Source organism: Drosophila simulans, chromosome X (genome assembly GCF_016746395.2).
Source record: "Drosophila simulans strain w501 chromosome X, Prin_Dsim_3.1, whole genome shotgun sequence".
Taxonomy (NCBI): Eukaryota; Metazoa; Arthropoda; class Insecta; order Diptera; family Drosophilidae; genus Drosophila; species Drosophila simulans.
The window spans coordinates 13768457-14000211 of NC_052525.2; the positions used below are offsets into that span (position 1 = coordinate 13768457).

Consider the following 231755-nt stretch of genomic DNA (forward strand, 5'->3'; position numbering starts at 1 on the left):
CACGAAGTGGATTTCGGTTGAGTGGAACGGGATGCGGATGTGGAGCAGCGACGCCGAACGTACAGCGACGCACTACCTCACCCACACGCCTTCTTTCGCGAGCGCTTTGCCAAAGGTGGGCGTGTGTGTGTGTGTGTGGAACTCGTTGGCCGAGACACCTACGAAACGACACGATGGCGACACGAAGCTTTGGCCGAGTTTTGAGCCTCGAGTGTTCGGCGATTCAGTTTCGTTTAGGTTATCGAACACAACGGTTTGTGCCACGCGATTGAAGGCGGATATTCACTGCATTTCACTCGACTCGATTCGATTCGTTTCGTCTCGTTTCGGATCGTCTTGCCTGCCACACAACTCGAACTCGAATGCGAATGCGAATGCGAATGCTCGACAACTGAATTCCCTCCGACATCGAAACTGTAAATCTCGAGGAATTCAAACGCTGCAGGAAAGGCAGGCGGTGAAACGGTCGCGATCGCGATCATCAAATTGCAATTGTGGCTGGCTCGTCCTAAACCGCCCAACGTCCCACGTTCCGCGCCCCCGCCCGCCACACACGGAACGTTGCCCCCTCACCGCGCCGCCCAACACATTAACCCCCGTTAACCCCCGGGAAATTCAAAACGCGTCGCGTCGCGTCGGGAAACGCGTGCCGCCGCCAATTGCATCTGTTGTTTGTTGTTTTTTTCGGTTGAGTGTGTGAGAGTGTGCCATCTATATTGCATTGTTGTTGTTTCTCTTTTTGGGGTTTTCCTCAATTGACAAGAAAAACACGAAAACAAAGAAGGCGAGAGACGTACAAGTGAAACGTAAACAATGAAAAGTGAGACGACGGCGGGCGAAAAAGTGAAATCCAGTTGATTGCAGTTTGCAGTTGGCAGCAGCTGCAGAGCGAAAGCGAAAAGCTTAGCATACTTTTGGGCCTGCCCCAATAACTCAAGCCGTAAGTGTCCTGTGTCTGTGTCTGTGTGTGTGTGTGTGTGCGTGTGCGGGTGGTGTGCGTTGGTATTGTCGAGCTTGTGTGTTTCTGTGTGCGGATGAGCCTTTTAAAGTCCCGAGGCTGTTGCTGCACAGTCTAACCCAATTGAAACGGAAATTCGCTTCAAAAAGCGCAAAAAAAAAAAAAAAAACTAAAAATCCTAAATTAACTTTTGAAATAGAGAAATTTCTTTAATTTTAAAGCCCGCTGGCTGAACTGGATGATAATTATGATAAGAATATTACTGTTAACAATACCACTTTCATGTGTTCAAAAGCCGTTGGCAAAACAGAACATCGAAGTTTTATAAAAGGAAATTATTTAAGTGTTTTAAGCACAAACCTAACACATAAAATCTCTTAACTTCTTATTATCCTGTGAATTGTAATTACTGGAGAATGTGGCTTGTTTGTGCGTAATTCTTGCACCATAAATATGCCTAAATATTGGGCTACAAAGTTCCGAAAATTTCTCAAGTCCCTCCAAAAGTGCAACAAAAATTAAAAATTTAAAGAAAACGCCAGCAGTGGCGAAAAGTTCGATCTGCGATCTCCAACTTGTACTAATAAATATGCTGCCATACATTACATTTTTCCATTTTTTTTTTGAGCTGCCAGTGTGCCAAACTTGTATCACGAAATTTTCAGATCCTGAAAAGAAAAGGACGAAAAAAAGTGCACACCTGCGAGCAGAAAATTTCAAGTTGCTTCCATGTGCCGTCGCCAGCGAAGCAGGCAAAAATGTTTAAGGCGAATTGCGAACTTTCACTCAATTTATTCGAACTTTTCTCGCCTGCCTACGGATTTGCTTTCATTTTTTTATGCCTACACATATTTTTTTTTTTTTTGCTCCTTTTCTTCATTTTGGGTAGCAAAAATCGAATCAGCGAGGCAGGAGCAACAGCAGCGGGCCAAAATAAAAATATATATGTGTGTATATCTATGTATACAAAGAAAAATGCGATAATTTAATCTGGTTAAAGCTGCGAAGGCTATGGCCAAAGCTATATAGCTCGATTTTCCCAGGAGTAAAGCTGCTATGCAGCAGACTTTTGGTCGCGTCTAAGCAAATTAAAAACTTTTGCTCCCGGTTTCCCGCTTCTACATGCTCATTTCCCTTTGCTTTTCTTTTTTTTGTGTCACGTCTTTTCGAGCCTGGTTTTTTTTTTTTTTTTTGTATTCCAAGTCATGTATATTGTATATGCATAAATTGTGTTTATGCAAAAAAAAAAAATCCAGCCGGCAATAAAGTACGCGTTCAATTTTGCGCAATAAAACGGCAAATGCGAAACAAATGTGACGCAGCTGACGGATCCGAAAAAAGATCTTTTTGGCTATTCGAAGGTTGCAAGATGTCAATTGAAGTGTGGGCTTTTCGCATGAAGTGCAAATGGTTTGGGGCTCAATACAATCCATGTGAGTTCGGATGATACATGCATATATATGTATAGATATATATACAAATATATACATATGTATGCATGTACTGGCTGGGTCATAAAAAGGTGGCATAAAGCAGCGCCTAGATGGAAATCGAGAGAGACAGGCGAGGCTTATAAATATGCGCGACTTTATGGCCTTTGGGAAGTGTTATGTGCGAATTTCCTTTCGCATTCGCATTCACATTTTCCTTTTTCCTGGTTTCTGGCCAAGCAGCGGCAGCAACACCTGCCCACTTTTCACTCGCAGGAAAAGCTGGAAAATCGGCAAAGAAGCAGCTGGCATTGCTGATTAAAGTGCCAGTCGCACACCCACACACACGCACACTCGGAGTAAATATATATACATATATATATTTATACATAAAGCAGGCACCACGCACCCAGCAAAAGTCAAAACTCAAACTCAAACTCAAAAGTTTTCTGTGTCGCGCGTAGTGAGCGACCACGCCCACGTGCTCTCGAAAAGAAGGCGGCAGGCGCTAAGTAGCAGGTAAGTGCGGCAATAAAAATAAATGGCAATCGCGAGCCGCGCATCAACTTTTTCGCACATTTTATTGGATACGCCACGAAAATGTGCACAGGGCGAAAATTAGATTGATTTCAGCAAGATTTCTATCTAACATTAATAGCAGGATATAACTAATTTCCAAATTATTTTTCTGAAACAAAAGTTTATATTACTTAAGACTTAACTTGGGAAAAATCAGTTAAAAATAAGTGGCAATTCTATTCTCTTGCCACATTTTGTGTATATTATTGCTAAATTGTATTGAAATATATTTTTTACTGTGTGGGCATAAACAGGAAATCCTCAGTGCCGTAGAGAGCAATAGAATGCGGAGTGTGCCAACTTCTAGCAATGGAATAGTAAACAGAATTTTTAATGGATAAGGGTTTCGAAATTGCACATGTTAACTCTTAAAGTTCGATCTTCAAGCCGAGAAGTTACATGCACTGCACAGGAATTATGTTTATTGAGATTTAGGGAATTGATTTTGAATTATCGTTTAAACTACTAAATAAAGCAGAGCAATTCGCTGATCAAATATTCAATGAACGAGAAATGGCAATAGAGAGCGCTTTAAAATCCGAAAAATCTACAATGAACTTCGCACTGAAATATTCAGCGAAAGTGCGTTTTCCCTATCGGTTGAAATGTGCTCTTAAATATTTCAGAAAGCTGAACGCATTTTCCATAGTTCCCTGGCCCCTCGATGCTAGTTTAATTTATTTCGCTATTTTATTTTCAGCCGAGCCACTTGGTAATACAAGTAGGTACATACATATATATATATATATATAGCTTTACCTTTAAAACTTTCTGCCCGTCTGTCTGTCTGTCTGTCTGTCTCCCAGGGAAACGTTGTTTGGCGCGCTTATAAATGCCATAAAAAAAAGAGTCCATTACGGGCTAAATGTGTTTGCCGTATGTATTCCGTACCGTCGAGTGGGTTACGAGTTGCCAACTCCGGCGGCCATATGGGCAATAACCCGCACTTCCGACCTCCCGAACTCGCCGACTTATTTGCATTGTAATGCGAGCCGGGAGCGGTGATCACTCATGGCAGGTGTCGACAGTTTGTTTTTGGACAGCCATACAACAAGGAGCCAGCCGTTGGAGTCCTTCGAGTGATGAAGATGAGGACTTAATGTTTCTGGTTCTGTTTCTGTTTCTGTTCTGGTTTCTCCCGCCTCATTTCGACATGTCGTCATTCGCCGTAATGTGTTATGTTATGCGTTGCAATCCACGATTTGATTGCCCCAGATTATGATGGTCTCTTTGTTTCGGTTTTGGGTTGGGTGGTGGATTAGGGATACGTATAAGGATATACATGCCACAGCCGGATTTGAGGTCGCTTCGGCAGGGATAATTGGTCATTACAAATGCATTTGAGCCGCGTAATTTGTCGCAAGCAGCAGAGTAATGTTAAAGAGATAATTATGGAAATTATACAATATAAGTATGTTTTTAGCGAGTCTTAGATCTTTTTGTAAGCCCATTTGATCAATATATCTTGAAATACAATTTTATAAAAATAAGATGGTATAGTTTGAAACACCTCAAAAATAATATATATTTAACATTTGGAGAGCTTATTAAATAATTCAAACAGATTAAAGGCTAATTTATTTGCTTAAATGAATGCCTGCGTGATTGGGTTTATGCTCCATGCACTTTATCCATTCGCCTTCCAGCTGTATGGTATCATCTATTAATATGCTTGCCCATTTTTTGACACTACAGGGGGAACTTATCCATTGGCCATCTCTCTGGCTTTTAGTCAAGTGGAATCCATAAATTTGCCTTCTATCCAGCTAAGCTAGCTACCTAGCCGCATTAAATTTGAATTTGCCACGCTAAATCTTCGGAACTGAAGATGCTGCACATCGGATCCAATAACCGACATATATCATGCCAGTAAATAGTGCGGCACTCGGACACTTTGGACATACTGCTGCTCCCATTCAGGCATCTCATTTCGTTATGCAATCCCTCTGGCATGCCACGCCCCGCTTCTAAGCCCGCCCCCGCATCCATTTAGAAGGCATCCTGACCGGAAAGACCGCGAGGACAACGGGAAAAGCAATAAACTTGTTTGTATTTGTATTGCACTTATGCGCTGATTGCTTTTCAGCGCAATTTGCTTTTAAGCGATTCCTAGTGAGGACTGTCGGTTTTTCCGCTTTTCCCCTTTCTGCCCCGCCCCCAGCTCAACGCCCACCTGTTCATGCCCGCCTCGCCACCCAATTTTGGTTAGTTAAGACGCAGCTCATCAGCGTTCTCCATTTTCCATTCGCCGGCTCATTACAAGACGAGGAGCACAGTTTTCAAGACAAGAAAGGAAGAGCGGAAAAAACACAAACCATTGAGTCACCTTCCACCACACACCAGTACAGCAGGACACACACGCACACACACACACATTTCCAATCTGCACACAAACACACACCCACACACATTGACTCTTACATCCTGGCACTCAGCGCTGTTTGCCAACGCCTCCAACGCTTCGAAGTGCACACCAGAGAACTGCAAGGGTGGCATTTTTAGCCACTCGACTCACACCCAACAATTTTGTGTGCGGGTGCTACCCGCCACGCACATCGCGGGTACTTACAAACACACAGTATACGTCTGCACATGTAGACAAGACACCCCGTTGTGCCCGCACCCGAATCAATACGGTGACCTGCGTCGCGGGTGCCGATCATACTCGGCACCCATAACGGAGGGTAGAGAAGACAAACAGTCAGAAAAAGACAAATGCCTAAAAAGGGATGAGTGACAAAAACACTTGTGGGTTTACCGTTAAACACATGGGTGTTTCCAAAAATACTCGGGTGTTTCGAAAAATACTCGGGTAATAGTCTCTATCAGTCTATCTACTCTTGTAGATAGTCGAGTCACAGACAAGATGCGTAACTCCATACGTTTTACACTCCATACGTTTATACACTATTCTTTCGGCGTGGCTCTAGACTTTGTCGAATACTTTGTAAAATATGCCCTTCATCTTATTATTATATTTTATTATAATTATATATATTATATTATATTTTATTATATTATATATTATAAATATATATATATATGTAATTTAATTATATAATATATATATATATAATATATATATATATATATAATATATATATATATATAATATATATATATATAATATATATATATATATATATTATATTATATATTATTATATATTATATATATTATTAACGTTTTTATTATTTAAATGTAAATTATAGTAAAAATAATAGTAATAGTAATAATGCTAATAGCCGAATCTATGTACATAATGTCACAAAATTCATTTCAAAAATGAATTTATGCAAGAATATTTGTCATTAGAGTATTCAGCTAGCGACTTGTGAAAAATTAGTAAGGCAATGATTCGAAACGGGTGGCACCCGACATGAGCACGAAATTTTTCTTGGGTATTCCCTTTTACCCTTCATTTCTTATACCCGTCGCTCTTCCACCCATACAAATTTTAGGCGTACAAAAAATGACCTGCGGCCGATCGTTGACTGTGCGTCCACTCACCCATACGGCTCTTGCGCAGCAGGCCTCGGGTGGTTTTTTTACTCGTAACAAAAACACAACGTTGGTAAAACACCCGAATATTTTCTGTTGCCGCAAGTAGGGTGTCAAAAAAGACGGGGTGCCTAGAGACCGAGTGTTTATAGGGTGGACGTAGAGTGCCAGTGGCGGGCTGCAGTTCTCTGGTGCACACAATCCCATACATTCCATGTTGGGTTCGCAAACCATATCCACACTGAAAAAAAGTCTCTTTGGATTTGAAATTAATTAGTAAAGTATAGGAAAGTATGTTTAATTCTCTAAGACACAGTTGTAGTCCGTAATTTGTAGCATATTATAAATGTTGACTCGTATCTTAGTTATCCTAAACCGGATTTAATTCTCGGATATACTTGCATTTAATAACCCTTAAGTCATTTGTGACTTTAATGATTTCTTAATATATTCTAAAAGCAAGCGACGCTTAAAGTGCAGTCAATATATCTTTCACAAGATATAAGTGCATGGATGTGTACTTTCCGGCCGTATAGCCATCAAAAAGCGGATGCTTCTTGTTGGAAATCCGGCAATTAGAGGAAATTCGTTTGTGTATTAATTGGTGTGGTTCCTTTTGTTTACTTTTGATCGCTCTGCCACCCTGATCCATTTAAGACTGTTTACATTTCGCTCAGTGCAGGTGGAGGTCCGGGTTCGGGTCCGGGGTCTCCGTCCGGGTGCCGGTCATGTCCGTATCCGTGTCCGTGTCCGTGTCCGTGTCCTTGTCCGTGCTGGTACTGGTGCTGGTGTCTCTGTGTCGGTGTCCGCTTCCCATGTCCATGTCCGTGTTCGCTCCGCTTGTTCATTTTCAATTTCGTTTACAGCATAGAAAATTTTAGTTTTTTCTCTGTTTGTGCTTTCCATTTTATTTCATCTTCATTTTCATTTCAACGACTTTGATAGCGTTGGTACTGGCTCACCCACTTTTTTTTGGTTGTGCCCAGGAATTCCAGTTGCTGTTGTTGTTGTTTTGGGTGGGGTGTTTTGAGTGTTTGGGTGATTTTGATTGTGGGCTGATGGGCGGATAGCTGGATGGCCGACTGGCCAAGGAAGCTCGCCTAGTTACTTACTTTAAAACACATCTATCTCACAGATACGGGATACAACGAAATCGAGCTGCTCCGTTGTTATCTCGTTGCCGTGGTTGTATTTTTAGACCCCGGCCATTGTCATCGTCATCTGATTTGCCGTAATTGTTTTTGCTGCGACCAGAGCAACGAAAGCAAATCGGTTATCTTTCCATTCCGGGCCGTAATGGTCCAGTCATCTGGATTCAGCATTCGGGTTGCAGGTTACAGGATTCAGGAATCACGAACCAGGAATCAGGAACAACAAAACAAGCCGACTAAATGCTGCCAGGACATTGTTGTTTCAGATCCGCACTGGAACACGGATTGAATGGTGAAATGTCATTTAAAAGGATTAGGCATCCTGGTGGCTTGTAATCTCATCGCATGCAATGTTTTTTGGTTCTTTCGGTTCACTGATATCGCCACTTGGTGGAGAAAAGTATTTCGCTTTTATGCAACTGAAAATCTATATAAGGATTTTGAGATAATACTTCACGAGTAAGTGATTTATTATTAAAAGGTGTAATTTAATTGAAATACAAAACAGGAGTCAAGTTTCCATTGAGTCTCGCAAGCTATTAAGCCTATTTCTAGTGCAAAATTATTGCCCGTTTCGTATTCAGTTTGAAGTGCCCAATCAATGGATTTCCTTACATTGCAAAATAAATCCGAATAATTGAAAATCCTTGAACCTTGACCGATTTTCATCGGAATCCGAATGCATTGTAAATGGCATGCACATCGATGATATTTTAATAGTTTGCAGTAATCTATTTGCTGTCTTGCATAGTTTATAATGATTTGTTGCCGTGGCTAATCTGTTGCCCGCTGTTTACCACATTGTTGTTATAATTCGCTGGCCCCAGGATATCCTGAAGTGGGCGATTTCGGTGGGTGGTGGGTGGTAGCTCACAGAGTGGCTCTGAAAAGTATGCAACAGAAATTGTTGCCATTGTTGCCATGCTGCGAATTCAATAAACGAAAAGCGCAAGCAAAAAGGAAGAAATGAAAAGGCCAAGCAACGAGAACAGCATTTCAGCATTTCAGCCATACCAAATTGCCATTCTCGGCCATTCCAGCTCGGCGTCCATCTTTCCATTTCACCATCTTACACCAGCTTTCAGAGTTTTTCAGTTTTTCAGTCTTTCAGCTTTCAGTTTGTCCAACTCTCTTCGCTTCGTGTTTCTGTTTTTGCCCAGTTCAACAGTTGTGGCTGCTGCATTTTTGTTTATTGTCATTTCAGTTGTGCCGGGCTGTTTAGTGCAGCAAGGAATCCCGGCGCGGGGTTGCAATTCCTGCTGCATTATCCTTTATTATATTGCCGGCATTAACGTTTCCGTTTGTTTCTGGCACATGGAGAACACCACAAGAGCCCGGGTCCGGGTGCAGTGAGAAAAGGAGTTTTCTTTCGATATTAATGCAAAATTACAAATAATATAATATTTGGTAATTGTCACTCACAAATATAAAATGTTGCTATCGTAATATTAAAAATGACAAACTCATCGATGGTTTATCTCAGTGCATTTAGATAAAATACGCATGTCGTTGTCGAAGCTGCAGCTCCAGATTCTGGTTTTCATTCCCATTTTTGTTTCTGTTTCTGGTCCTGAGCCGGCCGATAAGCCCAACCAACGATCCTTGGCCCTGTTTATTTGTTGGCGCTTCTTTTGCACCGCTCAGCGCTGCTTATTGCCCCTCATTTGGTTACTCTTAACTGATTTCTGTGTGTTATTTTTAAAAAGGAATTTCAACAATTGCACACGCAATCCAGCCCTTAAATAATAAATAAGCCAAGCCACGCACACGGCTCAGTGGGAAAAGTAGATGGAGTGAAGATGGGGGAACATGGGGCACATGGCCGGGGCCACAGGACGATTGTCCTTTTGGCCAACTCAGCTGGAGTCTGGGTTAAGTGCGGCATTAACAATCAATTACAAGCATTACGAGCCGTAAAACTGACGCATTGACCAAATACCAACTCCTCATGTCCTGCGAATGCCAGCTCGCTGGACATGAGAAGTTGCCATTCGCATGGGCATGGACATGGGCATGGGAATGGGTATCCTTTCGCTGGGCGAAAGAGGATGGCATTACTCACACACACCCATACACCGAAAATAGCGCTCGCTGTGAAAAATGTTGCGTGCAAAGTAAACCCGGCGGGCAAAAGGGAATCAAGAAATGGGAATGGAACTGGAGATGGAGATGGAGATGGAGATGGAGATGGCGATGGAGCAGGAGCAGGAGCAGGAGCTGCAACCTCAGTCTCAGCGGTGTCTGAGTTACGGTTTGTTGGCTCCTTGTATAATAAGCCAAGGGATATGGCCATGAGGAGAAATGGGAGCTATTGTCTTACAGACGGCAGCTGCATTCGTGCCGAGATATATTTTCTGGATCACTCCCCAGAAAGTCTTGGGAAATGGTTTGAAGTGCTATAAAATGTAGCTCGAATTATTTCCATTTAATAAGTGTATAATTCAAGTATTTGACTAGCAAAATAACTGGGTAGTTAAAAAAAAAAACGTTGCAACCGGACGTATACGTAATATTTCTTTTATTTTGTTTAATCTGTGAAAGAAATTGTCAAGTCATTTAATATTGGGATTTATTTAATGTATCTCAAAATGGCCTTGAAAATAAGGTGCCAATGAAAATTGGAGATGATAAGTTTGACAATCCCAATGCACCCAACTCATGTGCTTTTCCAAGAAAAAAGTAGAACATACAACATACAATAGCCAATCCTATTACGTTCGTTTTCCCAGGATTGTGTCTGGAATTTAATTAACTCAAATGACACCGGGACACATGGCCAAAATGAACCTGCTCCAGCATTTGGCTTTTCTGCTCATTAGTTGATGACATTTTAAAGCGGGTCACAGACACTTTTTTCCTTTGAAGTGCATTTGAAAATCGTTTCGTTTTGTCTTGGTTCTGCCAAAAAAATACAAACGAAAGAAAAAAAAACTGCTAAAAATGTGTCTGTGTGCCCTTGCTGCTTTGTCTTGTCATTTCTTTTAATTTTTATTTCGGGTTTATTATTATTTTTATTTTTATTTGTTTTTTGTTCTAGTTTCATGTTGTTGCTTTCGCACTTGAGCGACAATACAAACGATGTCGACGCCGGCAAAATAATACAAATAAATTTTATTGTGGTCAAGTTATACACACACACACTCGCCCATTACTAACTCACACAGTTGCAGATGTATAGATACAAGCACGGATAAAGATGCACAGCGAGAAATTGGAGTTGTGTGGGGAAAATATGTACAGTATAGTGAAAATTATTCATCATTAACATGACTTTGATTATTATGTTTAACTTTACTTGGATCTGGTCACTCTTTGACCATGAGGAACCAAAATGTTTTCGCTTCACTTCATAGGGTCCTTTTCTTTCACTGTAAGGATATAGAGAGTGAAACAGAGGCGACCATCAAGCAAATGCCAGACGCATTGTGCACAGATTTATGCCGCCTGTCTCCCCGCCCAATTTTCCCACCGACTGTTGGCCATAAAAAATGAGTTGCCGTTGGTGGTCGTCAGCTGCTCGACTCGACCTGCCCCAGTGGTTTTATGCCACACCACCCTCCCCCTTCCCCCCTGATGGTAGCACCACCACCCCCCTCATGACTTTTCCCGCCCCCGCAGCACTTTAATGGCCATTGTTATGCCCGTTATGTTGATTATAAGCTTCTCATACAAACGGGGCTTCCCTTCTCCCCTATTCCACTCCCCCCTCCCCCCTGACAGACCACTCCGAACTTAAACAAGCTAACTGCATAGAAGCGTGTAAGCCTCTGACATTTTTGGGTCTAAACCGGAGCCCACTCACCTCCGCTCCTCCGACGCCCGCTTTGAAAATAGCAAAAAACAACAAGGAAAATGAAAATAAAAAATTTAGTAAATTTGAATTTTCCAACTGCGCCGAAAGGTGTAAAGCCTGATGAGGGTTAAGCGGTGTCCGACTCTGTGCGTGTGAGTGTGTGTGTGTGTGAGCGGCGGTGCACTGAGAGAAATCCTTTATGCAAATGTATATGCGATATATAAAGATATTAATTATTAATCTTTTGATTGTTTTTTTGTGTTTTTTATGTACAACATTGCAAGTGAGAATATTTAGTTTGCCATACCGATTTCTGGCAGTGCATTCGAGTGTGCTGCGCCAGCGGAAATGTTTTTTGCCTTGTCCGCTGACGGAGCACAAACCAAAAAGGGGCAAAGCTAATGGAATGGGCACTACTGGGTCGGCTGGGCTGGGGGGGAGAAGATTAAAAAAGTGTATATAAACAACATTTCATTGCCGGCAACGTGCAGCTTACCCCGCCACTAACCCCTTAACCCGCTGAACCACCCTTTTCGCCCCATACCATGTTAACCTGCCGACCCACCTGGCCGCTTTATATTGAAATATTTCTGTGGCCATGCAAATTTAATTCGCCATATGAGGAAAACAAGCGAAAACCGAAACCGAAACTGAAGCCAAAGCCAAAGCCTCTTGGCCCCATGTGTGCTAATTGGCGGTGCCGCCAAAACCAGTGGTTCCAGGGGCGGTGGTTAAAGGGGGGGCTGCTGGGTGGTGCACATGGTGCAGTGGTGCGGTGGCGAAAAAAAAGAGCGTCGCACAAACTAACGCAAACAAACACGGCCGAGTTAGTTAATTTTTTAACATGCCGCTAAGCTGCAAAACTGTTCAGATGGCATGCATGCACTGCAAACAAATGTGTGTTGCAAATAATGATAAGTTCATATCATTCTTTGGACTCTGACGGCGTATTTTGTTGGGTTTCACGAAACAATAATATATACAAATATATATCCATTTTAGGTTCTACTGATCTTAAATGTCCATGTCCAAGCTGTTTTTTTTTTTGGCAGTTTCGTTTTTATCCTTCTAATACCTTGATTTTTTGGCATTTAAGGCTGTCACACCTTTTTTTTTTTTGCAAAGGAAACATTTTTGGGCTGGTCTGCTTACTCAAGGCGACCACGCCCACGCTCCGGTTGCCGCCCATCTGCGGTCGACGAAAGGATGTCGGGGTTAGGGGATGCCTAAGGCTTTGCGGTTTGGACTGTTGTTCCTGCTGTTGTGTTGGCTCCTGTCATTCCCAGAATGAAGCCGAAAAAGCCACAGGATCAGGAGCAGAGGAGTCCTCGGCCAGAAGTCCACAAGGGGCAGTGGCCGACCGGAAGCGCTGCACTGCGTTCACTTCCGGCCGTCTGGGCATCTTTCTTGCCATGCCAGCCCAACCAAACCGAATCCATCCCGCCAACTTGACTTCATTTAGTTATTCCCTCTTGCCACGCCGAAGCCCCGTTTTCAGTTCATTTAACATGCCATTTGCTGGGCCATATCAAAATGGATTTATTGTTGTAGTTGCTGCATAAATTATGGCGCTTCTCACGCACTTTTCCACACGGTGGCCGGCTAAAAGAGGCTGGATAGCCGAGAAAGCTAGCCAATTTTCCTAGGCCTTTGTCTCTCAGTGGATGGAGGAGTGGATTCGATGAGCCACTTAGGCCGGGAATGCTATGTATATCAATATTTAGCCAAATTGTGATTATAGAAGAAATCTCAGATATATACAAATCATTTATTTTCTTGTGGCTATGAAACCATTTTAAGCCAAGTTATGTTTCAAATACATAACCTAGACAAAACATTTATTCGTTTAGCTGTAGAACCCTTTTTTTTTAGCCCAATTATAATACAAACATTTGTATGTGTCTTTTAATACTTATTTTACTGGCTAACTAAACTCATCCAGTTGCATGGCTGGTTTTACAAAGATGCCCCAGTTTGGTTGCTTCTTTATCTAAGCCAGTTTGGCCATCCGGCCCTCCGTCGATCAAACTCTTGGCCATATCTAAAGTACGGCCTTTTGTCAGCCATCTAGCCCTATTGCAAAATCATTGCCCGAAAATCCCCATTTCCCCATTTTCGGTGTAAACAAAGCCCATTTTTCGGTGCATGCTATTCGCTTCCGTTGAACGTTGAACTTTCCCCAGCTTTCGAAGGCAGAATGCAAATTGCTTTCGAAATAATTGCACTAACAGGGGGGAGTAAGAAAAAAAGAAAAACAAAAAAAAACAAAAAAAATGGAAGGCTTGCTGGTGGCTGGGATTTTACGGATTGAGTTCAGATTTGGGGCTAGTCACCTGCCAAGAGCTCAAATATTTTCTGGCCATTTCCTTCTGCTGTCAATATATGTTACATATGTATGTATGGGCGTATATAGAGTCAACTTGTCTACCCTCCAATATCAAAGAAATAAAATAAATGAAACCACTAAACGAAGGGTGGGCGTAGAAAATTCGAAACAGATTTCAAATCTATTTAAAAGTTATGGCCGCAACTATTTGCGTCCTGCAATGTTCAAGCTTTTGGGCCAGAGGGGTGTAAAGACAAAGGATGGCAGGTGTACTACATATATATATATATATATATGTACCTATACGTATATATATAAATGTATGTATATATATGACCAGGGGCCAGAATGCAAAGTGCGACATGCAAAATTGTGCAAACCCTTTTTGCCCCAAAATATCTCTCGATGGCCACTGAAAGTGGCGCTGTTGATGATGCCGGGTGACGTTGCCCAAACTTTTTGACACTTTAAAAACTTTGCCCACACACACACACAGACACACACAGGCACACTGAGATACACACACCATCTCACACGTACTAACAGTGACACGCTCGCACATATTTGGCAAGCCTGGTTTTGAAAGTTACGTTAAATGGTTTTAAAGGTTTCGGTTTTAGGGTTATGCCAGGGTTGCCAACTTGTGGCTGCCTGTAAAGTTGCCTGTGTCCTGATGATCCTGCCGCATCCCTTTACAGCTGTCGTTGGCGCTCTCTATTGAAATCCGACATGTTTCCTATCCCCTTCAAATGTGAATTAGTTTTCTGCCCTCACGTTTATTTCTTCCTGTTTCCCCCCATTTTATTTGCTGAATTTTTGCAAATTTTGCTGCTTGTCAAGTGTGGGGTTGCATTCGCATTTGTCAATAACTTTCGTTTAGCGACAACATTTTTCTATTAGCCCAACATTTGTTAGCTGGCATATTTGTTTACATATTTTGCCAACGTAATGAGAGTAATGCCGGTTGATGAATGACGTTTTGTTATACAAATGTTTAATGACAGGCGAGTCGTGTTTGGTTTAATAGTTATCCACACTTTCAGCGATGATTTCAGTATTTATTCATAGCTATCGACCAAATTGCCAGCGATGATGGTTCGTTTGGAATTGACAAAGCTTCTCAAATTCAGGACATATTTATGGTTTTGTGAAGATATTTATGCAATATACATTCTGCTATGGACTTTTCGACTTTATAATGCCAAAGCTAAGTCTTTTCTTACTTCTGAATTATTTAGAACCTTTTGAGGACTTTACTGCTGGGTCTTTTGTTTGAATTATCCTTTTGGCACAGAGAGAACCCCTTTATCCTTTATCTGCGGCTCACCTATAATAAAAACATGAGCTCCTTTTGCTCTTGCATATTCATAGATTTACTTTTGCGGCACAGATCTTCTATTACTCCTTTTAAATACGGCTTCTTTGACTGGCTTACATTCCGTTCTTTTTTTTTTTTTTTTTTTTGTATTTGGCCAGCTTATTCCAGTTTGCTCCTTTGGGTTTTTTTTTTGATTAATGAATCTATTTCGGCTTGGGGAATGGTGAAAAGGAGTCTGTGAGTCCTGGAAGTCCTGCGACTGCTCGGCTGCATTTTGCCTCAATTTGTCAGAGGCGACTGCGATTATGGGGTCTTTTTAAAAAAAATTGTAACGATGTGCACAAAGCGACAATTTGGTGTTTTTCTGGCCAGAACAGAACTCATTAAGGCTGGAGCTACCAATCTCGATGAACACTTGCCACTTTTTGGGTTCGACGCACTCTTTTCATGTTTTCTTGATTTTTTCATGCCCATATTTGTCGCCTGACGAAATTTTACACTTTTGACATTTTCAGCATAATGAAAAGCAATAACATTTTTATAATATTCCGCCTCGCGCCCAGCCAGCAGTCCGTGTTGTTTGAACGTCATTCAAATATTTGCCTCAATGATTCGTTTCATTATTCTTTGTGGTGTTTTATTTATGCTTGATGTTTTTATTCTTGTTTTTTTTTTGCTCGTTTTTTGAATGTACAATAAATAAAATGTGGTGGGTGGGGGAGAAATCTGCAAATGAATCGCTCTATTATGGCTGTGTCCTGTGATCCTGTGATGTCCTGTCCAATGTCCTGTCACACACACACACACACACGCGCATACGCACGCATTCGCATTCGCACGATGGGAGATGCGAGACTGGGGAACAACTACAAACGATGCCATTTTTTTATCGACTGTCATTTATTTATTATTTATTTGATATGTTCAACTCGATTTTTTCACTCGCCGAACGATTTCGCCTTACAGCTTTATCCGTTCCCGTCACTCTTATTTCGTCATTTTTTGTGTTTTTTTGTATTTTGTTTTGTTGTGGCTGGTTGTTTGAATTTATGCTCAATAATTTAATAGGACATCAGTTTTATGGCTTTGCTGTGGCATTAAAGTGGAAAGGGGTTCTTTTGGCCACAGAACCCATGCTCCATACATCATATGCCCTCACTCCTGACCAAAAACAAAACACCCCCCACTTTTGCCGCATGGCCTACGCACTAGCATAAAATTTTATGACTGAGGCGATGCCAATTTGCGAAACGCAATCAAACAAATAAACAAAAAAAAAAAAAAAAATGAATAAATAAATAAGGCCGGCAAAGGCGAATGCGAAGTGGTTGCGGAAGTGCCAGAGATGTGACCCCGGCAAGTTGTAAATTTCCGTAATTTACTTGATTGCCCCGACAACCCTGGCCACCTGTCGTCGCCCCCATCATCGTTCTGCCGTAGCCTTCAGCGGCACCATCATCAAGGTCCTTGTGCTCCTTTTGGTCCTCAAACTCCCCGGCATGCCGACAATGGCACATAATCAACGAAATCGCGCATATTAAAATTGTGAATGAACGCGCATTACGACTTCACACATCTCGAGGACAGCGAAAGGTTCACAGGGTGATAAATCCTCTGATAGCGAAGGTCGAAGGATCTAGAAGGTGTAGATGAAATAGGATATGCCAGCCAAAGAATTGCATTAATTGGTTGTAAATTGTTAAGGAGATGTATCTAATATAATTAAATATATTTTAGATATATCGAATGAGTCTGAAAATCGCCAAAAAATACGATAATAGCAATACAAATCAATAAAAAGCCGTGATGATAAGAGCGATTTTTTCAGCGCTGGAAATTTAAGAAATCAAAAATAGGCAATCCGCTTCAGCCCGATTTGAGTCAGGATAAAATCCCCCAAAAGGCGCTACCCACTCATATCGCTGGCAATAAACTCGGGTAATTGGAAATGCTATTTTTTGTACACCAAAACCACTCATATCGCGTATACGCCACCGTCGCCGGTCTTTTGTCAGTGGATTGCTGTTGATATTTCGCCGGCCTGTTTTTCCGCCCTCGTGAATGGAGGAGCAGCGGGGCTTTGATTACAAACACATCAACATTTAACACAATTTGCATTTTCATAGGTTCTAAAAAGCAGCAAAACAAACAGAAACACAAGCACACACACACACACACACACACATTCAGTGGATTGGCGATGGCTGTGAAATAAGAAATGAGCCGAAAGTGAAACAAAAACCCAACAAAATGTGTGGCAACTTCGGGGGCGGAAGGAACGGAACGAAACGAAACGGAACCGGAGCCAGAACCCGAGCGTTAAAGAGCTTTCAGTGGGCGGACGGGATGGGCGGTGAGGGTGTGAGGGGAAGGCGGAAACGGAAGCGGGCGCTTGCATTAGCGGAAGTTGTCTTACAAGCGACAGGCGGTATTTCTGGTCTTGCTCTTCTGGCTTCGGGGATATTACGAAAATAATTCACGAAATGAGAGAAGAACCCGGGCACAAAAAAAAGAATGGGCAAAAAACTGCTCATGAGCATTTCGCACTTCACCTCCTTGGAGACTCATGCGGTTGATTTGGCAGCGCCACGCCCACCGCCTCCCATTTTTGCCTCCTCCTCGGCTGTCATATTCATAACAACATTTAAACATGCGCGCAATTCGAAACCAACTTTTAGTCACAACTCGTGGTACGAATAAGGCATTTTGGGGTTTAAGCTAAGAAATTGTTTAAAACTAATAAAAAATTTAATTAAAACATCGTAATCGGTGAAAATAATTTAATTTTTAACATATACAAAATATATACATATTGTTGTATTGTTATATGTATTATAATTCAAATCATTTTGGTTTGACCCATATTTCTCAAACTTAAATGTTTTCTACACTTCATTTTATATTAATGGGTACCACATATTCGATCACCCGTCATGCCAGAGTGTTGTGTCATGTTTTTTGAGTTAAAGTTTACTTTCTTTGGTGTTGCTCGACATTGTCTTTTGGCTCCCTTTGACACGTGCGTCTCGGTGGTGCTGCCACCCAGCACCACCCATCCTGTTGGTTACCTACCCACCCTCGCCCTGGCCTACCCTACACCCATCATAGCCCTCCTTTTGCCAGGACCCTTATTTATGATGTTCATTTGCAGAGCTTAGCATAACTGCCAGCGAGTGAGTGGGAAATGGAAAAGTGGAAAAGCGTGAGGAGGGAGCGGTAGAGCGCGGCTCATAACTCAGGACATGAGCTGGGAAATGTGTGGTTTCTCTCTAGGGGGGTGGGATAGAGGGATGCCATCTATGTTTGGACCAGGTAGTGCTATAAAAAGAAGTTACAATGCCAAAGAACGGAGCGAAACGGAACGCTTGCTGGCCGTAAACAAAGGCGTATTGTCGTTGCCTGTCGCCGTTTTGTCATCGCCTTCTAAATTATGTCACGTAATTAAGCTGCATTAATGTGATAGTCCGCAGACAGGCATCTACATAAATACATATATATATATATACATATATAAGTATAGGAATGCAGGAGAAGATATCTATCCATCTCTGTCAGCGAGTGCGGGCCCGAGGTAAATGCGTAAAGTATTTTTATGCCGAGGCATTTAATTAAAATATGCTCGTGGATCTCTAATAGCCTGGCAGCCTTGGCCCAAAATCATCATCATCATCATCATCATCCGGCTCGACTGGCTCTCTGATCCATGAATCCTTGGCCGAATCCGTTGTTCATTCAATTCCAGTTGCCAGTTTTTAATTCGCTTTCACTTTTACCCGACTTTCGTGCACTGGGATAAAACTATGTTTAAATATTAGGGATTAAGTGGAAAATTATTCATATGAGCAATCTATATAAATGTGCAAAAATATTTAACTGATAAACAAGAAAATTATTGATTGCTTTGACGGATTGATTTATATTGATAAAAAAGAATAAATATTGAAAAATATTGAATGGAGTTAGTAGTTGATCAGTAGATTCTATACTGAGTTAATACGGATTTATGATATATTATATTAAAGTTCTGGTTTACAAAATGCTCCAATCCTAATCAACCAAAATATATTTAATATATAACAGTGAATCATTTATTTTTCTCTCTGCACGGTCTCATTCCGTAATGTTTCCAATTCATTGCCTTTCCAAATTTTGATTCATAACAACAACAGCAACGATATCGACAAAAACAACACGAAATGCAGGACCCAGAAAAGTTTCATTAAATTTTTAACCAAAGCTGGCCATAACAGGCGGCAAAGCAAAACAAACCACAAATTGCCAGCACCCGATGGCAAATAGCGACTACTGCTACAAATTGTTCTACAAAATGGCCAATTAAACTGCCAATCGCCGCCGAACGCCGCGGGTATGAAAAATTCGAGCGGAATGCAGATGTTAGCCCCCCAACCCCCAAAAAAAGAGCGACATTCGGCGACCAGACGAAAGCCAAATTCTAATTCCAATTGCATTTAATGCACAGCCAACGCAGGGCAAACACACTCCTGGCAAACAAACAAACAAACTAGCGGGGCTGCCAAACAGAAATAGAAACAAAGCGAAAAGCAAAAGGCAAAAATAGAGATGGGGAGCGGCAAATGGCAAATAAATAAACAAACAGTATGACAAGAGCCTAATGCAAAATTTAAAACAATCAAATGGCGAAAATTGTCTCTACGTTGTTATTGTTTAAGTTTCGGTTTCGGTTTCAGTTTCAGTTTCCCGCCTCTTGTTGTTGCAAATGCCAACTAAAGTGTCCACAAGTCACAAGCCTGTCAGCCACACACACACACACACACACTCACACATATGCACAACACATACAGTGTATACACTGGCTCATGCCATTTGACATTGCGTATACGCCGCGTTGGCTGGTTAAATATAAAAAAAAGAACTTCTAGCGAAAGTGAGTGAGAATTCTAAAATGTCTGGCCCATAATTAGACATTTGATGGTCAACCCCCAAAATCCTTTACCCCTTTAAATGGGAAATTGTTTTAATTTTCGTGCGTGGTTTATTTTTTCTCCTGTATTTTACGCAGCTATTTATAGAGCACGTTTCAACCCCTAAAAGTGCGGCAATCGAGGCATTCCGGCTGACTTTATTCCCATTAATTATGTGCTATTTTCGTTTAATATTTACGCTTTAAATAGTTACCATAACCTAGAGGGTTGTGCCGCAAACGAGGTCAATATCTATTGATTTTGCGTCTTGGATTCGTGTTGCCCAAAAAGAAAGCAGTTGCGTTGTGAATTATTTATGAGCTCGCAATCCGGCGCAACAATAGATACTTCATTACCCACTTAATACCTGCCAGGCAGCCAAACTCATACTCAGACTGAGCACAACTTTCAGACAAAAGGACGAACTAATTTTTGCACCCTACTTACGGGACGTGGAGCGTAAACCAAACATGGAAGTTAGTTTTCAAATTTGTAATGGTGGGAAAACTCAACCCTTGCCCATTTTCGCAGAGACTCTGCTTTTGAGATGTGTGTGAAAATTTCACTTGGCGCACAGCTGAGTCAACGATGCGTGTGTGTGTGTGTGTGTCCACTTGGCACCGCTGAAAATATCCCTTAACCACCCACTTTCGGCCCATTTGATGTTGGATATGGTGGCATTGTATTTTGATTGTAGCCAGCGTTTGTTATTTCAGCCCAGCTCGCTCTATTCTTATTTCACAGTTGCATATTTTATTAACTTTTCTTCGTGTGCAGCTGCGAAATAGAAAGTATCTCTCTTGCTGTGTGTTTTATTTAAATACAAAAAAGAAAAAATGTTTTAATTCCATTTTAATTTCCATATTTCTATTCGCCGCGCTAAAAAAATATTATCACTGTTGATTTGCTGGTGGTGGTCTTGCTGGCCCCTTTGCGCGAAATGGAAAATATCTCTAAATTGCGGTGCGACTGAAAATTAAATGCTGTTTGGAATCTATTCCCCCGCAAAAAAAAAATAAATAAAAAAATAAGAAAACATAGCAAGCAAACATGGGCCAAGGACCTTCAACCCACCTGAGCCAAGGGCAGTATTTTGTGTGTGTGTGTGTGGGTGTTTTTTTTTTTTGGGTGGAGGGGTGGTGGCTGGGCGCAGGGTGCTATCCAAACAGGACGCCCTGCAGCTGTTTATTTGTCAGACTCTAAATGATTTTTAATAGCGCAATTGAAAGAGTCGCCAAGTCGACTCAACTCAAGTCACTGCCCGCGGCTCAACTGCAGGTGAAGGGGGAGCATTGGGGATCGCAGGTTGGGGATTGGGTCGATTTTTGGCCACGGGGGCGACGTCTTCGCATACCCAGTACTCATGCGATTGGTGGGTGTGCTAGGTTAGGCTTTACACAAACCTGAATTTATCCTTAAAGTCAACACTACTTAAAATGAAAAATAGTTGTTTATTTTACAACGCTGAAATCAAGCGAAAAACAAATTGAAAATAGCTATAAAACTTTCCAAATATGCCAAATATAAATATATATTGTAATCAACGTTTCAGTTTGTTAGTGTTTGGTTTATGAGATTTCCATTAAGCCGAATCGTTTGCTGTTTCTGTTCATCAATAGAATATAACAAAAACACCTATATTAGTCAATTTTGAATGAAAGCACAGATTGCACAGCATAATGCAAATTTTGACACAATTCCCAATGGCTTATAAAGTTTAGAGTAGTCAATCAATTGAGCAACTAAGCACCTTGGCAATAGCAATTTCTGGTCACCATCTCGAGATGCAAAAAGTCAGGTATCTTGAGGTCGGAACTCTGAGTACCTTTGTGTTCACTTGTTCTGCCTGTCGTTGTTGTTGTGCAGCGCACTCCTGTCCTGTGTTGTTTGCCCTTGAATATGAAATGGAAAACTCAATGGCGCAGGCAAACAAGCTGGCAAACAAACAGACGAACAGCAGTCCGCTGGGGGGCAACACTGGCAGGAGGAATGTGGGTGGAGAACGAGGAGGACAATGAGGAGCAGGCAGGACGAGAAACAGGAGCAGGATGTGCCCAACAGGGATGCGAAGGAGCAGGGCAGAGCAGCAGCAGACAGGACACACCTCAGGGTTGTCAGGTAGCCGTCGTTGTCGTCGCCAATCCAGCCGCTCTTGTTGTCGTCGTCGTTGTCTCATTGTTTTTCAGCCCTGAATGACTGACTCCTTCAAGGCGCTGCTATGATGTCCTGGTGCTCTGGCCCAGTCAAGCGGACGAGCAAGTAGCTGTCATGAGCTCGGAATGCTCGCGGCGCCAGGATCCATTACATCCCACGATAGCATGACATGGATGGCAAATAATCAAAGGCGACATCTTCACGCTCTCAGTTATTAGTGCGGCCCACACGAGGGTTCTCCAAATGCAAATAATAGATTCATAGTAGATGCTTGGGAGTTCATAAAAACATTGAGAACTTCATACCTTTAGAGATCATATATACTTTGCACTTGAATTTGCGAATTTTGAAAATTCAATGGGATTTAGTGAAAATCATCCACACATCGACTAAGCCACATTTTAGCACTTGTCTTATCAATTTACATTTTCCCCCGATTTTCCCCCATTTACCCCCTCAAGCACTTAGTCATCGCTTTCCCCTCGATTGCACACCCTAATACACACACATACACACACACACACACCATTTCCCATCCGCACTTTTCCGCGGGCACTTTTCCGCACTCTAATGAGCTTTGATGAGCGATAGGGTGTGTTGTGATTACGAAACTCCCTCTTTTTTTTGCCCAGCCCCATGCCCCGGGCCCCAGGCCCCAAAAACCGGATGAATGATGAATTTCAATTGATTGTGCCTGCATTTGGGCAGAGCGTCAAAATTAAATCTACGTAAACAGCGGAGATACGAGGAATAATAGCAAAAATGCGAAATTTGGCATTCGGGATTAAGACGCATGGCGACAATCAGTGGAATGGAAATATATTTATTTCCAGCCATGGCTAGGCAAAGGAAAAGGGGCCTCCGCGGAAAGCAGCTGGTTTGATTGATTGATGGATGATTGGCAAGCTTGATTGATGCCCGCTGCTGCTCGCTGCTGCTGCCCAATTTGATTGACAAGTCGCGTGGGATTCATAGAATGGGCTCGGCTCCAAGACGTAGTCCAAGTTGAATGGAATGAAGAAGTCCTAGGAGTCTTGAGTCTAGACACATAAGCCAGCTGACTGAGCCCAAGGTGAATGAGTTGCAGCAAAAGGCAGGGTGGCAAATCGATTGTTTGAACACCGCTAAGTGCTGCGCTGCCAAAAGGCCCGCAAATAAGTCTTTGCCTCTTTGGTTGGCTTTCTTGGCCGACACGACGGCAAATAGACTTGGCCAAAATGCCAAGCAAACAGTTAACAACAATCGTGAGACGCGCGACTCCGAGTTAAGCGGACAAAGTTAACCCGACCATGTGTCATCCGATATCTATTTTCAGTAAAAGGTTAACATCCTGACTTAACCCATAGTCACATGATAATGAAGCCAAGTATGACAGCGTAGTGGATAGTCAGTAACTAACTGAGCACACAGCCTAGTTAATTGCTGTATACATGGTATAATTAGTAGATGTTCATAAAATCCACATTTTTCTACGGCTTTTATAAAATATTTTATTAGAGTTACGCCGTTTTTTAAATTTATTAAATAGTGTTGAAAGATAGTTGGTTATATTCTATTTTGTTGCATGCTAAAGATCAATTTGGCCATGTAGCGCTTGTATGAGGGAATTGTGAGCCACAAAAACCTATTAAAAATAGGTTTGCTTGTTAGGCGGGCTCTTCAGAAATGGAAAACTCTCGGAAAATCCGGCAAATAATCGCATTATGCGACAGACACACTCGTAGATAAACTGGCTGTGCCGTCGGTTTGTTTGTGGCAAAGACAAACACAATCTTGCATCAAAATAAAAATAAAAAGGGGACAAAAGAATAAAAATAAAATGAAAATAAAAATGAAATAAAAATAAAAATAAAAAACGACTGATTGCTATGGTCGAGTGCTTCGACTATCAAATACCCTTTACTCGGCTTAACGGAGTCCGCTGACTTTTGTTGTTTCGCTGAATGTTAAACGAAAAGATTGTTTTATAAATTAAAGTGATCTCTTCTATTTTCCCTCTACTTTTTCTCTACAAGTAACGGGCTTAGTAGAGGAGTAAAAATAAATAATAAAAGCGGGAAAAGGCAGCTGGGCAAACAAGAATGGAAAACGATGCCCCGAACGCGAAGGAAAATCGCTAAGGGCCTGTGGCAATTACCACATGCAGGCCCTTCTCTCAGTTGCCGTTCCCGTTTTTGCCCTTTCTCCTAGTACTTTTTCTCTGGGCCTTTCGCCGGCACTTTCTCCCCCGCGCTTAATGGCTAGCAAAGTGTTACAAAAAATGCTTTAAAACGAATGAGCGCAAAGAGGAATGCAAGGAAAAGGCCATACTAACAAAGCCAATCTCGTTTTGGGAATGTTTTGGGCCAAAAGCAAAACCGATGACAACTCGTAAAGGACATTCCGCTGCAGTATCAGTATGTGTGTGTGTGTGTGCGTGTTTTTTTTAATTCGTTTATTTGTCGGAATTGTAACTTCAAAGCTTGCGGACTGGTGTTCCGCCAGCTTTCATGATCAGTCACATCTCCTGCTAAGAGAAAATAATTTGGTGGCTAAACAAGGAGTTCTCCAGGAGACTGGAACATCCAGGCGATCGTCTGTGGGCTCCTGGACAGAAGCCTTGAAGCCTTCCCCTTTCCAGGAACGCCACCCACAAAGTTTCCTCAGTTGTGTGTGTGTGCGTGCGTACGAGTGTGTGGGTATTAGAGCGTCCTCGCAGATTGGAACACTTGTTAAGTCATACGCTCGATTCGCTCGTAACAAGCCGCAGAAAGAGGGGAAAGGACGAGAAGATGAAAAACCGGGGAAGCCCACTCAGCCACCCAATCTCCTTATGGGTTCTCAGGTTCTCAGGACCTCAGGACCTCGTCCTTTGCCTCGCCCCATTGCGTTTCAAGTGTTAATTTGAGATCCCATCCCTGTGGCATAACCAGCATACACACACACACAACACACACATTCGCATCCTTGGAGGTGCGATATGTGCCTCCATTGTAAGGATGGAAAAAGGAGGCAGAGAAGAAAGCCATACAAAGAAAGGAAACGAAGAAGTTGAGTCTACTAGAGCCCAGAGTTGATTCCTTTGGCTCAAATGCTGTCAACGCTTCGCTTGCCAGGACACCCACGCCCCACTACTTCCCGCATCCTTTTTGTTCCGACGGGATGTTCGAGTGCTCCATCACTTCCATCCACCATTCCATACCATGCCACCGTCCTCAACTCGAGTGTCTATCTTATTCTGTGAAGTTGAAGTAGTTTAAAAGCTTCAAATTTTCATCGACATGATTTGACCACGTCAGAGCCGGTGGAATGGGATGTTCTTGAGGGGGACCAGTGGTCCTTTAAGACAGCAAAATGGAGGGAATGTAGAGCTGTTGCCCGTAATTAGGTAATATAATGTATTGAAGTTATTGTGATGACCAATTGGTACAAGTGCGGTGCATGGCAAGTCGAGTGTGAGACCCGATTGTTGTTGCTCCTGATGGCTAAGGGCCTGTGTGCAGCAGTTTACTCTAGTGCTCCTGCCACTGATATGTAATCGATATGGGGTTGTGTTTCGATTAAATAGCGCTTGTTGAACAGATATCATATAAATGCGAACGTGTATTGCTGGCCAAGACATTAGACTCCATTTAATTATGTTCTCAAACAGCCATTTTATAGGGTATTTTGAGGTGGCTTGCAGTAGATGTTCAATGCAGGAGCCAAATGGATTCCTTTGAAGTTATGTTCATTTCATTTCAATGCATACTTTGTGGCACATATTGAAATGATTTTAGAAACATGGATTAGTGGCGCCATCTATGTTATAGTGCAACCTATTTGTAAATGTTACAGAATCAGTTCTGTCCATTGAATGCACACTTAACGCCTATTTAACTGGAATACCAAGCTCATTTTATAAAAATGTATTGGCTTAAATCCAGACCAAGTCGTAATGAGTCCCAGCTCAAATCCCGCCTGGCTTTTCTTGTCAGATTAAATGATTTTCAAGGTTGATCCGTGAGTTTTTCAATGACATTGCAGTACCTGGAAATCAGCACCTGGCCAAGACTCGCTTTAAGCTGTCGACAGGCGTATTGTCGCAGTTTCATGACAAACGTTTGTCAACATTCTTTAAATTGAATTTCAATGGATTTTCCTTTCGCTTGTCAACGCACGCAAACAATAGCACACCACACACACATTTTCTGGGTGGGTGGAGTGTAAGTGTGAGTGTGAGTCCGTGTGTGTGTGCGTGTGGGGGTGCTGAAAAGGTCACGGGTTACAAGGGTTAGGCAGCTGCCACCCACAAATACGTGTGCTCCTGCCCCTGATCCTGCTCTAACCCCTTATCATCAAGCCCATCCCTTTAGCTGACATCCGAGCCGGCAAACAAAAAGATCTCACGCAACGACCCCTTTTTTCCATCTGGAGCTCACCTGGTGTTTCAGTGCACTTGGGGAAATGGGAAACTTTTGGAAAATGTGAAGAAATAGCCTATGAAATAGGAATACCTAGGAAGTGCCAAAGGGGTGGTATAATATATTAACTTATAATATATTAATTTAAGGAAAAAAAAATATAAATGAATAACTTTAGATGAAGAATGTAAGATATAACTAAAGTATTAAGCCATTTAATTAATATTTATTCACATTTAAGAACCTTTATACGATCACAAACTAGTTTTTGATTATATTTATGGTAATTTTGGAAAAAGTATCTAATTCAGCCCAGAATTTTCGCTCAGTGTGTCCGCTTAATTCGACGTTTGACTTTGTTTCGGTCAGTGGTCGGGAGTGGTTCTTATTTTTGTTGCTGGCGTTGCTGGCCCGCGATATTGTTTTGTATAACGGAATACACTTTGAAGTGCATTAGCGCGTAATTGATTGAATTGAAGTTCCAGTTTCAGCGGCTAACACGCACACAGCGGCTAACACATACGCATGCACTCTCGCACACACACACACACACATAGTCACGGGACGGCCATTTTCGTTTATGGCACTCTTTGTATGTGCGTCGCATAGTAAAACAGCTTGGTTGGCGACCAAAAAGCGAAACAGGCATGGAATTTAAATTATGTGAACAAACTGGAGGGAAAAAAAAAACAAGTTGGGTGGCTAAAGGAGTTGGCTAACATCGGCAACAAAGCGTTAACATTAAACGCCATTTGATGTTTTTGTATTCGTTTTTTGCACAACTTGATGCCTTCGCAAATGGCGAAAATGTCAAAGGAAATTGTGTAGAAATTTTGGTGCCACGCCCACATGATTCATGTGATTTCTCGGCGGCCAGCATACCACAATTCAATCATCTTGTGTCATGCGAAAGTTTAATAGACCGTCAAAGAGAAATTTAAAATAATTTTCAAGAGCCAGCCGGAAATTGAAGTGAAAAGAATATATTGAAAACCCCAGTTTAAATTTTAATTCAATCAAAAATCCAGCTACAGAGCGCTATTTTGCTGCAAGTGCTTTCAAAGAAACTCCAAGTCTATAGAAATTTTAAGCTTTTCACAAGTGGAAAAAATATGAAAGTTTAAAAAAAAAACTATTTTCATACCACTTGAAGCCTTAAAACATTTGGGTTTTGTTCGGATAAATGGGTATTTTCCATGTTCAATAATCGAGTTCTTAACTGCAATCAGTTTTTCTTTCTAAATGTAACCTAAATAAAAACAATTTCAATTTACTTTTGCAATTACCAAAGAAAAAGAAAAAACTTCTTGAATAGAAAGAAGCCCTTGCATTTCAGGCCTTTGAAAACAAACCCTTGGGCAACTTTTCTTCTCAAGTCTTTGGAATTAGCAGTGCAATTTCTCGAATTTAACGCATTTCTTTTCCATTTCGAATTCCCTGAGATTTGCTGGCAAATCGCCACAAATTTTGCCACATATCTAAGCACATACTCACTTGGATAGCTTAAGTAATTAAATGGTGGGGCTATTTGATCCAGGATCTCTTATTCTGCATTTGTATTTGTTTATCCAACGAATTTGTAGACCCAAAAGCAAAAGTCAGCTGTCAAGCATAAATAGTTCAAAATACGAATATAAAAAATTGCTCGAAAAATGCCAAGAGAAAGAGGCGAAATGAACTGCAACAGTTTTCACAGAAAATAAATAAATAAACAAACTTCATAACAATTTCCACTCGGGCTGAGATTGAAAATCGATCGATGCGGTTGATTGAGTGGTCGAAAGAGTGCGGGAGTTGGGGATGTATCTCCTGGCTGTCATCAAATCTGAATATTTTACCAGTTCATCATTTCCACTTTTGTGGGGAAAAATTGTGGGAGGCACAGACAAACACACACCCACACACACACGACACACAAAGGCCGGGCAAAACCTAAATATAAATAATTAAGGTAATTCCTTTGCCTGGATGTGCGAGTTTGTCTATGGACGAAGGACTCTTAAAATGTCATCAGAAAGGTGAAATCAGCAGACACTTGCAAGCATATCCAGTGTCGCAATGGAAAAACCCAAGTAAACTCAATTAAAAACCCATTGATAGCGAGAAGGAGCAGCAAATGCCTGCATTTATATAGTACGTAATATATTATGTGAGTACATATAGTATAAGATGGCAACCCATTGAGGGCGGTACCAACCAACCAACCAGCCAAGCAACCAACCATCCAACCGAACATATGCTCGATGGTATTATTTATAACTGAGCAGATTGACGAAGCTCCCACCATATGGTGGCCCCGTAGTCCTTGAATCCCCGCATCCAAAAGGGTGAGCAGAAGGGGCCAGACGAGGGAGCTACTGTGGGCGGATTTGCGAATGCAAAGTTGATAATAATTAGATTGATTACAATGGGATGGGTTCGGATAGGGATAGGGATGGGGATTGGGATAGGAATAGAGATAGGGATGGTGTGGCATGGAATGGTGTCTATCCATACATTTGCTGGGCAGCAAAGAGGATTATTCGGTGTACACTCGACCAGCTGAAGAAGGAACCAACTAAGCTGCACTTGGGATTATGCCCAGATGCACAATACTTACTTCAGCTTAAATTTCAGACATGGCAAAAAGTTCAGTTCCCCTTCGAAAAGTTTGGTGTCGGAAATTGTGTTAATAATTTATATGCAGCTTTTGTTTTTGCAACTATTTTATTTAAGTGCAGGGTGGGAAAGAAATTTATCCTTAAGCCAGATTGGTTAGTGGATTGCTTAATTGAAGCAAAGCAAATTGCTTTTCCAGGAATGTGTAAGTTAACAATTAGATTATTAAAATTGGCTCACTTGTATAAATTAAATATGAGTGAAATGGACACCATTTAAAACACACCATATGATCAATTTAAGAAAAATAAAAAAATAATAATATAAGATATATCTCCCTTTGTAAATACTCGTATTGGTTATATGACAAAACTCGTTTTCCACTTTTTCCGCCTAAAAATAGTACATTTTTGTCCATAAAATTGGAAAAAATGGTCAGAAAATTAAATGTCATGCCTCGTTGAGCTCGGTATTCAATTTCTAATCCATCTGGATTCCAACTTTAAAATTTTAATTTTTTGGCATTTTTTGAAAAATTTGATGATGTTACCCCTTATAAAAAATGCGAAAAATTACAAAAAAATTATTTTACCCTGGGCTCCCAAAAAATCATAGGGATCATTAGAATTGGTTATTATCTGCACAAAAATGTTATTCTTTTAGCTGTGTGGTCACTTTTAGCCAAGTTGTGATTAAAGACGGCATCCAAGAAATTAACATTTTGGTAAAAGTCTTTTTCTCCTTTTCTGTATAAAAACATTCAGTTTTTTCTCCATAAAATTGGAAATAATAGTCCAAAAATGGAATGTCATCATACCTCGTTGAGCTCGGTATTTAATTTCTAATCTTTCTGGATTCCAACTTTAAAATTTTAATTTTTTGTCATTTTTTGAAAAATTTGATGATTTATAAAAAAATGCGAAAAATTACAAAAAATTTATTTTACCCTGGGCTCCCAAAAAATGATGGGGATCATTAGCAGTTGTAATTAGCTGCACTAAAATGTTGATCTTTTAGTTGAATGTCGATTTTTAGTCAATTTGTAATAAAAAATTCTTGGAAAAATATAAAATTTTGCCAAGTCGGTGTCTTTTTCTTATTATTCCCAGTATATTCCCAATTTTATAAAACTCAAAATTGAAACTGTTTATTTCTTGAAGATTAACTTTCTTTATCAATGGTTCATTGTTTCATGTTAAGGATGGCATGTTTGATGTATGCTTCAACTTTGCCTTGAAAGTTCGAAGTTTTTACATTTTTGTAAGAATTAAAAGTAGAGAATGGCTTTAACGAGAACACTTTAAAGTTCTTCGGGGCTTGTTTCGTCGCTCCACGTCCTTAAATGTGCATTTGAACCAGGATAACCAGCGCCACCTCCCAATCGACCGACCCGAATGACCTCCGGCTGAAATGCAATGGCATTCGAGGGGCGCGATGACATCGGAGGATGTCAGGGATTCAGATGCAGGCGCCGTGGCAAGTGATGCGTGTGGTAAATGCTGCAGGACACCCCTGCACATCCTGCATGCATCCTGGCCGTCCCGGCCGTCCTGGCCACTTTTCCAGAACTGTTCGTTTATTTTTTTTTTTTTTTGCAACGGCATCGGGCCTCAGACGGGCACGCCATCGCTCGTTACAAATCATTTTAATGCGGTTACACGCCGCCACTGAAAATGCCCCACCTCCGCAATACAGCGAGCATCCTTGGTCCTTGCTGGCAGGACCTCTGTAGCCACCGCCGCCCACAACCGCATCATGTAAATAAAAATTATGAAAAGTTGTCGCGGCAGCGCGTGGCAAAATTCCACATAAGTATGCATTTAAAAATAATTTATGGCAAACGAGAAGGAATGAATCAGCGGAGGATGGCGATGCTGGCCGGCTGGCGGTTGGATCGACGGAGTTTCCTTTAAATGGACACAGTCGGCAGGACAAAGTGCGCTTAATGAGGCTCAACGCAACAACATGCCGCAATATGCTGGGCGAAAAGGACGTGACGTTAAAACACTTACACACACACAATGCAGAAGGCAGGAGCAAAATAGCAGAAGCCTTAGCATTTTCCAGCTGGTGTCCGCTTATTTTTCCCCTTCATAATTCCAGTGAAGAATTTTCCTACCAGCAGCAGCAACAGCAGCACCACCAGCACTTAAAGCCCAAAGCAGCAGCCTGTCAACCGGTGTGTGCGAAACGCCATGGGCTTTCTGGGTTTCTGCGGTCCATCAGGATCAACGTTTTGGGATTAATTAATGATGCCGAACGTCCTGCAGTCCTGATGTCCGCCGTCCGCTGTCCGCCGTCCTTTGTCCTTTTGTCCGTTGTCCGCTCAAGCTGGTCCGCATGAAAAATGCGCATAAAATATGAGCGTTAAATATTTATAAAAATCCCACTACACATGCGTGTCCAGTAACGTTAACTGTCATTGCAGTTTTGCGGCTTTTTTTTTTTTTTTTAAATATGACCGACCACCAGTGCTCTTTAAGCGGCTCTCCTGTTTCAGTAAAGTAGGTGGGCGGTGGAAGGCAGTCTCCTTGCCACCGAACAACACTGAATATGGCATACGGAACAGTGAGCAGCGAGTCCTGTTTGTCCTGGCAACGTCCGTGGCCTAGAGCCGCCAGCGTAGAAATTACATTACATTTTACAAGCGACAAGGGGCGTTGTGCCCGGGACACCAAGCCATCCAGGCCAATAACAAACAACTGGGGGCGTTCAGTTTCGCTTCAGCCAGCTCGCCGCCTGCCAGCATAAAAATTTAAAATATTAACATAAATTTTTACAATGAGGCAACAATTTGCTGACGGGACGAGCGGTGAGCGCCCAAGTGCCGCAGCGGTGGACAGTGGGCGTGGCTGTTGGATGATGGCCTGGTGTTAAATATTTTGTAATAAGCACAATAAACCAAAGGCAAAAACAAGCTCGAAATTTATTCACCAAGGCAAGGATATACTGTGTGTGTGTGTGTTGGTGCGGTTCTGGATACGTCAGACCGCCTGATAATGGTTCAATTATTTTTCCGCCCTATTTAACTGCAAGTAAAACGGGCAGCCCCTTCTCCGCCTCCTGCGCCCCCCTTTTTCTCCACCTCCTCGGACGACCGATTTTCCACACTGGGCAGCCAACCTCAACGCTCCCGGATATGTTGGACAATTTTCCGGCCATAGACGAGAGGGAACCAACGTGCTGCACACACACACACGTTTTCCATTTGCCACCTCCAATTCTCGGACCCTCGGAACCGCAAAAATTTGTCACACGTCATATATGGCCGGCCACGCCCCCTGCTTTCACGGGACAACGCCCCACCGCCCACAATTGCCGGCGATGTGGAACAAAGCGCTTTATATGCGCCATTGTCAGCCCGTTAAATGCGACTGCTGAATTGGTTTGCCACTGCTCGTTCAAAGGACATTCCATCCGTCGCCTCCCACGGAGGAGGACTTAGGTGAAACTGGAGGAAGTCCATCATAACTGACCTTTCAAACAAAATTCACCTGGACATGTATGCGATTGGTGTGGCAAAATATCGATGCTGTGTTGGTTTTGGCTATTGGATTATATGAAAAGTCTTAAACTACTGATACAACGACTATCAAACATCGATACCATTAATATTAGTTCTATAAATTAAACATCGATATTATCGATAGTGCAATCAACTTGACAACCCCAACTAATTACTTAATTATTAATGATGTTGATGGGCAATCGAAGGCTTCCAGGACACACTCACTGCCGTGCAGATGATTTTGAAACGCCTAGGCATTTAACATTAATTAACATTAATATAGCCATCCTGTCACGCTGTGTGGGCAGTGCCACTTGAGTCCTGGCAACTTTCAACTGGCAACTGGAACTGGGGCGGAGGATCCGGCGCCCGAGGCTGGAGGTCTTCGAAGCCTCCTCCTCCTTGATAACTCAGTTAAACAGCTTATGGGCCAATTTAAGGGCCGCAAAGTGTCGAAACGAAAGGACTCCGCAGGCCTTGGTCCTGCCCCCGCTGGATTCGCTGTCGTTTCCTGTGTGCACTTTTGAAATTCTTTGCGGATACAGAAATTTAATTTCCTTTGTAGCATTTTTATTGCTATTTATTATTATGATTATTATGTAGCACTATAGACATTTTGTCGGCCCCGTGTTTGCCGGACTCGACTCGACTCGACTCCACTTCGACCAAGCCCGGCCGTTATGATGGTCATAAATTTGTTTGCTCGCCCAGCTCATTGTGCTGCGATGGTGGATGTCGATGTCGATGGTCGGATTCGATGGCAATGGCGATGGTGGATGTGGATGTGGATGTGGATGTGGATGTGGATGTGGATGTGGATGGTCGATGGCTATGGCTATGACGATGGCGAGAAGGGTTCGATATGCAAACAACAATATTTGCGCAAATTGTTTGGATCCCCGCTTGGGGGGCTGTAAAATTGATGCCCACTGTTGCTTCGCCTGATTATGTTGGGCATTGTGTGTCCAACTGCTTGTAAAACTATAAAGTTTCATGATTTATCTCAATTCGACACCAGTGCCATGGAAAATGTTTAGCCCTGTGGAAGCAGAAGTGGCTTCACTACCAAAAAAAAAATCTTTCAATTCGATACACTCATTTAAATGTAGGTGTTCGAAATTTATTGGCAAACATGTACCAATAATTACACTTTTAGTGCTCGAAACAAATTGAATCTATATTATGATTAAATTTCCTAATAATTTGCGTTTAATTAATAATTTGCGGAATCATTGCCCATTTTCCTGTTGGCTTTTGCCAGTTGCCGAAATATTATACAAATGTTTAATATTTTTCCCAATGCATGTTTATATGAAATTTTTATTTATATTATATTTTATTTTGAAATTATTATAAAAAGAACTATGCCACAAATCATCAATGGCTTTAAGCTAAGTAAACATTAAATTTTCGCAGTGCAGGCGAGTGTTCGTGCTTAGGAGAATTTCTTGAATTATTTAAGGGCTTTTTCGAGTGTGTTTTCTTGCCGCCGGCTGCCAAGTTGGGTGCGTGATTGCAAATCTTTTTGGTTAGCTGAGAGAAACCCCTTCGCTCATCTTCGACAGACGCCCGCCGGCACTCTAAATTAAACCACAAAATATATTTCGCATATGAATATTCGTGGACGGACATTTTTGGGATCTCGCAGCTTGAGCCGGTTCATAATAATTCCCATTCTAATTTTTCGTTTTGCCTCTTTTCAGGAGGACGCCCAAGGACGTTTTGGTCCGAGACCAAAAATCGAGCATACGGAAAAACCAAAAAAACCACAAGAGCTCTGCCTGCAGTCGGGTAAGTTTCAGACCATCGGGGAGCGGCCTTTTGGCTCGATAATGAAGTTGAATGTGTTGACAAGTTTATTTGCTTAATTTTGGCTCGGCACGCCATTTTTGAGATTCCTTTGGCGGCGCTGGCAGATTCGTCGGGCGTCGGTCGTGGGGCGTCGGGCTCTTGGGGCCCGTTTCTCGAAAGAGGCCGCCGGGAGCGGCCTCGGTCCACGTTCCCAGTTACCAGGTTCTCAGCTCCCCGGGGTGGCGGCATAATACACACTCGACGCGGGGCGTGGCCCGCTGACAGGCGCCCTCCATCACAATGATGAGTCGTTGATAAATACGAAACGAGGTTATGTACACTTTGGTCGTCTGAAAACAAGTTCAATGCGAATCAGAGGGGGGTGGTGGGAGGTGTCCAGAGTGAGTTATCCGAAGGCCTGCGGCGGCAGGTGTGGGGCCTTTAGTCGACCTGAGGGGCTTGGTCCTTGAACTCACTCATTTCACACACACGTGAAATCGCAAATAAGTGGTTCATCCTAAAAGTCATGGGGGTCGGTTAACGAGCAACTTTGTTGAAGATACCACAATTAAAGGATTATCTAGTTTGTAGTTTGCTTAAAGTGCAGACGTTTTTAAGTTTATGTACCGATGTATGTAACTGATTTAGTTTTGTGCTAAGACGAAACGTATGCAACATAGACGAGGTTATCTGCTAACTAGCACAAAAACCAAACACGTGGTGTAGAAATCAAAATGCAGGGAGTACCACTACCTGACTCATTCCACGAATAGCCACACCCACTCGGCGGCATCCCCTTCTCGGAATCTGAAAAACCAACTCATTGCGCCACCCACATCTCAGCCCCTCCAGCCACCCGCAGCTCCTGTCGTTGGCTTTGTGCGGCCAATTAGAGCGTTTTGACGCCGCCTCGGGTCACTTTGCGTGCCATTTGCTTATTTTGCTTTATGCATTTCATTTCCCAAATTGCGGTCATAATTTTGTAGCTCACGGCCTGCCCTTTGTGGTGAATGGGTCGGTCTGCTTGATTCGCTCTTCGCGTTTGTCAATCGAAATTGACAATAAAGTTTTGACATTTGGTGTGCTACTTATACATAGAATAAGTATAAATAACTATTTTGCTGTCAACGAACCTTTGAAAGTATTGCAAATATTTAATTATGTATGAAATTATGTAGAGCATACATTAGGCTGCTAGCTTTACGTATCTCTGAGCTCTGCCCTTTTTCTCCGTTTGTTTGTGAAAGTAATAAAATAATTATTAATTATGAACTGGCAATAAGCACACATTTACATACATGAAGGCTCTATTTGCGGCGTGTGTAAATATTTAATTTAACCATTGTGAGAACGAACTGACCTGGCAATGGTCACCGAACATGTTCGCTTATCGATTAAAAGCGAGCCGCATCGAGGAGAACAAAATCAAAAGGGCCGGCTACCAGGCATTGAGAACAGTGCGTATGGATATCACGTATACGACCCGATGTACCACACATTTTCTTCTGACAAAACGAGCGGTTAAGGGAAAGCCGAAAGGCCAATTACTTATGCCAGCGGTAAAGGAATGGAATCCAGGGGCGCATTAAGTACATAATGCACTTGGTGCTGCTGTTCTTCTGTTCCCGTCACACAAGCTGCCAGGATCATCGGAGGTCCTGGCGAGGGCGGACGTAACTGGCAACTGGCAACTGGCAACTGGCAGCTGCATATATTAGCCGAGTTTTGCCCACGCTCTAGGCCCCCATGCTCACGTTTTCTCCACGCCGTTCGTTACACTTTTTCCTGGCATGTACGAGCAGCTAGGAAACTAGGATTCCGAATCCGAATCCGAGTCAGAAACATGGCAGAGAGCTACGTTGGCGGTGTGGCCTAGTGGCTGGCACACCCACATCACCACGCCTCAAAGTTCGCTCAACGGAAACGGAAATAATTTGTCATTTTATTTCTATTTTATGATTATTTATTTTATTCTGGTTCTGGCCATGCCAGAACCACAACGATATTTGCTACCGAAGGCAGACAGCGACTTACACACTGGCTCACACATACATTAGCATTCGTTTTTGGCCACGCTAACGGACTTCCGTCAGCCGTCAAGCGTTGGGGGCGACTTGCCTTTCAAGTGCCACAAATTGTTGCATGCTTTGCGGGGCCTGTCCGCTCTCGATGTCCTTTGTGCTCTTGTGTGTCGGCACAGTGGGGCCAACTGACTGATTGCTGTGCACAAATCAATTACTCCGCACTGCCAAAGAAGCCACTTTAAATGTTCAAAATATTTTTAAATTTACTGCATAGGTTATATTGAGTAACCGAAAATTGCAATTTATATAAATTTGTGTGTAACAAAAGTCAATTTAAGAAATATTAGTTTCCATCTCTCAGCTATGATATCAATTCAGCAATTTGGTAAGGGAAAAGAAACTCAAGCCTTGGGGTTCAACGTTTAAAATGGTAAATTCACTATGTGTAAACTGTATGCACAGGCACCATCTTTTCAATTTAGCATTTACATTTCCTTTATTGGTTCGACATACAAATAATATTTGCAAGTGGCTTTTTAAACAATTATTATTCTTTTTTTTTTTTTGGTCTGTCAGTAAAAGTCTGGCACACAAAATAAATGCATACGATATGTTCATATATGTATGTATATTCTACGTATTTTAGCCATGGAATGTGCAAAAGGGAATGATTAAATCGCTCTTTATTCCAGCCATTACTATCTTTGCTGGCCACACGTGTAAATATACATATCTCATAAAATATTTTTTTTATGTTAAATTTTTCCTGATATTTTAAGTGATTTTATTTAACGACCAATTGAGTTTGCACAGCCAGGTGGAGTTTGGTGTCAGCGTGCAAAGGCGATTGATTAATCGTTCAATTACATTTGGATTAAACTTGAGCCAATGGGATTATGTGAATTTCGGTCACTGTGCGGAATGCCATACATATATATATAATGTATATATCTGGCCTATCTGGGGGACACTTTTCATAGGCTATCGCTTACTTGCGCATACTTAGTGGGCAGCCGCCAGTCGCCTTGTTGTTCATGTCACATTCCCGCATTTTTTCTGTTTTTTTTCCATTTTTTTTTTGCTATTTTTGTAGCTCTGTTTTGACCACATTTTGCTGTCGTCGTCGTCGTCCTTGTTGTTTGTTGGCTTGTTCAACAATCTCGTGCGTAATTTTCACAACAGTATGTGTGTGTTTGTTGTCACTTTATTTATGGGCTCGCTTAGGCCCCAAGTTTCAGTCGTGGTTCAGGTTTAGTTTCGCATCCAGTTACACACACTGAGCACTCTGGACACTCCACATTCTCATCCTCATCCGCAACCACATCCACATCCGCAACCAGCGATTCTGTTGCTGACCACTGATACAGTGATTTTTCATGCGATGATTAATTAACTAAAGTCCTGCTTCAGTCCAGTCCAGTCCAGTCCGCTCAGACCATCCTCTACCGTTCTGGCCATTATTTAGGCCGCCCATAAATATTTAGGCCAGGTCTGAAGTGGGTGGACTGGGGGGCCTAGGTGAAAAGTGGGCGTACTGGCGGCGTGTTTAATTTCCACTCGAGCACCTTCAACACGCCGCTGAAAAACGCAAAGCAAATTGAAAAAAAGCTGAACCAAATTGGAAAAACTCTGGCAGCGAAAAAAAAAAAACAGAAAATACATAACGAAGAGCAAAGCGAATTACTCTTAATGAGTTGGAAAATGCAAACAAAGAGCTGCATAAAAGTTGGCAGAAATCGCACAGCCGCAAAGCAAAGTCGACTGTTGGTGGCCAAAAGTGGCGCTGAATAAAAAATGAACGCCTGCTATATTTCTTTTTTTTTTCTATTTTGTCCACTTTTTTTTTTTTTTGAGGCAGGAAGCGCGGCCAAAGCGGCCGGATATTACAATACAAAACGAGCCGCAAGAGCGGCGACGGCAACAGACCAAAAAGGAATCAAATTAATGCAAACAGTTGAGTGAAAACTATGAGCGATGTCGGTCGGCAGGGGGCGTGGCTCCGCCTCCGCTTGCCCCGACAACTGAAGCGACAACTTTGCGTCGACTTTCTGGCACATTGTTTGCATTATATTTGAATATTATTAACAGAAGAAAGAGCGTAAGGAAGTGACTAAAGAAATCCGTAGAGTAAAAGTTGAAAGCGAAGACGAGCATACCCTGGAAGTCAAAGGAATTGCAGTTGCCGCATAGCATCAACGATTTGGTTCCATGGCATTTTCCCACTTTGTCGACTGCAAAATGTCTTGCAATCGGTGCATATTCAAAGGTGAAAAGACAACAATGCAGCCACTTCTGACCTCTGACCCTCAATTCCGGACAAGGCATCGGAATCGGAATCGGACTCTGCTCCTCTTTGTGACTCCAGTTGCGTCCAGTTGACAAATGCCCTATTGTGCCCTCTGTTAGGGTATACATAATGGATGCCTTCATTTCCGCTTCCGAATGTTGTTGCTCCATGGACCCACATTCATGGTCTTCCATGGAGTCCACCAGTACATGGAAGAAAATGGCATTATTAAGTCATGATTTTGCTGCTCAAGATGTAAGCAGCGATCATGTGGATTGCATCTCTACTGAAAGCCCAGATGAGTCTGTACTCTCTCACTGAGTTACTTATGATAATAAAAGATCTAGGGAAATGCAAAGTAAATGGTTTACACACAATTTAATAAACAAAAGCTCACGGTAATCTTTGCGTCGCTATAAGAACTCAATGGAAACTAAGTACATAAATATTATATATTATATAGTATTTTTAATGAAAGTATTCACACGAATTTTGCTTTTCAAATGGCGCATTAAAACTATTTGGTGATCTTTTTTCGATGTGTATTTCAGCGTGTTTGGCCGGGCAATCAAATCGTCAGTCATGCCGCCGCTGACCAATTCGGTTTTTGGCCAGTTCATTTTTGCTGGCCACTTGAGCAGCTTCAAAGCCATGAGTTGCCAGATGCCACATGCGGCCTGCTCGGCTGTTTAATAAAAAAAAAAATAGAATCGCATTGGACGCTTGATGTTGGCATAAGGATGGGGATACTCGCCTGCCCGGCAGCTCGGACTTTTGGACTGCAGGACACACTGAGAGGCTAGGATGGCAACAGCTGCGGCTGCCATAGTTGAAAGCACTTAATTATGTGCGAACATTTTGTGTAGCATACTTCAAGGCCATCGCCGAGACAGGGACAACGAGGATGGAGGATGGAGGATGAATGAGGGATGGGAATGTGGATGCGGCAGCCCTTCACAGCCAGAGTCATTTATAATCGCCAGAGCTCATGGCCTGCCACGCCTACCTCAAGCCCCCAGCCGCCACATGCCACACACACCACACACCGCACTCCGAATTTTGTGGCAAGGTTCCGGCGTACGGCAAAGGTTCCGCTCCTCCCATCCCATGTAAATCAAAGACACTTTTTGGTCACTTTATCAGTCAACGGAAATCTGATTGAGTTTTTCGGGCCAGGAGATGGAGGACCGCAATGTCAATAAAGCAATTTCTGGGCACACTGCGGCTATGAGGCAATTATTCCGGTATCCTCAATTGCGGGGAGGTCGAAAATGTAAATGGAGGGCAGGCAAATTAAAATGCGTGACCCTCAGTGCAGCGCAAGTGTATGAAAATGACATTCCGGTGGCTTCAATTTTCATTTTGCTTCAAATGATCTTGCTTAGAGATGATTTTTAAATGATAACTGGTATAATTACTTTACAATTGCGTTAATCGAAAGTTCAGTTTTTATTTAGAAAATCATTTAAATTTTATTCAGTGACAACCCATCGTTTATGGCGCGCAACTTTCAATTATAAAGTTTGAAGGTCTTTTCCTTCCTCTTTCACAAATCTTTGCGGTTTCTCCGATTTTGTTGACTTAATTTGTGACCTTCTGGCTTGAATTACCAGCTTATCCTGTTGCTCCCCCTTCCTTTGCAAAAGCTGACTTCTCCCGCGAGAGTCCTCCAACGCAATCCAACCAAAACTCTAACCCACCATCTTCGCCTCCAAATCCTCGAAGTGAATCGCTGTCGCGCACATCCCGAAAATTGTGAAGTGCTCTCTGCCGTCGACGCTGTTTATAAACATTTTTATTTGCACATTTGTTTTATGGGGCATTTGCTTTGCTTTCCGGATGATGCACTTGTGCTGGCCACCATCCACATCCATCCTCACTAGCAGCTTTGGGATTCGCTTTAGCTTGTTCGCTTGTTGACGTTGCAACAGCCAAAAAAAGAAAAAAAGATGAAGAGGCTAAGAGTTCATGGCGAATGACACGACTAGCAGATACTTCGCAAGAATTAATATCTTTCTGAAATGAAACAAATTGTATATTAATTAATTTAAGTGTAAATTAATGTAATTGAATATTGAGATTTGAAATAATTTGAAAACGTATTTTCATATAACTTCTTTAGCTTTGAATTTTTCCTATATTTTTCTGCTATTGCAAAGACGAAAATGTCCCGTCAAAGCTTAAAATAAACTTGTTCTTGGAACAAATTTTCCCCTGCTTTATATATATATATATATGTATCTGTATATATGTGAATTTTCCCAATCGCAATACGCCCCTCAATTCTGCAATCGTACTGGATGTACATATAATGTGGGAGTGTGAGCGATGGCCAAAAACAAGCTGTGCATAAAGCCAAAAAAAAAAAAAAGAAAATGGGGCGAAAAGGGCGTGGCAGTGCCATGCCGATGATTGTCGGAGTGCTTTATTCGATTTTGGAGCCCCGGCACTCCGGTTCCGTTGTTTTTTGCTTTAATTTGCAATGGCGTGGTAAATCGTTCATCATAAATGTCAAGAGATTTTCAGAGCGGATTATGATGCTATATGGGCATGGTATGGTGTGTTGCAATATGGATGCAGTGGTGTAGCAAGTGCATTTAGCCACCACTTCAGTTGTGCTCGTTGTCATTCTATTGGAAATACAAATACAAAAAGAAAAAAATGAAAGGAATGTGAAAATTCCATAATAACATCACAAGGAAGTGGCGAACTTTGGAGCAGTGGCTCCAAGATGGGGGAGACCTTTAACCTTTTTACTTGTTGCTCTCGTCCTTCGCAGGTCGCCGGGGACAGCAGGATTAGGACCTGTCATGTCCTGCAAACATCCTCACTGGCTCACTGCCTACTTCCTGTGTCCAGTGTGTCCTGTGCTGCGTGTCCTGGGCCATAGTTCAATTTTAAGCATCGGAGACAGCAGAAGCATTTTTGCTTCGCATTCTTTTTGGTTGTTGATGTTGACCATGGCATGTTTGACAATTTCCACTTTCCGCTGTGGCTCACAGCCAACCGGCACTGACAGTTCTCGGAATCTCTGGTTCTTTGGCTCTTTGGTACTCTCGTACTCTGGTGCTATGGCCGCCTGTGTCCCTCGATCTGTTGTCACCCTAAACATGCTTTAAACAATCAAAACAAACGGCTGGCAGGCGGCAGCAACAAGAACATCAAGAGAACATCGAGAACATCAACCCGGGCATCACGACATCGAACACACACTTTCTGCATTGTCAGTTTTAATAAATCGTCTTGTGTACGAGCATGTACCATTATGTATCGCAGTCGAAAACAAAAAAAAGTACAAAAAATGCAAAACAAACTCTTGACCATCAGCAAAACTGAGCAAAGCGAAACGCAACAAAAGATACACGAACGCATAGATATGGCGAAATGCATTGAAGTAGCGATGGGTTCAAGGATTCAAGGATTCAAGGATTTAATAGTCTCAAATAAGCAAGGGAAGTTCTTGGAAATGAAAGGATATAAAACGATTGCGCCTTGCTTTCCGGAAATGGTTAGGCAGCCGTGGTAAGGGGAAATTAGGAAATATTTATGTGGAAATTTCAAAAAAAAATACAATTCAGTTCGCTTTCCACGCGATTACCACTTTCTTTCGATACAACCCCATATACCCATTACAATTGGATGCCGTGCGTGATGTTTGCGGCCTTTGGCGGCTTTGGCGTCTATTTTCATTTCTTGGGCCTCGTGGCCTTTGCTGTAATTCAACTAATAAAATATTTACAATTCCCGGGATTCTCCGAGACCCGCTCATAGCGTATATAGTGATGAACAAAGGGCCAGGAAAAGAATTGAGCCAACGTTGAAGAACCGACGCATTTGTGTTTATTTTTACTTTCAATTTTGTGCCGGCCCCCATTTCTGTTTATTCATTTTGATGCGAGCAATTCTCTAGACTGATTGGTATTAAGATACTATGAATTATATCTATGAAAAATATCTTTCAGGCTTATCTACAAAGAATACAAAATATCATATATTAACATATTTGGTGTAAAATTAGATAATACTTGTTTTACATACATTAATTAAGAATGATAATTCTCGAATTTCCTTTGAGATGTGTGCATGGGTATGAAAATCTTCGTTAGCCTTCTTCTCTCCATATTTTTTTGTTCTTTTTTTCCGCTTTTGCCGTTTAATAATTATCAACGCATTAGTGGGCGTCTCTCTTGTCCTCTTTCGCTCTCCTTCGTCGCTTTCTCCGCTCTCTCCACACTCTCCAGTCTCTCTGGCGTTCTGGGCCAGGTTGGAAGCCTCAGGAAATGCTCTTGCCGCTTAATTATTCACGTTTTGGCTTGTAATTTCCCGAATGAAAAGGGGGGAGGGGAATGAGGGGGTGGTGCTGTGGCTGGGGTGGTGCTGGTGGGTGGTGGCCTGACACTTGTTGGCCGCCACTGTGGTTAGACGGCGATTAAAGAAGGAAGCTGCCGGAGGCCAGAGGCAGCCGCCAGCAGCATATTTAATTAAATTCTAAACTCAGCACAAAATGCAGTCCTCCAGATGGAAGGAGATGGGAATGGGCGAGCGAAAGAATAAGCAGGAAGTAGAATGATAGAGACGGCATACAATCAGTGGTAGCCTTAGCAAAGGGCAAATGCGGTGTATAATCTATTTGCATATGTATGTATGTGTGCTGGTGTTTAGCGGTGTGTGTGTGTGTGTGTGTGTGAGCTTTTGTTCTTTACCTTTTCGCCATTTCCGCTTCTCCGTGTCTCTGGCATTATGCAGCGAAATATTCAACAAACATTTTCACTTCATTTCGCGGGCATCGTTAGCAGCTGCCACGCCCCTAACAGTCCGCCCCCATTGTGCTGCAACTGATTTTAATTACATTTAATGCGAGCCACTTTTTTCTTGCCTTCCTTCCTTCCTGCCGTCCCTTCGTTTTAACCCTCACTACTGCCACCTGCTGACTACAAATTTTTATTAATGTTAAACGCTAGTTATGCCTGCGCCACGCCACGCCCCCTCCGCCCAGCAGATGGGCGAGTGGATGTCCTTCCGTTTTTTTCCCCGTTTATTTTTTACTTCTTGTTGTTTTTTTTTTTTCTTCTCTTGCATATTCATGGCAGGCGGATGGGTCCATGTTTGTTTGCTCATCAGCCGAAGACAACTGTCGGCGGGAAATGGCTGGCGGAGAAGGGAACGGAACGGAACGGAAAGGAACGAAACGGAAGGGGAATGAGGGAAAGGGGAAGGAAAGGAAACAAGTGTTGCCTGGCAAAATGGTGGGGTAATTGCTAAGTGAAGTTTAACTGAAAGTTGTGAACACAGCGGCAGTGGCGCAGTGGAAACTTTGCAGTTAGTTGATTCCCCCGAAAGTATGCAACATTGATTGAAACAATTAAAGTAATCCCTAATCGACAGGACTGGTTTATCCTTTGGCAGGTGGTTAAAGCTCAGTTAGCGGCGCTCTGTTGGCCTGTGTGCGCCAGTACACTGGGCGAAAAAATAGTACTTCTAGCAGTTCTATCTCATTGGTTCGATTCTGATATTTTGAATACTAAATATTTTCTCTGTGAGCCGAATGCATTCAATTTGCTTTCACTCTGCGGTGACCGTTCATTACATTGATACGCAGCACAGATTCTGAAAACCCCCTCTTGGTGCTTTATTTTTGCGCTTTTTGCCCATTTAATGGCATTTGTAGCCTGGCTGTTTTCGCAAATTATTGCCACCAATGCACACACACACACATGCACATGCACACGAACAAGTTGCTGGGGAATTTAATGCAAAATAATGATGCGACGACCGATGGTCATCCAATGCTGGGCCAATTTTCAATTTGATTTGCATGTGTTCAGCGGGGCAGTGGGGAAATTCCATGGGGGCCGTCAGCGTCATCGGATTCGGAATCAGAATCAGAATCGGAATCAGAATCAGAGCAGCATATAGCCGATCCATTGCATCCATTGCAGTCATTACGACCACGATGAAAACTGGCTTTCGTATACGTCATTTATTTATTGCAAGTTTTGTGTGTGGTCTTTTGCTGGCTCAACGAAGTTGCGGATTAATGTTGTTCACAGGACGCACTAATGTGCATTTCATTTCCATTTATGGACAGTATGGTACTCCAAAATACCTTTGATATGGGATGGTAGAATCACTACACTTTCCAAAGAGAATGGGCCAATCTTGGGTACTCTAGAGTTAACAGAAGTAAATGCAATTTCAGAGGTTATAAATTAAGTAAAGTATTTACGTGCTTTTCAACAAGTTTTCACAACAATTTTGCATTTAATTAATTAAGTTTCCTTGAAATTAAGCTGTCGAATCCAGAGTTCAAAGTAAAAACAAATATACTTTTTGCAAATATTTACAGAAAGTGTTACAAAAGCCTGTACCGATTACACTGTGCTGCAAAATCAGAAGTTTTGAAAGCGAATTGTAGTTGCAATTAGAAAATTCATTGAAATTTGCAGAGTTATGGTTTATAGATAACAAAAATAAATACAAAATTTCAAATAAATAATTGTCTTGGAAAGAAAGAATTCGCGTTAAAGTATAAAAGCCATGTAAATGTATTCAACTCGATCATATTTATCGTTGTAATACTCATGAGGGGTGCAAAGAGGCTTAAGAGCACATATGTGTGTGCGTTGCAGTTGCGTGTGGCGACGTGCCACGCCCACCGTCGGACAGCTGCCGCCCCTTGGCCTGTGCGTGATGGGAATGAGTTCGAATTAAATCACAGGCGGCAATTAAATGAAATGAAATTTCCTTCTCAAAAGTCGCTCGCCCACAAAAGTGTGCTGAACAGTTTAAACCGAACACACGCAATACTCACACTCTCACACACACACACTCGCACACACAGACACACGGAGATAAACTGAAATCAATGACAAAAAATACAGCGCTATCTGGCCATGTGTGCGAGAGAGTCCATGAGATGGTGTGGGTGTGCAGCCAAACGAAGACACGAAGAAAAAAAGAACGGTGAGCCAAGCGAAGAATTCGAATGAACAAGGAGCGAGGAAAAGCGCAGGGTTGCACTGTGAAAATCAGTGTATTTATATGCAAATGGGCTATTTTAATATATATGATAAATAAAATTTAGAAAAGAATACTATGACATTGAAATATTATATATAGGGATTCTTTTGATCATTTTACAAAGGTGAAACATATGTTTTTGACCATTTGACAATACTACTCAATGGCTATTTAAAGGCTATAGTTATCGTGATTCATTCTCTTGCTATTGGGGTCTAATTTTGTTTCAGTGCTTAAGGCGGATGTGTGTGCGTGTTGGCTGGTAGCCACCATCGATTGCTTTTGTTTTCGCAGCTCGTGCCGCTGCCACCAGACGCCTCCAACTCCGCGACCGTGGGTGTTGCTGTAGTTATTGGTATCTGGTTGCCGTGTTAATCTGCTTCCTTCCGCTATATTTGCGCGGCATATTTACGCGAAGCGAGGCGGGACGCTGCTGCCGCTGTCGGCGCAGCAGCTGCTGCTGATAAGTGCAGCAGCCGTGACAACGCAGTGCTCGACAAACGTGCTGACAACAACAAACTCAGCAAACAAGCCGGCGAAAGAGATACGGAGGACCAGCCCCACTCACCACCCAACACCCAGAGCCCCTTAACCACCCACTATCTCTTTAGGGCAAGTCGGCCTTTTTATTCGTATTGTGTGTGCGTGAGTATGTATTAGTGAGTGTGTGTATGTGTGTGGGTTGCGGCGAAAGAGGCAACAAGGCGAGGAGTCAGCGAGCCAAGGACTACAACTCGCTTATCCTGCGAATCAGACGGTGAGCTGTTTAATTAAACATTAGGCTGGCAACTTGCAGGTTGATTGCCACCGCGCACCACACGGCGTATGAGCGATGTGCGAATGCGAATGCGATTTCGAATACGAATGCCAGTAGTTGCGGTTGCCAGCAAGTATTTTATTCGTGAATTCGTGAATCTGCCGACGGATAGCAACTGATTAAGTTACCTCGCTGTTAGTACGTGTTTACAACGAAGCGAACACAGAATTTAATAGCAGTTAGGGTTTTTTACTAATACATGTATATATATGATGGGGCTGCCGGCTGTCTTAGTTCACACTAGATTGAACTTTTAAAACCAAAGCTACAGCTATATTAAGCTCGTACACATTTCTTTCTACAGCTTGTGGTTTAGCAGGTAATAGTTGAAGTACTATTTATTTGTTTAAGTATGGAACAATCTCAAGACTCAAAATATATCACTTTTACTTGACTCATCGATTGTCGCTTGTTACGTAGATGTCTATATTCCTTAAAAATCGGAATCAAATTGATATATATACCACTGCCAATAGCACAGTGTTCCTGTCACGCTCACTTTATATTAATGATTGGCTTATATTAAAAACTCTCCATTAAATGAAATTAAAAAAAAATAAGCAAATTACTTTGGTGCGGAATCCGGTAATTCCGATCCCTCAGTGCTTAGCCATCCGATTCCTTGCTAGTCCGCCCCAAATGTCTGAGTAATGGGATATTTCGCAAGTGAATTGGGAATCTCATTTGCTTGTTATTCATTGAGGCAACTAAAACCGCTGCCGGCTAACCAAATTAGTCGCAGCTCATCAATTTTCGTCATTAACTTGAAGTGGGATCATGGGGGTCATGGCCTCAAACTGGGCTTCCCGTGGGCGGTGGGCGATTCTCAAGGCCGTTGAAAGCGGCGCTGCCGCCTTTGGCATTATGACATGAGCACTTATGACAATACGCTCAGTCACCGATACATCGCATGGACACATATAGGTCTATATATAAACGTATATCTCTATATACATATGTATGTATGTATTGATGCATTATTCATGCGGCGCTTGGGGTTTTGCGCTTTCCATTGTTGTTGCTCATTTGGGCCGCTTGTCGCACACACACACATACATACACATACACGCACTTATGCGCACACATGGTGTCTGCGCTTAATTACATTTCAAAGGTTATTATGTAATTAACCTCGGTCCTGGCGCTAACATCTCAAAGCTCCAATGGTGATGGAGCTGTCACATTTCATGCCAAAAACTTCTACGACTCGTCTCCAGTTGCAGGTCCTTTTTTTCTGGGCGAATCCTTTACCCTTCTCCACTCGTCTTACAATCAACTTATATACCTTAATTAATGTTCATGTTCTCGGTTTTCTTTCGTATCATTTTTGTTTTTTTTTTATCTTTTTCTTCTTTTTTTTGCGCCCTTCATTCTGGTGCGTTATTCCCTTGGCACGCGTCAAAATGCAGGGTTTAAATATTTCTTAACATGAACATACATCTTCCATCTTTTCGTGGGCTTAACACTGTTTTCCCCGCATAATTTTCCATCTTCGCTTTCCATGTTCCTGCCGCTTTCATATTTCGCTCTCGCTCTCATTTTTGATGCCATAAAATTTTTCAAATGTTCTTCATATAAATGCGGCATATTTGCCCCTTTTTCGCCCCATCTAAAGGGCGTGGCACGGGCGGCGGCACAACAAAGAGAGTCAAGGCCGTTTAAGGTATACACATGTGTATATATGCATATATATTATACAAGCGCTGTGATGTGTGCTTAGTGTTGGCGCAAAATTAAAATTGCGTTTTAAGAGCAACAAGACCAACTCGTTTTTGGGCTTCTGTCAGCAAAAGGCATATGTAATAAGGTCCCAGCAAAGCGACTTCCTTTGGGTCCAAAGTCAGGATCTTCTTGCTCAGAAGAAGTGAACTTCGCATTTTGTGAGAAAACATTTTAATAGGCTTTTCAAAATGGTAAAATCATTAAATTAATAAAAATACTTTTTTTAATAAAAAAGTACTGATAGTTTCTCCTATTTATAATTTAAAAATTGGCATTTGGTTTCATGATATAGTATTATCACTGAAATGAATATGTTTCTAATAAGCGACAGACAGAAAGAGTATACCTATTTACAAATTCCCCACCGTTCTTTTAGTTTATTTGTTAGCAGTCTAGTGTGTTTTTGGGTCGACCGGCGTTTCTATTAAATTAACAAAAATGTCTGGGCCAACGGCAACAATAACAAGGATAATAGTGGCAAATGCGAGTGCAGCAAAGGCAAAGGCAAAGCCAAAAGGCGACAAGGCCAAAATGAGTCGCATACTAATGCAAAACTGCTGTTTGTCTGGTTGCTTGGTTCCCTGCTTGGATGCTTGGATGGTCCTTGCTCCTTGCTCCTTGCCACGCCCCCCAACCCTTTTCCCGCTGCCAATGAACGCATTAGGAGCCAACAACAATAACAGCGTTAACTACTTAACAGGCACATGTAATACGCTCGCACCAAGAGTACCACTTACATTTTACATTTGCATTTTGGTTGGCCCAAGGGGGGGGTGAAGGGGTGTTTAAAGGGGGTCTGCGAGGGCTTAAGGGGGGTCACTAACCCCCCTTGTTTATTTGTGACCTGTGGCCAGTTGACAATATGCAGTGCCAAACGAAGTGACGATGCCAGGAGCACACAAATCAGACTGCAGAGTGATTAAAGTTGTCCTCGCACCGCAAAAGTTGGCCCCAAAAGTAGGCAATAATTTTTGCACACAAAAAGGGGCGAACCTTCTGCAGATGGTTCGCTCTCATTACTACTCGTACATGTCGCATTTAGTTGGCTGGCGGCTGGTGCATTAAGCAGCAGCTTGTGCCATATGCCACATGCCACATGCAATTTGGCAAATGACGCGTTTAAAAACGCGACAGTGGCAATAAACACGCGCGGAACGTTTGAAAATGAGGAAACGCGAGGCGAATAAAGTGGGCCACAGTGGCAATTGACTAGCAAAGTGACTGATGAATGAGTCTAAGTGATGGAATAATGTATTGTTTCTCTTTGCATTTGGTGGCTGTAAATCTGGTCTAGTCAATGTGAAATCAAACTATTAAACCATCTCCTTTTGAGCAATACAATTGAATTGACAAAGAACTTTTCAATTGAGCATCAATTAAATTCCATGAATTTAGCTTTGCAGTCGAATAATTTTGAGCACCTGTACTTTCTAACAAGATGTTGAAATAAGACGAGGCAATGTTGTAAGGACTTTTGGCCCCATTATCTTTTGTTGTCTTTGGCGAGCATTATTGTTTGCAGTTTGCGACCGACGCAAAGCCCAAAAGCACACACACACCTATATACATATGTATATGTATGGATGGTAGATCCAGGATGCCTGGTCGCAGGACTATGATAATATTTTGCTGATGCCAGCGCACCTTCACTTTGAGTGTATTATTTGCAGCACATTTATAATGATATCAGCGCATAAAAATCGTGTTATTTGCCAACTTAAACATAAGCATATCAGGCTTCAGAGCAGTGTATTTTGCTCGTTCCTCTACGGGAATACAGCTTATAAATACGTAGCGGTGGCTTGCCTCTGTTGTTGTTTGTCAAACGTTGTTAGCAGTGGGCAAAGTCGGGCGAATCCTGCAGGATGTGAAGGAGAACGAGCTCGAAACGAGACCACATCATCAGCTTCAGAAGCTGCTCTTGGTTCTGCTTCTGCATCTGCATCAGCTTTTGAGCAACTGTGGCAACGTCAACAAGCGGCGGGAAATATTCACATGCATCCTCGGATTTGCCTAAGCGCCGTCTATATGTATGCAGGTCCATAAACTCACACACACACACACACATATCCTAGATCTCGAAAGACCTGCGTATATATGCATAAATATATATCCGTGTGGCAGGGTGTAGTATGCAATGCGCTCCAAAAACTATCAAGAACAGCGATGGCAAGACAATAACAAGAGCAGCAGCCCAAAAAAAAAGGCAGAAATAATATGTGCACATGCCAATGGGCTGATGCAAAAGTCCTGCTGCTGCAGGATGAGGCAATACTCTAGAAATGTTAATAAATATTATTAAATGCATGGGTACTTATTAAATGAATGCCAAATGGAAAGTGAGAGTAGAAAGTAGAATTTAAGGTTCAAAAACATTTAACCTTCACCTATTTATAGGAACTTTTTCCAAAACTATGGCTTTGTTTAGGCTTAATAAGAAATATTAATAAATATTAATAAATATTAATATTATAAAAGGTCTTTCCATGAAAGTTCGCTTTCTAGCAGAAGTCAATTTTGAGTAAATCCGCATTGAGTTGTCATTTTGAGCTGTTTTTATGCCAAATTCTTTTCGTAATACCTCAGTTGGTTAAGTTAAAGCCCTGTGTCGCCGGTCTGCCATCACTGCCGCTAAGCTGTCCGCTTTTTCTTTCTCTTTTCGCCCACACCCTTCACTCTTCACCACTTTCTCGCAACCCTTTATGCGATGCTGCTGCTGCTTCTTGCCCCTATGCGACGGAGCACACGGGGCGCATGAGTAATCTAGGCAGCTTGTGCTTTGCATTTCCGTTCCGTACTGTCCCTGCTCTCCCTGCGCTCTTTACTCATTCCCTTCTGCATCCTTTCTATTTACTTTTATTCCAGCAACCCGTGTTGATGTTCTTGTGTGTGTGCGTGTGTGTGTGTGTGTGCTGGTGTATTTTTGGTATTTATTTTTGGCATTATTATTGCATATTTTGTGTCGCTCGCTCCTCCCTTTTTTTTCCCCCATTTTTTTTCTCGCGCTTTACGTTAATGCGAAATTTATGCTTCATGCGCTTTTAGTTCTGCCCCGCCCCCTCTTCAGTTGCCATACCTTTTCTGGGATTTTTGGTATGCGAAAATATTTTCGCCGGCACCCAGGATAAAAATGGGGGCACAAGCACCACCCACCCTTCCACCGTTGGCAGGTGTTTTTCGTGTGTGGGGCGGCTGCCTTTGCCCACATATTGATATTGACCGAAAAATATCATCAGGCACACGAGCGCACCCACACACGCACACACGGCGAAAAAAAAGGGGAGGAGAGGAAGTGAAAAGAAACTTGTTTATCCTGGAAGCAGCAAAGCAAGAGAAATAGATAAACAAATACATAAATAAAAAGTGCAGGCAACAAGGGAATACCGAAATGATAAAGAAATGCTGCAGGAGGAAAGTGGCCAAGAAGGCTAATGACGATGTGGCGTATAAGTAATGCGGCAAGATGGGGCTCATGAGTAATGTCCTGCGACAGGATACGTGTGTGGTTTTTCGCTCCCAAGAAATAAGTTCTAAAATTGGTTAGTAATTGCAGGTACAAATAAAGTAAAAAATAAAGGAAGGAAGAGGTAGAGAAACTTAAACAGCCTTGAGTCGCTTTTCTTTGATCAAAGAGAATTTCGATTACGAATGGCAAAAGGAGCTGGGCTGTTGATGCTCCAATGGATTCCCACCGCCCCCATCATTCAACTCAGCGCGCCCTTCATTATATTCCTTCCGCTTTCAAAAACTTCGATTGCATTTCCGTTACCATATCCATTTTACGAATATATATATATATGTATGCATGTATATGGTTATACGCACAGCCAGCTTTTTCCGAGCACTTTGGCCCCGCTCTTTGGCATCGGATCACCCCATTTGGCTCCCGCCTTAATGGCCTCCACTTGTCGTGTTTTATGCCGATTTCATTTTCATTTTCATTTTCATTTGACTCGCCACGCGCCAGGGCCAAGTACCAAGTGCATGCTGTGTGCGCCTCCTCCTCGTCGGTGAACTTTTCCACATTCCGCATTTGCAGCACACGGAACCACAGACCCACAGGCCCACAGACCCACAAAAACACTCATGAGCAGCACCACCGCACCACTGGCAATCGAAAAGGCACCCTGCTCGCACCACTCGCCGCCCACTTTCAAATAATCATAAAAGAACGACGCTGGAAATTTATTAAGAAACTTGGGCACTAAAAATAGTTTCTAACAACACAGCGGTGGGGGCCAGTTGGGGTTTTTCCAAAAAAAAAAGCAGAGGGGGTTGGAAAATATTACGACTAGCCTTTCAATTTGCTGACGAATGCCCTTTGCTATGGGAAAGGTCAGGAAAATATGCCAAAAATAACAGCAATCAGAATTTCAAAATCAATTAACAGTTTTTGCATTGCCTTAATTGCAGATCGAATGGGCGGATGATTCAAAGTGCAACATTTTCACTGCCTGAGATTTTTAATTAAAATCTTGCAAAAAGAGGAAAGATAGCCACATTTTTGGTATAGCAAAATCTGGCAAAAAGTTTACAAAGTATTGCAAGAGAATTGTTACGATTGCAGCTACAGTAAAGTCTCAAAACACATTCTAAAAATATATACTAATTAATATGTAAAATTAATATACATATTATTTGAAAAAAAAACGAATGCAATATTCTTTAAAGTCTCCAGAACTTTAATTAGAATTTCTAAAACATTCGATGATATTGCTGCAGTGAAATATGCAAGCTGGGAAACTGATAATTGAATGAGCATCATGGGTCTCAAGTCACAATGCAGAATTCAATTTCGAAAGTAAAGTAAAATCGATAATTTGCGTTCAACATAAATGCCTACTGCTAGTGGCACGTTTCTTTCAACATTTTCGTGCGATTTTATGTGTCGCTCAGAGTTTAGCAAGGAAAAATACTAGATTTTTCCTCGGCCATCTCATTTTTTGTTTGGTTTTTCGGTGCCAGTGGCTAGGCACGTTCATTAACCCCCCCAAAAAGTGCTCGTTCTTTCTAACTAACTCGGGTCCCTTGCCTTTTACTTTTCTTGGCCATTGTCCTGCCGGTTTTGGGCCTCTTCCTTTTCCTATTTCCTATTTGGGTTCGGCTTCAGCGGCCTGTAAAATCCCTTTAATGGCATAAACGGGTTAAGCATTTTGGTGACGTAAATATGAACAAGAGCAATAACAACATCGCCTGCGTCCTGAGTCCTAGCCAGAGTGTCCTGCCTGTCGGACATTGTCTGGTTTATCCTGCTGCCTGTAAGCCTCCTTCTGCCAGCCGTCGTTGAGCTTTAAAGCTTGAATTTCAGTTATGAGCAGAACGTGAGTCTCTCGCACACATATGTATGCACATGCATATGCACACATACACGCTGGCACATCCTGCCACACCTACACACAACCCACACACTTCTTGGCCAACTCGCTTTGCATGTGTGTGCATTGGGCATTTTTCAAAATGGCAAACAAAGCGCGCGTGACAGGAAAAAACGGCCAGCAAATCGTTCACTCAGCCTCAGAAAAACCCAAAATCCATTTCCCTCACTCACTCATACATACACACACACACTGGCGACTCTCCTTTTGTTTCAGAGTGTCTGTGTGTGTGTACGCGAGTGTGTTTGTGAGTGTATGGGTGGCAGACAGTTTGCCAGGCATTTGCTTAATTTAATTTTGCCTGCCTCAACGGCTGCTGTTTCAGCTCTTCTCTCTGCCCACTTTTCACTTCATTTTGTTTCGCATTTCCACGGACTTTAAGCTCTCCCAAAAAGGCAGGGGAAAAGCCCTCGGAGATTTCTCTCGGTGTACGCTCCAGTGGCTGTCTTGACTTGCAGTTTGTTTTCTTAAAATTTTGCAATTAATCAACTTAACGTGCCCAACCCGGGAATCCATCTGAGCTCTTTAAGCTCGCCAAAAGCCTTCGACCTGCAGGCACTGAGCAAATATACTCGACTAAAATCAACAGCAAAACACAGTTGGGTTCAAGAGTTTAGGATATTATGTGGGCACTCATCGTTTCAGTCGTGCTTGTACTTTCATCAAAAGTATCATAAAATTAAGCACTCAAGTTGAGTAAATTAAAATTAGAAAAAGGAATCGAAACCAAAGTTTCAGTTCGATTGAAATGTTCTTAGGTGAAAAGCGAAACAAGTTGGATATTTTTGATTGAAAAAAGGGACCTTCTCCTTCACATGAGCACATGTGTGAGAGCCATTGCTCATCTGTAATAATCGAAGGGGGCGAGGGGCGGAAATGTCCCTTAAACACCCAACCCACTGACACCACCCACTCCTTGCGAAAGTTGAAGGCCACCGACAGAGAAGAAGGTGACAATTGTTCATTTGTTTGGTCCTTTGTTTATCGCCAAACAGTTGACAGCTCTGCTGCTTTGTGGACCAAAAGCAAATGGAAATGGGAAATTAAGAGTGGGGAATGGAAAAACTGGGGATATACATATGTACGTGCATATGACGGCTGCTTTCTTTTCGGAATTTCACTTGCTGACAGGCTACTTACAAACAGGTACTCTATGTTGTAACATACTCACTCATTTTGTATACTACTTTCAAGTTGATTTGAAATCAAGCCCATACTTATACGATTTAACCGCCATGAATAGTTATATAAAGTTGAATTATAGACAACGATCTGTAAAATAAATTAAGTTATTATATATGCATTATAAGTAAATCAAATATATGAAATATAAATACGTGTTTTCAAATCAACATTTGTTGGTTTGTACTTCGTTTGTTGGTTATCCATTGGAGAATGTTATCGTAACATAACTTTATATTCTTGTTGTTCTGCATTCAAATCTTCTGTCTCCCCAGTGGAATTCACAGGACCTAGAAAGATACCAATTAAATTGAAATAAAACCCATATCAACACTTCCGTGCATTTAGATTTCCAATTGCGTTTGGCTGGCTTTTTGGGCAGAGCAGAGATCTGGTGCTACAATTTTTGTCATTTGTGACTGGCGATTGAGTTCCGCTCCCCAGTATGCCAGGGCACTTTGGCACTGTGGTCAACACAATCAGGATGCAGTCATCGCCAGTTGGCACTCCATTCCTCACCCACTGGCCTTTCCTTCTCTCTCTCTCTCACTTCCTCCCTCTCTGTCTGGATTTCTCTGAAATTCCCACACACACACACACACATAGAGAGCTGCTCCAGCTGACATAACTCCAAATGCACTTGCTGACAGTCATTGAAAACACAAACTGTAGATTATGCCACTGCCTGGATTCTCCAGTTCGGACTGCCTCATCCTTGTTTCCCTCCAGGCATCCTGGCAACCTGGCAACACGGCAACACGGCAACCTGGCATCCCAGCACTTGTTATAAATCACAAAACAAGTAAAAAAAAAAAATCGAAAATTATCTAACAAAATGCTACTCAAGAGCGAGAGCGAGCGCATTGGAAAAACTCAAAGACCAAAATATATGCTACGTTGCTGGCCAGGTGAGCCTGGTGGTGTCTCTCCTCTTGGCTTAAATGTGCAGCATTGCAGAAAATATATCGGCCAAAATGCTGAGGCTGAGCTGCGGCGCATCCTCCATTTTGGCCCATTCACCTTTTTGCCGGTCAGTTTGGCAGTTGGTAATGCGGTCAGTATGTGTGTTGGTAGTATATGTGTGTGTGTGTGTGTGCCTCAGTTTGGCCCGCTCTCTTATTCTGTTTATAAACGTAACAATGACCGCATTCTTGTTTTTTCTACTGAGCCGCCCCCAAGCCGCAGCACCTCCACCACCGCCCACTTTTCTACTTTCTCATTGCACCGAAAAGTGCAGCAGCAAAGTTAAAGTTTTCCTCTCTCCGTATCACTCTTTTTCTATTGACAACTGTGCGGCTTTGGTGCCAAAAAGAAAAGGAGGAACTGGGCATCCTTGCACAGATACACGCCCCCATAGCCGCCTTGCAACACCCACACACACACACACACACACACAGTTACAAATGAGCAGCAGGAGGAAAGTGCCGCGAGCTCTTTACGCGGCCACAGTGACTGCGAAAAAAACATTCCACTGTGCCAAGCAAACAGCCACTGGCAATTGGCTGAAGCGCTGAGCGCCAAGCCGGGCTGAACCAAAACTGAGCCCAGTTAAGAGGCGTTCTGAAATGGTTTGGTTTGGTTTCGTCTGGGCTGAGGTTTGGGTTTGGTTTGGGTTTGTGCCTGGGCTTGAGGTCGCCTCGGCGCATTAAAACAAATAAAATCAAATAAACGTTTATTGCACTGAAATGTTTACGAGGCCACAACAACAGCAAAACAACAACATCATCGGGGGGAGGAACAACAAAATGACAGCCATAGTAGTGAAAATCTGGCAATTTAATCAGCCCGGCAGCGAAATGATGGACAAATGGCCACAGCGACTTTGTTTGGTTAACACTGGGCATGAATTTTTGGCCAGGAGTGGCGCCAAAAGTGGCCAACTGCCAGTAGGTTCAACCACGTGGAAGTTTTTTTTTTCATTGCCCCTCTTTTATTTTGACTGACCTGCTTTTTAATTGTATTTTTCTGGTCATACGTCCCTTGCTTCGCTGTGAATTGGCCAATCTTTTCTCACTCTCAGCAACAAATGGATCCTCACAATCACTAAAAGCCTATTGGTTAATTTGTTTTTCTTGGAATTGCGCGAATAGTGTGACCAAATCAGACAGGCTGCTGACATTCATAACGGATCAAGCAATCACAATTTTATCGATAGTTGATTGGAATTTTTTTCTGTTATTTGTGGTAACATTTAAGCACTAATTTCTTTTGCTGTAAATTGCATAACTTATTATGAAAGAAAAGAACTAATAATTATTATGCCAGCCGAACATATTAAGAGTCTAGGGTTCCCATCTGCAAGGGATTAACAAAGATCTGGCAACCCTTTTAGCACGCGTCACAAACTCAAAGAAGTCGATAACTTTGCAGTCTACCAATACCATTTCCTATTTGGCGTGAGGACATAAGTTGATTCACATCTTAGAGCGGATATTACTTAACTATTTGCAAAGCACAGCATTTCCAAGGTGAGCACTTCGAGAAAATTCTTTTCCACGCACTTTACACATACCAGTTGATAGGATTTCTCAACGGAACTATGGATTTCAACAAGATGAAGAAAATGGAGCAGGCGGTTCGCATTGGCGGCAAGGGATCGGTGCGCCGCAAGCACAAGAGACTCCCATCGGCTGCGGCCACTGAAAGGCGCGTGCAGGCCGAATTAGCCATGTTACCGTTGAATGAGCTCCACGATATCCATGAGGTGGCCATCGAGTTCACCGATTCCAGTGAGGTTGTGTTTACCATGCCCAAGGTTCGGGGTAGCAATCAAAATTCTTTTTTCGTGGTTAGTGGCGATATCGTGCGCAAGTCGTCAACAGCTGGCGCATCGAAAGTGGCCAAGGCACCCAAGCCAGCCAATCCACCCAAGCCAGAATCAGAGGAGTCCATTAAGGTGGTGGCCAAGAAGCCCAAGAAGCCGCGCAATCGTGTTCGTCCTCGCAACAAGAAGGTGCAAATGATGCTCTTCAAAAACGATGAAGAAGTGGCCATGGCTGGCGGGGATTCGGAGCCGAAGCTTAGCAATGGTAAATCAATTTTGATCTCCTCTGAAGATGCTAGCGATCCGGATAATGACAACGTGCCATCGGATGAGTCTGATGTGGATCAGACCATCGTCTGCGACAAAGATTCGCTGGAAAGCGGCGATGATTCCTCTGAAGATGGTGGCGATCCGGATAATGACAACGTGCCATCGGATGAGTCTGATGTGGATAAGACCATCGTCTGCGACAAAGATTCGCTGGAAAGCGGCGATGATTCCGATGGCAAGGAGGACGATGACAGTAAGGAGTGAAACTACCAATTTTCTACTCCGATTACTATGGTCCTGCGGAGCAGGTGAATCCGAAGACTCAACGCGCATAGGTCTCCGAGGACGAAGATTAGACATACTCATTTGTTGATACATTTGTACCAATTTTCTAAATAAATCGCATACTAAATACATGCATACTTCAAATGTATTTTCTGTACATTTTTTCTGAACTACTTCTAAAACATGTTTATTGTACCTAAAATTTTCATCAAATGCTTATCTTACAAGAACGCTGCGTTACGTTTTTGCCAGTCATTATTTTATGTTCTCTTTCGCATAGAGTTGTCAAAATATTTTGGGGAAAGAATGATTAATCGGCTAAAAATAATTGTAGGAGATATCATCACAATTTACAACCGAATATCTATTATAAATAAAAAGAAAATGAATAAACTTGACAATATTCTACTGAAGCTACTAATTTCAAGAGCTGTTAATTGCTGAATTTATTGTGAAATAAAAGAACTACTACTTATTATGCCAGCCGAACATAATAAGAATTTTCCTGCCCTGGTAGCCCTGGTAGGCCTTTTAATACGTGTCAAAAACTTAAAGAGGAAGACGATGACTTTGCAGTCTAGTTGATTCACATCTCCGAGTGGATACTACTTAACTATTTGCAAAGCACAGCATTTTCAAGGTGAGCATTTCAAGAAATGGACTTCAACAAGCTCAAGAAAATGGAGGACGTGGTGCGCATCGGTGGCAAGGGATCTATGCGCCGCAAGCACAAGAACATCCCATCCTCGTCTGCGGCCGATGAGAAGCGCGTGCAGGCCACATTGGGCAAGTTACCGTTGAAGAATATCAGCGGAATCCAGGAGATGACCATCAAGTTCACCGATTCCAGTGAGGTTGTGGTAATCATGCCCAGGGTTCAGTGCACCGCTGCCCATGGCATGTTAGTTGTTAGTGGCGATTTTGTGCGCAAGTCGCCAACAGCTTGCCCATCGAAAGTGGCCAAGGCGCCCAAAGAACCCATGCCATCCAATCCGGAACCTTTTTCCGACAAAAAGCCAGAATCTGAAGAGTCCATTAAGTTGGTGGCCAAGAAGCGCAAGAAGCCGCGCAATCGTGTTCGTCCTCGCAATAAGAAGGTGCAAGTGATGCTCTCCAAAAACAATGAGGAAGCAGCCATGGCTGGCGGGGATTCGGAGCCGAAGCTTAGCAATGGTAAATCAATTTTGATCTCCTCTGAAGATGGTAGCGATCCGGATAATAACAACGTGCCATCGGATGAGTCTGATGTGGTTCAGACCATCGCCTGCGACAAAGATTCGCTGGAAAGCGGCGATGATTCCGATGGCAAGGAGACCGATGACAGTATGGAGTCGAACTACTTATCTTTCTACTCCGATGACTATGATTCCCAGGGGGAGCAGCACAATCCGAAGAGTTATCGCACTCAGGTCTCCGAGGTCGAAGATTAGACTCATTAAATAAATCGCATACTATTAACGTGCATCCTGTACCTTACATATTTTTTCTCTAGAATTTCTTAGAGTTGTCAATATTATTTGGGGAAATGGCCAACGAATGATTAAAATTCTCTTGCATTGTTATAAGCTGCAAAACACGGCCCAAAAACCAAAAATGTTTCTAAAATTAAATGATATGTATTTACATATATAATTCCTGTCCGCATTTATATATAGTATATACCATTGAGTCGCCTAAATATCCATTTGATCTTCTGAATGATTTTTCGTGCCGCATTTCTTGAACGCATTAAACAAGAAATCCAAGCAAAATTAATTTAGCAAACGTTTAAGAGGAAATGACACGCCCCTACTTACGTTTCACGGTGGCGGAGGTGGAAAGGGCGGCAAAAACTAATCTGCGCCTCGAAAAATGTACGAAATTAATCTGCACATAAATTAAGCATTAAAATTTAATATATTTGTTTATGGAGCCTCAAAGTGCGATGGTGTTGGTGGGGTGGAGTCGGCGGAGCACACGAGTGGGCGTACCGGATGTGCTCTGTATGTGGAACATGGATTGTGTGTGTATGTATAAGTGTGTGGTGTGTGCTGTATGGTGTATGGTGAATGGTGTATGGTGTGTGTTCTTAGTGGTAATAAATAAATAGCAAAAAGGTAATAAAACAGATAGCGAAAAAGGAAAAAAAAAGGGGAGAACATCCCGGGGGGATGTGGAATCTGCCAACTGGTTGCCCATTATCGTATTAGCACATGCCACCAGTGATTATTATGAGGTGTCCTCCCTCTGCTCCAGGTCCTGCCACAGCTCCAGGTCCTGCCCCTTCCCTGCTTCTGCTCCCTCGCATCCTTTGTCTATGCATGCGTGTATAATTAATTTTGCACCCCTGTTTGTATCTACATCCCCCATGATCAGCACCCCAGCTCTTGTTCTCGCTCCAGCTTTTGCTTTTGCGTTTGCTATTCCCCTTTTGCTTTCGGGGCAACAATGGATGGCCTTCATCCCAACTGGGAGCCAGCACTCTGGCAAAATTGGTAGCGAGTTTCCCCAATGGAATCGGGGCCAAATCGGGCGGGCTTATGGGCTGTCGACAGACACCAACGAAAACCAACGATATCCTCTTGCCGGACGGGTAGGGGGTGCTGCACTTTAATTTCCCACAAGATTCCCTACAATGCGTACGCATTGCAATTCTTAAAAGCCAAATTGGCTGTGGCTAACACTGATTAATCCGCACGTTGTTCGACTGCCAACTATGGGCCTTAAAAAGGTGAGATTACACGTGGCAAAGCGGCAAATTTTCCTATTGTTTTCGTATTCTCCGTGGAAAATTTTACAAATTTTAAGCAGTGCAATATAGTATGATATTTGCCTATATATTTGCTTTTGTTTATACATATTTCCAATTAAAATTGAATAATTTGAACGAAAATGAAACATTTCACATAGGAGTTCCTCGTTTTTGATGGGTTTTTAAAAGCACACATACTCGTGGACATGCCAGCATAATAGAAGTATAAAAACGTAAAGAGAGACCCATTGAAAATGATAAAAGCTTAAAATTGTCAAGGCGATGCTTCTGAGGCATTTTTATTTGATATTTTTATGGTATATAAAATTTCTGTTGGTCTGAACTGAAGCTTCCAAGAGCTTAATGCTGGATTTCACTGGTGTCCAAAAGATACTTGATTCTCTGAGGGGTTCAAGTATCCAAAAGTCTAAGCTGATGCCATTCCACCAAGTGGCTTACTTTACCTTGGAATGTAATGTGAGTGCTTTTGAAAAAACAAAAAAAAGCAATGAAAAGACGTTCAAATGGTATTTGGATTATGTCGCTCGCCTTTTGCCGCTTTGTTCTTGATGAACTCTGGAAATTTCGGGAAATAGTGGCGTTTATGAAAGTTGTCATTTCGATTTGATGACTATTGTCGAACATTATCTACCATAATTCATAAAAGAACGCCGTATCCAGTTGGTGCGGCGAACGGAAGATGGATGAAGATGAATGGGCCATAAGAACATCTCATTAGGCTGAGTGAAAAATAGACCTATCCGCAACACCTACTTGAATCGATTCCAGAGTGCTGTGGGTGGTCTGCCCTGTGCTATATTGTCGCCGCTTTTGTTTGGACTCTAATGAAATACGCATTATTTGGCAACTGTCTGGCAGGCAGGGTGAATTTAATATCTGGCAACAAGGCTTCTGCTCCCGCTCCTCTGCTTCCTGATGGCTCCTTGGCCGTGCTCCTCGCCTGTCATCCGCAAACGATGCCATTCATTTTAAGTCACATGTGTCGCCCGGGCATTTGGCCACATCCCGGGCAAACCGATTCGAGGACATTGTATTGCGGTCGACTATCCCTGTCCCTAACCCACGGCTTAAGTGTTTATTAATATTGAATCGTGCGAACCCGGACATGTGTTGGCCCCCTAAATTGACTTTGCCGTAACTGATAAGGTCCCATTCGCAAAAGACGCAGCCTGTAGTTATTGTAACAAGCCATTTGTGATTGTTATCGAGCTTGGCGGAGACAACAGCTGGTCACACTACACGCACGTATCGCAGCCAGGACTCAAAAGAAGTCCTTGCACACAGCAAGGATTCCATTCCATTCGATTCGATTCGATTCGATTCGATTCTGGTCGAAGAACAATTACGAACTGAGAACTGCGAACTGCGAACTGCGATGCTCTTGAAACGGCAATTATGAACTGCGCCCTCCGCCGCGCTTCTCACAATCGCAAAAGAGGTCATGGGGTCAGCAGCTGGCGAGAAGTTCACAATGGAAGGGGGGGAAAAGTTCGCCCTCAGTGCTCTTCAATTATTGTAATCTATTTTAAGAGGCACTTATATCAATATTTTCGATTCGTTTTCGAAAAGAGTTCTTAGCAGAGTTATTCTGCATCGCTCGTTCCATTTCCAAGCCCCCCTATTCCATGCCAAATTCACATTCCTTGTCCTTGCCAAAATTCTTTGCTTAACTTTCGCCTCCAGTGCCAGCGAAACGAGCTAACCTGGCCCAAAAATACTATACTGCAGGATGCTTTCAGGCCTTGGCAACCCTCTGTTGGGCTCACACACACACACACACACACACACACACTCATACACATACACTCATACACACACACTCGAATGCTGCTAGCACACGTTCTCGTTCCGCTGGGTAATGTCTTTATATTTGAAATTGCTTTGCTATTAAAACAAAATAAACGACGCGACGCGCAACTTATAAATTTTGTTTGAAAATCAAGTGAAATAAATGCAGTGGCAGAAGTAAGGCGCTGAAGGGGTGAGTTTTCTCCTTTTTTTTTGGGGGAAAATCTGTACCGGAGTGGAAAAACAGAATCGAGAAACCAAGAAAAGGAACGAGGCGAAAACAAAAGCGCAAGACAAACACGAGATATATACCCTGAAAAAAGGGTGAGGGGTTGGGGCAATAAATTTAACTTTTAGCCGGGCATGTGTGAGTGAGCAGACACACCAACACACACACACACAGAAACATTCACACACACGAAAAACACATGACCATAAATAGCAGTGGAAGAAAAACCTTTGCCATTTCCCATCGCAAAGAGGTCCTTTTCGGCGGTTGCGACTTTTAATTTTATTGCCAAGGTCCGATGGGTTGGAAAACACACAACTGCCCTTCTCGCCCACTAAAATGTTGGCCAATTGTCTGTTGTTGGCCGTTGTGGGGTCAGCTAATAATTGGTAGACGACTCTTCATATATCACTGGCGCCCAAATGTAGTTGATTCTTGTAAATGATTGCCTGCCCGCATAAATATGTGAAGGAGGAGGAGTTCCTCAATTGATTTCGGGTGTCTTAATGAAAATATGTCAACTCAGTGGGGCTGCATGTACATATGCCGTACTGCGCGTACTCTCCTTTTCGATATCCACCATTTTTCATTTTAATTTTAACATTAATTTTCAATTCAATTTCGCTGCTCATTGTCATCAATTGAAGGCAGCAGCTTGATCCTGCCACCAGTTTGTCATTGATGAATGCCTTGCTCCTGGGCTAAGGAAAGTTTCTCATTTATTTCCTGTTCACGTTTGCATTTGATTTTTATTTATTGCGTATTTTTCTAAGGCTTTGACTTCTAAGGTTGCCTTTTAATAACAGAAAACTCGCATAATTTCGCCCAAAACTTTCTCCCCAAGCTGATTAGCCCGCTTGCGGTGGCAAAAGTTGAGTTCTCAATGTGGATGGGCTGCCCCACCCGTTTCCTTTTTGGCTTTTGATTTGTGTGTGCGTTATGTAAATTCATTAAGCTGCTGCCTAAGCTGCTGCGGCTTAGTAGCCCCACCTGTACCGCCTGTGCCACGACCCCCACCTGCCCACCCAGCCCGCCACTCGCCACCCGCCTCCCACCGACAAAAGGCCAAACAAACAAATTGATAGCCAGACTTTTGCTGAGTCGACTTTTGCCTTGCACTGACAATGCCGTGGAAAGTTTTCATTATGCATGTGCGCCAAAAACTTGGCAAACAAAGAAAGTGGCGGGGTATGGGGGTTAAAACTTTCCCGGACGAAGCTTTGGCATAATTAAAATGTTTATGCGTTTAATTGCAAATGAATTCGAGGCGAAAGTTGCCAGTTGCAACTCGCTCACACACTCACACGCACACACCCAATGACAATTGGTGTATCAAATTTCGGCGAGTAATCCGAGCAACTCGGCGATTTCTCGTCCTTCGAATGGAAAAGGATAATTGCTTTGGGCTCGCTCAATCGGAAAATTGTCTTTAAAATTTAATCAACAAGCAGGCGGGACGCCCTTCGTCCTAAGGACTCTGGCATGTGAGTGACACACAACCGCATTTGTGAAACGCAGAACCCAACCCAAGCAGATATGGTATGCCGCGTTAGTTTATGGCCTCCATCGCTACTTATGACATCAATGGGCAAAGGAGCAGCACAGCCAGGATCAGAGAAGCGATTCCCCCAAACCACAATGTCTGCGTTCCACACAGTTGCTCCGCCTGAAACGGAAAGGGCCAACTTAGTTGAGAGTGGCTAGCCGCAGGACTCTCGCCGCTGCAGCCTCCTCCGCTTCTGGCCAAGACATTAAACAGCTTCATTACCTGCAAATTTCTAAATCAAATACGAAGAAAAACCACAGGCTGAGCGCCAACACCAAAAACTGGTCACATCAGAGCAGTCAGACTCTGGAGTCTGAAACTGAAGCCCAAGAATTGATTAGCCAGCAGCAGTGACAATTTGCGGGCTGGATGGGTTTTCGGTTTCTCGTTTCTGGATTCTGGATTCTGGATTCTGGTGGCATATATGAACATGACCAATGCAGAAGTATAAACGATGTTTGTTCCCGAAATTTGCTGACAGGACGAAAATGTTGCGGTTAATGTCTGGGCGGGGGTCCTTCAGCTAGGATTTCGTTGAGTTGACTTGGGTTCATATGTGGGCAGTAAAGATGGCAGACGGATATTAAGGATGGTTTTCGGAGCACATTTACTTGGCCCAGCACTTGCTTAGTTGCCAGGGAAACATTGTGGTTGCCTGGTGGCCAAGTGCCGAATAAAACGACAGTCTCCACCAACCGGGATACTTTCCCAGGGAAAGCTCTTCAAATCGGTTTCATCTGCTTGACGATTTGATTTCGTTTTCTGTGGAGGGCGTAATGCATTAATTCTGAAGACCTCTATATTAGATATAAACTCGCAATGAAGTTAATATATTCAAACGAAATTAATATTTTAAATGTCCGAATGATTTTCCCTCAAACAAAATCATTTTTTACCAAAACATTTTAAATAAGGGTCCAAAACAGATTCCAATTTTTTAAACTAATTTTTTTGCCATTTTTCGAAAATGTTGGAGATGTTACCCCTTTTGCTCTAGGCTCCCAAATAATGATAGGGATCATTAGCAAGCTGCACAAAAATGTTATTCATTTAGCTGTGTGGTCATTTTTAGCCAAGTTGTGATTAAAGACGGCATCCAAGAAATCAACATTTTGGTAAAAGTCTTTTTCTCATTTTCCGCATAAAAATATTCAGTTTTTGCTCCATAAAATTGGAAATAATAATCCAAAAATGGAATGTCATACATCATTGTGCTCGGTAGGTAATTTCTAATCTGTCTGGATTTCAGCTTTAAAATCTTAATTTTTTGGCATTTTTTGAAAAATTTGATGATGAACCCTTATAAAAACTGTGAAAAATGACCAAAATATGAAATTACCCTAGGGTCAAACAAAATGACAGGAATCGTTAGTGGTGCTAATTAGCTGTGTAAATCAGATATATTAAGAGCTCTAAGCCAATTTTTAGCCGATTTATGATAGTAGAATCCTTCGTAGTAACGTATTTTTGGGCTAACGCGGGTTTTCTGAAAGTCCGTCCAAAAATAAACAGTTAACCATAAGATATATTTGTCCAAATATGAAATGCTTTTCTTTGTCGAACATATAATTTAATTCCCAATCGAACCTGAAAAATGTGGCAACAAGCGGAAAGCGGAAGGACCCTAATTATTCGCTGAGTAGGTAGTCCCAACTAGTTAGGATTCAACCCGAAAGGGATTGCGTTTTGCCTGGTAGATGTTTTCCCTCGCAAAACTCCTTTTATCCTTGTCCCAGGAGCATCGCAGTGAGCAGGAGGCTCTTCTGCTCACTTACTGTTTTACATTTGAATGGCTCGGCAGGTCTCCAATCAGTCTCGCCTGGAGGCATTCTTCTAGTTCATTTAATGCAATTTGCTGTCATCGTCACCCAATGAACTCTCCTCGCCGTTTCCCGCTCCCCAGTCGGCGATAGGATCTGTATTGTATTGTCCTCGGCTCCCAGGTGACTGGGTATCCTGGCAAGGACATCGCACCACCCCCACTCCACCCATGAGCTGCTGTTATCTTTCGGCTGCAACAAGCCAACAAGCAACAAAGCCACCAGGAACAACAACAGATCTGCAGAGATATTTTGAATGTACAAGCATACTTTATAAGGCCACATACATATACATCGTATATATATATACATATATAAGGTGCGTTTATGTGCCTGATGTAGCAGGGACAACAAAACAAAAAGCACCTGCCCAAAAGAAGTCAGAAAAATGAAGATAAAGAAAACGTCTTGAAATGAATTCATCCCCGGGGACTTTCGACAGCGCCAAAAATTTGTTTACGGCTTTTTCTTGGGGCCTAAAGAATAATTACATCCCTGGTCGGTTCATCTGATGACACACAAATAGCCGAATGTTAATGAAAGGCCCCCTGTTTCTATTTGGAATGCTGCGTAAATAAAGGCGCTGTGAAATAAAATATGTAAATATCATTTGCAATGTCTTTAATGTGCACAACGTTCCTAATGAGTTTTCAGACCCCCCCAGTCGACAGCAAGGCCACTCGAAGTGGCGCCCTCTTTGGGTGAAAATAAAAAAGCTAATATGGCAAATATTTGATTTCTGTTTTCCCATCTTCCATTTGCAGGTGAAAAAAATAAAATAAAATAAAGCGAGAGGAGGACGAGCGCAAGACGCCAAGGTAACTGCAGCCGGAATTAACACAAAAGGTAAATTTAGCCTCGAAACTTTCGTGGTGTGGCCACCTTGGCCATCCGACCACTTAAAGCCCCACAAAACTGTCGTGCACTTCAGCGATGCTCCAGCTAAGCCACTTATTTTAGTTGACCAAAAGAAGGTTGGCCAGATCGAAGATGCTATACCCTTACCCTATTCTCAATTTCGAACTTTTTTTTTTTTTTTTTTTTTTTTTTTTTTTTTTTAATTTTTATTATTTATTGAATCTTCCCTTTGTGTTAAGAGACTAACAATAAGTGTTCAAATCTTAATCTAACTTAATTAACTTTCACTTAGTGATAGTTTTTTTTTTTTTCATTAATGCCCTAATAAGTTTATTGCTGGGCTGGGAGGTCGTTGCGGTGCAGCCGGCTTTGACTGCATACTCGGATTAGTTTTCTTGCGAGGGGATTTGTATGGGTGGTCAGCTTTTCGTTATACTTCGTTTTTTTCTCAGCTATTACTTCGATTACTAATTTGATTTTTAGGTCTCTGTGTATGTTTTCGTTTCGAAGGTACCACGGCGCTCCAGTGATAATTCTCAGAATTCTTGACTGTGCTCGCTGAATAATGTCTATGTTACTTCTGGATGCGTTGCCCCACAGCTCGGAGCCATAAGTCCAGATAGGTTTTAAGACGGAGTTGTATAGAAGAGCTTTGAACTCCAGACTAAGTGGAGAGCGAGCATTTATGAGCCAGTGGAGGTTCCTTGCTTTAAGTTTAAGATGTTTCGATTTGGCTTCTATATGTTTGCGCCAAGTGAGCCGCCTGTCCAGATGAACTCCCAGATATGTTACCTCGTCGGCTTGTGGAATGCATATGTTATTCAAGACCAGTGGAGGGCATGTTTGTTTGTTTAAGGTAAAGGTAACCTGCTTGCATTTTTGAACATTTATTGAAATTCTCCAGTCGGCAAGCCATCGTTCTACAGATGTTAAGTGTCGGGATAGGAGTGCCGTGGCTTTTATTGGGCATTTCGAGCGACTGAGTATCGCGGTATCATCGGCGAACGTGGAGGTTATTAGATTGTAGTCTATGGGGAAATCCGCCGTATACAGGGTGTATAAGATTGGACCCAGTACACTGCCTTGCGGCACTCCAGCTTCGATTGCGCAATCGCGTGAAGTGCTTGTATCGCATCTTATTGCAAACACTCTGTTATATAGGTATGACTTCAGTAGCTTATGTGTGTTTTGGGGCAACAGCTTGATTATTTTAAACAAAAGTCCATCGAGCCACACTCTGTCAAATGCCTGCGCGACGTCTAGAAAAATGGCTGTGCAGTATTCTCGATGTTCAAAAGCAGTACGAATTTCTGACGTGATTCGGTTGACCTGTTCGATGGTTCCATGTTTTTCTCTAAAGCCAAATTGATGTGTTGGAAGTGTGTTGTTTATTCTAAGATGAGGGCTAATCCGAAGGAGTAGCATTTTTTCAAACAGCTTTGAAAGACATGTTAGTAAGCTTATCGGTCTATATGATGATGGCTGCGTTTTATCTTTTCCTGGCTTTGGAATCATTACTATGGTCGACTTTTTCCATTTTTGAGGGAAGTATCCAAGCTTGGCGATTGCGTTGAACAACAGGCAGATGTGAAGAATAGCACACTTTGGGAGTTCAATGAGCATTCTTGGAGTTATTAGGTCGTAGCCAGGCGATTTTCTTGGGTTCAGTTGCTCTTTGATAACCTTTGCTAGTTCACATGGTCGGAATTCAAAGGGTTCTTGAGGATCTAGATTGGCTGCTATTAAAGGAGGGAGAATAAATGTGTTGGTAGAGGGATTTGGTCGGAATACATTTTGTAAATGGTCAGCGAAAGCACTGGCTCTTTCTTCATCACTTCGAAACCAGGTGCCAGAGGGACTTCGGAGTGGCATAATTGGCGCTATTGGAGTCTTTAGGTTTCTGTGAGCTCTCCAAAGAGGGTACTTAGTGCTGGTGGGAGAGAGTTGCTCGATATATGAACGTTGGCTGTTTTTTTCCTCTTGTTTGAGAGCATTGGTAAGCCTGCGTGTGGCTATCTTAAGCATGTGCTTAGTAATTGGTGATCTATTAGACTGCCAATCCCTTCGTAGGCGTCGTTTATCTAATACCAGCCGCTCGATTTCGCGATTAGTTTTGATGTAGTTTGGTTTTGCATACGTCACTGGCGGGGTTGAAGCCTTTGCAGCCGAAACTAAAATGTTTTCAAGAGTTTCCGTTGACTTGTCTATATCCTCCTTTGTAGATAATGCCGTCGTTAGTTCTATGTGTGAACAGACATACTTTTGATACCTTGGCCAGTTTGTTCTAAAATTTGTGAGTCTATACGGTGGGTCGACGATGTGGGGGCGAGTTAGCATATTTAGAAAAACGGGTGAGTGATCTGATGATAAATCTGCTAGTGCTTCGGCGGTGACCATGTTGCGGGGGACATGTTTAGTAATTGCAAAATCGATCAGGTCTGGGATTTTTCTTGGGTCTGCTGGCCAGTATGTAGGCTTACCCGGGGATACATAGTCTAGCTTGTTTTCTGGCTTCGTAAGCGCATTGTACAATTGCTTACCCTTTGGCGACACAAGTCGAGATCCCCAATGGGTGTGCTTGGCGTTATAGTCACCCGCTGCGATGAACCTGTCACCTAGTGTGTTAAAGAATTCCATGAATTGATCCTCAGAGATTGGAAAGCGCGGTGGGCAGTAGACTGCGGCTAGAGTCGTTGAACCATTGTTGAGTTGTAAGGCTATGGACGTAGATTGTAAGTAGTTTTTGTCAAAATTGTTTAAGTGGTGGTGTTTTATGCGATTTCTGATGAGTATTCCAGTGCCTCCATGAGCTTTACCATCTGGATGATTTGTACCATAGAACAAGTATCCTGGTATATGAAAATTGTTTTTATTTGTGAGGTGCGTTTCTGATAGTAGCATTACGTCGATGTTTTTTTCGTAAATGAACTGTGTGAGCTCTTGTGTATGCCGTGAAACGCCATTTGCGTTCCACAGAGATATCCGTAGGGAAGCCATTATGGGGATTTTGAAGATACAAGAAGTTGAATCAGGATATTTTGGTTTTTCATGAGCTCTTGCAAAGTATTTTGCATGAACGTCATGAAGTCTTTCATGCTTTGCTGTAGGGATAGCATCATAGCTTCGATGCCACTTTGTTGTGTTTGTTGGATGTTTGTCGGTGTATGTTCGGAATGAGCAGTTCTTGTCGGTGGGGCGGGCACTTCTAGTCCGGATTTTAGGGCGCTAGCGAAAGAAATTGTTGGAGTAGTGCTTGGGACAGTTAGGGGTGGTTGAAAAATCGGTTGCGGAGAGTAGAAATTGACTTTGTTGTATGTATGTGCTGTGGCAATACGTTTGTTTAGGCGGCTCTTCAATTCTTTGTACACCACACAGCCTCTGTAGTTTGCAGTATGTTTTTCCCCGCAGTTACTGCATTTCTTCACAGACTTATCGTCCTTGTTTTTGGGGCAGTTTGCGGTAGTATGAGGTTCGCTACAGACAACACATACGGACTTAAGGGTGCAGTATGCCTTGGTGTGGCCGTATTCTTGGCAATTAGTACATTGAACTGGATTGATACGTTTGTGCGGCTCCTCCACGGTGATCCTCCGATGTAGCAAGTACTGTAAATTGTATATTGGGTGCACTTCGTTTTTCTTTAGTGCCTGGAGCTCTGGTTCGAGTTCTATTTTGAATAGTGGCTGCGGAACTTTGTCTTTGTTTAAAATATTAATAGCTGTCTTTGCAGAAAAGTTTTTGGCCTTCAGAGCCTCAATTATCTCAGCTGGTGTCACTGTTGCTTCAATGCCCTTAAGTACTACCTGTAGCCCTTTGCAACTTTTTAATTGGTATGTGTAGTAGTTTTTACCAGCATCATTTAGGTATTTAGTCACTATACGGTGGTCTGCTTCTGTTTGGATCTGTAGTTTTATTTCATGAATATTTCCTTTTTTAAGTGGGATAATGTGGAACTTGCTGTCACCAATCAAAGCAACGAGTTTATTTACAAGTGCATTTGTACTTTGTTCTCGTATGAAAATTGGTGGAGGCCTGGTCTTTTTTGGTTCCCCTACCGTTTTTTCGTTGGGTTGTTCGGTCGCAGAATCAGCCAAGATAGCATATCGGTTTGAATTATTTACTGCAGAGTTTTCATTGCCGTTGTTGGTTCGATTGATTTTGGGTTGATTACCTGCCTTATTGTTTTGAGGGCTGAGCTTTCTCTTGATTTGGATGTAGCGATCCATGCCAGTCTGCACAGTCGAAATCGACTTCTGCTTTTGTTTTGATTCTTCTTTACGTGCATTATTGTTGTTGCAAACGGTCAGTGCTGCTGAATTATTTACAGCTGGCACAGCGATAATTAGTTGGGCCGCTGACGAAGTTGATGTTGTGGCAGTTGCCAGTGAGGTCACTGCACTCGTTATTGCAGTGTTACAGTTACCCGGGACGGTCGTTTGGCGCTGCGAACTTGAATAGTACGAATTCCAAGAGATAGATGGCGCTATACTTGTACTAAAATTTCAATTAAGTGTTGAATATACGAATGTTCTCAATGGAACATTCACAAAAGCAATTTTCATCTCAGCTCCAAAATGCACATAATATTAAAAATCAAGAATTTTATGTGCTGCTTTAATTATAATAATAAAGCCAAGTGCATATATATGATGAGTATTTAAACCCCACCAATTTCAAAGGGTGTGTGCCCCGAGGCTCGTATTGCTTCATGAACTACTTGCCCAATTTTCCCCCGCCGCGTACCGCCACCTTCATCCGTTTTCCTTCATCCTGGCCCACTATCTGTAGCGTCTGTCAGGGGCTGGTCGAGATTCAGACGCTTAACGAGCTGCACTTCGCGATGGGGAAAACTATTTTTCCACTCGCCGTTTGCTCTCGTCTCCATTTCGGGGTTTTTCTTCTTTTTTTTTTTACTGTGCCTTTACCTTCTGTATGCTAAGTGAAATTTAATGCTGTGGAAAATTGTAAGATCTCAGTACTAATATTTATTTTCATATTTTTGTGCTGAGCCAACTGAGCTGTGGATGCCGCTCTGTGCGCAATAATTTAATTTGCAATTTTCCCAATCCTGACCGAATTTTCGCACCGAATATTGCAGCAAACTCATCGAACACATATGTACATACACATATGTATACAATACGTACGTATAGATGAAATTAGTTTTTCGGTTAGCTACCATTGTTGTGCGAGAATTCGTGTCTGTGGGCAAAACTAAATTGCGAAATGATATTACCACAATATTATTACCAGTTTTTCAATTTTTGGGAAAAGCGGTCCGGGCACGTGGAGAAGGCATAAAGTACACAAAACCGAAATGGTCAAATGATCGCGCCGCTCTCAGCTTCTGCCAAATTTAAACAAACAGGCGAACGTGTTGGATGGGGTTTTCCTCGGTTTTTCCGTGGGTTTTACCATGGGTTTTCCGTGGGTTTTCCACGAAAAACGATGGGGTTGCCCTTCGCCCGGCGAGCGGAGGAGGCGTGGCTGGTTGGACAAACGGAGATGGCTAATGGCTAATGGCCCGTGGAAACGTGCCTGACTGCGCTGATTTGATTTCTCGGGGCCGGGTTCCAGAATTTCCCAGCCTTTCCCAGGCATTTGCTGATGAAATGAGCAAACACTTTTATGAACAGAAGCCGTTGGTCGATAGCCGAATCCGTTTTCATTTCTATTTCAATCTGGGACTAAAGGGCTACGTCGTTGGGAGCGGTTATAAATCAGATTGCATTTTCAACAAGTCGCGCCCAAATCCAAAAAAAAAAAATCCAATTTGGCCACCACAAAATATTTCCATTGAGCTAAAGTTTCCAGCTCCTTTGCATGTTCATTAAGGCTGCCCGTTGCAAAATTGCAAGGTGCATGATGCATTTTATATTTTGCAAATGCATTACGTATACGCCGTGTATTCGCGATGCAATCACGCCGAAAATTCGTTTCCATATATTACACAAGCACACCTACACGCGATGTGTGCGTGTGTGTGTGTGAGAGTGTTTGTATTTTGTGTGCTCATATTATTTGTGTGTGTGTGTGTGTGTGTGCTCGAGGGGGCGGTGGGCGTGGCTCTGCTGCGAGGAGGGTTAAAATGCTTTTGATTGTTTGCCCCTGCCAGTTATTTATATTTGTATTGACTGCATTTTTTGGTTTATGTTGCAGAAGCTTGGCAGTGGGTGGTTTTTCGAGTGGGTGGTGGTGCATAGCCGCTGGGCCAAAATCGCCATAGAGGGGGGGGGGGGGGGGGGGGGGGTGGGGGGTTGTTTGGGTGGTGCTTTCACTGGGCCATGCCACTCTATATTTCTGTGGGCATTGCGGCAGCTCAATTTCGTTAGCCGAGCTCGCTATAAAAATGTTTCATATTCACAGCTTTCACTGCTGATTCTTCTTTGGCTGGAATACATATACGTGTGTATGTGTATGTACGTATATATATATATGTATACATATACATACATGTATTTGGTAGGCAAAAAATTTTGCAAATGCCAATTTTTGTTGCCGTTTGTGTTGGCGTGCATTGTGCATTTGTGTTGCTGTTGCATTTCTCATGCTCCTTTTTTTTTGGCCAGTTTATAACATTTTGCATTGCTGCTGTTGTTCGGGCTTTTGGCAAATTGGTTTACAGGCCGAAAAAGAGGGACTAAAACAACAAAAATAGCAACTACTACTAGTATCCTTAGGCTAGAAAACTGCGTCGAACACGCAGTTGTTATTGTTGTGATTGCTGGCAAAATATTTATTCACCCCTTTTTTTTTTGCATCTGTTATAGCATATTGTGATTCACCATCACTCTAGGAACTCCCCGCCATCTATACATTTTCCCCCTTTTGCCAGCACATTTTCCCGCTTTCCAACCGATTTTCCTAGCTTCGAATCATTGTTAACCATACGATTTTCGCACTTCCTACTTACAAAACGAAACACATGTCCTGAACGGATATGAGACAACAAAACAGAAAAAAATATATATAAATTACAAATTTGTAAATTCCCTGGGAAATTAATTGTGCGATTAAATTGCGCTTTTCCGCAGAGTAATATCGTAGTCCCAAACTGAGCTGAACTGAAAGACAAATGAAAAAAAACTAATAGTAATTTTAAATATATTTTAAATATATTTTTAATATAAGAGCTATATTCGATAAGTATGTGCTTTTTATTTCAAATGGCTAGTTGCAAGACATTGACAAGCAAAACCCCGAAGGAATATCCTTTCGTTTTTACGCCACACTGCAAAAGTGGGAAAAGTTTTATGTTGGGGAAAGGGAGCTGTGTATTTTACCGAGATATTTTCAAGTGAAAATTCTTAAAATTCCAGAATTACTTGCTCTGTGCGAGCGCTGTGGGAAAAGTAAGCCGCAGAATAAATAAACAGACCGCCGAGAACAATTGGAGACGGGGAAAATTGGGAACCGCAACGAATTGGAAAAAGTCAAAAGCGAGAGATGTAAATGTCTATAGATACATATACATCTATATATATCTGTATGTGCAAAATATATATGTTAGTGCATGTGGGACTGTGGGTGTGTGGGTGTGTGGGAAAGCTTCCAAATGACAAACATTTCAATTAAATTCCAATTTGAATAAATTCCTAGCAACCAAAACAAACTCCATCTTCCTTCTGCCTTCGTAGCTGAAAATGGCAAAATAAAATAAAATGAAATGAAATGAGAAAAAAGAGCGAATGAAACGTAACAAGCAGAAAATTACATCAGCGACTGTCCGAAAGTCGAACGAAAATGCCAAAAACAGCAGAAGGACAGCCAGGGGACCGAGATTCAGGGATCCTGGCATTCCGGGTTGCTCAAGGACCCCAGCCAAGTACGGAAAACAGAGAAACGCACCAGCATCAGAAACTAATTAAGAGAATTGCAATTGACAATGGTAAGGGTTGGACAGGGGGCGAAGTCGGGTGGCAGTCGCATAATGAGCTGTGGATTCGACTTGAGTCACTGCATCTGCACCCGCGGAGCAAAATCAGCGCTTAAGGAAATGAAAATCTGTTAATTTCACCATTACATCAAGATCGACTGTGAAATGCTCCATTATGGCAATATAATTGAATTTTTAAGAAAAAAATTAGGAATTATCAATATAATACGAGGTCTATTCAATAATACTTAACCATTGTAGTAGATGCCCAAGGAATCAGAGATTAAGAGCTTACAGATCCCACATAGCTTATGTGCTCCACTCACCAGGCATAAATACTAGAGAAGCAAAAGCCACTGGGAAGGAACAGAGATGGCGATAGCAAGAGAGAAGGATATATAGATGTATATATGTATACATATATATAGACGAACAGTCAGAGATAGAGGCCTTCTATCGACCTCAATTCACGGGCTCTGGCTTCAAATGAAATTGTAATTTTATACAAATCGCAGTGGCAATCGCCAGGCGAAAAAGGGCAAGACGAGAAGCCGACGGGCGGAAAACTTGCGGAAAAGTGGATGGGGCGGGTAAATGGGGGAGTGGCACCGCTGCCATACGTGCCTTGGCTTCATAGAACATGGCACTGATGGTCTTGCCTCCACCTTTCTCCAGTTCTCCAGTTCTCTAGTTCTCCATCTCGGCTTTCGACTTTCTCCTCTTCTCCCCATTGGAACGTGACAAACGAAATCTCCTATTTCCTATTTCTACCTTTAGTTCTGGCGGCTCTGCTCCTCCTGCAACACCTTTCTCCGCTTTCTCTGATGACCGCAATTTGTAGTCATTGAGTGTGCCAAGGAGCAGGCGACCCGGAGAGCCAGATTTCTCACACAGCCAGAAATGAGAAAAATCCTTGGGCGAGCTAGTGGGGGGCGAAGGATACGAAAACGAGCCACTTGTGTTGTTCACTTAAATAGTTGCAAGTTAATTAAGTTAAAATATGGCCAGGCAGTGCCAAAAGGACGAGATCGAGCCGAATGGAGGATGGCACCAAGTGAAGAGTGTCTATTAAACGAAAGTGCACAACTCGAAAGACAAACTCGGCAACGGGGCGTATGTGTGTCGTCCTTGCCGGTCGACTAATAGCCATGCGGTCCTTAAGCTGTGTGCGTGTGTGTGTGTGTGTGTACTCTGCATTAGACAAATCAGAAGGCGTCAACTAAAGATGATTGAAATGGAAACTAAGAAACAGAACAAAAGGACTCAAGATGAAGAGCGAGTTCATGGAGCAAAGGCCAAACTTTTTGCACTAAACTATATGCTCAAGTTGAATCAAAAGTAATCAACTTATTAAGGACCTTAGAAGATTTCAATGGTGCTGTAAAACTTTTACGTTTTCACATCAATTGCAAAAATATAGCTTGTTTATTTTCATAAAAGTATAAGAGAAATAGTTGACAGCTAGCATGACCACGTAAAGTGAACTATTAAATCTGCATAAAAATATATATTATTTGTAAAATGCCCAATATTTGTACTTTGATGTTTGATAAGTTTGCCTAAGAAGCTTAAAGGCGCTTGTCACTTTTATGAAAATACAAAATTCTTCTAAATTCCGTGGCATAAGCAATTTCCAAAGTACTTTTAGCAAAAAGTTAGTTAAAGCTCATTAAATGGTTACAAAACGTATTGAAAATGTGGGGAAACTTTGTAGAAACAAGAGAATTTTTGGCATTTTTGAACTGTTTAATGATTAAAAAACACAAAACTTGTTCATGAATTCAATTAAAATAAATAAATGCAGTCAGGCATTCTCAAATGGCTTTTTGCTAATTTTATTTATTAAATAGTATGCTCAAAACAAATAGTTTTTAAAGAATTATAACAATTAAAATTGGAAAAAAGGTGGATAGTTTTAAAAAGCTTTAATTGTAAATAGCTTCAGTTGAAACTCCAATGGATAAATTCAACAAAAGGGGGAGCAAAGGACGAACTTGCTCGCACCTTCAGTTTCCATGCCATAATTATTGAACTGAACTAAAACTTTCACCTGGCTGATGGCCGTAATGAGACACCCAGTGCCACGCCCCGTGGCTGTTTTCTAATTAGTTTTTAATACATTTTCTATACATTACATACATTTTCCCATAGATTTTCCCCACATACAAAGCACTGAGTGATACACGAGCTCACATGCGATACAAGCCGCTTACAGGGGATCAAAGCCACTCAATGACTAATTAGCATATGGAGGAAGCTCCACCTGCTGCGGCACATCAATATCTATATAGTATCTATCTATATATATCAATAGAAATAATGAATGTGTATTTTAATATTTTATGGAGACCTTGCCAATAAACACTAATTGCCAAAGCTGATCTGGTCATTCCACTACCCAGATTCCATTTTTCCATGTCAGAAAAGTTGTTGCCTGCTGCGCCAGAATAAGAAAACCAAAAGCGGTAGCTATATATCTATTTGTGTTTTATTTTCGCCGCTGCTGCCTTTTCGAAACTGATAAAAACAACGTTTGCCATTTCGACAGCCGTTTGATGGTTTTCTTGCCCCGCAGTTCTGCTGTGGTTAGCACTTTTCCAGCAGCTCCCTTCAATTCCAGTTTAGTTGTTGTTTTGAGCCGCCATTGCGTGACAGCCGTTTGTCTCATCCCACCTCCTGCCACGCCCCCATCCACACAGCCACACGACCCCGAATTCTTCAGACACTGAGTGCCTGAATGACAGACGGCAAGGACAGAGCGACAGACTGGCTGACTGACTGACTGACTGACAGCGAAATCATTGAAATGTCACTTGTGCTGTCACTTTCGCTGGGTTTCCTTGCGGTGGTGCGATGCGGGTGGTGCTGTGGTGCGGGTGGTGCTACACGCTGGAAAATGTGTATTTATTTGCAATGAGGGCTGTCCTGACCTTCTGAGAAAAAGAAACTATATTTTTTTACTGCGCAATACTGAGCTGTAAACAAAATTCCATGCAAAAAAAAAAAAGAAAGAACTATTGATTTAGATGATGTCCTGTCGCTCCTTAAATTGTTCTGACAAATATTACTCTATATTTATATATAGCAAATTTTATATTAATAATAAATAATGTCCTATGGCGTCACATTACTAAACAAGTAACATAAATAGGCTGTAATGTTTTTCTAATCAACAACCTCTTTTTTCGACTGTATTTCGTCATGTGCCACGTATTGGATTTCAATGCCTACAAAGATTTCCCCCGCCCAGTCACTTAATGTCAGTTAATTGAGCTGCCTGCCACGGCATAAAATCGCAACGCCCCCTTTTTGCTTTTTGCATAGGATTAAAATATCCTTTGGCAGTATGCCACCAAACGCGGCGGCAACCAAAAGAAAATTAAAATCGAATTCGGTGGGTGGATGTGCAAAATGTGAATGCATGCGAAAATAGAATACATTCGCGGCGGGGCGGTCTGGTTGGCTGGCTGAAAGTGCAGTTTTTTAATTGAAATTGCACTCATCATCATCTATCATATTTTCAGTACTCGCCGGCGTTATTTTTGGAGACTTAATTAAATTGCCAGCCCGCAGGCAGGCGTTCTACATTTAAATTCGCATGTGTGCATGCATTCAGCTCGGGAATTGTCACCTGAATGTGGAAAATACATGCACGTACATATATGTTCGTATAGATTAGTTGCTTACCTTTTGGGGAAAAGTGGGAAAAATGGATGGGCGGTGAGTAGGGTTGAGTGGGTGGGGCTTGAGTTTAAGTGAGTGATAAGTCCAGCACTCGGACAACTGAATCCCCCGCATCTGTATTGTGAATGCATATGCATGCTCCATCTATTGCTGCTCGTGCATATTCACAACCTCGAATCTCGAGTGCGGATACTTTATTTGCTGTGTTATTACGCACCTGTTTCGGTTCCCTTTTGGCCAGCATCGACACTAAAAGCATATTCCGTTGCCCCTAAAAGCATGCTGCATAATTTTAAGCTCCTGTGCTGGCGCCATGCAAATGCATTACGTGCCCTCGGTAAAAGTGTGTGTGTGTGTGTGTGTGGGAGGACGTGTCTAGGTATAGAAAATATTGCCTGTCAAACATATCTTTGGCTTAATTCATGCGTGGCCACCCCGAAAATACCAAGCCCAGAATCCCGATTCCCGATTCCTGAGTCCTGAGTCCTGAATCCAGGATCCAACTCAATCTCGCGGCATATGCGGGCGTGCGTGCCAGGATGGTAAGGCAAAAATCGACAAGCCCGCACACACATCCATAAGCCATTTGACGTGGCACGTGAGTCAGCTTATGAAAATCAAATTTCTATACAGAAACAAACTGGAATCTGAGATATATACATAAATGTTTGCAGCCACGACTCCGCAATGCCCTCCAATGATGGATATTCCTTTCGCAGAAGCGAAAGAAGAAAAAAAAACGGGAATGGAAAGTAATGTCACAGGTATTCGCATTAAACGGATGTGAAAATTTCCATCATTTTTAGGACACACATATCAGGAAGTAAACGGGGTGCAGAGCAAACATTTTATCCTGGTAATTTATCTAAAAATTTCAAAGAAATATACCGAAGTTGAAGTTTTATAAAAGTAATATATACACTTTCATTGGCATCTGAATTACTGAAAAACGACTTTTAAGCATCTATTTACAATTCATTTATTGCATTATTTTTTGATACTAACTAAGCACTAGTTTCTTTCTGTGTACGATAAGCCCGCGTTGTTTTCTGTGCGGCTGGCTTTCCTAAAGAGTTTTCCCAATAGATCGTGTTTGAGATTTGTATTTATTATTCCACTTTGTGCGGGTTAAATCAAATTTGCATATAAGACGCCGGCTTCATGATTCGCCGAACACTTTCCACCTCCCATTTCCACTGCCACTGCCACACATTCACATTCACTTCCCGACCGCAAGAGCTGGCAAAACTTGATGAAAGACTAAGAGCCGGCGCGTATTATAATCAATGGCTAAAGGATGGGCTGGGATGTAAGGATGTTGGCAAGTGCAAGTGTGTGTGTGTGTGTGTGAGTTCTGAATTGAGGTTTTCACTTCAAATTGGTTTGGTTTAGTTTGCTGAATGGATTTCGGTTAGAGAGCCAAGTGCTGTGCTTGCGGTGCCCAAGAAGATGTTTCTGTTTCGAGCGGCGCAATCCTTTGTGCGTGTGTTTTAATCATTTCACGTGGCAGGCTCAAGGACACTCTGCATGTGTATTTACCCGTTTGTGTGTGTGTGTGTGTGTGTGTACCAGTTGGCCAGGAAACGGAGCCTCTTTTTTACGCCTTCCAATCAGTTGTTAGTCAATCAGAGACGGAGGCGCCTAAGAGCCGGCAACAGTTTTCACCGTGTTTGACTGAACTTAAATCAAGTCTTCGTCCGGAGTTGCCGGGCAAAGTTTTCCACTCCCGTTTAGTTGTTGTGGCCCGTAACTAATATAAACATGCATGCCAGGGGGCAGGAACTCCTAGTCCTAGTCCTGCCAGTCTCCTTCATCCCCCTCCGCACGGCAGGACCCACTCCCTGCTTCCATTCTTCCTTCCTGCGTGTGTGTCTAAGTTATTGAAGTTGATTGTGGCTGCTGTCCTTGTTTGACTGCCTGCAGCGAACCAATGGGGGATGTGGATGTGGATGTGGATACATGGATGTGGATGTGGCTCCAGATGCGGAGGGGTACTGCTGGTAGTGCTACTGGGAGCTCGGAGTAGACCACAGAATGCGTGCACGTTATGTTTACTGATTGAAGTTCAAGCGTTGGCCAAATTAAATACAGCAAAATAACCCAAGATAGAGAGAAATGAGTGGCATCAGGAAAATTCAAAGACAAAAACCCAAAAACAAAACCAAAACCAAAAAAGTTCGGGCAATGGAGGAAAAAAACGACTCCTGAGCGAAAAACCCAAAACCGGAAAGTTGCTGGGGGCAACTGAAAAATTCTGTGAAATTATAGAATAAATTTACATGGTATTTTCATATGGAATTTAATTATTTCATTGCCAAAACTTATGTTTTCATTATTCAAGAAAGCCTGCTGGCTTTTGGAAACAATTATTTTATAATATTTTAACAAGGTGGTTGTGGTTTGCAGTTGAAAAACTATTCCGGAAGTTGAGTACTTAAATTTAGAATGTTGTATTAAACTATCTTTACAGGTTTCTCATGATTAATGAGTCTTTACTCTTGTTAGGGTGTTTAAATTTCTTTTATTGAAGTTTTAATTAAACTTAAGATATCGCAGTTAAGTAGCGTGATGAAGGGAAAGGGTTTTTGGGAGCCAACCAAAATTTTAACCAACACATGAACAGCAGGGGAAAAAATAATGCAGAAATGTGTAACAAAGCGTTGCTACTTCATTAAAAGCGTTTGATGTGCGCCCGTGTGCGTGAGTATCTGTGTGCGTGAGTATCTGTGTGTGTGTGAGCTGGGGCTACGAATATGTCACGTATTTGTTTTGCAGTTGCTCAAAATTGTCCCATCTCGTTTGTTCTTCTTCGACTTCATCATCAACTGGTAACTCTTCGCATTGTTCCCCGCTTTTCTTCGTATTTAATGAAAATTGCTCAGCTGCAGCAAAAAAACTGCTCGTTTTTTGTGTTTTCCTCACTCGTTTTGCTATGGTCCTTGCTCTTCATCACCTCCTTTGTCGCCATTCGCTTTACGCATATTAAAAAGGAAGGATGCAAATGTCCTTCCTATTTCCCAAATTTTTTCTACATCAATTCTCAATGAAAAGAAAAGGGTTCAGATTGGGAGGAAAGGTGTTAGAATATAACCTTTTATATAATGACTTACTTAAACTTAGACCAACCAAATATTTAGTTAGTTGAGACTGCAGTTTATAAATCAAATTGTTTAGATATTTTTTTTTTTATTAGTACGGTCCATTCTGATTGTTTATTCTTGCTATAAGCGAGCAACCCGATTGTTTATGATTCTGTTAATACATTCACAGCGCCTTGGGATATTTTTATGGGAATTGAATCTGCAATCCGAGCGAGCTGCTTGCCTGGAATTCGGAGTGGGGGAAAATGTGGAAATGGAAATGGAATTGGAAAGTGGGGGTGTGGGTGGCTGGGCAGTGGGTGGATTTCTGAACGTGCGTTCCATTTACGCAGCGACGGTAACGGTAACGACGGCGATGCTGGCGACGCTTTTAGCAGTCGCATTATGCATGCAGCAATGCCGCGCGCGTGTATGTTCGTCCGTCTGTGGCAGAGTCCTGTTCGCCGAGTGTGTGTGTGTACGTGTGAGGGGTGAGTGTGTGTGTGTGGGTTGGCTTCAGCAAAAAGTCCAAAGTAGGGCATGGCACTTAATTGAAAAACTTTTATGCGGTCGACAACGCAGCGAGAGAAACGAACTCTGGGGTGAGGAAACGAACAAGGGGGAGTGGCAGAAAAGGCGGACAAACGGACAGCACCTTTCCTGTAGATCCCCTCAAGCCCCCACCCCCCGAGCAAACCCCAACCCCAACCCCAACCCCTCAAAATCCCAACCTACACAGCTGTCCCATCTCTTCCAACGGCAATAAAAAATAGTTTATTGTGGCACACAAAAGGCTTTGTGTCCTTGTCTTATATTCTTCTCGCTTGCCTGACTATTTTGATTTTTCCCCACATTAAGCCCGGTTCCATCATTTGCAAAAATGCCACTTTATATGCCAGGGTACACGTGTGTATGTGTGTGTGTGTGAATAAATATGTGCGAGTTATTTGCATATGCACACAAAGAGATAGATGGGCGATATGCGAATGGGATATAGGATATACTATAGATGTACGAGTCTTTCAGACTTTGGGGAGGCGGTAGGAGGTATTGTCTAAGACAATATGAGCTCGGCCTTATCTCTCCTACCGGCCACGTCGCATTGATTCTGAGTAATTCAGCAAAATGTATTTAGCCGGAAAATTGGCAGCTCATAATCACTAGCCAAATAATCCCTACGGGAAATAAGACACCATTGTCATCGATACTGCTTTAATGGAGAATATTCCAGGAAATGGTTAAGGATTTTCAAATACCAATGAATAATTATAATTAATTGAAAGTGCTTCCAGTGGAAGTTAAATTAATGTCTTTACCTTTGATATTCACATTTTCGCTTAACTGTTTATTAGCAAGAGGTACGTTTACTCAATTATGAAAATTGCGCATACGCAGCGTGGCCGTGAATTGCATTTCCAATTTCCCCCGTTTAGAGTTGAAACGTGTTATTTTTCCGTTTATTTAAATTTGCACATAAGCATCTGGATGAATAACTGCAAGAGAGTTTGTGGAAGAGATGTAAATGATTTTCAAATTATGGTTTATTTTAACTTATATTACATACATATATATTGAATCGCTTCAATAGAATTGTAAAGCTTGTTGCATCATGCAATTGAATATGAAATCAGGTGACCCAGGACATTAAATCTACAATTTGGTGCATTCGCCACTTAATTCATATGATTATACATTAGTACGTTGCCAACCTATGGCAAACAACCATTTTTGGTAGTCTTCTAGGTCCATCATTAGGAGCCAGTCTTTTCGTTTCTCGATTTCTGCTGGCTTCGCATTTCTTTGAAGTCGAATTGGAAGCCATCGGGCTTAACATTTTAATTGGATATGCATTACACGACGCAAGGGTCTCTCTGCGGAATCGGCTGAGCAAGGAGTGCTGGTCAGGAGTCGGCTAAACAGTCTATTTATCAATGGGCCATGAAAGCCAGCCAGCCAGCTAGCTTTGACCCCCTGGATGTCTGGCCCGATGTTATGCTCCTTAACCAGCTCCCTTTTCCCTGTTAGCCAGTTGTCCATCCATCCAGCATTTGTGTGCTGCGAATACAATGATGAGGCAGCTGCTGACGTCCTCGTCATCCGCATCCTAGTCATCGCCATGCTCCCATCCGCATTGTAGCTGCCTTTGAGATTTTCCAGGCGCGCACCAAATGAAAATCCAATGACACGCAGTCACACACACACACTGACACACACACACAAGTGCAGAGAGTGCAATTTTCTGCCAACTTGGCCGCACATTTGTGGAGAATTGTTGGGGAAAGAACATGGAGAAAAGCGCAAAATCATTACGATTTGAATGCCATAAAATGCGTTTTCTCGTTTCGAAAGTGGGGGTGAGGGGGTGATTGTGGGTGGTTTTTGGATCAACCTAACAAAAAAATAGAGAGGGGACAGGGGTTTGGGTATTGTGTGCTTAACCGCAAAGTGAGCAGGAAAATGTCTTTTTTAGTCGACAGCTAAACACTATTCAGTCTGCCACTCCCACTCGCAATTGCACTCCCTTCTATTTTGTCGCTCCCCTGACATAATAAACTTAACTGTCGTAGACATGCCACGCCCCCAGCTCCGCCACCGCCCCCTGAACGCCGTGAACGCTTTTCCATTTTCCTCGCACATGCAATTGGCAGAAGAAAACTCAACACACAAAAGGCGTCGCGTGTACTTGGTTTCTCTATTATTTTTTTCCCCACTTTTTTTTTTTTGTTTTTTGTATATTTGTCCCGGTCAACAGTAAGTAAAAACAAAAGGCGAAGAATAAGAAAGTTGCTTGCATTACATTTACCGCACCATCCCCGAAAACACCTGGGTTTTCAACGTGATTTCGCCTTCAGTTGGCCAAGCGAGCTCCCCGAGCAACAGAAACAATCAAATTCAGCTTAACGACAAGCACTTGACTTACATACCCCCCGATGCAGACAACTGTAAAAGGATACTAGATAGTAACAAGGACTACAATTAAATGGGACATAAGGATTTACTTGAAGTTACTTGTGGCTGCAGACATAAGTAACTTGCAAGCTAAGCCCATCTTATGCTCAATATTGTTGAAAAAATGCAATTTTTGTTTAAGTATGTCAGCCAATATCGTATTTAAAATATTTAATTGACTCTATGCCTTATGTAGCATGGATCAAGACACTTTCTGCCGGAATAGCGATCTGTATTCCCTTGCCAAGGCATCGCAAAGTGCCAGCAAGGAGATAATAAAGCTCTTATCCTTCTTGAGGCAATGAGCATACTGCCATCCTTAAACTCAACGCTTTCGCTGCATTGCTGCCATATCCAGAGTTTTTATTTTGCTCAGCTTTTTCTGGCTGTAACCCACTTTACAACTTCCTCGAGCACCGGGGCCATCCTTTCACATCCTTGGCCCCGCCATTTAACCCACTACCCCCCCCTCGAATAATCATAAACTAACGGCGCCTCAAAGTATGCAATGCATGTGCAAAACTATGCTAGCGGGCAAAAGTGTCTGTGTGTGCGTGGCATGGGTTTTTGTGACCTGCAGAAGGGCGAATTAAATTGCATTTTGTATTGATTTCAATTAAGTTTTGTTCACTTATCCGGCCGTGGAAATGGGGAAAACTTTTCCTCTATCTGGCCATGAGTGTGTGAGTGCTAGCTAGCAGTTTTCCCGGGAACTCGAGTGGCGTGTTACGTATACGCCTCGTTGCGCTCCAATTGGCTGGGGCTCTCCTGATTGATTGTCTAATTGTATCGCCGGCAAAAGTGCAACCATCGACGCGTGGAGTTGGCGATCTTTCATCTCCAACTGATTTGGAGAGTCCCCCACCCCATCTGATGGCCTCGTAATCTAATAAAAATGTGATTTTAATGTTTTCTTAATATCATACACACAGACGCCGAGATATCAGCGGAATATGAGTGGGGAAAAGAATTTAAGGAGGGCCACAAAAATGTAACTCGATATTTATAGCCCGCAATTTTCTCGAAAGACGCGTGGGTGTGCCGCTTGTGTAATCCTTTTGGCAAAAGGGGGGAATTAATACTTTGCCAGAAGCTATTTATGCGCGCGCACATGTCGCAAAGCATTAAAATGTCAAATTTGGCTTGTAAAATTCACCCTGCCATTTCGAATTTTATTTGCCATTTGCCAGCGAGAGGAATTTAATTAATGCCTCTAATCGTAATGAAAAGTAATGCGCCCACACACAAAATTAAAAGCCAATTAGGCGGTGACGAGAGCCCCAAGTATGATGCCCCTTTTTCCCATAACTCACGCGGTTGCCCCACCCGCGTGGAATGCAACCGCTCCTGGCGTACTGAAATGGGCGCCCATAAATGCCAATCATTGCAGTCCGGCCAAAGGGCTCCGGCTCCAGTTCTGGCTCCAGGCGCTTTCTTCTCGTCCTTCGCTGCTTTGGACTTGAGAAAAAAAAAAGAAAATACGGCAAAAAGGCAAAAGCGGGCAAAAATAACAATTCAGCTTTTAATTTCATTGCTTTGAGCACTCTCCTGGGATTCGCATGATAAATGGCGCCGGCCAAAGCCAAGCCCCGTGGAAAAGTGGTGGTGCGGGACGAGGGGGACTCCGGTACAGTCAGCCAGGCAGCCAAGTTCATTCACACGAACTGTGTAAATACAAAGAGTGGCGAGTATGTGCACTGAGCGAAAATGCGAGTAGCGAGTAGTTTTAACTAATATGGATCTCATTTTAGGAGCTATATTTATGAATGAATTATGAATTAAAACGAATAAATAACCAAAGGGCTTTGAACATATATTAGTAAATATTCCCTTCACTTCTGATAACAATTGAATTTATTAATTAAAAAAGGTGTCTAAAACTATGTAGCAATCTAAAGTTAATGATAAATGTCAGTTAAATGTATTGCAAATAAATTCCTTTCCCATTAATGCTTTTAAATGTTTTAATGAGCTGAAACATATAAGAAAAAAGTGTTTTATGGACATTAATATAACTAAAATGCTAATTGAAATTTACATAATAATTGAAGCGACTTTATTTCAATTTTTTCCGAGTGAGGCGAGAACAAAGTACAATTATTTGGCGTGCGGCGAGGAATGCCATCGGCCCACGGTAATCCCTCAAAATGTATATATTTCGACCAATTCCACGAGTGGCTAACCCTTACCCCTAATCGAACTTTCAAATTCGTGGCCAACTTTTCTCACTCGCAAATAAAGAAAAAAAAATATTACGGAGAAGGTATGGAAAAAACGAGGAGCAAAGCACAGCATTTCGCCTGATATTGTTTTAATGAAATTCGAATTGACTCCCACACCTTAAAGTGGCAGCCATTTTGTATTTGCCTCAACATTTTAATCTAATTTCAATGTTCTCGCCCCAAAAAAGTGAGGGGTCACAAAGGGAAAACGTTGAAAAGTTTTACTCCACCAAAAAAACAAAAATATATATAAGAAAAAAGGAATTCACTCAGTGCAGGGTCGATTCGCGTGAAAAATCCTGTGGTCAGTCGTTTGGGGATGACCATCCCTATATATGTACGTACATATTCCCCTGTTCTTCAGCTCCTTTTAGCCACTTTCACCCCGTCCCCCCGCCCGATTTCTATTCGCCTGTCAAAGCGGTAAAGTTAACGCCAATTGCCAAACGCTCTCAATTAACTTTGATTAAATGGAAGCAATCCGCGTTCCCCAACCTTTTTCTTTCGCCTTTATCTTTTGCATGCGAAATGGTATTAACATAACTCTGACAAGGGGTTCTGCGCCCTTGGATCGCCCATAAATACAGCTTAGTCAGAAATGTCCGAAGGGAAAACGATGAAAAGCTCCGCTACTTAATGCCAATCTCCTGATGACTTATGACCACTTCTTTGTAATTTCTTACGAACTCAAACACTGTGTTCGCCGTGCCAATTAAATTAAAGAATAATATGGTGGCTCAAGTCTTAGGTGTTCTTCAAATGGTTATCAAAGTGCCAAGAAGTCAGGTAAAAAGAGAGTGTAACAATCATTAATATTGTCGGTCAAATCAGCTGGGAAACTCCAAAACGATCGAGGTACAAAGGGCGTACAAATTCTTGAGTGGCCAAGCAGGAAAATTCTCTGGATTTGGATTTACATTTGAATTGGGACAGATGGTTCCCTGTGGAAATTGGACCTACATGGCTACTGACTAATTGTCGTGAGCTGCAAAGAAATTCAGATCCAGCTAGTTTTATTAGGATTTGTAGGGTTTAAAAAATATTTCGAAAAATTCAAGGTAAACGCTAGTTAATTATTGCCTCACTAATGTTAAAAAAATATGTTTCGATGGATGATTACCCTAATTCGAGAGAAAGAGCTTCGATTTGTAGCACTTTCTGCCAATATTTTTGTTTACCAAACTTTGTTCATCTGCGTCGACGTGTTTGGCGATGGCTTCTAAGCCGTCCAGGACCTCCTGAAGTGCAGGATTAACACAATCTTGCAATTCAAAAACTTTTCTAGTTTGCGTTCAATGAATTGCGTATGAATGAACAAGCGAAATGTTAATATTGGGCAATTAGCATCACAGTTGTATCCAAAACGATGCAAATTAGTTAATGTCTTATTTATGTATCCAGATATGTATCTGAATGTACGATCTGCTGCTTATAGAGATCATACCCTTCTAGCGATGCTCTGCGCTTTGATTTGACCCGAAATGTTTGCCTTTGACAGGACTCGCTCGGCTCCACCGTTTTGGTCCTTGACTGTGCTGGTTGGTGGCCCTTTTGGTTCGTGAACCCTTTTGCATTTGCATTTCGCAGCTTGCCTTTTTGCGCCTAATTAAGATGACCAACGATGCAGGCAGCCAGGACACGCCGGGACCTGCAGCTCCACAGCTGCATCCTTTGAGCCAACACAACTGCACAGTGGCTTCCCAGCTGCAGCGACTGACCCGGCTTATTATCTCATCTAATTTACGGGGCTTCCCCCTTTCGACCGCTCGACAGTCGACCGACCGGCTAAATGAAATCAAGCCGTGTAATGAGCAAAAAACTTTCTAAAATGTGCCAATGCTCCCCGAGCAAGATGGAGTTCATAATTTTTTGTTAACGAAAGCACCAAAATTCCCCTGCTGCTCTAGCTTCGCTGCACTTAGAAAAAACGGAGTGATATAATATACCAAACTATATATTCATTACATTATTACAATTTTTTACATTTGAATTATAACTATAGAATAGCAATAATTATTGCTTAAAGTATTTCCGAACTGATTTTCATGTACTAATCGTTCATAATATATTTTAATGAAGACTCAAGTTCTTAGTTTTGAATCATTACTTTTTTTTAGAAGCTTGACTATTTTTCGTCAACTGCATGTACTATATTTTAATAAAAACAATTGCGCGCATTGCGCTTCCATTTGTGAAGTGGGCAAAATTATTCAGGGAGCTGCGACAGAATCGCAAAAATTTTAATTGTCGCATGCCCTTGTTGTTGCTGCTGCTGCTGTTGTTGTTGTCGACACATCCTTTGCATCTACACACACACACATACAGAGCCCGGAGCTGCAGGATATCTGCGCTGCCGTGTGTCCTGGGCGATGTTAATGTGTCCATTGTGCTGGTTAACAAAACCAATTTGCCTTAGTGGATTTTTATGTTGCGCTTCGGTTTTGCAGTTCCGGGGCAACAACACTTTTGTCTGCGGTTTTCCGGTTTTGTTTGTTTGCTTGTTCGTCCATTTGTCAGTTTGTTTGTTTGCCAACTGCAGGATATTGCCGTTTTTGCTGTCTCAACTGGTTATGAACTTTCGGCCGTTGGTGTAGTTCATGATTTGCTTTTAATTGCACTCCGCCGCTGGGCTCATTTGTCCAAAATGCCAAGAAATGGGTTCGTTGGTCGTCTAATTTGGTTGTAAGAATAGGAAATGCCATGGTGAAATCTAATTTGCATTGTTTATTTTAAATTTAAAGCTAAGCTTAAATAGGAAGAATATTATCTCTTGATCCTATCAATATGAATAGTTGCTTGTACATGTATTTAATATATATTTCTTTAATTTTCAGCTACCATAAACCGAATCACGTTCCTCACAAACAGACTTGGCCATACATAAGGTGACCAAACATCACGATGTCAACACATTGGATCATTTTTCTGGGCATTTTGTGTCTGCTGGCAGGTGAGTTCAAGTATTTCTATATTCCACCGCCCATTTGTAGGCTCTTGAATATATATTGAGATGGTAATTCTTGGCGCAGGGCAATGAGCAAAAGGACACCTGTTTCATTGGCGGGGGGTAAGGGGTTTTTGGTAGGGCGCTTTCGAGCCGCAGACGGCAGATGCCACGCCCCCTCCTTCGAACGGAAAATCTCGTTTGCATGCGCGGCACGTAAAAACAATTTCGTTTGGCTCGGGCATCCGCGACTGCAGCTTCATCAGCAGCATCCCGTGCAGAAATTGTTTTAAATCATGAACTCCGCCATCTATTTTATAAACTGAAATTTAAAATAACAAGCTGTAAGCGTGCTTTGATTATTGTGGGCGTGGCACGAAGCAGGAATCGCAGCAGGACTCCAAATAGAAATGGAGATAAAATAAAGGCAGCAGCATTTGAGCGCATCGCAAATTGCAAATTGAGCAGAAAAGCATTCAGCTGACGACATTTGCAGGAGAAGAAGGGGATTCGGATTGCCAACAGGCCATATTCCCGGTTTTTTGCACAAGTATTCAGAATGCTCGTTAAAATATGAGTAGTTCGATTGCGATTGATTGCACTTATATTAGAATTACATCCCAGTTATCCTGCCTCCTTAAATCTAAATAAAATTTGTGTAACAGTTGAAACTACGATACATTTGACTCTCTAGTATTTTTAATTTTCGAGGTAGCCAGCACCTTCGCCTTGATGAAATTAATGTTCGAGTTGGAGAATGGCAATCAATAAAATGTCAACGCAGAAGAAATTGTTGGTCTGATTAAAGTCAGACTTAGCTGGATGTTCGTGCCTTTCCACTTCCGTGTCGAGTTAATTTGGTTCTTTTTGGGGAATTCTATTCTGTTTTTCCCCCTTTTGAAAAAAGATCAAAGGTCGTACTTTTTTGTGAGGCAAATACGAGGAGCCTAATGACAAGCGCTAAATGGAAAGTAATCAATAATTTTGTGAGGCATTTCGGAAGGACACAAAAGCCGTAACCTAATGTAATCGTAGTGGTTGCATGGCAAACGTAAATTGAATACCAATTAAAGTTCGTTCGTGAGGTCTCCACGCTTTCAGATTAAACGAATTGGGTCATCGCTTTGGTGACCCCGTTAATAAAAAGCAGGAATATCGTGCATTTCATAAAATAAGACCAAGTCAACAGGTAGATCATGCCGACAATTATAGCTAAATGAAATTATAGTGAAACAAACGGAAACTATCTGAAAGTTGCTGCATTTTATTGTTTTTGTGTAACTTTTGTCAAAGAAATAAAACTTCTGCGCTACTTTCATTCGAAAAGTATTTACTTATTATTAGCAGCACAAAATAATAAGCTCTTAGTTATGAGTACATCGGTACTAGAAAGCAAAGTAAACATTTCGTAAATGAAATAAAACTGGTGCCATTAAAGTGGCAATAAAATGTTTATACCAACCTGGTGACGCTAATGCAGTTTAAAGCGCCAACAAATAGCTCTCAACTGAGGCCATCATAAATTGCCAGTGATTTCCAAGTGTCGTAAGTCCTCGAATGCCAGCAAGAAGTCCCAGAAGTTCGAGTATTTTCCCCCCTCCACCAACCACCAACTAGGCCGCTCATCATAACCCTTGTCGGAATCTGGAGGAGACTCCTCGAGTGACATAAATCAGGGCAGGACCTCCGCCATTCCCACCTCCGCAGCGCCGCAATCCTATCAACATTACAATCTCATCTCGCCGCACTGGCCAACCGCAAGTTAAATAGTTTCGAGAACGGCCATTATATGGGATATATGGGTGAAATATGAAAAATGCCATCAAAACGCCGCGAAATGAACTCTCAACTCGACTGACTGACTAACCGAATGACTAACTAACTGACTGGCTGGCTGGCTGGCTGACTGACTGACTGACTGAATGAATGACTTACTGACTCTTCGAATGAGTGACTTGGTGGAACTGAAAAGACGTCGGGCCATTTATAACCGGGCTGGGTTTGGTCTTGGTTTAGATGGTGGGGTTCCGTGGGCCATGGGCCATGTTCCTCTGATGCGATAAGAATAATTGGAATGTCAGTTTAGATGCGCGCACGTAAAATGCGAACGCAAAGCGACACATACACATCCATTGCCGCCCCTTTCACGCAGCGTGGGGCGTGGCAAGCTGCACATGTTGCAGAAAACACTCGAAGAAAAATGTCTCATATACTCATTTTGTTACAAGTGCCATAAATATAGTTTTTTCATTACATGGTGTAGTATTAAATCAGAAAATGTTTATAAAATTACTAAATATAAGGTAATAAATATAAAATTAAGTTCTATAAATTTGTTTGGATTTTTTGTATGCTTATACGTATATTTGAGTGTAAGTGCAGCAAATATAGCACAATAGTTGCAGCAACATCGCTGATTTTGCTGTTGCTGCTGTTGCTGTTGCTGCTGTTGCTGCTGCTGCTGCTGATGTTGCTTCTGTGTCTGTCGTCGTCGTCGCCGGCGCACTTGGCTGAACAATGACATAAGTCTAATGACAAGCAGAACGACGATGACGACGATGGCCGAATGGCGAATGGCAAACGGCGACCACAGAGCCACCGCCAGGAAAAAGGACGAGGGCGAGGAGCAGGAGCAGGAGCAGGAACAGGAGGTCCTGTGGGGTGTTGCCTGCCAGCCAGAGCTCCAGCTGCTGTGATGACACTGACAACAATGACAACGCTGACATGACATGCCGGGACAAGAACTCGCAAAAAAAAAGCGATAAAATGTCGAAAAGAGCGGAATTTTCAAGTTGGCCATAAAGAAGCTGTAATACCCTAAAGTATCCGAAAAAGAAAACCGTGTACTGCACTAGGTACTAAATTTTCAGCCATCAATTACACGAAGAATTTGAAGTTCATCATATTTTCTAAGCTCGAGGAGTTGCTTGCTGGCATGAATCTGGTATTTAATTTTGGCCTTGAATTTTCTCTGTTTTTTCCCAACTTATTTTGGATAAATGCAACGCAATGAATTGATTCCAACCCTTTAGAACTTCCTCTGGTCTACTTTGCCTATAATTTCGCGTGGTTGATCATCGATTTGAGATACCCATGCCTATGAAGAGTTCAGAAAGAAATCAAATTTTAACACAGTGTAGTGCCTCGGTGGGTGGTGGTGCATGAGTGGGTGGTGGTGCACGAGTGGGTGGACAGCGGGTGGGCAGTCTAAGCATAAATTTAGCTGCATGCTGCGGTCAGCAATATGCGTCCATGATAAACGAGCTGGGATAGGGTTTTTCGTCCGTCGAGGAGTGCGGGTGGAATTTCAGGGGCTGTCAGGACAGGACACCGAAAGTGAGAGAGAGAGAGTGGGAGGATGCAGTGGAGAGCTCAGGCAGCCAGCCGTGCCCATTTATCGTCCAAATTGAAATTGAAAATCAGGCAGGCGCAACGCGCATCGGGTGGCAGCAAATCGTCCCACAACTTTGGCGTACTGCAATCGGGCATCAGGAAGCGTAAATCCCGAGTCTCGAGAATCCTGCCAGAGAATCCTCTGCTGCATCCGATGTCCACCATGGCTACCAGCCACTTGAGTTCTGAATAACGGCGTCATGATTAGCTTGTTGCGCATGCGTTGTGGGCGTGTCCATTAGTCAGGGATCAGGAGATCCCGGAGCTTGTCCTGCTGCTGACAGGATGTCCTCGAGGCGGCCATAAAATGGGCAGCAGAAGGGTCGATTCATTTGCCACATAGACTCCATGCCACTCGTGTGCCATGTTGCATGTTGCATGTTGCGTGCTGCTGCTGCTGCAGCTGTTTTCAATGTTGTTGCCACTTCTGTTCCTCTTGTTCCACAAACTTTGAACACTTCTATGTAGCTAAATATCCAGAGTTGCCGCTGACTTTGCTCCAATTTCCATCATCATCATTGTTGCCACACTGCAATTATAGTTCTTCCCATTCCTGGTTGTTGTTCAACCGATATTGTTGCTGCCGTGGCCATACATCATTTTTCTGCTTTTGCTGCTGCTGCTGCTGCGGCTGATGGGACTTTTCGAAAACATTGAAAACAAGTCAAAGAATCGTTTGTTTCTGTCGGCAAAAGTCATGAAAACTGTGAGTTATGTGTGTGTCGGGAAGGAAATGAAAAATTGAGGCAGACAAACTGCTGGAATGGTTAAAGGAATGCAAACGGGGGGTGTCAGTCATTACTCTTCAAATAACATATTCAAAATGAACCAATGTGATTCATACTGAAAATGGTCATGCTTTAGTGTAAAATACTTTAATGAATGCTTTTGAAGATTAAAAATAAATTATTTATATACTTGAGGTTGTGTTTAATTGGAAAAACGCATGTTTACAACATTAAAATCCATCATAAATTCGTATTATATTTAATTTAATATTCGTTTTCCCAAACGTAACTTCGTTTTTTTTTTACTTTGATGGCCAATTTTGGTAATATCTTGCTGTTCGCCCCCAACAAAAATAAAATGACCCGGAAATTATGAAAAGGAGCCAATTGAAAATGTAAAATTGCTGAACTTGGCACAAAACTCATTTGACATTCAAATGGCAGTTGGCGCGGGGAAAAAACGGGCAGGGGAAGCACATTGAAAGGATATTGAGGGGGTGGCATTCTCACTCGATTTTCGCAAAAAGTTAACGGCGAACTGCGACTTTTGGCTAGTTTCTTGTTCGGACCGTTGGCCACTTTTTCTACACACACATATACACACTTTTTGCTTGCTTTCTTTTTTTTTTTGATAAATGTCATGGGTTGATGGGCTGCCAGGGCCATTAGGCGACAGCCTCTCAGACCGGGTCAACAATATATTACACGCTTATATGCAAATGAGTTCAATTTCTGACCAACCGAAAAAGCATTATGGACTGCTGGACTTGACTGCGAATATTTGATGGTGGTGGAGGTTTGGAGGTGGAGGTTTTACGATGGTATTGGTGTTGGTGGCTGAAGAAAATTGCCAAGTTAGTGAATTATAAAACGGCTGAGAGGCAGCTACAGAAGCGGAAATGCCCGGCAAAAATTGAAAATCTATGCAAAGGGCAAAAAGGGGCAGCAAATTGCTTGCCAGCAGTATGGATTTGAGCATTTTTTCGGGTGTGAGTGTGGTTTTCATATAGAGGGGGGCTTAAATTTGCATAAGAAACCCTAAAATAATCTTCCCCGTCGGCACGCTAGACTGACCAACTTTCTTTTAGCCAATATTAAATGGGAATTTGCTGGCAAAACACACACATACTCGTTCTTCGTGTGTTCACAAGTTGAGAGCTTTGAAAAAATGTTGCATAATTTCACAATTTAATTGAATTAAAATTTTGAGTGACCATTTCTAGCTGCATTCGAGCACTAAATTGGTCAACTTATGACCCCCTTGTTGTGCACCTTCGAGCTGATTTGCTCAAATCTGATTTATCTGTACCAATTTACTATTATTTTTTTTTTTTTTTTTTGCCAAAACTATTTCAATCAAAGACAAACTTTCAATTGCCAAGGCAAAGCGGCTGCTTCCTCTAACATTTGAATGCTAATCTTTGGGACCACGCCCCCAACACCCCAAACGCCCACACTTTTCTCGCATACAAAGGAAAAGCTAAAGCTCAGCATTAAAAAGTTTCCGTACAAGTTTTTTGCAGTCACATTTTGGCATAGATATATATTTCATCTCCTTGCTACTTTGGGCGCTCGTTTTTGTGCATTTTATCAGCATATCATGCTATTAACTTTTACATAAATGCCTATCAGCTGGCCCGACTCCTTGAGCTTTCCACTTTTCGAATTGCTCCTGCTGCTGCTCCTTTTTCCGAATTATGTGGCAAGGCCTTGACTCATGTGTGCCTCAGGTGCACTGAGGAAAATGAAGATATAATAGGAAATTTGTGTATATTTATATTATTTAAAGTATCCATGTTATTCTCAAAATAATTCTAATATCCTAAAAATATTTGTATTGCTCATTTAATACATTTAATAAATATTACGGTTCCCTGGCAAAACTTTATTGTCAGTCTTGCAATTTCTATGAGCGAACCTCGATTTAAAAAATATATTTTCCTGTCTGCCAGCAACTCACATATCGGAAATGAAAGAGCGGGAAAAGCCGCGGATCTACTGTATCTCGATGGGCAGACATTTAAGGCGGCGCGACATAGACGTCAAGGGTTTTGGCTGCGATAAGGAAGAGACATCCTCGACGAGGAGGCACAGGCGATGCGGCAGAGGAAGCAGCTGAAAAGGACGAAAAGGAGCCGCCGGCAGATGCTTAGCCCCGTTGACAATTTTATTTGCATACTTCTTGGCGCACAGGGCGACGGGACTTATGACGCATGACGGAAAGATTGCGCTCGCATCGAGTGCCCCACACGGTTTTCCCTTCCCGCCAGATCTTCGGCATTTTCCCAGCCTTTGTTTGTTTGCTGCTGGTGGAAAAATTTCACTACGGCCCCAGTGTTAGTTTTTTTCATCTGCCTGTTTCGGCTTATTCTTATTTTTTTTTCTTTTTTGGCGAGCAAACGCTTTCGTTTCGCTGCCAACTCAATTAAAGTGTCCCCACGGACACGGAGTAGTAGCAGTTTTTGGCAGTTTGGCATATATACGCACACACAGGCACATACATATATGCCATACGCCATACGCCACATGCCACATGCCACATGCCTCTCGAAGTGGCCGGAAATGCCCGCCAGAGTTGCCACAGTCACGAACGCACTGCACTTGATGCGTCGTCGACTTGGCTTAGTCGCTGACTTTTCGTGGAAACTCAAACTCCACGCCAAAGTTCTGCTCCGTGTTCTGTGTTCTGTGTCCTGTGCTTTTGGTAATCCCGACGACCGGTGCAGCCGCACGTAGCACTCCCCGTATGCTAATAAATTATTTTATTTGCTTTATAAACCATAAAATTGGCATGCCACATGACCTCCCCTCCAGCCACGCCCCCTTTAGTCGAGCATCCGCCTACGCTGGCAGCGCTTAAGTGCACACTTAGGCCGGCCCACACTGCGTATGATAAATGTTAAAAGCAATGGCCGAGCCGGCAAAACTCGGCGTTCACTGGACCACAGAGCCAGCCTTTTTCGGTTCTCGCATTTCGGCAGCATGCTTTTTTCTGCTTTTTTTTTGTTTTTTGAGCTGAGACTGGGAGTGGATTTGCCATGTCCCAGTTTCGCAGTTTTCCAACGGCGGACAGCAACAGGTATGGGAATAAAAATGAATGAGATAGGGGGAATGGGGGAAGAGCGCTCAAATCGCACGGCGGTAACATAAAAATGCCCGTTAAATTGAGCTTGGCAGAAAAAAAGCGGAGGTAAAAGCGAAAAAAAAACAGAGCAAAGGTGTATACATATGCAATCGGCCTAGAATTGCAAAAGGGTTGAGAGTTGGGAGTTGCGAGCTGGGAGCTGAGGGCTGCGGGCTGAGTGCCGGCAGACAATCATCGATTGAGGGCCTACAATGTGTTTGGGCATTAAGTCCATAGTTGATGCTTCAATCGCACATTTTTATGGCTCCGCCAGAGCGTTCAATAAAAAATTGCACAAATTTATTATACCATCTATAGTATGTGCCATATATTTGCCACCGTTTTTTGCGCCGCATCGCAAGATTTTTTTGCAAACCGAAATATACCGCGGGCTGCGTAAATAAAGAAATTACAATTATTAATTTGATATATAAATCTGATATAGGTACTATAAGTAATCGACGAATTTTGCACTTTTTCATATGCAGATGAGGCAAAGTTTTTTGCTGGAAACCATATTTTTTCGGCTCATCCATCGGGAGTTTGACGGGCGAATAAGTGCTGATCTTTGCTGCAGTTGACTTTTTTGCGCATTTGGGCTTAAATATTTCCATGACATTGGATTAAGTTGGGGCAGTATGGCGATTTTTTCTTAAATCATATTGCATATTATTATTATTAATTCGTTTTGCATTTATTCGTGTTTCTCAAAATTATGGACTTTTGAAATAAATTTTTTGCAGCAATTCATAATGTTTTATATGACAGATATTTTTAAGTATTCTGTGCAAATTACAATTCCATTCGGCAGGTTTTTAACCGAATTGAAATCAAACCGGTAAAAACATGATTGTAGTTTTAATAAAACATAAACAAGAGTCAAAAATATGAATTGAATATATAAAGCATATTTTTATACCCATTACTCGTGGCGTCCCATTTGAAGAGCCCTCGGCTATCGGAAATTCTACAATGGAATGTTAGAAAAATTCATATGCCCAGGCAAGTGGGGGCTTAATCAAGTTGCTCAAATGTCAGCGGGCATTAAGGCAGTTGCTCCGACTGCGGCTCCGACTCCAGCTCCTTGGCCTCATCCTCGTCCCTGTCCGTGTCCCTGTCCACCGCCTTCACTTTTGTTATCCTGGCAATTGACAACTTAACGATGCCTCGGCTGTTCTGCTCCTTGAATGGCATGCTCAAAACATTATCACGCACAGCGGGACAAGTCGTTGGATACCAGAATGTTGGCACAGGGGATGGGTATGTCGGGTATATGTCGGTATGGTGTGTAAAAAAATCATAAAAATGCAAAAGACAAAGGACATGTGATTGCTGGGCGCCCCGTGTCCTTTCGCCCCCGTCTGAATATGTGTGTTTAATAAAAAAATTATGAGCTTCAATTACGCAGGAGCGGAGCAGCGGAGGAGCGTGAGTTTGAGTTTGAGGCGGCGCAGCGAGTGCATAAAACGCTGAACAAATAACAGCAGCCAGGATAAGAGGGCCATGTGTGCAAGTGTTTGTGTTTGCATAACATAATTCTTTCTGGCAAAGCTGTAAACCCAAAACGAGGACGTGTCACGAGGGCGGGAATGAGAATGAGCTGTGTCCTCTCACTTTTTACCTAAGTAAGCAACGCTGTGCCAAAAGAATACCAAGCTGGGTGTGAAAAAATGTGTGCGGCACTTTGGGATACCCACACACTGGCAGCAAGCAAGCAATATTATTTGTGAAAGTGATTCAATTATATTCAAATACGTTAAATACTTTATTTTATAATTAGATCCTATTTCTAAAATTTCATATATAAAATATTTTTAAAATAAACTAATAAGCCTATGTAAAGAAATATGCTAAATACTGGAAGATACTTCACATCACTGCTGTTGGGTTATATCTCTGAGGGTGTGAGTGTTCCACGCAGAGTGTGAGTGTTAAGTGTGAGTGTGAGTGCGCGGTGGAGACGTGCATGTGAATGGTGGCCATAAATCAGCTGGCGACAGCCAAGGGCAGCCAGGATCAGGGGGCTGGGTGTGCGAGTGTGTCACCCCGGAGGACTGACGCTTCGCCTTTAATTGGCTGGCAGCCACCAAGGGCCTTGGGCAGCCTACCCCATCCACAAGTCAGCCACGAGCCACCCAAAGCAAGCACCACACACCCCTGCTCATCAGCATAATCGTCGGTGTAATCGTGGCGCAAAAATGTTCTCGCACCTGCAACACCTACGCTTCAAAATAGAAAAGTGCCACCGGCTCACGAATCATGGATGCCAAAAATGGCACTTAACACTTAGCAAATGTCCCTGCCATTTTGGGGGCGGCCATTTTCCTCCGCTTCGTTTCGTTCCGTTCCGTTTCGCTTCCGTTTCCGTTTTTGTTTCCCTCGTTTTCACTAAGCTTGGGGTTTTTAGTTTTAAATGCAATTGTTTGATTTGAGTGCTTAGAAAAGTGTATGTGCCAGTTTTTATTACGATTTCAAATAACTTACTTTCAAATAACTACTAAATACCGCTAATGAAATATTTTAATAAAATGCTTTTATAATGCAGATTTTTTCACTTTCCTACGAGTTATAACTTAGAAGTCCCGGGTTTTATTCATACAGATTAATCCGTCTGGCAATTGGCTTGAAACTTTTTTAGTGCTCGCGATATCATTTCACCTCCTTTGCGCATTTCTTGGGAGCATTTCACTGCTCCCGATTCAAGCTAATCTGCCGACAGCCAGTGCGCAGTCATGTCTGTTGCAAGTCGCAGGTTGCACAGTGCACATAGCTGGTTGCAGGTGTCTGATTTCGGAGTTCGGGTCTTGGGTTTCAGGTTGCTGATTCCTGGCTGTTGGCAGCACATTGAAAGTGGCACGGTGGCGTTTCGGAGACGTCCAGTTGGCAGGATGTGCGCCAGCTATTTGTCCATGGATGGGGGAGTCGGTTTGAATGTGTGGTTGTGTGGCTTCCAGCTGAAACTGTGAAACTTATCTGTATCTGGCCAGCCCCAATTTGCTACTTGGGGGCATTTATCGGTGGAGACACCAGTTACCAATTCCCCGCACCCAAGTCCACCAAGCCAGCGAATATTCGCACCAAGGAGTACAGCATGTTACATAAACTGCTTACAGAACAACAAACAAGCTACTGGGCATATAATATGGGCGTTTATCATTTAATTAATTGCCTTTCGGAGCCATTTTCATTAAGTAATTTTCGCCTTTCGCTGTTGTTTGCTCTTCCCCACCATTCTCTCATCCCTTTCACTCTTTTTTTTCGTCCTTTCCTTCTTTGTTGCACTTGCCTTGAAGGGAAAAGCTGTGGGAAAATTCACGAGAGCGGAGAGGCAACAGCTGTGGAATGTAGCCAGCTTGTATGTGTACTTATTGGAGTTGCACAGAAAGAAATAATTTAGTTTAGTTTATAATTTGATATATTTATAGAATAAAACCAATGATACGTGTGTTGTGTTTTAAAAGGCTGACAATGCAAAAGATTTTCAGATTGGGAAAGTCAATAACATCCATTTTCGGACTAGTGCGTCTAACATGAATTCTATATTCGTTATTTCAATTTATATACACAATAGATTTTGAGAAATTAATATGAAAATAAAGGCATCGATTGCTTTTTTCGGCGTGTCCATATATGTTATTTCTTTTGTGTATATTTATACATATATCATATATACATGTGTGTAGGTCCTGCAGAGTCCTGCTTGAGTGTGTGTGAGTGTGTTTGGAAGTTGGGAGTGTGTAGAGCAGGGTAGCCGGCTTTCGATCGGCTCCAAATTGCCACTCGTTGTAAAGTGGCAATTAACGCCACATGACGCTGTCAACAAATGGCCCTGGCTAGGCATTACACACCCACACCCACATTCATATCGCCACCTACAGCGAAGCACGCAGACCATCAAACACTCCCACACACATATATACACACACGTATTGATATGTGGAGCACTTACAACACTTGTTAAGTGCATTTTTCAATGCCCCCCTGGCTGTTTTTTTTGGAGTACAAGAAATGGGGTGAAGGAAGGAGAGCTCACGGGGTTCGGCCAGGGGGCCTCGAATGTACTAATTTTTAAATTATTACCTGAGACACGACAGCAACACGAATGCATTTCTCAGAAAAATATACAGGTGCGCCCTGGTGCAAAAAACTTGGGAAACGAATAAAATCCGATAACAAAGCCATTTTCCACCCCTTCCACAGCCACGCCCACCTGTCATTTGGAGTCATTAGAAGGCTGGGATTTTTGGGGGGGAGAAATCGTATATGGGGGGAGTGACTCGCCTTGTAATTTTGGACATAAGCCTGTCAGGGCTGTCAGGTGATTTAGCAGGTCGTAACTACTATTATTATGTAACTCAAGACCATGGCTGGTTTAGTAGTTAATTGTGGAGCAGTTAGTCGGAAAGTAAGTAAGTGGATCCCTGCAAAACAAAACAGCAGTAAAGAGTGTTACTCTACTGTTATACTACCATTTTCATTATCAATCTTTTGAAAGTCTGTAAAGCCTCGCCATTATGGAAAGTAAAACCCCTGGTTTTTATGTGAAAAATGACTAAAAGGTGCACCGAACTTTGGTCACACCACTCAACATTTTTAATTCAAAAATAGCTTATTGTGACAAATAAATGGCATTGAATTAAGTCAGGAAACAATTCACAGCAATCTCCAAAGAATCGTTGCAATATATATTACAGCAGTATATAAGATCTGCCAATATTAGAGCATTCTCTTCAAGGCTTTTCCTTCTTACCATTTTCCTACCGTAAGACCCTACTAAATGCTGTTTTCCCAACATTTTTCAGGCTGCACGGACTGCGCCTCGAAGCGCTTCTTCACAGACTTCCTGCAGGACCTGCCGACGCCCGGAACCGGCGGACCCACTTTCGACACGACCATTGGCACGAACATCACAGGACTCGTTGGCAAGACGGTGAAGCTGACCTGCCGCGTCAAGAATTTGGGCAATCGCACGGTGAGTACGCACCAAAATGCTGGGAGTGTGGGGATGCGGCAAGTGGAAGCTGTGCATAATAATTTCAAAGTACTTGACCAAAAAAGGAATGAGAGAATAAAAAAGTAAAAGTTTCGCAGCGCAAACTTGTCAAAAGGCGTTACGCTTGACAGGGCGGCGAGTGCTGCTGCTGCTGCTGTTGCAGTGGCTGTTGCAGCGGCAGCTGCAGCTGTAGCATGCCACGCCCCGCCCAACGCCTCTTTCCACCATCACCCGCAACGCCCCCTTTCGGGGGGAGGCGTGGCTGAAGAAGGCAGCTGTCGCCTGTCGTTTTTGGCTGCGGATTTTAGCCTGGCCCTCCGGGCTCTGAGTGAAAAGTTGTAAGCTGCTACGCAACGCCCGCCGCCGCCCGCTTTTCATTATGAAAATGCAGCTGGAAAATGCAGTTGCATTTGCTGCGCTGTTGTTGCTGTTGCAGCTGTTAAACAATTAGCAAATTAAACTTTGAACTTTCAACTCTGGCAGCCGGCGAGCGAAATCGGAAAAACAATGCGAGTAACAAAGCCGTGGCGAATGTTCTTCTGTTTCGCTCCGTTCAGTTCATTTTAGTTGAATTTAGTTTGTCGGTGCTGGTACAACGCTGCGTATGAGTGACGTGGATGCGGTGGTTGCCGCGAACGAGTCCCCCGCCTTTTAGCAAGTTTCCTCCTCAAGTGTCGCGCGGCCATAAAACTTTCAAAATTTTTACGCTCCGCTGGCTTATTAGGTGAGTGGTGAGTCCAGCAAGTTCGAGTCCTGCCCTGCCCTGCCCTGCCCCTCTGCTCACCACCTAAAAGCCCCAAAAACAAAAAAATACAAAAAAAAAAAAAAAAAAACAAAAACCAAAAAACAAAAAGTTTTCGCCGCTCGCTTCCCGTTTTAATTTCAGTTTGACAAAGTGAATGAATGACTTGAAGCTCGAGTTTCGCTCACAGCTCTCTTATTTTATTTCTATTTTGGGTAGAAAAAGCGGTCCTGGTTGCAAAACTCGGACTGAGTGGCGTATTCTGTCAAATGGCGGTTATGAACGCGTCCAGCTAATTACGAGTTCTCTGCTAACAACCGCCAATTAAGTACACTTTCCTCGTGATATCAATTATTCGTCTGAGAAACTATCGGATTGCACCGGTGGGAAATAGTATTGTATAGATATGTATATATAGCCTAGGAAGATATCACATCAAAAGCCATTCGGCTGCTGTCAAAGTGTGTTTCTCATTTCTCCTCTAGTTGTTGCCAAAACTTTCTGGGTATTATTTTCACCATAAAGCTGACTGAGAGGCATTATGATTAGTTGCTGCGAGCGGATTAAATTATTTTATTCAAATTTCAGTCAGCCAATAAACTTATACCAATTTGAAGATTTCAAATTGGACCAGGGTCAAATTAATTTGACCCTGGTCTCCTAAAAAATCATAGGGATCATTAGAATTGGTTATCGTCTCCACAAAAATGTTATTCTTTTAGCTGTGTGGTCATTTTAAGCCAAGTTGTGATTAAAGACGGCATCCAAGAAATCAACATTTTGGTAAAAGTCTTTTTCTCATTTTCCGCATAAAAATATTCAGTTTTTGCTCCATAAAATTGGAAATAATAGTCCAAAAATGGAATGTCATACCTCGTTGAGCTTGGTATTTAATTTCTAATCTTTCTGGACTCCAACTTTAAAATTTTAATTTTTTGGCATTTTTTGAAAAATTTGATGATGTTACCCCTTATAAAAAATGCGAAAAATTACAAAAAATTTATTTTACCCTGGGCTCCCAAAAAATCAAAGGGATCATTAAAATAGGTTATTATCTGCACAAAAATGTTATTTTTTTTTAGCTGTGTGGTTATTTTTAGCCAAGTTGTGATTAAAGGCGGCATCCAAGAAATCAACATTTTGGTAAAAGTCTTTTTCTCATTTTCCGCATAAAAATATTCAGTTTTTGCTCCATAAAATTGGAAATAATAGTCCAAAAAGGGAATGTCATACATCGTTGAGCTCGGTACTTAATTTATAATCTTTCTGGATTTCAACTTTAAAATTTTAATTTTTTGGCACTTTTTGAAAAATTTGATGATGTTACCCCTTATAAAAAATGCGAAAAATGCCCAACAAATTATTTTACTCTAGGCTCCCAAAAAATTAAAAGGATCATTAGCATTTATAATAAGCTGCACCAAAATATTGTTCTCTTGGCTATGTTTCAATTTTTAGTCAAGTTATGATCAAACTGGTCTTATAAATACAAAATATACAAAAGTACAGTATACAAATGTATATCAAATTTTTGGAAATTTTTTTCTCTGAATCTAAAAATGAATAGCTTTTTGGAATGAATTTCCTCATCTACCTGGTTGTCAATGTTAAAATTTATATTTTCGTGCAAAAATTATGATGTTACGAGTACAACTTTAAAGAAATGCGAAAAATTAGCAAATGTTTGAATTACAGTCAACAAAGATTTGAATCGATTACTCCTTCATTAAGCTGATATATCCTTTCCATTACTTAGCAATATTTACTCTTACAAGTAGTTTATGCTACCTGACTGGCATAAATCCCGATTTCATGGGAGACTTGATATTTCCTCTTCCCAAATTTTCACATGTATATACATATACTCGTATAACCTGCCTAACTCCCAACGTGATGTATGCATTTGTGCGTTGGTCATCGAAGCTGATGAGCTGGCTAAATACTGTGTAATTAATCACCAGGCGAGCAGCCTGCCATTTATTACTCGCCAGTCGCCCATTCCTTGGATATCAGTTGATTTCCTCCCAGACGCCTAATTACTCAGAAGATGTTAGTTCATGAATTATACCCGCCACAGAGTGTACAAGTTCCATTTTCAGAGAGGTCCTGTGGCGTGCAGCTTGCACATGTCCCTTAATGGCAACAATTTTCCATGCGATTTAACAATTTTCGAACGCGTTTTTATGCCAAACAATAAATGGCGCCATCAAGTATGCGGCGCATACTTCCGCTTCCTCCCGATGAGAAAGGTTCGCTTCAAATAATTTATTCAGCTTCTTGGAGAAATAATTTATGGAATAAGTTCGATTATTGTCGTTAAATACTTTTATCATATTCGCTACAAAATATGTAAAATGCAGAACTCACAAAGTTAAATTTCTTTAAGAAACAACTGAAGTTGTCGCTAATTAACATATGTACACCATCATTTAAGAAACCTCGCTTGTTGCCAAGGGAAATCGGAACATTTTCAACGCATCCTTTGTAGTTGGCCAATTTCTGCGAGGCTCAGAATTCCAAAATGCCAGGGAAAACGGGCGACATTAAAATTTCCCTTTGCAATTCATTAGCAAACGCGATTTGGCGGCTGCCGAGTGTTTATTAACAAAGCCTCCACTTAACTTTGCGTGGGTGGTTTTTGATGGGTGGTGTCGGTTGGCTGGGTGGTTGGGTGGTTTGATTTGTGGCGCCAACTGAAGGAGCATGTCATTTGTGGTCTTCGAGAGGCGGCGACCACAAGTCAGGGCTTCTTCGACACCGCAGAATGCCAATGGCTGCAGATGGGGAATTACACGGGGGAGCAGCAGGGAGGGGCAAGATGGGGTCTTTAATGGGTGCTCCAAATTCTCAATGCATGTAGTTCATTAGTGTGTAATTGTGAGGGTGTGTGCGTGTACGTACGAGTGTGCCGTGCATGTGTGTGTGTGGAATGCGCATCGATTTGCATCAATTGAATTGTCAATGCCCTGAGCAATGACCGCAGCCACAGAAGGAACAACGACAACGACATCGTGACCATGATGACTGAGGAGCCCAGTGGCCAGGTACAGTGGCCAAAACCACAGAAAATATTGATTTTGTGCGCAGCTGGTTTTTCAGAACGGAAATATGGCAATTCAAACAGGCAGAGAGCCAGTAAAAAAATGACCTTTCTCAAACTCAAGGTACAGCATGTCAGGGATATAATATTTAGATAAACCGTAGAACTAGCCATGTTTTTATAATTACATTTTATATTAATTACTTCTTCCCTATTTTTCATTTGTCGTACTAATTTTAGGATGAGGTGATTCCAATTTATTGGCTTTAAATTCCACTGTGCAGCGGGGTTTCCTTTTTGGTGGGTGGTGGGTGCGAAGTGAGCCCCGTTCATTTCTGGGCAACTGCAATTGAAATTGTTGCGGTTGATTTTACAAGTAAATTGTCACTGCCAGTTGTAACACAACCGAGTTCCACTTTCCACTTTCCAACAACCCAAAAACCCCCTGGACTCAGCCTTTGGCCACCGAAACAATTGAAAATGCAATTTAGCGTGTGAGGTTTCGCTGCGCCTCGTCCTTTTCCGTTTGGTTTCCGTTGTTCCGCTGGGTCCTTCGATCCTTTTTTCTCATTTTTCTCGTTTGGTACCCCCATATCCAATCTTTGGCCTTTTGTTTTCCGACTGGACACCGCAGCGGGTCCATCACCTGCTCCCTCCAATTTTACCCTGCCTTCCTCTGAGGTGGCAGGCACAGCGATTTTGATGCGTTTTCGTTTCGCTTTCACATGTGGGAAAAAAGGACCAACTGGAGGTCAGGTCTGGGGGCACAGGAAAACAGAATGGCCCTTTTTCGTGACTTTCGGGCATTCTATTTATTTAAAAAAAATCAATGAATTCGTAGCTATAATAAATGTACAGTTGTGTACTTTTAGTTATTTAATATAAATAATAATATAAGATCATACTATTTTTCAGCCCGAAATTAATCTTTTGAACCTTTCTAAATCGCACGTTGAGCAGAAAAGATGGCGTATTTTTTTCGCCAAAGTCAGAGCCTTTCTCCACGCGAAGAAAAAAATTTAAAAATTGCGTTTATACTTTTCGTTCTTTCTTTTAGTCAGCTGTATGTTTGTGTGCGTGTTGTTTGTGTGTGCGATTGCCACGCCCACTCGCTTTTTGCTCGCCTTGACTGTCTTTCTGTTTGTTCAACGGTACAGGACTAAAAGCAGCTCGACGAGCCACAGAATCCTAAAGAGTAATAAAGGAGAACTTTTTGCTTTGCTCGAAGAAAAAATATTAAAAAGTGTCAACCGAATGACCCCGCTTTCCACTCTGCCCGCCAAAAAATCACTATCACCCCACCTCTTTGTGCCGAAAAGAGAATTCGTAGTGCATTCATTAAATTATTTTTAATATTCGCTGAGAAAAAAGCTGGGGCACTCATTAAAAAATCACTTCTCTGGGGTTGCGAAAATTTTGGGGCGGCTCTTCTTCGCTTTAAACACATCAATTGCCACGCCCATGTGACCACGCCCGGTAGTTCGCCGCCCCTAAATCGGATATCAAAATGTCTGTTTACATAGCGGAAAGAAATCACATTCTCCTTCTGTTGTATGCGTGTGTTGTCATCGCATTATATAAGGGGCGGCAGAGGGCGAAAGTAGGCGTGGCACCCTGCTGGCTAAAAGCAAATCAATCAAAGAAATGTTTAATATTTTTCGCTATCCGCTTCACGGGGCGCGTTGACATAAAATCCATCTGAGGGGAAAGGCTGAACTGAACTGAACTGAACTGGGAAAGTCAAAAGTAGAAAGTCGAAAAGCTGAGCGACTGTCATGGCAGCCGGAAAATCGGAAAAGAAGTCGGGAAAAACGCAGGCGGCAACAACAATTGTCTGCCTTTGTGTCAGCTGTCAATTTTCCAGCATTTACTTAGCTGGCAGGGGCAACGCGGTGAAAATGTCGTGGAAAATGTCTCAGCACATGCGGGTACAAAGGAAAATCAGCTAATGATCTCAAGTGTGCTTACCCTATCCCATCAAACAATTTCTGTGCCTTCAATGCAAGCTTTACACGAGCAGAAAGTTGGGTGTCTTGTTCCAATTAGTTGAAATTATAAAATTAAAATCACTAGGTTACTTATTCTGAAAGTCAGTCATGGAAAATCTCAATTTATTCTTGACAATATAACTTCAACTAAGCCAACAATAAACAACAGCATTTGTGCAGCTAATATATGTTTAATTATGATTTAACTTGTGCTTTTCTCTAGCTCGATGATACTGAGCCTATTGCACAGCAAGACAAATAAAACAACTAATGAATATGCAAATGTTCAATGTATTCCTAATGTATTTTTCTCGAGAAAGAGCGGCAAACAATAAACCCAATAAAATATAACAAATTGCTCCGGCTGCGGCAATTAGATTCGGGTGTGAGCTGGGCTCTCTTTTTTTTGCCAGGGTTGCCAGGTGACATATGTATGCAGATACACATATAGTAGTATATCCAAAGCAGCCATCCGAATCGTTTATCTTCGTCAATGGTTTCTGATTTATGTGCCCGGTGATTGCTTCACCTTGCGAGTATATGTATCCTGTATATCCCATTTCTGCCGTAGGCACTTTCACCCCGCTAATGTGCCGGGTCAAAGGTTGAGGCGCGGCCATTCCGGCATTTAAATACAATTTCCCTGCCCCGCAGCTTAAACAAAAAAATAAAATAAGCGAAATTGCGTTACGTGCCAGGTTCCAAGACACGTGGATGGTGTCGGAAAGGGATGATGGGGCAAGGGCAGTGGTCCCCAGCTTATTATTATTATTTCATCTTGCTGTTGTTGTTGCCCGGGCAATTTCATTCAATTTCGCTTACGAATTTTCGACGCCCCCGGCAATTGAAGCCGGAAAACAAGTCAACGAAAGGGGGAAGGGCAAACAACAAGGGGATAACAACCACCTGCCGGAAAGAACCGCCCGCCCCCTTCCAATCACCTGAAACAGTGTGGAACAGTCGGAGAACCCGCCCACCGTTTAGCTCGTTAGGATCGGACACTTGCGGTTTATGAAAAGCTGTTGCCAGCGCATCCTGGAACGTGTCCTGCGAGTGTCATTAGCAGAACCCGCGGCAAATCAAACAATCCCGGCATCCTGCTATTCTGGTTAACCATAAATTTTCAGCCAGCCCGTTGAGCGATGTGCCATTGATGGCCTTCTTATGCTAATTTCCGTGAAATTTTCATATTTATATTTCGCTGGAAACTTTGTATGGGCCTGCGCCGCAAAAGACAAAGACAATTTGGGTGACCGATGAGTCGTATGAGTAATATTCTGCGTGTCTCTATGAAAAATTCATGCGACTTGCAATCGCTCACCTCGTTTCTCCTTTCTTTTGCTATATATATATCTATATATATATATACTATATAAATTTCCATCTTCGCAGCCAGCTGGCAGGCAATGGAAAAACGTTTTTGCAACAGAATAATAAATTATTCAAAATGCAAAACGTTGCGTATGAGTGATTTAAGGCAAATACAAATACTATATGTATATGTATCCACATACATAGACACATTCGCAAATATATTCGCATCGAAAAATGCGTAACCATATGGGATATGTATGAGCTATATCCTGCACAGGTAAGAGGGCCACGCCCAACCATCTGTATCCGCCCCCTTTGAGGGCTATTTCGATATCTTTGCATATTTATTGGCTTTCAGCATACCATGTGCACCTCCTTTTATGTTAGCTTTGTCTTGCTTACTTTTTATTAGCATACTTGGCTTCGAATCGAAATGGGTGAGCTGGATCGAGGGTCAGCGGAATAACCGATTGGGGAAAGTGGGGAAAGTTAGGAAAGTGCCCCAAATGACCACTTTCTAAATGGTCTGTGCAAAGAGATAATGGTCCTAAATATTGAGTGTTGTTCTGTGCGTTCTTACATTAAATTTGAGCCCTGTCGTCCAAGTCAATGAATCCAATTGCAATGTTTTTGATTTGAAATTGAAACGAATTGAGGTATCGAATGAAATCAATCCATTTCCATATCATTATCTCGTGCTTTTGAACACTTGGAACTTAATATAAGGTTTAATCTTGCAAGCCTTTCCAATTACTTATTATAACTGATATCCAATTAGTATTTAATGCTGCATGTGCCGGGATCTAATATCCAATGATGTTGAAATGTTGAAGTTATTCAATTTCGTCTTAAGTTCTTGTTGTTCCCCTAAGCAATAAATCCTTTAAACTATTTTGATAGTTTGAAATCAACAGCTTACAAAGTTCTGATTTCCACTACAAAGTGCTTAAAAAGCCAACAGGGGAAAACGCCACCTATCGGAAATTTATCGATGTCAAGCCGCCCATTGAGTTAAGGCTCGCAATCAATCATCCTTAAACACATCTCCCGATTCAGGTCCAATCGACTGCCAACCATCTTGCCAATCAGGCTCAAGCAAAATCTCTGGGCCCCGGGACTTTTCCGGCATTTTCCTTACGTGCTTTCCCCTTCACTTTTCCCCCTTTCATACGACAGCAGTCGTGCATCTTATTTATTGCTTTATTAAACAGCAAAGGGCAGACGGAAAAAAAAACAGGGACAACAATGGCAACCGGAAACCAAAGCATAAGCCCCCAAATAAACAATGGTCCCCAACTGAACTTGGTGTTTCGGAAAACTATCTTTGCTTGGGCGAACTTTAACGCCTTCAATCAAAAGAGAGTCTCCCCTTCTCTAGTTTTTACCCTTTTCTAATTTACTCACACTTGAGAAGTTTTCAAATATGAAAATACAACCTAAACTTCTGCTTCATTAGGGCGGAAGTATGCTGGAGGAAGTTCCAAATGAAAAAAATGATTTGAACAATCAAAGTAAGGGATAATTCATAACTATGTACAGGATTATCTTAAGTCATAGAGAAAACATACAAACAGCTTAAATAAATCCAGAAAGTGTTGTTATCATAATCAAATATGCAGTTTAAAGGCTTAAACTCTGGGACAGCTGATGCCTATTCGCCCAAATGACCCATACAATTTTGATTCGCAAGAATCTGGCTACTTAATTGTATAATTCCAATTCAAAGAGCGAAAGTCAAACGAAACGAAGTGGAATTTTAACAGCAACTGCACACGACAACTGGCGAAAAAGGACGAAAAAGGGGCGAGGGTCGCAATTATAATGCCAGCAACTGTCAGTCCGAATGGCATAAATCATAAATTACACGACGAGCTTGTCAGCGGCACTCGTCCTTAAACACGCACGCACACACACACACACACACACGCTAGTCCTTTTTTTTGTTTTTCACTTTTTAACTTGGCCAAGTCAAAGGCAATGTTGTCGTAAAACATTTACACGGCAAAAAATGAAATGAGAGGTAGGTCGGTATAAGAACCTGCAGACGCAGTGCTCTGGAAACTAAAAACCGAAACAACCGCAAGGATGTGCCACAGGATATCTAGAAAAGGAAATTCAGGAGAGAAAAAAAAGGAGAGCTCTGTCGACTGTCGGCGGCGGCAAATGAAAACTGTCATAAAAGTTGAGCACGGCGTTGGGGGTATTTGTTGCGTTTGTCGGCGAGAGGGGGGCTAGAAAGTAGCGAAGGAAAGCAGGAAAAGAAAGGACGAAGGCGAGTCCTTGCAGGTGATTTCCGTTTGTCGCCAGCGGCAACTTAGCTGTCAGTTCAGACATCGTTTTTGTGCAAACTTTGTCAATGTCGCTCCGCAGTGCGCGTCGCCTTTTGGCTCAGGTCTTAGGATCAACCTAATCTTGGCCAGCAGGCGATGGGGGATTCGGACGCTGGTCCCGGCGAAAGGGGCTTGGAAAAGGACACCCAGGACATTCGACGCGCGCTAAGCGAAACACGTACGCCGACCCACTCATCGCAGGGCAAGGTCGCCTCTCGGTGGTCTCGGCTCGTTGTCATTCCATTGGAGTTCCGCCATCCAGCCTCATCTCACCTTTCACACAAATCCAAGTATTCAGCCAAACACACTCGCAGAAAAAATACTCAAGCCAGTCGAGATAACTCTATGGTAATAGCTTAGTAACCAAGAGTTCGTTATAAGGATTTTCAAAATCATGGTCTTTATTTATATAAGATACCATTTACCAGTTACATTCAATATTTTTGAAAAGTATATAATTAGAAATTTGTTATTACTCTTCTTTGTTTCACTTGGAAAACCATTCTATCTAATGGTCATAGAATTGACTTTCGATTGCGATGATGACACTCTTGCTTTTAATTTAATTGTATATCTCTTACGGTGACTACTGTATCCTGAAAATCTACACATTAAGTGATTAAAATTGTTTCTTTTCGAGTGCCCATAGCTGATATGCAAATAAATCCCATTGATTTCCCTTCCGCAAGATTAATTTAGAATTAGATAAGTTTTTGCGCTCGTGTACGGTCTCGTTGTACTTACACTTGATAGGCTTCACGTGGAACGTGTTCGTGTCCTTGTCCGCGATGTCCTGGCACCGATGTCCCTGTTGCCATGTCCCCGTGTCCTGCTGTCCTCGACAATTGCCGCGAAGAAGTTTTCCCCCAGCGAAATTCCAGGGTGCCCACCCATTTCGAGCAAAGAAAAGCGCTGAAAAACATTAGAGCGAAAGTTTGCTCTTAACGAAGCGTTCAAGTGGAATAAGTGGAACAAATGCGACTTTGCGCCCACGCTGGTGGCGAGAGGGGCGTGGGCAGCGCGAGGCAGCTCCAACTCGATATAATCAGCATCGTCGTTGGAGGCGAACAAAAGGTGCGCCACGAGAAGAAGAAGTCCTCTGGAAGATACCAAGCCAGATGACTGAGTACACTGCGAGAAAGGGTACAAGACACTCATAGATGCTCAAGTTCAATTCTTTAAATAGTAAACCTAATTTAAAATTTTCATTGATCCAACACTATATTACCCTTCACTATATGTAGTATTCAATTTCCAATTAAGAAGTAGTATTTTGTTTTTGAGTTCCTGCTTTTAAAACATTAGTTGTAGCCCACCCATTCTCACAGTGTGCCAGTGCAGCACTGTCAGCAACAATAAGACTGTCAACTAATGGGTGGAATGGGGCACGTTCATGCTGTGCCGATACCCCCGGGCGATACCTATTGATGTTTTCAGAGAAGTTGATTGTAAAATAATTGAACAGCAGGCTGAGCAAAGTGCCAGCGGCACATGAGCCCCAACGACAATTGCTGCGGATGGGGGGCATTACACGTTGGACGGTGAATCCACTGGCGAACAATGGGGGATCTGCCCTGGGTTCAGGTACTCGTATTTACAGATGCCACACGCCGAGAACATGGTCAGAAGTTGAGTTCATTTCAGTTGTTATTCGAAATGATTATGACATGGTTGTGCGAAAATTAGAAAAATTGTTTTAAAGTGCGCCAGCAATGGCAACGGTGTGCGGTGAAAGTTTGACAATTTGTTATATGCTTGAGGAATCTGGCAAAGGCAAAATGTTGTGTACTTTTAATGGTCAGAAGGGTGGAATTAATATTAAATAGTTTTTGCACATTTTGTGAAAAGTTAAATTTGTTGGTGTGCCATATTTATGAGTTAACCACATTTCGGTTTTACTTCGCAGTTTTCCAATTTAATTAGGGCGTTCATTTTTTTTTCGCCATATATCATATATCATTTGGTTACTTGTTTGATTTTGGGAATAAGTTGTACCGCAAAGGGCCAGCCCCCAGAGAGATTGAGACAAAGGCAGGACTTCCTAGAACCCAGGACCCAGATCGCCAGATAATCAGATAACCAGATAGCCAGTTGGCCACCCACCAAGTGACGAGCCGAACTGACTGGCGAAACCAGGTCCCTCAAGGCCATTGTTTGACAAGGCCAATCCCTCTTTAAAGCGGCGAAGGAGGGATGTGGGGCAAACTAATGAGTGAACGTGTTCGAGCAAATTGGCCCTAACGGCATTCATCCCGACCCATAAACCCATGGCCTAATCAAACCCATCCTGCCATCCCCGTCCCCAAGGTCCTTCCTGGGACGACATTTATTGACCAAATTAAAAGATGCATAACAAAAGCTTTGTCATGCTGCTCTGCTGGTGGAGCTGGAGCTGGAGCTGTCTTAAAACTTGGTCGAGCATAAATCATAAAAAGCAATCCCCCATCTCCATCGCCTCGGAAAGACATTTACTAACTAAAAGCGACGTCGTCAACTAACAAACAGTAATGAAAACTTTTAACAGAGCCCCCAGACAACAGGAAAATGGAGAGAAAAGAACACTGGATGGATGTTTTGGGGGATACCAAAGGGATGGCTAGCTGGATGGATGGATGGATGGATATTGAGGATGGTTATGGGTATTTCTGGATGGACTGGATGCCCGTATGACTGCGAACTGGGAGCGGGGAAATACGAAATAAATTAAAAGCAATAATGTCATTGAGGCACTGGGTTTGATTGGCATCCAATGGAATGGGGATGGTTGACCAAACCCCCGCCCCCTCCCTCACCCAGCACACTGTCGTCCTTGCAAAAGTTTTAATCTTAAATCAACCAAACGACGACAAATGTTCACAAGCAATTTCTTGTGCTTAGCAAATATTTACCCAATAAATTCCATTAAAACTAACAATTGGTTTACTTTTTAGCTTAAATGGTCGTTGGCAGCGGGGGCGAGGAGTGTGGGGATGGGTGGGGTGCCAACTTTCGACTTGACTCCGTAGTTTTGTTGCTGCAGTGACAGGAGACAGCTACCGCAGCAGCTGAAAATTCCAGCTAGTACACTGCGAGAAAAAAGTAGATGCCAACAAGATGTTATAGAGAATATAGATTTCAGATCGTAGTGCCAAGTTTATAAGTTATAAAGATGATTTTACGAGCTTGCTGCTGGGTTAATAACCCATAATGAAAGTTAGCTAATCTAAAATACTTTTCGATTTCTCTGAGTGCTTGAAGTAAATGAAGAATGTGAGGTGAAAGTGGGTTTCGGCGGAAAAAAGTGCGCGGCGAAAACCCTTCGGATGGGGTAGCCATGCGTAGGTGTCGTTGTAAGTGCCGGAAGTGGCTTTTTGCACAGTTTTTCTTCTTTCGTCCCGCCATCGTTATTTCTCCCGTTATCGTTTCTTTTTTTTCTTTTCTTTTTCTTTTTCGACGGGGGCACAGGATGCGCGACATGCATAAAACAAAGCGATGCGAGCCAGAGTGAAAATAAATAAACATGCAGCGGGGAAAAGCCAGACGGAAACCGATTGCGGATTGCGGGGGGATCTTGAGGGGGCTGGTTGGCCTGGGGACACGGAGCACTGCCTTGTGGCGGCTGCAAATTGGTTTGCCTCTTTTTATCCCCGCGCTCTCCAGTTGTAGCAAATTTTCCAACATCAGTTGCGGCGCCCGTACAACAAGCAAAAAAATAAAAAAAGGGAAAGAAAAACAAGAAAACAGCAGCCACAAAAAAAAAACGAGTAGGTTTCAATTGCCAAAGTCAAATAAACTTGAGCTGAGCAAGCAGTTACTGATAAGGGTTTATCACCAAGTTCGTGACGGTTTTTTACTCCATTAGATTGGTAAATAGAATACGAAATTATGGTAGTTTTGTGCACACTCAAAGCTATTTAATTATTAAAAAAAAGGAATACAATTTGTCGCAGATTTGCTTATACTATTGTATTGTAGAATTATATCATAAATTACGAAACATTTTACTCACAAGTTTTTAATATTTCACGATCGCATTTAGGATCTTTGCAGTTTGTTTTTCGATTGATTGCCGTTTGAATTTCAGTTTAGAAAATATATCGCTTTGTTTGCCAACTTAAAACTATTGGAAAGTTTTCAACTTTGAGACTGAGTTGGAACCGAAACTCTGCGCTGATTTCCACTGCATTTTCCAAGAATGAAAAGCGAGCGCGGAAAGGGCAAGGAAAACAGCACAAGGAAAATGCCAATAACAGCGGCGAATAAAGAAATGAAAATCGCATTACAAGGGAAACTAAGGCGGGGTGCGGGGCATGGCCTTTCCCCTTCTTCTTCTTCTTTCCACACAGGATCTGTCCGCCGCGTTTTCCGTCCGGAGCGACGATAAAGTCGCCGTAACCGGGCTTTTTGCTATGGCAAAAAGATTTCGGGTTCGCCTGTCTCTTTCTCGCAAAAATACTCTTTCATAACTCCTGACTTTTGCAAAAGTTCTTGCTAATAAGTTAATAAGTTATTAAGAATTCTTTAGTTTTTAGACGGACAGCAACCAAACTCTGAAAATTATATACAAGGAAAGATAATGAAAGGTTTTATGTTTGATTTGAAAATAAATTCATTTAATTCAAATAAATACATACAAAATTATTACAATTTATTAATTTTAGTTGCCAGTCTGCCGCATCCCCAATTCTATTCTTTATATTAGCATTTGGCTTGGTTAGTGTATTTTTGGATTCGTCTTCTTTAAAATGTACCCTCATCCTCTTGTTTTTCGGTGGCACACATATCACGGACAACAGGGACATTAGGAGGTTTCAGGATTCCGCCCTTCTGATGATTGGCTGGCTGGGCAAGGGGGATTTTCGAGGGAGGTTTTTAAGGGTTTTTTTTTGTGGGGGAATGGGGGAATTCTTTAGTCGAATCGGGACTGCGGCATGTGCTTCATATGTCCCCAAAGCCGCGCTGACAAGTTTTTTCCACGACGCTTTGCAGCGCGGTTGTTTTTCTTTGCTCCGGCGACACTTTGTTACCCCAGTGCTGCTGCTCGATTTTTCCTCTAGTTCCTTTTTTTTATTTTTTATTTACTAGGGAATCCAGTGGGTTTTCATTTTTTTATTTTTATTTTTAGGTGGCTGGGAAGCTGAAAGTTTGCGCTGCGTGAAACTTTTTAGTTGGTTTATATTGCACCGAGCTTGGGCGATGGAAACGAGCGCAAATTATGAGATGTCCTTGCTTTTGAATATGTAAGGAGCTGTTTCTTTTCACTCTCACTCTGTGGGCCCCATTTCCCCGATTTCCTCTATTTCCAGCGTATTTTCTCAGAGATCCCTCCCCCCGCACCATCGGCGCACATTTTTTACTTTCCCCCCACCTGTACGGCTGTTTTGCCAAGTTGTTTGCTTAGTTTATTGTTGCCATTGTTGCTGCACGTGAGAGGTTGCTGATTGGGACTACCTGGCAATACCCGGCGATACCTGGATACCTGGCAACTGAGCTGGGAGTCCGACTGCAGTCGAAATGAAGTGCCAATCAGTGCCAAAACCCCCCAACTGCGGCACAGGGGGTGGCACAGGTCGACCTTCCGCCCGCTGGCTGGCAGGGGGTGGGTGGTGACTTTCCCACCCACCCGCACATACAAAACAGACAAAACTCACAAGTCATTTCGGCAATCTCCTTCACGGAAACGGGAGAAAAAAGTGTCTTAAGATTTCCCGGGACTAACAATCCTCTGGATTGTTGTTGCCTCACAGAGGGATACATTTGATGATTGCCATTTACAAAGCATATTTTTGTTATTATTATTTCTTGTTACACATTTCCTAGCTGCTTGGACTAACAATTTATTATTGTCTGCCCTTTCCGAGGAGTACAATTAATGGGTCTCGGTTTGAATTTACTGCATTTGAAGTGAGCATTTGGTTTTTGTTTAAAACAATGCTAAAACTCAGCCAAGTTATTAAAAGTTTTAATTTTAATGTGCTCATTTGGTAAAATTGAATAACGTTTGAATTTGGTATACTTTTTAAATGCATTATGTTGAGTTGGCTTAAAGCATATGCTAAAACCATTTTTAAATTTAATTATATATATAATTCATTTTCCCGTGTTTACCTTCCCTTAATTGAATTGGAAGTTTAAAGCCAAATATTTTGCTGGTGATAGCTTCATTCCCCCCAATTCTCGCCAGGATTCTCCATCTCATCCGTTTCCGATGGCACAGAAACCTGACTAATGACACTTCCGTGATGTTGGCCAGAAAATTTTGCTAAATAAATTGAGCCCTGCTCTCGCCCGGCAAGATAGTGCAAATAATAATCACATTAAATTAGAAAATTCTGCACTCATAATTTTGCTCATTTCTGCTGCTGCTGCTGCTGTTGCTGCTGCTGGATTTTCGCTTCCTGTCGTTCGCCTGCCAGGGGCCACGCCCCTTTTGGCACACAAAAGCGGGCGGAAGGTGGCGGGAAAGTGGGCGGAAAAGGAGGAGGATGCTCGGTGATGCCAAAAAAGCCAGAGGCATATTTGAAATGGCTGTAACCGGCAACTGTTTTTATGCCATGGGTCGAGAATCTGGGCTGGGATTGCAGATTTTAAGCATTTTTGGCGTGTGGGTCACTTCATTTTGAGCGCCTGCAAAAACAGATGCTACTGCTGTTGCAGTCGGGATGAATCGGAATCTGAATCAGAATCAAAATCAAAATCGGAAACTGAATGGAAATATTGTAGCACACAATAATGGCTTCAGATCATCATCCAGACACAAGTGGGGCACAAAAATAGACCCTCTTACGATTTTTGAAGTACTGAGCAGCGGAAATCATTTTTGGAGCACCATAAATTGCATTGCTAGTTGGGATGAGGGGAATTCGATGGCGGGGAGGCGAGAACGAGAACTTGGGCGAATCCGGCTGAAATCAAAATGCAATCAAATTTATGCATAACAATATTTGGCGAGCTCAAGGATTGGCAAAAGTATGTGAGTGAGTTTTCGCCAATTACAGTGGAGAACAACTGAAAGGATAGAGATTTTGAGAAAGTGTAAGCCTTGAATGGCTTGTATTTGATGTATTTCACTTTGAGGTTGCCATCATAGATTTTCCACTCTTATGCATAAATATTTGTATCTTTTTGCCTCTTACGATTAATGCAATTTCCGTTCTGAGCACTGCTTTTGGATTGAATAAAAATTGGTATTTTTTGATTAGCAGCCTAAGCGATTTGCTTTGATATTTTAATAGCATTTTGGGAGCAATGTTTCACTTTGTTTAAGCTCTGGTTTTTAATCTATCTATTGATTTTCAATTTTCCCTTTGCCATATGACTTCGGGCCTTGGGTAAACTTTAGCAAATGAGCTAAAAGAACGCTTTTAAACTGAATACCGGGTAGCGTGTTCATTAGGTGAGCTGGCTGGATATTATTTCATTATATATAGCTTGAAATTTATGTTGGCGCTGCTAAATGGGCCAAGGCAATCGCAAAATCCCCCGATTTCCAATTCCATTCTCACACATTTCCTTGCCAAATCATTTGGCCTGCCGCCAACACAATCGGCAACAACGAAAACGATGGTAAATGCAACAAAAATGCGCATTTTGCAATTGCACAGAGAAAACACAGGGGGAATATCTCTATATTGTTGGCAGTAGAGGGGGCCTAAGGATATGGGTGCGGGGAAAGGGGACATTCTGGGCAAAATGTGCAATCCTCTTTTTGGCGTGTGGCATCCGCCGCATAAAATCAAAATTAATTTGCTAATAATGTTGTCGTAATTATCTAATTGCCTTCACATAGAATGCCCAGAATGCAACTTGGTGATTGGTGGTGCAAATTGTACAACAAATTCATTAACAGGCCTAAAAGCCGCACAAAATAATTACCAACTGTGCGTAATGACTAAACCAAACATACTTAAACAGCTAAAAAATACATGACGCTCTAAACATGCCAAATTTAGGGTCATTAGTTGTTTTTTTCGGCGATTGCGAGTGCAGTATTTGAAAATAGGCTACTCTGAAACTAATTACTATCACAGTTCATACTTTTTTTGTATTTCACAATGTAAGAACAATTTAAAATTCGTTCGTCTTTAAGCATCACAAGCCCAGTTGGGCTTGAAATCAATCCTATTCAAATTTCCCCTTTTTAATGCTGCTCGATCCCTTTTGCTCATTCGTTGAATTTTCAATTCCCAGAGCAAAACAAATTCAAACTTCAAACTGCCATCGTGAGTGGTAATGCATAAAACCAGCAGCTCGGAACAAATAATCATAGGGACTAATATATGTCCACCCACACACACACATGCATAGTTTGCATTTTGGAGTGGGACTCGAGTAAACTGAATTTTGAAACAAAAGTACAATTAAATGCCGCACGAGGGAGAGTCCCTTAAAATAATTACAACTGCCAGGGCATAGAAAACGAATATGCTTCGATGTGCAGAGAGAAAAAAGAAAAAAATTAAAAGTAATTTTTGTACCTTCGGAATAAATCTGCAGACCTTTGCAGAATACCTAGGATATTGAGTTTGTGGGAGTCATATTGGCAATAAAATGTAATTTAAGAATTTAACAATTGAAATGGATTATAATTGGTGATATCACATGTATGTGGCAGTAATTTCGCCCAGCGTTTGATTTGGAGTGTGGCCGAACAGGAAATATGAAAATTGCAGAGGAAGAGGAAAAGGACGATTGTCATAGGGACATCTGGTCCAGCTGCCGCTCCATTTGCCAATCATTCGAAATGTTCGATTCCAATTCGCATTTAAACATGCAGAAGCTGGGCGTTTGTGCATGTGGCGGTGCAAGTTGGTCAGCCGCACACACATAAATACGTATATATATAGTACGAGTATGGATGTATGTAAATGCGGGCAGTGGGACAAAGTCAACACAATCCGAAATGCCGAAATCCCGAAATCCCAAATCCTCAATGGCGGCCCGTATCCACAGGCACACACTTCGGCATGCGATTGTTTCGCGCCATTGCCACAGACCACAGGCGATGTCAACGTTCCGCAGCCCAAAATCCTTTTTCCCGCACCCAAAATGCTATGCGTTTGTTGATTTGTCAGGCCCGATTCCAGCACAACCCAACCCAGACCCCCTTCCCCGTTCCATCCGATTTACCCACGCCCCTGGCAGCGAGTTAAGCGGCGCGTAATTATGGCCAACAGTTAAGAGCCGTCGAGGGGGCAGCTGATTCGCCATAAAACTCAAAGAGCATAGAGGAGCGGCGAGTCCTGCGCTTTTCGTCCTGGACTTTTCGAGAGTCCCACAAAAGGCAGCGTGCTGCTAAGCTCAGCAAATCCGACACTGTAACCAAATTGGGAAACTAATGGAGATGCTTATTTTGTTTATTTTTGTAGAATATTTGTCAGTTAGTAAAACATCATGTTTGTTTTTATAATTCATTTGGAATCTGAAGAATCAACGTTCTTTCAACTGCAACGATGCAACTTAGAGTTTCTTACGGTGTAAGCAGTGGCCCAGCCACATTCGATTTCAATTTGGCATTTAAATTGTTTATCGTACGACGGTCTCCAGTGGCTTCTGTGCGTGTTTGCGTATGTGAGTGTGGCGGAAAGGATGTCCTGTAATCGTGCAATAAACACATACTCGTGCAGTCAGCCACACACACACCACACGCACACACACACAGAAGTCAAATCGATGACTAAGCGCGCAATTAAAAGCCCCAAAAGTCAGTTTGGCACTGCACTTTGGAGGCAGCTCGACGCCATTTCACCCATCGCCAGACGCCGGACTAAGTGCCTCCCTTTGCCCCCTCTTTCGTCCTTTCAGGTGTCCTGGGTGCGACACAGGGATATACACCTGCTGACCGTCGGCCGCTACACATACACCTCCGACCAGAGATTCGAGGCAATGCACTCGCCGCACGCCGAGGATTGGACATTGCGTATACGCTACGCGCAGCGCAAGGACTCCGGCATCTACGAGTGCCAGATATCGACCACGCCCCCAATTGGACACTCCGTCTACCTCAACATTGTTGGTGAGTAGTCGAAAATATATATTCATTTGAACTGAGATAAGATTATAATTTGTAAGCTACCATTTGTTTGTGATACTATTCAATAACATAACTATGAAAGACTGTGACCAATTCAATACTTATACTCATACTCTGTAACCGCATGCCAGCGTGTGACAAATTAATTTCACAGAAGTACATACAAATACATAGTTTCAATTGGAGTTTTGTGAGCTCTATGAATGGTACTCAAAGTACGAGTCCTTTACTCCCGCCGTGCAAATATATAGATACAAAATATGTATATCTATCTGGTCGCACATTGTAGGGTCGATACAAAACGAGAAAACCAACTACATTTAGTTGCCCCCCTTGTTATTCTATTAATTCCCATTTCCACTTCCCCCTTCCTTGGGCAAGTTAATCAAGCGGCGTCGTTATTTCGCTCAGTGTGGCCCCAAAACTGCCGCCAATTTGTATGCCATGCACGGCATGGCTCCTCCATCTACATTTCCCTCCCCAACTCCCACTTCTAACATCCCACTCCCGACCATCTTAGCCAAGACCCTTCTGCTCCTCCTGCTCCGCCAGCTCCACGGCGTTTTTAGTTGGCTACGTGTGAGTGATTTGCCAACTACTTTGATGTTTACACTGATATCCAATCTGGCATGGTGGGCACATGCAGACACAGACCGACACCGACCGACACACAGCCACACCAACGAATGTTGACCACTTGATGGGGTATCTATTTCCGGGTCTCCATTTCAGCTACCTTATCCCGACATCCCTGTAGCCCTGTAGCCCTGTAGCCCTGCATCCCGCATCGCAGTCATCCTGCCACCCAGAGTCCACCATCCACTTCCAGCATTTCCACTCTGGCGCGCGGTGTTGGTGTTGCGCACATGTTTGTGTCGTTTTATGGCAGCTTTTTGCTGTTTGATGATTCCCCTGGGCACCATTTGCACTTTATGGCTTTTCACAGGCCGCCGCCACCCAGTTTCTCCCATCCGCAATCATCCTGGCCCGTCCTGGCCCATCCGATGAACACCCAAGCAGCCAAGCGACCAGGGGACGCGCATGATGATGATGGTGGATACCATATACTACGGATACCAGAGGAGCTGCTGGCCGCTGGAAGTTGTTGCTAGTGGGATGGGCTGCGGTGTGGCTGCCTCGGCTCATAAATCACAACTTATGCGGCACAAAAGGGCGATGCCAAGAAAACGTTGCCTTCTTTTTGAGGCGCCGCAAACTAATGACAAGACACACAATATTTTGGGTATTTTAGATTTACTTTGTCATGGCCGCAGCTGTGGTTACTTTTGGATGAGTGAAAGGGATCTGTCATGTATTCTTCAAAAGCCCAGTGCTTTTTTTCAAAATCCTCTGATAACTAAACATATAGAATTTCCATTGATAAGTTTCACAATCCGCACAAAAGCAAAGTCAGTAGTACAAAATTTCACTGCATGTAGACACTGTAAAAACCCCAAGAGAAATACATCTGCTCTCTAGTTTCTAAAATTTAAAATTTATTATCAATTAGTATGTTTCTCCGAAGCGAACATCCCTAGATATTTATATTTCTCGCTTTCGCCTTATTAGCCCCTCATTTGGCAAACATTTTTCGGCTGCACCCTCATACATTAGGCTCTTTGTAGATACATATCTTATTTAAATCAAAACGTCCCTCGCCGGCTCTTTTCAATGCATAATTTGTTTTATTAATTGTTGGAAAAATTACGAGCTAACTTTTCTGGCGGGCAAAGCGTGCGAAAAGTTTCCGCTTTCGTTCGCCGGACGAGGCGGGGGGTTTTTCCAGCGGAGTGAAGCAGATGAAGCTTATTTCTGGGCAGGACTCAGTCAGGACTCACACTCGGAGTCACTGTCAGGCCCGAAAGCAAACAAATATGAAAATAAATAATGCAAATTTGTTTATTTTTCACACTGTCACAATATTTGAATAGTAATCAAAGCACACAAACAGCCATACCGCATGGACATGGCAGCAAAAGTTGCAAGGGGTGTTAGGGATTGAAATGGGAATAGGAATGGGAATCGGAATCAGAATCGGAATCAGAACCTGAATCGGAATCGGAGTGGGAGCAGAGGAAAGGACGAAAGGACGAACATGTGTACGGTTGCATGAAGCAGACTATAAACATAAACCAAACCATTATTATAATGTCAACACAAACACACATAATTCCACTTTCAACACTTTGCCTTCGGGGTTCGAGTGGGGTGTGGACACATACATACATATGTGTACGTATGTGTGCACATATATGCGGAGCGGATATGGATAGGGGCTGCAGGTTGGGCCGGATACCGGAACGGGGGGCGTTGCGAACTGGGGCGTGGCCCTGCCCGCAGTCACGCACAAACACATTTGCGGTTGTTTGCCATAGAACCGGCGCATTTCTGCCCAAGCTTAAGCTATTATTCTGGTTTTGACTGTAGATCACACCCTGAAATGGAGTCTAATGCACTGAGAAAAGTTCGTATATACTTGCGGTCATTTAATTATGCTCATATTTGCTTATATATCAATAACTAAAGTTTGTTTAGTAACGAAACAAAATTAAATATTAATTATCCATTTAACTTTGAGCCAGTTCTTTCAAGTGTAGCTGTGAGTATCCTTGTCGAGGGGTAAACGTTGGCATTCGTCCTTCTTGTTATGCCAAATGCCAGCAAATAAAGTGCGTCCGTCTGTCATTGGCTTCGTGACGAAAGCTTCGTGACGAAACCCGACCGAATCGACATCAGAGAGTGGGCAAGTGAGTTTTTAGCATTTGTCAGTGACGACAGCCGCCATGAAATTGGGCGATTCGAGGGGCGGCGGAGCAATCGCCGGTTAAGTTATTGGCTTGTGGGGTGCGACATGCGATATGCCGAATGCCAAATAATTCAAGTCAATTTCCTGGACAAACCCAATGCCAGAAGGTTTATGGGACAGAAGTGTACGACCATTACATTCGGGGGAGACAGCAGACGTCGCCAAATAGAGGCGATATATAATGAATATGCATACATACATACAGTTAAAGGGGGGGAAATGGAAATAGAGCAGTGAAGTATATTCACTTGAAACAAATTGTGGACAGTCATTGGTGCAATAATAGATGGAACACCAAGACTTAAAAAGTAGGTTTTCATATTTATAGACATCTTTAAAAACATATTTTCATAGGTTTTCCAAGGTGGAGTGTAGAAATATTAACGTGCTACTCCAAAAAAAGGGCTTATATGGGCCAACACTTGTCCTACTCCATAATCACACAACAATTCCGTGTGCAGAGAAGAGCTCTCGATGATTATCAAATGTGCAATGATTTCTCGTTCGGCCAAATCGATTCGATTCGATTCGATTCGATTCGATGCGATTCCATTCGATTCGGATCGAATCCATCGCTTATACATCCAGTGCCACATACATGTATATATAATATGTATGCATGGAGTTGGGGTGCGTGTGTGCGGTGCATATTGAATTTATAATGCACGGTTGATAGATTCTGGCTTTGCATCCTGTCAACTGCAAGCTGTTTGCCAGGACTGCCTTTTGTCCCGATTGTTCGGACAGGCGGAGTCAATCAACGGACAAAAGTCGATTTCGCAATTCGCCATGGCCATAGCCATTCGCCATTTGCAATTCGCAGCTCGCATTTATATATGCATGTGTCGGGGCAAGTTCATAAGCCGTTGCCCAATCAACTATTGAACCGTTGAATCGTGTACGTGCCACAGACCGTGGCAGCCAACTCATTGTCCTCCTTGTCGCCATTGTTACCCGCCAAAGAGCTTGTTGCGCTTTGCCCAGGGACCACTTTGCCATTGGCCATTTAGCATTTCAATTGGCTAAAAGTTCAAGGCGAACGCGGATTTTAAAATGAATGTTCAAAAGAGATTGTAAGATGATATTGATATGGGGTGCAAGGTGCACTAAATCACTACTTTTGGTGTCAACAAGTGAGCAATAATATCTTTTAAATAGGATATACCACGGATTGCTTAAAAACATTATCTGCTTTAAACTAAATAAATCTTTTGCCGAACGGAATCTCGTAAGTGAGTGTGTCGCTCAATCGACTCATTCAGCGTTCATTCTCGTTGCCAAGTTGAAATATGTTGACGGTATCATAAAATCGCGCCTCGTAGAACAATGGCGACAACGGCAACAAATTTTATTACCCACAGTCAACGGAAAAATGAAGGTCGGGATCCGCCCAAAACTTCGGGACAATTCAATTGAAAACGCATAAAGGTTTATGAGCGTGTAAGCCTTTGCTGCCTTCTCGGAGTTTCAGTTTCGCCAAAGTGGGCGTGCCCCTGCCCCCGATTTTGTCTAAGTGGGTGCTTGTGTGTTGTTATAGGCAGCATTACGTTAACCTTTATGACAGCAAAGAAAACATATAAAATTCCGCACCGAAACGCTGACACTTTTATGGTTCGCATTAAAGATTGCGAGGGGTTTTTGAGGCTGGTTCATGGGGTTAGTAAATGGGGGACTTTAATAAACAATAGGTTCAGTGTTATGTTACTAATTTTAAGTTGAAAATAAACTTTAAATTTCATTATTTAACATAAGCATAAAGTCGTTGATGCTAATATATTTTATGTTCTATCCTCAATTAAGTGATTTAAAGAGACGGCGACTACTGAAATAAAATCATTTCTAAGCTCTGTCTTTTTGTTCTTAGGATGTCCTTATGAGGTCCTAGACATTCCGTAGACCTCTTAAATCCAGGCACATATCAAATATCGAATGTTTTTCGCCAGGCATTTAAAATCAGCTTGTAAACAACCAGAAAACGCAAATGGGCGGGTCGTGATGGCGACCTTTTCAGAATCATTTTTGGACACATACACGTTTGATAGGTTTTATTTGTCTTTTTATTGAAATTTATTATTTGATTTACATGCCTTTAAGTGACAGGGAGCAACGGAGGCGCAGAAGCACATTGTGGCATTTAAATTCCGGGGGTTGTTTCGCCAATCTGCCAATAAATGTGTGTGAGTGTGTGTGCGAATTTGGTGTTTGCCTTTCGGCCATAAATCACATTCGAAAGCCCCGGCATAAAAGTTGCAAATTAGGCTCAAATGTTGACATGTCGATTAATCAAAGTGCAAGGCGCAAATGCAGCAACTAATTCGATAAGAGCGCCCAAATAGGAGTTACCCAACTCGAAAGGGGGAAGAATTGGTCGAGAGATACCAAAGTGGGCCATGAATCATTCATAAGCGCCGTTTACACTCCCAAGGACTCCAAATTACGTTGATTAATGAGTTGAAGTTGGTGCCCAGCCCCGTTGGACTGTCCTAATATCTCGCCCATTGCCGTTTGCAGTCTGGTCACGCACTTGGCGCAGGCCAAGGTAGCTACAGTCGCGGTCAAGATGGTGGCAACGCCCATATGGCAGCGCATTATGTAATGGCAGTAGCTGGATACTTTTTGCCTTTTAAGTTCAGAACTTATCTCCTACCCGAAGTGATATCTTTGCACATATTTGGTTGGTTTAATTACTGATCTACTAAATGGTTCTGCCACGTTGTCACCCGTTGTATAGTTCGCAAAGTCGGATTCAGTTGGTAATTGAGTCGGCGAGTGGCGATGGCGACGGGATGGGGTCACTTGGAGCACCGAAGGAAACTAAAAATCAGCAAAGATAATCCGTTCGGAATGCTCCGAGCGAGGAGCGCATGACCGAGCGCCGGATCGAATGGAATTCCCCACCAGATATCGCCCCCGCATCTTGTCCAAATTAAAAGTAAAAAGGTCATAAATTCCTGCCGGGACTGGATGGATGGAATGTGGGTGTGATGGCATGGGGTGTTCGGACCGATATGGCGGGTTATTTGAATGTTCTACCGCATGAATGGCATAAATAATAAACCTGCTGCATACTTCTTGGCGCTACACACACACACACACACACACACATTCACAATGTCAAAGCACACACAACCACGAACACAAACACAATGCGAAAGCGTTTGATGATTTCCAGCTGCTCCCTTGTGTCGTATGCGTAATATTTGTTTAATATTAACTCGCCGCACACACACGCACATATACATGTGCCACGCCCCCAGGCCCACACACATAACGCCCACATGTGCCGAATGACCCGCAATTTCCTACGCAACTCCCTCTCCCTCTCCCACCCGACTGCCGTGTCCTTTTTGGCATTGTTTTTAAAGGCTCCGGCCAAATTCCGTAGGGTTCTGTTGCCGAACCAGTTTTGGATCAATAAGTTTAATGTGTTGCGAACGGCAAAGTTTAAATTGCCATAAAAGCTGGCGGCCAACGTAGGTGAAACCAAAAAGGGAATAAATAAGGACATGCAAGGGGGATACGTGCATAGTACTGAAGGCAAGTGTTCGTCCGACTGAATATTTCAGGCATGCGAAAGTTTCCAGACTAAGGTGACACTTCAAAGTGCAGGCGAGAATTATCTTCAACAAGTTGCCTTGGGCGCTAGGATCTTCATTTTGCTCGCTTTTAAAGCCAAGTGCAGTTTTAAATTGATTTTTTTTTTATTGAGTAACTATTTAATTGAAATATTTAAATGAAATTAGAATCAGCCACTTACACAGTTTGTATAGTATGACCACTTCAAAGTCTGTAGCTAATAACCATATCCATATAAGACGATTTCTTGTTTGCATCTTTCGATTACTGAATTTTGCCCCAAAATGCTTCCATTTTACAAACTTTTCGCTTATGGCACTCGCGAGGCATTTCCCATCTGAAATCCCATTGAGTTACTTTTTGTGGCGCACGGATATGCAGGAAAACTTTTCTGAGAAGAGCTCGGATTATTCGCAGAGTTAACTGCACATCAGGTTGACCGAGTATCCGAGCATCCAAGTATCTGAGTATCCAGGCAGCCGAGTACCCGGAGATCAAATCTCTGGCAAATGTGGTACTAACGCGGGTCGAGGGGGAAATGTACCGCCGAGAGATAACTGCGGAGCATAAAGAACTTCAAATGGAGATTGAGAGATACGAGCACGAGATGCATAGCAAAATGGGGCATAACCCAAAAGGGGAAAAAAAAAATCCAGCGAAGAGAAGGAAAACCGCCGACACACGCCGCACCACGCCACGCCCACCTATCCAGCCGCCCACTTTCTTTTGGGCGAGTGGCAGCCGCCATTCGGCAGTACATAACTTTCACTAACCTTTAGCGGCGTTTTCAGCCAAGAGAGCACATTACCGTTAGCGACTACAGTAACTGCACTTTCACACACACACACACTCTGACACGCACACAAACACTAACGAAACTTCTTTGAGAACCGGAAGCGCTAAAGCAGCCATTTTGCTGCTTCCCAAAATGGTGACGGGTGGGGGAAGCGAGGAAGATGGCGGAGAGGGAGATGCGAAAGGAGATGGAGAAGGAGAGAAGGCAGCAAAGAAATCCCAATTTATTAGCATTGAACAAGGGAAGAGAGCAGGAAAGGCTCAATGGAGGATACACTACAAAAATTGACATACAAGTTTTCAATTACAAGATAGATTAATTGGAAATGTATATACAAAAACAAATGGTACAAGAAATAATCAATAATTTTGCAGAGTATACAGAAACTAGTTTATTAAACAAATTCCTTGAGCTTTCATTCTAAATATGCAGAATTCACTTAAATTGTATGTTTAAGACTTTAAATAGGTAACTATCCTTTCCATATGAAACCTATGAATTTGCGCTCACTGCACGGAAGAATTTCCGAAAGTGTCTGGGGGACAAGTTGGGAATTTCCAATTTTAGTTACGACCAACCGAGATTTCAATCAATGTCCTTGAACTAATGACACAATTTGTTGTTTACTTTGGCCAGCATTTGAATTTGAGATTTCTGTTCTTCCCCATTTCTCATTTTTTTCCGTATATTCTCCTCCTTTCCCGATGTCACTTTGCATCTATTCAAGCTAACTGTTTTTGTAGCCATCCTTGAGTTTTTTGACCGCTGTTCGCTTGCTCGAAAGTCAGAAATTGTTTTACGATGAATAAGAAAGTAAACAAACGTGTAGATGTCAAATACACATGGCTTTTTTTTTGTCTTGTATTTTTTTTTTATTTTGGTTAGTGGGTGGTGCGAGTTCTTAGTGGGTTAGGAGTACATATGCTCTGGTTACGCAGCAGGAAAGAAAACAATTTAACGCAACGGTAGATAAACTTTTCTTAAACAGGCTCAGGACGACTCCTAATGGCCTTGGGCATATCTCTGTGTGCGTGAGCGTGTGTGTACTTTTTGTTTTTTACTTTTATTGTTCGGGGTCGGGCTTAACCGAAATGAGCTTTCAAAATGGTTTATGCGCCATTTTGTGTGTGCGCCGCAGCTTATGGAATGATTTTACCCCATCCTTGGCCAAATGTATATCTCATTTTTTGCTCCTTTGTCTTTCAGAACCCGTCACCGACATAATCGGCGGCCCCGAGCTGCACATCAACCGCGGATCCACCATCAATCTGACTTGCATTGTGAAATTCGCACCGGAACCGCCGCCAACCGTCATTTGGTCCCACAACCGCGAGGTGAGTCCACAAAAAGCCGTCACAAAAACGTATAAATACCGCGAAACCGCAACGAAACCACTTGACATGTGCACGTCTTTGCAAGGCTAACATATTCATGGATAACCCCAAGTACCATATAATATTATATAATAATGCGGGCCACAATACGGACCGCATCAATAATAACGTTTGATAAGGGTCCTTCAGGCGACTGTCTCTTGGATTTTAACGATTATTAGTTTCAGTTATGGCCATGTTTTCTTCAAAAGTACAGACTTTTGAACGATACAGTGTCAGTACCTTTTGGGAATTTCTGTTTGCCTTCGTCACATTGACTTAAACAATCTATCTACTTGCAAACTATACCTTTTGCATAACAGTCCCGTCCGAACAATGACAAATTGTTATGTATATAGTACTTGAAGCTAGTAACTATTTAATTCCAAATTCGTACTGATATCATAGGTTCCCAGTTGCCTAAAATATATTTACATAAGTCCCCATCCCTCCCAAGTACAGCATCACTAACAAGGTACAAAATCTTTGGTCAGCCACAATCTCGTTGGCCACTTTTTCTCCATTTTTTGGCTGTGCAAATGTCAAGGAAATTCTGTTGCCGGTTTCTATTTTTTATGTTTCTGTTATTTTTCGGGAGTCGCTGGCGTAATAGGAAATCTCCCCCCATCATAACGAAGCTTTGAAGCTAAAGCGCACCCGGCTTGACTAACACGATGTCATTAATAAAAATTTAACTAACATGCTCTGCGCCCAGCATCCCGAAAAGGAACACAAGCACAAACCCAAATATTATACCCACAACAACGGGAAATGCTACAATCTAGCCCAGCTACCTGGGAAAACTGAATAAAAAAATAGAAAAAAAAAAAACGTTGTGTGTCCTGGCACTTAAGCTGTTTGCCTTCCCCCCCGTCGGCGTTATTTATTTCAGATCATAAATTTCGATTCACCTCGCGGCGGCATATCATTAGTCACCGAGAAAGGTGTGCTGACCACCAGCCGGCTCCTGGTGCAGAAGGCCATCACCCAGGACTCGGGACTCTACACATGCACCCCCTCCAATGCCAATCCGACCTCGGTGCGCGTGCATATCGTCGATGGTGAGTAGCCCGGTATGCAAAACGCTTTGGCTTGCCTAAATATGAGTGTTGTCCTTGCTCTCCGGATGTCCTTGCACTTAGAAAGGAAACCGAATGAAATGTCTAAATCATAGATAATCTCTAGGCTACTAAACAGAATCAAGGCTAGCGGGGAATCAGGAATTAGCTAGACTTTTTGGTAGCTCTGCAGCTTATCCTAGTAGTTTTTGAGCACATTTCTCTCAGTGCAGGGCTTAGCTGGCTTGTGGGTCAGGGGTCACTTTGCGAATGGGCCAGCACAGCAAGACAAATGTGCGGCCCCCAAAAGTCAACTAAGCTTGTTTGGCTTTATTTGACAGACGAGCGCGTCCAGTGATTGACGACAACTTTTTCTAAAAGCTCGCACAGTCTGGATGGCCGCATGGATTTTTGGAAGGAAATTTGCCGGGGGTGCTTGCCAACAATTAGCCGGCAACTTTGCGTATGAGCAATATGCTTTTTAGTTTGGTGCCCCGTTGAATGAAAGGATGAAAATCGATGTGGCACAAAGTTAAAGCGATAGGAATAGTCACTTATACATATCTTTGTTGCCTATATATTATGCTAAAGGTACATATGCACATATATAGCGCTTTATTTTATAATACAACGTATATTGGCTAATGGCTAATTTGTGTGATTTATGATTTCATAAATGTTTGAATCTATTGGCTCCGCAAGTTAGATCTCCTCAATTTGTTGCCATATCTCAAATTTCCACACACACATACACACACCCACACACACACCTACACTGAAACGCACATGGTAAAGTCAAAGAAAATTAGTTAGGAAAAACTTTGAGCATCAACATTTGCTCAAGTTTTGACTCGTTTATGCCGCAGACGCCTTTCTCTTTTTCGCCGGAGGATTTCCCCGGCTTTTGGCTGCCACTCCCCCTTTTCAGAATTGCCCGCCCCGCCGAACTTCCGCCCAACGTTCGCCGCTTCCGCTGAGGCCGGAAAAAAGCGCTTACAAAGCAAAAAGTTTAACAACTTGAGCGCAAATGACTTTGGCGTGTAAGCGGCACGCTACAACAAATACGCCATGGAATTAGACTAAAATAACAAAAATAACAACAACAACAACACTGTATATAGTAGTAGCTAAGGCATCTGAGAGTGTGGAAGAAGAAGAAGCAACTTGTTAAGTGGAACAACTGCTGAAACTTAAGTAATTAACACAAGTTGTTTGCGCTCAGCGTTGCGGGCAAAAGCGCCGCAGGGCATGGGTATTGATGCCAGTGGGGGTGAAACCGTGGGGGGCGGAGGAGGTCAGAAACACCCTCCCATACACCTACACATCCAACGCTCAAGTAGTTTATTTAATAAAAAAATATCTGACAGACTGCATAGCGTAGAAAGAATCAAACAGATCGATCACGAAATGGTCAATTTTCCGCAACAAAGTGGATTGCATCAATCATGGAACTTGCAAAAACAGTGTTAATAAAAAAATATATAAATAAATAAGTGAAAACATGCACAAACATAGAAATAAATATATCGGGAAGTAACTCTAATCCCCACACAAAATCGAACTGAAACAAACCCATGGAAAAACTTTTTGATTTAAAACGTTTTCAGGCTATAATTGAAAATGGTTTTGTATTACTTTGTTAAAAAGTTACTAGAGATGTACACTATTTATTTTGATTAATTTAATTATTCTGCACAGCACTGTTACATTTTTCCAGTGCTAAAACCGCTGGGAGTGCGCAGCCAAATTGAAATCGACACAGAGGCGTTCAAGTGCCAGCGAATAGAGAGATCACGCCCCTTCCGGTTACGCCCTCTTTTTTTGGGAGGGGTGCGCGGCCGGGGCTTATTTCCCCTTCCGGTGGAGTCGAACTCTTTGAGCGGCGAGGCATACCTAAGTCGGTAAATGAGCTTTCGGCAGCATCTTTGCAAATGAGTAAAGAAATCAAGAGCACGAAGTCGAGCAAGTTTTTGGCATCTTATTTCGTTCTGAAAGTCGCACTGAATTCCATTTCATGCTCCAATGTTGTCAGAGATTCGATTTCAGCTTATTTTCGTCGTCAGAAGTTCGTTTTGGGCCAAAGTGAAATATTAAATATTTAGTTGCAGCTGTGCAATGATGAAATGTTGCAACAATTTCCCCAGCACTGCCATATGAGTTATTTTTGAAAGTATCTAGGTAACACGCTTACTCCCTTCATACTACATTCATTGACATCCCAGAATTAATTGCTGTTCTCGTGAGTTGTGCTCATTAAACTACCTAGAACCTTTCGTTGTTAGCTTTTGGATTTCGTGCTATTTCCGTGAACAATGGCGAGTCCAGAGTGAATGGTCGAATCAGAAAGTGAGTGCCAGCTAACGGACAAATGCATTCAGCATTTAATTTAATATTCTACAGTTTCCACAGAAGCGTGCTTTCATTTCATTGTCTCGACTGTCATCTCGAATTCATTCGTTCGTTTTCGTTTTCGGCTTCACTTGCCACTTCCACTCTCGAAACCAGAGTTCACCTTCAGTTCAGAGTTGCAGGACCTCATTTGGACTAAACTCGTCCTTGCTGCCCGCTTTCAACTGGAATTACACTGGGAAAATGTGTCATTAAACAAAGAGATTAGTGGGATATCTTGTGATGAAACTACTACTTTTTGCTTCTCACAAAATTAAAAGTAAAGCTCTTTTCGTATGGCACTTTCTATGCCATTTTCTATGCCATTTTCTATCTACAATTGATTGTTTTAGTTAATATACGACTATTTTTTGCCCTGTACATACCTCCTTCGGTTGTTGCATTATTGATAATTTCGTCTAGCTTCAAAGCTGGAACAAAGCCGCTTACGCCTATTTGTTTTCCCATACTTGGTTTTCCGTTGGCCGGACTTCTTGGCCATTTAAGGCGATCATTACACCTAGCCACACACAAAAGTCGACTCTGTGGGCCGCAGGACATCAAAGTCGTTTTCATTAATTGAACTGCTGTCTCAGCTCCATGGTCAAGTTGAAGTCCAAGTTACAGAGCTGCGGAGGCAAACATGGACCACTGGGCCACACAAAATCCGACCCCCAATCCAATTAAGTGTACTTTCTATGGCGCTTTTATCTGCAAGTGCTTGCTTTTTAACGCACTCAAAGGACAAGTCTGATGCCAAAAACTGCGAATGAGACTGAGGCTGTCATAAGTGGCGAATGGCGAATGGTGACTGGCTGCTGGCGAATCGACGACAATTCATTGTCTTCTGCAAGTTGGTCCTGGTCGGGATGGATGGTGGGGACTAAGGACGCAGGACGCTTAATTATGTCAAACCGTATTAACTGGGGAACCAGGACCTCCTCTCCTTTACGTTCCGCCACTGTCAGTAATTAGAGACGTTGGACGATCCGCTCTGTGCCGAGTTATTGGCGTTGTCGTTTAGCATTCGGCATGGAAAACTTTTGAAATGCGTATGGCACGTGGTGCTGCACAGATGAAATGAGTGGAGTAATGAACAGTGGTACAGTCTTTATTGTCATAACAAAAAAATTACATATAAGAACGAAATGCTGTATTGCCAATTATCAGCATAGAAAATATTGGTTTTATACTTCCAAATGATTTCATGATTTATTTTGTAATATTTAACTTATATTTGATCGGTTAACAGATCTAATTCTATTTGGATTCATTAGGAATGCCATTTAATATCTGTTAAATGCTGCTGCATTTTTTATTTTTTGAACTGATCTTCATAGTTTTATTGCCTGCGCCATAATCAGTATTCTGCTGGGGGAGAAAGTTCTTTCACTAGGTCTATTAGCTCCACAGTGCGACCCAGTCACACACATTTGTGCGCTCGCACGCACACTGAGACAGTGGTAGACATAGACACAAACACCGAGACAGCCACAGACACAGACACAGACGGACTCTTAAGTAACAGCTCATGATGGGCATCAACGAACTCGTAAAGGACGAACGATGCATGATAATTGAAGCTGCAGAAGCTACAGAAGCTATGGTGCTATAGTATCCGCCACGACGAAAGACTCTCGCGCATTTCATGCCAAAATTTATGGCTCCCTATCTGCCATCTGGGCCTCCAGCCACCCACTGCCACCCAATCCACCCAAACCACCCGAACCACCTTTCAGCTGCCAGGAAAAAAAAAAACACCCATCTAGTCGAGTGCCGCCAAGTAGTTGGGCAGTTTTTGAATGCGGCTCTTGTTTTTTGTTGCCGCCACTCGCCTTTTTTTAGCCAGTCTTGGCGTTTTTATTGCCGGCAATTAAGTTAATAGGCAATAAAGCTTCTGGATTTTCCAGAGGGGGGGTCAATTCCAAAAGCAGAAGCAGCAGTAGCATCACCAGCAGCAGATGCAGATACAGCTGCAGGCCCAAAATCCCCATCTACATTCCATTTCTCTCCACTCCACTTCACTCGGCTCGTCTCCTTGGGAATCAATGTATTTTAGTGGATCTGAGTCTGCGAAATGGGTTTTCGCCTTTACTGCACTGCAAGTCCACTTCCAAATTAACTTCTTGTGCTGACTTTATTGGTCTGCGGCGATTTCCATCGCATCCGGGCTGTTGATTGTTTTTCAACTATTTGAATAACATTTTCGTGGAGATTTATGTGCTCACTTGGCGAGCAGATTGGGTTGCATGCGAGTTAATCATTTGGCAGTGAGATTTTTACAGAAAGTAAATATTTATTTATAGTAAAACCATATAAAATAAAAAGAATTCTTGGGGAGAAATAATACATTTTGAGGATGTGTAAACTTAATGTTTCAGTGTCAGTTAGTTTAATAATTTTATAAGCAGAGTGTAATATTTTTTTAGTCAAGGGCATGAGCGCTTATAGTTGTATGTGTCACTGTTCCGCTAACCGTCATATACCGTCCATTGATCATTTCCGTTTCCGTTTCCGTTTCGTTCCAGGCGAGCATCCGGCGGCAATGCATACGGGCAACAACGGTAACTCCACGGCGTCCCAGCCGCCGGTCCTGCTGCCGCTGGTCCTGCTCACATGCAGCACACTGATGCTCCTCCAGCTGGTGGCCAGCTGCTCCAGCCTCGTCCCGGCCACGCCCCCCGGCTGCAGGACCGTCCACCAAACAAGCACCTTCGCCGAGAAAAAGGCACTAGGACAACGAAGCAACCGGAACTGCCAGGATCTGCAGGTGGAGGTGAAGGAGTCGCAGGATCTTCGCCGCAGAGTAGTCGAGTGGAGCCCGGTGCCCGGCACATAGCTCTTTAGCGGATCGAGAACCGGAAACGCTGACGAATTGCCAACAGGAATCGCATTTTAGGATGCCCTCTCTTGCGCTCACCACCCGCCCCTGTTCCTTGATTCCCTGGTTTTCCAGCTGCCGGCCCTTGGTTTCCGGTTTCCAGTGTCCGGTTCGGTCCTGCTCTCTCGTCCCACCTGTGGGCCTCTTTCTCCACCGCCACCGGACTTTGTGAGCGGGCTGGAGCTTATCCTGTTATCACTAAATTAAGTAGCCAGACTTGGTCCGCGGAAAAACACAACATATTTATCAGACTTTTCTAAAACTAACCAAAGATAGCTAATGCAGCGGGGTAAGAACGGAACAAGATTGGACCCCAAGAGAAATATTGAGATAGAACGTATGAGATCTAACGAAATAGCAGAGGTAAGCAGATGATTTTCGTAATGGTGATGGGCGTGTTTATGGGGGCAGGTAAAAATAACTAACACACCTTGTAAATAGAGCCACTGACACGAGATTTCTCTTCCATTGATAAGTAACTGGTAATCGGAAACGGCGAGTGTATGAATTCTCATCTACTTAACTTTTTTCGGTTGGTAACAACTTTTACACACACAAACCACATTCTCTAGTACAAGAATAAGCTATAGGTGTCTAAACATATAAATAAATAAACGGCAAGTGGAAGTTTCGATGGAGAACCCCGTGCGATTTGCGGCAAGTCTAAGTACGATAAAGATAATGAATTTTTTTTTATAACTAGCATAAGTTCAAGACTATAGTAAAATGTAAGCAAAATGAGTGGAGCAACCGAAAAATAGCTAAAACGGATGGCAGATTAGCTAAGATTAGCAATGGATTGTTGAATTAAATGTGTACATATTAAACAAGTCAGCATAATTAGTCTATGGATATTTTTTTTGTTTTTTTTTTGGCTACTCCCCATATATCAGATCAGAATAATCTCTACCTATATATAGGGCATTTTGATGTGTTTAGGGCTTAAGCGATATTAATTATTGTTGTATGTTGACAAAACGAAACGAATGGATAAAACCAAATGCCATTGAGAGCAGATATTGACATAGAGAACTAACCAACTATCCAGTAAAGCGTATTGCTAATTCAACTCGAGTATTTAAGTGTCTCTCTCTATCTATCTCTATCTCTCTCTATTTCTCTAAAACTCTCTAACTGACTCTCTCCACAAAATTGATGAAAATGAAGAAAATGCAGAAAAAGCAGAAAAACCCAGTCACAGACACACAGTAACTGTAATTTTAAGCCAAGCTAGTGGAAAGATAGAGATACACTGAAGAAAAACCATACTGCATCAGAGACAGAAGCAGAAGCAGAAGCAGATCCGCGATCCCACCCCAGAGTAAGGGTCTAACCCTATCCCAATCCCAGCCCCTAGAGATCTGGTGAGCCAGGCACTGGATACTTCTCATACGTTTTCGCTCCAAATGAAACAAAACAAAAACGAAAGATAATATGCAGAATACTCTCCATACTAAGCGTAAATATATGGATATGAATATGAATATGATGGTACCACTTAGTATGCATAACTATAATAAAGATACGGATGGGAAATAGAACGAAAACCAAAATGATATATTTTATGAATGTGATGACGTTTAGCAAATTAAAAGTAAATGGAAGACACCCCAAATAAAGACCAAAAAATTGAAGAAATCCCATTAAAGTCGAGAAGAAGTCCCGGAAATCTTCGGAATAAAAGTGTTGAATGTGAATGCGAGATTTGGGCAGCCGAAAGGCAAAGAGCTCCTTCCAAAGGGCAACAAGCCCAAGGATCAATATCAGCATCATCCCAACCAGAATTCAAGATGCAATTCCCTTTGCTGGGGGAGCTGCAAGCGCATTTAATGTTGATGTATTTGTAAATGTATCTGTCAGTATTTTGATTTTCCTCTCCATCTATCCGCATGCACTAGTCTAAGCAAAACTCAACAAAACAAAAAACAAGTGTTTAAATGTTTATAAGCAAATTGAATGTAATTCAATATCAAACCGAAATAGATAAAAAGCGCATAGCAAAGGTGCAATAAAAATGAAACAAATCGAAACGACAACAATTTCTATGTATAAAATAAGGTGAAATAAAGTCCATGTTGCAGATGCTAAACCTATGAATATATGGTATATTGTAATTGAATGAAACCGATATAAATATGTAAATGATAAGCGATAATTAAAAATGTGTTGACCCCGTTACGCGTATTATGTTTGTTCGATATGTGTATATTAATTTTATGAAGCTCTTTTTATCGTTGTTCCCCCTTTCTTTGTGTTGTTTTTTATTTGTTCGTTTTTCTTTTTTTATTGTTTTTCCGCGTGTTTTGTTTTTGCGGTAGAGTTAATTAAAGGAAAACGTAAACAGAAAGTGCGTGAAGTGCAAAAACAATTTTAAAGTAAATATGTTAAATACAATTTTAAGCATAAACAATGGCGTCAAAAGCAAACAATTTTAATGTGGTTAAATAAGAAAAATGCCGAATTCAATGGAAAATATGTGTGTTGTTCCATTTGAAACGGGACACTTTGAAATATTACAATTCATAATAACTATAATTACGAAAAAGGGTAAGAGAATGGCATCCTACCATCACGTGGAACAAGAGTTACGGATTAAATTGCATAGGTCTAAGATCAAATTAAGGAAGCTAATTACCAGGCCACACTCACACACATGCCTACTCACCACACACACACACACACACACCATCACATTCACACAGACACAGACATACAGTGAAAACCATGCAATTTGAGCCGAAAGACGAGAGATTCGATCAGAAAAACCAAATATGAATTCAATAAAAGTGTAAAAAACAAAAAAAAAAAACTCAAACGTTGTTTTTTCATTTGGAAATTCAGAACAATGGTCCTGCCACCCAGATGTGAACACTTTGTGACCGTTTTGTGGCCATTTCCGGTCCAATTGGGAAGCGGAATTCCATTCGTCATTCGCCAGCCTTTAATTTGATAGCTCACAAATTTGTTGACACATCCAAACGAATTCGCCCAGAATTAGAGTGCGGAAAAAATATAATATGAAAAATGCATATAATTTATGCATACGCCATTTTTTCCATCCAGCTGTTGATGATGTGCAATTAAAAGTACACGGCTATCGTGTATGCCACGTGTGCAAATGTGCATGTGTGTGTGTGTGTGTGCATGCATAAAATGATGTCAACTAGGCAATTAAGTTATGGCCGTCTGGGCCAGGTGTTAAAATTGCGACCAAATCGATTAGCGCCCGGCACGAAAATGGAAAAAAAACTTTGAAAATATGGCCAAAGTGGACTTTGAGGAAAACGTAAAGAGGAAAATGGTTAAGGAAGAAAGGAAGTAAGTATTTAAGTAAAAGGTTGTTGCAAATTCAACAGATGTCCGCAACAAAAAATACCCAAATTGTGTGTACCTTTGCTTAAAAACTCTTCTGCATCGAACAATATAACAGGATTCGATATTTAAAATATTCTCACTTAAAACAACATATTTGTAAGCTTAGTTGTTGAATGTAAAACTTTTCTACCCATTTAAAGTCGCGCCGCTTTGTTTGAAAACTCGTTCGTTGAAATCCGATTGTGTCCACTCCATTTTAATTTATTGTAATTAATATTTAATTTACTAGACGGCTTCGATTGCCAACAGTTCTGCGTCGCTCTCTCTCTTTTTCTCTTTCACCCGTTTGTATCTGTCTCTGTCTGTGGTCGCATTGAATGTTTTATTTGATTTAATTTCGCAGTGTCAGATATGATTGCACTGCAGTTTTTTCCGTTTTATTTGACTTCGGCCGCTGGTGAGGTTTTCCCTTTATTTTCATTCATTTCGCTTTACATTTTTGCGGGACTTTTGCATATTGCCTTGTTTTTTATAGTTAAATTAATTTGCATAATGCACGACACTTTTGAATCATGGACGTGGACGTGGACATGAAAGAAGCCTTAACTCCATGACCGCGTCCACGTCCAATCCAATGCAGCCCGACCAATCCTCCAGAAATCGATGTAAATGCAAATGGCCATAAATTACGACTCCCCTCTGTCTCGGCATATTAACTTAATTAGTTGAACGTTATTCGCCCGCCCACTTCGCCACTTTTATTTGCGAATTTAATCGCAATTTTATTAAATGTTTTTATAATGAGACAGAACCGGAGACTGTTTCCTATATGAAATATTAATAATTATATCCCAGATCAATGGATGCCGGCACGGCACTGGCAGCGGCGAGCTGGCGCGATTGAAATCGTTGTCATTGTCTGACAGTTTTCATTAAGGACCTTAACGTCCGTCCTTTAAAAGTGCAGGGGCACTGGACATCCGGCCAAACAATGCCAGCGACATCGGATAATGCAGCTCCGGCTTTGTGCAGCTCATTTTGATTGGATTCTGTTCAGTGCCGTGCCGGCTGAAAGCCATCAGATTGCGCCAGTAACCGGCAAAATGTCCCATTACTCGGGATAAGTCAAGTTCTGCCGAGGAGTGCAAAGGACCTCACTCTCCAAAGAGGCCTGCAAAAACTTAATTGGCCATTAATCGGACTAAAGGCAAAATCCTGTGGTTTTACAGAGAGGATCTTGGCCAAATACTAAAATGGGATACTATGTCATATAGCGGTTACAGGGATTGAAACTCCTTCAAAGCTTTCAAACTCGATCACGCTGTAGATTGGACAAATCAGAAAAGGGTACCAAAGTATTCCAAGAACAGCCTCCTCAATTATTTGCATTAAGTACATTGACGTCTTTAATCCCAAACTTACCGCCTACTCATCCTTACCTCCTTGGCGTTTTGTTTCTTAGCCAACCTTTCTGGATCAAGTGGAACAAAGATGTCCCTTCCTTCAAATATTCCCACTGAACTTGTCCCGTGCAGCTGGTATCTGTTTAGTCCTTCCAGCCTAGGAATATGCTGCCATTCCCAAACATTGTCCATTTGTCGCTGCTTTTTATATTATTTACGCTCGTTTAATTTTTCGCATGCTTTCTTTATTCGACGCGCTCAAGTATTTTAACAAATTTTACAACTTTTTAAGCGGGTCTAAGCGGCGGCGGCCACCTGCCACTGAACTGAACCCAGCCGCCCAGCCACCGCCCACTTTTGACCCCACACAAAGGACATGCGGCCTTGGCTTTTGGTGGCGAGTCCTTTTTTGCAGCGCTACAAGGAGGAGGCTTGCTTAAACGTTTTGTCGAGCATATTTGTTGGCCATAAATTAACACGCCGCTCGCCTGCTTAATCTTTTTATGGCCTAGGCCTCGCCCACCCCCCTTCACTGACCCCGCCGCCCACTTGAACGGTCTCCGCCCCTTCCAAAAAAATTTAATAATTTGCTCAACATTAACCACTTGGCGGCCTGTTGTTGTCCTTGGGCTTTCGGCTTGTTGTCAACGTTTTTTTGCTGCTAATTATAAGGGGATTATTTGCTTATCCTTCGAGGTGTAAGGCGGCCAACATAAATTCACAGTCGGCAGGTGGGCGTGGCAGGCGGTGGGTGGTGGGTGGTAAACAAAGGCATACAAGGGATACCCACTTATTGTCCGCCCCAGCTGTAAATTAACCGCTTGCCCACCCATTCGCCCATCCGTTCATCCACTCAAGTCTGCCATAAATTCCCAATTAAAAGGTGTAATAAGCGTTTGTTCCGCTTCGGCTATGAATAACATTTTGGGCGCCGAATCCCCTTGCCCCGCACTTCACCTAACTTGTCAGCAGCTGCGACTTTGTAATGCAATTGCAATAAAACAAACTACAAAATGGCCAACGGGGCGAATACGAAAGCCCCCGGGGATCAAAGTAATGGTTGGGTATGATGGCAGCAAGGAAAGGTGGCTTTTTGCACCGTGGGACGGAAGTCTGTTTGTCCAGAGAGATTTTCTTCGAAGGACAACTTTAATTAATTACAGCAGTGCTCAGTCGTCAAAGTAACTCAGGTAAAATTGATTTGGAATTAAGCTAGGCTGCCAAGATAAATCTGCTCAAAGAAGCTGTGAATGCAGGCAGATATCCTTACAAAAATCTAAATCAAATAAGAGGCAAAAGCAGAAAACAGGTGCACTTCATAGAAAGCCAATATGATTTAAAAACAAAGAGAGGTGGAAAAGGAATGCGTTTTTCAAATACTTATTTTAAAAACAATTCCCATTTTTAGCCAGTACTTTGGGGTTTCAGTTTCCCTTTTTTATAGCTTAAACATTGTTAAACATCATTTGGGCGTAGTGATTCCAATCTACTAGCCATTTGCAATCTGATCGCACTTCTTTTTCCACTGTGCCCTTCTGACCTGTGGGCAATTAAAAGCGGGTTCGAAGTTCAGTGCGAGTTGCAAATTATATGCGCATTTAATGAAGTGTGCCAGGCTCACAAACACACATTTCACACATGCGACTACGTGCAGTCATTAAACATCACACCCACCCTACCGCCCACCCATTCTCACCTGGGGCCCCCCCGGTCAAAGGTCACGCGCTAGCCGGGCCAAAAGGTCACTTAAGCAAAATGAAATGAATAAATGCATGAGCTCCACTCATCTTGGGAATCGGGGAGGTGGTGCTGGGCACAGAGGAGCGAGGCTGGGGAGGATGGCCCGACCTGCTCCATCGAATGGCCAACTAAACGGTTTGTAATGGACGCCTTGGCTGCCGGGATTGAAACTTAATTGCAAAAATTTTAACAAACACTCGCAGCAATAACAATAATTTTAACCAACTGCAGTGGGTGGACAATGGGGAGATATCCTGGCTGGCTGTTTGCTTGGCTGCCTGACTGGCTTCCTTTTGCCAGGAGTCAAGATTTATGCGCCACAGACTGAAATTAGAAACGCTTTCCCTCCCTGTGTCCTTGTTTTTTGGCCAGCAGTAAACAAGGCAGTGCCACGCCCCCTCTCCCTTACAAGACAGAAAAGAATGGGCGGCCAGGAGGATGGTGGCGTTGCTGGCCAATGGCCATTAGTTGTTGCTGTTCGCCTTTTTCGCGGCGACAAGTGCACTTTATTAGCGCTTTTCATTTCGCTCCTTCGAAGCCTCCCAGTGTCCTGCTGGGGAGAATATTTCCTTCTTTTTTTTGCCCTCCTCGGCGAGAGCCATTTGGCATAAATGCGTTCATTAAAGGCACATTGACACGGCGCCGCAGTGGGTCAGCATAAGGACTCGGCGAGGTCCTTGCCTCGGGCAGCACTTACGCCATGTAACCCTAGTTATTGATGCTATGCGGTCGAGGTACTTAAAGTAGTTATGTGACGTTTGTGTGGTATATTTTAAAGGGTATAACAAAGCTATAGATTTATGTAGCTGATAGAGGAGAATTTTCATATAAAACTATATATTTTAATGAGCATGCAATCAAACTGGTGAAAAATATGCATCGGAAAAGGCAAGCCTTGCAAATTATGAATTATCAGTACCACAAACTGGCATTAGAGCTTAATTAGCTATTAGTTTTGCATCGTAAAAGATAAGTGGCTATTATAAAAGCAGACAACTCGATTTTATTTTCACAATGACTTATTTTCACTTATATATGTCTTTTCTATCAACCTTAAATTTAAGATAATGGAACTCAGATGGGAAATTTGATTTTCGAACTGCCTTGGTGCATTTTAAACTATTTTAATATTTCTTTCTCAATAAATGTCGGAGACTGGCAGAAAATATGGCACATCCACTTCCCTGGAGAAGTGGTGTAATCGGTCAAAGGGTCCACATGAGCTGGAGTCTCCTTGTTTAGCTGCAAGCTCCTTGTTCTTTAGCGCAGCTAACGCCTTGACCTGTTATTTATGCTGACCGCAGTCACGTCCTGGCTAAGTGCTCATGTGTGCCCCTCGTGCTGCGTTCTTTGACCCCCCTCAACCACAATTTTTCCTCTGGCCATCAGCCTGGTGTATTTGTGTCGACATTTGCCGTGGCATTTATAAAATTGTGCATAATTTAAGCTCAGCAGTTGCGGACTCCCATTCGCCAAGCGGAGCAGAACAAACCAAGCCAAACCAGAGTGACCGACCACATGAATGATGGTTCCCGTGGAGCCGGCTAAAGGATAATATGGAGAGGGTGCACAAGGAGAAATGTACGAAGACATCTATAAAATCAGCATGAAAGCCTCTTTGATAGCCCTTAACAATATGGTGATTGAAAAGTGGCACATACTTGTGTCAAATATCAGTAAGAATTTCCATTTCATTTGCAAAGGTACTTAGCAAATTGAATAACCGATCGGATTGTGGTGACTAATTTTTTTCCTCTGTGTGTGGCGCAAGGTTCACGTCTCCGGCGTCGACGCATTGCAATTGCAGCTGCGCCGGCGACATTAGGATGGGGGAGAACTGGGTGAGGATGGCGGAAGGACGACGCCGACACGGCAACTTGAAAAGCATAATGAAGGATAATGAGTTCTTGATTAGTACAAAGTGGAAAATTGTGTATTTTTGCCCTGTCGCGCAGTGCGTATAAGCTTTGGCCCATCAGCTTGGGAAACTCCCTCCGCCCACCGAGCGTTGGAGACCCCCACCCCTCAGCAGGCACCAATTAACTGTAATTAGGGTCGCCCCATTTCTGCGTGACCAGAGCAAACAAACACCCAGCACTCGAAAAAAGTAGGCGGGCCATTTGCCCGATTGCCATAGGCATCCCCTCTCACACCACTCTTACCAAAAAAAATAAAAAGTGGCCAAGAAACCGATCCGCGGCTTGCAGATACTCGTAAAAGGGGCCAATGCATGGGCACTGGGTAAATACCTAAGTGCAGGACCAACAACAAAAACATTCCGCTCACCGATACCCGCATTTTGCAGCTACCGCTCATATGCGTTCTGCGTATACGTAATGCGTATTGCGTATACGCCGTGTAAACAGGACGGCCGCCCCATCGAAAACACCGCATGGTAAATAAGAATCACGAGTAAAGGAGAGTGTACAAAAAACACAACAATAAAATGCTGAAAAATCAACACCATTTTCAGGACTCTTCCATTTTATGCCCGCTGTAGTTCTTTTTATATTTATATTTATTTTTATTTTACCACTCGTTCAGTCTGGTTTCCCCGCACTCTTTATAGTTTCGTTTTGCAGGAAGTTGTTGGTATACCCTAGAACTAGGGGTTCAGTGACAGCATAATGAAACTTTTAACCAGGTACAAAATATAAGATTCCTTTTTAAGCTTTTCAATATCTCTAAAGATTTGGGTTGCCTCTTAAAACATGAAAAAAATTCGTTACTTTTCTTTACTTTTTTTCAATAATTTTGAGCTAAGTGTGCATATATGTATTTAAACAATTAGTAAGAGTATTATAAAAGTTTATTTTAATTTGCTCCTTTTTATATGAATTGATTTTCTTGGCTGGACTTTTGCTGGATTTCCGCATTCGCATGCAAATCGACGATTAATCAAAATACCACTTTCCCCCAATTGTTGCTGGAAATTACATTTTTCGCGTTTTCGCTGACTGAAATGACAAATTTACACAATTGGCAGCCGATCAGGCATTGGCTCCGCCGAATGGCAATGGCCATGACGAAAGTCAAATTGCGAAAGTTAATGGAAATAAGTGAGAATCGAGCGAAGCCACAGCAAATGCAACAACTTGTCCACTTGGGTCCTCCTGAATTTCGATTTATAGTGTTTCAGAAAAGCGTCCCTGCTGGCTTAAAAGAATTATTCGGACGTTGGCCATTCGGATGGGTGAGTCTACAAGCCTTAATTTGTGGTTCTGGGCAGTCGGAATGCACGTAACTCGTATTGCAGTCCGTGAAAATGCATATACAAAATGCACTTAAAGGTTTTGGCTATGACAATAGATATTTTGCTGCCAATATGGAATTCTATTAAAAAATGCGAAAATTGGTCAGAACATTTATAAAAAAATCATAGGGATTTTTTGAAAAATTTGAAAAATTACATCAAATTTATTTTACCCTAGGCTCCCAAAAAATCATAGGGATCATTATAATTGGTTATTATCTGCACAAAAATGTTATTCTTTTAGCTGCGTGGTCATTTTTAGCCAAGTTGTGATTAAAGACGGCATCCAAGAAATCAACATTTTGGTAAAAGTCTTTTTCTCATTTTCCGCATAAAAATATTCAGTTTTTTCTCCACAAAATTGGAAATAATAGTCCAAAAATGGAATGTCATACCTCGTTGAACTCGGTATTTAATTTCCAATCTGTCTGGATTTCAACTTTAAAATATTTATTTTTTGGCATTTTTTGAAAAATTTGATGATGTTACCCCTTATAAAAAATGCGAAAAATTACAAAAAATTTATTTTACCCTGGGCTCCCAAAAAATCATAGGGATTATTAGAATTGGTTATTATCTGCACAAAAATGTTATTCTTTTAGCTGTGTGGTCATTTTTAGCCAAGTTGTGATTAAAGACGGCATCCAAGAAATCCACATTTTGGTAAAAGTCTTTTTTCTCATTTTCCGCATAAAAATATTCAGTTTTTTCTCTATAAAATTGGAAATAATAGTCCAAAAATGGAATGTCATACCTCGTTGAGCTCGGTATTTAATTTCTAATCTTTCTGGATTCCAACTTTAAAATTTTAATTTTTTTGCATTTTTTGAAAAATTTGATGATGTTACCCCTTATAAAAAATGCGAAAAATTACAAAAAATTTATTTTACCCTGGGCTCCCAAAAAATCATAGGGATCATTAGAATTGGTTATTATCTGCACAAAAATGTTATTTATGTATCTGTATTTCCTTCTTTAGTTATATTGTGATTGAAGAAGCCACCTAGAAATCATAAATTCGATAATGCCATACCTCGTTGAGCTCGTTATTAAACGAAACTAAGGATGAACATTATGTATTTTGTACGTAAGAACGATATATGGCGTTTGTTTGGGCGCATGGGTACCTGGTAATCATGCTGTTGACTAGAGTATTTCTTTTTATTAATAATATTAATTGCCACACAAAATTGTAGTAAGCCGGAGAATAGAGTAATTAAAATGGTTGTAAATCCGGGTCTTACCTTTCGCCAAAAATACTTTATTCGTTTGAATTGCATGCAATTGCTCCTGCGATTCCACGAAAAATAGGGCCTCCGCACTTCAACAAAGCCCATCTAGGTGCTGCTCATTTTGACTTTTTAATAACATTAATTAAAAGTGCGCAAACTGAATGAAAGCCCTGCCAGCGGACCATCACCAACTCCTTCCTCCGATATTCCCCGCCCTTTCCGTCCATGAACTACCCATTGGCCTCCATCTGTCCGTCAGTCCGTTCGTCATTCTGTCCGTCTGACGAGCCTTCCGTCCGCAAGTTCCCTTCGACGCCTCGGCAAACAAAGGTAGCGGCTACGTGGAACGCAAATGGGGCAAAAATGAAGTAGAAGTCGGAATATGCAGAGCAAAAATAAAACATTTCAATTTTTATTATTCATATTATATTCATTTTGTTTTGAATGCCTAACTTTTTATGTTCTTTTTTATCCAAATGTTGTTTTCGGCAACGTTTCCGTATGATTTGCTAGTTTTTTCGCTCAGTGTAGGTGAACGAAACGAAATCAGTAGCAAGGCGAGTCCATGTCGAGGCCCAAACTGAAGCAACCAAATATTAATGAATGGGTAAATAAAGCGGCGAGAGCTTCAGCACCTAACCCACCCAGCTCCACCCAACCACCCACTGGGCGGAGCTCGGCCCCAGAAGCCGGGCACGTCTTTCATGCCTTTTTCCCTCGGTTATATAACGGTATAAATTTCTAGTTAATTAATCACCTTTCGCTTTGTTTATGGCTAATTTAATTAATTTAATGTCTTTTATTGTTTCTTGTTGCTCTTTGGCGGGCAGTCCATTGCTCTGCGAATGCGAATGCGAATGGGGATCCGGATACGGATACGGATGCGGATGTCATTGCATTGAAATAGAATTGGAAGAGGAATTGGAATTGAGCCTGAGAAAACTTGTGCTCGCAACCCTTTAAAATTCTGGCCAAAAAGTCGAAAAATTATTAATTAAACTTTCGGTGATAGGGAAAGAAAATAAAAAAAAAGCAGCGATAAATTTGGTGTCAGACAATAAATATTCATAAAATACACTAACCGATTATTGTGCCTGGTAAATAAGTTAACATTTATTGGCTTGCGAATGGACGCTTTAAATAATACAGAAGCTTTAATAGAAAGACACGAAACCATTTTCCTTAATTTTCAAGAATTAGTCGAAGCAAATGAGCTGCAAGGTATTATAATTTCCGAATCACTGCGACTTAATTATTTTGGTAACACTTGTACTTGTAAGTGTTGTTTGCTTAGCTCTTTGTCGGCTTTTCGAAGACAGCCCCGCCCCCTTATCCGGCCACCCAGTTCATTTGCCTTGGGTCGTCATGCAGTTTTTCGCCTTTTTGCATGCCATTGACTGACGCATCCAACTTGCGATTTTGGATGACTTGCAGTCGCCGGCGGCTTTCCTCTGCGAGTAACACAGCGCTTTTTCTCTGTATACATACATATTTATTTATTGTTTAAAGCATAAAATACAATACAATGCTATAATAAATTAATTATTTATTTTAAATAACTTTTATACACGAGCTGCGAGCATGAAAAGGCACTTTTCACGCGGCGGGGCATCCCCTCGTCGATCCGCATGTTAGCTTCTTGGTTCTCTTTGTGTGTGTGCGTTTGTTGTTTTTTTTTCTTCTTTCTTTGTTTGTTTTAATGGATGCCCCCCTGTCCCCTGGACTTTCACTTTATGGCAACTGGGGGACAGATGGAGCTCTAAGCTCTCAGCTCATAGCTCTTAGCTCTTAGTTGATGATGATGAGGCAGCAATAAATAGGTTCAAGCGGCGCTGATGAGTTCGATGCTAACTAGTGACTGACTAATGCTTGGCCTCCTCCTCGTTGACCACGATCGGTTCGATCTCCTTGACTTCGGCGGGGGTCTCCTCCTCGTTGTCCGGATTCTCCGGCAGGACGCGCACCTCCACGCGATTCGAGGAGCTGAGCGACTGCTCCTGCTCCTCGTCCTTCTCCTCGCCATTGGCCTGCTCCTGGTCCAGATCGTGTTCGTGATCATTGTGCTCATCGGAGCGGCTTTGGGCCTTGTGGTTCTGGGGAAGGTTCTGCTGCTGCTGCTGCTGCTGGTTGGGCTGCTCGATGGCCGTGAGGATGGACTGCAGCAAACCCTGCGACAGGATCTCCTCGTGATTGGCATCGCTGTGGGCGACACCAGGAGCATTGTTCAGGGATCCGCCGAACTGCACCTGGAAGTTCTGCGTCGGCTGCTGTCCGTTCAGCTGGATGCTCTGCGACTTCTGGGCGGACAGAACATCGAGTCCATCCAAACCGGGCAGCTGGTGGGGATCGGTACCATCGGGCAGTGCTGCAACGGAGTTCTTTTGCGATGCATATCCGGTGTGATCGTAGTCCAGGTCATTTCCAGATGGCGGTGGACCATAGCTGTCCGCCGGCCCGGTGACCAATTGCTGGGTGTGCTGCTCCGCCACTGGGATGCTCTGCGAGATGGCGTTGTAGGCACCGGCGGATGCGGCGGAAACGCTGCCAAAGTGCTGCTGCACCAACTGCTGTTGCTGCTGCAGTTGCTGTTGCTGCTGCACCTGGTAGCCATTGCTGCTCACCAGATTCGGACCGTGACCGCAATCGTGCACGATGATAGGCTGCTGCTGCTGCACCTGCTGCAGATTGAAGCGGGGAGCCTGCAGCGGCAATGGAAGTCCTTGGGAGTGGAACTGCGAGGCGCTGTAGCTGTTCTCCGAGTGGTGGTGCTGCTGCTGCTGTTGCTGCTGGTAGAAGAGTGGTCCGGATGGAGCGGCGGGCAGGTACTGCTGAGTTGGTGGTGGTGGTGGTCCCAGGGGTCGCACATTGGCCACTGGTGGTGGTGGTGGCAGGTACTGGGGCTCCGGTGGTGGTGGTGGTCCCGGTGGTCCGAACTGCTTCTGGTGGACGAAGGCGGGACCAGGCTGTGGGGCAGGCAGCTGCTGCTGCAGGCTTAATTGGGGCGCAGATGGTGGGGGTGGTGGCTGGTACAGGGCCTGTGGAGAAGGCAGTGGCTGTGGCGCTGATCCGGAAACGGGAATCTCATTGGCAGCTGGGGGAATATAAGTCTGCGGTTGCTGCTGTGGCTTTACTCCAAACTGGTCCAGATGCTGAACGGTGGCTCCAATGGACTCCAGGAGACCGGCGGGCACGGGTGGACGATAGGCCACCGGCTTGTTGGGCTGACCGGCGCCGTGCTGCGGGAAGGGCTGGGGATTGCCGGATGGTGCTCCATACTGAATGTTCACATTGGATTGCGATTGCGAGTGTGCGTGGCTGCTGCTACTGGTGAGGGCTGCAAACTGGGGTGGTGGAGGTCCGTAATTGCCACTTGGTGGTGGCGGCGGTCCATAGTTTCCACTGGGTGGTGGTGGAGGTCCGTAGTTTCCACTGGGTGGTGGTGGAGGTCCGTAGTTTCCACTGGGTGGTGGTGGAGGAGGTCCATAGTTACCACTTGGAGGTGGTGGTGGAGGTCCGTAGTTACCACTTGGTGGTGGTGGTGGAGGTCCGGAGTGTCCGATAGTCTGGTACTTCTGGGCGTGCACAGAACCTGGAGCGAAGGAATCTGAAGGAGGCTTGGAATACGAATCATCCAGAGAACCAATGGCGGCCTGTGAATAGAGTGGTGTTAAAATAAGATAAGATAGAGGTAAGGAGCTAGCCCTGGGCTGGGCTCCAACTCACCTGCAAGGCTTCCGCTTCAATGGAGTTGCCTCCTGGTCCGGTGATCACATTGGCTCCATCGCCGCCACCCTGAAGGGCCACTGCCACAAGCTGTTCGTCTGTGAGTCCGTCGATAATGCTGCCACCACTGCCGCTTCCAGTGGTGCCACCGCCCAAGCTGTACTGCGTTCCAAAGGAGGATCCACCATGTCCTTGGGCTACTTGGCTATAGCCACCCTGCGTTTCGATGTGGTTCTGCTCCACGTAGGCTCCCACTGGCGCCGGGATCGGTTTCCAGCCATCGCAGGCCGTGTGGAAGGGAGCCTGGGATCCGCTAACACTGTGTGTGTGTCCCGAGGAGTCGATCTGGATCTGCACCTGCTTCACTGGTCCGGGCCCACTGGGTCCACTTGGCCTGGAGTGTCCGCCGGTCAGGATAATCGTGGTGGCTGGTCCATTTCCGTTGCCGGGCAGGGACACGGGCAGTGGTGGTGGTCCGTAGTTCGGTGGCGGGGCATCGAAGATCTGCTTGGGCGGCAGATTCAGCGGTCCGGAGGCAGGTGGTCCGTACGAGGTGGCTGGCTGGTGGGCGGGCTTGAAGAGTGGTGCGGCATGGGGCGAGGGCAGCAGCTGTGGTGGTGGTGGAGGACCGTACTGAAGCTTCGGTGGTCCGTATTGTGGAGCCGGGCGGTGCTGGATCTTCTGTGGCGGCGGTGGACCGTACTGTGGTGGTGGGGGACCGTACTGAGGCGCCGGCTTCGGTGGTGGTGGACCATACTGTGGGGCAGGCTGCGGGGGTGGACCGTACTGTGGTGCGGGCTTCGGTGGTGGTGGACCGTACTGTGGTGCCGGCTTGTGCTGAATGTGAGGGGGTCCGTAGAAGGGCTTGGGCACTCCGAAGTGGGTCTTGATCTGCTCGTGCAGCGAGCTACCGCCACCACCGCCTCCTCCGCCACCTCCCAGGAAGTTCAGCTTGGGTGGGCCGTATTTGATGGCCGGCGGACCGTACTCCCTGAAGGGAATCTGCTGCGGCACGCCGTATTCCCGGTGGGGCACGTGCTGCTGCTGGGGCGGTGGGCCGTACTGGGGGGCAGGGCGTGGCGGCGGACCGTATGTGTCGAATCCTGCCTCGCGGCGCTTAACATCCTTGCCGTGCAACACCGCCTGGGCGGCACAGAGGCAGCAGGCGGTCAGCAAAGTCAGGCGGAGCAGCATCTGCGGGCAGAAGGAGTGGTAAATGTGGGTCAGTCATTTGTCAAGATAGCATCTGGCGGGAATATAGCTGGCCCCGAGCGATTGGACCGGAACTTAATCTCCTCAAGGGAGTCAGCCACAAAAAAAACATAACTCAGATCAAATCAAATTTACAAAACTCGCAAAAAATGTTGTCCATCGTTAGCTTACAAATTGCAAATGAATAAATTCTATTAATTATTGTGTTAAGAGTATAAAACCATTGTAAATATTTATAACTATAAAGAACATAAGATTCGCAAGCCTTAAATGTTTCTTACTGAGTTTATAAACGCCACAAAAGTATCTTATAACTGAAAGGGTATCTAAACTTCAGCGTGTTGAAGTAACTTTATCTCGTGCCAATTTTTTTTTTCATAAATGTAACAAATGATTGCAACAGAAAGAGTTGTAATATGACGGGTTAGTCGGCTAACCGTCATCGTAATATTCATTGTGCATCCGCACAAAGTGTCTCCAGTTGCCATCCATCTCGGCCATCTCAGCCATCTCAGCCATCCGGCCTCAACCCCTTTTAACCACTACCCATTTGTTAGCTGTCTCAGTGACCTTTTTGGCCGCCGGCAACTTGTCAAGGCTTGTCAGAGGTCACGGGTCACAGGCCGCAGCTCACAGGTCCTCAATTCGCTCGCCATTTCAGCCAGGTGTCGTTTTCCGTGAGCTGGTGACAGTGTGTGTGTGTGTGGGTCACCCTAATGCCAACCCCATGCCCAAGTATGTAACCATTATATGCGCTAATTTGCAAACCTACGACCCGCCTCGATTTACTTGACTCTCGGAAAACACTGTGCAGCAAGGTTGGGTTGGATAATAAAACTTAAAGTAGGAAAATAACATTTACATTTGAATTTAATAGTTGAACTTTGACAATCGCTTAACAATTTTATTGCCAAATTTTACATGACACATAGAAATGCTATAGAGTGTCGTCATATAACTAAAAGTATTATTGCACACAACATTTAATAGCTAACTATTTTATAACCTAAATAATAATTATCCCAACTAAGCCTCAAATACATTGCTAAATACTCGAGAGCCATAAAACATTTCTCATCAATTATTTTTTGGCCAACGGCGGAGGCGCTAATTAATCCATTAAGGCCAAGTTTGTTGCGCGGTGTAATTGGCATTGCGGTTGCCCAGAAAACGTTGGCGTATTACGCTCTAATTAAAACATAACCCGGCCAGACTTGCCACCATCGTCATTATGATCATCATCATTACATTCCTTATGGATGTCGCCGCTCAGCGTGATCATCAATAATTCAGCAGGCGAGTGGCAGTGGCGACTTTGTGTCAGTTAAATAAGTAACCAAATAACAAACAACTGAAAAGCCAGAAACAGAAACACCGAAATAACCGAAAATAACCATTGGCCAAGTGGGAATGAAGGGGGGGTATTTAATTGGTTTTATGTTTAACAACAATAGCAAATAAGCCAATCAAAACGGGCCAAAGAAAGGCGATATCAAAACGGCGCTTCTTTCAAAATTCCACGCACAACACGCGATTTAGCCGCTTGTAATGCCAATAAATGTAGCAAAAGGCACGCGGATCGACCGCAAAAAGGTGACGAAGCTGGAATGCCCTTATATAAGAAAGTGATGGTTTCGTTACGTAAGAGGTGAAGGTATCATGAAGATGAGTGAATTGTTTACTCAATGAATCATGCATTTTGTAAATGCGACTTTTTTTTATAAACGATTTAGTTAGATAAGTGCTGTTTGTGGTGAAGATTACTGGTATTTATATAACTATCATTTTGGTTACTCACATTATATGTTTCGCTAATAGCTTAAATGTATCTATTTAGTTTTTCAACCTAAGTGTCTTAGTTATTAAATTCTAATACATTTGCTATGAATTTAAATTCGATAATTCCCCTTGACCTCACATATATACGCAAAGCTCTTAAGCAAATACCTTGCTCAACTGCCTAAGATGACAAATCCGACTTCAAAAGAACCAAACCAGCGTCATCTAACCACTAGCCAACTGTAATAGCCAAGTTATTATGCCATTTGCCATGATCGCATCGTCTCTTTCTGGATTGCATAATGCGGGCAATCAGCAATCTTTGGAAATGGAAAAGTGCACCTCAATGGTCAGCGATGCGCATTGAATACGACTACCACAATGAGCCACAAAATGTGTTGTTACTTCTTTTCGCTTTTTGGGTTTTTTTTTTATTTTTTACTTTTTGGCCAGCGGCGGCGTTAAAATGTCATAAGCGGTCGAAACGGAGAAGAAGATACAAAAAAATACAAATAAAAAAAGAGCCGCGCCGAAAAGGTAACTTTCACTTGGCTCCGGGTGTATCTCTATATTTCCATGTATCTGCGTATCTGTGAGGTTCGCTTCGTGGGGATGAGTAGGTGTCACAAATGTTGGCAGTGAAATTATGCGCCGCATAATGAAAATACATTATAAAAGAAATGGCAAACAATTAAAGGGGGTGCTGGTAATGGTGTGCTGGGCATGGGCGTCTGTTTGTCGAAGGTGTAGAGGGTGTGGGGGAGTTGCCCCGGTGCCCATTGTCTGTGAACCGTGTGAAGTGACCCGCATGTGGCCACCACTTGCAACTCAATTCCATTGTGGATCGCTTTTTCAGCCCCGTATTCGAGTCACTAAGCCACTTGGTCGCATATGTACAGTTGGGCTTAGAAATGCAGTTCGAATGTAAAGTATTGATTCATTTAGCAATATTTAAAAATTATCCATTTGGACAATTGAGTATTAAGAGATTGAACTATGTCTTAAATCGGTATTTAATCTATTTCACATTCATATTAAATGCCTAGCAGGATTCGATCTCATCTATATGTGACCCACAATCGACCACCTGTCACTGGTCACCGTTTTTGCGGGCGGTCACTTCTTCAGTCACCGCTTTCTTTGGCCGGCGTTCGATTTCTGTTCATTAGCATAGCCCACAAATATTTGTTATTGATGCTAAACAATTGACAACAACGGCAGACGGCAAACAAATAAAACCCGGGCTATAGCAACAGCAACGGCAACAAAAAAACAACATATAAACAAACAGACGGGCCGGCAAAACTTTCACTCTCGCTGAAAAGACGTAAATTTAGTTCGAAGATGAAGGGGCCAGAAAACGAGGCAAAAGTTCAGCCGGGAAGCGATTCCGGAATGCCAAAAGGGTTGCCGGGTGGGAGGACGGGGCCCTAAGTTTTTGGCCACAGCTGCCTGTTCTGTTCCCAAAAAGTCGAGAATCGTAATCTCCGTTAATTAAATTTCCCACACCACTGCGCCCCACAACAGCGGGCAAATGTGAATGCGAAATTATTTATGAATCAATTTCGATAATGAATAAATTATGTCCGGAGACAGGAGGGCCAGCTTCCGACCGTCTTCTGCCAGCAAATGAATAATCTGGGCCAGGATTTGCCAGGCAATCCGGGTCCTGCATCAATTTTCGTTTGGACCAACCCGGGACAACCCTCATCAATTAGCAGAGGTCGTGTCACAAGGTCAAAGGGCCAAGGCGCAGGCGTGCCCACCCAAAAAAAAAAAAGGTTCATTTGCACAGAAACTATGGGATTTCGATTCTAATTTTCGGATAATACTGAAATATATGCACCATATACTATTCATCCTCATTATTCCTTTAATTTGTGTTACAATTTCCTTTGGCAACGTTTGTATCACAATAATCCACCCATTTAAATATCCTAATTTGTTTTCCGTGCACTTGGATTTTTTCAAAGTTTTGGGATATCTATTTGGCACCCAAGGGGTCGGATAACTTTTACTTTCGCTGGCATCTCCCTCAAGTTCCATAGTCTCTTCTCCTAATTGGGCTTGTGTTTGAGTTTCTTCCGTAATCCTTTGCACTCGAGTCCAATTAGAAAAGCGATTCTTTACCATGCCAGCTGCTTATCCTCGTGGGTTATTCTCGTCACAAAGGCACTCGAACAAAAAATGTGGTTGTTTCAATTCGATTCTTGAAGGCACTGCACACAAAAAGGATCCGGAGCTCGTAAAAAAATTGAAAAAAAATGCACTCACGAAACGGATCACGGGATCGGTTCGGAACGGTTCGAATCGGTACGGATCGTTTGGGGATCTTTAAGTTCAGATCTCGGATCTGATCTCTCGACAACGGATCGGCGACGGCGACCGCTGCTTGTCAGTCGCGAGTTGAAAATGCTGCCGCTCAGATGATAACGCCAGCTCATATAGGTAATAGCCCGGCCAAACGTCGACGTCGCTGCCGCCGCGCAGCCGCTGTAGAAACCGAAACCGAAACCGATTCCCATTCCGAATCCGAATCGGAATCGGAATCGGAATCCGAGTCCCCCAGTTCGAATCGAAACCGAAAGTGAAGAAATTTCGTAAACCCGGAGCAAGGTGCCGAGTCTTAAGGGACAGAAGAAGCTGGAGCTGAAGCTGAGAGCTTTTACCTCTCTCGCGACCAGTTTTGCAACATTTTCACATCGATACCTTGGCATCGAAGCGCTGGGAGCAACCTTGCCACATGGGGCAAGTACGCCGCCCCATCATCACCAGCATCACCGTCATCTTCATCGCAGTACCGCGATGCCAAGTGTCATTTTTTGCAAGTCGAAGTTGAGGATCCTTGTCAAAGTTCAGAGCCTTGCCTTGAACACCGACTTGAGTGGTGATTTTCGAGTGGCTTCGTCTGGGGCTCTTGACCAATGTAAACATGACTAAGTTAATGGGTTTTCCAAAACGAACGCTTCCTCATGATCGCCAAGTGTTAGTCAGGAAAACAAGGGAGTTTCATCATGAGTTGCAAATGGGTTGGACCAATACTACTTGTATACATTTGCTCTTCGAGTCGTTTTTGTTTGGAAAAATGTTGCATTTCCCTATAGATTTTTTTTAAATTCCAATCTCTATGCATTTATAATAAATTTATAAGATTTTTAAATCCCTAATTAAAATCTCCTTAAAAAACATCTCTATTTTGGCTTGTGTTTTCTATCCAATTCCAAATTGGATGTGAAATTCATACGATTCCATTTCTATTTCGATTAATATGTATATGGTATTTACATAATTTCCATTTCATATTACTTAATAGTCGCGTCGTCTGCGAAAGTCATGCCAGATTCTCTAGGTTGCAAAATCAAGAGCTCTGCGGTATTCATGAGTCGCTTTAATGGGCCAACCGGCAGTAGAACAATGTCAACACACTTGCCACAATGTCCGATAGTGGAACTGATTTTTTTTGGTTTTTTATTGGGTTTTGCCCCCTCTGCTTTCCACAAAGTTGAGTCATAAAAGTGCTTCGGCTCTCAACTTGTTGAAGAAGTTGCAGCCGCCAGAGAGATCAAGTTTTCATCTTGGCGAACAAAGGGGTATTTCAGCGTCTTCTGGGGGAAATGGAAATGGAGATGGAGCTGGAGCTGGAGCTGGTGCTGAAGATGTGCGGCCTTCGCGTGACTCGATTTCGCTTTCATTTGCATTTCTTGGGCCACTCTTTTCTCTGACTTTGTATTTCGACCCAGCGGCAGCCACACCATCGTCAGCATCTCCATCTTCATCATCATCATCATCTGCATCCCAGCAGCAGCATCAACATCATCGCCATGATCGTCATGGCTATCTCAAGACTCTCCAGTCAAAACAAAAACCCAGAAAACGGGAAAGAAACGCGCTGGCTTTCTCGAATCGGGGAATGAAAATGGGAATCCACTCCTTCTCCCTTATTGACGGACTGCAGTTGAAAACCAGAAAGGAACTCTAAACTAAAGGCTTCAAATTTTAAAATACCCTGCCACAAAATTTGATATTTTAAAGATCGAAATCTTGGGTTTGAAATAAAATGTATTATCTTATGAAGATTCCAGACTTTCAGTTCTTCCGCTGAGAAGAACGCCCTAAAAATACCAAGGTGACAAGGGATGTACACTAATTGTGCACTAATTAAGTTATATAGAAGCTGCAACAGCAAGGCTGTCTTCAGTTGCATATACCCCCTGTAAGGGTATGAATGAAATCCGAATATTCGCACAACCCAGTCGCAAGTCGCCAGACGCCATCCATTTGGCGACTGGTGACCCTCTTCCCTCCTAGCCAGGTTACTTCACAGTTGCTGCCGCTGCCAAGTTTGGACTTCCTGCTGTTGCATCTTGCGGGTGCCGCATGGCCAGCATGTGACCAGTTGCAGCAGCAACAACATGCAGCAACAACAACTGCAACCAGCAACATACAACTAAGTGGCAATATTTTTCGGCCGCATCTGTTGCCCGCTGTTGCTTTTGTCATTACACATTTAAAATATCCCCTTACATATGTACTCGAATATATAAATATATTTGTATATACATATGTATCTATTGGTGCCCGCAAGATTGTGTGGGTATATATATATATGTATGTACAAAGGCATAGTTTTTGTTTTTGGTCGGTCGCAATTATTTGCGCTTTTACTTCCTCGAGTCTTGCGTTGATGGCTACTTTCGTTTCGGGCTCTAAATGGGTTCATTGGAAAGAGCCCTCCAGCTCGATGGTGATAAGGGTCCAAAAAGCGAAGACAAACTGCTATTGCCGCAGGAGCCTCCAAAGCCGAACTGCCAATTCTCTATGAAATAGTTGCATCTTTAAATTTTTAATTAAATATATATTTATACATATCTATTTGAGTGCTCACCAATGAAAATTAGGAAAGGAAATATAACTTTCTATTGAAATTTGTTTACTAAGTGGCCTAAATTACTTTCTTTGTCAAGAGTTTTGCAGCAACGTAGGTGCTTCATTCGTTTACCAAATATAGTCATCTTACATGGTACTTTCCATACATTTCCGTACATTTCCATATCAAACTGATGAATCAATCTTACGAAAAGATTCAAACTTCTTGCATTTCTTTTGAAGCTAATAAATATACCCTTTGCAATAAATCGTGTTCATCGCAATTTGCCATAAACCATGGTAAAACTATTTTATAGTAAAGGGGCATTACAGTTGATTGCATTGTAAAAACGAGCTGTCAAGTTTGGCATTAACCAAACTTATCGACCGTCAATAATTTGCTTGACAATTTAATCATTTTAAATAATGGATGCAAAATTGAAACTGTATCGTTTTTACAACATTAATTACTTTTGCAGAAACACAAAGCCCTTTCTTTTCCCGGCTTAAATGGTGAAGAATAGCGTGTTTATAATTTAATTGAAACCATTAACCAACGCACCGCGCACTGCACTTGTATCTGTATCTGTATCTGTACCTGTATCTGTACCTGAAACTGATCCCTCCGATCCATATCCAATCCAAGCCGAAGACTCGGATCCGAGACGCGGATCCACAGGCACGCACAGAAACAATTGGTAAAATATTTAAAGAAGTGAAATTGCATTCCAACGGCATGAGGTGTATTCGTCGCTGCTGCTGATGCTGTTGTTGATTTTATGTTGTTTTTATTTTTTATTTTTTTGGAGCTGCTGCGCCTAGGCCTCGCCCACATTTTCGGTTTCGGTTTCAGTTTCTCAGACAGCCAGACAGAAAGAAAGAGAGAGAGAGGATGAGAGAGATAGCCCTTTACTTGGCTTCAAGTGTAGCCACACAATTATGCGGGTCCAGTCCCAGTCTTCCCGCTCCACCATTCTTCCCCCTCGCCAACCGTTTCGGCCACCCCTTTCCCTTTCTCCGCATCTCATTCATCGCCGGGGCCACCGGCTTTATGTCATGACGCAGGTATTACGCAATCCGCTTTCTTCTCGCTGTCTTTCATTCTCCCACAGACGCACAGTGGTCCGAAATCGATGGGGAAGCGATGTTCGAACGATCTTGCAGGTGCCTGCCAAAATATAATTGTCTTTTAGGTTTTCAAATGAAATATAATAATAATATAATAATTTCATGAAATATATTACGTATATACAGGCGTATAACGGATATAAATGTTAGTATATCATCTTTTATTATTTTTGCGATTTTGTAATATATCCGCTTCCTTGAAGTTGTTTTAAAGATATTTAAAATATGTTTTAATCTTTTTTCTAATTTAAATGTGTTCTTCAATATGAAGATAGGCTTTGGCATTAGCACTCAGTTTCAACCACTTTAGACCCACTGTGCCCTGTTGCTATGACACTTGACGTTACCGTGTATCGACGACTTGAGCTCCGGCTTCCCAGTGTCCCAGCATCTCGGCTTCGCGGCATCCGCTTCTCGAGGGCGACACCCAGTGGGATGGAGATTGGAGACGGACATGGCGATGGAGACAGATGGAGGCCAAGCTAAAGCGATTCGCAATTTGTCATGCCGCGTGCCGTGCTCCAAAAACCATTGATTGCCAAGTACAATTGCCATTTCCATTTCCATTGGCTCACTTTCACAACTCTCTGCTGCTTCCTCCTCTTCAAAGCCCCGCGGCTTTTGGGCCCTATTTATTCCAGTTTATTTCTGTTTATTTCTCTAGCTGCTGTTAGTTAGTTTTGTGCCCCAGCCGAGTCTCGCAATTCGCTTTAATTAATGCTAATTAAATGCGCTTATCGCCGCGCCTCGGCTTATCAGCCTGTGCCCAGCACTACGACAACGACTCCAACTCCAATTCGGATCCGGATCCTCACCCCCAATTCCGGAACTTACATTCCCACTGCCCCCAGCTCCCCACATTCCGGATACCGAAACCCCATTTGCCGCATGCCTTTCGAACGCTTAATTTTATGTTAATCAGCCCCAGCCATCCATTCTGCAGGCTCCATCTTTGTTCCCAGTGCCAATGCAAATGAGCCTCGTCTTCGGGGATTCCATAGCCCCCTCCTCCGCAGGATTCCCATTCATATTCGTACTTATGACAATCAAAAACGCAATGCAGAATAGAAAATTCATAAATATGTTTATGCCGAGCCCGGAAGTTGGCACTTTTTTGGCAAAGAATCGCACGAGGTGGGCTTGAAAAGTACATAAGCATTGTGTTTGGAAGGAAGTTACTAGGGTTTATCAAATGTTAATTTACTAATTACAGAGTAATTAACTCTTAAGCAATTTTTAAATATTTTAAGATATATATGTTGTTAGTAAATAGTCTTAATATTACCTTATATCTGACAATCTTCAGAATGTTGCTATTATTTCTTCATCTTAGTTGGCTTAAAAGACTTAACCGAAAGCCAAGTGGTAAACTTATTGATCAGCCCCATGACTGAAAAGGACCCACATGTGAGCCGTGAGCTAGTGACTAACTGACTTGACTCCTGCAGCCTATTGATCCAACCTGGCTTGTAGTCGAGTATTCATGGATGGTGATTCCTTGGCATTCGCATAGTTAACGCATCCTCGCCAAACATTTCCAACATAAATATCTCGTTGATTAACTTTGAATTTTCGGGCGCTGTGTTGGCGCTGTCAACATTTGCCATTTCAATTTGGGCGCACGCATCTCATTTGCATTCGCAATAAAGCTTTTCCAGGCCGGAAAAAGTGGGCGGAGTGGGCGGGCGGCGTGGATTCCTCATTATGACACTTGAGTACGCCTTTTAGAACGATTGGGTAAGTCGAAGTGGTTGTGGCAGTGGGCGTGGATTTCGATGTGGAAATGGAGGTAGAAACCACTCCCAATTCCGTGCTCATGTGGCGTAAGCACATTTCCCAGCCAAAACTCGAGGTGGCTGCAGATTTATGTTGCGTTGCCGCGACGGCCATAAATTACCATATTAATCGCCGAGAGGTGTTAAAGTTAAAGTCGGAAGCGGACGGCACCAGCCCCAAGAAAATCCCATCTCAGCCCCAAAAGTCGAAGATATGAACTCGGCATTATGCAGCTGGCCATGTCCGAAAATCCAAAGCGTACGGCTTTTGACTGTCTGACTGACTGACTTCGAGTTGGCCAAAAGAAACGCGCATCTGCCGTACAGCAAGTGTCTTGGCCCTCTTCGACTTTCACCCATTGCGCAAAATGTGCCCAACCATTGAGATCTTCAGATGGAGGAGTGCCAGCCGATCGATCGCCAAAGTGTTCAGAGAAAGCATTTAGGATTTATTGGGATGCAGCGTATTTCATTAAAATAATATTCCAAATTATGTAAACATAATTTGCTAAAGTATTTTGAAAGCAGCCCATTAAGTCATAGCCTAACTATTGGCTTAAAAGTGAAACAACATATTTCTTAATTCAATTCACAATAACTTTGTGATCAAGTCTACAGGTTCAAGAAATATATATTATGTTACATTAAGCACTTATTTAAATTGTAATTATTGCACACTATTTGAAGTTGCTCCTCTTTTCTGCACAAGATTTTTTGACACAGATGTACCTTACAATTTAGAGGCATTTAAAAATTGCGCAATAGCCAAAACTTAATTCCCCGAAACTGTGTAACTACCTGTGAGCACACTTATGTTTTAACAGCGCTTAGTTTAATTTTAAATTATGGTGTTTACCTGCGATAGTAGCGGTGATTTTTGTTTACCACTTTTTCGGATATTTTCAACCATTATTTACCTTGCACTGTAGGTCGGCACTGGACAGGTAACAATTTTTCATTTTTCATTTTATAATTCATTTAATAAAGGTATAATATGTGTGCCAAAATCATCAGTCATGCAGTTACCATTTTATTTCTTAATTATTGCTCAAAAGTATTTAAAAACTTATATTTGAATTGGATTAGGACCACTGTTCACCTTCAAAGCAAACCAAATAAAGGCTTGTTGCATGCGAAAAGGGTCCCAAAACGAAAAAGTGTCGCCACTTCAGCGATGGCTAAGATGTATATAATACATTTTCCGGGTTCGCAATTCGGGGAAGTCGCGCACTTGTCCCGCTTATGTCATCCGGCGATTTTCCCTACGGCGGAGTCTGTCACCTGCCATCGTTGATCACTCAAGTGCTTTGCCTTCAACTTCAATTTCGATTTCGATTTCAACGTGAAATCCAACGGTAGCCAGTTGTTTTGGCCGTGTTTTTCATTTCATTTCGGCCGTGTGTTCAATTAACTTTCACTGCTAGCTGGCCAACGCCTCGAGGCGCCCTTTTCAGCTTCTCAAATGGCTCAAATGGGTTTCATTGCACGCATTGCTTTCGATTAGCGGCTATCCAAAATCAACAGCATGGGCGGAGTCGTCTGGGCATCGAGGGGGTACTTTCGGGGTCAACACCTCCGATAGTGTCCGCATTCGGTGGGTCGTTGGTTATTATCTAATCAGGTGGTCAGGTAGTCGTCCGGCCACATTGATGGACACTCGGCAGTTCAAGAGGCAAACAAGCCGTCAATGCGAGATGATCCCCCGTGGCGATCTGCTGATCAGGGGCGTGGCTGAATTCGGTATCCCACGGAGGGGCCAGCGGGGATTATACAATGCCGGAGAGGATCGAAAGTTTTAAATAATTATTGCCAATTATGCACTCATTATCGGAAGGGTTTCCCATATTGTTCACATCATTAGGTCGCTTGATTGGACTGTTAAAAATCTATTTAATTGGCCAAAAGATAAGTTAAACATTTACAATAGTACATTTAATGACTTTCTAATAATTTAATCTATTTACCGTACGAAAACAATAAATCGAACTCTACCCAAGATATTTATAATTAAGCTTAATCAACGAAATCATTGATATTCGGTTAGCATTTCCCTTGAAAGGCTAATCCCTTCTCCATTGCTTACTACCAATGCTGTAAATTAATTGAACATTTTCCAAGGCAACACAACATTTGGCCTACATATTGGCATAATCGGATTGCCTTTTGCTGCGACGTCTGGTTAATTAGCCACGCATTTTCCCGCTCCGCCGTGAACTTTGCAGAAATTCGAAAACAAATGCATCCCACAAATAGCCCCAAACAAGGACTTCCTTTCGCTGGCGGTGGTGGGGGCTTGGGGTGTTGCAGTTGCAGTTGCCACACACCGGACGTGCGGCATTCTGTTTGCTACCAGCACCACCAGCCATTCTTATCCACGAAACAGCCAGCCTCGGCACACTGGAATGTAAGGTCGAAGGTGTATTGTATATGGAATTATAATATTACATATAAATTATGAAAGTATCTCAAATTACTTTTGCGAATTTGAATAATATACCTGGAATAATATATTCAGCTTCAGTGTGTGTATATTCCGCACAATCCTTTGCAAAGTCGAATTTTTTGCTTGCTTAAATGGCCTTCTGGTCCCACTGTGCCCCGCCTCCTTTTCAGCGGAACATGGCTGTCATGGAAACTTTTGAGAGCCGCACCAGCTTGGCATCGAGCCCAGCATCGAGCAGCTGATTATGCGCTGTATGCTTTGTGTTTGATATGTCATAAGCTTGTTTGTTTGCTCTGCATGCATGCAGTACGAAAGCTGTCGCATTCAGACCAGAATCACTAAAAAAAACACGCATTTATGTTTTTAGCAAAGAAGGTCAGAAGAAATCATACACTATACCCATTTGGGCCTATTTAATAGGCAACAATAAGATAAATAACATAAGAAATAGTTGTTGGTCTAAAACTTAAATATTACCCATTATGAAATATATATATATAAAGACAAGGATACAGTATAAAATATCATTATATACATAAGTACGTGCTAAATTATTTAAGATCAAAAGGCTTATAATGAAATAGTTTTAAGATATGAGTATTTAGCTTTCTGAAATCGATAGATAGGTATAGAAGACATTTAAGATCATATAGATACAACCTCTTCAAAAGATACTTTTTTCGCCTGATCCCAATGATCGTCAGTATCGTTTTTTTTATTTTCTCTGTGCTGGGTGGATAATGGGGCAGTAGATTGTGGGTTGCCCAAGAAGCGGCAGACATATGCGAATTTTATTTTGCTTTTATTATTATTTTGCTCGGTTTTCGCATCTTTTTCTGTCGCTGTTGCTGTTCGGTTGTGTTGGCATTTGGGCGAAAGTGCAAACAGCAGCAGCAGCAGCAACAGCGCTCTCGAAATGTGCAAATATCAGCCAGTGGGCTCCCAGGTCGCCTCCGCCCCACCATGTGCCATATACCATCACAAAAATCACCCGTCCTCCAGCCGACATCCACATCCAGCATTTCCCACTATCATTTGGAGCACGCAACTGCGGTCTTTTCGGTCTTCAATGGTTGGTTTTCCGGCGGCGCGGAGAGGGGTAAAGAGGGGCGTGTGTTGGCACGGGGTGCCAAAATCAAATAACATTTGCCGTAATTACACAAGTACTCAACTATATTTATGCTTATTTATTTGCACACACTCGCACACACAAGCTGCAGGCGATGTCTTCGGATCAGCAATGGACTTGGGACTTACGACTTGCGACTATGAAAACCCCAAACCCAACACTAATACGCCCCGTGTCCCCGCTTTCCTTGCCACATTTTTGCGTACGCAAATATTTTATCATCTCAAGGCACTTCCGCACCTTTCGCCCAACAAATGCCCTTGCTAAGGTCCAAGTAAGTTATCGGATCATCTCGACATATATATTGTTATCTCTAAGATGCTTATAACTTTCATATAAGCAATCGCTTAGTCCAAAATACTCTCAGACCTTTTATAGGGTACCTTTGGTACTTGCGAAAGTCCGAGTTATAGTAATCCTGACTTTTGGCCAACTCCACTACTTACCGGTATGGAAATGCGACTCGGAAGAGAGGCCATCTCGAAATCACCAAGGTCAGTGTATGCAAATTTCGCAGTGCCTACATCTATTGACTCTGGGATGCTGCATCGTAGCCCCAATCTCGGTCCCCAGTTCTCCATTCCAAGCCCTAAGTTCGAGATACGAAGTCCCCAGTCCCCATCGCCATCACCATTACCCCACGGATATCTCGACACGCTTTCCCAGCAACTGTTTTGTTTGTCTACCTGTTGTGTGTTTAGACTTGGTCTTGGTCTTGCTCTGGGTCTTCGTAGCCGCCCCAATCCCCTCGTGTGCTTGGCCGTGGCCACAGTGCATAATTGAAATGCAAATACCGAGAGATGTTCCGGCTGCACTTGCAACACCAGAAATACTAAAAACTACGGCAAAATTCAAGAGGCGACAACAGCAATTCAAGTGCAAGTGCTGATATTTTCGTACCCCTGGTTGCCCAACCCGAATTAACTCAAAACTGAACCCCATGATGCAATTACCCACAATGGGCCACTTAACACTTGGGCGTGATCGGATCAACAAGAAAACCAGGGGTTGCATAAAACGGGGCCCTGCTGATCTGATGATGTCCGGGATTAGACCTGAAAGTATGTACAAACGCTGGACTGGGAAAAGAGGCTAAGCCGAAAGAAAAACGAAAGAGATTCGCTTGTTAGATGTTTATCCATCGGCCCCCTCCTCATTTTGCTTGTTTGTTGTTTAATTGGTCAAGAGAAAAGCGCTGGTAATCAGCGGACCAGCTCCCTAACGATACTGGGGAAAAGAGTTTGGGGTGCGGCGTTTCATAATTCGTAAGTAAGTAAACTGCAAGATGTTACAACTGGCTACGCATGAAAAAAATAACTGACGCTTCCTCATAATAATGCCTACATTAATTCAAAAGTATAAAAAACGCCAAGCAATGTTATGTTTTTCAAAAGCTGCACACGTAAACAGATAGATCTTAAGATTGATTTCTTTTGTTGGAAGTCGGACATATTTGTATGTATATTTAATGCTCCACTTTCATATAAATTTAGTAAAGATTGTTCTCTGACCAGCACTAAGTGGTTTTCTTGACCCGCAGCTTAACCCGCAGGGATGCTTATGCAACTGCTTCCAAAACGGCTGATTTTTTGCCCGCCTATCGATTGTGTGGCAGAGTTTTGCATCATTTTATTGGCCACACAACGGGGGCAAACAATTAAAAGCCTAACAAAATATTGCCCCCGGCGGTGGCAGCAGAAACATGGCAAAAACATTGATGACAATGACAACACCGCTCGTTGGTCAATTTCATTGTGTTGACTTTGTAATGCCAGCAGCAGCGAACAGCAGCGCAATAAACAACAAACAAATCAGGCAACAATAGTGGGCAAATAAAATTATTTAGTCGCCGGTCGTAATCATTTTTGTTGGCCCTGCAATCGCGCAGATACTCGAGAGCTCCTCTAAATTTTGCCAAATCAATTTGACCCAAGTTGAAAATAAATTCCCGCACCCAAAGGCAACGAAATTTGGCACAACTTTCTTTGTTATCGGTGGCCGTAAAAGGCCCCCATGTGATGTCATATCCATGTGTATCTAGTATCTAGTATCTTGTATCTGGAGCAAATTTCTGTTTGTTGCTACATTTTTGTACGGCAATCAACGAGGAAACTTAGGGAGCTCGAAGAAAAAAGAAGAAGTTCCAGGGATGTGAGTGAAAATTAGAAGTTGCAGCACATGCTATTCTAACGAAAACAATACTAAATTAAATACATTTTAAAGAATCAAACCTTGGTTCTACAAGGCATTCTTTGACATAATTACTATATGTTAGTGTCTATGGCTATCTGGGAAGAAAGCCCAGGACATCAACGAATCATATTTGCGAGCAAGAACTCAGCTAAAAACTGACATTTGATTAGTCTCAATACCGGTGCACGGCAAACTTGTCGAAACAAACAGTGACCTAGTACGAGTATCTAGTATCTATTCCCTTTATGGTTGGGCAGTTCCCTTGGCAGATACTTAGATACTTGGATACTTGAAGAGGGGTCCCCAGAGCCGGGCAACTAACTGGCTTCCTTCCTCAAAGTAATTAAGCCGAAAAAGTATATCGTATCCATGAGATACCATGGCAAACCCATGCCGCAGTAACCGAGCTTTTGTATCTTTTGCATCTGGAGAGTTGCTCTCTTGACGCATTTGCATGCTTATTACTTATTCTTTATGCCGTTTGTTTGTTTGCTCTCATTTGGCCATTTTCCCCTCAACCCCAGGTTTCCCTGGCTGTCGTCCACTCCCCGCCCAAATTTGGCCCTGGTTCTGGTCCTGCTCCTGACTTTGACTGTGACTGCTCATCCTGGATTCGACTCCTCGTCTCTTGTCATAATTCCCAGCATTTAACATGTTTCTCTTGTCCAAATTGTCAGAGTTGTCAACTTGTTTATTGCATTTCAGTTTGTCATATAAGCCAGAGCGATGTGGGTGCCATTTTCCGGGAAAATGCGAATGGGAATGGGCAGGGAAATGGGGCGTGGCGGGGCGGGGCGGAGCGGAGCGGGTCTGGTCGGCAAAACACTTGGATGGACGACGAGCTAACGACTCCCCCAACGTTCCTAAAAGTTTTCATTGACGTTGATGAAGTTGTAGCTGCTGCTGCTCTGCCTTTTGTGGCTTTTGCATTTTATAGAAACTGTCAAATAATAAAGCTAATTTGCATATTTTCCGCAGAGAAGCGTTGGCGTTTTCTTTTCTCCGCTCTCGGAAAAACTATGTGAGTGTGAGTCGCATTTCCCAGTTCTCAGTTTACAGCTTATCTACAGCTGCAGGCATTCTGTATATATTAAATGAATGCCCTGCATTGCTCAGGATTCGCCTTATTTTTCATGGCCTTAATAATGAACCCCTCTGAGCGGAGATGGAATTCAATTTATTGGGGATACAATTTAATTACAGCTCTTTTCGCTTGTTAGGTTATCGTAAACTTTTAAATGAATTTATGAGCAGCCATCTGCTTTATTTAAAATATAATATCGTTTGAAAGCCCAACTCATGTTAACATATTATTTCCTTTAAATATTGGCACTTTTACATTTTGTCTGCAAATAACTTGGGCAAATATAGCACAAACATAAACAAACACATCAGTGGCACCATCAACACATTCGAGAAGAACTCCACAGAGCGCAAATATTGGTTTTGTGCCACAAAACATAGCTAGCAACAACAAAAGGCAGCTAGAGCAACGAAAATAACAATAATAATTTTAATAAGAATAACAACAGCCACAGCTTTCGTCTACATATTTCTAATAACAACATATTTCTAATAAACAAAATATTCACGTTGTAATAATAAATTGTCCACGACATGTAACATAATTAATGGGAACTGAGTTTTTTGCCAGAAGTTAGTTTATGTTATTATAAAAACTATGTTCATTCTAAATTAGTTGTTTTTATGGAAAGGTACGCCAATAGTGTATTTCTGCAATCCGTAACTTTGTTAATTGTGTTTCGATTTGAAAGTGAAACATTTATACTATTTTTAGTTTAATTCTCTGCAATAAAATGTATTATCTACACATTTGTCTTTAAATTTAAACTTAAGACGTCCTTAATATTATTAATTTACAATTTTGAAGTGATATATCTCTAAGTGTATGGATTTTAGCCTGTTTACATTCCGAAGTTTGTAACTAAAAGGCTTTAAGTTGAAGTAGAACTCCAAAAAGGTTATCAACAGTTTCGTTTTGCTATTTGGCTATTAAAGTGCGAAATTTAATGCTTTAATTCCCTAAAATGTTGTAATTTTCGTACAAATGAATTCGAAAATTCAGCACTAGTTTACTAATCGCCATTCACACGTTCAATTATGGAAGCGTGCGGCGGAAACTACGATTGTTACCATTGCATTTTGGCGGTGGCCAATTGGTTTTTAGCCGGCATATAAATCAAAGCGCCCACAAATAAATATTTTATACAAAACAAAATGGTTTTTCGATGGCCATTACATGGCCGTGCATTGTTTACGAGTTTAATTTGGCTTATGCCTTGTGGACCCTGCCCATTTCCATGCCCCCAAGTGGCCCCTTTCACCGTTTCTGAATTGGCCAGAAAGGAATTTCAGTTGCGGCATCCATTTTTGTGGTCAGTGGACAATGGGCGAGCAATCGCAGGTGGTAACAGGTAGGCAAACGAGGCGGGACGGCGTGTTGAAAGGGGGCTGGCGGGGCACAGGTGCGGTAACTGGGCGTGGCGGGCGTTTAATTGAGGTCACTCATCGCGGACTGGAAAGTGGTCGTCGTGTAAGAAGCAGAAGTGACCTGTTTACCTGCAAGACGAACACGAACTTCAAGATACTCATTCAAAACACAGAAAAAAAGGGGAGAGAGTGAGATAAATTCCAGCGAAACGAAAAACAATAAATATGCCGTGAGCCGAGAGGAAGGGAGATGGGGAGATGGCCGATGGGAGATGAGAGAGGGAGATGCCGATGACGCGCGTGGTAAAAGTAAGGCCTCGTCTGCGGTTACGTCACATGTATCTATCAGATACGCGCTCGATCGCCAGCGCACACTGGACCTAAAAAAAACTGGTGCTAATATAAAATTGGTTGTCAACCTTTTTTTATGGAGCTCACGCACACACATCTTACAACTAAAAAATAATCTACATTTAAATTAATTAATTTATAAACCTTCAAATATTTTTATTTAGATTCTTTTTCCATCTGAAAACCAATGTGGCTCGCAGCGGTTGTCGCACTGTTCTATTGTTTTTATGGTTTTCTGCCCGCAGATGCACTGAATTTATATATAAAATATAGTATCTAAGATATATATTTAAAACATAGAGTAACATATTAATGATCTGGCCCATTTGAATTGATATGTTTACAGCCAAGCCCGTCTCACATCTTTTTGCCCAACGAATTGAAAATTTGCCCATGTACATCTCCAGATACAGATACAAATTGTTCAGCTGACTGGCCTACATATTGGGCATTTTACCTTTCCCTCGCCGAAAATTGTGACACTGCGTGCGTGAGATCTAAATAGAGGGAGGCCCATCCATCTTGTTATCTACAAGTACGCATTTGTATCTCTATAGGGATGTATCTGCATCAGCATATCAACATCTGCAGCAGGTGATGACATCACTTGTGTAATTTTTTGTGTGTGTTTGGAGAGACATGACAAGCGGATTTGCATCAAAAAACGTGCAACAAATTTACAAGATAATCAACGCAGAGCGACGGACGACAAGCACATAACGAGATACACGTACTGACAGATACTCAGATACTCGAGTCAGTTGCAAGTGCAAATGGAAATCAACATTGAAATGAAAACGAAAATGAAAATGAATGCAAAGGGCAGTGGAAATGTACAAATCATATTTGTTTTGTTTTCAAAAGGGCTCCCATTTTATGCTCACTTTCATCAGCTGCATTCAAATTGCTCTTGGGCAGACTTAAACCGGGCTCAATTCACTGGTCAAAAGCAGCTGTAGTTGCCAGTTAATTAAATGAAATTACATTTGGGAGCCACTTCGGCAGTTCCGACCGACTTGCAAAGGGACTTTCGCTGCTGCACCGAGATTACCGCTGGTGAAAGTAGTCGGGGATGGTATCAGATACAGATCGGGATTTTGAAATAGTTTAATCTTCCAGAATGTGATTTCTGCACTCGCCATCCATTAGCATAATGGCCAAATATCCAAAGGTCTATTAGCAACTCGCACCCAATCAAAATGAAACACTTTTACTTTGCTTTCCGCGTTTCGCTTTAAACGATTAACAATTCGAAACGAAAAAAAAAACGAACTCAAACCCTTTCTGATCTTTGTTTTATGCGCATAATTCGAAATTTATTTTATGTCTTATTAATTTTACATAAGCGACCGCTTCCGCGAGTCTGGGAAAATAACTTTGGGATGGGATGGCTTCATGGCAGATGAAGCAATTAACAGGCCGAGATGAAGTGGAAAAGTAAAAGTTGAACAAGGCTGCAGCTGCAGGTGGCAAAAGTCCGCGGCTGAATTCGAATTGATTTCGCTGCCAAACGAAAGAAATGTGTCAACAGCCAGAAATTTTAAAATTCGAAATTTGAATTTTGAACCTGAATCTGACTGCGTGGGAGTTTTCAGCTGAGTTTTGCCAATCAAGCTGTCAGACCAATCGAACCGAACAATAAAATAATATAAAACCCCGTGCTTCGATTTGGTTCAGCATTGGCGGCCCCCGTAACTTTCGATGACTTTTTTTGGTTTTGGTTTTGGTTTTGGTTTTTTGGGGTCTCAGCTGGGGAAGCTGGAAAGCTGAAATCCGAGATCTGAGCATCAACTGTCGTGTCATTTGCTTTGTTGTCGTGCTGTCTGAAGAGCCATCAAATCAAATTATATATGAATTTGTCACAAGTTGAAAGCGAAAGCCGCACCGATCGGCCCGGCAGACAACTCTATAAAGGTTTCCTTTGTTGCAGTCGACAAACGGCAGTTCCAGCATCAGCATCATCACTCGGCATCCCAAACTCGAGACGCGATACTCGACTTTTTTCCCAGAGGATCTCTTTCTACAGGCATTCCAAATGTTGCGCATACGCAGTGTGAGCCACGTGCTGCTGCTCGTTCTAATGGCAATCGTTGTGGTGACGGCAAAACAGGAGAGTTCAAGTAAGTAAAGATACTCGATACTTTTCACTCCTATTTAGATTGTTGGCCATTTGAAATGATCGTTCATAAATGTTTTTGTATGAGTGTGTTTAAGTTAAAATTGAATATTCATTTGAAGAGCAAATTGCTCACATTCAAATGAATCAATTATAGTAGTGACCCAACTCCAGAGTTGACTTAGGCCAGTAAACAACCGATTTCTTGCTCCTTCAGCGCGTCAATTTGGTGGCCAGAACTTCGGCAACGGCTTGGGTCCCTCCTTCGGTGGCGTGGGCGCGGGTGGTCTGGGGCCTGGGGCCGGGTTTGGACCCGGATCCGCTGCCGGATATCCGGGACAAGGCGGCTACGTACCACCGCAGCAGCCGGGCTGCCCGCTGTGCGACTCGTCGGTTTACTCGTACTGCTCGCACAAGATGGTCCACGATGCCTGTTGCTGCGATTTTCCAGGTAATTAATCAAGGGCTTGGGGGCGAATGCCTTTGGCGACATTATTTATGCACGCCCTTTAATCGCCTGCATTTATTAATATTATTCAATTTGACGCCGACCGTAATGCGCTTTAACCCGCAGGCGGTGCCCCGCAGTTGAGACCGCCCCAGTGTTTGTACTACGACTGCTCGCTGCTGTATGCCAAATCCTGTTACGAGCACGCCCTCATCAAGAACTGCTGCTGCAATAATCCCTACTGACGCGCCCATTTATCGGAAAAATCGAGAAGTATAGGGAAATTGGAAATGGAAAATGGGTAATGCGGAGCGCCAAGTGATTTGTTTGCACTTCGGCTTCATTTATTTATTCAATCCATTTAAAATGCATGTGCGCAGCGCGGACAGCTATGTTTTTAAATCAAGTTTGTGCGATTGCTTGAAGCGCACTAAATTAAATTAAGTAATTTATTTGACAACCAAATTCTTTTGTGCCTGCTTACTTTGAATGTTTTGAAAATTAAGGGGTTAATCCGAAACTTAAATTGGCAAAGCAGCGAACTTAGCCATAATATTTAATATATATATATTAACTTGATTTGAATAATCAATACAGCCATGTTTAATTGCAATTGCCAATGAAAAATTGCATTGGTTTCAAAATGGGAGCCATGTTTTTGGGGTAAATATGATTTAAACTTTTTCGAAGCCCTTAATTAAATACTTTCTGCACTGCATTTGCCCATTTGGACGCAAACTTGTTCGCCGGATTATTCGGCATTAATAATGTGTTCAATTAATTCATGGCTTTTGTTTTCATTTCACCTATTCGCCGACTCATTTATCAATTGTCGTGTTTCGCTTCACTCGGCGTTATTAGCATAATGAATGTTTTCTCCCCAGATTAATTGATTTTTAATACGCAGCCATAATCGGCACACAAATACGCATCTACTACGGTTTTTTTGTGTTTTTCATTATCTAATCCCAAATTATGTGGCTTAATAAATTATTTACGAGAAGATCACATGTATGTTTTTAAATGCGATGGCGGCCATAAAGTATACAACTTTCCATTTACACGCTCATTTAAATCTAAATTAATTAGTTTGAGCACAAACGCGTCCAATTGTGAATAAATGAGGCCCAAGAAATGAATGCCGAAACCAAATAAACAAAATACGATAATTTCTTCTCTTTTTCCCTACCCCCCCCGCTGCTAAAATAAAAACAAATCTGAAAATTTCGTTGGCGATTATTAGATGACAGAAAAAATAAAAAAAAAACAGCGTTGAGAAGATAAAACTTCTCTGGATTCCGCGCTTTCTTCAGTCCCTTTCCATAAATCTAAAATTATAAAAATCTCTCGTAATCTGGCAACAACAACAACAACAACTGCAAAAATTCAAATCCAAGGCGCGCCAAGAAATATTAGCATATTACATAAGAATTTTCACTTTCATTTAGTATGAGTAGGATCCACTCCCCTCGATTCCATTCCATTTGAGCCCAGCCGAGTTCAGATGAGATGACGAAGTCACCGAGTTGAGACCCCTCTCGGCGAATACTTTTTGCTTGATTAGCATAAATCTCTATATTAAGTGGCTCGCCTTGCCCCCCTCCATATAAATATTTTTTGCTTTTTGTGATTTTTGGGTGGGGGCTATCCGACTGACAGGCGGCAAGGCCGTTTGCGGATGGAGAAAGCCACATACCCTATAGTCCACATTACGAAATGGGTCCACTGGCCCAGCTGTTTATTCAATATTTATAAAACTGATTTATACCACGTCGCTGCTAATCCGTTTATTTCCGTGATGCATCGCCCAATTTGTTTCAATTTGGTTACGATGACGAAAAGAGTCTGATCCGGGTTTCACTTCGATTGAAATCTGTTTAAGGTAACCCCTTAATTGAAAACTTTTAAACGAAGTATCTAATTCCTAGAGCTCAATTCCCTATTATAAGAAGTGTTTTCCGATTTCGGCTTCATTTTGACCAGATTCGAGCCTCTTAGTTAGATTGGCGCAACAATTGGCTGGGCAATCGAGCGAGTGGCCACGCCCAAACACTTGCCGCATTGACAGTTATTGGGCGAAACAAAGTTGACTTTTTCTGGCCAGCTTCGCAGGACGATGGCTGATTGGAGCGGTCCGAGACGAGACGAAGGACATGGCCCAACGGCAAAGGCAACCGAGATAATCACAAAAGTTTTGTAATAATTTCAATTTTTTTCCGGCCACTTCTTCTCCTTCATCTGCGGTTCGGTTCGGTTTGCTTATTTTTTTGTCAACTGGATTTTGCTTGCCGTTTGCACTTTTCTAACAATTTCGCTTCAAATGAAACCTTTAATGGATTTCAAAAGAAAAATTTATTTTGACAATGACAATGAATTTTCCCTGCTTTTCGCCGCTCTTACACATTTCATTTTATTTATTCATCTTCAGGACCTTTTGTTGTTGCTTTTGGTATATATTTTTTTTATATTTTTTATTGCCTTTCCAAAAGTTTTTAATGAGCGCGCGTTGAAATTTTATCTGCCAGCTCAACCCTCTACGATTTTCCTTTTTTCCGGCTTTTCCGCTTTCCCGACACCCCTTCTCGCCGCTCTTTAGTTTCACTTTGGTTTCATTTCGGATCTGCGTTGCCTTTGTCTTTATAAAGTAAAAACTCGGGACACGTTTACTTCATCAAATGCGCTTAATTAGAATTAGCATCGGAATGTGCCTCTGCTGGGGAATTCGCCTCCGTTCGGCGGAAAACAGCAAGAAGTCCCAAAAAAAAAAGCAACGGATTCGACATTGAACTATGTCCAACTGACAGTGGATACGGGTGAAAACCTGATGAAAAGCCCGGGTGTGGCGTTTCCAAGCAGGTGAAAGCTCTTTTGCTTTTCTGGCCAAGCGGAAAAAATTGCACAAATTTTTGGAAAGTGTCAAATGAACTGGAGAAGCAAAATCCTAGGGCGGCTAAATTTTAGATTTCTGGGCCTAAAAGTAAAGCCAATATTTGGGCAGGCTTCTGATGCAGAAAATTTGTTCAACCAGGTTCTGTGCGTAAAAGCTGTGACAAAGAGTTTTCCCAAAAAGGACGAACGAGGAGATTGGCAAAACTAAGCCAAATTGTTGGTTACAAATGCAAATTTATTTGTTTTTGGTCAGATTTAAAATTAACTGTTGGATAAAGTGATAGAATACACTTATTAAATACGAAACATAGAAATCACAAGCGATTAAACATCTAGCATTGCAATCTACAATTACATTTCTAGAATTTCTTTATTTTAAAACAGTTTATTACAGTAGATTCATTAAACTTAGGAATGCAATTTAAATATAACATATTTAACTGTGTTATAAATAATTGGTTACCCGCAATCAGTGGCTTACTTTCTGACACTCTATGTGATACTACCTTAATATGAAAATGAAAATGATTGAATCGTTATAATAACCCAAAGGCCTGCTGTTAACAAAAAATGCAATTAAAGTCTCTATTAATTGATTGTGGTTTTAAAACAGACAAATTATAATTGGTAGGCTTCATAGGGTTTCACAATTTATTAGCTATTGTAACTGATATTTAGCAGACATCAGTATGAGATAAATTTAAATTAACAAATGTAAAACTTACCAATTGGCATGCAATGATTTGTAGTTAAGTATTTGATGCAACAAAACCACTAATATAATTTTTCAATTTATATTCAGCATTTATATCTATATGTTGAATAGTAACTACCATGGTAAATAACCATATTTTAGAGCCACACCACGGTCCATTATGCATTTTTTGTTAGACTGTAAAGACTTGGCGTCCCATTTTCCCGATTTCCGAGGAAGGCTTAACTTTTCGCCATGCTTTCTCCGCCGATTTGAAGGGAAATACATCAGACATCGTAATCACCGCAAATGGTGTTATGCAATCCCATGGCGCACGCACTCAGGGCAAAAGTAAATAAATATTTGAAAACAAATTATGCTGTCGGCACTCGAAATTGACAAAGAAGACGCCAACGGGGCGGATGGGAAATGCTGGACAATAAGTTGCCATTAACTGGTGGATTATTTAGACGTATATAAACATAATTAGCGACGCAGCTCATTATAATGATCGCGTGAAGGATGCGGCAACGAAATGGCGATGATGCTGGTCGGTTCCGTGACCATTTCTCACTTTCGGTAAATTAAATTCGCATAAGCAAAATCAGCAAGAAAAACGATACCAAACTGAAACTGAAACCGAAACAAAACGGGCAAAACAAGCCAAAATGCTTCCAATGGGCCATGACAACAAAAAAAAAATCGGGAGACGGGGGAAAAATTACCAGCACTGAAAAAAATTGGCTACCAATATGTTTTGTTTTATTTCAATACTTGTATTAGATTTTCAAGTATTTTGTTTAATTTTTAATAACATATATTGCAATTGCTGAATGACTTTTAAACAGTTTTGTATTGACTATATCATATGACTTTATTTGCTGTGTACAGAGAAATGAGACCACATTAAAATGGCAAGAAAAACTGCAAAAACTTTTAGGTGCTGTTGAGTTTGGTGGATCATTTAAAGCTGGCCATAACCACTTTCAATCGCGCCGAGTCATCAAAATTTGCCAGCGACTACGATGATAATGATGACGAAACAGTTGACGACGCGAGTGGCTTGAATTGGAAAAGATACAAGCACCGCAACGACAATGTAACGATGCTAAAAACTTTTGAATGAATCATAAAACTAACAATTGAATACAAATCACGCGGAAAAGTAATCGGAAGAGATGTAACTGACGCAACTAAAGTCAAAATAATGCATAATTTCACGGACCTTAGTGCAATACACTTGACTTTGAGCTTTACAATTTATAGATACTTTTAAAGCTTTAATAAATCCCCATTAAGTGCTCTTCATTCACCTATCAACATAACTGCTAGCTTTTAGGAATCAACCTTGGTCAATTATGATTCACAATGGCCGAAAGGCCAAAAAACACAAAGGACACCATGCAGGACATAGCCAGTGCCCAAATGAAAGGTTGGGTAAGCAGGGCATCCTTCGTCCGGAGGTGCATTAAACTCCCAATAACAATGAGCTGAAAGACAGATCAACTGTCTGGGGCTCAGATAGATGGGCAGATGTATAGATGGATGGATGGATAGAAGGGGTCCTGGAGAGGAAGTCCTGCCTAAGTGGGTGCACATGTCTCGCTGTCTCTTTCTGTGTCGCAGCATGTGCGGAAGTGGAAATCTCGCAACGAAGAGGTCCTGTCAGTATCTGCTGGACTTTGAGATACTCAGAAGAGAGTGATAGTGAGCTCACTTGTTTTCTTACCCTACAAATTATAAGCATAGTTCCCCAAATCCCTGCATTTCGCATTAATCGGTTCAATTAAATGTTGCAGTATATGGCTTAAATACTTTTGCAGCAGTCTAAAATACTTTGTTTTCCTGCTGAAAAGAGTATCTCCAGAATTCCGTTGGCTTTGTTAGCTGCAATTGTTTTGACCCAAACAAAACAACAACAAAAGCCCGAGTTGTAGATACTTTTTCGCTATGTTCATTGTCTGTTTTTTGCAATTCTTCTTCCATTTTTTTTTCGGGACAGGGCTAATGGGTGAGAGGGTGGTGGCGTTGTTGGAAGTTTTTCCTGGCTGCGCACTCATTTTCTAGCCGTTTGTCTGTTCTTTGGCCCTTCTTCTAGGACTGCTTCTTTGTGCATACGCGAGTCGAGGTTGGGTTGAGGGTCCTAACAAGGACAATTTGACACACAGAGTTAAAAAAGTGATGCAAGTGCAAGTAACTGAAAGGGAAAATCATTCTAAAATATATATCATTGACATATAGTGGCTATAAGGGGACAACCCAGAAATAAGCAATACAAACTAAATATAACAGCTAACATTTTAAATTGTTAAATGCAGACAGTAATTGAATATTTATTGTTTTTCCTTATGTTTTTATTTTTTTTATATTTTTTAATATAATTTATATACATTTTCTCGCCGTGCTGCCTGCAATTTTGTTCCCCTGCGTTTTTCGAAAGAGCTTAGCAATGCAAACAAAGACAACAACAGGCAGACGGACTGAATGTAATTTCTCCTAAGGACATCAACTAAGCAAATACCAGCCAGTGGGTTTAGCTGTCTCCTCTCGCTGGCTGCACATCCTTTCGCCCTTCCCACATTTTTTTTTTTGTTCCATGTTTGCCGGGGCTGTGTGCCAAGGCATTATTATTATTTCATTTTTCTATTATGTTTTGTTTCGTTCGGACGGTGTATTTTTCCATGTCCTTTGTCATGTCCTGCGAGTTGCCAGCTGCAAACATTTTTCACCGCTAGTTTGAAGTCCTGCAACGACTATCTTGCCCCTTTTCCCCTCAATTTCGCTGTCCAGGACAAATCAGTTTATGTTACATTTTTTTTTTTTTTTTGGCTTTTTGTCTCCGCGTTTTTACTTTTTTTGTTCTTTGGTCATATGGCCCAGAGAGTTTCGCAGAAAGTTTGTTTATTTTCCCTATTTCTTTTTCACGCGTCTAAAGTTACACAAATAAAATAAAATTTGTTTCGACTCATAAACAATAAGAATGACAGGCGACTGTCCCCGAAAGGACGAGAGGACGACGAGAAAAGGACACCCGGCGAAGAAGGCAGAATCAAAAGTGGACCTAAGCTCGGCTTTGGGTCCCTGTCAACTGTTGTCAAATAGTTCTTGTGGAAGATATCCTGCGGAAATTCTCAAGAAACTGTCAGAGGCTGCATATTTCCATTAAAATGTAAAAGCATAGTGTTCACCTTGAAAAATCAAAATATTCGCGCAAAGCGTCTGTGTTTCAAAACATTTTTGGTAAGAAGAAACTATTTATTTTATAGAAATGAAAATAAGAGTGTACGTGCATCATGACTGCAACAATTTGGTCCAAAGCCCGGAAGTGCGAGTTACTGCATACTATTAGACACATTTATAAATGATTGAAAATTCACCGCTTGCCACGAAATGGCAATTTTCGGCTGCCAGCAGGTGCAGAATCGAAAAATTCCGCAAAAGTGGTGTCATTCCTGGTAATTTGAATTCCTCGCTGTTTTCCAGTGCGATCGTTTCGGGATTTATGCCGGAAATATCAGAGGACTCTCGACTACAGCCAGATGCTGGCTGGCATCGTTAGTCAGTTGCCATAGTTTATTAAGCCCATGACCAACTCACAGTTTCCATCGCTCTCCCTCTCTCTCTCTCTCTCTCTGTCGCCATCTGTCCGTCTCTTTCTCCGTCCGGTTGACTGATGCATGCCCAAAATTTTCGCATTTTCGGCTGCCTTCAGCACGCGTTTCGCATTGGCAGTTATGATGCGGTTGCCTTGGCTTCCTTCGTTCTCGCATCATTTGCAACGGCCACCAGATCCTGCCGCGCCCCTTTCTGCAGCCTTTCGAAAATTGCATTTCCAGCTTCTGTTTAACCCGTTTCTTCAGCCATTTTCTACCACCCTCTCTCTCTCTCGCTCTCTCTCCTTCTCGCTGTGACTGTTGCTGTCTCTATTTTTATTGTTTCTGCCTCGGCCGCCATTTTTGTGGGCAACGGCTGCCATTTTGTGTTTGCTGGTCACGTTGTTGCACTTAATTGTCGAAAGTTGTCAGCACCGTTTGCCAAAGCACCAAGCCGCCTAGCCACGCCCCTCCGTCCACCGGCCACCGCCCACCGCCAACAGCCCACTGCATCAGATACTTTTGGCCATACCGCGCTAATTGCCCGCAGTGCGTGAATTGCGTGAGTTTCTTCCTTGGCGACTAGCGCCCAAAATCAAACGGCGAAAATCGACGACGACGGCAAAGGCACTGAACAATTTTCGTCTTTAAATTTGAAAAATAAAACATATGATTAATGGGGAATTTTTTAATGCTGTTGATACTGTTTTATTATGATTACCTACAGATGTAAGGCTGTCATATATTTAAATAGACATTGCAACTGTCAAAAAGCTTGCAATGAAACGGCTAGAAATCAAAAATCTGCTATAATATAATCAGATATATTATAAGTTGTTTAGTTGCCTTTAACACATTATGAATAAAATTTTTAAAATAAATATTTTATATAATATAAATATTATTATTATTTTTTAGACAAAATTCAAGTGTTATATTTCCGTATATATGTAAGTTACGATCACATTTGAACATATTTTTGCCTGTGTTTTGGCCGATTGGAATGGGAGTGCCTCAAACTCGGCCATAAATTTCATTGCTTTTGGCTCCCCTTCGTTTTTATTATTTTTTTATACATTTTGTGCGTTCATGTTATTTTCAAGTTTTGTGGAAATAAATTATGTTCTTGTTGTGTTTTATCAGGCGGAACACGAGACAATTGCCTGCTGCTGCTGCTCCGCCTCCCTCAGGAAAATGACGAAAAAAGTTTCCGCTTCGCATTTTCCTCCCTTTTTCGTTCTTATTTCTTTCGTTTTTCAAATGGAATACAATTTTTTCGCTGCCGCTGCATTCGATGGAAGGCATCGTCGTCGTTGACGGTTGCTACACATGTCAAACTTTCTTTCATATCATTGAATCAGGCAAAGTTACATAAAACTTTTCCTCGCCTACAAGTATGCAACAACATTCAAAACGGCAAACTTGAGCCCCCCGTGCGTGTGTGTGCGTTTCGCTTGCTCTGAGTGTGAGTGAGTGTGCACACACACGCACACACACACGAGGCGCAGATACAAATCTCAAACATTCGAAACAAATTTGCAAAAAATAAAAAAATGGAATTGAAGAATTTTCATGGCGAAACAAAAACCTGAAACTGATAAAGGTAATCGTATTGTTTTCATTGCTTTCCAGTAAACTCTTTGGCCAACTCCATTTTTGCCAAACAAAATTGATATTTAAATTTATCGTTATGAGAAAATAATTTAGCTGTGAAAGGACTCTTAAAGAATATTAAATGCACGTGAGCGAGGGATTTCCACATTTATTTGATTTTAATTTGCATATATCGACTGGAAAACGTGCAACTTTGCGGCTCAGTAAGTTGAAAAGTGGAGAAAAGCCAGGATTTTAGTTAGATAAATATGATTATGTAGCCATAAATACTAGGTCTGCTTATGCCATTTTTGGTCAAATCTACTTTTAAGATTTCATTTATAGAATTCTTAATAAAATATCTCAAATTTTAAATATAATCTGTATGCCAAGTTGGCGCCTGAAAGAGGTGAATGTGTGCAATTGGCGCGTGTATTTCGTCCTTTATCCGAATCCCTGGAGGAGAAAGATGGCGGATTCGAGGGTTGGAAAATGGCGAATGGCTGTTAAATTCACATGGCCATGAATCTTCCGGGCGGATTCCTTTGTGCGGCTAGGTCCTTGCAAGGCAATCGGCCGTCGGCAGCCAGGCCACAATAAATCGTTGCATTTTCCTTACCAACTTTTGTATGCCCCGCGTGGTAAGATGGCGTAGGCAACGGGTCTGGCATTTTGGGCGCTTTTTCGGGGAAACCCGCTCGCTTTGACACTATTGACAGTTTTATTGCAGCCGAACGTCATTGCCCGCTACCTGGCCAAAACAGGAGCCAGAGATACAGATACAGATACAGCTACAGCTACGGCTACAGAATTCTGCAGGATTCAGAATTCAGCGGAAGGGGGCGAGCATAAATTGCAATTCCCCACAGCGATCGACATGGAAATATATTCGCTGCAGCGTGTGCATCCATTGCATGCGTTGCACTTTTGTGCTTCGCCGATTAATTGCAGCAGTTCTGGGTTAAGGGATAAAGGATAAAGGACACTGCCTTGAATTCTCGGCAGGATTAATGCCGAAAGGCTTCATTTGTGAGGCCGCCAAATGGCAAGTTTTGGCACAGAAAAGTGGGGAAAGATATGGCTTAGTTTTATTTATTATTATGGGCACAAATATTAAATAAGTGTGTTAGTTGAGCTCGTTTTATGGAACTACAAAATTTGGGAATCGGAAAAAAGTTTCCCGAAATTCGATGGCCACCGTGTGATTTTCAGACTTCGGGGTTCATGAATTTTGGACCTTTGGAGCCGGGGTAAGCGGCTTAACGGCGGGGGGGAATAACGATACACTCGACCGCCGACAAGCGCACTCCGCACTTATCATCACGGAATTTCCCCTCCGCTGACCGTAAAATAACCGCACACAAGGCATTCCGAAGTGCCACCAATCCGGGAATCCTGGAGCGGACTACCGAGCTTCCAGCGCCGCGGGCGGACGTTAAATGCTACAATTTAAGCGGATTTTACAATGCACAACATACAAAGGCATGTGTCGGGCAGGTGGGAAAATGTGTCGAGAGGCGGGAAATGGAAAAGTGGGAGGGAGCGAGAGTGGAAATGGGGCATTTTCGGGGGGCGTAGCAAGTGTCCATTAAGTGCGGCATGTGAGAGCTGCTACAAGATTGCTTATTTGTTGAACTTGTGCCTAAACATTTGGCAACGTTCAAGAATCCCACGTGTGCCGCACTTTTAAGGCGAATATCTCTTCGGGGGTGATCACTTAGCAATTACAAATTTAGTCTAATTTTATGTATGGAATGGTGTGTTATTGGAGTAATAACGAAAACATTTTACTTGGTTTGCTTCATGATACATTCCAGAATTTTATATAAAACACCTTAATTAAATTGGGACTGTACCTATACAGCTCAGTACTTCCTATGACCATCCTCTTGACTGCTCCTCAGTCATTGTCCTCTCAGTCCGGAGATTGGTGAATTGCATTTGGGTTAGTGTTACTTTTGGGCCACGATAAACGTTGTACAAGGCTCATTTCTTCCCCTGTCCGATGGCCTGCTAGCCAGTTGTTTTCTTGGCCCGCAAACGTGATGGCAAAGGCAAAACACAGACAACGAGACCACAGCAGCAACGGAGTACATTGCCTGGTAGTTCTCATTTCATTTTGCCTTTTTAGCCTCGTGTATTCTGGCCAAATAAATTTGCCCAGCAGATAAATCACATTTGGCCAGCCCAGCCGACACAGGCAAAGATCTCCGGGGTGGGATCCTGCAGAGCCACAAGGAAAACAATTGGCTGGCGAGGTGAACATTGAAAAGTGCAGAGACCATCTCGCATTGCCGCCCATTGGAATTGGCATTGCTGTGGCAACCCTCGCATGGAACAGGAGCTTTGAGTTTCTAGCCTGCACTGACAGAAAAACATCACTTGAAAGTCACAAAGACAGATGGCTGCACATTAGTCAAGCAGACTTACGCATGACAGAATAATTTAAAACATAAGATATAATAAAGTTGCATTCAAAGAGGTAGTGATTTAGATGGACCTTTCTTAAAGTGGTGCAAGTAAATCTATTGCTTAATATGGAAATATTTTTCATATTGCTTTGGATTCCAGTTATACTAACAATCTCTTGCTCACAGTGTGTTCGCCATACCATTCCGAGAATTACGGACGCACTGGGGATGGTTCCCTCTAGTCTCCTGATACACCGAGGAGTTATTAGTTAAGTTTTTGGCTTCAAACATGGACCGGCCATCAAAGCGGACGCACTGCACCCGTGCCGCCGCAACCCGCTTATATATTTTGTCGAGCGGCCCTCATGATGCCGAGATTGAAAATTGTGTACAAATTTTTGGGTTTTTGTTTGACTGCTGGCTGCCTGGGCTTTCGGGGCTTAGACTTGCTTTTCGTTTTGGGATTTCGGTTTTTCGGGGCATGGGTTGACTATTTGCACAAAAAATATTGATTGTTGCATGTAAATTGACTTAAATATGGCTTGGGAACCCCACTTTGACCACAGAAGTAGTACACACGCACAGCCGTTCGGATGGGAGATTCTATCTGCTGGTAGTTGGCATTGATGATGTTGCCATTTCGGGTTTGTCTGCTTAAATTGGCCAAAGGGCAGCGGTAGATGGGCAATTTTTGAGTTTGGGGGCAGGCAACCTTCTGACTGGTGCTTTTTGTCCTCCATAAGAATTTGGCCATCGAATTTTTGGGTTCCTCGACCCTCGGCAAGTGAAAGGAGTTTGCCAGCTACTTTGGTGTTTTGGAAATGCATCGATTTAGGCCTGTGATCGCATTAAAGTGGGTTATGTAAATTACACTTCAAAAACAGGAACTATTTCCATTTTTTTTCTTTTAAAAACACACATTAAAAAGCACGACATTTATTAAATGCCCACAGCCATTTGCTATACTTTGCTTCAACCCTTTAACATCATTACTGAAACACTGAAAAACACTCACAGGCATTTATCACAATAGTAGTACTATAAAAACATTTTTAAATTGATTTAAATTATGTTGTAACCGCTTCTTAACCGATTTATTAATGCCGAACAACACTTATCATATTTAATGGCCAGCTCATAACCAATCGGTGATTTGGATACCAGCAATTATTGATGCGTTTTAATATTAAGCAATTAATTCATTTAAGTCGTATTAATGTTTCGCACAATATTGATGATAGCATACGGTTTCTAATTTGAATCTGTGCTTAACAACTAGTACTGATTTAAGTAAAAACACCTAGGTCCTAGAAGTTAATAAGCTCTGGATTAGGGTTTCACATATTCCAACTCCATGTGTTGCCAATTTATCAAGGGCATCCGCCTGTCGCACATGTGTATGGGTTTGTTTTTGCCCGGCTCTAGTTGATTGCCATTGCTTTTTGCATTGGTTTAACTTTTGCTGATTTCTGCGTGGCGTTGCTCCCTCGTCGACTGCTCCTTTCCCCATCCAGACATGCCCGAATCCACCAAGCCGCCCATCCACCCAGCCTGCCATCCATTTGGCATTTGGAAGACCTCCTCCTGAATCCGAACTCTCGGCCCGGGAGTGGCGTTCTTGTTGCTATAATTCGATTAGATTTTGTTTCAGATTACAGATTCAATTTAAATTTCAATCATGAATTGTAGCATTTTGCAATGGCAAGACCAGAGGGGATTCTGCAGACCCAACGGTATGGGCTGCGTGTTTGCGGTTTGATTTAGATTTCATGCTTGTTAACACATCGTTTGCAAGACCAGAAATAGTTTCTCGTCCCTTCTACCAACGGAGCGCTTTAAGTTCTACACAGATTCGTCCAGAATTCATAAGCGAAATGAAAGGGAAATCGGAGGGGCGTACAGATTGGGCGATTCAGGGATTGGGAGACTCGGAGGGAGCCCTGTCTGGCTTCTGGCAAATCCAATCAACCAGCAATTGCAATATAAACGCGTTGACAAGGAATTCGGGGTCTGGGAAATGTCGGCCACCTGACAGCCGCCGCAGAGTCCTTGGCAACAAGCGGAACCGAAATGGGGAACACAAAGGGCGGTGCAGAGTGAAAAGGTTGCCAGCCAGGATGCCTAGGACTACCGCGACGACTAGGACAAAAGCCCCCTCCATGCACAACGAACATCCTGGCTAGTCCCCACCATAAAAGTTAAATTTTGTGGAAAAATGCATTCATGTGCATCGAGCAGTGAATCCGATGGAGCCTGCACTGCAACACACTCGGCACATTGTGTGCTTACATGTGTCGAAGTCGCATCCGGCGAAGCTCATCCACACATCCGTCTCTGGCCAGGATCCCAGGATCCGACGGCCCGACTACCGAAGGACCCTTTCCCCCAACTAGTCTCTCATGTCCGTGTCCGTGTCCTGACTGCCGCGGTCCTCTGTCTTGTTGCCATTGGCAGCATTCCATGAAGGATGCGTTGCAATACGAGGCGCTTAGAAATATATTAGGAAGTCCAAATGCACCCCGTCCCATACAGAGATAGAAATCGGGGAATGGTATTAATAATTAAAATTAGTATTATTCACTTTTTATTTTAAGGTTTAAATGTTTTGAATATATCTATATATTGGTCTCCTTTTTTAAATATAAGTCCATATATTTATTTATATGCATTATATTAATTTTTCTGCAATTGCAATTATTTTCTAGTTACTAGCTTAGTTCTTTCAGTGTACCTTGTCTCTTGCTCTGTGTGTCTCATCTCAAGTGGTTATTTAGCTCTCGCTGCTGCCGTTGACGTTTTCGCGGAAGTATTGAAAACATATTGAATGCTATAAATCTGCCTCGACTTCCATTTTGCCTTTCACATCCACATCCCATCTCTTCCGGACCGAGCAACAAATGACCGTCCATATGGCAAAAGTGGTTGAATATTGGACAGTAGTATATCTTTTCCATCGCCATTTGCTCATATCCTTCGAGTGATTAGCCTGTACCTGTACGTGAAAGCTAACTGGCATTTGGTGCATCTCAATGCCATAACAACGCAATAGTTGCATTCCAAGTCAGCGTTACCAAAATTTGTAAGTCATTCGTAGCTGGGTAGTGGCATCAAATCACCTCGATTCAGCTACAACCCATCTCTGTCAATAGAAGTGCCTCCTCCCCCGACCCCTCTCCCGATCGGGTCGCCAAGGACTCGCTTGTGGGCTGCCAATCAATGAATTAGATAAATATTTTCACAGCAAATGGAACGTAATGAAAAGCATGCTTAAGTTGCTCAAAAGCTAAGTCAAACAAGGCGGCTAGCGATTCATCGGAGCAGCCAACTCAAGTGCATGGGCAACAACAACAGCAGCAACAATGGGAGCCAGGACCAAGCCAGGACAACCAAGACAACCAGGACAACTTGGACAACCCGGACAACAACAATGGGCAGCTGGTCGAAGCTGGACTATGGCCGATAAGTTATCGAGCCGAGGTCAGGCCAAAAGCGACCAATTAATCATCGACAGAACGGCCGAGTGGCCACGGAAAATTCAGCAAGAAAATGTCAAAATGCCAATTAATTAAATGCTGCCCGAATAGAAGTGGCCAAGTCCTGCCAAGTCCACTTGAGCGAGTGCTCACTGTGGCCAAAAGGATTCCCAAACATGACCCATACCCACACTTGGCCTCGGATTGGATCAGAGCAGCAGGACGCCGGGTGTGGAAATAACGAAGACAAAGGCCGACAACATCGGCGACATACACACATACATGACATATTATTCATTTCGCTCGAAATTGACACAAACACTTAGAGCAACAATAACATGCGCCATTTATTCATGCAGCGCAGTGACGAAGACAAAGACTGGGGGGCAGGATCAGGGGCGTAGTGTAGAAAATAGATCGAGGGGGCTTCCAAGGAAGCATCGTGGTATAAACACTATTAGCACTTCTAACACTTTACAATCTTATTACTATAGTAATTGGAACTAGATTTGTTTCTTTACTGATCGGAGCTATCTAGTTATATTTTTAATCGCCTTCGGTACGCCACTGGTTAGTAGAGCTCAGATATAGTTGAGCTGGACGAGGCGAGCGTAAGATTGCTGCTCCAGTCTGAAGTTGTTTGCCGGCCATATTGGAGGCAAAGGACGACAGACATATGTCACGGAAGAGTCGGCGAAAGGAGGGGGCGTGGCGAGGCATGCACCAACAATATGTTTTTCTTCCGCCTGCAGTACCAATTGCGCTTTCCCATTTTTAGATGACGGAAAAAAGCACATGACAAAACATAGAGATATGACTAGGCAATATAGGTTGTATAGCATAACACTTTTAATAATGGGTAATTAAACCTCAACTGATTATATTTTGTATTATTATACGATTTTGTATAAAAGCATTAATACAATTTGCCTCTAAGCTTAATAAGGAAATGTGTTGAGCAGCTAATGCTGAATTTAAGCACAACTTGACTAAAAATGGTCATAAAGCTTAAATAATAATAATTTTGTGCAGCTTATTATCACTGCTAATGAACCCTATAATTTTTGGGAGCCTAGAGTAAAATTATTTTTTGGTCATTTTTCGCATTTTTTATAAGGGGTAACATCATCAAATTTTTCAAAAAATGCCAAAAAATGAAAATTTTAAAGTTGGAATCCAGAAAGATTAGAAATTAAATACCGAGCTCAACGAGGTATGACATTCCATTTTTGGACTATTATTTCCAATTTTATGGAGCAAAAATTGAATATTTTTATGCGGAAAATGAGAAAAAGACTTTTACCAAAATGTTGATTTCATGGATGCCGTCTTTAATCACAACTTGGCTAAGAATTACCACACAGCTAAAAGAATAACATTTTTGTGCAGATAATAACCAATTCTAATGATCCCTATGATTTTTTGGGAGCCCAGGGTAAAATAAATTTTTTTGTAATTTTTCGCATTTTTTTATAAGGGGTAACATCATCAAATTTTTCAAAAAATGCCAAAAAATGAAAATTTTAAAGTTGGAATCCAGAAAGATTAGAAATTAAATACCGAGCTCAACGAGGTATGACATTCCATTTTTGGACTATTATTTCCAATTTTATGGAGCAAAAACTGAATATTTTTATGCGGAAAATGAGAAAAAGACTTTTACCAAAATGTTGATTTCATGGATGCCGTCTTTAATCACAACTTGGCTAAAAATGACCACACAGCTAAAAGAATAACATTTTTGTGCAGATAATAACCAATTCTAATGATCCCTCTGATTTTTTGGGAGCCCAGGGTAAAATAAATTTTTTTGTAATTTTTCGCATTTTTTTATAAGGGGTAACATCATCAAATTTTTCAAAAAATGCCAAAAAATTAAAATTTTAAAGTTGGAATCCAGAAAGATTAGAAATTAAATACCGAGCTCAACGAGGTATGACATTCCATTTTTGGACTATTATTTCCAATTTTATGGAGCAAAAACTGAATATTTTTATGCGGAAAATGAGAAAAAGACTTTTACCAAAATGTTGATTTCATGGATGCCGTCTTTAATCACAACTTGGCTAAGAATTACCACACAGCTAAAAGAATAACATTTTTGTGCAGATAATAACCAATTCTAATGATCCCTATGATTTTTTGGGAGCCCAGGGTAAAATACATTTTTTGTAATTTTTCGCATTTTTTTATAAGGGGTAACATCATCCAATTTTTCAAAAAATGCCAAAAAATTAAAATTTTAATGTTGGAATCCAGAAAGATTAGAAATTAAATACCGAGCTCAACAAGGTATGACATTCCATTTTTGGACTATTATTTAACATTTAATGGAGAAAAAACTTAATATTTTTAGACGGAAAATGAGAAAAATACTTTTACCAAAATGTTGATTTCTTGGATACTGTCTTTAATCACAACTTGGCTAAAAATGACCACACAGCTAAAATAATAACATTTTTTTGCATCTTATTAACAATAATCATTTTTCCTGTAAGTTTGGAAATGTAAAAACGAGCTCAGCCAGGTTTTACAGTTTCACCTTTACACCGTTATTCACTACTTTTCTAGCCAAAATTTTCTAAAGTTATTATTGAAAAGTTTCGTCTTTAATTACTATCCAGAATCCCTTATTAATGATTGGACTCATAACCTGATAAGGAAGTTATCTTACCCTTCTCAAAGGACTAAGGCATACCGACTGAAAAAGCTCCAAAGGATGCTTCCTGTGGCTTCCGCATCTCACACGTTTGTCATATTCGCAGCTGTTGTTGTTCGTGGAGGCGTTGTCTACTTAACTAGCAGGCTCTTCACACACTCAGTTACAAAAGCAGGATCCTTGGAAAACAAAGCGACTCCTCCGTCTCGTTATCATCAGTGATGGTTAGTCCTGTATTGCTATGCAAGCACATTTCCGCCATTTTCCAATTGGATTTTTACTACAAAATAGCTATTTTTGTAATGAGTTTGTCAATTTTTAAGTACATTTTTCTTTGGTAAATTAGCACACTAAGTTACCTCATTTCGACTTTACTCGCTTTTTGAAGGTGAAAATCCGCAACAATATTAGATGTTTATATGTCAGTATTATATGCGATGTAAATATCCTTTGCATCCTTCGCATCACTAGCTATCATCGGGCTGTTTTGAGGCTCTAACTGGGAACTTGGTCTATTGACAAATACGCAATTGACAGTTTGCAGCACGTAGCTGCGTACAATAACATAACAGGCACGAACGGCGGCAACAACAACAAACAGGACACACAGTCGAAGGAAGCACACACACAAACACACTCACGCACAAGCACACCCACACAAGAAGGAAGGCACACATATGTGGCATATCCTGGTAATAGTTGGCATTACAACGCGTCATGCGAAGGAGGCTGGAAATTGATGGCAGGATGGCAGAATGGCAGTTGCTTTTGGTTTTTATTAACTGCCACCCGAAACGGAGACAAGTGTAAGCGAGCAATTATCGGGCCTCCTGTCACGGAAGGTGCGATTGGGTTCATGACTGTGGGCATTTATGGAGCGTCTGATCGGGACTTGGCTGGCATACCTGGTTGCGGATTTTTTCGCAGAAACATCGGGAGCTCCCTTGCAAATTTATGCTCGCACACACCAGCACACATTCAAACTCAAATAGAAGCTGTGCGCAAATAAGTGTGCTACATAAATTGTGCTCATTTGTGCGGGCCAGGACGAAGGACGAAGTTTCGGCAATTTGCCTTGGCGTGACCTGACCCAAGCAATTGCAGTCACCCAGAATTTGGAGACGCTAACTGCATGCAATCTCGGCAAAAACCAGAGGAAATCCTAACGGCTCACGTAAAAAAATCAGCTTTGACATAACAAAAAGATCCATGATTGAGTTTTAAATACCATATCTTAGGGCAATTTTATCAGGCATTCCTTAGTTAAGTGCTTTAATCATGTGTATCATTTAAAAGATATAAATATATATATATATATGTTCGTTCTTCTACCGATATTTTGTAGAGTGCATTTACAAACTTGAAAGAAACCGGCAATAAAGACATGGCTTAGGTAGCTCAGGTGTCAACTTTGCCCGGAGTCGGAGAAAATCGTTAATAGAGCTAGAAGCTGCCAAGTTTCTCTTCAGTTTTTGGCCGCAGTTGATTCATTGGCGACTCGAACCTCGTTCCTAATGATCATTCATTTGCCGTGCGAACATTTTTATCTGCGAAAAGGTGACCCCGAATTCGCACCTTTCCAAGAACCACCAGAGCCACCAGAACCAGCTGAACCACCATTACCACGGACCACGTGGAACCGGAGGCGTTGAGGCAAAAATATGATTCATGTCAGAATTGTCGTGCGTATAAATGAATATTTGAATTATTATTGTTGTCGTGCTACGTGTTTCGGTACCTGTTCCTGTGTGGGTGTATTTCCGTATACCTGCGTGTCTGTGTGTGTGGGTGTGCTGTGCAAGTTCATAAATTATGCCAACTTCCTGGGACACTGGAAGCCACGGAGCTGGCTGCCCGAAACCAGAATGCGAGTCCAAGGAACCGAGTCAGGATCCCCAACGTCCAAATAGGAAGGAACGCAGAAACACTATACAGAGAGAAAATGTTTCTAATTATATATATTATATTATAGTTTCTGGTTTAGTTATATACTATAATAATAATAATATTAAGTTTTCATGACTGCTGAATAAATAATGAAGAAAATATTAAAAAATGCAAACTATAAAAGACATCTTTGTGGATTCAAAATGGCTACTTTAATTTGCAAACACTTGTTTTTCTCATGCCCTTGAGTGAGAGAGTTAAATGCTGGGCATATGTTGGTGAATTTTGTCCCCTTTTTGGGATTGCTCGGGTCACCTGCTTATCCTCAGATTGTTGGGATTTAGCCTGAGCTTGAGCAGATAAGCATAAGTTTTAATGTCTCAATTGGCTTTATTACTATATGTATCTCCTGTCTCCCTTTCACCTTTCTCCATGTGTGTGCGTGTGTGTGTCTGGAATCACTTAAGTTTGGTTTTGTTTTTCAGTTGCCAAAACTCGGCTTGAATGCATAATAAGCGTGTTCTTTATGGCATACAGATTCGACGGGGTGGCCATATATACGGGCATACGTATACATACTTAGTTATATTATGTTGAGTGCTGGCTATTAACTTACACCGTATGAACGTGCGGCGCACGCGGCGTATGAGTGATAAATAAATGATGCGCCAACAGGCCTAGTCAAGGAATTCGCATCGAATGAGGGCAGAATGCGGATGAGGATGGGAATGGGTATGGTTGGGCTTGTTGTCTTTCGATATTCGAAATAAATTAAAAACTTTTTCAATTGCATTTCTCCGGCTACGTGCCCTTTGTAAATCGTATTCAAGGCGTTGCCCAACAGGCATATACATTTCAACGAATTGGATTATAACAAAAATATATTTATTTTATTACGTTCTGTTTGTACTTTGTACAGTGCGGCTTGGTGCTTAGAGAATATAGAGATTAAATTAGCAATTAGTAGTTTTTCACTTAAAAACTGTAACAATGATTTTCTCAATCTACAAAAAGAGCTATAGAGCACCATCTAGTCTGCCATTTAAGTTCTCTTAAATGATTTTATAAATTGCGCCACCTGCTTTGCCTTTGATGATTTCCCCGGCTCTTTTTCGTGGATCTCCAGAAATTACCCAGCATATTCTGGTGCGGTCGGAGGGTTTTTCCAAGTGGTTGCGGCTCGCCGTTGAATTGCCTGTCCCGAAACGCACTGTAGCAGCTTTACACACGCTCATTTTCAATTAATTTCGCCTCAGCCCCTTTCCATCCGGTTTCCTCCGCTTCCTCTACTCAATTCAATTAAGCTTATGAAAACTTGAAGCACCAAATTTAAAGCATCATTAACACTTTCATGTGTGTGTGTGTGTGCGAGAGCATGTGGCGTGCTCGTGTTGTATAATAAAATTAACAACTTTATTGCATTGTCGCCTTCATCTGCTGGAGCCCAAAACCCCAGGACTTTAAACGACCTTAAATGCCAGTGGCGGAATTCCTGTCTAGCCGCTACAAGTGCAAGGTGGAAAATGTCCGGGAAAGCGACGGAGAAAGTTGATCGAATCGAAAAGTCCCCGATCGCAGGACGTGCAAATCGGCCAAATGCCCCGCTTCCTTTTTGGGGTCAAAGGCCATCCCTTTGTTGACCTGGCCCATTGTTCAACTTTCGTGTAAATGGGCATTTTCACACTCAGGCCAGCTGCTTTTGGCCTTCTCACCGCTCGGTTATTTTTCACTTGACCGCCGACAGAATTTGCGACCGAAATTGTTTTCGCTGCACTCGAAAAGCCAGTTGGAGAAAAGGATATATACATAAATTCAACCAAGAAATACATTAGCCAGAACAAACACAGGCACACTCAAAATATGTTTCAAAGTCACCCATAACAATTAAAAAATTTGGATCATAACTATATATTTAACGTCATATAATATCTATTAAATAAATATTATAGTGATGATGCTATTAGCTTCAGACTGAATATCGGTGGATGAATTTGTAACATTTTACTAATTTATTTCAGATCTAAAATCGCGTTTTTCCTGAGTGCATGGGCAGTTGCCAATGCGAGTCCTTGGGCCATGGACACAAGGATCTTTGACACAAGTCTGCTGGCCAGAGCTCGAGCCTCTGTGCTCTCGAAGAGATTTAGTGCCAATCATAAGGGCATGGCTTTTATTGATTTACGCTAATGCAATTTTAAATGCAGGCGCTCTTTTGTGGCAAATTCCGGCTTCCACAACAAGGTAAGCACTAAAGTTATGAGCAACCTACACTCACACACACACACACACTCAAAGAGCAGCTCCAGGATGGCAAGATGTAGCCCCTAGACAGGATACTTTAAGTCACCTAAGTGCGAATAAATCAGCAAATTGCAGACGAGACGACGATGAAGTGGAGTGGTGAGGGGAAGGCAGAAGCGGAGTGAGGACGTGGAAAAACACATTATAAGCTAAAATTATTATAATCGTTGCATACTTGCAGGCGCGCTCAGTTCATAAATAATGGTTCTCCACCGACATGGCCAGAAACGAAGTGGCATGAAAAACAGCTGGAAAGGGCTAAGAAAAAAACTGCAAAAAAACAAAGAAGTATGCACTTGACTACTACAAGTATTCTATATCCAAGAATCCTTTATATATTCTGAACTGTGAAATTCATTTAAGCATTTAACAGAAGATTTTCCGATTTCCGCACACATTATTTACCCAATTTTGGCTTGTTAAATCGCTATCCAAGCTGATTAGCACTTTATTTTTGGGCACTGCAATCTTTATTTTTACTTTCCAGTTTACTCGCTCAAAACGACTCAATTCACATAAAATCAAGTCGTAGAGAATCGCTTCTAAAACCGCATTCTCAACTAATTAAAAAGAACTTCGCTCGGATCGTTTAAAAACTTGAGCATTTATTTATAATTCATGGCTTTTTGCTCAGCAGTTTCGACACCTTATCGTAACAAACAGGAATCCATTTTATAGCAATCTAATTTTGTTGACCGCGGCCAATAAATAATCAAGTTTGGCGAAAGTTGCACTCAGTACTTCATCTCTCGGTCCTCCCAATCCCCCAAGTTTTCCCCCAGGGGCAAGGATACTCCTTGGGAGTCTGGCGAAGCTCCTTAAAAATGTCTTTGCCTCGTCCTGCGAAGGATGCGCTCGATGTCGATGCAGTCAGCTTAGCTCAGCAGTAGTGGCACTAGTAGCAGTTCCACAGTTGCCACAGATTCAGGAGCAGAGTCGGGCAGCCATAATTCAAAAGCAGCCCCAGGGGCATGGGGCTTACACCTTCAGTTAATATCTTGTGGGTCAGATCCTTGCTGGACTTTTTATCGGTTTCCTTTTTGTGCAGCTGTCGTTGCTGGGAGAAAAATAATAAAAAAAAGAAAAAAAACAGGAGAGAAATGGGGAATATCTGGGGTAGAAAAATGCTGCCACTTTAGGGGGCAAGCTTAAAATTTATTCGATTCGAAGCGTAGTAATGATAATCGCAATAATCATAATGCAAATATTGCATAAAGCAAATTGCCGCAAATATTTCACAAATGCCATGGGGGGGCAGGGCCAAAGTGCTGAAACCTTTTTTCATTTTTTATTCGCAACTCTCCATTGTTATTGTTGAAATTAATGTTGATGTTGTGGCGTGCTCATTGACGCACAGTTCCCACAATGGCCATTAATTTGTTTACAATTACATGGATTTTTGCTTTACGCGCTTTATGTTTACTCATTTATTGTTTTCCTATTTTTTCCATTACGCCCTTTTTCGTCTGCCGCTTCTGTTTGCCATGCGGTTGTTTGTTATTAGTAAATTGGTTTTGCCCCCTTTTTTTCAACGTGTATTTTATGGAGTGCAACCGCCAAGGACTCATCCACGAATTCCAGCATGTGTGGAGTGAATGAATGATGTGAGTTAATCGGAATGAGGAGCACAAGTGGAAATCGATTGGGAAATGGCATGTGTATGCATAGAATCAGAATCAGTATGCATGGAAATGGACCAAGCTGGACCAAAAAAAATGTGTGAAGAAAGAATGGAAGTGGGTTTAAATACAAAAGAAGGAATTTCGGAATGGCGTGGTCAGAATGGAAAACGATTCGCTTAATTATGTAGAGGAACTAAAAGTCTACGTGAAACTAAGAGTGAGACAGAACATTTCATGTGTAACTATATTAACAAGCGATTTAGCCAGTTTATATTAAAAATAGTTGATTGGTCAATACAAAACCCATCCAAAGAACCAAAAAGTCTGTTCAAATAATGGTTTGCGCAATTGTAATTGCATTTTAAATGCAAATACCTCTAAAAGAGTTGTACAAGAGAGCTTATTGATTTGATTGATTAATATTATTTAAGCCTACTATTTATTATTTGTATTCCCCAGCGCATAATTGCTCAAAATATTATTAAAACTCAACCAATTTCGTTGTGTAAGCCTTTTCTGGCCATGTTAATTCACTTTAAATGCAATTAAATTTTTAATGCTCTTTCAAAAAAAACATTTTATGCTGTTGCTCGCCGAGATCACGGAGGTTGTCCTTCTGTAATGAGGCTATTGTCAGACGAGCAGATGTGGTTGATTTCCAGCTCGGCATTCATTTAGCCTGTGTCATTTTTGTAAATATTATTATTATTATTATTGCTACTCTCATGCTTTTGTTGCATGGCTCCTGCCATTTTCGATGTCGTTGTCATTCGCTCGCTGCTGCTGCTGTTAATAAAGCCATAACAATCGACATCATAATCATCGATGTCATTGTGAGTAAATAATTGTAATTAACCTCGAAATAATTTTTTAATTAATATTTTGACGCTGTCCGGCATCTAAATTAAAAATTAAACGGAGAAAAAATGCTGCAGCCGCTTTATATATTTTTTCCAAACGAATTCCTTACAAGCCATGATAAAGTATATAAATCAATGTGTGAATAAAGAACTGAAACTGTTCAAGCGATGCCACTTGTGTTTTTATGAGTCTCGGCATAATTTCAATTACTATGTCAAGTGCAATTCAAACAGCTTTTTTTACATTAGCCTTTGTATGATGTAAATTATACATTGTATACATTGCGTATACGTAACGTTTGGTTAGAGATATATATATATTGCGTATACGTAATGTTTGGTCAGAGATATATGTACGTGATTTGGGGTTTCGATGTCAAAGAGAGTAATGAAACGTAACTCTTCAAGGAGATATTGCATGAGTTCAAACGTAAAACATTTAAATGTAATATTTCTCATACTCGCCATGAATTTTGCACTCGTGCGATTTGAATATGTGCACAGAAATTAAGAGTACTTTTGCACATTAGCTGAGTAACTGGCAAATGAACGAGGCGATTTGTTGCCCAAGTGAGTACACCTGGTGATTTCTGGCGCTGAAATCAGCTCAGATAGGAGTTATCTCCGCTGACCACCGAACCCTGACTTTTGACCGCCGACCACTCGTTGACCCTTGGCGCCGTCACTTCGCTGCCACTTGCAGGTTTTGCAAGTTTGCGAGTTTTGTGTGTTGCATTTTCTTTGCGTATTAAATTTGCATTTAATTAAAATGCCACAAACTCTTAATGAGTCCGTCCCGACACTCCGGCAACTTTTTACATTAGTTAACGTTACACGGCAACGCTCAAGGCTTCAGGTTACGGTTACCTACGCTATGCCATGCTGCTCTTGATTCCCATTGAGCCAAAAGAGCGCGAAATATGCGGGCCAACCACAAAAAAAAAAAAAATAGAAGAATTAACAAAAACGAAAAAAACTAGAGCTAGCGCGGTAAGAAAATTGTGCAAATGACCAAAAGTTCAAATGCGAATGATTTATACGGAAGCAGTGGAAAAAAGGCAGCGGAGTAAAAAAGCATTGCATACTTATGAGGGCAGCCGAGCAGATCCCAGATCCCAGATCCTGGCGATTTGCATGGCGAACACAACTGCGAACAGTAATTGTTGGCTAAGCTGATGCAGCGGCAAAGTTGCATAAATTTAGCTGCCCTAGCTTTACTTTTATTCCCTTCAAGGATACGTATTTATGCCCCTCGCAATCTCCATTTATTAGCCGTTATCAGTTGCCTAATTAAGCCTTTAGCTTTTCGACCTTAAATAATCTGTTAAATTTAAATAAATTTATGTTTTAAGCTATGATAAAAGTGCACAACAGGTTGCCTAATTACATGGTAAACTAACTCAATACAAATATTGACAATTATTTATCAATTATTTACCAGCTTGGCAAATATGTCATTTTTGTAAATACTGCATAAACATTAGGGACGGTTAAGCACTCAATTCGAATTTCGTAATCATACAGGATTTTATTGGCAGTTGGCAAAATGGAAAGTCAGTTTTAGATAAAGTATCTCCTGTTTTTTAAAACAATTGTTGAAATCTAGGAAACTACAAAATAATGGGCTCCTTAATCTGCTTGTATTAGATGTCATAATGATTTATTTTTAAAATCAATTTTATTACTTAGGTGATAGTGATGTGCAATATAGAAAAATATCAAACTCCTGACAAAAAAGTACAATTTGCATAGGAAAACTTCTCATTTCTGCTCGATTAAAGCTTGGCCATTTCGTTATAATTAGCTTATTAATTGGAAAATAAGTTCTTCACAAATGTACTTTTCGGAAAAAATACCATAATTAAATCCCCATCATCGGGCTAATGCGGAAATTAAAATTGATTCAATTAAAGTTTCCGGCAAATTGCAGATAGTTAAAGACCGAATGCTTTGACATTGGCTATATGGGTGACTGCATATTGGGCACAGACGCATAGCAGTTTGATTTATTTGCTGTGTCAAGTGAATTGCAAATGCAAAACTTTCTAGACACACGAGTGCTGCATGTTAAGCGTAAGTTTCATTTCCCATCCCCTTGTAAAAGTCACTCGCCCAAAAAGAGAAAATTTCAGACAGGCAGACAGACAGAAGTACAACAATTTGCGGCTTAAACGAGTCAAAAGCGTAGCGTGAACTTTTCTAATTGTAAAATTGGGCCGAGTAAATTTCCCGGCTACAGCTCCGGGATTCTATCACTGCATTGCCCCCCCTTTTCCAGACCACCTTTTTCATGTTCTACACCCCTGCACGTGTCAAGTGTGCCATGCAGTGAACTTTTTGTATTAAACTGTCAATGAGCTCTGTCTGTTTGCCCACAGGCAGCCTTCGCGAAATGGCACACTCGCGAGGATCCTGAGATCCTGGGACAGTACACAGTCAGTAAAAGTAGAAGTAATGAGCTCAATTAAAATATAAGAAGTATCCATTGAAACGATATATTATCAAATTTAATGGAACTTAAGTATGTTATATTATTGAAAATATTAAAAAATGGTGCAAATATTGATAGTTCCCGTTTCTTCAAGTGTTCGTGAGCAATTGTTGGAAAATGGGCAGTGGGTGGTAGGAGGGGTGGTCGGTTGGGCTGGTTGTCCTCGGCAGTCAGCGAGCTAGAAAAATGGCAAAGCGTGCAAAACAAAAACATTGCCAATGGCATCAATTTTCAGCGTCAATTTGCCAGGGCAACAGAAACAACTGAGACACAAGGAGCGTACTTGCCCTTCCCTTATCATTTTTCCCCATTTCCCATTTCCCATCTCCACTTTATGGGCATGTGTATTTTCTGGCTTTGTTTGCTTTATTTAGGCTGTTGTCTGTCTATTTACTCAAGTTTGCATACAAATGCCAAAGAGGCAAGTGAGTGAGTGAAAATTTAGGGGGTTACGAAGTGGCATTTTCTAGAGGGTGAAGTCTGAATACGCTTTTACTTTTCACAAAAAAAAATTATTAATTAGTTTTCCCACCCCAAACTGCAATGAAATTATTGTAGTAAAAATATTTGTATAGGAAAATGTTGTATAATTATGGAAAAATTAAATATTCATTTCAAATAAAGTTAAAAGAACTGAAGGCGATATGCTGCCTTTATTGCCACAGTTAAGACACGCACAGTTCATTTATCTGCGGAAAAGTTGCCAAAAAAAAGGCTGTGAGATGGGACGGCGAGTTAAGGAAGGACACCCCATTGGAGTGGCGGAGTCTTTAATGTTATTAAATCAAAGCCAGCGCTTGGCAGGCCACAAGTAATTTGGATTTATAGCGGACTTTTCACCGATCCATGGATCCATTGCTCCACCAATCTACCCACACTTAACCCACAGTGAAAGCGCAGCGGAACGTTTTTTGCTTGCTTTCCTTTCACTTGGTCAGCTATTTATTGGCAATGCAATGCAAAAAGCGTCCAGGGGCGTCGAAGGGGGGGGTAGGGGACCGCTGAAGGGGGCCGTATAAATATTGTGCCTCGAGCGAAAAAAGGGGTTGTGGGGGGGAAGGGTGAAGGGTCAGCTTTGGCAGCAGTTTGTTTGCTTGGCCTAGCCAAACTGAGAAGTGCACCGCGAGAATAAATGTCTCAAAGAAATTGTCACATCAAGAGACATACATCCGATTTACTTAGTATTTATTAATAACATATTACTGCAAATATTATTGAAGTAGTTAGCTGCCTCGAGAATCATTGAAAATAGCTTATTGCAAGCCCTTCTGTGAGTGGACCAAAATAGTTGGTGTTTCTGTGGAGCTATTGACCTATGGGTGGCTCACATCCGAATTTCCATTGTGTGCGAGTGAGTGTGTGGACCCTTTGTCACCCACGTCTCAAGTCCTGTAGCCTCAACTTTCCACCGAGTGGAAGCGTGCCAAGGGTCATCCACACACACACAAAAGACTAGAAAATGAAGAGAGAGCGGCCATCACCCACACACTCACACTCACAGATTAACACTTCCGTTTCGCCCGTTTCCGGCTTTTTACTTATTTCATTGTTCGCTTCCCGTTGATTCGGCCCTTTGTCTTTACCTTCTTCGCATCTCAACCGAACCAAACAGAAGCGAACCGAACTCATCCACTCATCTGCACCCGCCCGATTCTTTGAGGTAACTCTTAGTCGCCCGGCGAGTCCTGTGAGAGTCCTGTGAATCCTTGGCCCCTTGCCCCATGTCTCGCATTTTTATTTCGAGCAACTGATAAGCTTCGATATAAGAGGATTTCAAAGTGTCTTAAATAACGCTTGAGCGCATTCTGTGTGAGTGAGCCGCTGGGACTGGACGGAGTTAAGAGGGCTGGGAATGGGGGCGGTGAATGGGGAAACAGGGACGAAGGACATGTTTCTGTGGCTGCATTTTTAGCTTTGGGCTCCGTACAATAAGCCTATATCTACCATCTGGCGAACGAGAGTGCTGGTTTGAGTGCGACTGCGAAGGAGGAAGTCGGGACAGCTTTCATTGTGTCATCCTCGCCGGAATCCCTGACCTGCCACGCCAAGCCACCCAAAGCCACCGCCCACCGCCCACCTACACGAACTTCCTTTATTCATTATGGGTGTGAATAATATGGCCCAATACGCATTGTAGATGCCGGCAGGGCAAACGAGTTGCGAAGGGGCAGCAGCTCTTGTGCCAAATAGTTGCAAATTCTATGCCAGGACTTCTGGGACGATCGAGGACTTTCAGTGAGTTTCGATTAGAAATAATCTTTTATGTTCTGCCAGTTTATAGTTTATTAAGGAGTAATTATTCCACAGGAATTTTGTTTCCATTTGAAATCCATATGAAACAAAACTCAATCCTTCAACCACTCATGTAAAGTTTGTTTGTCTAATACTGAATGAATTCGGCTTAGAAGTTCATGTGTACTGTATTTTTTAACCTGAGAAACCGACCCACATTGACCATTTCCGTGCCCAGTTTATGGCCAATTTGCGCCAATTTCAAAGTGATTCGATCACCTGCAGTTCCAATAAACTCCTCAATCCCACCTCGCAGTGACGTGCCGTTTTCCGCATCCCGAACATCCTTTTCTGCTGCCTTGTTTGACGGAGAGAAAAAGGTTTTCACCTTTATTTGCTGCATGCTTCATTGAATATTTCCCTTTCGTTAGTGAGGCAATGAAATGTCTGTTATAAATGCACACACATGGACACAGACACAGGAGCTGGAAAAGTTTGAGACAGGCTCACACTCACACCACACACCACACACACACACTCGCACAACCATTCAAACACATATACTCGTATAGTTTATAGTCTGGCGCTATCAACACTTTAGGATCTCGTATGTTAAACCGACTTAAACACATAAGATTTATGCCTTTTTCACAAACGTGCGCCTCTTCCCACACACTGACATGAACCCGCTCTCACACACACACACACTCAGGCACACACACACACCTTTGGCGAGGGTCTTCATCAGTTCCACTTAAGTGCCATGGAAAATCAGGAACCAAAGGAGCGAACGGGAATCGAAATGGGAAATGGGAATGCTACTGAAGCGAGGGAGATTGGCCCTCGGCAATAACGATCCTTACACTTTTCAGGATTGAACAGTCCGAAAAAATAAGATTTAAAGCAAAAGGATACAGCTTCTTTCAGTGCTATTTTTATGCGCAAAGAAATCTGATTGCTTATACAAGTTTTTTACTTTAGTTGTGCCACAACATGAACAAATATTCATAGGCTTTGTAATGTGAACATCTAGTACAATTTGTGGGCATTTGATATTTTAGCGCTTAGTTTTGAAAACAACTATATTTCTACCCTCTAATCGTCACTTCAAAACAACCATTAAATAAACCGCAAGATTTAACAAAAAAGTTTAACGTTCCCCCAGATAGTTGCACTTTTTTTTCGCTTGGCCTGTCGATCGTTTGTCAAAGATTTAAGCCAATTTCGCAAACTTCATCGGCGCCAATTGACGGCAATTTAAAAAAACATAAAAATTTCAGCAATGCCATAAATAAGTGAGCTTCTCCCCATCCCGCTGGCTGGCCACCAAACTGCAGCTGCAGCCAATCCGCTTCAGTCATTCGCTCAAAAATACCCAAGGCAAACATATCTCGAAAAAAAAAATATAAAACACACAAACTGTGAAGGGAAAAGTAGCAGAATGTGGGAAAATATTTTCGAAAATCTCCACGGCAGCCTGTGGATGAGGGGGACGAGGGGGAGGCGGGGCCACAGGATGTAGCGGCAATCCTGGCATTGTTGAACCAGCAATAGTGGCCTTCTTTCCAACAATCGCCCAACCTTTGTCCCAAAACAGAGTCAAAATTAGGCTTAGGCACAGATTTGGTCCTCCTTCCACTTTTATCCTGAATATATATTTTCGGTCCTTTGGACTCCAAATACTCTAACCGAAGGAAAGGGTCCCAAAAGCACTTCTGCTCATATCAAACGTATTTATGACAATATTCCTTTCCGAATAAGTTTACCTCCCGACTTTAAATAATAGATATTGAGATATCGCACAAGAGAAACCCGTAATAGAAAACTTGGTTTTGAATAGGACTTTCACTTTCTTGAAAGTTGTGCATCCTGCTTTCAACTATGAAGCCCCAGTAAGGGTATCTCCAGTTCATCTCCTCTAAATACTATTGCAGATTTTTCATTTTTTCCCCCGCTGTATGTTTGTTTCTCTACTTTTTTTTTATTTTTGCAAACAAGAAGAATCGTAATTTGGCTCGGCTCACTGGCCATGCCTGTGCAGAGGACTCTGGATATGGGATTCGGAATTCGGGACACAGGATGAAGGACGCAGGACGAGGGACACAGGACATGCATGGATCCGTAACTACGACAACAACATCAACTGGAGGCCGGTCGGTCGAAGGACCAAAGCAACCACCACTAAGCAGAGCATGGCAAAACATTTTTGCGGTCAATGGGACAAAAACCTATTTAGATAGTAATCAAAAATGCTATTAACTTTATGCCAAAAAATTTTACAATGTCGTGAGCCGGGCGAACTTCCCCCAAGAAAGGAGGGCCAGGGAAGAATATATATGCCCACAATCGGACATTGACTGTCATGGTCAAGGTAAGAAGAAATGGTGGAAAGGTGCATGTGGCGAAGGGACTTCAGGGTTGTCCAGGCTTGGGAGTGGGCTGGCCAGTTGGGCAGACAAAGTAAAGTAAATAAACTTTTCAATTCAATAGTCAAGAAAATCCGCACCATAAAAGAAAACAAAGGCATTTGGCCCATTTTCTGCTAGAAGGAAGCCGAGGCGGCATTAAAATAAGCAAAACATTTGGGATTCGAGATGGGCATAAGAATAGTTTTGGACACGGGTTCCTTGGGTCACAAAGGACCCAAGGATGAGACTTGTTTAGCAGCTTACGCATTTGAGTGTTTCTCTTTATTTTTTTTTTGTAAGGCTTTTGGACTGTTTGGTCCTCTGAAATATTAATGTGCTTCTGTTAAGTGTCCAACCAACCCCCTTTCAAACGCCCAGAGACCAACGTTTAATGCAAAACAATTTAATTAAAAGTGCGAGTTTAGTATTCTTTAGTTCCGCCATTAAACTGGGCGAGTTTTACGCCCAACAAATAAGTGCGGGTTAAAAGCAAAACACAATAAAAATCGAGCCAAAAGTTGTAAATATCACTGGTGCGTACGTGTCGAGAGCAGAAAGCTCCTGGACCACAAGGATGTGTTCGGGGTGAGGATGCTGGGAAAACCGCCTGAGGTTGGCTTACTCAGCTAAGCTTTCCAATTTTTGCTTGTGGTCAGTTAAGCCCGCAATCAAGTTCGAATTCGGTATATTTGTATCGGGTTTTCTACTATTTTCCTGCGGTAAACTGTGCAGTTAAGTGGCAGCTGATCAGCTGTGGTATATGTGTCATCCAATCTTTATAATTGGATATGTCTAATATTTTTGTGTCAATTAAGCAGGTCTTACAACATCATCTTCATCACTTTTTTAGTTTATCAAGAACCTTAACTCTGCGCCTTGAATTTTCCACTCGTTTCTGCCTTTTTCCCCAATTTTCTTCTGTAATTAGACTTTCCACTGGACTCTCGCACTATATAGTGGATATATATAGGGGATTACAGGGGACAAACTTTATCTACAAATCGTTTGCATCGCAGATCAGGTTTGTCCACACTTAGCCAAACTTTGGTCGCCTCATCCGGAGTCCTTTCTCCGGCATTATCCTTTTCCAGCACCTTGGTGACTTTTCACATTTGCATCTCTCCTTGTTTCGCTCAAATCCCCTCATTTTGCATTCTTAAATGCTTTGAATTTGATGCCTCAGTTGGTCTCTTTGTTTGGCCCGCTCATCCTGGAATTTTCGTCGTGTCTTGAAACCTGCTTACTTTGTTTTTGGTTTTTCATTTTTTTGGCAGCTGCACAACTCACTTAAGCGGCGCTTAATGGCCTGGCACGCCCCCTTTGGGGCGCCCACGTTAAATGCGCAAATAATGAGTAAAATAAATAGTTGCATAAAATATTTGTAAATTGCCTGAAAACTTTTCGCTTCGGCTTCCTCTCTCGCTTTCCAAAACGCTCGCGTTTCACTGGCGCAAAACTTTCATAGTTTCATATTCATTGGCCAACATGAAACTATGGGAAGCTAGAGAAAATGTCGGTGTTTTCCACGGGCGGCGCGGTATGAAAACTGTGGAAACTCCCTGGCATTTTCATCTTCGTATTAGGCAGTCAACAGCATTAAAGCTAATTGCCACGCAGCAAGGATCTCTATTCAGTGAGCTCAGAAAGCCAATCTTTTTTGTTAGCTTTAATACTAAGCCTAAATAAGTTTATGATTTATACGACACACTGTATAACTTCAGATTTTTATTAGGTGACTAGATTTTCAGCTTATTTCGGTCTAATAAATATTATTTTAGATTCTCCAGCGATTTACTCTTTTTACAATCAAGCGGCTATAACTTGAACTTGATAAACTTGGTATTATGAATGCATAAATCACATGTTTAGCTGTTTGTTTTTCGTCCATTAAGCGATGTCAATGCCATCGTTTTCGTCGACGTCTAGACGCGATTTCATTAAAAAGCAAATACACACGCAACGCACAGCCACGCCCTCCGCCCCTGTCTTATGTTATATTTCCAGTGGCCGGAAAAACCACCCATATGCCATCACCCCAAGCCAGCAACCATTTGCCTTGATGAGCCTTGTTTATGCCGCCAGAGAATTTTTAATTGAAAATAAAGAGTTTAAGCAAACATCAAAAATCACACATACGCCATGTTGGATGCGGAGTCTTCGTGCCGTTTAATGACTTCATTTGTGTGTGGCGATGACAGCTGGCTGACAGGCAACAGCAACAACAACAACAACAGCAGCCGCAGAATGCCATTTTAATAGACTAAACAAAAGGCTCAAATAAAAATTAACAGCATTTGTTCGCCGAAGAGTGAAGTGTGCGAAAACGAGGCGTTTGTATTTTATGGCAATACTTTCGGGCTCATAACATTTTTAGAGTTCTCGCTCTCGGCCAGTTGGCGATGATGATGATCATCGCTGGATGATTTTCTTTGCGACTGCTCGTTGTTACCACGCAACAAGTGGCAATTTTATTAATTAGTAATACACCACCCACTTTTCACGCCCACATCAGCGTTGTAACATTGGCCACATCAAACGACTTGGGAGTAGAGAACATTTTTAAAGGGCCAAAATTGAATTAGCAGTTCCATTTGGCTGCCAACGAGGCGCTTAATAAGTTGTGCTTTAAGAATAATACTTGGAACCAAATAGAATTAATGCTATGATATTATATATATATTAACAGCCAAACAAGCATATTAAATGATTTTTTGGCAAATGTTTTGATAGATTTGAGAGCCTTCAAACGAAGTCTGACATTTTACCTGCCACAAACCAGTTTGTATATCCAACTCCTCCTTCAGTATATCCGATTTTAGAATTTTCACTTCGGCAACGTCACAAATAAACAGTATTTTCCAGCTCCTGTGAGTGAAATGTAGTAACCAAAATCGCATATTATATGTAATGGACTTACGAATGCCCCTGGGGCCGTTTTCAAAACCTGACGCCCTGCATCGCAGTAAATTAGAAATTGATTTTCACTCAAGTGTTATGCTGGCAGGCCACCAAATCGAGTTGTTCATCAAACAATGCCTATTTGCATTCGGGCACATTTATATTGCATATCGGTGTGCCCAGGATGGCAACAGAAACAACATCAACAATGACCGTCGGGCATGGCAACAAAGTCAAAGTAATTTCCCTAAGTAAATTCCGAATAGTTAGATGTGCAAACCCGTTGGCTTTCTCTACCCCTTGAGCCACAAGATTTTTATAGTGTTCGCCTACATCCCCGCCCCATTTGCCACGCCCTCAGAAGCGGGCAGCTGGAGAAAGTAAATTGTACAGATGGGGTCAAGAAAATATAGCCCGAGGTGATTTGCAAGAAAATCGCCATATTATTCATAAATGTTTAGTATTTATGTCAAAAAAAAACTGCTTTCCAAGTTGTGTTTTAATAAATTTTAAATGAAATTTTCATTGATTATCTTACCTTATAAAAAACTGCAAAATATTAGCGAATTTTAATAGTTGCCTTATCATTTAAGCATTTAATGTTTAGAATTTCGTTGTTAAATTGAGTCGTACTGTGCACACACACACACACATCCCTGCACGACCACGCCCCCATTTGGCCCATTTCAATTTGCACGTTTGCCATTCTTATCAATAGTGAAAAGCTCGCCTGCCCGCCTCGAAGTGCCGAAGAATGAAACTTCAGCTGTTTGTGGACTAACTGACTGACTGATTGACTGACCTCCAGATGGCGAGTGGTGCTCTGTTTTCCTCGGTTTTCCCAGAAACCAGTAGCCAGTAGCTCTTTAGTATGCCAGTCGTGTGTGCGGGTAGCTGGAATGGTTCCGGCCAGGCTTAGTCCTTAGTCCTTGGTCCTTGCAATCCACCAATACTCCTCCATTTATCCCGCCCGGCGAAAAGTTGCCTCGTTTTTCAAATTTGAATTTACTGCCTTCGTCCTCCGATTTGAGCAGTCAGAGCCAGTCAGCCATTCGGTCAGTCATTCCGTTGTTCAGTCAGTCATTCGGGCAGTTGGATTGTAAATGGGATGCGAGTGGTTGGAAAGCAGAAAGGCAGGGGGCTGTTCCCCCCCTTCCAACAGTCGTGCTCATTCGCTCATTCATTTAGCCGCTAATCAAACAAAATTGAGGCATGCATTAGTTGTCTGCACGCACCACAGACGCTGCAGGCATTTGACTTATACAGTGGGCATCGAAAGTCACTTCCACCTATAACTTTATCAAAAATATCCACTAAAATATATTGAAATATATTAAAATCCATCTCAAATAAGAATAAAGTCATTATATGTCCCAAACTGATGCACTGTTAAAGGCTACCTTAAACTTAATAATAGAACATGCTAAAAATGAAGCACACGAATTTATGCTTAAAAATAAATATGAAAGTATTTGTCGTTATCGAAATGGTCTTATTTTCAAGGAGCGACTGCGATAATCCTGCGGCAGCCAGGAAGCAAAATTAATTGAAAAATTGACTTAATATTCCAACAAACAGCGGTTGATTCAGATCGGGTAATTTGCGATGGCTTGTGTACCTACCAATTTCCACAACAACATAATCGTTTTTTATCCCACTGCACAGTGGAGTGACTTTTGTGAATTAAACAATCAATGGAATTTATTAATGCTCTGCTTATAATCTTTAGTGAAATTAAGTATCTTTAGTCAAATTCGAAAGGTTTATGAAATAATTCTCGTACGAATCAAAGTGGATTATTTGATTTATTCGATTTTACTCACACTCCTTTTTTTTAGCCCACTGTGCGCGACAGAAAGAAAAATCGCTTGGCTTTATGCTATGTATTAATTTTTCGGGATTAGTGAGATTTCCGCTGTGGCGTAAAGATCAAATTATATAGCCATTCTAAAGTGGAGCGATGCAATTGATTTTTGTCATCAAAACGAGTGGAAATAATCCACTGTCAGGACGAGGCTAATTCCGTGGCTGCGGATGGGAATGGGAATGGGAATGGGGATGAGGACGATGATGCTTCTCAGGATTTGGATGGTGATGGGGATTTTTGATGGGAGTGGGGCAGCGGTAGTGGTGCTGATGATGACGCCCGTGGAGGAGGACAATGGCGCACGCGCTGCCCGTTAATGGCCGCTGCCACGCCTCCCTCGCCAGCACACCTCCCCCGCCCAGCGCCCCTCGGAATTTTTTGGTCCGTTTAAGGGCCGCTCACGTACGCAAATAATGTCGCTTTCAGGCGGATGAGATGAGAGGCGGCTGTTGTCGGTTTGCTAACTTTTAGCCAACTGAAACGTGATTTGCCGCAAACAAATAATTTTCTATAGCCAACCAGCCAGGCAGCGCGGCAGTTTGTTTGGTTTTTCGAGGAGGTCCTGGATGCCAATATATGTGCAGCATGCTTTCGGGGGCATTTATTTGCAGAGATCGCATTTGCGGCAAAAGCGGCAATTAGCACGGCCCGCTCTTAAAGCCAAGATGAATCGAAACTGCAGAGTGCTGGCCGTAATTGGTTAAATAATAATTGGCAAGCTTTAATCGCCCACAAGTGCCATGGGCGGTGATTGCTGTTTAAATTAGAATTTCTCCTATTTTTTGGTTGATGAAGGGGTGGGGGGCTGAAAGTGCGACAACCATAATTGGATAAGTTTGCCACACTTTAATTACACACTAATGGCAATCAGGCATAATTGTTGCCTGTTTTGTTGCACTTCTTTCATCAGAACTTATTGATTACTTTATGCATCCAATTAGGACGGCTGCAATTTGTGAAATTTCCAAGATGCATGACTTAATTTATTGGCCAAGAAGCAGCAGTGGGTAATTATAATGCTTTAAGGGCTGTCAGCACTTGAGGCGTTCAATATCGCACTGAATTTTGCACTCGGAATAAAAATCATTGGAAACCACAGCAAATGACACTTAAGTTATGAAATCACTGCTGGAGGTGTCCAAAAATAAGCCACAATAAATATTGATTAGTGAAACAGTGTACACTTATACACGGTGCACTTTTTTCAAATGCTCTAAATGTTAAAAGAGTTTCATTCTGCTCTACGACTGAAGAGTTTGTGATTTTTCAGATCTACAAAAATTAAAATTTTATAAAATTATCAAGTTTTTAGAAGTGGATGTGATGGACAGGTGGCCAGGTGTCCACAACCGCTCACCGTATCTATTTCCCTGCCAAGTGCGTTGATAGTAGAGCTTAGCTTCAAGACAGATTACAGCTTAAATGATGCATTAAAACACACCGACACACAAACACACACACACTCTCAGCAAGTCACAGTCACACCGGCGTATCCTAGTTTATTATTGACTGCTAAAGAGCCAGGACTAAGCCAGGACGATTCGGCCGAGAGCAGCCAACGGCAAATGCCTTGACATTTAAGAGGATTTGGGGCAGACGTCCCTCACACACACACAGACACAGACACACACATTGACACGCAGATATTTGGTGTCAAACTTGGTCAATCAGGGCGTCAGGATGTGGAGGATGGCATGGTCAACACTTTGCCAAAGGTGAAAATTAAAAAAAAAATAAGAGCTCAGGTAAAAGTGAAAATTGGAAGAAGAAAAAAAGTCCCCTTTTTCATTCAGATAATCTGCCATTCAAGTCCATTTTGTTTTTGGTAAAAAACCAAAGACTTTCCGTTCATCCTTTAGAACTTTAACAAACTATAAATAAAATGAATAAACTAATGCAACAACATCTTTATTGCCCAATAATTTTATGCGGATTTCACAAGCCATTGGTGTAAGCACAGATATGTAATCCCCTGGATGTGCTCTTAATTCTGATAATTTATCCAAATTTTCCAGAGTCTGCCCCCAGAATTGCGGTTCTCCCGCCATTACACCCATTTAATTACAACACCCAAATGACCAAAACTGGCTAGCAGCCCAACCCATGATATGTGGGCCGAGGTCTTAAGTGTTTTGCACAGGGATCACAGGATTCAGGACTCGAAAGATGGGATCCTTTGTGTGTCGTGGTGAATTTTCTAATGCGCACCAATAAATTTTCAGCGTCGAAAAGTGCGTTTTATGCACTCTAATAACTCAAGCCGCTCCAACAACAACACTTGATGCTGCGAAAAAACATTCGTTATAAAGTGCTAAGAGTTTCAAGGAGCGCCCCCCCTCCAGAACCTTAAGCCAAATGAAAGATGGTAAATGGTGAGTGGGGAATGGGTCCTCCAGCTCCAGCTCCATTCACAGCTCCACCAATAAAAAGTGCCCCTCTTGGAAAACGACTGTCCACACTTTGGATGGCAAAAGGAAAATTAATTATAAGCGCGGACTTCTAGTTAAGATTAACAAACTGTGAAAATTGCTCAGCTTTAATTGAAATTAAGCAGCACTTGAGAGCCAGAGATACTTTGTAGTTTTTGTGCTTGCGGATTAATTTAAATTTATTAGAGCCAAGCTTTCAAAGTTGCATTTACATTTTACATTTCACTTTTGCATTTCGCACTTTTCAGTTGGTCCGCGGCGGTAATTTATGCCACGCCCGGCAAATCATTTGAAAATCAGCTTAGCCACCCAGTCAATAACTTCTGACACTGTGCAAAATCAACAAGAAAATATGTAGCAAAAAACAAGTTGAACAAAAAAATAAAAAAAGTGGGGCTAAAATTCCAGCGCTATGGCTGTGGAACACAAAAGGGCTGTAATGAGGCGATGGAAAGTGTGGGAAAATGCGGAAAGCGCGGAAAAGCGGGGGAGGGGGGCCAGCTGGCGATAAGCCCCAAGTGTTGACAACTGGCAGATGAAAACTTTGGCCTGAAATGCGCAGGGAAAACAAGCCTACACCAGCAGCTGGGGAAAACTTTCTAATAAATAACTTATTAAAATATTAAAGTGAGGCAGTCGAGCAGAAGGAGTCGCAGTCACATCCTTCCACACACATGGCCCCCATTTAAGCCGCCCTAAGCCAAAGTAACTTTTTAAGTTCACTTCTTCAGCCAAGTTGTCTGGATGCTGATGGAGCACGGCTATAGAAAGATATCCGGAATGGAAGCGGAAATCGAAGGGTTTTAGTGCAGAACAGTAACCAAAAAAAGTCACGATATAAATACAGTTAAGATATTTGGGAATTTGGAAGCCAAGAGATTAATCATCTGACTTATGTTAAATAAGTGAAGAATAACTAATAAAAACATATTTAATTTGGTTTAACCTTTAAAGCCTATATGGAAACTCATATGTCAAATAGTCAAGGAGATTAGAAGATAATTTGTATTCATTTCTCGAAACCTATCAAAACCATTATTTAACCTTATGTCCTTTGCCACTTATGTCTGCTTCACCAATAACATGTAAACGCATTACAATATCCTACTTTTTCAAATAAATCAGATTAGCCACCGTAATTAACGCCCATTTCAACTTGGCTAAATTCATTTGAACAGAGAGATTGTGTGAATAGATTTCGTAACACAATGAGCTGCACATTTATAATCGAATATATAAAAACGAGTAAAATGAGCCAAACTTTTTCAATGCAAATGTGTTTAGGGAGTATTAGAGAATTATGTTAATTATCAGCTAATCGAACCTAAGCATGTATCTTTTAAAATTTTCCAACTGAAACCCGTTTAATCCGGCGATGCCCCAAAATTCGCGCTTTAATGTCTAGTTTACGAATTTCATAAACACTTTTCATCGCCGCCGGCATCGTCTGAGTTTCATCGATTGGTAATCCCAATACGCCGCAAGTTCAATCCATCGACCCACTCCACTCGCAGGCTCCACATGCGTTTAACCCCCATATCAAATTTATTTTTCAACCCTTTCCTTTGGGGTATTAGCATTTGAGCTACCGGCTTGCGGCGTTTGAGTAGAAACTGTTCAAAGAAAGTCCCATTCGCTTGTGATTTACGAACAACCTTTGAACACCTTTGATACTTAATAGAATCAAAAACAAATTTCCACATATAAAACTGATTAATCTTTGTAATCCCATTTAATGCTAAGCTTGGAAAGTGCGTAGATACTGTTTTAAATTGTTTGTATATATAGGTAAATTTATAGCATTGAATTTCCTAAGGCATAGCTGCATTTGACTTAAGTCAATGCTTTCAAAATCTTTACCATGATTTGGCCTCTTTTTTAATTTTGAAGGCAAGCTGTCAAGCTTGTTGACGTTTAAGTGACATGCCCAAAAAGTGAGCCAGCCGAAAAGAGTGTTTCAATTTTTTCCTTCTTTAATCTTCTCTTTTTTTTTTTTTTTGGTCCAGACTGCGTGGGTTTGTTGGGGATTTGTCATTCACATGTTGCTCTTTTCCACAGCGAACCCGGCCAGGAAATATGCAAAAAATTGACTTTGCAACTTTGGATTATGAAGCATGTAAAATGGTGCCATCAACAAAAACAGGAAAGATTTAGGGGCCGCAGACACAGCAGCATAAAAAGATATATAGAAACGGAACCAGACAATTGGGGTTAGGTGGCTGGAGGGTTCAAGAGTTCAGCAGTTCACCAGTTCAGCAGTTCAGCAGTTCGGCAGTTCGGGAGGGGTTCAATGGTCCAGACACGTAAAGGTGGCAATAATAAAAACGATAACAATGCAAATACGTGATGGGCCTGAAAAGAGATTCAGATGCCAGATTTGTGCCGTTCTAATCCATCATTAGGCCAGGTAATTATGACTGAAATTAAGGGAGTGCCATGTGTGCGTCATAAAACGGGCTTAGTCAGATTTTTAGGCTCTATTCAACGTTCGCCAAACTATTTCCGCTCCGTCTAGTGTTATCCATGGACTCGGTTGCCATGGTTTGGGTAATAAATTTTGCCGTGTGCCAGGACCAAACAAAATGCCAGCTGCTTTTTGCACTCCCATTTATGCAAATTGAAAACTTAACAGCATTTTTAGTGCGCCAGTGTGTGGCGTAGTGTCTGTGGCGCGTTCGGATTTTCGGATTTTTCAAGAGGGGATTCCGTCTGCAACATCATGCGCTTAGAGGCCCAGCAAGCTCCACGAACTCCACAAGCCCCACAACCTACAAACCCAACAAACCCCACGGACCCGGCAATTAATCGTCCACTCGACTAACTGACTGTTTCCCTCCCAGTAATTGTAACTGTTTACAGCAGCCAAACATGTCGCATGTTTTATGGCGCCGCCAGGGGTTAAGGATATGGAACACAGGTCATAGGTCACGGAAAATGGGGAAGAGGCCTTTGGATGGGGGCGTACCGTTTGTGGCTCGAATTTGATGCGATGCGGTAAAAGTTGTTTATGACACGATGTGATTTAGGCAACTCAACTGCCGCAAATAGGCAGCCATAACGAATGGCCTTTTGGAAAATACCAAAAATATATATCCGGACAAATCCGGCGAGTGCTCAGCAAAAAATTTATATTATGACAGAAGGCATGACAAATCCCAAAACGCACTCAAAACGAAATCATTTCAATTTTGGCGAGTGCCCGCGTAAAGCAGACATAATTGGACGCTTTTTTTTCGGCGATTTTAAGCACGATTTATTTCAACAATATCGATGGGATTTTTAAATAAACTTTATAGGTGCATATTTTAGCAAGCTATATCTGCATGGGTAAAATTGAGAGCTTCAGATTTGAGTAACTTTTAGCTACCAAGAAAACACGCATTTAAGAAACAAACATCATATTTTCTATGAAATCTTCTTTGCATGTAAAGCAATATCCTTGAATGACATGCACATGACACAAAGAAAATGTGCACTCATTTATGTTGCACTTTTGACCCTTCGAAACTCGTTAGCGAATTCATAAATGCTTTGAAAACGCAAATCTCAGGCTGATATGACTTCGATATCTACGTGCAAAATAGTAGAAATCTAAAATTCGAGTGTCACATTGCCACGCTGGTATGTATGATTTAAAAGACATTTTAAAAATATGTCTGATATATCCTCAACCAAAATCTTCAGAATTTGATGATAATTTCCTATAAATATTTAATCAAGCAACCATTTATAACATTACAAGGCAATTAAAGAATTAATGTTTGGGTAAAATATTTGAAAATTTTTACATTTACTATAAATGGACTTGCTCCACTGTGCAGGAAATGATTGACAAATGCCACAACGCAATTTCTTTGGTGCTGAGTTAATTTAGTCGTTATGATGTCCTCGTCCACAGCAACACTATTAATTACAATTAGTAGCTAAGTCTGGATGTGAATGCAAATGCGAAATTCTTTAATAAGGCGGCCACAGGATTCATTTATTGAAATTGTATTTCCATGTTAGATCCCAATCGGTGGCAAATAAATTTCAAATTATTGCATAAATCAGTTGCACATTTGGCCATTTGAAATTAAAGTCGTAATTTGTTTGCCATTGCCGAAATTACAGATTACTTGGAACATGCTAAATGATATTGCGACAATGTTGTCCAATTCATTTATGAAATGTATTTATGCAAATTAATTTCGACCGAGTCGAGTCGGGTGGAGGTGGCACTGGGATTGGGGCTAAAGTATACGTTGGATCCTTGGAGACCCTTCGAGCGGAATAAATGATTTCATTGTGAGTTTGAAATAGAGACGCCGACCGCATATAAAATGCCAAACGAATGCAGCACATTAACTTGCAATACCAGGGATTCGAGCAAGAAACGCTCCTTTCGGACGGCTGACCAACACCACAAATGAACAATTGCCGCAAAGAATACGAAAAATTAATGAAATTCTCGAAATGTGGCAATGAAGACGTTCGCCGCAAGTCCAACTCGAAATGGTCCTTCAACGTGTCCTTGCCACAGCGCCCCGCCCATTGTGGGCCTCTAAATTTGCCAAAAAGTTCATTAGAGTAAGACAAAGATGGTTTCCACTCCCCCACTTCGCTCCTTGCCCCATTTCCCCAGCACACCCTTCCATCTTGGCCTTCTCCGATGCCAATCCTTTGTACCTCCTCCGTGTTGTGTTGGTTATTTTAATTAAAAGCACATAAACGAGTCGGCCACGGTCCGAACTTAGGGCTCTGCACTGAGAAAAATTGTTTCTTTAAACAAATTAAATTAAAATACGACAGCCCCCATTATTTAATGTAGACATTTTACGCATTGAAGGCCTTTTTCCAAAGCTTAGAAAAATATGAAAAAAATACATATTTCTTCTGTTGTTTTGCAGATTCATGGCGGTAGTTCCAAATATTTTTTCCGTGTTCCAGAACAGACCACAGTCCATTCAGCTGCCCTATGCATGCGCCTGCCAACTTGCGGCCACAAAATAATTATTGCAGGGAAATGTTCTATGAATGGACGCAGAAACTTTCATGGCTGCTCACTTTGTGCTACGCCAAACAATGCAACATGGGAAACTTTTACTCTCCTTGGCTTCGAGTTACTCACTCCTTTTCCTTTGGATTTTCCCAGGATATTTCCCCCACTTTCCCCTGGCAAGGTGAATGAGAATATACAAGAAGAGTTGGAATTCTTGGCCACAGTTTATAGCCCATGCTCCAAAAGGCCCAAAAACAATGCAATCGAAACTTTGACGGAGCTATGTCAAATGCAATTTCAGCACTCGAAACTCCCAACTGGCAGTCGATCGATCACTTCGGAAGTTTCATCGTGTTAAACAAGTGAACTGAAATCTGCATTTACATGGTATGTGTCTTCAGTACTATAAATTTCTAGCACTTTCGGAATTAAAAGCTTGACTTTCACTATTCCAGTAGGAAGTCTGAGCAACAGTCATGTATTATGTTTAAGCTTTAAATAATACTATCCCAAATTAAAAATACTTAGGCCATTTAATGAATACACTTATTCAGAGTTTTCTAATCCCGAACATCACACCAATGATATATGAGCATGACTGGTAGAACTTTCATTTCTGGGATTAGTGGCCTTTAAAGTTTTTCCCATTTATATACGCTCGCTCTTCGGGGCGGCAGCTTCACCTTCAATTAGTTGCTCCAATGGCAGTGCTTTTAAAGCATTTAAATAAATGTTCACACCATATTAAGCATAATCCCTGCCCTGTCAACCCGGGATTCGGGATACAGAATGCAGGATTCTGGATACAGAACTTCGGTCCAGGACTTTGGTCAGGCTTGAACGGCTCTTTTCTCCATTTTGGCCAGAGCCCTGTGGATACTCGGGTTTTACGGCATGGCGCTCTGTGCGTATGAATTTGCAACTTAATTGAGTAAATGTGGTCATCAGTTGCATTTCGGCGAAGTTGCGGTGGATCGTGAAGAGGCGGTTTGGACGGTTGGGGTAGGATGGAGTAGGGTGGTGCAGGGGAAATTTCAGTCATTGCCGAAGGCAATATGCACCACTGTACCGGAAATGACGACGAACAGTTGCCGCTAAGCAGCTTAAGCACGCCAACTGAATGCCACACTAGATATGCGGCCAAGGGGGCGGGGGCGAAAAGTGGTTTTCCAGGGGCGTCGACAAGTGAAGGGGCGGCAACTGCCACTCCGGGCAACTTGGCATGCAGGAGGTGGAAGGCAGCAGGTTGCGGCCATCGCCGTGGAGCGCTGAACCCTGCTTCAAAGTACGAACTTTGTGGCCTCCGACTGCAGTCGAAGAAAAAAATGTAAATAATCGAAAAAACATAACGAAACTTTAATATGTTTGAAGTAATGATAGCAAAAATATATAATGAAAACTTAGTCAGTCCCACGATGCGTATGAGTAATATTTCAGTTACTCAAAACATCCTTAACAACCTAAACTAAATCAAATCGGAGCACTTTTACAAAATTGAACTTATATTAAATTTATAAATAAGCATTTGCTACGTTTAAGTTAAACAATTTGAGGCATTTGAGCATAATGGAAAAATACACGTAAATTACTCATACGCACCGTTGTTCCTAGCCACGAAGTCTAACATTATTGTCTGTAATAATATGTTATTATTAATATGGGTAGCATTATTTTTTCTGCAATATATAGATTTTTATAGCTTTTAGTTGTGTTTTGATTAAAAGTTTTCTCGCAGTGCACTCCTGAAGCGAAATTTCAAAGCAAATTTGCATGTGTGCGGTGGCTCTGGGCCTTCTGTTGGATAGCTCGTCCGTCCTGGCCGCCGGGCATCTCCTCCAGAAAACCCGATGACGACGCAAAGGAAGAGGGCTAACTCAAATTCGGCCATTGCCATTCTCGTTGCGCCATTTAAATATTAAACGCATTTGAAAGTTGCACTCGGAAAGTGCCATCGAATGAGTTCTGACAACGAGAGCTGGACTTATGGGGCCGGATGGAAATATCTGTACTGTCCTGTTCAGTTCAGTACTGTTCAGCTCAGTTCGGTTCCCGTGAGACCGGCAAAGTTTTTGGTCCGAAAAGAGTACTTCCAGAGGAGAGGCCATCCGAATCCATTTGCAACGAGACGAGACATTTGCACCGCGTTATGCCTGGTACTCCGACATTCGGACGAGAGTTCATGAGGGCACGGGGCATCCTGCGAAAGGATTCTCGGTTTTATTTCGTTTCTAATTTGCGCGCTGCGCCAGCAAATTGAAACATTTCGTGCAACGGAAACGAAGTGCAATGACTCCATCGGTCTGTCGGGGATCCCCATTCCTTCACCGCCACCACCACAAAAATAGGGAGAAGAAAGGCAAGGACGAAGGAGGCAGGATAAAACCCTCCCACTTGGCATCTCGACATTGTTGACTTGTCCCCACTTGTCGTCACTCAGAGTGGCTTCCACTCCGCTGTGCATCAGAATTTTGCCGGCTTAAGGGCGTAAGACGGGAAATGGGGGATAGGGGGCGTGGCAGAGGGTCCTTCAAACGTCGGACGATGGGGGTAAAATTCCTGCAATTGGGCGCATCAAATCCGGAAGTCGTTACCAAAAACTTGATCGCAGTGGCCAAATGATTGCCTCCAAGGATGACTTTGAGTGTAATTCCTCGTATCTGCTTAACGAGGCTAATATATATAGTATGTTTATTAATTAAACGAAAGTAGAACATTGATATGTATTTCTAATTTTGAGTTAGATTCTGTTAGATCTCTCATTTTCTCTTTTTATCTTCCAGATATTCTAGATATTCCAGATATTTTATTAGATTTTCGCCCCCGCACAACACACAAATTAACCCTTTGAAGCATCAAGACCTCAAACTGTCGGCGTGTGTGTGCGGTGCAAGTTTATTTAATTATGCAAAGGAAATTTCATTTTTAATGGAAATTGTTTGAAGTTTTGCACACGATTGCCGTCAACGTTGGAGCCCCCATTCCCATATCCATACCCATACCCCTACCCACTCCCTTTCCCATTTCCATTTCCATATCCATGCCACATTGATTTCTCTACATGTGTTTTTTCGCACAGATGTGCTGCCAGATATATAGTATTCTACCTACATATTTATACATGTCGCTGGCTGCTATGATTTATGCCTGTGGGGCCATGTATATCGCTTTGGATTTCTTTCTGGTACTTTTTTCATTATTTCTTTCTTTCGCCACGACTCAAACATATTTATTACCTTTAATTAAAAACGCCATTTGTCAATGGAACAAACCACCCACGCACACACACATAAGCATCGCGGGTGTAAGTATCTGTGTGAGCTTTCTCCTTTTTGTGTATTGTTTTGTAGGTGACTCGGCACTCGGATGTGCAGATGTATAGATGTATCCACGTGGCCCAGTATCGATATTATTAATTGCTTTCAATTAAGGCAACAACACAAAGCACTCGGAATCGAATGACCACCAACGCACAGGACTTCCGAATTCAACTTCCACAGGGATTGAACGGTCTATAAAACCGGATACCTACTAGCCGACATCAATCAAGCGGAGCACTCCGAATAGCCCTTGGATATATAATACTAATTAGGCGAAATGAGTTTATTAACATCTGAAAATTTATAATTTGTATAGGATTTCACTTCTTACAGACCCAGGAATTCTACTTGACTATATTCAGCGTTTATTACTTGAATGCTATTCACCTCAAGGCGCTTCGAATTCATTCAAAATTTAATCCGCTTCAAGGAGAATCTTGCGATTGATTCTGGCTTGAAGGTATAGGCCTGATCAATTTAAGTTTCAATTAATCGTCCTTGGCTGCAGAAGATAAATCACATGTAATAAGCAGACAGCCGCTCGCCATGTGGCCGGAATAAATGTGAGTCCATTAGAAATGAGCGATTTGTAGTCATTGCTTAGTTGGTGGCAATAAAAATGAGATCAGAACAAATAAATTTGCTCCTTCTGCTGCCAATGTGTGTTGTGTCGAAGGTCCTGTATCCTGTCCCATGTGTCCTTGGGCGAACAACAATTGCTCACCGGGTGAAATAATGATGTGGCAACGACATCGATGCAGGCCAGGACTGCTCGGTTGCACCTTTAGCCACGAAAATAAATTCCCCACAACAGACTCACTGGATGTGGCCGAGCCCCAACCAAAACGAAGCCATCTCACATATCCTCGCACTCGTCCTTGTTTGTGGCCCATGGCAGCAGACTGGCAGCTAAATGAATTTAGTTAGCTCCGTTTACCGCCCTCCTCTCCCCAACCCTTCGGCTTCCACTCAACTGTGGCCAAGTTTTTGACTTGGCTTTCCATTCTCGTCCGCATCTGCTCGGCTTGGCCCATAACTTTGTTAGACGCCATATTATCAGCAGCCGCAACCAGTGGCAGGATCCGCACTGAGATAAATTCCCAGTTGCAACTCACATATAACCCATATGATTTTCCCCCTCCATGGAGGTACCTTTTCTTCACAAGAGCTGTGATGAATCTAACGATTAGAATTGACTTCGAAATTACTACTTTTCCAGCTAAGAATCACTGTTTTCTCCCAGTGCACCACAAGTGGCAGCTCCCTGGCGAACAGGAAACTTAACTTAACTCAACTGAGCTGCGCAGTTCAGTCATTTTGCTCGAGAGTCTAGCAAGTTCAAGTTCAGCGCAAAGCGCGCTAAACAAATTGAAAGTAATTGGAATGCTTAGAGCAGGTCAAAGGGCATTTCCTGTGGGCTACCAGAGGGAAGGGGTGCTTCAGATAGAAGGACCTACAGACACACACACACACATACACATCCACATCCGAGAGGTTAAACCGGGCCAATAAGGTGCCAAATGCCGTTCTCATTGATGGCCGACAATTTAGCACTGAAAGGCGATGGGAAATGGCCAAGTGAATGGGGCAAGTCCAATCAATCAGTTTGTGCAACAAGCGGTTGCAAGTTGGCCACGCTGTGTAAATGTCTGATCGGACTCCAATGGCTACCAAATGAAAGTAAATTCAGCAATCTTAGGCAATTCAAAATAAATGATACTTTAAACTCATTTGTTTAATGGTATAATGGTGGCTATTTGCCGAATCGAAGATGGCATATGCTTATAAGTATTTGTTGCAAGTTTATGTTATACCTATATTAATTAGTTCCAACTTTAAAATGGCAAATGACACTTGTTTTACAATCTTTATGCATTTGTATGTATGTATTTAAGACTTTTCCCCTACCTTACAACCTTAGTAAACAACTTGCAACTCGCCTCAGATGCAGCAAAAGATTTTTTAATTAACTTGGCATGCTGGCCGAGGGGATTGCACCGATTTCGAATGGCGTCCAGCGGTGGAGCGTTGTGTTGGTGATGGCGGAATCTTGTAATTATCTCAACAATGTTGCCAATGCAACCAGAAAACCCCTCTTCAAAATCAAGTCAATGAAAGCGGTCTTTCCCTGTATTTTCCTGTCCTTGGCAGTGTGACACAAACAATGACACACACACGAACACGCACATACACACCCACACACACATACACACACACACGTACATCCCGGCATGGGTCCTGTCAAAAGGGGTTTGTGTTTCTGTTTGTGTCTGTGTCTTTGCAACTGTTTGCGATTCGGGCTGCAATTGACGCTGGCCAGGTCCTGGAAAGCTGAAAGTTGAAGTGTCGCAAAAGGGACAGTGGGAGGACTTTAAACATGCCACATGGCACAGCGGGTGCAAAAACGTGCCACACGAGCGTTCAGTTGGCGGGGAGCGCGGGTGCGGTGGCATGGGCAAAACAATTTCCGTGATTCGGCAGCCATTGGGGCGCTTGTCACAACCGCCGCTGCAGTTTCAGTTTCGGCTTCAGTTGCAGCTGCAATGCCAACTGCACTGCGCGAAAAGTGTGGTCATAATCGAATATTCGCCACAATGGTGTACAATATTCTACCGAAAAAGTTGTTAAAATGTAGGCGTTACGAAACTCCAAGCTCATGAGCTCATAATTGTATATAATTTTTTATATGAAAACATAATTGTTATGATTTTAGAAACGATCTGAATATGAATGTAATTCAAGCGCAAGTCTAGCAACATAATATTTAATCGTAGGCCTGATGAGTGATGTGTAGTTTTCCCTCAGTTTAGTTATGCCCCACCCATCTGCGGTTGCCAGTGGATTAGTGGAGATGGGGTGTTATCAAAGCGGGTTAGAAATGGGTGGTGCGGGGTCAATCCTTTCGAGCACGTTTGCTTTTCTCGCTTTGGGGAAATATTTCACACTTGCGGCGCAGTCAGCAGTCGCTTTCAATAGACGGCCGTCGTTTCTTTTTTGGCGCCTGTCAGCTCACGTCAGTTCGCCCGTTTTTAGCCACGCCCCCCGTTTCGAAAACACTGGGCGCCATTTCTCAAATGGCCGAGCACTCGGCCAAAGCAGCAGTTTGTTGCAGCAACTGTGGCAACTGTACGGAGTGAACTGGAGACGAAATTTTCAATACCCTATAATAAAATCCTAAATAAACCGCGAAATCACCATGGGAATGGTGCGCTGCTAAATCAGATAGAAAAATCAGAGCATTGAAGACTCCGTGGGTCCACCTTGTGATGGGCAACATTGTGGCTGTCGGCCAAGTTGCCACTGTGAAAACGCGAAAACGCAATAGCAAGTTTGCGGTTAACACTGTTGCAACTTGCAATCAAAATGACTTGCAACAAACACACACACACACGAGCGCGCACACAAAACTCCCATGTGCGTCCTGCCAAGTTTGTTGTTTAAACTATTGCAAGTTGCACATTTTTCGCGATCCAGTGTTGTTGCTGTCGTGTCAGCGGCAGATTTCGGCTTTGAATTATGTTCATGGCACGCACTGTAAACCGCAGGCACGCACCGTGCACGCCCATCCCCCCTTTCAGCCCTTTCCCAATTTGGTGAAACTGTTTAAGGACGACGTCCGCTGACAGTTTTTAATGCGAAAACAATATGCCACGCAGACTAATTGAGAGGCTGCCAAGAAAGTGGAATGGATGGCACACAGAAAGAAAATAGTGGCATTTGTGGAAGCAAAAAACGAGAATATTATAACCAACAGGGCGGATAAGTAATATGTACTGGTTTCATTGATACAAATATTCAGCATAATAGAAACTAGTCCTTATATCATTATATAGTATATTAAGCTAACTAACAAATATAAAAGTACCTCATTTGCTTGGATAGATTTGACAAAAGTTTATATTTATTTTAAAGATCAGTACAGAAATCATACGAAGGAACTTCATAAACAATTTTTGCCGTGCACCTTAAAGTTTTTCTCTTACACGCACACACACACGCACATTCTAGTCCTGCGACGATGCATATATGTGAATGGGTCTGTGTGAGTGAGTTGGCTCACGTCAGCTAGACATAAACCAAACAATAAACAAAAGTTTATGCATCTAATTTAGTTGTGAATGCTGGCAAGTAAATTCGAGCAGCCATGCTGCCGCTCTTGATGATGCACACTGCCAGAATGAGCAAATTGCGCCCCTTTTCCCCGATTTTCCCCGCGTTTCCACAGCAATTTCCCCGCTCCACTCCTCCACTCACCACTCGCTCAGCTTCAGTTTCCTTATCCGGTTGATACTACAGCAATGTCTTTGGCTGCTAAACTTAATTAGTTTGCTGGCAGCAACGACGGCGAAGTCGACGCGGGAAGCCAACCGCATGCGGCGCGCCACGCCTACTATACACCACCCACCGTCCATCGCCCACCGCCCCCTTTATAGTGCCACCCAGATACTTATACACCCCTTATGCCCCTCATCCAGTTTGTTTTATTGGCGAAAGCGTTGCATAAGCTGAGACGCGCAGCAGCTTCCAGTTTACTTGCGGTCCAAAATCGCCAACTCAACTCATCCAAAATGGTACACAAAAAAAAAGGAATTTAAATTTAATTAATAAAGATGCAATTTCTAAACTAAAAAATATACTAAATAGTTTTTAATCAAAGTTTAAGATCAAACATCAGAGCGAAATAAATTTTATTAGAAAAAAAACACTTTAACTATATCTAAATTCTATCTATAACTACCATCTAACATCTTTTCTTAAAGATAAAATATCTTCGCCCAGATTTCTGCTGCCAAAAGCCGATTTGTTTTTATGCAATGGTTGCAACAATGAAAACAAAGCGTTGCTCATGCCACAGGACAAATGCACATTAATTGCTGGCTTAAAGTCGCGACTTTGTCTTAAGACGTTCTCTGCAAAATGAATGAAAGCAATTATGGAAGATATGGTTTTGGCCAGCAATACTTTTGACCGGCTTTCCTGCGAGAGCCAGCCGAAATCCAGAAACTCTCCGCCGCGAATTAATAACAATATGATGTGGCAACTGAAGCTGTTAGTGTGTGCGAAGCGCAGCGTGACTGCTTTTCTAATTAGCTACGAGAACAGGAGCAACGGCGAGTCCTTCGAGGAGCCGAGGAGCCGAGGAGCTGCACCAGAGCCACACAGAATCCTGCGTGGCAAGCGGGGAAGGGAAAAGCGGAAGGACTCCCACTTACGGACACCTAACAAGTGGCAAAGGAAAGCCGAACGGATGCACAGTGAAGCCTCTGAAGGGCTCTCGATCCAATCTTTTAAATCAGAAGCTTTATTACTTTTCTTTTCAGTCGCAGACTAGGTCAAAGTTAAAGTTTTTCCCGACTTACTAGCACACTTCGTATATCTGTACTCAGTTAAGTTTGTTTTGGAACTATCTTTTTATCTAAGCGCAACTTTGTACAGATTTTCATTTAGTTTGTCTTTGCTTCTTTGTTTTTTTTTTTTTTTAATAAATTAACTAGAATTTAATAACAATTTAATGTCAAATTGAATTTTGTCTTCATCTCTAACTTAAATATATGTTTTATTTTTTATATATTCTTTTACTGCTTCGTTTTCGAAGACCAGATTTCACTGTACCCCCAAAAATCCGCCCACCGCGCCCCATTGTCTGTCCCGTCCCGTCCCCTTACTACCTGGCTTTGTGTGTTAGTGTGTGTGCATTCGGGTTAATTGCGTGTAGCTCACCTGGCATTAGCAACGCTGATGTGGCTAATAAACTTGCCGCCTCCGCAGCGCCAGTATCTACAAAATCCAGAGAAAGCGGAAGACAAGGAGATTCGGTTAGAAACTGGCGAGAAAGTTAGAAAGTTATTTGGCACAGCCCCCCAAGAAGACAGAAAGTATAAGAATAAGAGAGAATCCATGCGAGCCAGCTACATGCAAAACGTTTTCAGCAAATTTCCTCCGTGAAAAGTTTCACTTTTTTCCACGATTTTTCTCGAGGGGCGGGAGGTGTGGCCTGGGATTTCCAGTGAAGTTTTCGCTTTGATGTAGAGATTCCTTGTCCGCCAGGGGATGCGATCGATCTCCTCGGCTGATCAGTGCGCTCCACACTTGATTGATTGCCACCATTTTCCACTTGCGACCACGGAAACTTGCAACGGATTTTAGCCAAGTTTTTGTTTACTTGGCCACTTCAGTTCGCTGGCAGAATTTTATGGCCAGCTAAAGAAGGCTAATTTCGTAAATTTATTTTTACTTGGCTTAAAATTTATTTGCTTTTCTTTCAGACCGTAATTCTATTTATTTATATATGGCATGACCTTGCATATTAATATTAAAATGTATTTGTTTATAAATGAACAACACATTTATGACTTTATATTTATCCATTGCAACCCTAATTTGAAAATTGTAGCTTTTTACGACGTTATGTAAATAATTAAATGTTTTTTTAATCAATTTTTTCCGAACAGCCGAAAAAACGTATCATACATTTGAATATATTTATATTTATTCAGATGTTTCAGATTAATTCAAGGGATAATTTATTTATAAAAAATATGAAGTTATATTATGTAAAGCTGATTAAACTCGGCAAATTATACACACAATTTGATTGCAGTGTATCTGTTAGATACTGAGAGAGGAGCTTTCAAACTTTGGCGATATCTGGGATGGATAAAAGTCATCGCTGTTTCCTCAGCGATTCAGTGTCCCCCACCATTTTCGGCTCAATTTGACTGCCTCTTGTCGATGGGAACGTGAGCTGAAAGCCGAACAAGAAATTAACATGACGAGGACAACAGCAGCGAGTCCTGGCCAAAAAGACGACGACGGTGGCCGTGATGATGACCATGATGGCCAAGCTGATGATGGCGATGATGAGTCGTCGCTTTACGTTGATGCAATTGGCAGGTGGGGGCGTGGCAGTAGGGCGGTTGGGCAGCAGTAACCACTCGGAAATTGGCAAATTTGTCACACTTCAGGACGAGTCGATTGTGTCTCAATCTTCATAAAACACACACCGCGTCCACATGTGGGCCTAAATCTGGCTTTGATTGCTCGCCGTTTGTCGCGTTTGCGAGGGACTCGCAAGGACGAAGGACACTGGCTAATCCAGAAACAGAAACAGTTTACCATAGATGATGGAACTAATTTTTGATTGAGGCAAAAGTTCCTATTTACTTAAGCTAACTAAGAGGCATGTGTAGATTTACATTTTTGGCCAGCAGAGATTTTTGATTATGAAAGTAAACGAGAAAATAAAAATGCTGCCTAGACTCTCTAAACAACGTGCCATTCAATCAAAATAACGAGGCTGATCATCAGAATATTGTGGCTAAAATGGGTAAAAATGTGATTTAAGCTAGAAATTGGAAAATGTCGGTGCGTTTTGGAGGACTCGTGGGCATGGACTAAGTAATTACACATAAATCCACTTGATGGAGCGCAAGGAACAGCTCCTCAGCCACTTTAGTCGACATTGATGATGCACTTAGATGTCAGCACACTCACGTGCACAAACACTCACACTTGCAACATGCTACTTGCAACTTGCCACTTGCCACTTTCCACTTGCAACTTGCCACTTGACACTGGAAGCCAAAAGTCTTGCACTCTTCGAAGGCCCAAAAACAGTTTCAAGTCATCAAATTCAAAGTTTGTGTAGCCGTTTGGCTGGCTGCTTGGTTTGCTAGTAAGTAGTGGTGTTCATGTGGCAGCCATAGTTGCCAATCCCACCCATCTTGCAGCCAACCGGCTGCTTGTGGTTGCGCCGCCCATTTCATGTAACATGAAATGTTAATGAGAAATTTATTATGGCAAATAAGCTCGATTTGAGTTCTGCGTTCTGGGTTCTGGGCTCTCTATTCTGCATCCTACAGCCCGCATCCAACATCCTGCATCCGGCATCCTGCATCCTTGGCAGGCTGTGGTTCGTTCCGTTTCGGCCATCTGATGGCAATGGCGAAGGCGTTGTTAAGTGCATGTGGCGCGCAATTAGCGCAAATGGCGTAAATGTGCAACTTGCAACCACCCACGCACGAGCCAAACAGCAGCACCCATCTAAGCGCCCAACTAGTGGCAAAACACCACCCACACACCACAAAGCACCGAAGCACCAAAGCACCAACCATTGCCAGCAAGGCCCTTATTATTATTATTGTTATTATTATTATTGCTGCCGTATTGCCATTCCGATTAAGCCAACAGAAGGGCAACCATAAGTATGCCGCATGAAAAAGCGGAAAACGAGCAGGGGATTGAAAAACTAATAGAGACGTAAATATGCATTCTCGGAAAAACGGGAAAAGCAACAGCTAGCTTTTGAGTTTCTGGTTAACTTGGAAAGGTGGCAAAAGTTGTGATGGTGATAATATATATTTTGTGTTCCTTAACTTAATTGCTCTACTTATTAATACATCGATGTTAAGTATCGAAGTTAAAATATTTTATATTAAATACAATACCAGCCATTATAATTGGTTCCGTTTTTTGAGCAGCATCCAATCAACTTTAATGTTCAATGTCTTTAATTCAATTTTAATTGACGACTTCATTAGCATGAGGCACAAAAATGTTGTAATTAGTATTGAGAGGGAATTAAAGACAAAACGAGGCGATGTGGCTGAAAAATTTATGACGGCCAAAACAGCAATCAGTTTTGGCCAAAGAAACAGGAAGTGCTGCGAGGAAAATTAGAGGGGGAAAAGCACTTTCCACAGCGGAGTGGGGTGACTTTGAGCAATCAGAAAATGAAGCGACAAGCTGCCACCCAAAAAAGCGACGCCTTTGTCCGAAAAAGCACCCTTCCGCCCACTCAGGACCCCCCCTATCCAACCCCCTTGCACCTCCCCCCTCAGCCACTTCAATCAAATGCCAGGCGCCGCAATATTTGCGTTTAATTTACCAACAATTTGTGTGTTTGGAGCGTTGAAAATTTTAAACATGCGGTGCGCGTCAAGTGGCCATTGAATCGGCTCGAGGGTCCTGAATTTTCCGGGGTCTTGGGGATACATTATATACATATATATACATATATATATGTATATGTATTTATATACAACGGCCCATGGGCCGCAAATAAACGAACAACAGGCGTCGATGGCACAGTTTGTGCTCGTAAACATTTAAATGCCTTGCAAATTAAATCGATAAATGTTTGAAGTCGAGATTTTCGCCATCCTTCTTATTTGGACTCTTGCTCTTCTGTTTTTTTTTTTTAATTCAGCATAAATTGGGTATTCATAAATCGATAATTGCTGCTTTATTTCGGCCAACAATATATTCTCGTTTTGGCTCGTTACAAAAAATAATTTATTGGGTTGTTTAAATTGTCTTCAATAGGCTCATAAATGCACGAGAATTACGCTGATTACAGAAAATTAATATAAATGACCAGGCGAGAGTTATGGTATAAGTGAATTTATCAGATCGTGAAAGGGAATTACCTTGTATTATTCATGGAAAATGGTGAATGAGAGCTTTGGTTTAATAGTAATTTGGCATAGTTCTCAGAATGTTCTTAATGCCTAAAAAATGTCATAAAATAAGAGGGAAAATATATTGTTATTAAGCACTTACGTTTAAAATGGCAGTGGAAAGCGCAAATGACATTTGCAAGTGACTTTGACTGAGTTGAAATATAACGTTAATATGCCCGATACGGATGCAGTAACTTAAACGCAGGACCGAGGTAGCAAATTAAGCCGGGGAAACACTTTCTTGGCAAAACACGAGCACTTGGCCAATGCAATTTCTCCATCTGCGACGGGCAAACACTCGAGGGTGCACATACATGCATACATACGTACGTGTGTGCACAAACACACGTGCAGGAACTGCCGTATAACGATTTAATGATTCCTCGATTCTCATTTACATTGCCACTTGATATGGAATTCGCGCCCCAGGCGCCTTCCCTTCTGGCTTGACGCCCAGGTAACAACATTGGGAGCTCGACTGCCGTTCCCGGCGGCTGCTTACGTAACGGTTACGTAATGTGCACACTTCACTTGGCCCAGCGGCCACCCCCAAAAAGCCACCCACCACCCAAAATCCAACCCACACACAAGTTGCCTGCAATCAGTGATGCAGGTGGATTCTTTCACAAAAAACAACTATGTAGGTACGGCAACTGGCGATGGGTACATACAACTTATCGTACAAATTGATAGGAAAAAATCAAACATATAATTACGGTGCATTTGGGATATAGTATGTAACTTTTAGACATCTATAAGATAGATTTTTGCAGAGATTTCTGAAGAGTACCCATCCGTATGTACGATCAAAACTAGGTACTCCGTAGGTGGAGCCACCAACACAGCCGAGCATTCGAGACCACAAGCACAGTTGGGGAAAAACAAAATGCAAATTTTGCGAGACGGCATCGTGATTGACATTTGAACTGCTAATGAAGCTATCACTCGTCGCAAGGAGAAAGTGGGTGGTCGAAAGTGGGTGGCCAACAGTGGGTGGATGTCGCAGTAGCTGTCATCAAGTGGCAGTCAGAGATGGAGATTCACACACCCACACGCTCAGCAGCTCGTGTGGATTTTTCCAGTAGGTGGGTCAGGTCCTTTTTGTGTTCGTCGTGAGAGTCTTTCTCTTTCTGTGTGTGTGGGTGTGTGTAGAAATTGCAAGTACGTGACTACGTTGCAACAAAAACACACTCGTGGCTTTCTTCCTCATCGACGAGCAGGAAAATCTGTCTGCACATTGCACTTTAACATTTTGTTTTGACAACTGCGAATTCATCAATGCTCTCCCGACTGATGGCCGATGCAGATTGGGTTTTTCCGAGCACCAGGACCGCCCACTTTCTCCACCACTTTCCCCGCCAGCTGCCATCAAACCGAAAGACAATCAAACGAATGCAAATTGAAGTGGAAGCGATTAAGCTGAAAATGGATTTGTGTACTTTATGCCATTGCCAAAAGGTTCTTGAGCTTCTTTTGGCTTTTTCCCACCGCCAAGGGAAATCCAAAATCCGGGGGAAAACAGCTTGACTCGGCAAAGTTTTTGTAGGCCGTCGCCACTAAAGTTTGCCACGCCCACTTGAGCAAAAATGGCGGATGGGCGGCGGTGTTGCAAGGAGGGCGTGGCTGAGAGTTTTGTGCATTATGCAGCCTTATTGTGAATTTCTGCTGATGCGGCAGAAGGCAGCAGCAGCAGCAGCAAAAGATTGCAACTTGGGGCCAAGGAGGATATTGTAGGATACTCGGATGGCTCAGGAGCAGACAAATTGCAAATGCCGCACAAAAATGCAAACGCAAATTCTTTGGAAAATACGTTCGAATGGACGGAAAGCGCTTTGCCACAAAAGCCAAAGATAACGAGACAATTTCATGCGACGATAGTTGAACAGAGTTTGATGGAAATCAACGAGCCAACTCAAATTCACGAGCTGAGTTTGCTCCTCCGATTTGTCTGCGATTATTTAAAAGCATTTACAAAAGAATTAGACAGAATTTAAGTTGTTAATAATATTTTTTAATAATTAAAAATAAATAGTTCTGTCAGGAATGCAGTTTTCTCACCAAAAAAACCTATGTAATATAGAAAATCACTTAGTATGGCTTATACGATTTACCTTTCCATATTCATGTATTTTTTTGGCAAGCTCAAAAGTGCATCTGTATATTTATCCACTTCGTAATCAGATGCACACAATTTATTTTGGCTGGATGGGCAATTTGTTAGATTGACGCGTTGCAACAATGACGTGGGTGGGTGCAACAATACCCATAATCCGAACAAAGAAGATGAGTTGCGTCGATGGCGTGCATTAAACATAATTTCGCTTACGTCACTTGACTGATTAACCATCTGGAATATTGGGAGGTGGGTGGGTGGTATGAGTTCGGAAAACGGATAAAATAGGGAAGGAAGCGGACAAACAGCAAATATGACAGGGCATAAATTGAATGGATGAAACATGAAAACGCACTTAAACAGCAATCAATTGCACTTTACACGAGATGCACCTACAGAGGACACTTGACCCCTCAGCCCAACCCCAACCCCCCGAAAACCCCGACCCTCTGCACCCCTGCGTTCGATAAACTATGCGGCAAAAGGAGGCGGGCAAAAATAGGAAAGTTTTCAGTTCGATGGAGAAGGATGCGAAAAAACAATATGCACAA

General features: G+C 42.2%; 5 protein-coding genes and 1 long non-coding RNA gene across 9 annotated transcripts; 4 read left to right on the forward strand and 2 right to left on the reverse strand.

Moving 5' to 3' along the window:
- Nucleotides 1-212: 212 nt before the first annotated feature.
- Nucleotides 213-139284, forward strand: LOC6725945 (zwei Ig domain protein zig-8). Of its 4 annotated transcripts, none has more exons than XM_016173900.3 (10): nucleotides 213-940; nucleotides 2787-2907; nucleotides 34345-34432; nucleotides 67078-67159; nucleotides 89817-89932; nucleotides 101974-102143; nucleotides 121362-121572; nucleotides 129975-130102; nucleotides 131034-131214; nucleotides 136116-136247. In XM_016173900.3, the coding sequence occupies exons 5-9, from the start codon at nucleotides 89884-89886 to the stop codon at nucleotides 131208-131210; spliced, it is 735 nt and encodes a 244-aa protein (XP_016039295.1). In that variant the 5' UTR covers nucleotides 213-940; nucleotides 2787-2907; nucleotides 34345-34432; nucleotides 67078-67159; nucleotides 89817-89883; the 3' UTR covers nucleotides 131211-131214; nucleotides 136116-136247. The 4 variants fall into 4 exon arrangements, with proteins under 4 accessions (XP_016039295.1, XP_016039297.1, XP_016039296.1 ...); XM_016173902.3 differs by having other exon boundaries at nucleotides 214-940; nucleotides 2784-2907; nucleotides 131034-131202; nucleotides 136116-139284; XM_016173901.3 differs by having other exon boundaries at nucleotides 214-940; nucleotides 131034-131202; nucleotides 136116-139284.
- On the reverse strand, nucleotides 40239-57096 carry LOC27207941. The gene is made up of 4 exons (XR_001600635.3): nucleotides 56804-57096; nucleotides 55015-55149; nucleotides 54849-54949; nucleotides 40239-40759 (listed from the first exon to the last, which is right to left on the reverse strand). It is a non-coding gene; the product is annotated as an uncharacterized LOC27207941 (long non-coding RNA).
- On the forward strand, nucleotides 57172-58309 carry LOC6725943 (nascent polypeptide-associated complex subunit beta-like). Its single transcript, XM_039298036.2, has 2 exons — nucleotides 57172-57327; nucleotides 57382-58309. Exon 2 carries the CDS (start codon nucleotides 57399-57401, stop codon nucleotides 58155-58157), a length of 759 nt encoding a protein of 252 aa, XP_039153970.1. The 5' UTR covers nucleotides 57172-57327; nucleotides 57382-57398; the 3' UTR covers nucleotides 58158-58309.
- On the forward strand, nucleotides 58702-62915 carry LOC6725944. The gene has a single exon (XM_044923781.1). It carries the CDS (start codon nucleotides 58835-58837, stop codon nucleotides 59606-59608), a length of 774 nt encoding a protein of 257 aa, XP_044779716.1. The 5' UTR covers nucleotides 58702-58834; the 3' UTR covers nucleotides 59609-62915.
- Nucleotides 139285-149047: 9763 nt separating the features above from the next.
- LOC6725946 (trithorax group protein osa) lies at nucleotides 149048-156572 on the reverse strand. The gene is made up of 3 exons (XM_039296950.1): nucleotides 156256-156572; nucleotides 151135-152328; nucleotides 149048-151061 (listed from the first exon to the last, which is right to left on the reverse strand). Exons 1-3 carry the CDS (start codon nucleotides 156256-156258, stop codon nucleotides 149274-149276), a joined length of 2985 nt encoding a protein of 994 aa, XP_039152884.1. The 5' UTR covers nucleotides 156259-156572; the 3' UTR covers nucleotides 149048-149273.
- Nucleotides 156573-172169: 15597 nt separating this feature from the next.
- Nucleotides 172170-173831, forward strand: LOC6725947. The gene is made up of 3 exons (XM_002106894.4): nucleotides 172170-172581; nucleotides 172795-173028; nucleotides 173152-173831. Exons 1-3 carry the CDS (start codon nucleotides 172497-172499, stop codon nucleotides 173268-173270), a joined length of 438 nt encoding a protein of 145 aa, XP_002106930.1. The 5' UTR covers nucleotides 172170-172496; the 3' UTR covers nucleotides 173271-173831.
- Nucleotides 173832-231755: the final 57924 nt, after the last annotated feature.

Coding starts and splice junctions, on each gene's coding strand:
- LOC6725943 (XM_039298036.2), top strand. CDS start 57,399: ATGGATTTCAACAAGATGAAGAAAATGGAGCAGGCGGTTCGCATTGGC.
- LOC6725945 (XM_016173902.3), top strand. CDS start 89,884: ATGTCAACACATTGGATCATTTTTCTGGGCATTTTGTGTCTGCTGGCA. Junction 89,933..101,973: donor CATTTTGTGTCTGCTGGCAG/GTGAGTTCAAGT, acceptor AACATTTTTCAG/GCTGCACGGACTGCGCCTCG. Junction 131,203..136,115: donor GCGCGTGCATATCGTCGATG/GTGAGTAGCCCG, acceptor GTTTCGTTCCAG/GCGAGCATCCGGCGGCAATG.
- LOC6725947 (XM_002106894.4), top strand. CDS start 172,497: ATGTTGCGCATACGCAGTGTGAGCCACGTGCTGCTGCTCGTTCTAATG. Junction 172,582..172,794: donor GGCAAAACAGGAGAGTTCAA/GTAAGTAAAGAT, acceptor TTGCTCCTTCAG/CGCGTCAATTTGGTGGCCAG. Junction 173,029..173,151: donor CTGTTGCTGCGATTTTCCAG/GTAATTAATCAA, acceptor TTTAACCCGCAG/GCGGTGCCCCGCAGTTGAGA.
- LOC6725946 (XM_039296950.1), bottom strand. Junction 151,062..151,134: donor TTGAAGCGGAAGCCTTGCAG/GTGAGTTGGAGC, acceptor CTCTATTCACAG/GCCGCCATTGGTTCTCTGGA.
- LOC6725944 (XM_044923781.1), top strand. CDS start 58,835: ATGGACTTCAACAAGCTCAAGAAAATGGAGGACGTGGTGCGCATCGGT.